The following is a 238212-nucleotide window of genomic DNA, read 5'->3' on the forward strand; positions in this document are numbered from 1 at the left end:
TACTGGGAAAATTGAGGTGTGACATTACATATCTCCAAGAGACATTAAATACCAGTGCACTGCAAAGTATTCTTCATCGTGTTAGAGGCCTCATCATGCCTTGATGACAACAGTGTCTTAACAACTGGATGTTTCCAAAATATATAATACTGCTCTTTCTACAAACAGCCTGTGACCCTGTGGGTGATTTGTCTTCTACAAGCTGTTATAACTCATGTGTTACCAGCACTCTCATGACTGAAGTATCTGCCATTGTGTGATGGTTTGGGTGGGGCAGGGCATAGACCATATCAAAATTCCCAAATCTTTTGTGACGTGGGCAGCATGGATGCGTAGTGGTTAGCACTTTTGCCTCACTGCAACAAGGTCCTGGGTTAGAATCGAAGGTTTAAATGCACCATCAGGCTTGACCCTATCTGTGCGGGTTTACATGATCTCTCTGGGTAATTAAGTGATTTGATGCTTTCTAAGTGACTGTAGGTGAGAATGGATTTCTCTCTCTCTGCGTTAGCCCTATAATAGACTCTTACCTGGCTAGGGTGTAGCTCGCCTCTCGCCCTATAATGGTTAGCGATTGCCTCCCAAATTAGAAAAGTGGAAGACAATTGACGTCTGATTTGTAAAGCGCTATTTCAAAGATTTACAGATGACCATTTGTTGCTCTCATGTTGGTCCCCATAAGCAGTCATATTTGGGTGAGACAGTGCAATGCTAAGTTATTTGCTAAAGCTAGCCAGACAGGTTTTCAAGCTGCATTCATGACCGTCTATATCAGGGGTAGGGAAACTGTCCTGCTGGTTTTAGATATGTCCTTGATCCAACACAGCTGATTTAAATGACTTGAAGTTGTCCAGATTCCTGGTAATGAACTAACCATTTTGATTCAGGTGTGTTGACCCAGGGTGAGAGCTAAAACCTGCAGGACACCCTCCCTTGAGGCCTGGAGTTCCCCTGGTCTAAATGATAACAGACTGCATTGTAACTGCAATAAATATGATCTAGAAAAAACCAACGGCACAACAAGCAAATCATAGAGGTACTGTAAAGCCAGCAACGCTAGCAACTACAGACACCAGCATCCACCTGTTACTTAAAGGATTTCTTAACAAACACACCTCCTTCCAGTTGAAGAAGACGCTGATGTAGAACATAAATGATCTCGACAGAAAAACCATTTGTAAGAACATAAACATATTATGATGGAGGACAAGTACAAAAAAGTATTTATTAATTCATTTATTAGTTCATTTAGGAATTTATGTATTTATAATTCCTCTGTTTATTGTCAGTTAAATGATCAAATAATGAATTGGCCTACTTTATGAATGTGTAGATAACAAAAGAAAAGGTCGTCTGTAAATGAAATTGCAGATTCATATTTTATTGCATAATTCATTAATAACTCACGAAATAGCTTTCCACTATGTGATCACTTTGACCCACCTTTACTACCTTACTCAGTAACTTCACGGGTAAGTGTGGTTGTTTTCTTTACCTTCAGTCGTGAACACAGATACCGTGACATTTAAGTACTGCTTTGCTCTGCATTGTTGGTGGCAGGAACACGGAGGCCAGGCTCTGACTGTGCTGCTGTAGTGCTAGGACGTCATCCACGCTAGACTGACGCGTGAGTCACGGCAGTTCATTAAGTGCTTCAACGAGCCTAACCTGTAGGGCCACACGCGCGGGAACCACTGCATGATTTGTGCTCTGGATCTCTGAGCAATGCTGATATTGTCAGATTCAGTCCTAGTTTGTTTATTTAGACGTGGATCTGATTACTCTGTGGCGTTTTCTGAAACGTCCTTCAAATGGTTCACGCGTGGGGTTTTATTGCCCCGCCGCCCTCTGCATTGTACCTCAATATATAGTGCACTGTGGGCATGGAGCTCAGTGTATGGAGATGGGCTTCAGCATAGCCTTTGCACGCCTTTTAAGGCCCTCCTTATGTGCAGTAAAGCCTGTGGACTGCTGGACACGACTCCCGTTTGCACGGTGGAGGAGCTGTGACGCGTCCACATCACCAATGCAAATGAGACCGACTACCCCTCCTTCTCGTCCCCATCACCTCCTCTTTCTGTATCTCTCTCTCTCTCTGACACACAAGCACATACACACGTACTGCCTGCGCTTTATATCGCCGTGCCAGCCTTTCGGGGCGACGGAAAGCAGCGCTGGCAGAGAGAAAGAGAGAAAGAGAGAGGGAGAGCGAGCTTATATAACAGCTCTGGGAAACGCCGAGGACACACTCGGTGCACAACAAAGCGAGGAAAACAGCGATCTTAACGGCTATAAACTGATAAGTGATCGCGCAGTGGAAGGATGCCGCGCCGCTCCGGTGCTGAAGGTAAGCCGCATGGTCCAACATTCAATACTGTAAATGGTGGAGGCACAGTGAGGGGCTTTTAAGATGGAAGACCTCGGCTTCTTAAATAGGTGATGCGTGTTTACTCTCGCTTGTGATTCATTTGCCTTTCAACCTCCCATCCCGTTCCACTAAATCAATTCAGCCACGCGTCTTTGTTTTTCACCTCGAATACACAACCGCGAGTTATTTTACGCGTAAAAACGTGGAGTTGAACATAACTTGGGCACTTGGACATGATCGGAGACTGTTCACTGAGCAAACTGTTGCTTCTATCATAGGGAGCATCACCGCACCCCTACTTTTTTGAGGGGGGGTGGAGTGTGTCTTAGAAGGCCTGAGATGAAAAGTAGAGCTGAAGGGCATGACGGTGTGTGACGGCCACCGAGACAACGAGGCATTAATGGATCTCATCGGATGTTCACTCCACTGCTCCACTCTTCAGTCAAAGTGTCAGGCTTCAGAGAACACTGCGAACACCACAGTGTTTTTAGCCTACATATTCAGCGATCCTCAACATCTCATCTTTGCATGTTTTCCCCCACTCATCACTTATTCATCTCTCCACGGATGAGGCAAGAGTTTGTCTGCGCACACTGCTATGATAATCCCCATTTCATAAGCACCCATAATGCGCTCTCCAGACAGTTTTAATCACATGATATTTTTTTTCAGTGAGATAGTTGAGATTTGGAAGCTGGGAGATAAGGTCAAGAATGCACTTTGAAACCACAAAGGTTCGGTGTCATTTTAAAATCAGGAATCGCAACTTTGGGCAGCAATATGATATAAAAACAAATGCGAACAATGGAAGCAATGGAGCAGCACCATGGGATTTGTTGCAAGACGCTGCAAGACAGAAACACAAGCCGATATGTCAACATAAGCTGTGAATCTAATTCACCAGTCGGGCTCATCTTTTCCTTTTCATTGTGCTGACATATAGAGAAATACGCTTGCATTAAATCTAGCTGCTGCTATTTTTTCTGTTTTCTCCCCCCAGCTTACACCCAAGGATCCCCTTGGAGTCACTGACCACAGCATTGGATATTAAATCTTTCTGGTGTGATACATCCATTGTTACACTGCTGATCTCAGACTCTGTGGCTCCAAAAGGACCAAGACAATGTTTGCACCTCTGCTAGATCCTACAGGTCTTGTCATTATTATGAAGTTCTAAGTAGGCTACAGATCTGCTCTCTCTCCTTACTCGCCAAATGGCCTTCCACTGAGCTGCGAGACAGTAAATGGTATAGGAATGGTGGCACCCTTCTACAAGCTGCACTGCCTCTTGAAGCGGGCTCAAATGCTGCTGCTCTGCTTGGGCATCGCCTATCTGATGGCAGGCAGCATCCTGCTTCTACAGCGCTCCAGCATCAGAGTGGCTCAGCCAAACCTGGCCAGCCTGCCCCCCCTGTGGTCCCTCTCTGCACCTCCTACTGCCCTCAGGACTGCAGGCTTGGGCATGAGGGCACGCTCCAGATGGGTTGCCATTCAGGCTGCGTCTGGAGGGGGAGCCAAGGCAGGAGGGCGACACTGGACTGCTTCCCGAAGCCTAGGGGTCCAACACTTGCATCATCGCTGGTTTCACAGTCTGCTGCCAGAGAGTCCAGAGCAAAGAGTCTCCGTCCAGAGAAGCAGCAGGCACAAAGGTAAATAACTGTGCACAGCTATGAATTTGTCTGCACATTGAGCTGACACTGTCCTGCCTCTATCACTTGTGGCTTGACAAGGTTCACTGCTGTTTTTAGTATAGCTAACTAGCCAGCAGACAAAACAAGCACTGGTCACTGCGTCGCCCTATTTAGATGTATTAGTGTGCCAGTGAAGTGTTAATGCCATTAACGTGCATCATGACAAATGCACGATTCTTTACGTGGAAAAAGATCTTCTCCAATGACTTCTGCTGAGAATGTAGAGCTGGGATTTTAAACACTCTAACACGTTTTAGATCTGCTTTTTTAAAACACCGGGACCTCTGCTATGTCACTGACTTGCACCTGTGTGGCCTTCTCACAAATCGTAGGAAGGCCACACAGGTGACCGTGGCCAAGCTTGGACAACTCTTCTGCCATTAAATTAAAAACATATATTACAAAGTCTATGAAAACACTCTGGGGGAAAAAGTGACAAAAATACCCTATGAGCATATTGAGCCGACGGATTTCCCCGTGAACAACATATCAGGAGCACATATGCATGTTTATTTTCTATTTTTGGGCTTTCTTTTTTGTTCAGATGGCCAGGGGCTGGGAAACCGCACTCTCTGCACAGGACTCACATAGTGCACTCACAACAAGCTTCATTCGACATTTATGAACAGATAATCATGACCTTAGAACATTTAGAAGAGCTTCATTATACATTTATATAACATTTTACATTTGGTTGCTTCAGATCTTGTAGATGAAAGATAGAGCTCACTGATCCTCTCGAAACCAGAAGAGTAAAAAAAAAAAAAAAGGCAGGCGAGCACTAAAGTAGCTTCCAGAAAATAAATTAGTAATTATGAAGCTAAAAAAACGATATAATTTCTTACTTGCACTCTCTGCTAAGGAGCCCTCACCATTACTTGAGTACTTTGAGATATCCATGGATGTTTACTCCATTGTTTAACTGTGCCTGTCAGCGCCTTTGCCATTTTGCTGAAATGATAAATACATTGGAATTACCTTCGGTGGAACATTTGTTCTTTCAGCCCATTCTTGAAAAGCATCCCGTAAAAGCTCTTAATCCTTTTTTTAAACAGACACTACATGACCATTCAGTCACTAAGTAGGGTAATACAGATGAAAAATGTTTGAGGCAAGAAAGAGATCAGTTTCAGTAACAGCCATCTGGCAAAGGGTCTTTTTTAAAAAGTATTACCCAGGACAAAGAATTCAATTACCCAAGTCTATTGTGCCACAGGCCCTGTGAAAGTAGCCGGTTGAAGGGCTTAGAAAAAAGCGTATTTTTGACACCGTTTCTAAACCAAGTATATGCATTATTTCAGGATATCAGTCCAGATAATAATGAAGCAATCACTCGAATTCCACAACATGTATTTGACACTGAAATGAAAATCATTTACATGTAAATGCAATATTTAATAAATACATTTAAATTAAATTGTCTTCATATTGCATTAAATCGTAACAAGAGTCACCTTAAGGTGCTTTATCATGTGAGGAAGAGGCCCTCGAGTAACCCAGAGAAAACCCCCACAATCAGACAACCTCCTATGAACCAGCACTTGGTGACAGGGGGAAGGAAAAAAATCCCTCTCAACAGGAAGTAACCTCCAGCACAAGCAGGCTCGTGGATGGACAGCCGTCTGCTGCAGTCACTTCCCACCATGACTAACACATTTTTAGCCTAGCTTAACATAAAAACCAGACGCTGGTGGGTCTTGTCAGCAGCTTCCAGCTGCTGTTGCTGGACTTTGAGGCAAGAAATATCTCACTGAACCTCTAGTGGACTGATTCCAAGAAGTCACTGCTTCTGATCAAAAGGCATTTCTGTAAATAGCACCCCACAAAGTCACCGTTTAGTTTTTGTGTTAAGCAAACAAACTCCACCATGATGGCAGATTCACACACACACAGAAAGGTGAAAAATGTTAACTGGAGACCTTACTGATATTTGGCCTTCTTACCTCAAATGAGAACCAAAGTAGCAATCTCCATGCTAGCTGTTTTTACACTAAGCTAGCAGCCTACGGTCTTTACCTTCATATTTAGTGTAGCGAGATAAAACAAGCATCACTATTTTCATCTAAAGTTCTGCAAAAGGAAAATATTTCTGCATAAACCTTTAAATGTGTCATCAAAATAATAGAAAAGCAGAAAGATGTGCTGGTTCCAGCTCCTCAAATGAGATGTGATTGCTGCTATTGTGAATGTTTGTGTACTGGACTACTTGCTGAATAAAGAAAACCTATAACAGTTAATTGACTTGGTAGCAAATGAGTTAATCAAAAGATCAAATTATAATGAAAGTAGGTACAGTCTTAGAGACAGTGTTACATCAATATCAGTTGCAGCACCATGTCTAAAATTATTTAAAAAGCACTTTCCTATTTAGTAGAATAGGCGGTGTAATGGAGAGGGGAAATGCTGCTACTTACTGTGAGTCAAGCAGTAATAAGAAGCTAAATCAAGACTATCATAAGGTGGTTCAGCCAAGGTAGGCTGCCATTAAACAGCTCTTACCCATCCAAAACAGTCTCGTTATCCAAATTTCACGGCTTAAATCTCTGGACTGAAGCCCAAAAGCTTCAGGCCAGCACACATTATCTGAATTTTAAAAATGTGATCAAGAGTTACCGTCCCCTGTTTGTATTAATCACATAATGAAAACAAATACTTACAATAAAAATCCTTTAAAAGAGATTTTTTTTATTTTAATAACAAATGTGAGGACAAGACAGGTGGTTAAACATATCTCTCTATGGTAGCTCATTTATTGGCTGTAATCTCCTGACATATCAGTCCCGCTCCGCTCTGGACTTCCAAAAAGGTGCAAAATCCCAAAAGGCATTTTCATGATTTTAGTCTTTATCCCATCTTTATTCAGTGGCTGCTCTCACACAGAGGGTGTAGCAGTAATAACATCACACAGCCAGATGGAGAAGTTTGCACATGCATTTTCAGTTTCATATATCCATGGATTCAGGAGCTCTACCTGTTCAAACATTTTATAATAAACGTCAGAGATGTATAATACTTTGTATCTGCTGCTGGAAACCCTACACATTGCAGGAATGAGTGACAAATGTATTTATATGTAAAGTACAAATAAGGAGAGATGTGTAGATGGAGATATGACAAAGTATTTGATTCTCTGGCAAAGTTTCACTCAGTGCTGTAAGTGATTTGTACACACAGGTGGCAGCGGTGCAGTGGTCTGTACTCGTGCTCCCAAAGCCCAAAGGCACATGGAAGAGTCCAAGTTGCCCCTTGGTTTCGCTGGGAGTCTGATGTGAACGTAATAGGTCTCTGCATTAACTCTGTGATGTGACTGGCAACTCTGAACTTCAGACAAAGAAGAAAAGCTATTTCCATCTGCAGTAATTTATATTTTGCACCATGGCTCTTTCCTGGAGCCTTCCATGCGGGTATGTGGAATGTTTGAGTTAGGCAGAGGAGCAGTTCAGAACAGAGCTGGCGTCAGTGACAACAGATATGACACCGAATAAGTCAGAAACAGAAACAGGAGATTAAGTCAGAAAAAGAGGAGCTGGGCAGGAGGTCGGTTACAAGGTGGGTTTGCAGATAAGGAGCTTAAATAGCATGCCCTCTATGAAATAACCATTTGGATATGTGGAAGTGTATCGGATGTGTGCTGCTACTGAAATCAGTTAATCTGCAGCTGAGCTTGACTCTGTGGCTTCCCTGAATTAATGCTGCACTTGATTTTGTCCTTGTTAAATGCTTTCTCACTACTGCAAACACTCGGTTTGGTTCAGGCGAGCAGTGGCGGCTGTATAGAGCGTGCATCATTCTGACACGCAGCTCCTCCGCATAATGTCTAGACAAGTTCAGGGCTGCAGTGTGTGTGTGAAAAAGTCTTAACAGTCTTAGGAGTGTTGTGTTTTTCAGCATCCGACACCCCGTTGAGATGATCCTCCTCTCATCCTGTCTCAGGTCAGCCTGTAATGCATCGAAACCCTCTTTGTTGTCCTTTTTTTATGACGCTGCTCACACTTGTGAGGGTTTTAGTATGTAGATCCAGCAGCGAGGCTATGAACCCCCTTCAGCGGACTTTAATGGTCACACACAGTTGCTACCCGTGGCAGCAGCACATGTCCTCATTCTTGGCCATCCTGTCATTAGCCTCCTCCATCCAATCCTGCGGGGAAGAATCAGCTCCAGCTCAGCCATCTGTCTTGGTGTTTAAGAAAGCAGCACAGTGGCAAGCCAAAAGTGCAGTCGTTTCTATCATGTCTGGGAATTCAGGCTGATTCCCTCCATTAACCCTGAGCTGCTATTGCCCGGGGTCTCTTTCTCACTTTGATTAAAACAATGACCTGCACCGCCGGGTGGCTGAGAGGCATAGGGGGGCATCACCTTGGGTGATGCCATTTGAGTTTCTTCTTTGGTGGTCCCAGCCTTTCAGTACTTTGAGGCAGCAGCTACCGTTGTACTCCTGCATTTGTTTTTTGGGCGCCGGCGGCTGGTGACTCAGCCTGACTCCAGCACAACAGGCTGGACGAGCTTCAGAAGACATTGCAGACTGATTGAATCACAAATTCGATACGGTGATGCTTGGCCTGCCAGAGATTTCACAGCCCATTGCGTGTTTCTGTCTTGTCTGCTCACCTTGCTGCACATTCCATCAGTCCCCGTCACATGCACCTCCAACACTTATTAAATCCTCTCTTTGACCAGTTGGCATCGGCCTATTTCGCCGCTGGTAGTAAAGTGAAAACAGAAAGCCAAGCCCCTCGTGTCCTTAAAACCTATAAACATCGATACACGTAAATTCATGTTAGGGATTGCAAAATAAACCTAAAAGCCAAGTATGTGCACGCACTCCATCCACCAAAAACTCAGTTCCTAAAGGACTAACAACATCTAGCATGTGGCCTCAAAACATAATAGTGTCAGACTCGAGGAGGAAGATGGAAATTAAATCTGCACACAAAGAAATGCATCAGCTCCCTCGCACGCTGAAAATGAAATTTATAAAGAAAACTTTAATGTGTCAGCTGAGCAGAGTTTGATGTTGCAATGTGGCAAAGACAGGGATTACATCAAAGACTGAATCTGGGTTACATCTTATATGGTGCCTTAATCTTGTCAGCACATCATAATAGTCTGCCGTAGCCTATTATGCGTTACATCCTTCTTTCTGCACGGGTGATTTTTATTCTAGTGGAAGTAAATAGGTTCACAGTAATGCAGAAATACCACTCATCTACATTGCTGGATAAATCAAGCCTTGCCATGTTATAATTTAGTTGGATGTTATGGCTCACGATACATGCTGCTGTGCATAATAACCATGAGTAAGTGATGACGCAAAGGCTGTTTTGGTTCTGCCAGTCTTGGAGAATGTGTCCGGAGCCAAACCGAAGATGCCATATCAAGTTGCAGAGGAGTGTGTCAACATGTGTGTGTGTGTGCAACATGGACCAAACACAAACATGGACATACACAATTTGTCTCATTTCTGTTTGATTTTAAAAAACAAATGTGTTCTAAGTTTGCGAGGCACTACGTAGGACATTATTTAGTTTGTCAATGGTGCTAATGGTGAGTATTTTTATACCTTATGAGTCTGTCACTCAGTTTAATTTGGCCAATAAAGGATGATAGGCGAAAACTAAGGGAAAATTCCAAGGTCAAATCAAAGAAAAAAGAAATGCGTTGCTGGAAATCTGTCCGATTCTTGAATGACAAGTGCCCGATTCCTGTTTTATTATTAGATTTGACCATAAATGTGTACTTTTCATTCAGCTGCCTTGGTTTTGTGATTGCGCACGCTGAGTGCCACCACAGGACTTTTCTGCCTGAATGAATTTTAATTTCACATTTCTTTTCTTCATATAGGAACCTACATCGGATGCTTCCTTCACAACGCCAGCGATCGAGCCCTGGGAGGGACCATGCTTTACGACCTGCGCAAAATGACCAGTTCTTTGTGTCAAGACACCTGCTCGGAAAGGTAATGCGTTCACAGCGGGCTCCTGTGAAGGGACCACAGAAAGCTCGCTGTGTGAGTAAATGCTTTGGATCTCAGTCTCCTCCATGAATGCCTCCTGTGTTTTGAGCTATAGCGGAGAGCCAGGTGGCTGGATGACAGTAAAAGATGAGGGGGTGAGGAGTGAGAGAGGGGAGAATGAAGAGCAGGCCAGGACAGAAGGCTCGATCTGTTGCAGAAAAAGGAAGAAGGGAGGTGTTTGTGTGTGTGTTATAGAACGCTTAATGAGCTGAGTCCAGCAGTTGGTGAATAAATCAGTGGTTAGATATGTGCTTTTCCTGTGGACGTGCTGTGGTGTGGAAGTCTCTGACTGGGTCAGTGTGAGCCGAGTAATCAGCGCTGCCACATCCTCAACAAACCTGTTATTAAACATGTAGAGACAGGTGGAATTTTTCAAACACAACTCAAGGAATGACCTGCTTGAATTATTCCTTTTTATATGTTAGCAGCCAGGAAGCAGTGCATCCCCAGTGAAACGGGAACAGCCGAGGACAGATGGATGCTGCCAGGCGGATAGCTGGCGCTTCCATCTCAAATGCAAACCCGCCCTCTGCCTGTCCACATGGAAGGCAGTCTCGTTACCTGAGCGAGCCAATTACCGCAATGAGCAAAAGTAAAAAGTCAAGGCAATTTATGAGCAAGCTTCAAAGGACATACATGAAAAGGTCAGTTTTGATGAGGTCTCTGTCTTTCCCAAGGAGCCTGGGTAAAGGAAGAGGAAAGGGGGATGAGTCACAAGAGCCTTGATATGTAAAGTACAGATCAGAGGTGACTGCACTGCAGCCAGAAGAAGGCATTACACAGTCAGGAGAGTGCAGAATGAAAAGCACTGATGGCTATCACGGGGAAACTGTATGTGTAAGCCCAGTAACTTTGAGTTAAATGATAAGTTTGAAATGCTATCGAAAGTCCTGTGGGAGAGCATAGCCAGAGGGCAATAGCTTCAGGTTATGGATTGCCATTGGCTAGGGCAATAACTATCAGTGTGTGTGTGTGTGTGTGTGTGTGTGTGTGTGTGTGTGTGTGTGTGTGTGTGTGTGTGTGTGTGTAGTGGTTACCAGTTTGCAGGTCTGGAGTACGGAGCCGAGTGCCACTGCGGGAATCGGATTAGCAGCCCTCGGGCTCCGGAAGAGGATTGTAGTCTGGTGTGTCGGGGTGAGAGGGGGTCTCCCTGTGGCGGCGTGGGCCGTCTCTCCATATACAAGGTGGAGGAGCAGCTGCCAGGTCACAGAAAATGTGAGTTGACTTCCCTCAGGGAAGACACGGCACCGTTTACTATTTATACCCTACACGGGCTCCGCAGATGAGTGAAGAAATGACTGAAGTTAAATTCTCAAAACACAACAACACAGAAAAGTTAAAGCTATGCACTCCCCACACCACCATCTATAACGCTGCCACATGCCGCTGTGCAACCAAAGCCTTATACATACAGCACATTTGATTCCTCTGTCCAGGAACTAACTTAGAGAAAGCGCCAACAATCAGATGACTGGTATAGATAGCAGTTGTGTTATTGTAAGGGTTGACCTTACCACATAAAGGACCTTGTTGTGATTTGGTGCTGTATGAATTCAATAGAGTTTAAATTGAACTGAATTTAGTACCACAGGATCCAAAGTTTCTACTGTCTCAACTCAACATTTTCTTCTTTGGTGAATCCAACGTTTCAGAGGTATACTGCCATCAGTTTTTGTTGTTTTCTTTTCTCTAGTGCAAGGTGTCCAACTCCCACACAGCTGAATCAAATGGTTGGATTACCTCTTCAGCATGCCATCAAGTTTGGCAAAGGCCGGGTAACTAGTCATTCATTTGATTCAGATGTGTCGGAACAAGGATGTGTCTAAAAGCTGCAGGACAGTAGCTCTCGAGGACTGGAGTTGGACACCCCTGCTCTAGAGATGTTGTCAAGCTGGTCAGCGTGTCACTTCCACGGTGCATTATTCATATTTTGTTGGTCAGTGAGGATGCATTGTCGATGCGATGAGGGAGAATTGTTTTGGAGACACAACCAGAGAAGCATCTTTCACATTCATCATCTTTTGTCTGGAACCACCCAACATTACTCATATTTTGAAGGTTTTATCGTCATTTACTTCCTCTAAATGTGTCTACATATACTTAACCATAACTTTGCTTTGTCTAACCCAGTGTTGGCCAATTACTTGAATAAAGTACTTAGTTACTAATTGTTGATTACATCTCCAAGAAAATAATCCCATTACTTTACTGATTATTTATTTTCAAAAGTAATTAGTTACTTTATTACTTAGATACTTTTTAAAAACATGATACACAACCTGAATAAGTAATAAAGCATTAGGCCTTTCAACCCAAATCGATCTTTGTCTGCATAATCCATCATATAAAATTGAATCAAATGGAAAAGTCACTTTTAAAAAATTGTTTTATTAGTTTTAAACTTTTATGCATCAAGCAAAAATTAAATTATATCCAACAGTCTCTGATTGTTGCATATAACATTTAAACCTATTTTCTGCATTTTCCAAGATATACAATAAAATAATGTTCAGAATCAAAGATTCAGCAGCACTAAGTCCTGTCGCTCTTGAATCTATTTTCAGTTGTTTAGCAGGAGTGGGGCCTGTGGAGGTTTGCCCGGAGCCGCTGCGGTCATGTCATGGAGGGGAATGGGAATTTCACATTCCCGTGGTGGCGTGCTGGGTGCTTGATCAGATTTGAAGTTAAATTTTTCGCTGTTCCTGCCACAGACATCGCACGCTCGTACGCCATTGTCATGAGACACTTTCACAAACAAAATCATGGTTTAGTAATGCAGTAATGCAGCGTGCTTACTAGAAAGTAACAGTAATCTATTACTTTATTCCAATAGTAATCACTTACTTTACTCATTACTTGAAAAAAGTGGTCGCATTACAAGTAATGCGTTACTGCCCATCTCTGGTCTAACCTAACCACTCCGGAAAAAATGAAAGCGTCTGATATGAACCAAAGAATCAGATAACTTTTGGGATTCACAGCTAGGAGCAAAGAAGAAAGTTAAGTGAATTACAATGAAAAGCACAGCAGGATAGGATAAGGATTTGTCTTAGTGCACAGTGTTACAGAAGGAAAGGGGAAGGTGTGTGAAACGGTGGGGGCTTTATTCAAGAAAGATTATCATAAAAAGGTATTTATCAGCCCGCACATCAACACGCACACACACACACACACACACACACACACACACACACACACAAACAGCTTGAGCTGATTTGCATAAATGAACCGATGCCACTTGTGACTAAAATGATGCATTGTGTTAGGTTTACACCTAATGCAAACGAAATTAAGTAATAAATGGAGCAACAGCGAGCACATATTTAAACCATGAATAAATAATGAGCAAACATTTAATATGCTACTAACAAAAAAAAAAAAAACTGAACTCCTTCCGTAATAAAATGTAAGCATGTAATAGTGTTTACTCTCCACTCTAAAAGTCCTTGTCTGAGTCATCTCAGACTGTGTGACAGACTGGCTGAGATGTGTCAGCATTTCTTTGGCTGATGTTTAAATTGACAAATCCTTCCATCGCCGTTCCTGCGGTCATCATATTTGTCTGATGCACACCTAGAAAGCGGGCTGCATTGCTGCGACAGCCATCTGCGAGCTGTCATCTGTTGATGCTCAGACATGCATGAGTGACAAATCCTGTTGGTTCTGGTATTGTTGTAGTATTTGTAATGCAAAATAATAAGAAAAATATAACACAGCAACATCCTGTTCTTTGTTATTTTTCATGCCATTGCTTCCTCTGGGAAGATGGTCTTGACAAAATTGTGTTACTGTGTAACTGGCAACTGTGCTTTGTTGTTATTCCACTCCTTTGCTTCTTTGCAGTATTATGCCAAGTGTAGCTTTAAATGGTGATTTCTTTGGAGTCAAGTCCAGTTCTTGGGTTTGTCACCCCCAAACATGTCTCTTTTCATTATGGAGAAATAGCAAAACTTTTGATCTGACCATAATAGTTTATCTCTGTGATCATCTGCAAATTTCAGTTTGAAGAAGCAAGAATTTCTTTCCTGGTCGACACCGTCTTAGACCATGGCAATGTGAATCTTGCTTCACTGTAGACAGTGACGCTGGTGTCCCAGCGGTTTTCAGTTCATGACAGGTTTGAGCGTTGGTGGTTACTGAATACACCCATTCGATTTCCTCTCATATGCCCACATAGCAAAATTGGAAAGGCCCGGATCTGGCCCACACAATGTGCTTACACATGGTCCACATACTGCAAAGAATGACGGCCCTTTGTTGGCCCAGATCTGGTTTGCCAGAGGTGGCCCACACATTGGCCAGCACAAGGCCAGTTGCAGACACACTGGTGGTCCTGTGCTGGCCCAGAACAGTTTCAGATCTGGCCCCAGATGTCAGCCTAACGTGTACTTGAATCAGCCCATATGATAACAACATGTGCCAGAACATAATAGTGCAAAAGTAACATGACAGTGAATCTTATATAGCGCTTTTCTGCTCAAAGTGCTCTATACAACATGCCACATTCACCCAATCACGCATTTTCTCTAAACTGAGAGCTTCCTAACTGCATTCATACACATTCACACTCTTGACATGCCGACTGGAAGAGCCAGGGATCAAACCACTAATCTTCAATTCAATTCAATTCAATTCAATTTTATTTATATAGCGCCGAATCACAACAAAAGTCGCCTCAAGGCGCTTCATAATCTTCCGATCAGTAGGTGACCTGCTCGACCTCCTGACCTACAGCCAGTGTTGGGAAGGTTACTTTTAAAATGTATTCCATTACAGAATACAGAATACATGCCTCAAAATGTATTCTGTAACGTATTCCGTTACGTTACTCAATGACAGTAACGTATTCTGGATACTTTGGATTACTTAATATATTATCATGCTTTTTACAACTACGTGAATGTACTATTGCTGTGTGATTTATTACTATTACTGAAGGTCCGCGGCTCCGAACCGTAGTAAAGGGACCTCTGGCTAATACGTCGGGTTCGTGTCGGGCTCATAGCCGAAAAATAGCTTTACTTTGTTGTCTGGGTCAACTTTGCTAGCAGAGACAGAGAGAGGCGTTGAAAGGCTCCAATGGAACTTATTGTTTTCGGAGGAAAACACGAACACTGTGTACAGTCGAGTCTTAATAGCTTACTTACAACTGGGCTCGTCAGGCATTCTGTTTGGCTGCAGTGGTTATTATTATATTTACATGCTTCCAGCTCCCGTTTTTGCTCGATGACAGCTCGTACTTTTCCTTTTTCTCCCTCCTCGCGCTCACAGACACATAACGTGTTTGGCAGTCCATTCTCCCTGCAGCACGGACTACACTGCCCATGATGCTACATTCTTTAGAGCTATGCTTGTAGCATTCTGCATGTTAGCTTAGCACAACAACAACAAAAAGGCGCTCTCTCACCCAGGAAACACAGAGAGAGAGCGTCACCCTGTAACCATGGCAACCGTAACGCTGCCGCCTGGAACAACGGCACGTAGCTGTCAAACAAAACCCAAACAGTCCTGACCCGCGACAAAATGAAACAGGGAAGTACCGCAGTGTAATCCATTTATTTCAACAAAGTATTCTGAATACCACCTTTTTAAACGGTAACTGTAACGGAATACAGTTACTCATGTTTTGTATTTTAAATACATAACGGCGGTACATGTATTCCGTTACTCCCCAACACTGCCTACAACTACCTGGTGATGAACATGAGTAAACCCTCACTAGGTTTTGGATAAAGTGTACACTCACAAGCCTGTCAAACCTGCATTTGAAACCATACCATAGCAGTATAGTATTGCAACATGGCATTTGGGTCTTCTAACTAAAATAGGAAAATAGGAACATAAATAGCGCCATCATTGCCAGACCTGGCCCACATCTGGTTGACATACACCCTGCCATGACACCAGTCAGTCAGAAGAGCCAGCTTGATGCCGGATCTGGGGAAGACCTGCTTTCTATGAGCCTGGGCCACATAAACCAAACCATGGGCCTGGCCCATATCTGGATGACATACCACTTACCATGCCAGAAGTCAGCCAGCAGTGCCGGCTTGAGACCAGATCCGGGCCAGACCTGTCTGCTATGTGGGTGAGGCTGAGAGTTTAGGTCTTCTTCCATATCCTGGCAAAGTGGTGACACATCTATATAACTTGTACATAAAATTGTTTGAACTGATGATCTTGGAATGTGCAGTTATTTAGAAATGGTTGTAAGAGACCATGCTACTCATGCTGATCTACAGCTCCCCTTCTTGCTGTTATCGCTGTGAGTCTTGGTCAGTCCAGTCACGTCTGTCAAATTAAATCATTTTTGTGCTGGCAAAGAGAAACTACCAGTATAGTCTACCATGATTGCTAGCAAAGAGTTAATTACATTGGTCTTGTTAAAAGTTAAAAATCAGCATAGAACTTTTAGCACCACTTATTAAAATATTTAAGAGTATATATCTACGTACTTCAGCCTGTATGTGTACTTTTGAGTCTGTGTGCATTAGGGAAAATCCAAAATAAATGTAAACTTATTTTTATAGTCATTAAAGACGTATCCTTTATTCCACCCTGAAAAACAAACAGTTCAAAGACATCATTAAAAGCTTCAAATTACTATGACATTCATGCCCATGATGAGTGTACATAAACCTCTGACTGTATATTATTTGACATTTATATTTAAGTAAATACTTAAAGTTGTATTATCTTAGCAGGATGTTGCACAAAGTTAATGTGCCACTTTTAAAATGTCAAGCTTTTAACCTGTGTTGCTGTTCTGGATGGTCCTTAATGCTTCATTTTAAAACCTTTTTGACAGCTCATTACTCTTCTTTGTTTTATGACTAAACTCTTGACTCAACTAAACTAATTGTGTATTAGCCCCACAATGACCACGACAAATCCAGCTATAATGATTATCCATAACTTTTTCTTATAAAAACTGTTTTCACTTGTGTAAAGATTTGCTCCCTCCTCCTGTTGCAGTCAAGGGCGAATCTATTATATAAGCAGCTGATGATCATAAACAATATTAATATTCATGACTGGAAGCTTCGGCGTCTCTGGAGATTTGCAGCTGACTTGTGAATGTATTACACTGTGTACCAGAATTCAGCCAAGTATGGAAAGATAATTATCGCAGAAACCCTTTGCATGTACATTTCTTTGAAAATCTGACATTTGCTACTTGTTTGTATAGAAATAAATGCTCCCCAATGTTGACCAAAGCAAGGCAAACCCTTCAAATGTGTTTTGCAGTCACTAGCAGAGCGCTATTCCTTATCATCCCCGTGTGCGTTTTTCCTCCTTGCAGTCAGAAATGTGCACTACCGGGGTTGCTTCAAGTTGCTGAAAAGCATCATCGGCACCTTCCCCGTCTACTCCTTTCAGCCGAACCTAACCACGCAGTCCTGCATCGAGACGTGCACTGATAAGGTTTGAATTTCTCCTCTGCAAATTACAGCAATGATGATCAATTTATTGCACACTCTACTTGTGGTTCTCCACTCAGGGAGCTGTCTTCTCTCCCTGGAGAACACATGTAGGAGCACAGAGCTCTCTGGATTTTTGCTGAATATTTTAGGTTTAATGTGTCTGTAATGAGATGTAGATACTCTGCATCCTGCACTGAGATCTTACTCTGTGCAGCTGTGTCGCCTCCAAAAAACAGAAATATGTATGGTAGAAATATTGGCAGTGACTGCAATATGATTAATTCTCACCGTGCGGTGTGTGTTTATGCATGCATATCAGTTCCAAAAAAGTTTCACTCCAGTGTCCTCGTGTTGTGACATTGAGCATTCTAACCTCCTGCTACCTGGCAGAGTGAGGAAAAATAAGAGAGTTGGGATGTTCTGCAGATTCAGCTGAGTAAATGGTAAATGGACTGGTTCTTATATAGCACTTTTCTACTCTGTCTGAGCACTCAAAGCGCTTTACACAACGAATTCATTCACCCAATCACACAAGCACTTCTTCTAAGCTCTTAAATGCTCTATCTAACATTCACACTCCGATGGATGCATCGGAGAGCAACATCGGGTTAGTTTCTTGCCCAAGGATATTTGGATTGCAGCCTGGGCTTGAACCACCGACCTTCTGGTTAGTGGCTGACCTGCTCTGCCACCTGTCAGGTGGCATCTGAGCTGAGATGACAGATCACCCTTAGCTAGATTAGAAGTCTTTGGAGAGAAAAATTGGTGTGATGAGTCATATGACAACCTGAAGAACATTTGTGCTTTTGGTTTGTAGGAGCTCCCACTGGCTGTGTTCAAGAAACCCCACTGTTTCTGTACATGGACGTCATCTCTTTTCAGTCTCAACCAGCAGTCGGACAACCAGCAGTGTGTGGGGAACCACACCATCGCCTCTGCACTCACAGCGTCCACAGAGCCTGACCACTACCAAGTTTACCATACCCCTGTGCTTGGTGAGATATTTGTTACACAATGCAAAAATGTGTTAGTCATCTGCACGTGTTTTTATTTGTAAATGTATTCTTTTGAGCCCATCCCACTGTGCCGTGTCAGTCATTTTTTGCTGATCATGCAGTGTAGCTAAAGTTCCAGTCTTGCATTAATTCTAAGTCCCAACTGAGAGACTTTCTGTGACCACTGTGTTGTTTTCTTGGGGTCAGATGCTTAGTAAAAATGAAAACAGTCTTCATCCCAAATTTCAGCTCTGATCTGTGACTTGTAATCCTACTGCAATTTGTGCCACGTAAAGAAAAAACTCCATTTCAGGCTCTCTGCTACAATACTTACTATATATTCTCATACATATTCTGATATATTCTGATATTCTGCTGATATACAACAGCTGAAACAAAAAAACTGTGCTTCCAGACTCCAGGTGCAAAGAGAGGATGTTTCTGCCTCAAAGATCCAGTTCCCTTGTGGCTCTCTCTAGTTTTCCCGGGGCAGGCAACACCTGGGTACGACACCTGATCGAGCTTGTGACCGGCTACTACACTGGCAGCTTCTATTTCGATGGCACGCTGTACAACAGAGGTGGGGAGAGCACAGTCCGTGTCCTGAAATGAGAGTTTAAGTGGGTGCTTGATGAAATATTGCCCTACAGCTGACTGTTATCTATTCATTTATTCATTGGTACCAGGTTTCAAAGGCGAGAAGGACTACTGGAAGAGTGGCCGCAGCATTTGCGTAAAGACCCATGAAAGTGGGCAGAAAGAAATTGAGATGTTTGACTCTGCCATCCTGCTGATTCGCAACCCTTACCGCTCCTTAATGGCTGAATTCAACCGCAAGTGCGCCGGACACTTAGGACACGCCACAGATGCCCAGTGGAAGAGTAAAGGTGATGTAGTCCAATAGAATGAAGTGGTTTATGGCTCAGCTGAAGGTTGCTATAGTTACTGCTGCATAATGTCCTACTGTTGATGATACAACAAGAGTAGACAAGAGATGAATGTCGTGAAGCCCCTTTATATTTACAGGCCAGCACTCAAGACTCACTCCTGAGCACCAGACAGCCACCCTTTAAGAAAAGTCAAACTTTGTCTAAACTTTGTTCAAAAGTTGTCTTTTTACTTTGTTCCACTAAACAATTATCTGTTGAGTAAAGTCTAAAAAATGGAATGTAGCATTCAGGCATAGCAGACATCAGATCACACCCTTCATTGTGTCTCGTTTGTGGCTTTTTGGGCGAGTCTCTGCATGGTCATATTGTTCCCACGTACTTGGGCGGTATAGCGAGATTTATGGTCGAGCATAGGTGATGTGTTCACTGTCCACTCCAGCCAGGAGACCGCTTTCCAAGCAGATGCTTGCGTTACCTGTGACAATCAGAAGCAATGGGAATCTTGGAGGGCTGGATAGGAGTGGTTGAAACCGTAAACGTGTACGCAGACGGACCTTTGCGGGATCGTAAATCTCGTTATTGGCGCCGCTGCGGTTAGGGTCGTCATTTCACAGGAAGAAGGTTCTTGGTTGGTTGTAGCTTTATGCTTTTCACGTCTCTTTAATATCTCTCCTCACAGGTTTTAATTCAACTTTTTTACAAGTCGCTTGAACTGAAATGAGTTTACGGGGACTACATTCACCTATTTAATAGTTTTTATTTGCTCTGAGTTTTTAAATGCCTTCTCTCCATACCGTGGGGTTAAAGAAGACAACATTCATGTTGCTCACAGCACTGAAAATATTTGATTTTCAAAAGACAGTGAAAAAGCAGTTTCTTGGTCCCACTGAAAGCTGTTGACAGAGTGTTCTGAGGATAATGCAGAATACAGATGAGTGTGGACTGAAAGCTACTGCTGTGGCATCATGCTGCTAAACCATCACCATGCTGCACTACTTCTTGACAGTTTTTTTCTTTGTTTCTTACAAAATGTAACTACAATGTCTCATGTATAGTTTAAGAACGTAATGAATGTTATAGAAAAAAAGTTAAAATATCTCATTTCAGTCACAGTCTCAAGCTTAAAAACACCTCGATGCGCTCATCAACCCTTGTATGTGGCTATTGGCTGCTCTTACACAAAAAACGCAAACAAAATAAAACACCAGTTCCAACAACCAGTTAGTTAGAGACCCAACAACGAGCCAGCCTGTCTATACCACAGGCATATACACACACATGCTGCATTGTCTCCTCTCTGCCTGCTTTCTGGCTGACATTCCAGTTTCTCTTTTTTTTCACACGATGATGAATGATGTTTATCATCTGATTGCAGTGCATGAAATCATTTGATTTATAGTCTTCACCTTGGGAGTAACTATGTTGAAGTTGTACTGCCGTTTGATATCCACACAGTGGAGCTCTCCACAGTTTTTACGCATATTTTTTTCCATAGTTTGTGTCATAACCAGTTGAGTCGCGTCTTCCACATTCACACAGATAAACATTCACTCAGATGATCATTTGGGACACGTACATTTTTTTTACTTAGTTCTGCAATCAGTTATTCAACACTGACACAGACACAAAAATGAAAATTCTCAGAAGCATGCAGTATATTGATAAAATCCAACGTCTATGTGTGATTCCTGATCAAATTAGCTAAAAATAATCCAACTGTACCCTCTTTCACTTGCAGAATGGCCAGAGTTTGTCTCCAGCTATGCCCCCTGGTGGGCATCTCATGCTGTGAGCTGGCTGAAGTTTGGCCGTCGCCTCCTGGTGGTGCATTATGAGGAGCTGCAGCGAGATCTCCTCCCCCAGCTCCGGCTCATCACAGCCTTTCTAAACGTCACTATGACAGAGGAGAGGTTTCTGTGTGCAGAGAGCAACCAAGACGGGCATTTCAAACGCTCAGGGGCTCAGCGGCCCTCTTTTGACCCATTCACTCCCGACATGAGACAGATGATTGACTCCCACATTCATGCTGTTGACCAGGCGCTGCAGAGCAGGAACTTTAGCGGACTTCCACAAGATTACCTCCCCAGATGATGATGTGAAAAGGTCATGAGGTAGTTCTTTAAATGACTGGTACAGCAGAGGTGTGTGAGAGGAAAGGTTTCCACCGAGTGCTACGTGGGGAGCAGACACATGCTGGCCAATGTAAGCGGCCCACCTGACTCTTTAATAAGCCAGTCACACTGTGAATGCCCGTAGAATCAGAGAAACTCTTTAGAGGTCACTGGAGAAACATTTCAGTTCATTGTGAAATTCTACAGAGAACAGGTATGAAAGCGTCAAGGCCAGGACTGCCTCTATGCAAGCAGCAAATATGATGATTACTCAGAAAGGATTTGTTAGGCAGTAGATCTGGATGTATCTGTATGTCCTTCAGAGCTGCTGCATGCTGTTATATGGACATGAACTCAGAAATATGGTGATGACAATGAAAACTTCTCCAAACTGTATGAAATGTTTCTATTAGCATTTTATTTCATTAAATGCGTTTACTTTGAGCTGGGTGCAGTTGCGTACACTGGCATCACTTGAAACGTGTTTCACTTTATTGTTACCAGGTGAGGACAGGTGTGTCTCCATTTCCAAGGTGACATTGGGAGGGTTTGTGTATCTGCTGTTCAGCTTGTCACAAAGAAAGCAAACACGTGTGTGCGCTGTAGATCTCTTAGCAAAGGACTCGCATATTGCTCAAGTGCAGATGTTTTTCAATCGTTCCTGGAATAACCTGGGAGAACAGTGCCACCTGGTGGTTGAATTTGCACCTATCAGTACTACGAACACTGGTGCAAATTCCTTTCTCTGCATTCACCATTACATTTTTATTTTTTATTTGAGTCACGTTCTTGTATCTGATATTAATATGAAATACACCAAGGAGACATAAATTGAATGAATTTCACCATAGACTGCTCAGAAACTGTAGCACAATCAGCACCTCTCTGACAATGCTAAAAAAATAACACCTCTGAAAATGAAAGATTCATGCAGGGCTGCTGTCACTGTGTTCATTCACTGCAACAGAGATGCAAACAACTGATTCCAGCAACGAGCTAAATGTATGCCTCCTCTATCAGCCACATGTGAATGTAAGCTTTTACTCCAAAATCCAGTCCCTGCTTCTATGAGCTCATTGTGGACTACTAACCACTTAGAACTTTGTTTTTTGTAACAAGTATCCCATTTCACTGCTGACAATATCTACAATCTGGACCTCTTCTTTGTCTGCTAACACTAGATAACCTCACCAACACCTGTCTGATACAGTACGTCAGAACATACAGGTGAGTACAAAGAGAAGATTTGAGACAGTAGAAAGCTTCTAAAATCAGGCACAGAAAAAAGAGACAGAATACAAGAAGGTGGACATGCTGCTGCTAACGAGGTGGTTTTACAGGGGAGATTCTCCAGACAACACAAAGCACAGCCTCACACCAACATCACATTACAATAGAAACTTTGTGTGTTGTGCAATAATTCACACACATACTCATGAAAAAGAAGTCCGTCCAGTGTTCGGATTAGGATGGTATAGACAGAAAGAAAATATGCTCTTTCAGGTGGATACATGCATATATATCCATCTTCTATGAAACAACTAAGTCCCCTTTAGCCACCGTGTGGCTTAAACATCAGCTAGTGTCTGAGATCAGTCTGCTACAAGTTGTTTTAGAAATTCCGTCCACGTGCTACATCTCTCTCAAACCCTCCAACAGTGTGACGGGTTTCAAATCTGCATTGTGACTAAACCAGCCAATGACTCTGCCTTCTTTCTGAACCAGTGTTTTTGTCCCGTTGAACCGTCTACTTCTAGTCCATCTTGGATAGCTTTTACCAGCCTGTTTTTCAAAGGATGTAGGGTTCATAGATGAATAACCAACTGCTGAGTCTCCAAGGCAGCCAAGCAAACCCAAACAAGAACACGTCTATGCTTCAAAATTACTCTCCAGAATAGTTCCCCTTCATTTGAGCCAAACAAGACTGCTGTTATTGTGGTCAAACAAATTTCTCTTTCATGTCCAGACTGCATTACTTCAAAAGGCCAGGTCTTTACCTCCATGTTCACAAAGTGTTGTTCAGCTCCACTGTTCCTGTTGGACAGCAAAGACGTTTTCTGGGACACCACTCGTGCATATATGATCGCGGACACATGCATTCTGATACTAACAGTTACCTGATGGGGATCCTGGAGTCTTCTTTTCACATTAAACAGTAGACTAGTTAGGCTGAATTTCACACAAATTGGCAGTCATTTACAATCCACTTGTAGGTGATTGTCTTTACGGTGGAATTATTCATTTTAAATAATTTGCAGCTCTTTTTCGTATCCTTTGCCAGATGAACAGACAGGTTGAAGAGCTCTTCAGTCCTCGGCATGATGACACCAGACACTTCAAAATCAAAGAGGACATCACTGCCAGAGGTTTGAATATGTCACGTTTCTAACTCAAAGAAAGCTGTACACACTGGAAACTAATCTAAAAGTCACTATTTAAATAATATGGATGATTTAAAAAATCATGTAAAGTTGTTGAATACTGTGTGCCATGTGTTAGTGTACCATCTTCACTGATTTGTTTCAAAGAGGATCAAATGTTTATTTATTAAAATACAAAAAAAGTGAACAATCCATTCAAAATTTCATTTAGTGTTGTTAATTTTTTACATCATCTAGTGTTAATACGTATTTATTAGTAACAGTCAATGACATCTTAATCAATAATATTCAGTGACTGGCAAATAGTTGGCTTATAAAATAACTTTTCAGTAATTATCCAAATGATGTTCAGTATATGATACTTGGGACAGCTCGGTGACACAGTGCCATGCTGTCTTGAAGCAAGAACGCCCTGGGTTCATCATACAACATTCAGCATCATTTAAAAAGTCCTGGAAGTCTGTGGAGTTTGCATGTTCTCCCCCTTGCATGTGTGGGTTCTGTCCAGGTAGTCCGCCTACTCCAACTTCCTTTAGCTGAAAACATTGGAAGAGCCGTTTTGCCGACCATCCAAAGGTCCAGCACCCTCAGCAGCTACAGCCTCCACTTCACAATCACCGCAGCACATGTCCAGCTAAATCGCTGCACATGCTGGTAGGCAAGAAGTGAAGCAGCTCATGGTGGTGAGAAGTGACCGTCAAGGGAGAGCAGATGCAACCTGACCACCACCGGCACACTTTAGCGCCGGAGGTTTTCGTAAAGCTTTTATTTTGGTATTTCCGTTGACCCGTTCAATAAATTTGCACGTTAGCTAAATATTTAGTTTCCTGTAACATTTAACATTTAGATTTAAATATTATATTTAGATTTAAGATTTAACATTTAATATGGTGTTTTAAATATAAGAAGTTACAAACATTTTAGTAAATGTTAAGAAAAATGACTCGAAAAAAACATGTTTTTATAAGGTTTTGAGCTAAATGTGGAAAAATGTTGCCGTTGATTTCAGCGTGTTTCTGTTTACAAACGGTGCCCCATAGCTGTCTCACCCCTGTAGAGGCTGGGATAGGTGTGTGAATTTGATAAGTGGAAGAGAATGGATGGATAGCTAACACTAGCATTTGCCTGCATGCATGACATTCGAAAAGTTTCAACGATTCATTAGTCAAAAACTGACAAGATTCTTCAAGGCTAAATAGAGCTATTAAAAGCTGTTTCTTACTGTCATTGTATTGACACCATATAGAAAATGATTTATGAGGATTTTAAATATCAAATTACTTTGGACTTTTGACCTCTTTTTCAATTCAATTCAATTCAGTTTTATTTATATAGTGCTAAATCACAACAACAGTCGCCTCAAGGTGCTTTATATTGCACAGTGGATCATACAATAATAGATACAGAGAAAAACCCAACAATCATATGACCCCCTATGAGCAAGCACTTTGGTGACCGTGGGAAGGAAAAACTCCCTTTTAACAGGAAGAAACCTCCGGCAGAACCAGGCTCAGGGAGGGGCGGGGCCATCTGCTGCGACTGGTTGGGGAGAGAGAAGGAAGACAGGATAAAAGACATGCTGTGGAAGAGAGACAGAGGTTAATAACAGATATGATTCAATGCAGAGAGGTCTATTACAGTTTTTCTCAAATGCTAAAACACATTTCACAAACGTTACCACCAGGTCCCCCAATGTCCAAACACAACACCCTTCTCTAAAGCTACATAAACACAACCACACCTTCCCACTGCAAAACTCAAACTCCCACACCAAGAGAGCAGCTCGAAGCTGTCAAAACTGTAAACACTATACACAGCATTACACACTACAGCAAAACAATTGAAAACACAATGCTCAATTTGTGAGAAGGTTCTTTGTTTCATAACTGCCAATGCATATTTTAGAAGCTATACAGTAACGGATCGTCGTAGATCTCTGCAGAGGATTAGGCATTTAGATTTGTGAGTTTCATATGAGTAGTATAAATCTATAGAAAATCCTGCATGTACGTACACTACTGTAACACAACTCAATGCAAAAACAGAATCTATTGCACACAACAGTAATCTTGAAAACATGAACAGGGTGTGAAGTATTTTTATTTACGTTATTCACACACACACACACACCACAATCACTGTGCGGCATCATGTCGCTGAGCTGTTGCTCGCATCTCGTCCGTAATGATGGTGCGAGGTTGTCTTGCTCTCCCTCCTGGACCTTCTCCTCTCCCATGTTGGCCTTCTCCTCTTCCTCGTTGGTCGCTCCTCTTCCTCCTCTCATTTGAACTCCTCTTCCTCATTGGCCTGCTCCTCTTCTTCCAGGGCCAGCTCTTCTCCCTCCTCTGCATCAAATTCCTCTTCCCCTGACTCTGCCTTCATCCATTGTGTTTGTTTGGAACCTTCAGCATACTGTGCACTCTGAACTTGCTTTTACATGTGGGTACAGCATTAGCAACAAGTGTCTTCAATTTTGAGTCACTGTGTGTAGTGAATGACGCCAGGTGTGTTCCCTGTGTTCAAAGATTGGTGACTGTGGCAAGCATTTTGCATCACATGGGCTTTCATTTGAGGATATGAGCAGAGTTGTTTTGCAACATGTGTTTTAGCAAGGAAAAATGTGTTTAGATTTATGAGTACAGAGGGTTGTGTTTTGTGAATTGTGTCTTCATGTGACATGTGTTTATGGTACTGGAATATGGTGGCTACATTTAGTAAATGTGTTTAGACTACTGGTCATTTGGGTTACAGGATTGGCTTTTGTGTTTTAACATTTGAGAAAAACTGTAACACATAGTGAGTGAGAAAGGTGACTGGAAAGGAAAAACTCAATGCATCATGGGAATCCCCGACAGCCTACGTCTATTGCAGCATAACTAAGGGAGGATTCAGGATCACCTGGTCCAGCCCTAACTATATGCTTTAGCAAAAAGAAAGGTTTTAAGCCTAATCTTAAAAGTAGAGATAGTGTCTGTCTCCTGAATCCAAAGAAGGAAGAAGGAAGCTTTCAAAATCAAACTCAGGTCATATTTTGTCATATTATAATTTGCATCCAAATATCATGCCACATTTGACCTCTGACCTCACTTTAACATTTTACATCGCATTTCTTTCAAGATGACCCCAAAACATGTCCTATCTTTAAAGAAAGGGTTGTCAAGAAAAAGAGAATGAACTGCCAAGTTAGTCATGCTACGCTTTTTATTGCCCCACAAACTTCCGACATTACATCTAAAAAGAACAGATGAAACAAAAATGAAACAAAATTAATATATAAAAAAATTAAATAATTGCCCCTTAAAAGTAAACACTACCCAGCGAGTGAGCTGCTGTGGCGGAGGTTTGAGCTCTCTGAGTGCTTCTTGTTTCTGAAGTACACGGTCATATTTCGAATCCTGAAATCCCACCATGTTGTTTCCTACCTTGGTGTTAGCATCACTGCTTATCCACTATTTTTTGCCGAAATAATATTTGTGAAGTTATTTGATAAATATTTGAGATCCAGTTGCACGCAGACGTTAAATAAAGACTGTTTCTGGTGGGGAACCAAATCAGCTGCTAAAGCTGAAGTAGTTCACCGGTGGTGAGTTGACAAGCCTCATCATGTTGATTGTCTGTAACAGTTGTGTTACTCCCAGAGGACTGAATGAGTTTGAAAGTTAGCTCAATTAGCGAAGCAATGCCATAAGGCCTCACAGTCAGCTGTCTGTCATAAACACTGCATGGACTGACAGCTAGACTGGGTTATATTAAGACATGCAGCAACATCTGCTTAAACAGTATGAGATGTCAGAAGTAGTTCCTTTATTGGCTTTTTCTCCTACTGATTTGCAGACATAAAAATCATTAAAAGTGCAAAAAAAAAGAAGATTTTTTTCACTGAAAGCAGAAAATTCCCCAGGAAGAAGAAACTGAAGATGCAGCCAGACTGCAGATGCTGTTGCACTCAGTCCGGTCACACAGACACGACCAGGCTTGTTACTTGACCAGCACAGACAGTGGGACGAGACAGTCCTGACAGCTCATGAGGGATCTCAAAGGACATGCAATGTCACTGTCAGTAAGGCTTCAGTGTAGTCACAAAGTACGGCGAGGAAAGAAGAGTTTCTGTGACAATAAAAAGAGTTAATGCATAAAACCCCAAATACTGAAGCCACAAAAGCCTTGTAGTCAACACGGGAAGCAGTGCCCTTTCTACTTCTACATGTGGCACAGCATTCAGCAATAGTAACTATTATATCCTTAAATATATTATACTTTCAAATGACACTTTACACACATATTTTCAACTCTATATTTTGTACAAGAAGCTGATCCTGATATCAGTTAAAGCTCATATGTAGGTGTGCTGTGGTATCTGCACCAAGATGTTAGAAACAGATCCTTTAAGTCCTTTAAGTTGCAAGGCGGGGTCTCCATGGACCAAACTTGTTTGTCCAGCACATCACACAGATGCTCAATTGGACTGAGATCTTTGGAATTTGGAGGCCAAGTCAACACCTCAAACTCACTGTTACCAAACCATTCCTGAGCCATTTTTGCTTTGTAGGGGAGAAAATTATCTTGCTGAAAGAGGCCACAGTTATCAGGGAGGTGACTGATGGTCTGATTAAAGTGGTCTTCCACTTGGATCAGTTTTCAGTTAAATTTGGAAACTACATCACATCATGGTTATTTAACAGGATGACGACGTGTGTTTAGGATCTATGGCTACGTTCACTCTGCAGGCAAAAGCACATCAAATCTGACTTTTTTTGACCCTATGCGACCCATATCCGATCATGGTATGACAGTATGAACGGCACAAATCCGATATTTTCAAATCCGATCTGGGTCACTTTCATGTGTGGTGCTGAATCCGAAACATATCCGATGTTTTAGAACGCGACTGCTGTTTGAACGGTCATGTCGCATTAAATCCGTCTTTTACGTCACTGACACGACAGACGCCAATTATCAGCGCCGGAAAAGCGCCCGATAAGACATCACGAACGCTTCTTGGCCATCCAGTGTAGATGTTAGTGAAACTGTTGGGAAGACAATGTTGGAGAAACGTGAACATTTTATTCGTACTGTATAATCTGCAGCTATCCTTTGAAGCACCGCTCCTCTAAAACAGCAATAAGGATAATTATTAATTCAATTCAATTCAATTCAATTTTATTTATATAGCGCCAAATCACAACAAAAGTCGCCTCAAGGCACTTCATAGATACAGAGAAAAACCCAACAATCATATGACCCCCTATGAGCAAGCACTTTGGCGACAGTGGGAAGGAAAAACTCCCTTTTAACAGGAAGAAACCTCCGGCAGAACCAGGCTCAGGGAGGGGCGGGGCCATCTGCTACGACCGGTTGGGGTGAGAGAAGGAAGACAGGATAAAGACATGCTGTGGAAGAGAGACAGAGGTTAATAACAGATATGATTCAATGCAGAGAGGTCTGTTAACACATGAGTGAGTGAGAAAGGTGACTGGAAAGGAAAAACTCAATGCATCATGGGAATCCCCCGGCAGTTTGAAGCCTAATCTTAAAAGTAGAGATAGTGTCTGTCTCCTGAATCCAAACTGGAAGCTGGTTCCACAGAAGAGGGGCCTGAAAACTGAAGGCTCTGCCTCCCATTCTACTTTTAAATACTCTAGGAACAACAAGTAGGCCTGCAGAGCGAGAGCGAAGTGCTCTAATAGGGTGATATGGTACTACAAGGTCATTAAGATAAGATGGGGCCTGATTATTTAAGACCTTGTATGTGAGGAGCAGGATTTTGAATTCAATTCTGGATTTAACAGGAAGCCAATGAAGGGAAGCCAAAACAGGAGAAATCTGCTCTCTCTTTCTAGTCCCTGTCAGTACTCTTGCTGCAGCATTTTGGATTAGCTGAAGGCTTTTCAGTGAGTTTTTTGGACATCCTGATAATAATGAATTACAGTCGTCCAGCCTGGAAGTAATAAATGCATGAACTAGTTTTTCAGCGTCACTCTGAGACAGGATATTTCTAACTTTAGAGATGTTGCACAAATGGAAGAACGCAGTCTTACATATTTGTTTAATATGTGCGTTGAAGGACATATCCTGGTCAAAAATGATTCCAAGGTTCCTCACAGCATTACTGGAGGCCAAGGTAATGCCATCCAGAGTAAGAATCTGGTTAGATACCATATTTCTAAGATTTTCAGGGCCGAGTACAATAACCTCAGTTTTATCTGAATTAAGAAGCAGAAAGTTAGCGGCCATCCAGGTCTTTATGTCTTTAAGACATTCCTGCAGTTTAACTCATTGGTGTGTGTTATCTGGCTTCATGGACAGATAGAGCTGGGTGTCATCTGCATAGCAGTGTAAATGTATGCTATGTCTTCTAATGATGCTGCCTAAGGGAAGCATGTATAATGTAAACAGAATTGGTCCTAGCACTGAACCCTGTGGAACTCCATAATTGACCTTATTGTGTGAAGAGGACTCTCCATTTACAAACTGGAGTCTATTAGATAAATATGATACAAACCACTGCAGCACAGTACCTGTAATACCTACAGCATGTTCTAATCGCTCTAATAGGATATTATGGTCGACAGTATCGAACGCTGCACTGAGGTCTAGCAGGACAAGCACAGAGATGAGTCCACTGTCAGAGGCCATAAGAAGATCATTTGTAACCTTCACTAAAGCTGTTTCTGTGCTGTGATGAGCTCTGAAACCTGACTGAAACTCTTCAAATAAACCATTCCTCTGCAGATGATCTGTTAGCTGTTTGACAACTACTCTTTCAAGGATTTTTGATATGAAAGGAAGGTTGGAGATTGGCATGTAATTAGCTAACACTGCTGGGTCTAGAGATGGCTTTTTGAGTAAAGGTTTAACTACAGCTAGCTTGAAGGCCTGTGGTACATAGCCGATTATTAGAGATAGGTTGATCATATTTAAGATCGAAGAATTAATTAATGGCAGGACTTCTTTGAGCAGTTTTGTAGGAATGGGGTCTAAAAGACACGTTGATGGTTTGGAGGAAGTAATTATTGAAGTTAACTCAGAAAGATCAATTGGAGAAAAAGAGTCTAACTTAACATCAATGGTACTAAGAGTAGCTGTAGATAATATTACATCTGTGGGATGATTATGGGTAATTTTTTCTCTAATGATAAAAATTTTATTCGTGAAGAAGTTCATGAAGTCATTACTAGTTAACGTTAAAGGGATTGTTGGCTCAAAAGAGCTCTGACTCTTTGTCAGCCTGGCTACAGTGCTGAAGAGAAACCTGGGGTTGTTCTTATTTTCTTCAATCAGTGACGAATAGTAAGATGTTCTGGCTTTGCGGAGGGCTTTCTTATAAAGCAGCAAACTATTTCTCCAGGCTAAATGATGATCCTCTAAATTTGTGACACGCCATTTCCTCTCCAGATTACGAGTCATCTGCTTTAGGCTACGTGTTTGAGAATTATACCACGGAGTCAGGTACTTCTGATTAGAGACCTTAGTTTTCACAGGAGCTACAGTATCCAGAGTCGTACGTAGTGAGGAGGTGAAATTATTAACAAGATAATCGACCTCTGTTGGAGTAGCATTCAGATAGCTGCTCTGCTCTATGTTGGTACAGGGCATTGAAGATGATAACAGTGGGTGGATTATATTCTTAAACTTAGTTACAGCGCTTTCAGAAAGACATCTACTGCGATAAAGTCTACTCCCCACTGCCGTGTAATCAATTATTGTAAATGTAAATGTTATCAGGAAATGATCAGACAGGAGAGGGTTTTCAGGAAACACTGTTAAATGTTCAGTTTCTATGCCATATGTTAAAACAAGATCTAGAGTGTGATTAAAGTGGTGGGTGGGTTCTTAGGCCATATGTAAATAACAAAATAACTTTATAACTTAAAGCAAAATTGTGAAACGTAAAGTCCGAAGTCTTTATATTAAGGGCCACCAGTCAAACAATACTGTTCGGTCTGGGTCTAAATAGAGCTCGTTGCGTGTGACGTCTTCTTTTGCGCATGCGGGCTTTGAGGGTTCACACTAGAGCGCGTTTGCTGTCACATTTTATTTGTAGTGTGAACAACCAGACAAAAAAATCGGATTTGATCAAAAAATCAGAATTGAGCATTAAGACCTGCAGTGTGAACGTAGCCTAAGAGAGTGTGATGGCAGATGTTGCTGAGGTGTGTCTGCTGTGTTGAAAATACAACGCCAAACACTTTGAACCATTTATTTTTACCTGGCTGCTTTAAACAGACATACTAAAGGAGATAATAAAGAACATACTAAGTGCTTAATGATTTGTTTTTCTCTCTGCCACCCAGACACTTCATTCAGTTAGCTAGTTGACTGCAACCTATGTCTCTGTGTGTTCAGTAATTAATAATTGTTATGAGTAATTAACAATGCGATCACTCTGTCGTGTACATCTCTCACCTTGGAGGCACAAATACATAGTGTATGAAGCTGCAGGTCTTCAATAAGCTGGAAGCACAAATACATCTTCAGATCCATGAATGTTTTCTCAAAGAAGGATTAGGCTCACTGGTGCGTGTCATTAATAATGAAATGTGAAAAAAGCTGATGTCAAGATTAAAAGTGTGTGTCATGTTTTTGTCACATAAGACTGGATTTGAGGCTGCTTTTTATTTCACATGAGATCCATTCGGGTAGATTGTTGGAGGGTGTGACTGAAATCAAAGGCCTGCTCCTCATGCTGGAAGCGCGACAGCTGGCAAATCTGGATACACATATCAATCACTCCAGGAGGCAGACTGTCATAACTAGCACAGCACAGCACGTTTAGGTCCATAAAGCTCATTAAAAAATCTCCATAATTTTTCCAAATACTGTTTATTTTGCTGCTTCATTAAATCAACAGTATTACTGGATTACAGTTGTGATTTCCACTTTGTCATTTGTTTTCTTGCCTGTGTTTGTCTCGAAACCCTAAAGAAAAACTTAGATCAGCCAACTGATCTGGCAGCACAGGCCAAAAGGCTCCCTGACACCCATTAGCTCAGCCTCAGTTGTTCCAGAGGACAGTTTGAAATGTGTCTGCTCGTACACAGCAAATCCATCATGTCCAAATTAACACTGTCGGATTTGATTTCAACACTATTAAAGTGTCTATATGGGTCCACACCAGAGAGTGTTAATTTAACTCTTTTTGGAGAGTTGGTACGTTAACTCTGATTTAGTGTTAAACACCAAATCTGTCTGGAGTTGATAATTTAACACTTGGTGTTAAGAGTTTATATATTAACTCTCAAAGAGTATTTTAGTTTAACTACGTAAGAGTTATCTTCTAATTCATTCTAAAAAGCGGGAATTTTACTGTTCTGAACTTCTAGAAATTTCTTTTGGAAATAAACATTTACTAAAAAGATGCAATGGTTTTTGAAAAACATTTATTCTGAACTGTGCACCACAATTTCAAAACATTTTCTGAAAGATGTAACAGTGTACATGTTCTCACTTTCATTAGAATTTTGTTTATCAAAAGGTCTGACATGGTAAATGCAAATAACAGCATCTCATCACTTATTTCTTCAATACAATATGCATGTCCTTCATTCATCCCTTTGTGGAACTTCAACGCACTTCTGCTCTCCCCCATATTCCATCTTCACAAGCATATCCTGTGCGGAGATCGAATAAAAATTAGTTGACACTAATTAATGGCACAAATAATCCAGTAAACAATTGCAGCACAGTAAAAAAAAAAAAAAAAAAAAAAAAAGAATCCTTTTTGAGCCATTACTTGTGTAAAGTATTTCCCCAAAAGACAAGGACGCAGGCAACAGGTAATACTGAACTAAATGTAAAACCTCAACCTTTTTCATTTTTACCTAAACCGTGTGCACAAAACTCTGGAGGGATCTATGCTAACGTAGAATCCAGTCAGGACGTCAGCTACTGCTGTTTGCGCGTGTTTTTATTTTTATGGGCGATCGTTTTCAGGCTTCAAGTAGCACCATTATACCAACATTTCACATTCTAGACATTGTTTTAGGTGTATTTGACCAAAAGTTTGACTGAAAATTCACATGCAAGCGTTTTTTCAAGGCTGTGGTATTTGCCCGCAAACAATACCTTTCAGCTAGCTAAAACAGAATATTATGCTATCACCGAGCAACATGGCTAATGCCTTCCACACAGCTTTGTCTCAACTCCAAAGAGCCACAGAAGTAAAAGCTCATAATAACAATTGAAACAATCTTTGAAAAAATGACTTACCAAGCACAGCAAACAACTCAAATATGTAGAGCAAAATGTTCTGAAACGGCTTCACTTCAGCTTCGATTGGAGCCGTGCTGGGGGCGGAGTCTGTGAATTTATTCTGTTGGTGTCATAGCCCCTGTAGGAGTTCAGAGTTAAGAGGTCAAGAGTTAATGTTTCCATTGTAACACCTCCAGATTTGACAGAGAAACACTCATTTTTAACACTCGATTTTAACTACTATCATTTTACACCTCAGAGTTACATTAAAAGAATGTGACTCTGCTTAGAGTAAAATTAACTCTACTTTTGCAAGAAGACTATCCGGTTGTTCAGTGATGACGCGACGAATCCTACTTCCGGGTCTAAAGTAGTCTGCGTTTAATATGGCTTTTGTGTTGTTAACATGTTTAATGTTATGTATTTTCTTCTATTTGAACTCAAAAAGCTCCTAAAACAGTCAGTGATCCCTGTTGACCTCCCTCGGCTTTTATTACCGCTAATCATTTATTTAAGCTCAGTTTTTAAAACCTTAGGATGTAACTACAGCCCAGCCCATGCAGCAGTATATGAATGACTAACCTCGTATTGTGGATGGATTATCTCAGTTGTTCTCCTGGCTGAAGTTTGGTCCTTTTACAGCATCCTGCCATGCGATTACATTTGTTCCTGACCACCGACAACACTCACGGTAACTTTTATCGAGTGGAAAAAAGGTTAGCTTGTTTATATTATGCTAACATAGCTGTGTCGCTAGCGGTCACGTAGCACATCATTATATACCAGCTAGCCCAAGTTCAGTAACCCTACAAACGTCACTGCTGTTTAGTTTTCTGTCTTCATTTATGTTGGAAGTGATAAGAAAGCTGTACGTTTTAATTTGTTTCCAAAACCCCGCAGTCAGGGACATGCTATATTGTATTTAGATAGAAGCTAGCGAGCTAACATCCTGCTAACTTCTAACTCCGTTAAATGTCATAAATTCCGTTTTCTTGGATGCCTGGATGTTAAACTCAGTTGTTACACCTGGTAGAGCAGAACACTAATCATTTTATTAAAGATGAAAGACTTTAGACAGTTTTTCAACTCTCAGTAATGCCACAGTGATCGTTTGATATATGGACCCGCAGCGGAGTTTAGACCCAGACACTGCTAGTGACGTCAGACTGAACAACCGGATTAACACCAAAACATTTAACACTTTTGAATTTGCTGTGTACTGATGTTCAAAACATAATATTGTCTGTAAGTCATCCTGCCCCCTAATGTCTAATTGGATGGACCCGCATTGAATACACTCTTTTATTTTGCTGACTTGTTAATTCACTCCGTTCAGCTCACTCTACAGTGACAAAAAAAAATTGACTTAATAAGAAACAGAGAATCAGTAAAAGCACGAGTGTGAACAGCTGCTCTGAGAAGTTTGTTTGGACTGTTATCAGTTGGAGATGAGAATTCCAGTTGAAGTTAATAAAGGAAAACTAAATTAGATAAATCAGAGGAACTGGTTTAATAATCAAAACAAATAATTGACAAGAAAATAACAAGAAAATAAAACTAGATTTTAAATAGCAGCTTATTTCTAGGCTAGCGTTGGATTGGATGATCGTAAAAGGGGTTCCCAACCAAAAAGTGACAGTGCTTGTTGACCTAAACACATATAACATTTCACTCGCTGGGCCCACGTCCTCATTTTAGGTTTGACAGTGTTTTAGTAGGTAAAGGTGAACGCTTGGATGTGAATTGAGCTGCGCTTTGGAGAAGGCCTCGAAGGGGACTGGCGACGGCTCCCGGGCCTGGCAGATCCCCGTGTACTAAATAGAACTGAAGAAGTTAAGGAATTGAAAAAAGGAGGGAGGGAGGGGCACGTAAAGGAGAATGAACAGCTTGCAGAACTGGGGGAACCTAGATAGATGACAACCAGAAGGAGCGTGTTCGGTGGTCCTGCTCCTGAAATTCTGAAACATATTCTCCTATAAAAAACGTTGTTACAACGGCACCTGTCAAGTGAACACCCACTTCTTGAAGGTGATTTGCTGGAAGAGGAAAAAGACAGCGACAGAACGACCCTGGCTCAGAGCATCATCAAAACAACAGGTGTTCTGGACCGGCCCCTTTATATGGTGGTTTGCATCTAAACCATACTAAGGAAGAAGCACCGAGATGGTGACAGCATCGTGTGCATCCACACGACTGAGGTTTGTTGATCTGATGCATCATTAACCTTCACATGAGTATAAGATTTGAAAAAGGAATATCTCATAGTGATGAACCCACAGAGAACCTGCAGCTGATGATCAGAGATTTCTGGAACTGGTAAGCAGATTGATAGGCTCCGGCCCATCTGGTCGACCCCAAAGATCGACCTGGCAACGAAGATTCGTCTGCTCAACTCCATCGTTATACCCATGCTGGTAAGACATAGAAAACATCAGTGAAAATCGGCAAAAGACTCAACATGACTCAACAGCGACGGCTAAGCAGGATCCTGCGGGTCTCTTACCGGGACCATGTCACTGCCACACGTCCCCTCCATGACACTGTGCCTGAGTGGCGTACGTGCTTTGGAGGTCACATTCTGCACCAACTCCCGCATCGACTGCCCAAGATTGCCATCATGTGGAACCCACCCCACGGAAAAATGCAAACCTGAACAACATGATGAGGACTTTCATCGATGATGAATGCACTTTTGGTCAGCTGCAGCTGCTTCAGCGCCGAACGGTGCAGGAGGACCTAAGTCTAAGTCTAAGTAAGCAGATTGATAACAACAGCTCAGTATTTTTTGCTGTGTTGGTTATTGCACTGCTTTCAGACAAACATGCTGCTATTTTGCTAGATTCCAGCTAAGTTGGTGGCACCTATATTTAAAGTCACTGACTGATTTGTTAACCCTAATTACATAAACATTAAAAGAGGAAAAATGGATGCATCTGTATTATTGCATCACATCAACATGACTCATTACTAATTAAGTACTATACATGTTTGTTGTCCTGTTACAGGTCTCACCACTTCAGTGTAACTCCTGATGTTTTCATGATTCATCTTTCCAGCATTTGCATTTGAGTGTTTGTAATTGGTGATGTGGACAGCTGGGTAATTGCATGTCATTCACCTGAGGAAGAGATGACAGCCGGATGCCCTATGTGCAGAAGGCAAGTGAACTGGGGCAGTGTGATGCCGTGGACATGCGGCTGGGTTCTGGCACTGAAGTAAAAGTTATTTTCACACAGGCTACTTTCTCTGTTGCAGACCATGTACACCACTTCATGGCAGCAGTATTCCCTGCAGGAAGCGGCCTCTTTTAGCAGAATATTGCACCATGTCACACTGCAAAGTGTGCAGCTTACACAACCTGAACTCCCCAAAACTCTAGATGCCTTATCTCACAGACACTTTGAGAGATTTTGTGGAGTTCATGTCTCGAAGAGTATCCAAAATAAATAAACTCTGTGCAATTTTGCATTATTACATTACTTCTAATTAGAAGGTAATGACTCCAAAACTGTGAATGTTACACTGCATAAACGCCTTTTTTAGGGAAACCACATTTTGTGCATAGTCCAGCAGCGTGACTCTGCAATAGTGTAGTACACTTTTTGTAACATAACGTGCAATTTAGCTCAGTGGGTGAGGAGGTGACTATTACTGCATGGCCAAAATGTAGCACCACAGGTTCAAGTCTGATACACAGCCTTTTTCTGTGTATCTTTCCTCTTTCTCCCTACTGTTGAGTTTGTCTTGTCGGGTCAACTATCCAATAAAAACAAAAACAAAAACACCCAAATAATAATAATAAAAAAACTAATTTGGAGATGTCAGGCAGAGGAAGAATAGCATACAGAGGATTTGTGTGATAGAAGAGGGTGAGATGGTGGTAGGTGATCTGCTGTGGCGACCCCCAATGGGAGCATCCTGAAGCTGCAGTAAAACTACAGCAGTTCCCCAGGCATAGACAAGACCTGCTAACTTGTCTACCTCATTCAAGTGGTCACAAAATTATTATTATTGAAAGTCATGAATATGACTTTATTTATAAGCTTTTCACAGACCTCACCCATTATTTTTTGACTTGACATTTGAAGTCTTAGTCAGTTTTTGTCATATATATATATATATATATATATATATATATATATATATATATATATATATATATATATATATATATATATATGTGTGTGTGTGTGTGTGTGTGTGTGTATATATATATTGAACTGTTGCACCTTTACCACACTGTAAATAAATCCACTGTCTTCTCCAAAAGGAGTCCTGCATACGAGTCCTGTTTCTGCTGCTATCTTGGAAATTTGGAGCCAGAATAAGATGATCAGGTAACACCGACACACCTATTTAGCATCCATCAACTATAAGGATGCAATGACATTTTAGAGACTTTAATATAGTGTACAAAGACTACTGTGATGCACAAAGGCCATTGATTTTTGGTGTTGGGTTCTGTAAATGAGTCTGGTCATGCATAATCAGAGTCATGGAGAGTATTTGTGATTTATTATTGTTGACAGCATGTTGAGAATACCAATATCTTTGTGTATAAACCACATTTTTACAGACAAATCTAGAGGTCTGCTTTGAAAACACTGATGCGCCTTGTTCAGTCTGATCTCTCTATCCTCCTTTCAGAAACGAGCTACACCAGCTCCGTGGAGGAATGCACTTTTCAGAGAATCAGTATTAATGGACTGCATTGCATTGTCTCTCTTGACTGCCTGATGCTCAGAAAAACTTGAAACCTGATGTAGAATATTTGAAGGCCAAGAGCAGTGCCAAGTTTTAGGACAAACATCCAGAGGCTGCTGAGAGATAATGGCCTGTTGTTTGTTGCCTTGTTTGCTGCCATATTCCCCAGCATCCGACCTCCCTCTTTATTGTTTTTTTTTTATGCGGGGGATAAAGCAGCAGGAGCTACGGGATGCAAAAACCACAAAAGTAAATAAATAATAAGATCTTCAGATTCTCTCGGTGTAAGTTCAAGTATAATCTTCCGGCTAGACTTGTAACACAACGCTTTATGATAATGTCTGAATCATCACTCTGATGTCCCAGTTTACTCTGGTAAAAAAAAAAAGGAAAAAAAGCCAGAGAAGACACAAGCCCTTCTGCCTGAGTGCCCTTTTACTCTTAATTCCCGTCAGCACTCCACCAGCATGAGTAAAAGGTTAGGATGACCTGCATTAGAGAAGAGGTACGCCTGCATTACCAACAAAAAACCTTACATACAGACAAAAACAAGGTCAGTAGAAATTTAAGAGGTGCCACTTTAACTAAGTTTCAGGCATAAATCATGGTTAATGTGTTAATTGCAGCATAGCATTATTCATCCTCACATTCCAACTTCCTGACTTCAAAGTGACCTCTCTCCTGCAGCACTTTCTGAAAGGTTCTAAACAAATTTCTGCTCCATGCAGACACCACAGATGGTGCTAGGAACATTTGGCTTCTTACCTCAGAAGGTAAATGATTAATTCTTCATCTTAACAATGATGGCAGTGATGTAGTGTTCAAAGTTCAACAACCTGGCACTTACTCTAGTTGCTGCCCCAGTGCTGTAACTATCTGGGAGAAGTAATGGGTTCTTTGTTGAGTTTTGAATTTAAAAAGTAGTCATTCCACGTTGTTGTAATGTGTAGTCCTACTTCACACGTAACGAAAACAAATACTGTATATACAAAGTAGGGCTGGGTATCGTCACCGATTTCTAGAATCGATTCGATTCCGATTCACGAGGTCCCGAATCGATTCGATCCAGGATTCGATTCAAGTCGATTTGATTCAATTCGATTTGAATCTGGGAAATTTTGCGTCAGACACTCAGAAATATTATAATTCAGATCAGTACATTTACATATTTTTGTATCTATAAAAAGGAAGCTGACACTTTCCAGACTTTATTAAAGGTGTGAGCATCACAGCAGATGCCTTTGTGTCAAAGCAGCTGAAGATAAAACACAGAAAAACATGAAGGTGATTTTCCTGGCCTGGATTTTATAAAAATATTCTGCAGTACATCAAAAACGAAAGAAAACCATTAATCAACTTATGAACATTACCTCTGACGTTACAGCGGTTTTATTAGAGACACGGTTAAGCGTTTTGCATTTTGCATAATGTTAAAAAGTTTACATTTGTTCAGAAGCCTATTGAACGGCAGAAATTAGGTTTTCTTTTCAGAAGTAAGTAAAAGAAAAAAAAACAGCGGCCGACAGCGCTGTAAACAACGGTAGACTTGTGCGTAACAAGCAAGCGAATAATGCAGAAAACAGATTTTTAGACGGGAAACTGTTGTTGAAGTACAGAGAGAGAGAGAGAGAGAGCTCTGCATGAAGTGTGATTTTATCATGGTGGAAGCAAAACAGCAAAAGTCAGAGGGAATTCATGACGATGTTTTTGTGAAGCGTAGGTTGGATCTTCTTTTGCTGCTGGTTCGGTCAATATTGTTTGGAGAGAGATCAAACTAACAGCTTTAGAATCAGTGCAAAAAGGGCGTAAACACAAAGCGCGGACCCGCCGAAACTTCAGAATCAGCGAGCTGTCAGCTTTCAGCCCCGACCGTGTCTGTGCCGTCGGGTGAGTGACATCTCACTGATTCTGATCCGTCGGCGGGTCCGCGCTTTGTGTTTACGTCTTTGTGCAGAATCCGTGTACCTGCTCTCATTTACTGTTTTAAATGTTTGGTGGTTGTTGAAATTTGGTGAGGTTTAACCTGAGATTCTGGCGTAAATAAATTTATATTAAACAATCAATTCAGGATTTTAATGAATCGATATCACGTTATCCAAGCCAGAATCGATTTTAATCGATTTTAATCGATTATCAAAACCCACCCCTAATACAAAGGTATCCTCTTAAAAATTAGCTTGTTTTAGCTAAGCTAAGTTTTAGCTTACCTTAGCAATGCAGCTGCACTTTAGGGAAATGCCCCCAAAAAAGAATGCTAAGATGGTGCTCTTCACATATCATCACAATAGCTTAGTGTGTTAGCATGCTATCCATCCATCCATCCGCTTATCCTTTTCAGGGTCGCGGGGGGCGCTGGCGCCTATCCCAGCTGTCATAGGGCGAGAGGCAGGGTACACCATGGACAGGTCGCCAGTATGTCGCAGGGCCAACACACAGGGACAGACAGACACTCACACCTAGTGACAATTTGGATTATCCAATTAACCTATCCCCACAAGCTGCATGACTTTGGGAGGAAGCCGGAGTACCCGGAGGGAACCCACGCAAACACGGGGAGAACATGCAAACTCCACACAGAAAGACCCCGGCCTGATGTTGGAATTGAACTCAGGACCTTCTTGCTGTGCGGCAACAGTGCTAACCACGGTGCCACCGCGCTGCCTATGTTGGCGTGCTAAATATTCCTAAATGAAGGTGTTAGCATGCTAACTATCTGAGTGGAAAAGACAGGCCCACATATCTGTTTATTAATGTAGCTGTCTAACAAAATACTACACTAAAACACTTACCAAAAATTTTAAATGCAAACTTGTATGGTCTGTACTTCACAGAAAGCAACATTATTCATGACACAGTTCCATTAATAATTCAATTCAGTTTTATTTACAAAGTGTTGAATCACAACAACAGTTGTCTCAATGCGCTTTGTGTTGTAAGGTAAAGATAGAAAAACAAAGCTTACAAAGACAATAAATAATAAAATAATAATCCAGTAATTACATAAAGTAGCTATAAAAATTAACAAAAGTTGCTCATTTAAAAAATAAATCTGTGGATGGATAGATGGTAAAATCATTCACCGTCATTTCCAGAGCTAATGTTACACAAAATGCTTAACAGTTACCAGGTGACGTTGATGACATGCATGCACAGTGTGAAACATGGACGTAGCATCCAGACTGGAAAAATCGAAACTAATGTCGAGGCACCTAAAAAGCTGCAATCTGTGAGAAGCCCTCTACAAAAAGACACAGAGTCCTGGGTTTAAAGCTGATACTTGACTGCTAACTCATGATGTTAAGTTGTCCACCATTTTGTAAGTGTTAAAATGTAAGATCAGGTAAAGTGTTCAAAATTGTGCCTTTTGAAAGATGTTGGGTGCAGCACTGAGACACAACTTTTACTTCTCTCTTTGCATGGCACAGCTCAGCGAGCAGTGAGGGAGTGTTTACAGACAAACACGAGTTGGTCTACAGGCAACTGGTGCAAACTGCTCGTAACCAAAGCAAACGCTGGGAGGTTTTTGTGCAGCAGCAGTCAGGGAACACATATATTTCCCTAGCAACCGGTGGTTGTGTCTCATCCAATAAGGTGTACAACTCTAAAGCAGTGTGTGGATGATGTCACATGAACAGAAGTCAATAGAGAAACAGCTGTCTGACCTGATCGCTCTAAACACGTTCATGGACTCACTCACTCTAGAAAATAGACAAAATGAGTTCATAAATCTAAGTCGTGTTTAAAAATGGAGGATTATCTGTGCTATGAAACTGTATGCTTATTGGCTAATGAGTTATCAATGACGAGTAGGTGATTTCACACTCACACCCAGCTTTTTTTACAACCAAACAAACAGTGATGCTGCAGTAGATCCATTCATCTTTTATACTATTTATGACATCGGCCCCAAACCTTTTTAGTGCCACGGACTGGTTTATGTCTGACAATATATTCACAGACCTGCCTTTAAGGTGTCACTGATAAATACAACAAAATAAAACCAGTACCGGTACCAAGAAAAAGAAGATTTATTCATAACACGCAGGAAAAGACCCGGGGAAATCGAGTTAACGATATTTTCCTCTATAAACTTTAGCTGACTTTTACAGTGGCCTATTTTGTTAATGGCATGAGTTCTATCAAAAAAATTTCTCCCCTTTAGCATTTGGCATTTCCCCAACAATATAATGTACTGCCATAATCTACACCCAGTCAATAAAACAAAATTTTCTTAAAGCAAACATCAGCAACCCAAAATCAGCAGCCAAAGGATTAAGTCTGCAAAGCATCCCCTTTCTCTCCCCAACAGAGTCAATTGTTTGCCCCCCTTTATTCGTGCTAACCCTCATTCACTCATTCACACGCATTCACTCAAAAGAAAAACAATTGTCTATTATTTTTGGTCTGGATTGACACGCGGCAATCCTTCTAGACCGGAACTCCAGGTTCCCACAGGTGGCCTTCTCCTCAGCCAGTTGTAATCTGGAAAAGGTCACCTTATATTTGCTCTCCCGAAAATTTTTTTAGCGCTGTTAATTCAATCTTGCAGTCCTGCCTACAAAAAAATGAGAAAAAAGAGAGCTGATTATTAGCTCATCAAAACAGGTTTTCTCTAAGTGCACTGTTACAATTTTAAAGGGCCCAATTCTAGACATGTCCATGTTTACTTAAACTCCCTCTTTTTAAAATAAGAAAACAACCCAAACCTCACTGACACAATCAACCCATCACTCAAACAACAACCCCAAAGATCTACCTTAGGAGGTAGAGCCATCAGAAGGTTGGTTATCAAAAGTATCCTCGAGTAAGATAGAGTTGCTCAGAGTTGTTCCCAATGTGCTCATCTGTGTGTGAATGTCATATAGAGAGCACTCTGAGTGCTCGCAGAGTGGAAAGGCGGTCAAGTAAGAACCAGTCCATTTACCATGCTAAAATGTGTTTATGTGAGAAACTCATAGATGGCTTCTTTTCTTTTTTGGCTAATCCTACTACTATTACAGTCAAACAATGCATTTCTTTGACAAGGGACTCCAAGAGCTGTCTGACTCACTTTACAGTTGAGTCCTTAGTGAGAAATGAGAGAGGTGACAGGAACACCAAAGAAGCATTACCTAAACTCTTAAATGACGGGTTTACTGCATCATGTTGGGGACAGAGGGAAAATCAGCAGGACACCATGACAGGAAATGTTGGGCTTATTGTTGAATTCACTGGGATTCATCTTCTGAAATATTTCAGTTTCCATTATCTGTCAACACATTATTCTCATTCAGGCTTGCTGCAGATATCAGATGCACAGTATAACTTTCAGTGTGTCTTCTGTGGAGTGATTCGGGGTGTGATCCAACTTTGAACAACTGTTCACTTTACTTCTTTGAGTAAATACTCAGTAATCTGCAAAGTGACGGCTCACTTCATTTTCTCCTGCTGTGCTGATTGAGCGCTGATTCCCAGACAGTCCCAGCACTCCCTGCTCTCGCAAACACATCAGTGATGAGACGCAAAGTTAATGATATACATCTTTATAAGAGTATACACACAACATCAGACTGAAGAAGAGGGCGAGCTCGTTGGGAGGGTGTTTGCATAAAGAGGCATACTGAACCCAGCTGCAGTGACAAACAAACCCATTGCAGTCGGTCACGATTTAAAAAGGTGCATTACCGTCACCTGCTGGCAGATCACTGTGAGGAAGAGCAATGACAGGCTAACAGCGTGGCAGCAAGAAGAGCTTGTTCTTCTTCTGAACTTGTAAACACAGCGGTTCTGCACATTAACTTAATTTACATCTTTAAGCTTTTTGTGGTCGCTCAATTCTTCCCACAGCTGGGAACAATCCCAGCATGCTTGTTTACTCTCTGACACATTTAAAGCTAAAATGTGTTGCATGTCTTTTGTATGAACATCATAAAAGGAGCTGCAACAGCACCGCGAGTTGAATTAAGGAGGAGCACAGCGGGTTGACAAAACGTCTTTTGTCAACTTCTAAGTTAGAAAAGTCATCTTAGAGCCGAGTCTGCCTGGGCTGACAAGCTACAATGACAAGCTGAAGCCCAGTGATGACTTTCCCCCATACCTTACCTTCTTCAAAGAACCAAAGAGAACCAAAAATTCCTTCCGAACATCCAATAAAAGAAAATTAAGAAAAGTCCAACCAAAACACAGCGGGGGCCTGTGCTATTCAAGATATCCTCATATTTATCTGGGTTAGCTTACCTTTATGCTTCATCCATCAGTGGTGAACCAGGGAAGGTTCGCCACAGCTCTAAGTTTCCTTGTGGCTCCCAGTGTAGTTTACTGGAGTCTCAACGTCTTAGAAATGGTTTGTAACCCTTGATCAATGCAAGAGAGATACATGCATAGTCATAGCTTGCTGTCTTCCCCATGAATGAGGTTAGTTCGGGAAACAATGGCACCTGGACTGATGTACGATATGGTCTGTCTTATTTTGGAAAAACCTCCAAATTGAATGAAAGCATGACTGAGGACCTGTCATTTTAGGAGCTTGGAAGAGCATTCTGTGCTCCCATTTGTCAGTTGTCATATGAGGCCAGTCTCCAATATCTGGCATGTCCTCTATCGGCCGTTTTTTCAGAACATACTCTGGCTACTGGTGTGGGATGAACTCATGGCAGACCTCTCATTTGCATAGCACGAACAAAATGCAGAAATAAACTGGACCGAGGACATAAACAGAGAGAAAAAGGAAAAAATAAATAAAACAATAACTAAGACAGAAAACTGAGATATTAGAGGGATTATATCATCAGTTCTTGTCCTGTCTTTGTGAGTGAATGTGGCGTTTTTAAGGTTACAGTAGTGTTGCTGGGTTTGATAAGATAAGATAAGATAAGATAAGATAAGATAAGATAAGATAAGATAAGATAAGATAAGATAAGATAAGATAAGATAAGATAAGACTTTATTGATCCCACAACGGGGAAATTTTTGCTCAGGTACAGATATCGGAAGGAAATACAAAAATACAAATAAGTACAATCAGTGAAAAAAGTAAGATAATACACTATATATAATGGTAGCACACACAGTATGTGAGTATGGTTGGAAATATGGAAGAAATAAACTATATAGCTTGACATAACTATTGTACCACTACTATTCCTATTTATAGACATGTACACACACACATGTACACACTAAATATACATATACATACATATATACCTGCGCATGTCCGTACACATGGAAGGTCCATTATGCATGAAGTGGTGACCGTGGATGTTCACAGTGTCCAGTGACTTATGACATCGTGAATGAGGAGTTATAGAGTCTAACTGCTGTTGGGATGAATGATCTGTGAAAGCGCTCCTTCCTGCAGCGAGGGTGTTTCAGTCTCTGACTAAAGGAGCTGCTCAGCCCACTCACATACTCATGCAGTGGGTGATGTGGGTTGTTCATGATGGATGTCAGCTTTACTAACACCCTCCTCTCGCCAACCACCTCCACAGACTCCAGGGGACGTCCCAGCACAGAGCTAGACCTCCGCACCAGTTTGTCATTATATTGAGCCTGTCATTATCACTCCTTATTACATAAATGAATCTTCTTCCTTTAAACTAGAGCATCTCTAGTTTGGTCATGTTAAATACTACTACAACTGTAATACTGTTATTATTACAGTTTCTGCCTTGAAAAGTGTGCCACAAGATGGTGCCAGAGCTCTCTGCAGACAGCAATGCAGGTCTATCACTCAATCAGCTGGCAGTGCAATGTTCACAACACTCAGGCCTGAGCGATAACACCACTGACTCTGTGTTATGATACCGATGACCGCTATTTGAAGCTGAGGAACATCCGATATGGAAATTTAGCATGCCTGACAACTGAAATGCCTTCTGCGAGGTTTGCAGACTATACATGTGTTCAGTGAGTACAGAGGTCTGCAGTGTGAGGAGCTGTCAGTCACATTCTCTGCCAGAGAAGACGTGATCATCTTCACACTGAATCTCGATGATAAAGCGCCTCCTTAACACACCGAGAACACAGCAGCTCTGTGTTATCTGTTCCAGCCGCTAATTCTGACACAAGTCTGTCCTCTCATTCAGTCGTTCACATCAGACGGAGCCGCAGTGCTGTACCCTCCGTCTCTGCACTGATGGATGAGCGTCTGACAGGCTGTAGTCTGAGAAGCAGCAGCAGTAACGCTGCGTGCAGGCACCAGTGAGCCTGTGAGGGACAGAAACATCTGTATATTCGAGCTTTCTACTCCTGCGGCGTGCTGCTCGGTGCGCGTGGCAGGACAGGAGGAGGTACACGCTCGCCTGGCTGCGTGGCGAGCCGTGGCCACCATCATTGTTGTGTGAGACTGTGAAATAAAGATGAATCAATACACTGCAGAGATACACTGTCTATAGAACATGCACATATAGGGATGTGACACACATGTGGACATATACATGTGTATGTGTGTCTTTAGTGCAGGAGTCTGTAGGAGTTTGCTGGCCTAAAACAAATGTTGTGATTTTATTCTCTTCTTGGTTGTTGCGGTCGTGGTTTTCACATCATTTTCAATCACAGGTCATTTTCCATCTTAGTAAAGCTGCCTTTTAGAGAGTGAAGCAGGAAAGAAAAGAATGGAAAAAATGAATGGATCAAATGGATTAAAATCAATTTTGTCGATTTATTTAAAAAAACAAAAATGGCCTCTATGAGGTGTCCCGTTCCTCCCTGGAGCTGCCTCAGTACCAGGCTGTATACATACATGAATAAAAGATTGCTTACTGCAGCACAGGAGAGGCAGGCCAGTGTTACGAACATCAAAGTGGAACAGTTGTTGCGCTTCGTGACATTTTGTAGAGTTTACCGTTTGAAGGATGCTATTTATTCTGAATGCTATATGCTCTGATTTCAATATGCAGAAGTGAAAATCTCACTTTGCCAGACTTTTTCAGGTCTGGCTCTGACCTGGTGATGGGACGCAGAAAGCCTTCATTTCCACACGTGTCTGCTCCACAGAGCCCAGGGTGGCTCATTTCGGTTTCTGAACTCAGGAGTGCCACTCAAGCAGAAACTGCCTAAGGCTTTAGGAATGAAATGAAATACAAAATGAGATGCTATAATGTTGTTTTATTGTGTTCTTTATATCACAGTGTGAAAAAAGGCTTGTTCAGTAGAACCAAATTAAAAAATAAATAATAATAATAATAAAAGTCATTTATTTTTATTTATGTATTTGTATTATACCTGCTAGCAGCTTTGTAAGGCTGTGTACTGACAGTGTTCAGCAGGTATAATAATGTTGGCAGACATTTGTTTGCGTCTGATGTGTGTCATTAGACTTCTTTTCTCCATTTTTGCTTTATTCTTCTAATGCACTGTATTTTAGGTGAGACAATATTTCTTACTCTTTAATATCTATTTGATACGGAAAGATATATCTACTGTATATATAGCATTTATGTTCAGTGTTGTTTAGCCTGTGGAATAAACAACACTAGATAACAAAAGCAGTGCTGTTTAAGAGCTGTTAGCTGCTCCGCCAGAGATACAATATCACTCAGTGCCTTCATTTTAAATAAAACTGTTTGAGGCCCAAAGAGGTCAGTGTAGCTGATATTTCATATGAAAGCAGGAAGCTCCATGTCTGAAAAAATAAATAGAAATCTGAGAAGTAGAACTTTGTTTTTCTCCCTGCCTCATTAATCATCCTAATCACCACACAACCCCTCTGATTTACCCCGTGATCCGGAAATGGCACTAAACTACCTGTAAACATGGCTGCAGCGGCGATGTGCCCCTCACACACTGACACAACAGTACTAACAGTCTACTATGTGTCTCATGTGAAAGTCTCAGGTTTTCATGATGCTGGTGCTCTGTTGAAAGTTCATGAACATGGATAACTTCAAAATCTTAGCAGCTGTGTGTTTTTTAAGCTAATTCACTGAGTATAATAAATGTCAACCATTTGCTTGCACCACAGGAAAACTCAGGGATCACTAAAGTTAGTATGAGTTATACTCCGGGGAAGCTGTGGGGAGGCACGCTGAAAGCACTGCTGCAAAAGTGGCACAAAGAAAGATTTGAAACTGTGTCTTCCAGTGATTGTGGCAATAATTATATTATTTACAGGAGTTTTGTAATCCCGCTCCTTAAGGGGGAAATAACTGTGTAAATGAAAATAATAATAAAAATAAATAAAAAGAGTCTGAGCAGTCACTTTGGAAACAATACACAAAAACTGAAAACCATCAGAAAACTCCAAAACAAACTTTTTCAGAAGAAAATGTTGTGTTGTTTACTCTGCTGCATTTATTTGATCGCCTGACTTCTTTTTTAAAAAATCATAATTTTTGCTTGTTAGAAACTGTGCCTCATTTTAATTTATCCATCAGTGTGTTTTACACGAGTAAAGCTGAAAGATGGTAATTTAGGTTCGTTTTCATGCAAAGGAAATTCCACCTTGTCAATTGTGATCATTGGATGTCCTTTCAATCATAATATTAGATTTTTAAAAAATATCGTAAATTATAGTTTGTTTGTTTGTGCACTGTGTATCTTCTGTGGAAATGAGCCGCCTGAATTGCTGCATCATCGCTTGATATTACTCAGTCCTCCTACCACTATAAAGTGGGTGGATTCATCATCTGAGCATAGATGCTCATGAATATAGTTTTGCAAACGAAGAGTTTGTGTGTTTTCGACCTCATTAGCAACATCTGAGAATTTTTTAACCCCTCAGTCTGAGTGTGAGAATCCCCGAGGCCACTTCCACAGACACAGTCAGAGGATTGTGATCGCATGCACAAGCATGTTTGTGTGACTCATCATCACAAATCAAAGTTGCGTTTGCGCTGAGCGGGCCTCGGATTCCCAGGCTCAGCTTTTCCGACCCGTGACCCGATCAGCATCGTGCACATGCAGAGGAGTGCTGCGCACGAAGCGACGTCAACTTCACCCGTGACTGAGGAGATGGCCGGTCGGAATAAAGGCTGCTGTGAGGCTGCAGTGACGCGGCGATTGCAGCTGTGTGTAAAGTAAGCTCCTTCACATGTGCGCTTGATTAGGGAGTTCATGTTTTACAGCGAGCCAAACATAGAAATGTAAACCACAAATGACAAATCCAGAAAGCTCAATGCGCTCGTGTTTTTGTCTCTTTTCATGTCAGGAAAAAAAGCAGAGAGAGAGAGACAGAGGTCATGCAGTTCTTTGGGTTTATTTTAGGTGGATGTATCACTTCGCTCCCCCCACTTACCATATTTCATAGTTGCTGACACTCGGGAGGCGCAATCGACATGTATGACTGAAACTCATTTCCCATGAAGCATTTATGACCCCAAAGCACGAAGCTCTGATTTACTACTTAACCCTTAAGACCTGAATGCAGCATCTCTGCCGAGAAGGGAATCTTTTTACCTGTGCTGGTTTTCATGGTTTATTAATAAAGAACCAGAGATTTATTTTACCCTAAAATTCGACTTAATAAGTGAATCATTAACAAAATAATATTGTTTTTCCAAGATGATGTTATGGCTTTTTTGTTAAGTGCATTTATGTGTGTGCTGTTTCACACACTCAAAAGATGTTAAAATGATAAAAAAAAAAAAAACATCATCAGCAAATGAATCTAAAATGATCAATAAATGTGTTTCAAACCTTGGAGGGCCACTTACCGTGCCAGATCTCTTCCTGAGCTTCCAGCTGCAGCTGCTGGCTTTCATCAGCCAGTAGAGTTTGTCCAGAGTATAAATGAGCACTTCATTACTACATGAAGTACAAACTGGTAAATGTCACTGAACACATATATTAGTGTTTTTCTTTAACATCACTCACTATCTGTATGAGTTACATCTGCCTTCAAACGCACTGAGCAAGTTCTGAAACATAAGAATGCAGGAGAGGGCGGCTCCTCTGTGTACCCTGCAGTACCTGCCTAACACGCTCTGCCTCCCACCCAACATGTGCGGTCTTTGTTCGGTACCGAACACGTTTGATCCCGACGCTGCGTTCCACTTATTTGTTAACAATGATCAAAGATCTAAAGCAGGCCTCGTCCTCGCGTCTTTGATCATAAATTCATCAATTCAAGCTCTTTACAGCACGTTCCCATATCAGCCCTGATGTGGGACAAGATTAAACTCTCTGTTACACTGCTTACTACCATCTTCTGTCTTCATGGAAAATATTACATTTATTTGGCACCATCGACTCTTCACTCAGCTTTATTTCTTTTAATGAAAATTTTAAAAAGACTTCTTTTTAGTTCCTACTGAAATTCTGAATTCCTACTGCGAAATCCTGCAGTGCAATTTCAGAGAGTAAGCAACAATAGTGTTGCTTACAAAGAAAACAATTTCATTGGAAATTCTAGGAGCTGGGATGTGATTATGTCTGCAGAAAAATAACTAAATAAGCTCTGTGTGTAATTTTAGCATTAAGTTCTAGTGAAACTCGTGAAATTAATACATGAACTCTTAAAATAGACATTTGACACACTGGATACTAAACGATGCACTTATGTAACAAAAAAAAGGCTTTACTAACTAACATTCTTTCACGTTTCTATTGTGTGTTTAACTCAAAGCACGTTTGATCAATCATCATATGTTCATCAGACCTGGAATCTATTAAACATTTGCGCGTCTTAACTCGGCTCTGAATGCTTGGTTTTCCTTAAAGTGCTGAAACTTTAAAACCAAAGTCGGCACGAGTGGAAAAAAGACTAACGTTCACACACTTCCTTCATGTTAATGAGTCCTGATTTAATCTTGGTGCCAGTGTTTAACTCCCAGGATCAGGGAGGAGATGCAGAAACACTTAGAGAGTGCTGGCGTGTGTAACAAAAGCCATAGAATATCTGACAACAGCTTTATAACAAAATTAGTCATGGCTAAGCAGAAAGCATGTAATCCAGTTAGAACAGCTTTTGCCACGAGCTCTTTTATTTTGAAAATGCACTTCACAAATTAAATCACTGCGCTGTCATCAAGTATCTGTCAGTAATGCGAGCTCCTCATCAGATACACCTTTAGAGCTGGTCCGTGCTCCTCGCCGCGTTCAGCCGTACCTCTGCAGGCCCGGAGCGCTTCGGAAAGACGAGTTCAGGCGGAACGTTTCTGCTCGGAGTTACGGCTGCAGGATGATGGGAGCCGATGTGACTCGCAGCCAACGGTGGCCCGGGCCGAGCTCCGTGCTTTGTTCCCAGATCGAGGGGTTAATGGCTTTCCGTACTGGGCGGTGAGGGAGGAGAGGCGCAGCTTTTTTCAGGCATTCTCTGTCGGAAAATTAGGATGCAGCCTCTGTTGTCATAGCCAGGGAGCTGTCTGCCACTTTCCCAGCAGCCCTTGGGCCTGTGACAGGGAGATGGATGATATCTGCAGCCTGGCCGCACTGCTCCCCAAACACACACACACAGTTTGTCTCTGTTTCACACACACACAAACACCTATGCATGCACACACACACACTCTCTTTCTTGCACTTTTTTCCTTCCTTATTCTCATATTGTTGGCTTCTCTGACACACACGTACAGAGTGCGACTGTTTGTGTAGTACGCCCCTCTATTTGCTGCCTTTGGCAACAAAACCAATATCCTACATATCACGGGGAATCAAAATCGCACAAGTGAAAACAATGAAACTGTTTTGAGGGAAACTGCAGGATTCCTCCGCTGTTTGCTTACATGGAGTAAAAATATTATATTTCGAAATAACCGAACACACGCAGCATAATCAACAGAGGTGTTTATTAAAATCAGCAGAAAGAGCAGACGCTCCAACATCTACATTTAATGCTCGTGAATTCATGAATTGTTCAAACTGTGTACAGAGAAGTGCGGGATATTTCATTAACGAGGAAAATTGCGTGGATGTGCTTTGCAAACGATGACTTAACTTGCACGGCTCAGCTCACAGCAGTAGACGCTTTAATTAAAGAAGCTGGATTTGGATTGCAGCAGTGTATACAAGTCCATGCCCCATCCCACCACCTTCGTCTTCTCCTTTCCTCCACGCCGTTCCGTTCTCATTGTCCTTACCTGCTATCCCACTCTCCACCGTGCTGCTGATGTTCCTGCAGTTGGGATGGAATCCAGTGGCCATGTCACCTGAGCGACAGCCGGTGCATACTAATGAGGAGCCGAGGGGGCGCGGGGCTCGAGTCTGCTCTTCTCAAACTGGCAGGATTTAAAAAAAAAAGACAGGGGGAAAAAAAAGTCTCCTTCACCACTTCACTTTAAATCCCCCCCTTCCCCCTTTTCTCCACACCTTTCTTCCTCCTCTTCCCTCTCATCACTTTGGAATAACAGAGAGAATGGGAGCTGTAAGAGGCAGACGAGGGTAGAAAAACAAGGAGAGGAGAAGGGACAAACAAGGCGCTGCAAGCAGAGGACAGAAGTGAGGGAAATGGTGACATGGGAGAGGGACGGGTGGAGAGGAAAGGAGAATGAGAGCCGGTAGGGAGCAGGGAGTAAAGGGAAACATCCATCACTGTTTTAAGTGACTGCAGTGGGACGGAGCTGAGTAAAAGGTCGCCTGGTCTCTTCCTGAGCAGAGTGGGCACCTGGGCAGAGCTGAGCGCCTTCCAAATGACTCCGGGCTAATTATCTCGCGCAGGCCGTCTGTTACGGCGGTCTGACACTTTTACTGACTCACTCGTCTACTGCAAGCAAAACAAGGCAGTCACACAACTAAACTCTCATCTGCTGCTGTCTGCTGGCATAATGGATCAGACTGAATAAGACTAGAAAAGTAAGGATTTTGTTGATGGTGTTGCAGATGCAAGTGGTATCTGTCTTACCTTAAAGCATGGAGAATGGCAGACAATTGCCGGGGCTCCTAGACGAGGAGAGATAATGATAGCAATTTAGCATAAATGTAGGAACACAGAAACTCCACCAACCTTCTTTTACACAAGAGAATCTGTGAAACGTTAAGCCTTTTGTACTGAAAGATACAAATCCATCCATGCAAACTCTGAAGAAACACAGTTTTATTATCTAAGGATCCACCTGCTCAGGGGATCAGTGGATACACTTGAGGACACACGAGGAATTCCGAGTCATGGCCTGTTTCAGCATGAACAGAAAGCACGCTGAACATGTGTCTGCTGGAGCTACAGGCGTAGGCTTAACTGAATCTTTAGCTACAAAAGCAACGACGTGGCTACAGAAGCAGGAGTTCCAGTAAGTGTAAACTCAAACTGGACATCAGTGCCAAAGTTACCACAGCCCAAATGTCTGGCAGCCAAGGGGTTAAAAACATTTAGCCTGCGGTGACAATGCCGGCTAGCTATAGGTCACATTCAAGTCCCAGCCACTGGACAGCCAGCCGGCAAGACAGAGCGTAATTATCCCAGCCAGTTACAGTTCAATAACTCCATCAAGCCGCTAGCCAGATACCAGGTTTCCCTGGCAACGCCTCCGAAGTGAATCGCAGATCAGAGAGAGAGAGAGAGAATGGCGAGAAAACACGGGACCCGAGCAGGGAGCAGGGCCAGGAGACACCCTCGAATACTGTGGACCTGCGCACAGCACAAACACTCGCAACCAACCAGGTCTGCGAGCATTCCAGTTGGCTAAGCCGAGACCTCTGCTCTGCCAGGCCGTCAGTCTGCTCCCTCGGAGCTTTGTTGTTTGCTTTTTAATCATCGGCCCCACTTTTCCACAATCCTGCTCCGTGCCCACGGGCCCGCCGCGAAAATCCTCGAGTCTCAGCACAGATCGCTTGTCCTTTCAACAGACAGCCGCACCTCCCACAGCACTTACTATAATCTGTAATAGTTAATGGAGTTTATCTCCCGTCGCCCTGAGAATAATAAAGAAACTTTTGTGCTTTCCATGCATGAGGATAATTACATTACAAGTGGCACTATGATTTATACTCCTTGATTGAATTAAAAACAAAATTGAATAGGCTGTGTACAAAAATGTGTGTATTTCTCCATTATTTGTGTGTGTCGCTTTGTCGCTAATGCACTTCTACGTGTGTGCGTTTAGGTGACTGTCTGGCCTCCTGCCGCAGTGTCTGGAAACTCAGACACTCCCCCCCTCCATTCTGTACTGCCCCACTATCGGGCATACCTGATACCCCCCACCCCCAAACACACACACCTACACACTGACCACCACCACCTGCGCCTCCTCCCCACCCTGCTGCGATAAGAGATCCTCCAACAGGAAAGCCTGACAATCGAAAACAACCAAAAATCAAAAACAAGCCATCTAATTCACAAAATCCACCTGATTTCCATGTCGCTCCAGCCCAAATCCTAACGTGCCGAATAAATGTTAATCTGGCCTTATTGCTTTTAAAGCTGAGCGACGCGGCGGCGGAGTGTGTTACATGACCACCTCTGAACAATGGAGCGTAATCTCTCACACACACTCGGGCCATCAGCTGGAGTCTTTAGTTTATCTCCACCTATTCAAGGTCTGGATCAATGTTTCCTGCAGGAGCTTGAAGACTTGGCGAGAACAGAAACCTCATACCGACAGCTGTTTGTTTAACACGAGTGCAGATAAAAGCACATCGCAACATATTAATATACGAGATCTGCTGATCCGTGCAGCAATTTCAATTATTTCGCTTTAATCAGTCCAAACATAATATTTAACATCCTGTGTCTAAACCGGCACCAGGAAAAGTCTTTTGATTGGCTCGGCATAAACACGGTGCATAAACGTTTTGTTTTTTTTAAAACAGAAACAGAAAAGAAAAGCTAATATTGCCCCTCGCTGTTAGATAGTGCAACCTTGACAGACACTTTCAGATCTACTATAACTGCAACCTGATTAAGAGTTCATTAAAAAAAGTTTTAACAATTTGAATCAGCTCTTATTTTAAATTAACCCATTTTTTAAAGTCACACTTTATACACTTCAATAATAAGTAATAACAAAACTGACACTGACAAAATAAAAGACTTTTAATGAGGAACATATTAATCCCAAAGTGTCAATGTTTTCCCTCAGCACAATGCCTACAGGCTTGGATCTGTTCACTTTCAATAAAATCACGACTTTTACAGCGTTAAAGCTTTAGCAGCATTTTCCTGAACGACACTTCCTGCCTTCGCTGCTACGTCCGATGCAGTGTGTGATGTGTGATGGCAGAATCGAGATCAATTTAGCGGTAGCTCATTGAGAACTAGTTTGACTTTGAACAAAGTTTGTATTCCCCATTGAGCGCAGTTACAAACCAGCTGGGAGCTGATTTTTACGGGGTGATATTTATTGGATCCTTGGTGGATTGCTCTGAGCGTGCTGCTTTGTTACTGTTGGAGGGGGGTGGGGGGGGGGGGTTGTTTCATCAGTGGGCTCGGGTGCTGCCAGACTTTGCTGCGTGTCAGACAGACCCTAATAAAACTGTCTGGCTGTTTTGTGGGCACCAGCTCCGCTCTGCCTGTGCTGCGTCTGACTGCTCAGCACTTGTCGCACTGTGCCTGCCTGTTTGGTATTCATGGGGCATGGCGCTCCTTCAGCTGTTGCTGGGGGCTCTGTGGCATAGGCACAGACTATTAGTTGGCATCGGCATTGTTCGCTATGAAACCAAATAGGGAGACGAGAAAAAAAAAACATAATTAGGGAGAGAGAAAGACTGGAGACTGGGAGAGAGTTGGAGAGGAGGGCATTAGAGAGAAAATCAATTGTTTTGAACTGTATTCCTAATACGAGTAATTTAGCAGAAATTAGGTTTTCAGAAAAGCATGCCGTCTTGGGAAAAACTGAAAGTTTAAAAACCAGGTCAAGCTGTAATTGTAAATGAATTCACACCTTTCTCTGGCACAAAAGGAAAAGAACCGATTTTTTTTTTTTTATGCAGACCTAATTTATTGTAATTGCACTTCTATAGTCATGTTTATAAGAGACGGGTCCAGTGTTTTCATTTTCTATTCAGCATTCAATCTTGTCCTTTTCTCTTTAAGAGCCTGTCTTAATGAATTACGATGTCTGTCTGCGCTGAGCTACGCCTCCCGTTTAAATATTGATTGAGATCATTAACCAATTTGGTCGTTTCATCTCACCACAATCGCAGATTTCAACAGAAATATTCAGATGAAGAGAGCAACTCGGTTTCTGTTGACCCGATTCCACATTTTCAAAGCGTGGCCATAGGTTTTTATTTCACATACTGCATGGTATCTTTCTTTATTTCCCCTGATTTGAACAATCGGGACCTTTCAAAATCAATTAAATATAGAAAGATATAAAGTCATTAGAGTATTTTTTGTTTATGTATCTGGTTTATGTGCATACTTCTAACTAAAAAAAAAAAAAAAGTAGAAGTGAATTATAATTAGAAGAATTATTTTGAGGCTAATGTAGAAAATTTATATTCTAACAGTAAAATATTTGAAGACTTTCTGACATCTGGCTGAGAAATGTATCAATTGATGAAGCAGATAAGTGAAATTATCAACTATGAAAAATGTAAAGAAAAAAATGTTTTTGAACTTGTGTGTTTTAGCTCTCCAGTGCTCACAGCAGCAGCAGATGTGGCATTAGTCCTTTTGCTCCTATAGCGTCTAGACTTATCAATTTCAGAGTGACTGCTCTGGTAATGGAGGATCAGATATATTGGCTGTGTGGAGGTGGTGACAGGGGTTAATCAACATGAGCCTGGGGTGTGGTGGTTTGGACTGGTTGGTGTCCTGTCATTTCTAATCAGATCATGTGTTACTAGAATTGTATTCAAACACAGATGTTGACACAAAGAGAGATTACGGTGCCGGTTGACAGCCCAGTGCAGAATCGATGGGTATTTTTCGCTTTAATGGCGGCGGTACTGGCGCCATTACGAAAGGCGTCCTTCATGATTTTGGGGGGAAAAACAAACAAAAAAATTTCAAACAAGCGCAGCCCTGCAGATGCAGTCGCATCAGTGCTGCAGTTTTCCTTAACGGGTTCATATACGATGTCACGGAGGAGCCAACAGAACATAAACCCTTCACATATGTGCTTTTTTTTTTACTGTGCTAAGCTATTTCCTTTCTGTGTGTTAGCCATTCTCTGCACCGTCCCATCCATACATGCATTTTTAAAAGAAAATCAGCCGCTGATTCTTTCCGATTCCATGTGAAACATTCGGCAGAAAGTCGATTGTGCCGTCCGCCCGCGTCCCAAGAGCCTAACCCGTGATTTTTCATCAAGAGAGCTCACAAGTTAGGGTCTCAGGGAGCAGGTGAAGTACGACAGAGTCTACAGAGGAGCCGCAGTCAGCTGCAGGGCACTGACACCTTTCTTTCTCTCTTACTCACTCACACACAAATGCACACACACACTCACACACACACACTGTCTCTTCGTCAACCAGTGCCACTTAAACGTACCAAATTTCTATCAAAAGGCACCAAAAGCTACAAAGTGTCTATAGTTTAAATATAGTTGAAACTATAGGCACAGGCTGCAATTAAAAAACAAAGTAGCTCTGCACAGATATATGCTCCAGCGTTCCTCCGTTCTTCCACTGCGGACAACTTTTTTTTTCTCGACGGCTTGGTTTGATTCCTGTGCACACAAAGACCTGCAAAGGTAGACAGATTTTCAGGCATATGTTTAAATACACTAAAAAACAACAAAGCAGCAGACAGCAGCAGTGGCAGCAGTAGGCTGCAGAGATGACAAAGAAAGACAAAGCAGGGATTTCGCCGGAGACAGCCAGACCTAAATGATCTTCGTGGCAGTGCCCAGACAGAAGCAGAAGCAGAGGCTCAGACAAACAGACAAGCCTGCACTGCCTGCTCTGTGCTAACTAGCCTTTGTGCTGAGGAAGGAAAAGCCCCCTAGCCAAGCAGCTGGGCTCGCCTTTGTCCTAAAGAGCATCAGCTGATCATCAGTCTAAATTTCTCGCTTCCAGGGTGGCGGGACCAGGACCTGGCTGGCAGACTCTGCTCGACTGATGGATGCAGAGAGCCACCAGCAGCAGCCTCACCCTCTGGCTTTCCATCACAGCAGCCCCTACGGATAGGTACGGTTAGACACTGAATCCAAAAAAATAAAAAACGCACGGCACTTTGAGCTGCTCAGCATTACACAGAATGCGGGTAAATTTCCAGAAAAATCATCTTTTCACAAAAGCAGTACGAACGAGAGAAGGGCGGGTTCGTCTTCAGCACAGGTACCGAAACTTGCCTCCCTTCCCATATTTCACTTTCCACTGCTGACTGCAATACCCTCGACACCAGACTCTACCACCTACCAGCCCAACTCTGCCGCCACAGCAGCAAGCTTGGCGATAAGTTATCAGCGTCAGAAGGCACGGCGCTTCAGCGAGACAATTAACTGGAAAGCAGCTCCAGCCCGGCCGGAGCCAAACAGTCACAATCCAGACCTTAGCTGCACTTAAAAATGCCAAACTGCAGTAAATGCTAAAGCAATACTGAAAACATTCCCATATCGTTTTCACCGGTCGTGTACCCAAACACACCAGTGAATGCCCCCCCCCCCCACTCCCCCCGCCCCCCCCCCCTCCTCCCAATCATCCCACAACTCCTCCTCCTCAGACCAGGAGAAGAAAAAAAAGCAGCCGGATAGATGTCTCTGACTGTCTCCTTCTCTCTGGGGAACGCCAGGCAAAGTGGAGGCTTCCGGAAATGAATGCGCCGCGCCACCCGACGCGTTGCCTCGCATGCTCACTCTTCTGTCTGCCACCGACTACGCCTTTTGTTATCCGCCTCTGAGCTGAGGATGATGAAGAACAGAACGAGGGGGGGGGAAAAAGGGCAGTGGCAGAAGAAAGGAGGGGGAGACGGTGGGGGGCGGCGCGGGTGCCGGTAAAGGCTGAGGTGTCCGCGGGAAGCTGCAGCCAGACGCAGGTCAGTGAGGTGGGACGTCTCCGCCACCCCACCCCTCACCCCCACCCACTACTCCCCAGCACACAGCATCCCTCCTTTCCAATTGCATTGTCAGCTCCATCTCAGCATCTCAACCCCCACCCCTCCACAGCACCAATACCACCACCAGAACTACTCATTCTCCTCCTACCTGCTCATGACGATGGGACATCAGCCATGTCGTGACACTGTTATCTACACCCTCTACTTTTATTTTTCTTCCCTGTCTTCTTCTCTCTCGTACCCATCGCAGGTCCGACGCGTCACGCTGCCGTTGCCAAACAAACAACGGGATATAAAAAAATTAAAATGAGAAACCCCAAAACATTTGCTCCCTCTAGCTGCCGCTGCCGCCGGAACCCGCTACTTTGCTTTCACTCATCCCCCTCCCCCATCTGACCCTTGCACCCCAAGCCCTACCTTCTATTACTATCTCCACCCCACCCCCTCCCACCACCCATCCCCTCCCATCACTCCAGGTCTGTACCTGTCTGCTTGTCTGTTTCTCCCTGTCTGCAGCTGCTTGCCCAAAGTGAGATACTGCAGCAGGAGTCTGCAGCGACAGCCCTCGCTCTTTCTCTCCCCCCTCTCTCTCTCTCTCTCTCTCTCTCTCTCACACACACACACACCCTCCATCCAGCCTTTGCTGGTGAACACGTTCCTCCCTGTGCTGATCAATTTCTTCTCTTTTTCAGCAGCACACACACACACACACACGCGTGCACACTGCAGTGGACTGGTTGGCCGTGGTGGAGGATGCACTGTAGCTATCCCACTGTCTTGTAGCATCGGTGCAGCTGGTACAGTCACATCCAAACACATGCACAGCAGAGGTAGCCACTGACACAAAATTACCATCTCAGACAGAGAGCACACAAATGGCATTGCACACACACAACATAGGCAGCAACAAACTAACAAGACCCCCACACCCCAAAAACCAGACAGAGAACAGTGAGACAGAGTGACACTCCAGCTGCTTTGCTTAGCTCTCTCTCACACACACACACACACACACACACACACACACACACACACAGCAATGTGGTCAGCACAAGCACGAACACAAACTGTCACTGTCACAATATTGTGACCGAGGCTTGACAGCAGCGAGCGGCAGCATAAGGCACACGGCTGTTTGAGTCAGACACAAAAGCAAATATCTGGTCCAAGAATTTCCTCATCGTTCTTGTCAAGTGTTACATTTTCAGATCATGCTTTTTGGATCCTGCACGATCACACGCAAAATACAGAAACGTGTCACTGTGCCGCCCAGCACTACATCTATGTCTATGTGGAAATATACATAATGGAGCTCAGCAAGCATAATTTCGAGTCAGACTGATTAACTCGAAGGGTCACAAAAACATCAAACCTACTTTCAGCGTTTGCCAGAATTCTTCACTGTTCGTAGCCAAAGCAGCATTTGGTCATTTTAATGTTTAAAAACCTCAACAATAGAAAGAAATGTGACATACATTTGTCTTTATGTAATTAAGATATTTTGTTTGAGATACCGAGGGACAAACCCGTAGAGAGTACATTTTAAAAATATGACATTTTACTCATTCTCATTCAGCCTGAACCAGATCTGCCCTCGACAGCTTGCGCTAATCTCAAACCTTAATCACCTTCAACACCGTGGATAGATTAGGGTTACGACCCTGTGCCACAAAGAGGGGCCAGAGAAAGAGAGAGAGAGGTCTGCAAATGTTATCATTGATTGATTATGCCCTTTAATTCAAATGGAAAGCATCAGCTTCCCAACTCTGCTGCAGTGCAGGAAAAAGGCTCTCACAGCAAATGTCACTTCATCAAAGATGTCAAATTCGTCTGTACCTTTCCGTCCTGCAGAAACACACAGAAACATGGCGAGCTAAGCGCCGAAGAGGTGCACAAGTAAATCCTGCTGCCAATGTCAAAATCGTGGCCAGGATGAAGTCTATGGGGGATGGTTGGTCCTTGTGGATCGGCTCGGCGATGGTGGCGGTGACGCAGAGACGGGGCGGGGGGGATTTTGTTGTATGCTACAGCCAGTGGGGCCAGCAGGCGGCCATATAGGTGATCAATCAGCTCCATTACAGCAGTGTCACTGCCGAGTCTGGAGTTATCCTGCCCATCACCCCTCCACAATACACGCAAACATCGCCTGTTTCTAGTCTAGACTGGAAAATAGAATCCCGCAGCGTGATGAAACTGGTCCATGAGAGTAAACACAGTGAAAAAACAGATGAGTTTCTGCTGTGTATCAGTGACATATTCTCAGATTCAGAATCAGGGCATGCGCATGTATAATACTAGGATGGGATTCACCTCCAATCAGAGGATGCATAAAGTTGTTTTGACAGAGATGAAGCAGATTCTGATACACTTGCTTTGAATTGCATCAAGACACAGCTTTTCAAAGCAACCAAAAATAGGATCGGCTCCATTGTGATTGGTAAGTAGCTCGCACAATGAGCCCAAAGACATTATGCAGCAGACACTCGCAATGACACTGTTCATGTTTCTACACTCAGCTCAGAATATCTCCATGCAGCCTGGAGATGCATATCTGTGCTGGCAGATGCCAGGCGAGCATTAGACAGGTATCCCACTGATGGAGTTATCTCAGTCAGCTGAAGCAGCACAGACTGGGACCATGGAGCAGCACAAGTAGGAGGAGGGAAAGAGAAGAGTGAAGGAGAAAGATGGAGGCTGGAAGGGGAGGAGAGCGGGCGGCGGGGAATATGTGATGCACAGCACCTCGCAGCCAGCCAGCCAGCCAGCCAGCGGGACATTAATGACGATCATGTCTTGTCACACTGCTGTCGGCCAGTCAGCAGATCTTGCCCTTGTCCCTGCCCTTCTCCAATCAATTGCATCGATCTGTCCCAGGGGTCAAGGGGCAAGAGCGTATCAATAGGGGGAGAGCGGCTGATGCAGCAGGCAGAGAGGGGCGCACTCCAGACAGATCGATGACACCCCACCCCCATGTGTCTGTGTGTGTGTCTGTGTGTGTTTGGGGGGCGGGTGAAAGTAGTTATGATTATTCATTTGCCATTAACCCGAATGCATTAAGGGAATATGTTTCCTTGGGAAGAAATGGTGCTCGAGGCTGCTCATTTTTATAGGGAAGTGAGATTTTATGAGTTGGGGAGCTAGAGTAGCGTTCTGGCCAGAACCGACAGCGTTCTGGTCTCAGACGATTTGTTACCAAGGTTTCCACCCATTGGTGACGTCAAAAGCAAGAAGCCAATCTCTGCTCTCAGAGAGATTACAGATGTAAGCAGCAGTTGGCTGATTTTCCAATGTTTTGTGCCTGAGTGTCACTGTCTGCAATACAACTAAACGGCTCACAGAACTTTGAGTATCACAAAGTGTATTAGTCTCGTGTGATGGGTCTCTTGCTTTGAATATACAGTTTCTCTGACATCGAAACAAAAATGCAGGACAATCTGCAATCTGATCACAATGTAAACATTGCATCCACTCCACAGGCGGTAACATAAATTCACTTTAGGGACTGTTTATTTTTGTTTTGAGCTCAGTGAGATTTATCTTCATATGGAGCTTTAAAGAGCAGCAGCATTTGCTAGCGTTTAGCTGAACACATGCAACAGGAAACAACTATAAACTGGCCAAAAAAGAAGAAAAATCATCCAAAATGAATTATTATTCTAGGTTTCAGCAACTTTCCTTATTGCTGGTCTAATACACGCACTCTTTAGGTTTCTGGCTGCCTTCACTGATTAAATGTAGAGCAAATGTGATGCTCCATGATTGGCTGTCTGCGCAGTGCTGCCAGCTCTTCCTGCTGTACATCATTTGGACTGCAGCACACCAAATTCAATCAAGGCAATCTTTATTTTATTAATTCTTAAAGTCATCTGAAGAACCTTGAAGTTCCTTGCCAGCGTACTTCTCAAAGGGGCTGTTATAGCAGTGGGGGCAGAAAAAAATTAATAAATCAGCGACCTAAACCGGCCCTATCTAATCCCATAATTTATTTGTTTAACCATCCCATAAATGAAGGCCCAGCTGGAACCAATGACCAGCTGGACAGAAGAGTGCTGAGGCAGCATGATTCTCAGCAGCAACGCTTTCCTCGACACATCTGGAGGAACGACTGAAGTTCAGAGGTGAGGAAAGATGAGAAAATCGCAGCTCTTGAAATAAACACTAGTGAGGCACATCTTGATTCTGCATACTCTGTTAAATTTGTAAGAGCTAAAGACGAAGGAAACAAAGTTTGCATTTGTGATTAAATAAAGAAGCTACATTTGGTGCTGCCTGAACTAACTCTTCATTCCAAGCTGACTGGCATGAGATCCCCTCTGTGTTCCTCAGCACACTGTCCACTTTTCAACACTTCTTCTGACTCTTCTTCCTGTGAGTGGGTCAGAACAGCAGCAGCAGCAATGTGAAACCCGGTGGTGTGTAGCTGAATAAGGAGGCGTGATCTTCCTGACAGTGGGATTACAAAATGGAAGATAAAAGGCCTTCTTTGGTTTCCAGGGATTTACCAGGATCATATTCCCACACAGAAACCTGTTTGATGACAGTGACTCTACCGGCCATGCGATGCTGACAAGGATCGCTGGATTTCAACGGTGTTAGTTTCCCTCCAGATTTAATTACTGATGATCTAAAAATAGCCAATTAATTCCATTCAATAGCTGCACTGATAGGAAACAGGTAAGGGGTTTTCCACAACTGTTCACACTGGAAGAGCAGGCTAACTTTGCAGACAACCCTTCAGCCAAAGAAATTCTTCAACATCTTAACATCAAATATTTCAGAGTGGAACAGCATATCTGGCTAAGCATGAGCGCAATTCAATGGAAACTCTGAGCATCAAACAATGAAAAAGATACAAGCTCGTTGGATAAATGACAAAGGTTGCAGAAGGGCAGCCTGCTCAGCTTCAGCTCCAAACATTGTAACATCTGTGTCATCAATAAAAAAAAACCCTATCACAATGATGAAGAACTACAGCAGAATTTACAACAAAGCTCCAGCTCGAGCAGGCAGCTTGCTTACATCAAACCGTCCTGAAGAGTAACAATCTCAAGCTGATCTGCCAGGCCGTTTTTCTCTTGTGTGGTGCTTTGGAGTCATTTTACAAGCTGTGGCTGAATGCCAGACACAGATGTAGTCTGACGCAGTCAGTCAGTGGACAAGTCCACAGTAAACAGAGACTCTAGTGTCGCTGAGGCAAGCTTCAACCTGAAACTGGACCTCATATCACAAATGCACATAGTATGGAACTGTGGACAATGTATCACAAGACTTGGCAACAACCTATAAACATCCAACTGCAATAATAGAGTGGGGCTGCGTTGGGTAGACAGTTTTAGGAAGTGTTAGGTGTGTCAATTAGACCTAACCTGAGTCAGCTGTTCAAAATATGTGTGCAAATGGCAATCACAGAGCATCTGCTAAATATAACAAGTCTGATTATTATATTTTATACTTTCTGTTTACAGCGAACCCTCTGTGTATCATAATATTTGGCACGCAGCACACATTAGAAAGACGCCACAGCCGTGTTGAATAAAAAGGCCGACGTGTAATACTAGGCCGCAAAGATGAAGCGGCGGTTTGAAACACGAGGCCATCACGGCGTGAAATAGGTTCCACCACGCAATTACACCTCAGCGAGTAGAAAGCACTTCAAAATAAGACAATATGGCATATTTTTATATTTTAGCACCCTGTTTAACTCATACTGAATTTCACAACTGTTTATAACTGGAGCAACTCCTAACATCTTTTATCAGGATTGAATATGTTAGCACTTAAAAGGCAGATGAAGACAAGCAGTAAGCCTGAGTACAATGTGTTCTAACTAGAACTCTAGCAGGGCCATAGTGAGCTGGCAGGCCCGCCATGAAACAAAAACCACATGTGAGCCAGAGTTACATTATTCTAAAGATCAGCATCACTTTAGAGGTGCTGCATGTTCAAACTGCAAACTGATGTCATACGTGTACTCCAAGGAAAGCTAGAAGGTTGTACAGTTAACTCCCAGGGTGTAATTCTAAACCATACAACCTACTACCTCAACCCGGATGCACACATTTTCAACTAGGGTTCCTCTCGTCTATGTACTGAATAAAGTCATCCTCAAGCCAAACTGTGTCTCATCACTATCACCACATTTCAGGTTTACGCTTGGAGAAAGATTGAATATTAATATATGGAGCAGTTTAAAACCTAAATTATTAAAGAAAAAAAAAGGTTCAAGCACGACGATCGCACCACAATGACAAAGACCCACAGAGGCGAGCTTGTGCTGTCAGATTCGCCACAAGATCGGATCTACGGGTTTGTGCCAAATGGTTATGGCCAAAGTAGCAAAATAATTCAATAAAGGACTAATACTGCCTCGCAGCTATAGCAACACAAGTGTAAAAAAGCAGGACGCGTGTGCTGAACACTGGCGTTCATGCAGATCACGGCAGTGCCAGTGAATACACCGCAGCTAGCAGCAAGACATTCGCCCCACACGATCAAAGTTCATCAAACAGATGGTGACAGCATTGTGGTAACTTACCCATCGTGGCTGCATCTTGCTCTGAGGATGGGTCGCTGGGCCAGTGGGTTCTCTAGGGTGGCCATTTATTTATCTAAAAACAGGAAAAGAGAATTGCTTTTAAATACCACACAATGCTTTGCATCTGCCAGGACCTGCAGCTTAATGCTACGATTCACTTTTAACAATGACTCTTATCGTTGTGAGAAAAGAAAAAAAAAGGTTCACAGTTACATGTCAGTAACTGTTCTGACAACATCACATCCACACGGGAAAGAAGAAAAACACAAACACAAATGTGTGTATATCGGTAAGTTTCTGTGCCTCAGTTTGGGAGTGTCATATGTCTCTGCAGTTCCCAGCTACAAAATTAAATCCATAATAATAACAATCTGCTGTGGACTTGTATCCCAAACTAGCCCACAGAATTGCCAGAGCGGTCCTCCTCCTGGCCAACAGCAATGTGGCTGTGGTGAGAGCTTAGCTCAACTTAGTCAAGACCGCAGATAGCAGAGAGCAGAGAGCAGAGCCTGAGAGGGATGCCAGTGTAATCAAGCATGCCACGGTCAGCTACCATTAACTGTGCCAGTGCCACAGAGCCACAAACAACAGAATATTCCTACGGCCGCAGTGCGACAAAGGAAAACCTGGAATAAGAGAACAGAAAATGCCACTTACCTACGTCTCTACTATTCTGTCAGACTTTATGTTTCTATCTTTCTGTATCCACACTTTCTACTTGGGTGTGAGCTATGCGCAGTGGGTGCTAGGACCATTGGTTTATTACTTTGCTAAATGGAGGAATGATGAAAAGACCGAGGCACACTTCTAAACTGAGCTCACTGAAATCACGGCTTCAGTTCAGCGATGTGCTGTCCGCCATTTTCTCCGAAACAAAGTAGAAGAGAAAAAAATTGTATAAAAATGATTTGCTGGCATCATTATTCAAAGTTTTCCCCTTTTCTCCCTCCGTGTGTGAGTCTCTCTCTCCCTCTGCCTCGCCTGGCACCATCACAAAACCTTGGCTGGAAAGATCACATGATTTCCTACCAGAAAGCCACAGCATTCCCAGTTAGTATTCTGCTGACACTGTAAAGACATCTTTTGTCTAAATCAAAGCGTGGCCTGCCCCCTCCCAAAATCTCGCACCTTCTGGGAGGGGGTGGGGGGGTTAGGCAGTGTAAAGGGCGGTGTTAGAAGCCATAGCAACCTCTACCTGGCAGGCTGCCCAACACACGAGCACTGCGGGCTAATATGGAGTGGAGCAGGAATGCTTATCGCCTTCCAAAGTCAACTCCATGGGCGTGCTGGTTGCTTAAGATTTCAGTGCTGATGCCAGATTTTTTCTTTTTCTTGACAAAGTAAATAAAATCGTCTAGATACATGACAAACTGACGACACGCTCACACTGCACCTCCTGATTGAAATAAAGTTCACATGCTTCTGTTTTAAAATGCTATTCATCAAAATCATGTGAGCTCTTTCAGTAAACACAAACACTGGATCAAATTCGTCACACATCAAATAAAACACTTTATGTGGCTTTGCTGGAAAGTATTAAAAAACATAAAAAAGGACACTCGGTAGTATAAGGAATCTTCTGCAAACTTCTGCAATGATTCTTTCAAGCAGACGAGACGAGCTCTGTCTTACACGCTGGGATATAGTGTATCAATCGCTCATGCATCATCAGCAGCGTGTTTTCCTGTGCCGCACACTTCTGCAGTTTAGCCAGAAAAGTAGCCAAGCACAGTCAGGTGGTTTGTTACCGTAACACAAGCATATGTCATAGACCTGTGACTCACTAAAGAGAAAGGTATCCGCCAGAGACCACACTACAGTTCTGTGCTGAGAGCATCTCACACGCCGGCCTCCTCACTCAGCTTAACGCCAGACTGTTGAGCATCTGCCTTACTTGCTCAGCTCTGACTTCAAGGAAACGATCAGTGTAGCAATGACTCCCGACCTCTGTATTTTCAATCACCGCGTTACTTTAATTTAACACAAAATGTGGAGAAATACTTCACATTTTGCACATAATCTAAAACCTTCGTTTCCACAGTGTAGCAGTCATTCAAAGAAAAGTTCACCAGTATGGATGGATAAGACAGTAAGATGCAGCGGCAACATATAAAATATTTCTGTGCATATCTTAGCCTTTATTTAAATTATATGATGCTCATTTTCATAGTGGATTAGGACATCGTTTGAAGTTATAACTGTAGACCTGCTGCAAGAAAGGACAATTTCAAACTGGCATTAAAATAAAGAAGAAAAACAGAATCAAATTTAGAGAAGACAGCGTGATAAGAACACAGGTGGAGGAGAGGCACAAAACATTTGCAGATGCATGCAAATAAAAACACAAAACAAGAAATGATCTGTTTTTTTAATGTTACCCATTTCATATTCTCGTGACAAATGAGACCAAGTCAGAAACACCGCACTGACACGACGGTACAGAATAAACGTTGAGCAAACACTTCGATCAGGCTCCAACCGATAGATCAACATCAAAGATGCCGGCGTAATGGGATTGTAATGCCAGTAAGCAGTCTGTTCTGAGCTGAAGATTAATGTGTGTTTCCCCCCATTATTTGTCATCAAGAGCAGCCTGTAGCAAACAACTCACCTTCACTTGATTAAATCCCTGGAAACAGAAAGAAGAAGGACAGCAGCGTGCTACACCTGTTGTCTAACTTGTGCAACGCTATCATCAGAATCTAATGTGGTTACATTTATTAAATCGTGTGCAGTCAACACCTCGCTGGTGCAAAACAAGCACACAAACGTCGACACTTCTCTGTCGACAATTCAGACTGTTCACTTAGATCTGACGGTGCTATTTACTGATAGGAAAAGGCGGCATCCTAATGTTCTTCTTGGAGAAACTGCTGTGTGCCGTTTTCATCTTTCCCCATAATTAGGTCATCTTTATTAACCACCACACAATATCCATTTCACAACTCTCTCACACATACTATGTTGTGGAAAGGGAAAAATAAGTGCACAGGTCTGCATAGCTACGAGACAGCTAGCTCTGCGATGTAGAAGAAAATGGCCATGCGGCCACCTGAGCGCCTCATCTGATACGTCAGCCACGCTCAGCCAAAACATTCCCCCAATGAGGGGGTCAGTTCATGTCCTGAAAGGCAGAAGGCCAGGGTCAAAGTTCAAATGAGAACCAGAGGGGTGGGGGTTTGAAGGACTTCCCTTGGGTATGGAACGTACCATTATGAACCAGACAGGGGTGGAAAAAATCAACACTGTCATCGACAATGCAATAAAGTCAGCGGGGGAGGAAACGACATGATTTACATGTGCGAGGATATAAGAAAGGCTGAGAAAAGCTAGTGTTTGTTTTTATCGAATGGCCTGTTATACACTGATGGGAACCCTGTTATACTGTGAAGGCAACATACATCTGTGTAGGTACACAAACACTATATCAGTGGTTATGACGACCAAACCAGACTCCACCTGAGACATCCTTTTGTGAAGGAAAAAATAAGCATTACATCTTTATAAGCCTGAAAATGTAAAAGCTGTGTTAAGCAGCTATTCATTTAGAAACGTGGCATTTTCAAAGTGTATAAAACACTATACGTTTTGTTATCTTTACCAAAACTTTGCATACTGGCAGCCAAAACTAAGCAGGAAGATAATTTGTGCTACTTTATTCTCTGCAGGCACACCAGAGACAGGGGGTTATTTTTGGCTCAAAGCTCTTATCTCCATTAATTTAATGTTGCCTCAAGCCGTGACAGAAAAACAGTCAACAGGTTAATCCAGACAGAGTTTGTGCAGTTCGCATTAATGAAACGTACCCATCCAGCCACTTCATTGTGTCTGAGTATGAGACTTGATCTTGCCAAGGACAAGAACCCAATACAAAGCCCAAATATTGAAATCTAACATCGTGCATGGAATATTTTTGGATAGCTCTGTTTGCTGAGTGTTTTAGTATACTGGGAAAACACCCTGCACACTATTACTGGCAAAGAAAGCGAACAGAGTTGAGGCAGTACACAGGATTTACTTTTTCTCTGTTTCCCCTGTAGAGAGGCCTCATCTTACTGTGCCCTGCTCTGGCGCCTCTTTCTCAGCGTTCAGCTACAAGGACTGACAAAGGAATAAGATGACTTAAAAAAAAGCCAATTAGCTGATATGAACAAGTGAATTAAAAGCAACACGGTCAGGCGTGTGAAACCTGCTACTGCTGCTACGACACAGGCAAACACATGTATGTGTAAAGAGCAATAAGAAATTCAGCTTAATTAGACAGAAAAGCCAAAAGAAAGAGTCGAGCACATGCTTCTGAGCATTGGGGCTTAACATAGCAGTTGCTCACAAACATGGGCTAACCTGTTTGGGATTACAGAAATACTGCCGTGTTACTATTAACTTAGGGTAATGTTGCTTTAAAAGCTAACGCAGCTTTTCTGTGCAGCCAGCCACGGCAATGACTTTGCCCGACCCACCTGTCTGTTGATCCTACTGCCTAGCACCAGACTAAACACTGAGATTTTCAAAATGGCTTATTGGCTGCAACTGACTAACAGGCAGCCAATCAGTGCGCAAGGAGGCATGGATGGAGGACAAGAATCAGTCAGTGAGAGCAGAGGAGAGAGGAAGAGGCTGTGCAGAGACAACCGAACCTCGTACAAACTCAAGAGGGGAAAAGAACGCAAAGGCAGAAGAAAAGCTCGACAAATAAACAGTAAATTCAAAGTTACTCTGTGACAGAGATATGAGTGGGGGTTTTTTGGGGGTTTTTTTTGCTGCAGTATCAAATGTTGATGCAGAACAATAATAAAGTAAAAGGGCATTTGTTTTCTGAATGGCACTGAATTGATTACCTGGCTTCAGACAAGGCTGCTATCAGACCCTGCGTTTACCATCGCTAACAGGGATCAATAGCTAATGAATTCCAAACGGCCAAGTTTCAGAAGCATAAACGTATCCTACACGACTGCATAAAGTAACCTCTACGGATCAATGAATATGACATCACGCGCAGCCGGAGGAATGCATCTTTTTAATCGACCTGAGCGTTCTCAAATTAATTCAAACGACAATTAAAATGGATCGGACTGCGTGGCACCTTCGTCCTGGAATCTCACAGAAGGTTTTTATTGTGCGTTTGGCTCCCCTCACGGCCCGCCCCCGTGCTTTAATTACCGCTGTCTCCTATCAGGCTGCTCAGATGGTAAAAACAATAGAGACACGAAAGGCTCGGGTTACCATTTACATACTGATGGAAAGAGCACTAAGCAAACGTGTTGTCATTCAAAGAAATACACTAATGTTTGAACCCTAATGGTCTAATCACTGATGAGCTGGTGAACATTTATGTGATTTGTCACAGATGTTGATGTCTATTAAAAATCCGGTTCAAAAAATCCAATCAGTTTTTAAAATACAGCCACCTTTTAAAATATGATTCACACAGTGTGAACAGCTTTAAAATGATTAACTTGTACTTCAGTACATTCTCTGATCATTACAGGCTTTTCAGAACATTTTAACATCGCGTCATTCATGTTGTTGTTCACTAGAAAGACGCTGTGTGCTATGATCTATGTGCTCAACATTAAAAAGCAAAGGAACATTTATATGTAGGTGCATTACTGCTACTAAGGGAAATTATCAGGCACAACATCGGTGCAGGTGAGCTATAACTGAAAGGACTCGTAAACAAAATATCCAAAACACTTCACCCTGAAGGAGACACAAAGGGCGACGCTGCTATTGTTTATTAGTTTAAGTTTGAGGTTGGTACATCTCTTACAGAGACCGTTCAGTCCTGTGTTGTAGTTATAGATGCTTCTTTGTGCCACATAATATCATAGAGACAGGTGTGCAAATTTCACAGAACCTCAGAACATTATATGGCACAAATAATTTTGCGCAGGCTTTCTCTAGAGGTGCAGACCGTAATCGACTACTTTAAGGATGACTTCTCATTTAGGAGGCAGAGAAAGCAGTTATCATAATGATACCTTTTCTCTGTGTGTCCTCACCAAATGCTTTCTCCAAGATAATCCCCCTGCACAGCCGCTCATTATCAAAGCAATCGTCTGACAATGGGAAGGAGAACACTGGAAATTACGGGAATTAGTATAGGACTATGGAAAAATGATTGGTGATTCAAGACCTTAATTAGGCCCTTGCAAAACAATCAGACACAATTAGGAGGTACCAGTCAATAAGCCGAAAACTCAAAAGCAAGAGGAGAGGAATTAATATCTGATGTTTTTTAAATGGCTATTGGAGCTCAGATGACTTTCACTCACAGTCGGGTACCAGACAGTTGGAAGCCTTCACGGCTCTTATTGTGGCAAATAAAGCCGGGGACTAGCAGGTAAATCAGCAGGTGAATCAGCCCTGCCTTCCAAAGAAAATGACCATTAAGGGGTAATCGAGCAACATCTGAGTGGGTCCGGAAACATGTCGGGAATCTAAAGATGCTCACGGTGCACCTTAAGAGCAGCAAGGTCAAACAGTAGCTTGAAACCGTTATGCTCCAGAAATCCTACGAGAAACAGCCGCGTCCGTTTCTCTGGGTGAATAATTTCAAATGAGCAAACATTACAAGTTTCGGATTGTCATTTCCCCTCTCATAATTAACAACGCTCAAGCAGTTAATTACTTCTTGCCAAATAGAAAATAATGCCCAAAATATTATTATATCACCATATTTCTCATGACAATCCACCACAACAGCAAACGCTTGAGCCTTTGGTTTAAACCAAATTGAGTTTTCAAGATATGTGTGCATAGCGATGCTTGTGCAGTGCAGAACGTGAATACTAAAGTTAGTTAAAATACCTTGAGCCGACAAACAGAACCTCTCCAGATAGTTTGCTCACAATGAAATGTGGCTTACTGACCTAAACTGCTTCATAATCTCACAAAGAAAGTGAAAATCGATGTTTTGAACGAGTGAAACATGGCCGTGCATTTGAAAGACGAGAATTAAATACACATTTTAGCCTGAATCACTGCCTGAAAACAAAAAGATCTTTTACCAGTGAAAAACCACATCTGTGCAGGCTCTAATCAAAGAAAATAAAGCTGCCACAATTTATCTTTTTTAACAGAATGCAGTTGCTCATTCAGACAGAAAAGGCTATGCTATTAGAAAAAAGTCAGACTGTAACTGGCCAAGTATAACACGCAAAAGATATACTGCAAACATCAGTGGAACTGACATCTGTAACGCTGTATTATGAACTGGATTTATTCTGCTTGGCCTCTATGATCTCCAGCACGCAACCAGATCCTTACAGCACATGTTGCCCTACAATAGACTGCATGATGCTTCCATATATGTGTGCTAGATCAGGGCTTACAGCATGAAATCACATGCAGCTGGTCAAGACAATAAAGACAGGCATCTGTCCAAAGTTCATGTCCATCCACTGGGAATCAAAGCATTTGTCTTTAATTATCATTTTTCATTGACAACTTGGACAAAAGCGTGAGGTGTGCTGACACAGCCTGGAGGTGTGTGTGTGTGTGTGTGTGTGTGTGTGTGTGTGTGTGTGTGTGTGTGTGTGTGTGTGTGTGTGTGTGTGAGAGTTGGTGGAGGAAATTCTGCCGAGACCAGCTGAAAACACGTGGCTCCTCTCACCCCAGAGCCATGTCGACTTACAGGGTGCATGTCAGTCATCTGTGATTGCAGAGCAGAGCAAACGGGATGGGACAGCATGAGGATTATAAGGCAGCCTGGTGTTTCCACTGGGGTCTCCCCTGCTGGGTTACATGGTCCCAGCTCCCTTTGTCTGCTGTTAACCCGTTAAATCCCGCGGAAGAGCCCATTCACAAATGTGTCACACACCCCGGGGGTGCATTTTGTGCGGAATAATGATCTTAAAGGGGTTATACGGCATTGTCACTGATTCCAACTTACCCGTTAACCCCCCCACAGCACACATGCATACTTCCATTTGTTTCCTGGCGTGTTTGTGGTTTTAATTATTGTCAACTCTTAAGCTCTTAACACCACCTTCAAACAACATTCCTTAAGAGGATGTTCCACTGTAGTCAATCATCAGCAACAGTTACTGGTGAAACACAGCCGCTCTCTACAAACGCACCTAAAAGGGATTTTGACCACTGCATTTTCTGAGCACCCTATTCTATTCGAAACTAGAGTGCAATATTTTAACAATACAGACACAGCAGCCCTCCCCTGCCGTTGTGCCGAGCATACTTTGCAGCTAACTGTGTTTGCGTTATATGTTGTGGGTTCACTGAGAGAAAGTGTAATTACACTGCAGTAATGCCCTCCATGATTAATGATGTGGGCCTCTGAAACCAAACCATCAGGCCAATGGCAAATTACCACTATAAAAATAAACCATGATGTGAACAGGTCAGCCAGGCCGGAGCACAAAATGTCTTAGTGTGTATTTATATATAGGGTATGAGCGAATAGGGAACGAGCTCTAGTAACCCAATTAGTGTTGGTCCAGTGTCAGAGCCCAGCTCTAGCAATGCTCCGCGGCTCTGCAGTCACACAGAAAAATGTATTTTCTTGAACTTTTTGAATTTAGATGAGACATTTTTGAGAGGCAGAGATGAGCTCGCACGTATGCAATTAGAGGGAGAAAAAAACAGCTGGAACATCACTTCTTGTTGGATGAAGTGCTTAGCTGGACCGATCGGGTCGAGAGCTTGAAAAAGAAAAAAAGGGAGAGAAAGAAACAACCATTTCTTTTTAGTTGCTGTCGACGCTGTCACATCATCGCTGCTCCGCTAGGGCACGTCTTCCAAATGAATATGGAATATACAACCGGATGACCTAATCCTTATGGCGCAAACCCCTTTCCAAAAATAACCCAACTTTGGCTAAATCTCAAGAGCACATGCACCTATACTCCCAAAGGCTCTCTGTAGTCAAGTTCACATTTCTTGTCTAACACTGACTACGCTGCTCAGCACATAAACACATCTGATTAGTCCTCCACAGCCTCCTCCACTACCCAACAACTCCTCCCTTCCCACTTCTCAGATGGAGAGCACTTGACTCTTGCCTAAATTGAACTCTTATGCACTCTACTTTTTTGTAGTTTAACTGAAATGGAGTATTTCATTGAGAGCAAAGCACTTGGACTAACACCAACCAAGGATTCTTGTGGTTATCAGTTGACATTTGGAAATGACTGAACTGGTGTCATAAATACAACAATATGGCAAATATTTACCCATGTGCAAAGACACTTGTCAAATTAATTTTCTATATCTATTGAAGTCCCTGCCACAAGTAAAACCACTACCAATAAAAACTGTGGGAGAAAGAAAAAAATCATCCTGCTGGTAATCACAAAGCCTAAGGACACCATCTTTTTGCTCCTTTGCCGAAAGCTGCAATCGGATCACGGAAGTGAATCCTTGAGCGGTGAATAAAGAGCTACCTGTCCGGACATCACGCTACACCCATCATTATCTCAGCTGTGGCAGTGATTTTTGTTTTCGATGATTCATTCGTGAGGTCTGAAATGGAGTTTCACACCTGTCAGCACATCCTTAAGTGGCTTCTGTATAAATTCCAGCATCCACACATTAAATGAAATGAACAAAACACAACCTTTCAGTGCAGATAATCCATCTAAGTTTATTGCACATTCAAACACATAATTAATGAGCCATTAAGTGCACAGACGTGGGCCTTTTTTTTCTTTTTAAGAGTATTAAATTGAAGTGTGCATGCATCTTAGCATCAATCAGATGGAAGGCTGACAAACAGCCCCATTCTTTTTTAATAACAATAAATCAAAGCCTGCACATGGCTGTCTCTCTGAGACAGAGATGATCAAAAGCAGAGGGTGAGATGGCCAAACATCATGTCTAATGTCTCAACAAACTGAGGATCAACTGTTTCCAATTAGGATTACAAAGACATATGAAAAAAAAAAAAACTGAACCCATCCACCCTGCTCTCCTTTGCACACATACAAAGAAAAATAACAATATACAAAGCATGTTTGTTGTGTTTAAAAGCTCTAAATTTAAACACTGAATCAGTTTCTGCGGGTCTCAGTTTGTCCCTTTTTTCCACTGCTAAACAAGATGTGAGTCAAATGCTCGCAATCGTACAAAGCTCCGTGCACCGTGCTCTGTGTTAGTTTTAATTTCTCATTTCTTTCACTGCCGTTTAATCCAGTCACATCAGCTCCCCGAGCAGGTGAAGTCAGCCAAAGACTTTCCCACGGTCTGAGAGCAAATCCAACGCCCCGAGCCCTTCCTGAGGGCCGGCCATCTGTTCATTCTGTTTGGAGTGTTTTAAGGGGTAAAGCGTCAGCTGCATGACCAAATTCAACGTTCCAACACAGCCCGCCTTCGTGAAGAAAAGCCCAAAGCATCCATTCATCTCGGCACACACGCACGCGTGCACACGAGCACACAGACACGCACACACAGCTTGTGCCCAAACACAAACAAATCAACAAATAAACAGACAGATGTGACTCCTCACATTTGACTGGTTTGCAATCCAAAACCGTCACACACACGTTGTGCTAAAGTAACAAATATGCACATTTCACTAGAGCTGATTTGAATTTGAAATCACTGGCAAAAAAAAAAAAAAGAAAGGAAAAAAAAAAGAAAGAAATGAAAACGTCTTTCCTGCGGAAGAAATTTAAAAAAGGTTATTTTGTTTCCATTTTTCTGCTGCTTTGGGAGAATCCTCATTAAGATATCGGACCATATAAACCTTGACCTTTGCTCCCTCTGAGGATAAATCATTTGTGCCACGAACTTGTACAAAACCACATCATTTCACCACCAAAGCCGCTAAAAACACACATCGGGCGCATTTGTGAAAATCACTGCAGCTCGCGGGAAAAAAACAAACACCTTACTTTGAATTAGGATTTCAATCATGTGACGCATTTCTTTCTTTTCCAAGCACATGCTGCCACCCCCATCCCAAAGGCCCCCCCCACACACTCTTTTTGCACCCCTCAAACAGACGTGCTATCATTTTATTTCCACACTGAAAGAGCGACTCTGCCGCTGGTGGATGTGGTCCTCGCCCCGGCCTGACGCATTTTTAAAATGCGTGACATTGCCTCTGTGGGAGCATGAGAACGGAGCTTCCTCAATTGTAGGGTCCCCATACCCGGCCTGTAACCATGGAAGCAGATGCCTGCCCTCCCGGCCCTCCTTACCTCCTGTCGATCGCGAGCTGTGAGCTGCTTCGGCAGTGAAAAGAGGCTGTGCCTGCCTTTCTCCTCGCTCTGACCGAACTTGCCCCACTCCTCAAAAGGAGCCATTGAACAGGTCACTGGTCTAGACTTGTTTGCACGGTCCAGAGAGCAGCCTTGATGTAACCCTTGCTCTCCCCTCTCTCTCTTTCTCTCTCTGTTTGCCACACCAGCCGCCCAGCGACTGCAGACTGTGGAGGGGCAGCAGGGAGAGGTGGGTGGGTGGGGGGGGACACTGGAGACGTGGATTTGAAAAGGAGCCTGTCCGATTTTGCCATTGTGCCTTTTCATTCATCGATCGAATGAATATCGAACCTTCTGTCCCCGCGTGTGTGAAACGGATAGCTTAGCCAGCATTTTTTTCCCCTCTCTTCTCAGGTTTGTGTTGTGGGCCCAGAGCTGTGATTCCTTTTCTTAATACTTGTAAGAATATCTATCTATCTATCCTTATAATTATATATATATATATATATATATTTTTTTTTTTTTTTTTGCAAAGAAAATGTCATCTTTAACAGTTGTTGCCAAGTTTATTCCTGATGTGGTCTGGTATTTTGCTAAAGTGATGAATGCAGAAAAGAGCTGAGTTGCTTTCTTCACCCCTCACTGATCACTGGATGATCCAACATGCTTGATTTCTATAGTATTCTCTAGTATTATATTTATATTAGCGTGCTATGATTACAAATGAATTTTTAGTTATTAATTAATTAAACTTCTGCAAAAAAAACCTGTCTAAAAATAAAAAAAAAACAAAAAGGAAAATTGGTTGAATCGAAAAAATCTGCAACTAAAATTTATAAATAGACATAAAGCACTTAAATATTAATTGTTTAATGCAATTGCAACATTTGTAAAACAAATGTAAACTATTTACATGAATGACTCCAGTCATATGTAAAGGAACAAAACAACTATACAAAATAGAAAATTGAAAAAATATGAACTGCTCAGTTATATTCTGAGGAATTAGCTGTACGTACAAAATAAATAAATTAAGTAACACATACATTACTGCATTACTTGGCTCATTATTAGACCCAATGACAATATGATTTCAAGTCAAAACCACTCGACCTGTCAAGTCCTGGTAATTAATTAAATACAATCATTATGTGAAGGCAGCTAAAACGATGTGCTTTTATTAACGTCAAGTGTGTGTGTGTGTGTGTGTGTGTGTGTGTGTGTGTGTGTGTGTGTGTGTGTGTGTGTTTACATATTGAACTGCTGCAGTAAATGGTTATGGATGAGCATATGTGCACTTGACTGGGCCAAAGAGAGAAGGCAGTGAGAGGCTTGATGACAGTAAAAGGTGGCACGATCAATGTCAACATATCAGCATTGTACAGTCATATAAGGTGATTGTTGTGATTCATAAAGAAAAACTCATTTTGTTATTTCACATATGGATTTATGGTTTTATTTGATTATTTTTTATTTTGAAAGTAGAAAAGTAATTGTTAGATTTTTTTTTATCTCATGTACTTATTTTACAATAATTTATTTTTGATTTAACATTATTAATAAGTGGTTTGAATTTATTTAATTGTGTTAACATCTTTTTTTTAAATATTTTAAATGTTTAAAAACAATACTTAAAAACAGTTAATGCTAAAAGAATTTTTCTAACTGCATTTAATTGGATAAAACATGTTACAAAAATTAAGTGCAGAAATGTACCACTTCGCATTGAATTTAAAAAGCAAAAGGTTCAGAGAGGAGCAGTTATAGACTACACGCTCCATGTGACAAGTTGCTATGTAGGGGCCAATCAAAGGGGGCGATGGGGGGAACAAAACAGGGCAGAAAATGAGCAAATTCAAAGGCAGGGGAAGCAAAGCAAAAGAAGCAGTGAAGTAAGGACGCAAAGGCATTGTGTTCGCACAACAATTGAGGCTGATCCCACAGCGACTACCGGGCCTTCCTCCGAAAATACCGCTGCTGCCAGAGCCCACATCCTAACAGCACAGAACCAGAGCAGCTGGAGGTCTCGCCCTGCTTGAAGAAAAATCTGCTTTCATGTGAAATTAAATGTTATAATTAAACAGACAAAAAAAAAAGCAGTTTGCCAGCTGATTGCAAACAGTGCATCTCCTCTGTAGTCTGGGTTTCTATGATTAAAACTCAGTTCCAGTTTATGTTGTGACAAAAAATTAAACTAACAAGAATAACTCTTAAAATGTTGATTAAAACAAATAATAGCTGCTAACTGCGTGATAAACATCTCACTACAGATACAATGTTATAATTTCAAAATTATTAAATTGCTTTAAAAAAATTATAATTTATTTTCAATCTTATTTAGGAAACATTTTAAAAAATTACAAAAGAGTAAAATATGCAACATAAATTCATTTTCATTTAATTGTTTTTTACATTAAACATAATCTGAAAGGGAAGATAAACTAGATAAATAACATGAGACAAGGCCTGAAAATAAAAAGGACATTATTCATCCTGGATATGAAACAAAAAAAAAGGCTGCATGTAAAAAACAGAGCTGACTGATGTTAGCAGGAACAATGGCAGAGATGGGACCATGGGGTGGAGGGGAGGGGATTCTTCACTGAACCTTTATACGACACAGTGACGGGGACAAGTCGGCCAAATCTGCCACAAAGACAAGCTCAACATTCCCGTCTCATGTTACGCACTCACACGATCCAATCTTTAAAAAGACACAACAGAATTATGAAACAATGTGAAAATAAATACGTCAGGGAAGCCTTTTATATATTTTTCCTTCAAGTTAAAATATTTTTTGAATTCTTTAATTCAATTATTTCTGGAATGTGTGTCAAAATACCCCATGATGAAATAAAAACAGAAAAACATCTTTTATTCCTTTTGATCAAGTGTGTGTGTGTGTGTGTGTGTGTGTGTGTGTGTGTGTGTGTGTGTTTCTTCTCTATCATCTGAAACTATCCTCTCCTCTCTAATGGATCCAAAAGCAAATAATTTTTCCACTGTTCATACTAGAACAACTGGCAGTAAATGAGACAATAAATAAATGCGTTTGATTTCTCTGCACCACACATTTACCAGCACACACTCAACCAAACAGCAGCTTTGGCAGATGTTTCCTGGAACACACAGGTAAACCAGCAACCCACCATCACCATCGTCCTGCCTGGAATCGGTGGCAGCTGAATGCCAGAGTGCTGCTCCACCACGTCTGCTCTCACAGCTCATGATGAGGCAGCAGAGCTAACCAAACAACCAAAAACCCCTCGATCGCTGAGTGACCCTGTCAGATATTCCTGTAAGAGATTGTGACTGCAGCTTACATATCTAAAAAAAACTACCATTCACTTTAATGTCAGCTGTGCACAGGAGAACAGAAGCAATGAGGATTACCACTGTCATAAATTAAAGGTGGACTGAGGGAAATATCATATTATCTTGTGTGCTAGCTAATGCTATTCTTTTAGGGTTGTCAAGGGGAGAAACGTGACCAATTCCTAGGCACTAAAATATCAGGTGATGGCAAAAACTTTAATAATTAACTTACAGAGAAACAAACAATAACACAAAGATTACACTGGATTCTATATAAACTGTAATAATATAACTTTAGAGAACAGTTACCACCTCAAATCTAGATTCTATCCAAAAGAAAGTGCAAACTCTGAACCGACTTCAGATGTGTTGTCCCTTCTCAGGGCCACAAAGTCTCCCTCCCTCAGGTCAAGCCCATAGGCTGTTACACAAAGCAGAGGGCATCATAATCTCCTCACCCCCCAGCAGTCAGTCCTGCTCAAAACCTACAACACTAAGCAGATCCACAACATTTTCACTCTGTCATCTATCTCACATTGTTTCACTACATTTTCACTGTGGGAGGGAAAAACAAACAAACTCACATTTCTTTTGTTTTTTAATGAATCAATCACTTTATTAATTGGGTGATTAAGTTAAAAATGTGCAGCAATTCGCTGGGCATGTCTGTAGGTCCCAGCTATGATCATCGTATATGAAAGGCAGCTGCTGCATTTGTCACAGAGAGGCTGGGTCTAACCTCCACTGTCACCAAAGTCAAACACTAAGCTTTCCAAGGTGCTTTAGAAGGTGGACTGGAACAAAGGGCCCCTCACCACAACCACTACCCAAAGCACTATTTAATTAGGTGTGCAGCAACAAATCCTCCCTATTCAGTGGCTGGACACTTGTGGTATTGGAGTGTAGTGTATCGGTGGTGAAAGCCCCATAACACTAGAGGAGTGTCCCCTCCCTCACAAAGACACACACTAATTCACTAATGCCTGTGTGTTAACAAGCCCATCGTCTGCTCCTCTAACTCTTTGTCTCTGAATGGGTGCTAATGGAGAGACAAAACAGCACACACACTGAGGCCCTCCTTCAACACATTGCTCTTTTAACAGACAGAGGCTGGACCTTGGTGTTAAAGCGGACATGCCATGCTTCAGCAGGCAAAATATTTAACTCTGCCTAAATTTAACCATAAACTCGGAAAACAGAACAAAACGGCCACCAGGGAGAAAGCGAAGATAATCTAGCAGATGAAATGCACAGCAGCAGAACAAATACTTTCATGAAGGAAATTTAATAGCAAAAAAAGTTTAATTTCAGGTTAAATATTAAGCACAAAAATTTTTTTAATAAATGTTATTAATTTATCTTAAAATAGGTGCTGAATACTTGTGAAAAAATCGTTTAATATCCTAATAAAACCGAGTAAGAACAATGAATCGGTTCTTTCTACTTTATCTACTTGATTTTATTTTTTTAAATGTCTATGTTATTGAAATAAGCCTAATTGCAGTTATCATATTTTAAAAACATTATTTTAAAAAAGAGAGAGACGATGCATTACTAAATGAATTAAAACTCTACAGCCACGCTTTCAGGGACTGTCTAGTTTGATAAAAGACAAAGTAACTCAGACCAGGGTTGAATATGGGTGGTGGGCTCTAATTCTTGAGCACAAAACCAGCATATCCACCGAGACAAATCTTGTTTGATGGATTCCTGCTGCTAGATCCAACTGCAATAGTTCGGTCTGGGAGGCCCATTGTACCAGACGTGCCCGGGAAGGAAACACACTCAAAATTTATTAGAAACGGGACTCCTCACATACAATATTAATTCACAGACAGCGTAGAAAAAGCATATTACCTTAATCCAACCGATGCCTGTGCATTTTCTCAGGGTTACAGTATTACATAACACAAAACCACAAAAACCTTAAAGCTAAAATTTTCTTTTCTTTTTTTAATGTGAAATATTTTATATTTCACATGGAAAATTATATTTGTGTTTTAACTGCAGCAACTCTAACTCTGCATTTATGTAAACAGACATCTATTTGTCCTGTTTAATTGTAAGATGTAGGGAAATATTGTAATAAAATATTTTAAGCATCTTTCATTGGCCCAAAACTAAATGGAAGCATAAAGTCAAACTTCCTTAATAATGCTAAAGGAGGCCCATCATCATGACATCCGTTTTGCTGGGAAAAAGAGGGTGAGTGAGGATTTAATAAAAAAGAAAAAAAAAGGATTTGCGAGAAAGGAAGAAAAAAAAAGACGAGCGTATTGCGACACTAACGTCTCCCTGGGATCTGGCGTGGCTGTCTGTATATGTGCAACACAGAGACAGTGACAGAGAATGAGACAGCGTTCTGTCTTCCTAAGTGCTCGAGTGTAACTAATTGTATGAGTACAATTATGAGCATCTGCTTTTTCATCTTTGGTGGAAGCGCGCGTGTGTGGACGAACACGTGTGCGTCGCAGCTGAAAATGTGCTCGGCTCTGCGGTCTTAGAGCAGAGGCTGGGCAGTGCCTTTAAGGCAGCGCTGGGTCAGTCCAAACACACTGGCAGCTATTCATGGCCCAATCAAATTGATGTGAGATTCTGTCCCTCATCTGCCCCTTATTTCCATATGAATGCAGAATATGCTAAAGCAAAAAAAAAGAAAAGAAAAGAGAAATCTACAAGATCCTTGTCCCATGGAGCCACTGCAGGGAAAACAGATTTGCAGGGAGAACTCTACATGCTCCTTTACTGCAGATAACAGGAATCGTGGCATCATAAGCACTTTTAGACAGAACAATAAAAAAGAAAAAACTCCTTTCACACACGCATAAATGCTCTCCTCACACACATTTCAACAAAGCCAAGGTCAATGCTGCAGTCTGTCCTAGCAGCTTATGAATCGAAAACACACACATATTCAGAGATGGTCTATCGTGAATGGACACAAACACGTACACAGGCATAAGAACAGATCCACGGAGGCTCCATCCCAGCCCCTCTGTGTTAAAGGCTTCAGCCAGACAAAGGGTTTGTCGTCAAAGACAAACAGCGGGAAGCATGGAAACGGCAATGAACGTGATGTGGAGACGGATGCCTCGGCGCAAAGCCACGTTTGACAAACGGCAGTGGCTTAAAAAGAAAAAGAGGAAAAAATGTGCAGATGTGCATACCCTGGATGTCCCGTGTTCCCTCTCTGCTACCTGGCAGGCACAGGTAAAGGCAGCTGTGTGAAGAGAACGCCATCACGTGTTTGTACGTATGTTTCAGACAGACGTCGGTCTCCTAACACACACCAGACAATGTCACACACTCCTATTGTTCCACTCCACCGCTTGGCCCGAGACAAACCCCAGTCCTGTCTAGCTGTTTAAAGGTGGGCTCAAGCTCAAAGCGAGGAGGCCATCTATTACCAGGAGGGATGAGGGGAGGGGAGTCAGAGACCCCCAAATAGAAGGTGGGGTGGGGTGTGTGTGTGTGTGGGAGTGGGGGTGTCTCAGTTGGCAAGGTTCTTAACTGCAGATGAGCACAGGAGCTCAAAACCTGCCACCTCATTCTGACGAGCAGACGATGGAGTGCCGCATGCAGCAGTCGGTCTGAAAAAGCTGTTTTTGCCTGAAAAAATCCAAAAATATAGAAAATCTGAACTTTCTCTGGGAGTTGGCTGCTGAGTCAGGGAATGAAGATGAAGCGAACAGTCTAAACCAGAAATTTAACATCATCAGAATAAATGTCACAAAGCCTTTCAGACACATTTCTTGAGGTAAAATGCCTAATAGTGCAGAAAATTAAAGTAATCCTCACAACATTTAGGGCAATTTAGAAGATATTACAGGGTTTGTCCAGGCTCAGAAATGGGCCTTTGGGGCGCGAGTACAAATATACTAACAAACATATATGACTGGGGCAATGAGCTGTGTTGGCTCACTTATTTATAAGGCAATGCATTTCCTGTTATTTCTGGATATATAAAACAAAAATATATTTGTTAAGTAAATAAAAATACGCACACAAAAAAATACTAGTACTTTAACTCTGGTTTTCCTTTGCAGGAAGGCCGTGGTTTTTCTTTTTTGTTTTTCTAAAACAAAAATACAACCATTTATATGACAGAATAATAAACACCTAACATGTGCAGTATATTTGGCTTTATTCTTTAATTTAACTACAATTCCAATTGAAAAGATTTGATTTTATCTTTATGTTGTCATTTTTTATTTCAAGCATTAATGCAGCAAAAGTGCTATTTTTAAAGAAGATGTTTCTGTCTAATCATATTTTTGTAAATTTAGGGAAAATATTTACGTAAATGTGAAAGAAAAGAAGGTTTGCCCATGCTGCTGTTTTGGAGTTGGCTCATTGTTCTGGCAATGTGAAAACGCTCAGCTGTATGATGTTTCAAGCGAACATGGCAAGGTTTAGAAAATAGGCTTTGTTTATGCGTGACATTACAGCAGTGATTTCTTTTCCATGCACACATCAGTCCGGTCTGGTTACCATCAGCCCAGCATCAGCCACCTGTGCTCAGGCTCTCCTGTATTTACGTTGTGATAATCACAAAGCGGGATCTCGACCAGATTGTGTGTTTTATCTACAAAGAGTGCCTCCTCGCTCTGGGTCGCAAAGCGTCACAGGACACTCGAACAGATTAAAAACACGGACTGTTGGTACAAGATTTCGAATCATCGTGTCAAAGCAGAATCAGAGGAAAAAGCAGAAACCAGAGTTTTTGGAGCAGGCAGGAACTTTCTGGCAGCGTCCCACAGGGCTGTTCTGCTCTCGACTAAGTCATAGTGTGCGACTCTCTCCAGCAGCTCTGCCAGCTACACAAACAGTGAGAGAGAGCATGACATCACCCCTCTATCATCCACAAGACACACTCAAGGCTCACAGTTCAGCAGGTTCAAATGCTCGATGCAGATGGAAGCAAAGAGGTCCTTCATATTATAGCCTGCCTTTTTAAAAGTCACCCTCTGCCTCCCCACTGTAAGGTCTGGCCTGCTTGATGGGTCCATTATACTTGCCAGTAACAGTAACATTGCTGCTGCAGCGCCGTACCATTTATACCAGCTCTGAGGGCACGAGTACTCACTGCAGTGTTCACCTGAACGATAAGCGTTTCCACTCAGACAAAGCTCCACATTATAGGAAGAGAAGAAGTCAAAGCCTCATCGTTTCAAACTGTGGCATCATCATCTGCCTCTGTATGGTCTGTGAATCTCTGAGCTTCATTAAACCAGCAGCAAAAACTGACACAACCGTACACTCGTGTGTTCACTCTGGTGGTGTTGGCAGGTTAAGAGGTTCACGGCTGAAACGACAACAAAGTGTGGCTTGCGACGGCAAGGGTGATGTCACTTTTGGCATGCTGCACCATTCCCAAGGGTGAGAACGGCAGGTACAGCGGACCCTAACACACAATGGAAGTCATTAGAAAGGGGCTACGTTACACTTTAGTTTGAAGCGATTCCTGTGCCCGTCTCTGCTTTCCCCTGCTAAAAGTCACTAAACTGTTGACGCACACCAGTTTGATCGTTTTAAATCAACGCTGGCAGTGCATCTAAAGGGAATCTCTCTGGGCCATAAGATTCAGCAAGTACTTGGAAGGTGTTACCTACTCTGTGGGCCCACTGCAGCAAGCACGAGCAACCTCAGCACCAATAAACACAGACACAAATCTTCCTTCCCCCCTGGGCAGCTCAGGCTAGAGCCATCAATTCCCACACGTGGTCACCACGTCTCCATTCAAACACATTTCATTAGACTCGCATCGCACTCTGCAGCAGGTAGCATGTGGCAATGATTTCAGACTTTGTCTGCTTTTAATAAACTGACCCCGAATGATGACTCGAACCAGTGTAGTGTTTGTTTTTGTAATGGTTGACTCTTAAAACGGGCTGCCATTATCACAATGTAAAACTGTCATGACCCTACAGTACATTTTTGTAATTTACCTGTAACATGTAAAACATCAGCTTCTCACAAGGAAAGTACGAGCTCGTCTAAGAAGATGGAAGAAGATTAAAAAAAAGAAAAACAAAGTAGTCCACCGTGTGGCCCACAATCTATTCATTGCTCCTGTTTAATGTCTTTTGGATGCATAATCCTTTCAGTTTCAATTGCAAATTTAACAGTCCCCAAGGCCCAAGCACCAGACTGGTCAATACAAAACCAGACAACTAATTACCGAGCACACCGTGCTCTCCTATATCCCCTCCTCCTTTCTTCCTCCATTTTTCTCTCCCCAGTTTCTCTCCCTCTCTGTCCAGCAGCTGTGGGGTTCATGTACACAAGAGCAGCAGTCAGGCAGTATTAGGTTTCCACTTCCCAGATCTCCCTTAAAAGCCTGTCCCATAATGGTCCTTCAGCCACACAAACACGCATAAGGTTTCAAAAAACAAAAAAAAGGAGAAGAAGCGCAATAAGTGAATATGGAGACATTTAGTTGAGCTTTTTGGCAAAAAGATTTCTGCTTTTCTTTTCTAGCTTTTCCCTCCATCAATTTTCTTCAGTGATTTTTCAGTGAAATCTTTTAAAATTTGTTAACGACAGGTTAATTGCTTTGATCGCACTGTTTCCTTATGGTTGAACACCCCAATAGTAAATTAAATGTTTAGTGAGAAACAAAGACATAAATGTTCATAATGTCCAGCAGTTAAGCAGTAGCTTTAACAGCGTGTAATTACCACGTAATTGACACTCTGTTTTCAAGCAATAAATTAGAGTGGAACGTGACAAGCTGCTTAGCTCATAAAAAATACTAAAAGCTGACCTACGTCTCAGCTCTAAAGTGGTTAGCAAATATGGGAGTGTCTAAATAAATTAGTGATGTTAAAAAATCCTTTGGTGGTTATTTTAATGATAAATTATTTAAGTAAATTATTAATTCAAGCTAAATATACTGTATAGCCCAAATCTCTGAACAGCAGATTAGACAACAACTATACAAAGTCATACTAGAAAGGTAAAACCTAATGTTGTATTATATCCAAAGAAAACACAATTACAAAAACCTAGATGATAATTTGACACAATGAAACTGAAACACAATTTTGTTATTCTATATAAAAAAAGATAACTGATGCCAATTTTTATTAGAGGTGTAGCATGATTATAGATTGGCTCGCCTTAGAACACACGTGTATGGTGCAGAAACACTCAGCTGACCATATGACATACGGTGCTTGTGCTGTTTTTAGTGCAGATGAGAAAGAAGTTATCCTCTGCTTCCCATGAGTAAATATCCCGACTGTGACAATGATAACACGGTCATGATAGCACTCTCAGCGCTAACCCAGCCTCATGTTGTGCTGTGTTGTGACTGCTGTCCTTTGCTTTACGGCCTTCCTCTTTAAACAGACCCACTCTTGAGGCTTTGATCATGACCCGAACGCACACCAGCAGCTCAGCGCTGCCCCTAATTTGCTGATGGGTTTAAAAAGTCCCTCAGTTAAGATCACTTCCCTTAGATAATGGGAAGAGCTGCCCCCCCTGTGACCTAAGCGGAGTGTCCTTTGTCTCACTCCTAATGTTTGCCTTAGCCCATTGTGTCTGCATTATCCAACACCTCCACCCCTCCTTGTACCACAGCTTTGACGCGACAACCCTGCTGCACCACAAAGAGGAAACGCTAAATGTATGGAAACCATTTCCCAGGGAGCCCCCTGAGCTCTATATGGACTCCCCTCCCCCAACAACCCCCCCACAGCACTTATATGCGTGCCCGCCATAGAGAGCGCGGTGGTTAAAGAAGCCAAGCTGTTTAAAATAGTGCAGAGTCGAGGGGCTGGAAACACTAGACCTGACATATGCGCACACGCACATAAACACACGCAGACACACGTACGATGCCACAAAGAAGTCCCGCGACCCTTTGTCTGCACAGAAGAACGAACTCCTGTTGGCTCAAAGACAAGCAGACAAATTGCCAATGATCCTTTGACCCAGGAAATGGGCAACTGTCCAGAATAAAATTGCTGAAACACTAAATAAGATAATAAATATGTAAATTGGATTAGTGAAAGTACAAAGATGAGCACTTTTTCAAATAAGGTGTTCAAATAGCAAAACTGCAGAAGCAGTCTGGTGTGAGCACCTCACAGTAAGCACTGGGATGCTGTTTAATCAGCGTCCTAGACGCGGTCACTCCAACAACCACCTTCTGGTATACAGTAGAAACACAATGTTTGACTTGTGCTCTTTTATTTCCCTCCTTACATTTGTGCAGCAAAGGACAGAAAATATCAAATGGGCAAAAACAAATGAAGAAAAAAAAAACATCGTATCAATAACTAAAACCTTTTAATGGCAGGTATAAAGTGAGCTGGAGGTGAAAGGAATGTAAAATAATCTTGCATCTTTATATCCGTCTTTCTTTTGTTCTTCCTTTCTGCTAAGTAGCACAAAGGACAGCTGGGTAAGAAATGGATCACTGGTAAAGAGACACAGCCTCCATCACAGACATGACATCACCCCCTTTATAAACAACCCTTTGGGGGCCATTTGTGCCAGAATCCAATGCTGCATGTGTGCTCATGTGTATGTGTGTATCTACTCTTGCTTTGCTTTTTAGATAATATTTTTTTCACATCACTTTAAGTTCAAAGACCGACATGTTGTTCTACTTTTCTTCTTCGTGTGGTAATAATAGGTTGAACTGAAAACTGTAGCCATGGGGATTAATTTATCACAGCGAACAATCCCAAACACTAAACATCTGTGTTATTTTCCATTGGCAATGCTCAAGACTTCGCTCAGGTCATTAATAATTCAATAATGAGTGACTTATGACGCATATCATCTGTCATCATTATTGTAGTGTTGAATGACACTTAGCATCCTCCTGCACTTCGTGCTATTTGTCAAAGTAAGTTATGCTAATCGCCCATAAAGTCATGACTTTCTTTTACCATATAAGTAAAGAGTAAACAACCCCTATGACTTTCCTCAAATACTAAAAAAATATCCAATGACAAATTATTGCACTTAAAAATGAAATCTCTGTCCTAAGAATACGTCCTAACATGTGAACTAACAGTTTAATGGTGCATCATCCTCGTGGAGGGCTACATGTGCATTGTGTACTAAAGGAGAGGGAGTGTCAACTCTGTAAAACAAACAGACTTGTCAAACTGGCATGCATAAATAAGTAAACCTGCATCTCAGAGTTTGGGCACATGCTAAAGGACGGGAGAGTTTTACTACATCCAGCAGGTGACCTTTTTAAGAAACATAATGTGATGTTTGTAACATTAGCCAATCAGAGAAGCAGATTCCCACCTTGGACAGAAACTATGGTGCTAATAGAATAGAACAGAATGCAATAGAATCCGTTCATTTATCATTGAATGGGTGTACTAACAGTTGCACGCTCAAAAGCTTCTGCTGGTGCATGAAAGAGTTTGCCAGTCATTTCAAAAGTTTGGCTTTAACGGTGGTTCCACCCCAGTTTGCAATTGTGCTCATATGGATGATCGTGTTTTTTGGACAGTGTTATTGAGATGAGGCACGAGCCACAAGCTCGATTAAGAAACTGAAGATGTCTTTCTGTGGAAGTCACGATTGCACCAATCATATCAGTAAACACTGAGACGATTTGCTGGTAGTGTTTTGCCATCTTTACAGTCTGGCCAGTAGACCACATGGTCCTCTCTGCTGGGACTCACAGATGGAATATTTGGATCCCCGACCCAAAAAACTGGCTCATGTATCAATAAAGGCATCCTAACCTGTTCTTTGCTTATTACGTGAGTAACAGTTAGATGGAAAGCTAAAGTAGAATGGTAAAATCTAGAGCAGGGCGATATGACCAAAAATATTTATCATGGTATACATTTGAAAATTTGCGATAACGATATAACTGACGATATAATTGACACTAGACAAAATACTTTACAACTCCACAACTTTATTAGTGCAAAAAAAAAAAACCATCAATGTATTTTCACTTAAACAAGCAGCTGTTTTTTCTGTGCATTAAAGTTATATAAAAATTTAACAGTGCAAATGCAAATTCCTCGCTGATAGTTTAACCAAAAGGCATTTCCAGTGGAAACTGGCCGACATATCCTCAGCATAACCATGTATAATATCCACACAACTTAAAAAGAGGTTATACACACACAATACGGTAACATTATGTTGAAGCGCAGTACGTATCACTCCGCGAGGCTCCGCCTACGACAGCCGTAATGCTCCGACAATCCATCAAGCGGTGCGGCTTCGTAGCTTAGCAAAGTCGCACTGAAACATTTGACAGATTTTCGAGCGCCGTGTACATAAAATCGTTTCGAGGTCAGTAAACACGACCAGAGTTCATACATAAGGCACAAGGGATTATAAGGGACACTGTCGATTTTCAGAGAAATCAAAGGATTGATTTTAAGTGTGCCGTATTTTCCAAAAAACACGGTAATAACGACGGCCCGCTAGCATGCGCTACCAAAAAATAGTGCTTTGTTGTGTATCTGATGGACGAAAGCTAAACCAGTTCCACCAGTGAAGCTGCAGCATTTTTACAAACCAGTTCTGGTTCATCCGTTTCATTCAACGATCCACTTTCGCTCTTATATTCTCCGTCGCCGCCATGCTTTTTCCGCCATGTGCGTATGAAAACAAAAGCACTGCGCATGTGCGTTTTACCCATATTCTATCGTGATATTTCATTTTCTTATCATTGCCCAACATTATACCGGTATTACCGTGAACGGTATGATATGGCCCAGCCCTAGTAAAATCTCTTTGAAACGCTGCAGTAGTTTGGAGCCATTTCATGCTCCTTTTTTTCTATGTTTGAAAAAGTTTTTTATTTAACTGCAAACTTTGGTCAAGACAGTTGACACAACCGAACAGGCTTCTCTCTCTCTCATTAACTTTCAGGGAGAGACAGCAATTACGAACAGAAGCTAGAAGGTCTTTGGTTCATTTTAACACTTGCAGGGAAGATTTTATTCCACTTAAAATAACAGAAAGTGTTGTTGTCAACTCAGTTAATATTAGTTCACTTCACCATGGAATGGATGGCAACCTGTCAAGGGTGTACCCCGCCACTCAGCCAGTGACAGCTGGAATAGGCCCCAACCCTGGTTAAGAAAATAAATGAATGGATGGATGTCAGCTCCACGCCCGATGTGTGTGTGTGTGTGTGTGTGTGTGTGTGTGTGTGTGTGTGTGTGTGTGTGTGTGTGTGAGAGAGAGAGAGAGAGAGAGTGTGAGAGACAAAAAAGGAAAATAGTATAACTACAAGAGACTCTCACTTTGAGCTGAAATGTGATAAATGCAATGATTTTTATGTTGTAATTACTTTTTAATTATTCCTGTTTTCACTTACTAATTTACTAGCAAATACAAATCCAGTAAGTTTTTATTCTTGGATATAAATTGTGACATATCAGATGATAAAGTTATAAAAGCAATAATTTTGAATTATTCAGAGTCTCAAAATGAAGAAAACTACTATTAAATGCTTGCATCAGGAAATTGCCTAAGCCCAGATATCAGTATCATAACAGAAACGCTGGATTGGGCCTATTTTTGCAGTCGAATCGAGGCCAGTGTCACTAAGGTCTGCATTCAATTTGTATCTTGCTTTTATTTTGAAAGTTCTGATCAGAAGTGCTGTTTTTGGGACTCCTTTGTTGCTCGCTGCTATTCTTCATCTGCCATACTGTCTCTGGTTTACAATAAACTCTAATTAATGATCCAAGGAGTCATAACCAATCATGCTTTTGTCTACATCACACAGAGAAGGGAATGTTATTTAATGACGCAAACTTTATGACTTTAAAGCAGATATGCCAAGTTAAGATTGTTCACAATACATGATCGTCACATTGCTCAGGCCTAAGAAGCACCTGTAAAGCTCCTCTCTTCTCGGCCTTCGGGGATACGAACTCCTGCTCTATGAACAGCTGCATTGTTGGAGGAGTTATTTTGATCATATTTCTTCCTGGAACAGCATGAATTAACTGTACGCCACACTGTGTGCCTACATTAGTCAGCAAAATTCAACTAGAAACTGTCTCCTAGTTAGCCATTCTCAAAAACAAACAAACAAAGCAATGACGACTAAAAACTTCTTACTGTCCACACTTGCAACAGCACGAGCCTCCCTGAATTCAGCCTGGTGATATCCAGGCTTTGTTACAACAATTCATGTGTCAGAGGTAAAAACTGGAGCAGCCTGCTTGGTAAACAGAGACAAACAGGGCTTCCACTCACTGGTTTTACATGCACTCTAGTAATTTGATCATAACCCGAGTAAGACAATACTCACATTATTGGGACTGTCATACAAACATCTTAACAAAATTATCTTACTTGCATTAAGGCCGTAATCGGAGTAAGCAAAACTCGATTTACAGAAGTAATCGATTTTTAGATGAGCCTGACCACGTATAGAGCATATAGCACAGTATGTATACAGCTGCCACACGAGTCATAGAGTGAAGCACATGCAAGGTGGTGTGTTTGGAAAGAGAAGGAGCCAGGTGAGCAGCAGTGAGCAATAAAACACGGTTTTCAGGCAACATCACATAGATGATTACCAGCACACAGGTTCGCACAGGTTGCATTATGATGAGGTACAAACATATTTATCTGAAACATAAGGGAGACGTGGCATAGCTGAGATGAAGTCAGTGGGAAAATGCACAACAGCAAACAGGGTGGAAGACGTGGGTGGAAGGGCTTGTTTAAAGCTTTTAAACCCTTATAAGTAAGTGTTTGATCTAAGGATTCAACGAATGCAGTTCTTAATGAAAGTTCATTTAGCTAAATGCCCTCTGACAATTCAAGGTGGATGCTGAGTGGAAAGACTTAAGTTTTAGAAAGATTTTAGTATTTCATTTTTATTTCCTGTTTGTCTCTCATCTTATGGATTTTAACAAACAAACAACTTAGGAACGTCGCAGACAATCACCTTAAAACCCTTGAAAATCATAGTAAATAGTACAGTGTGGCACTAACAGGCTCTGAGGAATGACTCAAACACTACTTGGCAGGAATACTCAAATGTAAATCATGCAACTTCTCTCCTGGTTGAGTGGCAGAAAAGGAAACCACCTCCTATTTCCTGAACCAGTCGGATCCCGCCTGCGTTCTGGGTTTCTGTTTTCATCCTGAATGACACCTCTGTCAGTCACATGACAGTGGAAGCCTAACAGCTAATAAATCACTGCTCCTAACTGAGCTTTTCCTTTTCACTGCCTGCGCACAAGAACCAGGCTAATTTATAACTAGAACAGGCTTGCAGGAGAGGCTAAAATTGGCCCGGGGAGGTCAGGGAGGTTATCTGACGACATGTCGTTACTTGGCTTAAAAAACAGCAGTGGAGATTGCCAGCAGACATACTACTGGAAAACATACACAAATGCATCCCAGAGAGGAGTAGAGAGGGTTTCCGATTAGACGATGAACTGCACCGTACCAACTGATTAATAGTCATAGAAGACAACTGCAGTCTTCTTCACTAGCACTGAATTCTGGGAGCTGAGAAACTCAAGTAAAGTTTTTTGTCATTTTTACAAATCAGATTTTTACTTTATTATTTAATAAGTGCATTTTATAATTTGTAAAAAAAGAAAAAAAAGTAATTTTAATCCAAAAATTCTGCCATTACCTCCTAAAAAGGGTCAAAAAATATTTCTGAGCACAGCTGGAATTTTTACATTATTTTAATATTTGTTCAAGCTAACACTGGGAGAGAAAAGCAAAAGCTGCAAGTGTGTAAAGAGCCATTCACCAAGAAGAAACCGATCGACAGCATCATCCTCAGTGCTGAGCAGTCACTTTAAGTTTCTATTTACTCTCATATTACGCTGCTGAAGCTGGAAATCCAACTTTCTGACAGACTTTTTTTCCAAGAAGATGTGCAGTTCTGTGCTCCTTCACAACACTATGACCCACATAATCAAAATAAAGAACCAGACCCTGCAGCACAGCTCGTGTGCATGCATAAAGGAGCTATGGTAGCAGCTAGGCTTCATCCTGCATACTATAAATTCAACTGTGTTCAGAGAACGCCATAAATAAATTAAAAGAGGCACATCTGAGGCTTTTAAAATGTGGCTCTAAAAACTACCTTTCACAGGAGAAATAAGCCCATTACAGCCAGTCGAGACACTCAATTCCCATGTTACTGAGATGTCTAATGAACAAAGGGAACGAGGGAGGCACAGAGTGAGGCGGTCAGAGAAACGGGTTCTGATTTCCTCAAAGAGTGAGGTCAAAAACCCCAAACTGCCAGTGAACCATCAAGGTGAGACACATAAATCACGGCTCTAAAGTTCAGTAGCTTCCTAAAATGAGTTTCTTGCTCAACTCAGCTAATTTCTCAAGACTCTCACAAACCACAGCTTTCTCTGTGCAAATGAGTGAAAAGGCTTACTTTGTTAAACTGACACTTTACATAGTTTGTCAGACCCTTAAAGAATATTTGCACATCAAAAAAAATTAAAGTAAAATAAAATGTGAATTTTAAATGATGCTAGTGATATATTTCATGTAACTGATGATTTACATTCAGGAAACAAGAAGCTTTTTTTTAACTGCACCAACATTTGTGAGTTTAAATGAGCTACAACATTACTTAAAATAAATAGGTAACAATATTCTTTCTAAATTACAATTCAGAGGATTTTTTAATTCAAACTAAATCTTAAGTCCTATCATATATTATTATCAACTAATTATTGAGCAATAACATATCTCAAATATATAAATAATGTTAATTATTATAAATGTTGGTCCAGTGCTTCTCACATATGTGAAATGTGAGGTCCCCCTAACATTTCACACAATGGAGTTATTCGGGGGGCTCGCAGTAAAGTATTACTTTCCCTGTAACCTGCATTATTTATTCCTTCAACAGCACTACAACAAAAAATCTGAATTCCTCAAGCGCTTCATCAAAGGCCGATGAAATGTGGATCGAAGCTTAGCCCACCGTATCCACTGCAAACTTAGGAACTTCTCTTTCTCTCTCTCTATGATTTTGTATCAAAACATTTGCTCATTGTCTCATTTCTTTTCTCTTGTTCATCACTTCGTTCCTGTAAAAGCAGTGACGGTGTAAAATACACGAGACATGAACAGTTTTGTCGGTTGGTGAGGCTGACGGTGTCTCAAATACTGTGCGGTGTCTCACAACTGCACTCCACCCCATTTAAAAAACAAATTAAAAAATTCCAAACTCATAAAAAAGTGAAGCTACTGAGCAGCTGATAAATTGAATTAGCTAAAATAAATGGCCTCCACAGCAAGCCTCCTTGGAGTCGAGCACGGGTCCCTGGCTACAAACGGACACATGTTTCACAGAGGCGTAACTAAATGACTAGTAAAGTTTTCACAACCATTGTTCTGTCCGAGCCGTTCTCTTTGACCTCTTCAAAATCCCTTCCCCCAGTCAACTGCCCCCACCCCATCTCTCCACCTCGCCCCCCCTCCCACCAAATAAAATAAAAAAATGTTTTAAAAATCATTAAAAATCATTGGGACACAAATTCAAAGATCTAGCCTCTCCTGTCACCAAATTAATTTAAGACTGACAAGAAATATAAGGAAAATCAGGCTTATTTTGTTAATACTTGGGAACGGAGTTTAAAGTCCAACTAAAGAAGTTAAAGCAGGCAACAAATGAATCAATAGAGCCATGAAGAGTGCTCCTGAGATTTCAGGCAGATGGATTCTTCTTAGGGACAGAACTTGTCAAAAGTGCTAAGAGGAAAGCACTTACCACACAGATCCTGACGTCCGAGCCCAAGAACGAAAGCTTCCTATCTTGTCTGTCTCCAATCCACTTCCATTTTTCTGAGTTACTATATTGCAACTCCCACCCCACGGAGAGCCGGATAGCAGAGAGTGCGACAGAGAGAGGGAGAGAGTCAAACACACACACACACACACTGGGGTGGGTCGGTGGGGGGGCTTAGTCCTGGTGTGGAGATGGAGGGGACCATTGCAGCTGTGCACTTCGTCAGTATCTCCTCAAATCCAATCCTCTGCTCCATGTGTGTCTGCAGCACCGCGGAAAAAGGCAACGGAAACAAAGTGATCCTCTTACACACAGCCCAGAGAGAGAGAGAGAGAGGGAGAGAGACGAACAAGGCGAGGAGCAAGAAAGAGTGCGAGAAACATACGCGGGAAGGGTAGGGAAAGAAAACAAGTGAGCTCGTTTGAAGGCCGAGGAAGCTCGAGTATAAGCAGGTTCAAGTTTTCAGCGTTTTCTTTTACTTTGCCACAGAATGCCGGCCGAGTGGGAGGGAACAAGTGAGAGCTTCTAGGAAGGCAAGGAAATAGTGCATAATACCTTCCAGCTTCCTTCAACCCCCCCTTCTCCCTCCCTCCCTCTCTCCCTCCCTCTGTCTGCTTTTCTCTCCCTCTCTATCAGTCTTTCTTTCAGTCTCTCAGTCCAGTAATAACCCTGTCTGTGGCAACCCCCCTCCACTGGGTGCAGGAATGCAAAGCAAGAGTTTCAAGAGGCCCAGTTAGACAACCTCAGAGTCACTGCACCTTGACCCGCAGGTCAGACGCAGGGCGTGTGTATATATATATATATATACACATACGTGTGTGTGTGTGTGTGTGTGTGTGTGTGTGTGTGTGTGCACACGTTAAGGGGTGTGGAGCTTTTAGTTGTGTCTGTGTGTACCTAAATCTGTGGGGCAGCTTTACCTCACAAGATCATATAACTATACCTGGACAGCCACTTGACAGAGATAATACTGGTGGACACTTACACCACTGCCAATCAGGGTAACACTTACTGCTGCTACATGGCAACAATGACTGCCTTCACTCAGCAAGATTAATTGTATTAATTGTTTTGGACCTTTCCAAATGACCAAATAACTCAAATTAAAACATCCACTCGTGGTGCTCTTCTGAATTAATCTGAAGAAGCTGCTGTTTCTGGACAGCCCACAGTGTTGGAGTGAAGCACATTCAATCACACAGGTTTACAAAGGAGTGTCAATTTGGGAATTTATTTACACGTGTATGTCATAATTTCATCATTTGCTGTTTAAAGTTCACTCCAAATAGCAAATATCACAAACAACACACACATGCAAAATGAAAAAAAAACATTAATGGGATCCCTCTTCTTTTTTTTAGCAATTCAAAGATGACATGAGACACGGCTGGAGCTGAAGTTAGCTTTTGTTTTTTTACTTTCAGATTACTGGCAGTTAAACAGACACACACACTCTGGAGTGGACTTGGTTTTGCTTGGACAGTGTGCTGAAACAAGCGTTTAAATCCCGCCAATCAGGCAGGTTTGCATCATTTGAATGAGACAAGCTGGTACAGTCCTCCAGTCGGTGCCCAGTATTGTCGCTGTCCTGCATGTTTAAAACCTATTCTTCTAATTCATTCAAGTGTTCCTATTAATATGGGTCCATCCTGCCCCTCCCAGTCTATTTGCCAATCCCTCAAACGAACACAGTTCCCATAGCTTATGAACAAAAAACACTGCATACAGAAAGTTTACCATTGTTTGTTTAAATCATTAATGCAAATATTATAGATTTACTTTTGTTTTGAAGACTTCCATCTCCGTATGGACACCTTTTATCAATAAAAAGTACTAAAAGTCTCCATGAGCTGTTTGCAATACAGCTGTTATAATGGATAGTTAACAAGGAAAGTTGTGAAAAGCCTCTCACATACACTCAAACACATCAGTTATGGAACAACAAACGCTAAAAAAAAGGATCGTATCACTTACCAGTTGACATTTCATATTTGTGCATCAGTCTCCATCAGCAGAATAGCACTGACTGGGTGATGAAAGGCATACTTTACTTTATGCATCCACTTATAAGACCCATCTGTGCTCATATCACAAAGTAAGGTTTAATGAGGTTACAGGACCCCACATAAAAGGAGACGGCTTGCTCAATTGGACACTTGAATGCTTACATAAAACCCAGGTTCCATATATTTGCATTTCTGAAGAAGCTTGCATAACCATGATTTTGTTTTCAGATGCAAATGATTTGGTACAATATATATATATATTTGTCAAGGTGCAGTGACTCTTTATATATATATGTATATACAGATAGATAGATAGATAGATAGATAGATAGATAGATAGATAGATAGATAGATAGATAGATAGATAGATAGATAGATAGACACATATATAACCCTAAAAAGATTTTAGCTTTGCTGCTAACAGAAAAATCACCAGGTAGAACAGGAAGACACATGTCACCCTGTCACCCTGTAAAACACTCACTGCCTTCACTAAGTGCAGGCCAGTTGTGCTAATGTGCAGTCGCTTCACAAAGAGGCAGAAAAAATCCTGTTAGCGTGTGTGATGATAAATATTTAGAGATCGTGAAAATAAACAGATATTATCGCACTATATTTGAGTCCATTTTAGTCCTCTCGGGGCGACAATGAAAGCAGAAGAAGGATTTTAAAAGATTTCTGTTAAAGCAAAGAAAGCTGCTTATTAGTAAATGGTTCACAACGGAGACTTTGTGAGAGGGAGACGCAGCCCCTAAAAAAAACATTTTTAAATTCTAAATTTTTCTTATTTGGAGAAAAAAAAGTTTTCATAAACTGTCTCTATGTGCATTAGGGCTGCCACGATTAGTCGACTATTAAAATAATTGTTTGTGGCAGCCCTGATGTGCATGCAGTTTTAATGTCTTGGTTACCACTGAAATCAAAGTACATTTAGTCAATATTCCAAATACACACTGGCTGGAAGCCTTCCAATATGGCTGACAAGTGAGCTAACTATTAAGGACCTAATACAGGTTTAGTAAACCAAGAATATTTTCTTGTGAAATTTTAAATTTATTTTTAATCATCATAATAAATATTGACCACTTTATTCATGATAATTATTTCTGGATCTTTACCCTACAATATGAAGCACCTTGAGGGTGATGTTGTTGTGATTTGGCACTATATGATGACCGAGCTAATTAACTCCTATCATCAGTGCTAGACCACAGTCATTTTTAAAACTGTGAGCACAAGGCAGAAGAATAAAAAAAATGTGTTATTTATCACCATCTTCTGAGTAAAATGTAAAATACATTGTTACAAGTTACTGAATTTCTATGAAAAATGATATAAAATAATTTCTGTTTAACGCCTTTTCATGTGTTTTTGACCAGTGATGACTGTCTGGAAGATTCTGGTCTTTTGTCCAATTTGGTGGAACCACTTTGGGTTGTCTCTTGGACCTCATCCTGCCTTGACTTTCACTGCTTTCTCTGCATAATTTCATTCACAAACATCAGTAGTATTGTTCTGCTGACAGAATCATCATTCACCTAGAAACCAAACTGACAGCCGTGAGTCACGAACACTGAATGAATATCAAACAGAGCAAAGCTAGCCATCCTTTACACAGTAAACGGCTTTGGATTGTGCCATGTTACCTACAGATGTAAACTTCTTTGAAAATTATTTGTTGCCCCACAATTTTTCTTAATGGAAATTTAGAGCTGGAAACAGCTCTAAATGCTAACCACAATAAAGAAAGAATTAGGATAATTTGAACACAAACTTAAGGTAAGTCGTGTTTGACATAAGTACTAAAATTCCTATATGTGCCAAATAAAAGGATATTTAATATACTTGCCAGCAAATAATATGATTGGACGTTGGTTTAAATAGGTGACCATGGCTCAGGAGGTAGAGTAGATCATCTACTAATTGGAAGGTTGATGGTTTGATCCCTAGCTGCTCCAATCTGCATGCCAAAGTATCCTTATGCAAGATACTGAACGTGTGAAAGCACTTGTGTGATGCTACCAATGTTACCAATGTCCAGTTTCTTCATCCATCCATTTTCTTCTGCTTATCCAATTCACAGTTGCACGGGGATCAGAGCCTATTCCAGCAGTCACTGGGGTCAGTTTCTTCATATTGGAGTTAAAAATGAAAATAAAACAATTTTCTGCTGCTTTTGAATTTTCAGCCTCTTACTAAGTGCTGGTCGCTCTTCTCTCTGCTAGTCCTTTTCAACAGCATGTAGAGCAGGACATTAATACATAGCCTACAGTTAAACCTTATTGTCCTATGGCGAGTCTGCCCAAACTGGATTAGCTTCAGCTCTAAATAAATAATAATAATATAGTAGCATTTTAGAATAATAGTAAAAACGCTGGGCCAAGTTTGAAGTTGTATAGAGCTGCATTGGGATTTTTGTTCTCCTTCTCCGTTCTTATTCTTCTTTTCACTCTGGAGGTAGCTCAGATATATCTCTAGCCTGCTGCTGCCCTCCACAGGTAACGAACAGCCACACAATTCAGTCAGTGTTTCAACTGCATGAGAAAAAGCAATAAATAGTCCCAATACTGTTCACATGCATGTGCTTCTGGAGGAATTGAAATTCATACAGCTCATAAAGCACGTGGGCTGGATAGATATTTACAAAAATATAAGATATGCTATTATAATTCAGATCCAACCTTACTGGGACTTAGTGAAGCTAAACTGTGTGCTTAACATTTTTATTCTCTCATTATCATTTTATGTAGAGCATGCTGAATTTCCTGCGCTAACATGGGCAGGAAACATCTGACAGCATCTGTTTGTTTGATCCTTAACGTGTGACGCAATCACTGTTAAGATTTCACGGCAGCTTGGAGGTGTTCGAACCTCTCACAGCCCTCCTCTGCTGTATGGGAAAACTGAGTGTTTAAATACTACACGCAGAGCGAGTCCTGATCCATAAACAGTCAAAGGAATGTGTGGAGCAGTCTACACAGTCTGTCCCTTTGTTTCTCACAAACACACATTAGCAATATCTTAAAGTTTCTCTGTCCTTTTACTGAGCCAATCCAGGGTTGAAAGGGGGAAATATCCAAATGCCAATAAAAATGAAAAACTTACTTGTTTACATGAACGATGAGCTCAGCACCATGATACAGCAGAGATGCATCACTGTGCTCTCCATGCTGTGAAAACAACGACATTTAGTGAGGGCAGATTAGAGGATGTCATGTGTGGTATCTTAGTACAGTGCCTCAATTCACTTTATTCAGTATTCAGCTTTTAAAGTATCTCACACACTCAAACAGTGTGCGGAAAGCCGTGGGCTACAATCATTTATATATTATTCTTTCTATTTTTGTGGCTCTTGAAAATGACCGAGGACACCTGAGTTATACACAATAATGTTTGGTGTTCCGGCCTAAAAGAAAGTATGGTGTCAGGGAATTCATATTTTAAATCATTCACTAAAATCCCAAACATTTAAGGGAATGTGTGCCTGAATAAGTAAAAACACTGGAAGAAAAGATATCAAAAAACTCAAATGAAAAATATTTTGCATTTTTCCGGAACTTCTCAACCCTGTCTCCCAGTAAATTAAAGAAGCCAAAATCTTCAACATCTTCAACAAAGATGATTAGAACAAAACAGAAAGTCAAGACAAATTTCCTTTGTTTGATTAGACCAGAATGTATCTTTGACAAATTCAAGTCAAAAATAGCAGCAAATAGAAGGAAAGAAAAGTTATCTGATGAAAATGTATTTATTTAAAAAGATATTTTACTGCTAACAGCAGCTGGTTGAACTCACCCTGTAGTTTCCTCTGTTGTTTTCCTCCAAATGAGGGAGAGGAAGGATCCAAGGCTTTCTTGGCTGATGCAGCATTTTTCCTGGCAGCTTTGATGCTGCTTTTCATTGTAGAAATGTATGGCCTTTGCTCTACACACCAATATCAACCTTTCAAATTAATTCTACTTATAAAATAAAACTTTATCGTTAAGCAAACCATAGCTAATGCATCCGGTAAACTAGCTAAGTTTTAAGCTAAGCTAATTAACGCAACAATTAATAAAATTGTAATTTTGATGTAAATTTACACTTTAATTAGCATCCAAAGAACAAATAAGATACATAATAAGATGTTAAGAGTCTTTCAGAGATGCAGGGAAACACTGAAAAAAGACGTGAAAAGTGCAGATGGTTAGCTGCAGCTAACAGGTACATACATCAACCTGACAGTCACAGAAGCCAGAGCAGAGGGCCTGGTGCAAAGGTGCTGTATGTAACTGTGAGAGAGCCCAGGTAATGGGATAGACAGTTTGATGGATAACTGTACTATCTATGATAACTACTAAGAATGAAAATAAATATGTATCCTGTAAACCTGGAGGTTCTTATTCTGCAGTTTTGTCATTCTGAGTCATCCCTCCTGTCTACCAAGTTATTTTTTCACAAATAAATGTGCTATATTTTCTCTCTCTCTCTTGTTCTTTTCTGTGGTTCAGACATGTGTGAGTCACTTCATTTGTGCTTGGCTATAATTTTCCATTAGTGCAAGAAATCCCATGTACACTGTCCATGTGAAAATATTTGCCAGTCTTTTTAAATTCAAACTACAGATGTAACACAAAGGGTTTAAGTCGGACTCAGAGTCCTTGACTAAGTCAAATTCCATTCAGTGGCTCTGGCTGGACTTATGCCCGTGAGGCGTGGGACCCCTGGAGGTGTTCTGTGGGGTCTGACTGAGGGAGATTGGTAGAGGATGCTTTGGGGCGTTTGCAGAAGTAGAGTTTTAAGTGCTGAGGATAAATTTGGCAGCGCGTTTATAGGTTCTTGAAAATTTAGGCTATTTTTTGTTACATTATCTACAATTACACGGGCTATGCAGTAATTTTTTTTTTTACTTTAGTGACCTCTGTGGTTTTACATCAACCTCAAAAAATAACCACTTGCTAGTACCTGATTTTAAAAAAAGGATAATAATATTAGACACTATAAAAATGTTCAAATCAATAAAAAATACAATTTTTACAATCTTCATATATAACCTATGATACAGTAGTGTGCGCAGTACACATTTAAATGTGCTATGACAGTAACTGTTAGCAGTTCCGATAATGTGTGGAATACTATTAATGATGTGTTAGAAATATTTACAACAGGAATGCATTTAAAGCTCACAGGTACGTACATGGGCTCCACTCCAGCAGTCACATTGCGGCCTGTGAAAGACGTGTGAATAAAACATAACTACGCCTACTAATAACCTTTTTGTCAGACCTTAGTGAAGCAAACGGAAACTTTTTTTCATTTAAACACATATGCACGTAATGTCAGATTAGTGGTGGGGATAATTTGTCGTGCTGAGAGTTGCAGGCTCTTCCCAGGATTGGACATGTTTGGCGAGGTGTGAGTGTGTCTTGGAGGCCAGGTCAACGCCTTGAGCTCATTGTCATCTGTCTGTAGACATGTTTTGATCAGAAACCATAGCAGCCACACAGAGATGGTCGAAAAAATCCTCCCCCTCACCCCAACAGTTGACAGCAGATGGCTGCCCCTCCCTGAAACTGGTTCTGCTGTTAAAAGGGAGTTTTTTCTTCCCACTGTTGCCTAAGTGCTTGCTCAAAAAGGGTCATATGATTATTGGGGTTTCGCTGTATTATTGTAGGGTCTTTACATTACAATATAGAGTGCCTTGAGGCAAGTGTTGCTATGATTTGGCACTATATAAATAAAACTAAAAAACCAAATAAGGTTTTTGCATGTCCTGATACACAATGCCAAAGGTAGTCTGATTACAAATGTTAGTCAGTTAGTAATGTTATTGAAACTGCACTTGTGTCAGGCCACAGTAGCTGTGCAGCCATGGGTCCTGCTGAAATGGGGGTATAGCCTGTTACTGGATCTGCTTTTGGATCACCAAATTCGAAGTGAAGTTGGAGAGTCCCGGTTATTCTTTTCTCACTAGCTGAATTCTTTTTCATAACTTCAGGTTTTCTTCAGCTTGGCCTGATGCATGTTGCAATAATTCACCGGTGTGAAGAAAAAGAGGAATAAAAAAGAACAGACTGTTGAGCTGTTTAAAAGCCTTTTATTTCTGCCTCCACCCTTCATTTATTCTTCATACCTACAGAGTGCCCTGGGTAGTATATCCAGACTCCTTCAGAGCAGGATTAGGTATTTGTATATATCCAGAATAGCCTAAAAACCTTCCATAAAAAAGTGCCTGCACTCAAACACTCAAACTCCCTTCGCTTTGCAGAATGGTCCAACAATCTGTTTTCTGCTTATACACATAAGCCATCATAAAAAAATATCGATTTTGTCTTAATTATAAGCTTCTTGCAGACTTGTAATTATAAATTGCCCGGTTATTTAGGTAGTTCCCAAACGTAGTGAAAATCAGTGTGTTTAAAAGCTACTATAATTAATACATGTTGGCTTGGCAGCTATCGTACCCACCATCAGTCATGCAGACAAGTTTTTCATAGCTGCTGCCAATATCAAGTTCCCTGTCATATGCATTAGTCAAACTGTTGATATAAAGAAAGGTTCTTTAAGGACAGCCTCATAAATACCTTTAACATTGCTTATTCTCTCCTCCTGCCAAACAGCCAGAGGGTTCAAAATAAAACTAGATATGCTAAGTGAGCTGGCAGGAAGACAATGGTCTTAGTGAGCTCCTCGGTGATCTGGGCCATGAGCTGGTGGGGGGAGGGGGACAAATTAAAGAAGAACACCGTGGACCGAAAGGGCTTAAGGTAATGATTTATGGTCCCGGGATCCAGCAAATGTTTCGTCATGTATTAATAGCATCTTCATTTTTTCCCCTTTTAATCGACTGGAAGCCAAGACGCTCTTTTTGCTGATTGTGACTTTGCCTAAATGGGAAGCTGAATGTTAAACATCTGGAGTACTCACTGCGGCCTCTTCACTGTGCATTTGTGACTTCATTTCTTAGCAGCTGCTTCTAAAAAGGAAAAGGATTCACTGCCACTTTAGCCTTACCTCATAGACACCAATTAAAAACTTAGTGCAGGAGATTAACCGGAAAAACTAATGTGCTTTACTGCAGTGACTAACAAGTGGCAAATTACAGTCATGAAAAAACATGTAACAGCTGCCACTATTGAACGCTGATGTGCATTTATTTAAGTAACTACAGTCATAGTTTGTACACATTATTCTTGAACACATTTTATTCATACCAGGCCTGTTTTACCTTACTGTTGGTTAGCAATGTGTCAAAACTACGGTGTCATTTTAAGTACAACGACACAAAATTAAGCAACGACAAAAAGAAAAACACAAAAACATCTCAGGAAATACAACATTAAATAAAACACACACGCAACATTTAACAAAAGAACAACGCTACCAAAAAGACGATATATATTAGCAAGATATTATATCCTCACTACATACGACTCTGGATACTGTAGCTCCTGTGAAAACTAAGGCCTCAAATCAGAAGTACCTGACTCCGTGGTATAATTCTCAAACACGTAGCCTAAAGCAGATGACTCGTAATCTGGAGAGGAAATGGATGTCACAAATTTAGAGGATCATCATTTAGCCTGGAGAAATAGTTTCTCTTCAGCACTGTAGCCAGGCTGACAAACAGTCAGAGCTCTGTTGAGCCAACCATCCCTTTAACGTTGACTTCATGAACTTCTTCACAAATAAAATTTTAATCATTAAAGAAAAAATTACCAATAATATTATAATATTATTATAATAATATTATCTACAGCTGCTTTCAGTACCACTGATATTCATTTAGACTCTTTTTCTCCAGTTGATCTTTCTGAGTTAACTTCAATAATTACTTCCTCCAAACCATCAACGTGTCTTTTAGACCCCATTCCTACAAAACTGCTCAAAGAAGTCCTGCCATTAATTAATTCTTCAATCTTAAATATGATCAACCTATCTCTAATAATCGGCTATGTACCACAGGCCTTCAAGCTGGCTGTAGTTAAACCTGTACTTAAAATCTCTAGACCCAGCTGTCTTAGCTAATTATAGGCCAATCTCCAACCTTCCTTTCATATCAAAAATCCTTGAAAGAGTAGTTGTCAAACAGCTAACAGACTCCAATTTGTGCATGTAAATGGAGAGTCCTCTTCACACACTAAGGTCAATTATGGAGTTCCACAGGGTTCAGTGCTAGGACCAATTCTGTTTACATTATACATGCTTCCCTTAGGCAGCATCATTAGAAGACATAGCATACATTTTCACTGCTATGCAGATGACACCCATCCAAAATGCTGCAGCAAGAGTCCTGACAGGGACTAGAAAGAGAGAGCAGATTTCTCCTGTATTGGCTTCCCTTCATTGGCTTCCTGTTAAATCCAGAATTGAATTCAAAATCCTGCTCCTCACATACAAGGTCTTAAATAATCAGGCCCCATCTTATCTTAATGACCTTGTAGTACCATATCACCCTATTAGAGCACTTCGCTCTCACACTGCAGGCCTACTTGTTGTTCCTAGAGTATTTAAAGTAGAATGGGAGGCAGAGCCTTCAGTTTTCAGGCCCCTCTTCTGTGGAACCAGCTTCCAGTTTGTATTCGGGAGATAGACACTATCTCTATGTGGCGGGAGGTGTGGTCCCGGGTGCGGCTGCAGGGGAGGAGTGGTGCAGTGAGCTCAACGGGGCGGTGCTGGAGATGCCGGTGAGAACAGCTGATGGCGATTTGGACTGATGGTGGTTTCCTTCCCTTTTTATAGTGAGACGGAGAGGAGCGGAGGGAGAGGGAAATCAGCTGGGACCGACAGCTGTCAGACTGTGTTCAGTCATAACCTGGGAAAACTATAAATAAATGTGGAATCTGGTGATAAAGACCTGTGTGTGTGTGTACCTGTGTGTAGTGCATTTCACACTCTACTTTTAAGATTAGGCTTCAAACTTTCCTTTTTGCTAAAGCATATAGTTAGGGCTGGACCAGGTGACCCTGAATCCTCCCTTAGTTATGCTGCAATAGACGTAGGCTGCCGGGGGATTCCCATGATGCATTGAGTTTTTCCTTTCCAGTCACCTTTCTCACTCCCTATGTGTTAACAGACCTCTCTGCATTGAATCATATCTGTTATTAACCTCTGTCTCTCTTCCACAGCATGTCTTTATCCTGTCTTCCTTCTCTCACCCCAACCAATCACAGCAGATGGCCCCGCCCCTCCCTGAGCCTGGTTCTGCTGGAGGTTTCTTCCTGTTAAAAGGGAGTTTTTCCTTCCCACTGTCGCCAAAGTGCTTGGTCATAGGGGGTCATATGATTGTTGGGTTTTTCTTTGTATGTATTATTGTACAATCTACTGTGCAATATAAAGCACCTTGAGGCGACTGCTGTTGTGATTTGGCGCTGTGTAAATAAAACTGAATTGAATTGAACTGAATAAAAAAAAAAACTATTGCAATTTTTGTATTTATTTGCAGGGTGTTTTTACAAGTTTGAAAAGTAAAGTTTTGTTGTTGTTTTTCAGAGTATTCACGATTGTTGTTTTTGTAATGTTGTGTTTGCGCTCGTTGTCATTAGCATAAAGATTTGCAGCTTTGCAGCAGCCCGTACAAATGTCTGTGACACAGCTGTTGGTCAAGTTCCCAGAGGTAGTCGTTTCTGGAGATCTATTGTCTCATTACCCTCTCTGTCTTCTGTTGGTTTTCTGGTTCCTTTGCATTTTCAGTTACTTCTTGTCTTATTTTGAAAAGCTGTGCATCTCCAGTGGAGCTTTGTTGTGTTTGTTTTCACCTATGTGTCACCTGTTTGCTCTCTCGTTGTCTGTGTTTCATGAGCCTCTTCTTGGACTCCTGTTTCCTTGTAACTGCAGGTTGGACTTTGTGTTTAACTGGTTATTGGATCAGCCATTAAAGGCTCACTTTTTGTTTATTTAACCTGCCTCTGTTATCCTACACTTGGGTCCTCTCTCCTGTGAACCCTGACCCTGATTTTAAATACATCTTTTCTTCAGCGCTAAACCAGCATGAACACAAGTAGCCTTCAATTCTTCGTGCCAATGTGTAGTTAGAGAACACGTGAAGAGTCAGGAGAGGTGAGATGGCTCCCTTCTTTCTGAGTGGACACGTGAAAGTCAAGGTAGAATATTAAACAAAACAGAGGTGAAAAATGATGGAGAGCGTGTTCACTTTTGAGGTGAAAGTTCAATCCAATCGAATAAAAAATGTGAGGAAAAGGGCAAACAGACCACAGACTGCCACCTTTACAGTGAGATGCTTATTTCCTAGGCAACAGAGCCGAGAGCAACAACATAACCAGTCCCACAAGAAAAGATTTACGCTCAACATCACTCATTACCACGAGATGTTGATAAGCGTTGCCCACACTGACGGCCCAAAGAAGCACATCTCAGCAGACTGACAGAGGCTGCTGGGCTCTCAGTAATGAGGGAGCCAGACAGCCGCCTCACCTCCTATTTGTCGACTGATGGAAGTCTTGTTTGGCCCAGCTGCGTCTCCATGGAAGTGGCACCTTGAGGGGCTGCTCCCCGCCCCACCTCATCCCTCACCCTCCCACCAAGTTTCTCATCACATCCTGGTGAGAGGCTGGAGCTGCTGTGAAACACCAGCCCCTTGGCACAGAGCCCAGATGGAATTATTTCCCCTGCACGACTTTTATCTGACCATAAAGCACAACCCAACAAGGGCAGAACCCTCAGAAAAGCACCATTAAATGCTGAGTGAACAGAGAGCAATTTAAAATCCCCCCTCTTCTTCTTCTTCTCCCTTTTTTTCAGCCTCCCTTTCTTTACCATAAGCTATTCTCAAACCTGACTATAAAGAAGGCGGCTGTTAATTGATATTCAGCTTGGGGGATTAAAGACCTACGTGGACAAAGCTGTTAAATATGTGCTCAGAATGGCGATGTGAAGAATGCTCTCTGATGCTTTCTATTCATGTGACGGCTGCAAATTGCCTGCAGTGTGATCTTGGAACAGCTTTTCCTGAATCAGCCCTACAGCAGCAGAAGGCTGAGCCCCTGCGCTCCACATTTATTTATTTATTTATTTATTTTTTCACATTTCTACAGTTAAAACTCTTTGACAATGCCGACTCAGCTGGAAGACGAGTCTCACAGTTGGTGAGGGAAGCTTGCGTAACATATACGAGCTGTTTAAACCCTAAACTGTCTATCAGCTTCCAGGGGTTCACTCACTGTCACTGCAGTAGCACGACGGAGTGGGAGTGTGTGAGTTCCTGCATGTTTAGCGTGGGAAGCAAAAAACTGTTGATTGCAGCTCATTTAGTCTAACCTGCATACATTTAACAACACGCTGAACAACGACAAAAGTAGGTAACATCAAAGGTGAGGATAAACCGACGCTGAAACTCTAATGGGCAAATGAGGCTTGTACGAAATGACTAAATGAAGATATACGCTCTGCGTGCACACAAAGGCTCTCGAGACATGCACCTGCTGCTTCCCACGCAAAAAAAAGTTGGCAAAAAAAGTTGAGAGCAGATGTAGGGATGCTCTGACCCATACTGGAGAAATTGGTGATGGTGGTGTTGAAGAAGTGAACTTCATACTTCATAGCTCAGGTGGTAGAGCAGGACAGCTACTGATTGGAAGGTTGGTGGTTCGATCCATGGCTCCCCTATTCTGCATGCCAAATATCCTTGGGTAAGATACTAACCCCCAGTTGCTCTCTGATGTAGCCATCTGAGTGTGAATGTTTGCTAAACAGCACTAAAGAAAAAGAAGGAAATGGGTGTGATTGGGTGAGTGAGGCATGTTGTATAGAGCACTTTGGGAGAGTAGAAAAGCACTAAATAAGAATCAGTCCATTTTACCATCTCGCAGCTTCTTTTCAACCATTTATTCAGTAATTCTCCTAAAGTGAGGCCCTCATTTTTACTACCACCAGATAGGCTTTGTGGCTCCGTGATGTAGTGGTAAACATTTGCCTTATATGTGAAAAATAGCGGTTTGATTCAAGGAGACACAAACTTAGCCTCAGGAGGTCATAAGCTAGTCTACTCCTAGTGCTGATCCCAAGCCTGGATAAACAGCAGGGCTGTGTCAGGAAGGACAGGAAGGTCATGTCTCTGCCAAGTCAAATATGCACTTTGGCAACCCCCTGGAAAATGAGGGAGCAGCCCAAGTCACCTTTTCCTAATAATACTCAAACATCTAGAAAGCAGAACGAGAGATAAAAGGATTCTTTTCATATCTTTAGTAGAACTACAAGTATTATTAGGGGTTTGGGTTCTGTTATCAGTTATCCTATTCCTACACTCTTACAAACTGCCAGTTGTTACTCCCATGTCCTACTGTATGTACACCATATTGACAAATTACTCACCCATCCATCATCATTGAATTTCAATCACTTGCACGGCCACAGGAGTATGAAATCAAACACCTCGGCATCTACAAACATTTGGGAAAGAATGGCTCGCCCTCAGAAGTACTGCGATAGGATGTCACCTGCAGTTCAGCTGTGAAATTTCTTCACTACTAAATATTCTACAGTAGGCTGTTGGTGGTATTATAACAAAGTGATTGAGAATGACAGCAACTCAGCCACGAAGTGGTAAAATCACAGCGTGAGGTCAGCAGATGCTGAGGTCTGCAGAGTCGATCGCTACAGAGATCCAAACTTCATGTGGCCTTCAGATTAGCTCAACAACAGTGTGTAGAGCAGTTGCACCCAAGCCTTCCATCACCAGGAACAATGCAAATGCCACAACTGGACTCTAGAGAAGTGGAGATGAATTCTCCAAAGTGGCAAATCACGCTTCTTTCTGATGGAAGAGTTCGGCTTTGTTGTTAAACCCTCTGGATTAAGAATCAGAGTCACTAAAGTTCATGTGCACATGAAAGTAGATGAACAAATACTTTTGACAATGTAGTGTACATTTGAAGTATCATTAAGAACCAGCAAGTATTTTAAAGTACTGAAGATTACACACTAAATTCAGAAGAATTACATAGAATTCTATATTAAATATCTACCCGGTTCCCACCCAGTCTCATATGTTGTGATTTTGTTTGTAAGACACTGACAGTTTACAGTACATGGACAAAAATGTGAAGAGCATAATGTCTAACCTGGTAATTACGTGACATGTTGATAAAGAAGGCAGATCCATAGATAGATGAACGATAGATGTTAGTTACATTTGTTACAACCACTGGCTTTATTTTTATTCTTAGACTTGAGTGCCTTTGTGTAATAGATTACTATCGTTTACAATCAAAATCACTTTATTTTCTTTCCTCTTCCTTTGTATCAGCTTTGTTTTGAACCGTGTGTTTCATTTCAGATGCATCAGAGTGCCCAGCCTTCTTTGACTCACTGGGTGGGGCGCTGGAGAGTGCTTCATCTGGAGACTCCAATGCAACACTGGAGGGGTGTGATTGGGAGGAACAGCCTGATCTAAACCCAAATGGTGTTTTATTGTTGGTCTTCATCATGCACCGGGCGTGGGATGCTTCTGGGATGGTGCTGAACTCAACTGAGGATATGGTCAGGCAGTGGAAAGAAGACTTTGAGGATCTCCTCAATCCCACTGACACACCTGTAGTGGGAGCAGAGTCAGTGGACGATGAGGAAGACTCACACATTGTGGCTGAGTAATGCTTCCTAAAGCCCTGTAGGGCTGTCCTGGCTAACATGTCTGCAACATTGTGTGGAGGTCTGCGGCGGCGCCTCTAAATGGGTAACTAGAAGGGGATCACACTCCGCAGCCTCCCCAGGAAGATCCGTGCCAGGGTGCTGGACAGGAGAATCCGTCCATCAGTAAAACACGGCATTTGGTTATTTCCACGCTTCAGGCAGTCACTGCAATCACAAAGGTTTTGTTTGCAAGTATGAAGAATATTATTTAGATTCATAATTGATTTTGTTTGTTGAATTATTGAGTCTTTACAACAAATGACATTATTATTTTTGTCAAACCACTAGAACTAAAAGATCTCGATGGCCTCCTTTCACTCCATTGTGAGGCAAAATCACAAAAATCGTGTCCTTGTCCAAATACTTATGGTCCTGACTGCATAATTAGACAGACTTGGCAGAGGTGCATGCATATTGTTTCAGCTGTTTTCCCTATTAACAACTGCAGGTCATGAATTGGGTCTGTGGGGGCTTAAATTTGGATGCAGTTGGAAAACCAGTTGAAACCACTAATTAAGCCTGTCCATCAGTATCATGGGCCACATAAACTGCCACTGTTTCTACTCTATAATCAAAGCTTGGCTTCATGCCCCACTTTAAGTCAATAGAAATAATGAGCAAAATTAGGGGATGCCTCTGCCAATAATGATAATTAATGCCCCATAAACATTTGCAAGCCAACAAGGTCTACTTAGACAGGTCAATCAAAAGGCCAACTCAAAGGTGGTTACACACAAACCGCACATGCACTGTGATGCAGATGAGAGCCCCTGCCTGCTGTTTCTGCAAGGGTGAAATAAGGATAACACACGCAGCAGAGAGAGAGAGAGAGACTCATATTGCTTCTCAGGTCCTATGACAGAGGTTAAAGTATTCAAAAACAGGGGTGGATTATTGATTTTTACATAGAAATGAAACACTGTGGGATGAGATGAAGATCAGATGTGATGAAGAGCACAGACAAGGTGGCCTTGTCTGAAAATTTCAGAGCAGAGGAATTAAAAGATGGTAGTTTATTTGACAGACTGGTTTGAGCATGTTAATGTATTTCCACGCTGTCTAATATTGATTCCTTATTTGGGTTTGTGTGACAAACGAGCCTCAGTCTGAGCAGCAACGTTACGGAAACCTGGTCTTACTATAATATATTAAAGTGCATAAGGGGAAAAAACCCTGATCAGATTATTCACTTTAAACTAAAGAACAATCAAACTCATGTAAATAGTGTGAGCTTCTATTTATTGCCTAAGAGGGCTCATTTTTATTTGGGAATCTTTCACTTTTTCTCTAAGTAGTGCACTGTGTGTGATACAGTGGAAACAAGTCATCTCAAGTTATTTTGGAGAATTACTTTTCTTGCCCAGCAGTTTCCCTGTCCACGTGTGGCTTAATCTTTCCTTACACTCAAAGTGTGCATACCTCATTCCCTTTTGGTTACAAAAACCATCTTCTTTACAGTTTTCTCTTCTACTAATATTAACAGTTTCGATGCTATAAGAGAAACGCCACTGGCTAGCACATCGGTGCCAGAATGATTCTGGCTGCATGATGCATTGAGTTTTTCCTTTCCAGTCACTTTTCTCACTCACTATGTGTTAATAGACCTCTCTGCATTGAATCACACTTGTTATTAATCTCTGTCTCTCTTCCACAGCATGTCTTTATCCTGTCTTCCTTCTCTCACCCCAACCAATCACAGCAGATGGCCCTGCCCCTCCCTGAGCCTGGTTCTGCAGGAGGTTTCTTCCTGTTAAAAGGGAGTTTTTCCTTCCCACTGTCGCCAAAGAGCTTGCGCATAGGGGATCATATGATTGTTGGGTTTTTCTCTGTATGTATTATTGTAGGGTCTACCTTACAATATAAAGCGCCTTGATGCAGCTGTTGTGATTTGATGCTGTATAAATAAAATTGAATTTTGAACTCATACCGGTGAGCAGACATTAAAGCTGAGTGTTGAAAAGCATCATTGATCATCAGCAGGACTTGGAAATAGAACCGTGAGGGCAAAGACAACAAACTGTTCAGACTCTCATATTTATGTTGTGGTCCTCTGGAATGACCCAAACCCCAGACTGGACACTCAATTAGTGAAATAGGTATTGATCCCCTACATTCTGGCACACACAGATAGGCTGTGTGCGTATGTGGTACACAGATTGCAATCAATCCATCAGTTACTCAAGATGCTTATGATCTCGTTTTGTGTATAAAGCACACCTGACAATAGAATTTCTTCCATTCTGACTCCTCCACCACCATGTGCAAAACCAAAGAGGTGTTAAAGGAAAGATTTTAGACCTGCACAACACCATCAGCAATTGTGATTGTATATATCAGTCGCCTTCAGTCTGGAGCTCCATCAAAGATCTTGCCTGAAGGTTAAGGATGATCATGGAGGACAAAACTACACAGGAGGAGCCTGTGATTCCCCTGCTCAGGAAGGCACATGTACAGGCCTGTCTTAAGTTTGCCTGTGAATATGTAAGTGATTGAGAAGGCTTGAATCACATGCACACACAGAGGTTGAAAGATTATGGTTTGGGGCTGTTTCTCTGCTAAGTGTACAGGAGGACTTCACCGCATTGAGAAGCCAGTGGGCATTGCTGTGCACCATCAAATCTTTGATAAGAAACTTTTCCCCTGAACATAGAAGATGAATCATGGGTGGGTTTTCCAGCATGACAGTAACCCAAAACATACCACCAAGGCAACAGTGGTCAACTGGAAGATGTGAATTTCCCCAGTGAGGGACAATAAAGGATATTTCTATTAAAAAAGATGCACATTTAGGTCATGGAGTAGTTGAGCCAGTATGCAGACCTCAAACCTACAGAAAATCTGTAGAGGGAGCTGAAACTTCAAATTGCCAAGCAGCAGCCATGAAACCTAAAGGATTTAGAGAGTTCCTGTATAGACGAGTGGACAAAATCCCCCCTGAGATGTGTGCAAACCTGGTGATGAACTACAAGAAACATCTTACTGCTGTGCTTGCCACCAAGGGTTTCACCGCCAAGTATTAAGTTTGTATGTTTTGCTTGGGGATAAAATACTTTTTTAACTTAATGGCATCCAGTAAATGTTTATCTTTTATGCTTTGTGTTTTGCTTCTTTCCTTTAAAATAAAACTACCATAAAAATGATAGACTGTTCATTTCCTTGGGAGTGAGCACGGGTACTTAAAAGGTTCTAAACACTTCAAAGACTGTCATTCATAAGCAGTGAATGTTCTTATTTAACTTTTGACAAAGACTAAGTCAGCGTGCCTGTCAATAATGTGCCATGTGCCAAAAGATCAGGCTACAAACTGCCCTAAATGCTCATCATTTTCTACCCTCGAGTTGAGCCAATACCAGCTTGGCACTGGTTTCCTGATATGGTCATTTCCAACACGAGAAGGTGGAGCTTTAAAATACTGCCCCCAGTCTGTGGAAGCTAGAAAAGGGGCAGTCAAACCGAATCAGGTGGGCTTCTGTGACGGAGGAGGTTAAATTTCCAGTTCACCCTCTGAAACAAGCGGTTTTAGCTCTGTGGAGGCTGCATAAAGGTCAGTGTTTTATATACGTGCGTGTGTGTGTAATAAACTCGAGCAAAACTACTCCACAGCAACAAAAACAGTGCTGGAAAAAAGCACAATAGGCCGCTTTAATATGGATCCGTTTGACTCGAAACAGCTTGAGCTCTTGTGCAGGATCAAACATGTCAATATGGCTGACAGTCAAACTGTTTCCACTTGTAGGTTCTCCGTGCAAACGGCTTATGTACAGCAGCACTGGCTCAGCCATCAAAGGGCCAATGATGTGACAGGCCTGTGGCTGAAAATGTGGCTCATTGATTAAAAAGAAAGAAAGAAAAAGAGTTCAGAGGAGGCAGACACAACTGTAGCAGACTGTCAGCTAACAGCCGAGCACTGGTTCAGACAGACGTGCAGGAATGCACGAGCAATTGGAACTTGTGCTTCACACTGGGCCAATGACAGACACAGCACAAATGCAAACCACTGGAGTGTGCTCGCCAAGCTGCTTTTCAGCCTTCACCAAAGTTATTTGCCTTTATGCAAAAGTTTGGCTTATTTTATGATCCTGCACAGCTGTTAATATCAATACTTAGGAACCGGTATATTGTAGAAACCTAATTCTCTACAAATCATTCCCAGTGTAATGAAATGAATCTGTTTTTTTCCCATGCCTTATAGACTGCATCATCTTGTTGCCTTACTACGGCAGAGTCCACGTTGTGATCTGGATGGCGTTAAATCTTTAAAAGGATATTGAGCTGATAAATAAAACGTGTCACTTAAATTGAGTTTCGGACAAAGCTGCGCTCCTTCACCGATGAGGTCAGGAGCGGGAAGCTCGAAATAAAATCCGAAGCATGGTGCGGCATCTCTCAGGATGACGTGCATCTTGAGATATGCGCAATGCTGGGAGCGATGTTTGGGAAAGACTTCTGAGAATGCTTCCTGGCGTCATCACATGGGCTGTTTGCAGTAATCTGTGTTCCTGGAAATTAGTATTACTCCAGGAAATTAGACCTAAGTCACATCATTAAAAAGCTCCACTTTCAAGCTGCTAAAACAGAGTCCCCGTTTCGTATTCTTATTATTGCGACCACATGCTGCACGCTTTGGAGTTTGCATCCGCACATTAATGAAAGCCTGCTTCTAATAAGCTGCAGAATAGCAGCTGAAGCAGCACAGCAGGACAGCACGGAGGGGCGAGACGAAGTGAAGTGCACTGGGATTTTTGTGCAAACAAATGAAAAGTCAACATCAGGCAAAAACATGTTTATGTGGCCTAAAAGGGCCATAAATAAAATTTTATTCTCTCAATTTATTAACAAGCCACAGGAAGTCCATGACCGTCTACCACAGCACTTAAAACATCTCATTCTGGCGCAGTCCACAAAGACATGAGACCCATTTGAGATCCTCTTGAGCCGCTGATAAATCTGGAGGCTCTCTTCCTCGCTCTGACTTCCTTAGAAAAATAAAACAAAACGTGGAAATACTGTACCAAACTGGAGGCGGAGCGGCAGGGTGATCCTTTTCACACTGAGAAGGGTGCGTTAGAAAGGGCTATGAGTGCGTTCGGGGAAGCTTGAATCAAACGGCAACAACAACAATAATAAACTAGGAAAAACCCTCAAACTTTTTTTTGTGTGTATGTTTCGTTTCGTTTTTGCTAAGCTGAAGCAGAACATGTTTCGCTTTCAACCACTTCAGGATCGCCACCGTTTATCCATCAACTTCTTCTCTCACGTTACGTTTCCCCCTCCCAGCAGTCTGCCCTCTCCTCCAGAGCCCTCTATCGTGTTTTGCTTAAAATAAAAGTGAAATAATATTTATAATGATAAAACCTATAGCAGCAAAAGAGTAACAGAGGAATAACAGCTAGAAGCGAGTGACCCCTGGATTGATAAGGAAGGCATGGGTTAAAGAGAGGTCCATGAATTTCTGCCCGGCGTGTCGGGCCTGCGATGAGGGAGAGGCACCTCGGCGACCCTCTGAGCTCATCTTCCCTCGGTGGGCACCCTGCCGAGGGCGGCCATGATGCGGCTGAACCGTTCGCACAGCTCCAGGGTGGAGTAGGTGGGCAGCTTGGGAGGGTCGTGGAAGCTTTTGATCTCCGTTGAGCAGTCCAGCAACTTTGGGAGGAAGTCTGTCAGCTTCTCCTGGAGGTTAGCTGCAGTCAAGAAGTGAACAGACAGAAAATAAGGAACTGTCACCATGCAGTGAAAATCAGATTTTCAGGGCCATTTCATTAGTTAGAAAGGATGTCACGGTCACTGAGATTTTTAGTAGATCGATTTAAAAGTCATATATTTAAGGACGTTTTTCCTTCCCACTGTCTCCAAGTGCTTGCTGTTGGAGGTTTCTCTCTACTATTTTACCCCACAATATACAGTGATTTAGAGCAGCGGTCCCCAACCCCCAGGCTTCGGACCGGTACCTATCTGTGAGTCGGTACCAGGCCGCGAGAGTTGAGGCTCGTGTGTGAAATTTATGGTTTTCAACGTTTTTATCGTTAACTCTGTTTCCCTGGGTTTTTTCCCGTGTTGTAGTTGTGTGTCTTATTTTGAAAGAAATATTTACACGTTACCATAGCGACCAGAAAGCATTAAGGGGAAGAGAGGAGGATGTTACTCTCGATGTTGTTGGTGCATCTTAGGAGGACGCTGCTAATAAAGTTACACGATTACACAGTGAATTCGCGTTTATTATTATATTTATAAAATACCACCGTTTTTGTCTTGGTTGTATCATTTTGTTTTGTTGTATTTATCCGCGACACCTTAAAGGCCGGCCCGTGAAACTATTGTCTGACATTAAACCGGTCCGTGGCACAAAAAGGTTGGGGACCGCTGGTTTAGAGTGACTGTTGTTGTGATTTAGCATTTATCTTACAGCTACAGTGGCTACAGGTAGGTCCAAGTGTTTATTAGTGCAGAGTTCTGTGTTGTATTGTCATGACATTGAAATGCCATCATAGGAGAAATCATAATACAATACACTAGTATTTCTATCTACTTACAAACATTAGTATTGTATAAAATGTTATCTTTAGGTGATCTTTTTCTGTCAGACTTGTGCCTTCTGATACGTGACCTGAGCCGCGGCCTGATTATGGCGATCTTCGGCAGGGGTACGAGGGAATGCACTAGTAACCTAAGCCTTCAACTCTCCGGAAATATCTAATAGGCTAAGTGTGTTTCTTCTCCCTTAAGGACTCACATTCCATCTCTTGGCCCAGGTAGGAGCACCAGCGGTTCCTCATGTCCTCCACCGCCAACAGGTCTCTCACTGCGTCGTGGACCAGCAGCAGAGGGATGCAGGGCACCACCAGCTCATTCATGATGCCCAGGCCTGTGGTCACCTCAGGCTCTTCTCCCGACTCAAACATGGCGGCCGCTTGCTCATTTAGTTTCTGTGGGGCGGGGGGGAGGGACACTGATGAGTCTTTTATATCAAAGCTTTTATTAGTTACTCACACATTCATTTTGGACTAATATCATAGCTTGCTGTGTGGTACAGACCACCCAAGAAGTTTCTTTTGGAGAGTAAAATTCTCTTCTTTTATTAGTCTGTTACTTAGGACTAATGAGCAGCTGTGTGCGTGTGTGTGCGCGCGTGTGTGTGTGCACACTGCACTTTGAGTTTTTAGCTGATAAGTCAAAATGCCAGCGTTCAAAATGCAAAACCACAGGGTGACATCACTGTGGCTACATCCAGTTTTTCTATATCATCTATCAGCAGAGGGGGTTTAAGAATACTGAAACAAAAGGGCACATTTAATGTTTTTAAATAGATTTACAAAAGCCTGAGGAATCTGTGAGGTCCACTAAATGGGATGAATGGCCTGTTTTCAGCGTCTTTTTTCTGCAGGATGATTGCATTTGTCTCTGCCTATCAGGGACCCTCACACTGACATATGCCAGCTCGCCCAACGTCAATAACCCCACAAACATCGCTGCTGTTTAGATTTCTATCTTCATTCATTTCCAAAGTAATAGGAAAACTGCATATTTTAGTTTTATAGAAATCCCTCAGTCAGAACATGGTATATCAACCTCAGATGGAAACTAGCGAGCTAATTTCCAAGTCCTTTAAACCTCGGAGAAGAGTTTGGCCCTGGAAATGCCTAATGACGTCAGGCTTAAGAGGAGGATTGACGAGCAGGCTGCTAGAACAAACCTCTTGTTGCTGTCGCAGCACTGGTGTGCTCCCGTCCCTCTGACTTACACAGAATCAGTGCCTCACACCTGTCCCTTCACACCCTGCTCCCTCACAAATCAACTCCCCCGTAGTCTGAAAACCTCAGCAAAACTTTCTTTACTCTAAATTGTGTCGTTTCCTTTTCTTCTGTTAGACGAGTACTCAACAGTAATCCCAGGTATCATTAATATCACAGAATATCTTTAAGTCGCTGGAACTAAAGGATCCTGACATTTAACAGGTAAGCTTTTCTCTCTGGTCGAGGCCTCAAACACCTTGCTGTCACACACAAACTCCCTGACCTTGTCTCTGAAGAAACGAGCTGTCTGGAATCAGAGACTGCAGGGTGGAATTGCAAAACATCCAAATACATTGACTGTGTCAATGTTAGCAGTGTTTTCAATTAAAACAAGAGCTGAAGGTAAACAGCTGAGTGCACACAGCTAGACGTTCTGGCCAGAGAACTAAGATGGGCAATCGCCCTGCACAGTCCTGAGGTTTGAGGTTAGCTGAGGACACGCTCGTGTCTCATGGTAATGTGTTTACACTCACTGGCCCTCCTGCTTCCTATTCCCACTCCAGTGATTACATTACAAGCACAATGCCAGTGTAAGGTTACTGAGTGCAGCAGCGAGAGGGCTGCTAAAGACCAGTATGAGGCTGATCGGACCAAACTACCCCCAGCCCTAACCAATAATACCCGAGCATAGCCTGGAGCTTGGTGGGAGTGAAATGAAAAGGGGCTCACTTCACAACGCTGAGAGGATTTTCATCTGTCAGTATCAGATGAAAAATCTTCAGTGGAATCTTTTGTGGGCTGCGAGCAAGCCAAAGCAATATCTCAGCAAAAGCAATTTGATTATGGCGCTCTGCTCGGTGTCGGAGGGGAACGTCTAGCCGTGAGAGTTTTGCTGAGTCACTTTAGCAGAGGATGTTTGACACAGAGGAAAGGGAGTGACACAGAAGAGACGGAGATCACAGAGAAGAGCTGCTTGATGCAAAGGCTTCCGTTCCAAGCAGCTTCTTTGAAGTCGCTTTGTTTAAGTCGGAAAACACGGCACACAGGGCTCACCAGCAAACACTCTCGACGGTAATGGCCGAGCAGCTCCTCGTCGTGCCCTCTGTACAGGCCTTTTAACAAAAGCTCCTTGTTGTACTGGTAGGCGTAAATCAGATACATGAGAGCCTCCACATAACTGGAAAGAAAGATATTACATTCAGATAAAACTGTAGCAAAGACACACTGGCGGCTCACAGAGTAACACAAAAATGAACTCGGTGAACCCACTGCACAACTTTAAAGCTGGGGAGCTGCACGATTGTAAGCTGCTGCCCCCTGCAGGTAAACACCAAGATGGGAAATTACATGAAAATAAAGGAAAATGCGAAATCAGTTAAATCTCTACGGAGACGCTGGGTTTGTTTGTTTGAGGTTTTTTATACATTTGCTAAAGAGGCGTCAACATACTTTGTCTTCTGGAAGAGCTCCAAACCGGTCACCATGAGGATGGTGGTTTCACGAAAGTTCCTGTAGTCCTGATGCCATATCTGATGGAGACAAGCCAAAGTCAGATTGTCCAGCCAGTATGAATCTGCTCAAATGTACAGTTTTAGACGAACAAAAGACAGACGGCACAACTTCTGACCTCATATTCATCCATGTTGACCTCCTCGGGTTTAATCAGGTCCAGTTTGGCACGTGCCACATTCATAATGCTCTTACATCTGTGAGAGGAAGAGGGACGGGGGGTTACTGAAACGGAGCTGGTGAGTCATCGTGAGGTACTCCAGGAGATAAAACGCTCCACCCTGCCCCTAGGCCTTAACGTGGCTTAATGAATCACTCTTTAGTGCTGAGAGGACTAGTGAAGCACTCCTCCAGAGGCTCCTATTGAGGCCACATTCACACATAAATCTAATTATCTCGCTCAAAATAGAGGAGAAGGGAGAAATCAATTTTTCTCTCATGAATATGGATCGAGGCCAACAAGCATAGCTGAAAAGTTTTAAGAAATAGTAAGGGACATTACACACCCTAATGACACCAAAATGTCAGAGTTAAAAGAGGGGGGATCTTGATATACAGCAGTGGTAATTTGAAAAGAAAAAGTCAGTATTGGACATGTGCCTTGTATGATTTGTGTTCGAACAAAAGGCAGAAGGCGTGCAGATCAGAGAGGATTAGCAGCATGAAAGTGTTGCTCTGATGAGACACAGCCAGTCTGTGCTGAGAGTAAAACGGGAGCTCTTACAGTCTCTGCTACCCTCTGCTGGTCACTACGAAGAACCGATTTCAGGTAACCAACTCGATTCTGACACAGCCAGGGGAAAAAAAATGCAACATGATCATTTTTTAAATTACAAGCTTGTGGCAGAGTGAGGACTACACCTCTCATCGAAGGCGAGGTTCCTGTCAGCAAACTGTGTGAGCAGAGTCCTCTCCAGAATCTTCTTGGGTGCCTGGTTTTGGATGAAGTAAACGATGATGTGCTGTAGTCGGTAGTCATTCTCAACCGGCGTGTCTTCTTGGGCAAATCTCAAGAGACGTCCATACTCCATCTTGATGGCCTGAACAAAGAGACAAAGGAAAAATAAGCTACTTGTCACTGTGTGAGAGAGAAGTTACTTAAGTAAATGACAGCTTAATTTAAGCAGCACACCTGAGTGCCGCATGTGTACATGTAAGCCCCTAAAACTATTCCACTATCACAAACAGAATCCAAATCTGTGGGAAACACTGCAGTGGTCTGAGGAACAATGTTACACTGGAACACAATAACAGAAGAGGAGGTGAAGGAAGTGAGTGAGAGCGGAAAGGAGAGAGAGGTTGTACCTTAAAAAAGGCCGCCTCGGGCCCATTCTTTTCATACACGCTGCTGGATTTGCCAATGGCCATAATTACACCCTGCATGTCGGGGGTCATCATCGCCTGCCCAGGAAGCAGGAACCATGTTAAACAAGGCCCTGGTGATGAACTGAGCAAGGTCAGGCACTGTGTTATCTGCTCTAACTTTCTACAGCAAGGCGTACCATAGTCAGGACATGCCAAACATCACTCAGCAGTCCATGCACCGGTTGGTTAGACGGGCAAAAGTCGGCGGGGATGCGACCAGTCAGTTTAAGAGGCGGAACGCGCAGTGCTCACAAGGATAATGTGTAAAAACCAAGACAGCCTTATGAAAAATGTGTGACAGACAACCCAGAGTGCAGGAAGACAGGCTGGAGCAGCAGCCCTACAGAGGATATTCAGCACTCAGTACACACTGACCAGCAAACTACCACCAACATTTACAGAAACATTGATTCCATGATAGCTGCATGAAAGCTATCTGTTCATTTTTACCTCTGCCAAGGAGGGTTGATGTTTTTGGTAGCACTTGTGTGCGTGCGTGTCATTCTGTAAACACGGCAGCTCGAGAAGATTTGAATAAATGCTGATAAAACTTTCTTGGGGTGTAGGTGGGGTGGAGTTAACAATCCACGTTGAAAGAAAGGAGGAATATCGTTCTCGTTAGAGATACTTTAGCATCACATTATATAATAAACTCAAGTTAATCGGTCCGGTTATTTATCCATCACCTATTCCGACATAATGTTGGTGTAATCAAAGTCATGTCTGTCATGCTACATACAACTTCTTACACTGTTGTTTAAAAAGAACAAAACACAACACTGCCTCCTTAAAAGTACATAAGATTTAGCTGCCTTGGCGGAGGTTTGCGCTCTTGTGCAAGTAGCATCATACATATAAGAGCACATGTGCATCACAGTATGAAGCAGCAGTCTCGCCTGTCTCCACCTGACTTTGTGCCGCGATGTCGATGGCTCAACGAAAGACTTTTCACAAGAGTAACGCAGAGCAGCCAACAAAGGGGCCAACCTTACTGCACTGCATTGTGAAAAACCTTATGCTCTATGGAGCCAATACAATTGGGCAATGAACCTCTCATTCTATAGATCAAACAGGCTCAGACAACACTTGATGGAGCCAGAGCTACCTCATCATCATACCCCCCCTCCTCTGACTCAATGACAAATGTCCCCACATTAGGAATGGCCACCTCGACTGTGCGCTGGCCAGGGGACTCATCCTCTGTGACCAGGTCAGGAGGGGGGGTTACGGGAGTGTTCATCTGGACCTCAGGCTCAGGGGAGATGGGAGGGGGAAGAGACTGGAGAGAAAATGGGACAGATGAAACAGGAACGATGGAGGACTGATGGAAACAGAAGGAACATTATATAGGGCAAAGGTGAAACAGGAAGAGGAAAAAAGTTTTAATAAAACGAGCTCATTTTATATCTCCGCATAAGACTTTTCTAAACTATGCAAGTAACTCTGAATCCTTGTTAAAACTCAGTGGGCACAGTTGTGGAAAAGTGGGGCAGAAAGTTGAATAGACATGACACAGCAGTGTTTCCCCTAGGTGGGAAATAATCTTTTTGAGTTGCTGTAATTGTTCCTCCTCTCAGTACTGGCTGTGGAAAATTTCTAAATGGCTTATTTTATGTAAAAATTCACACTACAGACTTCAGTGGGCCAAGATGTCAAGCAGGTATCATCCATGGTGCACTTTAGGGCTGCCACAAACGATTATTCTGATAGTCGACTAGTCACCGATTATTTTTGCGATTAGTCGACTAATCAGATCATCATCCATTGGACGTAAAACTTACAGCTTATTGCACCAGCAGCATCTGCTCTTATATAACTATCATTATCTTACAGCTTTAAGTGTTTAAGGTATGTGCTAACTAAAAATAAAGAAAAGATGATAGTTTATTAAATTTTAATGAAATTTGCAGATTGTTTCGATGAAGTTTAATAAACTCCTTGCTATCTAAAATATAACAGGACACCGGAGTATATTCTCGAGCATCTCACACTTCTGATAATCAGCTGTCTGCTTGACGTTTATTCAGCTGTGTAAAAACTATAACTTTAATCTCAGCCAAACCGATTCACTCAGGAACAAATAAAATACTGAAAAAGAACAAACAATAAATTTTTTAAGTTATTTAAGTGACTTATATATCATGTTTAACCTGAGTAGCGAAAGACGGCGGTGGGTTTGAAAACGATTTGCCGGGAGTCCGGTGTTCTCACGGCTCTAGGGCTCTAGTGAGCCTTGCCCCCGGCTAGCTATCGAGCTAGTGACTAACAGACGTCTCCGAAAACGTCGGAGCGCTTTTGAAAATATGTGGTGTCCTGATAAACTGAGCAGATATTTGAGGTTTACACAGCTACATTCTCGCCTAAAAATATGTTAAACGTTTATTTTGTGACCCAGAAAGAATAATAAGAGTAACATTAAAACTAACTAGCTGCCGCCATTGTTGGAAACTGAGCAGGGCCGCGCTATGAATTCTGGGACACAGCTTCTTCTTCTTCGGGGTTTAACGGCAACTGGCATCCTTGTACATGCAGTGCTGCCATCTTCTGTTTCAGTCCGTTATTACACTCTTAAATCCTGCTACTTATTCCTGCGTCTTTTGTGATCTTACAAAGCTTCAAATGATGTGTCAACTATTAAATCAGTCGTCGACGATTTTGATAGTCGACGTAATCGTGGCAGCCCTAGTGCACTTTACTTTAAGAAACTTAGTGAGCCTGTGAAAAATGCTTAACCTACCCATGTGATGCAGGGGCAGTAGAGTCCCACTGTACAAAAGCCATCCGACATTTATAAGCTAAATGCTCCTTTATGTTCACCAGCTGGTTTTTCTTCGTATCTGTGCAGCTTGGTGCTTGTATGTTTGGTACAGGGGAGGTTACAGTCTATTTTTTTTAAACCAACTGCCTGAGTGAACCAGGAGAACTAAACAGACCAGCGATGGCTCTTTGACTTCATCAAAATAAGCAACATATCTAACACAGAGGCATTCATGTGATCCACCGTTAATATGAAAGTACCGATTAAAGCAGTGTTTAAGTAACAGCTCTCGACTGACATAGCTTTTTGTTGAATACACATATGAATGTGACTTGTTTAGAATCAGAAAGCGCATGCATGACTTGTTGTGAGTCTTCTGTAATGTGTGTCTTTGCATGTTTTACATACAGCATTTAGTAACGCTTCAGGGCTCCTCTCCTCCTGTTCAGCAGCAGCCCTGGAGATGGCCCTCTCTGTGTCCTCCTGCAGGTGCTTGGAGTCATTCGTGGGTGATGGCTGCTCCATGTATTCAGGATCCTGCTGGGGAACTACAGAAGGAGCACACCACCATCATACAGAAGCAGCAACACTTCAGCACAGTCTAAGCGACAAAATCTGCAGTTCTTTTAATGGCCACTTCAGGCTGGCCTCAAAGCACATCAGTCTCCAATTAACAGCATTAAAAACACACTGACAGTGCAACAATACTTTCATGCTGCAACAAGCAAATAACAATGCAAGCATGTTGACTGAGAGCGCTTGGGTGTCTGTGTGTGATATACACTTGCACAACCAATAGAAACACAGAACGAGGTATATGTAGTATCTATCTGTAGGTATATGTATAAGATCGTGACACAGCAGAAGCAGAACACAAAGACCACCTCAACACAAATACTGGGTCACTCACTCAACCTAGTGGTTAGAGCAGGGCAAGCCAATCATGTGTGAAAGGACTTTAAAGCAGTGACACCTCTGCATCATTTCCTTATGTATATGACTCCATGCTTTTATTTTGGTGAGGTAACCAGAATGTGATTAAAAAGTGCTTTTACCTGAATAACAACAAATAACTATGCGTCACTGCCTAAGGGTGTATCCCATAATTCAGTACAACTGAAATACATGTACAGTTTTTTGTAATAACTCTATTCTGTTTTGCTATAAATATTGTATAATTTCACAGCGCACATTGCCAGCTCTTTTCCAGACTGTTTTACAACTCTTCAGGGAACAAAAGATTTTATATGTACTGCTGTTTCTTAATAAAGCATTCTACTCTCTATTGTGAGCGTTATGGCTCTGACCTGCATTGTCTGGAGGGCTGGACTCAATACTCATGGGCTGAGGGGAAGAGGAGGAAGTGGAAGTGCTGGATGCCGTGGAAGCAGCGGCGGCTGCTGCTGTGGCCAGTGCCAGCTTCTCCTGTTGGGCCTTGCGAGCCTGCATGATGTCCCACTCTTCAATCTCCTTATCAAACTGTTCATTATCCTCCTTCACATACTGCTTCAGGTCTGGCGGCAGTTTGTCCATGCCGCTGAGGATCTGCCCCGTTTCTTTGTCAAACTCCTCTGCAATGGAGAGTTAGGAAAAAGAAATATGAAGGTTTCCTAAATGTCTATTTGGGAATCAGTTCAGTTCAGAAGTATCAGGTGTAGCTTGGTCAAATCAGTATTTTGTGGCATAAAAGAATGTTTATTGTTTTATGAGCAAAGACAAACACATTTAGGTATCGATACAGAGAGAGGCTGATGACACAAAGTAATGTGATATAGAGCTCAAAACCCCCAAAGACAATCCAGCCAACATTCTGATACGAGTCACTTTTCTAATATGACAACCAAAAGAGAGATGCAAGCACCGGAGAAGAGTTCATTCTTACCTTCTGTGAGAAATGGCTTCTTGTCATTGATGTACATGAGACAGTAGGCACTAGCATTGCGGTAGCCTCCAAAAGAGTCCCTGACAAGCTCCTCCCAGGATGACTTTGTCACTGAAATATCATTGTACTTCATCCAGCAACGCTGATGTGGGTCATAGATGTAAGCCCAGTAGTGGCCTGCATTGGCCTGGCCTTCATGGACCAACACTGCGTGAAGCCGATATGGAACCTGCAGAAACGCAAACAAGGAAATGTGAGGGTTGGGTTTATTTTTACAAGTCAAGGTGAAAGGACTGGGTTGCTCACCTGCATCATAGATTTGTCCGAGTACATCAGCTCAATGGTTCTGTGAATTCTGGTAATACTCCCTTGCAGATCTGGAAGTAGAGGATCATATACGACCTATTAGCATGTGCCAAAATAATGGCCAGCATAGCGGTAGACAGATCAATCACGCTGAAATATACTCGTGCTATCACAACTGAGTGCAAATGACTGGATACAGAAGGAGCATAGCCCTACCACGAGTGTCATTTTCCACTTCACTCCTCCAACGGTGCAAGCAGCCCTCAAGCACTCTTAACTCTTCTTCGGTGATGTGGCGTGGGGCAGGGTGCATGGGGAGGTCGGGGGGTAGACGGGACTGCGTGAAGGGCTTATGAATGGGTACTCTCTGCTGCTGGGCTGCAGAGGGAGCAGTGGCAGGACCTGACGCAAGGCCCGAGCTCTCCAGAGGAGGTAAGGAGTCTTGCTCAGCTGAGCTGCAGGGTTAGAAATGTAAACTTTATGACATCTCTAAATAAAAAAAAAAAAGTTCACACTGCAGATATTTTATAGTTTGAAATGACAGCTACTGCAACAAAAAACAAAACCATAAGAATCAAATCAAAAATTCTAAATGGATAGTTTATTCCGTGTCCCTACAGCCACATTTGTCAACAGGAGAGCCAGGCCCTCTGCCTCTAACCGTCTGGGCTCTCTCTTACAGTGAGAAACTCTCTTACACTGCCATTTTGCTCGACTTTGACGTCACATCATGTGTTGCGTGACACAGCCCTCTCTTGTATGTCCCACTTTCCATATATTTTCAAAAACTGTGGAAGGACTGGACAAGTTTGTTCTGGTAACTGTGACTGACTTAATGTGATAATATTAACCTTTTATCATGTTTTGTCCCATTTGTTTTTTGCACCATCTAATCTTCAACTCGTTCATCTTCACCTTCTTTGTAGAAATCTGACACACACTTCAGGCTTTTTTTTTTGTAAAACTCGCCTTGGTGGTGGCAGTTGTTGTCCTGTTGTTCCACCAGGGGGTGCTGATGTGTCAATATCTTCCACTGGGGAGGTACACACTGGTTTGCTGGAAGCAAACTCCATGGCATACTGGAGGACATCTGCCAGAGGAAACCTCTTGGGACCTGAGCCGTAACTCAGATACCTGAGAGAAAAACAGAGACGTAGCAGAGATGGAGGGAGGCAGACGGAGCAATAAAGTGGAAAGGGCAGAAGATGAAAGGGTGCAGTTTGAGTGAAAAATGACTGTGGCTGTCTGGCAAGTTCTGCTGACCTTGGCTGAATAATGGGGTATCAGTGGACAAGCCATACCTCTCCAGTCGCTGTTGGAGGAGCGTCAGATGCTCTTTCAGCCGTCTGATCTCCTCCCTCTTGATCCTGGTTATTTCCCTGTTCCTGTCCATGTACCTGACAACGCACACATATCACACCAGGAGCTTCAGGATTGCATATATATACACTAGAGGCTAACGGAGGTGGTAAAAAAGAAAGCCTGATTACGTTACCTATCCATGTAGAGCATAGAGGGGAACTCAAGCTTGTTGTGAATCTTCTCAGGACGTCCAAGTGCTTGGTTGAACTCAAATCTTGACAGTTCAAAGGTCAACACAGGAGGGAGTTCTGTGAACCAGTGCTGTAAGAAAATTGGATGTTAATGGATTTTGGTATTCAAAAACGATCGAATACAGACCCTCAGATACTCAGCAGCATCTGATGAACTGGAAATTTAAAGATCACATGTCATGTTCTCATTTTTAAAATCAGACATTGGATCTGTATCAGAATGTGAAATGTCCTGGAAAACAAACTGATCTATACTAACTTTGTGTTTCAAATATTTGAATGTATTTGTTCCCACATTAGAAATGGGGTACAATGTCATGCAAGATAAACAGGTTAGCTTGCCGTACTGTGATGCAAAGTAAAGCACTGTGTTGGAGGAAAATCTTTTTTGCCACGGTCTGCGGAGGCAGACCGTGCGGAAATGTGTGTGGTGGACCCAGGAGCGAACACAAGCGAGGATGCAGGAGTGGAGTTAAACAAAAGCGAGCCTTTTATTCTGGCTGATGAAAGGAACAAAACAGAGTGAGGGCAGCATAAGAGTAATAGTTCAAACAGAAACCTAAACTGGACATAAACTAAGGAAAAGCTATGGCTGGAGATACGGAACACAGGGGGTGGTAACACAGACGACGCGACACAGACTACATGAAACACAGAGACTAAATACACAAGAGGGATGATCAGGGGAAGTGGCCACACATGGGAACACAGCTGACACAGATAAACATAACAAGACATGGCAGGAGTAAACAACACTGACGGGAGACTGTCAAAGTAAAACAGGAAGTACACAGAGGTGCAAACAGGAGGAGAGAGAGAGCACGGGCATAGTGGGCTGGGGAAACATGGAATGAAACACAAGGAGGGGAGATGAGGGCTCACAGATACATAGAGGGGCACACAGGGGATAAGAGTCACAAGGGGAAGTCAAATAAGGAACAACACAACAGGACAACTCAGGAAACATGACCTAAATAAGGAACGAAATACAAAAATACAAGAAACTAAGAATACTGGGCCCACATGGCCCAGGACCATGACATTTTTTCCCATGCTGAGCCATTGCAACCAATCTTAAGGGTTGTTAAATATATCTGAGTTTAATACAAATCCTTGGTTTTGAGGTTTTCTCTTGTCTAAGTTTATTATTTCCCTTCCCCGTGCCTTAAAGCCAGCTTTTGTCTGATTGGCTATTTCTACAAATAAAACAGCTTGTTGTGGCTTGAGATGACCAAGTTAGTTGGCTGAGACTACGTCCACACTAATGCGTTTTTGTTTGGCCTCCCGTCCACACTGAGACGGCGTTTTTGCTCATGGAAAACACAGCGTTTTTAAAATGCTCTCAAAAACGCATACATTTGAAAACGGTGCTTTCACATCACAGTGTGGACAGAGAGACCGTAGAAAACCATGACACATTTTAGTCGAGTGATGCAGTCAAGTGACCAATTAAACTAAGATAGCGGAGGGCGTTACACAGCAGTTGTTTTGTTTGCTCTCAGTGTTGACAGCCCTATTAAAGATTAATATCAGTCTGTATGTGCTCCAGAGAGCTTTTCTTCAAATTCTTCAATTCTCACTCGCTTTTGCAACTTTGTACTTTTGTGTTACTCGCAGCAACAACTCCACCTCATTGTTAGTCTATTTTAAAAAAACAACTTCGCGCTTTCCTCAACATTTTGCCGCGACGTTTCAAAGAGCTGGAAAGTAAATAAACAGCAGAAGGAAATGGCACAGGTCGAATCGTCTCACGTTTCACGCGTGCGCAGTACTGGAAGGTAAGTGTTTTTGGCCGTTTCAATGTGGACGCACAACTCTGTGAAAACGACTGAAAACGACAGTGTGGATGCGGAGCATTTTCGGACGAAGTAGCCGTTTTCAAATCTATCTGGGCTAACGTGGACATAGCCTCAGTCACCAACTAACACATTGTGTGACTTTGCACTTCTCATCTCTCTTAAGTTAAGTAATCTGCAAACCCTGCTACTGTGTATGATGTGAATGGCATTCTCTCCTTTCATTTCCAATGCTGATGGCTGGTGTTTTTTCCAGAGGGCTGGGTGCCATACTCATCTGCAAACCTGCTGGCCTGATAATTAGCTGCTCCAGGCAGCTCTGGGACAGCGCAGTCAAGGCTACAGCTAAGCTGAGGTCAAACCCAAAATAGTACAGGTGTCACATAAGGGCAAATCAGAATCAGAAACTTTATTGTCATTGTCATGAAAGGTTAGCCCTTTGGAGAGGAGCCAGCACATAATCTCTTACTTTTAACCTGATTGCTTTCTCTGTGCCACTGAGAGGTGAAGATGGCAAATAGAATTGTGGAATATATATATTGATGCAAACATGTAAAGCAAATGTTTCATATGCAGGTGTTTTTATTTAATGTGGCTTTCCAAGATGGAAAGATCAGACGGATATTAGAGATTTTTTTGTGACGTATAAAACACTTTCTGATGGAAAACCAATCTAAATCTAAAGTTCTTCTGCGGGAGCTTAACTGTTAGCGAGCTCTGGCACTTACTTCTTGTCCAGACCTGGCAGAATTCTCTGCTGAGTGCAGGGACTCGATCTCACCCTCGATCATTGCTGCCTCAAGACACTCGTGTAGGTCCTTGAACCCGTTGACCTGCAAGGGGTACTGTCCAAACATCTCTGTGTTTTCAAATTTTTTACCTGTGGGATTGCACACATACAACAGACATGGACAGATGAGTGCACTTGAAAGAGCGTCTGAGAAAAACCAGAGTGCACACTAAGTGCCTATTGTGTGGCCTATGCCCCCAAAACGCAACAGTAGAGGTATGAACATCACTTTGCAATATCACTAACATGATTCAAAGTTATATCAAATTCCAATAATTACATCACTTCAGGGATTAACTGTGTTATTCTGTAATTACAGAAAGCAACAGTTTTTTATATTAAATACTGGCCCCGTACTGGGAACAGCAGGAAGTATGTAAATCTTTTATTTTCTTAATGCTTTGTATTTTCACCTTTGTTCTGGATCACAGACTGAATCCTCTTCAGTAAGCAGAATGTCAGTGCTGCACAAATTTCTGAAGGGATACTCGGCCATTGTTCAGACTGGTTTTGTTTTTTAAAATCTGACTCACTTTTTTTTGTCTTTTTGTCGCTATATGCTTCTCTTTAAATTGTATTAGAGTTCACTGGGGTGTTTATTAACTAGTAGCTCTGAATAGTGTGGCTGGTTTCAGTTATGGAATTTTGGGAAAATAGTTTCAAACTGGAAATAACATAAACGTCAGAGAAAAAAAAAGTTATACTAAAATGTGAAAAAGCTAGACCACAAAGTGTACATAAAAGATGGATACTGTATTACCATAGAAGTAATCTCAACCAAAGAGCCACATCTTATTCCAAAGCATGGGCCATAATTTAATGACATACTCAATTAATGGAGCGCTATCATTTAAATTATAATACATAAATGTTTTAGCTATTGCTTAAGTCAGGTTGGTCACTTGCTTTAATAGTCTTCTGGTGCCAGATGTCATTTTATTAGGGAAGTGTCCATGATGAGTATATTATATTATCTCCCAACATTCTGCATTAAAGGTGTTGGAAATTTTAAAAGAAAGACAAAGGTGCATGGTACCTTTTATACTTCTTTACATCCGAGGTGATTTTTACTTGTTCAGCACCCACATCCTCACAGTGACTAGGGTGAGGAAGTGACTTTAAAAAAAAAAAGGTGCAGGACTGGAGTTGCTAGGGGACATGCAGATGAGGCATTAAGGTCGTTTTGTGAACAGCAGAGTCCATGGGCCCAGCTTTTGGTGGCTCTGGGCCAGTACTGTCATGCGTAATAAGCACAATGTCAATCAGCCGTTGAGGTCTTCCACAATCAATGCAAACACTCTCCTCTTTTGCATGGATCACATCTCATTAAGACAAGGTCACCTTTCATTACTAGGGGCAAGGACTTGCTTTGCTTTGCAGCTGCTGCAATCAGACTATGCTAACACTGTATTTCTCTGTGATACGACCAAGTATGCCTCTTTTTTTCTCTTTATTGGTTTCAATTAAACACCCCGTCTCACCTTCATGGACCCCCACAGCAAGGAAACGACCATAGAAAAGTTCCACCATTGGGTTCTTTGGCTTCTCACCCTCCCTGGAGAAAAATCAGGATAATGTTACAGGCCTCACTTCTTCACATTTCATGTAAACAAGGAAATTTTTTTATTGTGCCCTTTAAAATATGTCACATTCTAATGTCGGAATCAGATTACACAATAATCAGCCTGATTATGACACAACCCACATGAAGAAAGCCGCTGATTTGGTTTGGGAACAAAAGTGGCTGCTTTGTGCAACTGTTTACCTCAGCTGTTTGAGGAAAAAAGGGAACCCTTGTGACAGTGTTTTTGCTCATTCCCTACCGTTCAGCTCTCTAAACCTGACTCTAATAGTCTAATCTGTCATATCACTTGAAAACACTGTGTAGTCTGAGACCGGCACAACATCAGCAAGTCAGACAACCTGCCTGACTATGGGGTCACTGTTTCCACAGCAACCTCTGGATCCAGGTACAGCTGAGCTTACCTGTCTTCTTCTGCCTTCATCTGGAAGGCATCCTCCAACCAGTCCAGCAGCTTGTGGGTGAACTCACTAACATCCTGCTGTTGAGCGAAGCACAGATAAAGAGTAAACAAATAAAAGTACAGAAAACCAATAATATGGAGGTCATTCAAATCAATGTCATCTATCATCTGCGTGCACTTTGGATGTAAGAGCAGCAGTCTTATTGGAGAATCTCGCAACCTGGTGAACTTCAAAGGTAACCCGTATGCCTCGAGGGCACTCTCTGGTAGATATCAATGTCATCTAGTAATTCAGGTTAATGTCTATCCAGCCTGAGTAATACGAAGGAGAGACATGACTGATGAGCACACGGGCCATGAGGCTGACCTCAGTTAACCCCTGGCCTAGCAAGGATGTCTGCGTAAGAAGAACAAATGCACCGTTTCGTACATTTTATGCATGTCTATCACATTTCGTGGATGAACACACAAATCAGATAATTAATGGCCAACGTAACTTTTGTGGCAGACTTCAGAGGGGACGAAGAAGGTTAATAGTCACTAAATAAAGGCGGATAAGTGTTTGGGGTTTTCTTTCCCAATATTCCCGACTGATGCAGTTAATACTATAATACTATTGCCGCCAGCGTTAATCTCGTTAAACTGACGTTAACGCCATAACCGCATTAACGCGGCAAATTTCCATTAGCGAGTTATTGCGGATCGCTGACAGCACTATATAATAAATTAATACTTTTATTAATATTCATCAGGAAAAGGGTGGCGTGCCCACTCCGGGTCAGGGACAAGACCCTGCCCCAAGTGGAGGAGTTTAAGTATCTCGGGGTCTTGTTCACCAGTGATGGGAGATCGGCAGATGGATTGGTGCAGCGGCTGCAGTGATGTGGACACTGTACCAGTCTGCTGTGGTGAAGAGGGAGCTGAGTGTAAAAGCGAAGCTCTCAATTTACCGGTCAATCTATGCACCTACCCTCACCTATAGTCACGAGCTGTGGGTAGTGACCGAAAGAACGAGATTGCGAATACAAACGGCGGAAATGAGCTTCCTCCGAAAGGTGGCTGGCCTCTCCCTTAGAGATAGGTTGAGAAGTTCGGCCATTCGGGAGGGGCTCAGAGTAGAGCCGCTGCTCCTCCACAGCCAGTTGAGGTGGTTCGGGCATCTGACAAGGATACCTCCTGGGCGCGGTTTTCCGGGCATGTCCCACCGGGAGGAGGCCCCGGGGCAGACCCAGGACATGCTGGAGAGATTAGATCTCTCGGCTGGCCTGGGAACGCCTTGGTGTTCCCCCGGACAAGCTTTGGAGAGGGAGGTCTGGGCTTCTCTGCTTGGGCTGCTGCCCCCGCGACCCGGCCACGGATAAGCGGAAGAAAATGGATGGATGGATGGATACTTTCATTATTCACAAAAACATTATCTGCCAAGCCATAGTTTTATGTCAGAGCTTCACATGTAACTGACACTTGGAGCTCAGATGTATTTGTGCAAGCTCAGCAGTTCATTCCTAGACTAATTCATCATAATCATCATCAAATAAGAGACAAAAAGAGGGGGATATTTCTGCTACTACTGTATGGAGGATATTAGTGCTAATGTAATGGCAGGATCCTCTGCTGCCTGGTGGTATTGGCATCGATCAGATGCCAATAATAAGATGAATGGACTATGGAAGCAATCGCCCAACTCTAATGCCTGACATCTAGGGTGACTGCTAACACCGCCCAAACTTTTGGGACTCCAAACGTTAGTCAACAGTAGCCTAAGTAATTTACTCTAAGTAATTTGTATTTGCATATTTATCACAATTACACATTTGAGATGCTTAAACTAATTTTAATATTAGTAGACGTTAACCTGATGAAGCACAAAATGTAGTTTTTAAATGATGATTTCATTTATTAAGGGAAAGAAAGCTATGTTAGCCTACCTGATCCTGCATGGACAAAGTTGTTGCCCATAAACCTAAATGTGCCACCCTTACCCCAAGAACTGCAAGAAAATGTTTGTGATAACTGACAATGAATCGGTCACATCGCTGTGGAGGAATTTTGGTCCACTATCTCAGACTGAAGTCTGGACTTTGACTAGGCCACTCCAAAAACTTAATTTCATGTGTTTTTTTAAGGTGGACTTGCAGGTGTGTTATGGATCATTGTCCTGCTGTACAACCCAAGAACACTCAGGGTACAAACTGATAACTGGACATTTCCTTTCAGACTTTTCTGGTAAAGAGCAGAATTCATGGTTCCGTCAATAACAGCAAGTCGTCCAGGTCCTGAACATCCTGGTCCAGGTAAAGCAGCCCCACACCATCACACTACTCCAACCATGTTTTCTGCTGGTAAGAGGTTTTTGGGGTTTTTTCCAGATGAAATACTGTATCAATTTTCTGCCAGGTGTAACAGAGCTCAGACCTTCCAAAAAGTGCAATATTCATCTCGTCAGTCGACAGAATTTAATTTTGTTACGCGGGTCATTCCTGAGAAGGTTCACCACTGTTCGACATTTTCTCCATTTATGGATAACGGCACTGGCAAAGCCTTAAACTCAGCTGTCCAAAAATGTGGTTAATTACAGTTCTTTCATGATTTAACAAAGGGGGCAATTACCTTTTCACTTGCCAGGTAGACTTAGCTAGCTTTTCCCTTAATACATGAAATCATTATTTAAAGGTTTTTGCATTTACTCTGGTTATCTTAATCTTTAATGCTCTGAAACGTGTAAATTTGACAATTTTGCAAGAAAACATGCAAATAGTTTTTCACAGCACCGTAAAATTTGAAAAATGCTTTCAGTCGCTTTGATTCGATGGACTAAGAACATAATCTCTGACCTCCTTGCAAAAAAGGTCTTTTCATTGGAGTGCTATTCTGCAAAGCAGGTTGTAACAGAAAGAGGCTTACCTGCTGTGACTCACTCGACTTAAAGGCATCTTTGAGGATTTCCACAGCTCGTGATGGATCTACATATTTCCTCTTAGAGCCCACCATGAGAGAGAAAAGGTTCCTCAGCTCCTGCATGAAGGGCAGGTTCCTGTGCTCCTGGACAAAGAATACAATCCGTGTCAACAATTGAGTGGATCAAACTTACTGAAGACAAGCAATCTAGGTCATAAACAAAAGGCATCTTCTCAATTATTATTAAAAAATGAAGGCAAAGCTAAAGTATCAAAAGTATGTTTCCATTAATATCCAAAAACGAATGCTAGGTGTCATTTTAAATGAATGGAGAGACTAAACTGGCTTTGATATCCATGTTTTTAAGATAAGATAAGATAAGATAAGATAAGATAGAACTTTATTAATCCCTCGGGTGGGTTCCTCTGGGAAATTCGACTTCCAAAAAAAGCACAGCAACGACCGAAGTTACAGTTACAGAATTGTTATATATATATATATATATATATATATATATATATATATATATATATATATATATATATATATATATATATATATATATATATATATATATATATATATATATATATATACACACACACACACACACACACACATATATAAATACAGAGACAAATATAAATAAAATATACAAAGGGGATAAATAGAATAAATAGGAATAAAAAATAAAAATACAAGTGAATTGCACATTTCAAGTATTGAGTCTATTGCACTGTTGACTATTTACAAAAAGTATTGCACAAGGGGCAGCACGGTGGCACGGTGGTTAGCACTGTTGCCGCACAGCAAGAAGGTCCTGAGTTCAATTCCACCATCAGGCCGGGGTCTTTCTGTGTGGAGTTTGCATGTTCTCCCCGTGTTTGCGTGGGTTCTCTCCGGGTACTCCGGCTTCCTCCCACCGTCCAAAGACATGCAGCTTGTGGGGATAGGTTAATTGGATAATCCAAATTGTCACTAGGTGTGAATGTGCGAATGAATGTGAGTGTGAATGATTGTCTGTCCCTGTGTGTTGGCCCTGCGACAGACTGGCGACCTGTCCAGGATGTACCCTGCCTCTCGCCCTATGTTCCTTTTGTTCCTTTTCAAGCGTTGTTTATTTCTGTCAGGCACTTGACATAATGCGGCATAACTGAGCTGCAGTTTGAATAAAACTGTAATATTTTAGTAATATTTTAGTAATCTGTCAATTACCTCTAATTAGCTGCTATGCCAAGCTATGCTAAGCTAGTTAGTGTTCCACCCTCTGACACGCTGCTGACATGTGGTCAACATCAAAACAACACAGCAGTGGCCAAAACAAAACTCTGAGGTTTCAAATATTGAGAAGGCTTCATTGGAGCCATCTTCTACCGTTCTTTTAAAATTTACATTTTAATATTACTCAACATAGGTTTGTGTTCATGCATATTATTTTAAATATATATATTTTTTGACTTTGTAATAGTTTCAACTGTGTTTTTCATAACATGTCAAAACACAGAGAAAATACATACAATCTTTAAGTAAAGAAATTATACATACAGACTTTGAGTTCCTTATCTTTAACATCAGCAATGACAGCGCAGTGACATAATGCCAACAAGATGCAGGGTTTGAAAGCAGACTACAAAAAGCTCACTTGTTTTTTTGTTCAGGGATGTTTATGTAAAGATTAGATTCCAGCCTGTAGCAATGTAGCACTAAAGCAAAAGGTCAGTGATTAAAACAGAGGGAAGTGAGATGAAGGGATGACCACCCCAAACTATGCTTCTAGAGCAGAGGCTTAGACCAGATTAGCAACAGCCGACTAAACCTACGGTGAGGGCTCTGTAAGAAAAAGGTGTGAAGACATCCTGGGAACTACACTGCTAGTACATCGGTGTGTGTGTGACAAGATGAATTTGAAACAATTAATAATTTTTTTTAAAAAAGCTCCTGGATCAATCATAACACATCTGCTCTGCATGCTGATCTCTATCCTGGCAGATAAATACCAAGACTTCAAACATTTCACGCCAGTCGGCACTTCTTACAGCTTGCTAGCAGTCAGTTAAGTTAACTGTCAGGGGGCAAAATGATAAGCTGGAGTGACCTTAGGGCACGATCGCCAGCTGTTGAATGATGGCAAATGTTTCTAAGAAGGTCAAACCCTCAGAGCTAAAGCACTGCTAGCTGTGACAGGCTGTAGTGGCACTGCTATTATATAAATGGGATATGAAGCAGGGCAGTCAACTGAACTTGAAAGCCTTGGACGACATCATGCACAGACTTAATAATCGGTGCTTCGCTTTACCCTGTCGGATCTGAAGAGGTAGGGCTCTCACCTTTTGATTACGAGGCAGGTCGTGGACTCTGGCTGGCGGTGAGTAATTGAGCACCAGCCTCTGGAACTCGAGCAAGTTGAACAGAGACTTGAGGTTGAAGAAGGATGAAGAAAAATGAGTGAAATCTTGCATACAGGAAGGTATGTATTACTGATGACAAATCTGCAATATCTGTGTGATGCTGTCGTATCAATATGCACCAAAATCTCTGAGGACTGTTTCCAGCATATAGTTGAATTTATACCACAAAGAATTAAAGAAGCTATGAAGCCAAACGGGCTTCTAACTCAATATTAACAAGGTACACCTAATAAAGTGGCCAGTCAGTGTACACTTCTATGATAAGCTGATTTATCCATGAATGTCTTTTGCATTTGTCACACAGAAAAAGTTTTACAACAAGAATTTGACTAAATCTAGTAAACATTTAAGAATATTATGTGATTAATATTAATAAGACACAGCCTGTAAGTACTTAAATATGTAAAACAAACATTTACCATGGAAGGGAATGGGATATACTCATACCCTTTATTCCTTTTTTCATATATGTTATTACTATAGAGACAAGAACATGGTCTATCAGAGATATCATATTTCATCTATAATTATTTTCCCCTTTCATCCTCATCCTCTTCTACCTCTGAGACCGTTTCCCTCCACTGCTGGAATCACTTTCAGCTCACCATTAAATTATATTAGTGAGCTGAATTATATTAGCAACAAGACAGAAAAAATGACTTTGGTTAAAATTATGGATCACAAGTATGTTGCTTTGCCTAGTGAGATTTACAAATTTCACCTGCAAATTGTGCTTAACTAGGTGAAAACGATTTAACGTTTCACCAGAATGGCGATTCCCTCTAAAAGAAACCACATTTGGTTCACATAATAGAATTTAATGTTTTATTAATTCAGAAAACCTGTAAATAAACTGACAACTGATCTGTATTTGCCTGACGTGGCTTCAAATCTTTGTCATTACACAGAAGCTTTAGCAGTGAGCCGACTCCTTGGGTCACGTTGGGTTTATTTTCTACAACTTCCTAAATAAACAAATACTTTCATTGAAAGCTCAAGTTGTTTACAGTTACATTCTGACTTCCCTTCCAGCTATCATGGCCCACCCCATTAAATACTGTGATAAAAGACACTAAAGAGGAAACGGTCACTACATCAGATTCTGGTGCGACTTGTTACAAATATGAAAACTATAAATATTGCAGAGCACGCAGCAAATTTATTGATGCTTTGTAAATGCATTTTTTTAATTAAAAGCCATTATAAATGTTTCTTTTTTTTTTTTTTTTTAAGTCCACTGGAGCTCTTTGAACATAAAACATTATCATAATTTGAATTTAGAAAAGAGAAACTTGTTTACTCCTGTTCTTCTAACTGCAGTGGTGTCAGGTTTAAGGAGTACCTTCTACTCCACAGTAGGGGTAAGATTAAACACTGGTGCCAAGCACCATGTGATAGTGTATCCAATGTTGATCTACCATATTTCACCTTAGGTCACATTTTACCACTCAGTTCCCAGCATACAAGAAGCTGGGTCTTGTTGACATATTCTTGCACCCAGCATTAAGGATTTAGACTCTTTAACAGTCTATTCACTCCTACTTAAGCTGACTGCTGCAGATTACAGCAGTGATATTTGCTTCATAAGCAGGGATGCATTAAGGAATCTCAAGGCCAAGAACTCAAAAGCCTTCATAAATCTCCTTTAGCAAAAACAATTTTAAAAACAGTTAATAAATAGCAGTAAAAGAAACAGCAAAGAGTCCAGCTGACAAACAAAAAGGGCTTTCAATTTGAAACAATCCTGTTCACTTGCTTTTGAGCCCTCAGGAAGTACATGTGTCCACTTGTGTGTGCCTACCTGAATGACCGCGCTGAACCAGCAGGTATTGCCGACATTTTTCAGACCCACAGGGCAGTTGTCTATCCTCTTCCTGTCGTGTGGGTTGGGTGAGTCGCTCCATACCTCTGTGTGAGTGCGCTTCAGACTCGCTTTGTTTTCTGCTATACTGGCCTCCAAAACTCTGGAAAAGCAGGAAGGAAATAAAAACAAGATAGAGGGAATGAACTTGTGTGTGGGTCACTACATCACCTGCTGCTGGTTATTTACTCTGCATCTCCCAAAAGGTCAAATTTCTTTCGCTCTACTCATCTGCTAAAAAACTGTCGGACAACAGAAAGGCTCATCCTGATGGCCACTGTGCTTCAGTTGAACTGGGGTTTAAAATGCAAAATAACCTCCACATACTTATTACATAGTAGCGGACCATCAAGTACCATTCTGGATGGTGGCCAAAAATATATAAATAATAAAACAAAATTATTGGTCAAATAGTCACTGCAGTATTACTCCTGAGAAATAGACGGGTTGTGTAACGCATGAATTTTCTCTCTGATATAAATTATTTACTATTAAACAGATAACATATGCTGCAAAGACACAGCAACTATTTGACCTGACCTAGTTCTATTTATTACAACAGGGATCATGTGTTTCACAATACAAGAGTAAGTATAGTACTTTCATACTTCTTCTCTTGGCTCTTGACGGAGGCGGTCGCACTTTCTTTCCTGCTTGGCTTCTCATGTCTATTGTATAGTCTCGCTTATTCTCTAACCCTAAGAGAGTCTCCCAGACTTGTTCTCTAAAAACCTAAAGAAGAATTATGGATTTGATCAACTGGTCCCTTAATGAAATTGACAACTCCTGGGAGAGCCCGATTGTCCTGCGGAGACGTTTGCTGCCGGATACTCGATGGTCGGTTGCGTCAGGTGTCTGGAGACACTCTTGATGGAGGACATTAAACGACATCTACCAATTCGGAACCATGATAACAGAGTTCTGGCTGACTGGAGCTGGCTCGGACCGGGCTTATCGAAGAACAAGAAGCAGCTACAGCTGTTCAAAATTCCACAAGGCTGGCCGACATGATAGACGATGGGCAGGGCTGTGAGTACTCAGACTGTGTTTTTGAACGCAATATGGATAAGATCTTGGAGAAGCTCATGGCTCTGCTATATGGATAACATCTTTAGGAAGAACAACAGGAATTGAGAGACCTGTGACCAGTGACGGACATTAGACCAATTGTAAAATTGGATGCAGTTTGTTCACACTAACCAAAACAACTACCATCTTCATCTCATGCGGCCCCCCTGGCACCAGCTGGATGCTCAAGGCAAAAGCTGACAGGAATAAAAATTCTCCTTTAGATAATAAGACTGTGGTGTGACTTTCTCCCTCCTCATTCAAGGCCCCTTGCGTCGACCGAAGATTGTTTACTTTTGCCTAACCGGGCGAAGGGACACTTTCTCTTGCCTGAACACGGAACACACACACACACACACACACACACACACACTCCTACGCACACATATGCATGTACACTGACACAGACCTACACTCACCCCCCACCCCCTTCAAATGCCTTCGAAGCTTATGTCTTCTATGTAGTGAGTTTCCCACGCGTGGGACTAATAAAGGTTATCTTATCTTCATCACACTCAGGGAAAAGATAGAGACCGTGTGGGTGAAGTAAAGTGTGGATTTCTTAAAATATCGTTTCCTGTCAAAGTTGTTGTCAGTCGCTGATACCTGCTGATGGCCTGCTCTTCATCAGTGATGCCCGTCTCCCTGAATGCCCGGTTGGATTCCTCCAAGCTGAGGGCAATGGCCCTCTGCAAGTCATCTTTATCATCTCCAGTCAGGTCAATCACGTCTGCATCAACAAAGCACACACGACAGCAATTTGGTTTGGATCAACACTAACATGCAACCATCATTTACACTCTGGATACTTAGTGTCCTGGACTAAAACTTTGTGTTGGTCAAGTGTGGTGTGTTGAATAACACAATAATGATGTGAAACATGCCATTTTAATACAGATATCCAAGTTTCTCACACATTTAAATTCTAATTATGACAGGGTCCGGATACATGTGCACGTGTAACAGGAGGCAAATGTATGCTCTATTATATTAGTTATATGTTAACAACATTCATGAAATGCTCATTTTGCCAACTGAATCAGCCAGCTACCCATCCAGTGACAACCCTTGACCCGCAGACATAGTCCAACCACACTGGTAGCTGGTGCAGGGTCTGGGTATAGAGCATCTCCAGGGCTATTCAAGACTACTGTAGCAAGTATAGTCGTGGAATATGGACTTGGAGACAGTCCAGACATGCTATGAGAGACTGGAAAAAATCCAAGTTGAATGATATGAAGGACTGCAACAGCAGTAACTTGTTCAGCAAATCATGTGATGAAGCAACCAAAGATGAGAAAGGGATGCTTGTTAGCAGTGACTGAAATTTGAAAATAAGAACAGGATTGTTTACAAGTGCATCAAAATGCTAAAATCCCCTTAAGTTAAATATACTTGATTAGCTTAGTCAGCTCTTAATTTATGTGAGTGTTGAAGTGAGCATGTCTACTTGTGGGACCACTGGATGTTGACGTGCTGTTCTGAAACTATAACAGCACCAAAACTTGAACCAAGCTACTCACTCGTGTCTGCCTGGCTGCCCACGCTGATGTATCTGTCGCTGGCCACCTGGGATGTCTGGTAGTAAGTGGTCTCATCTTGTTGAGGAACCTTGGCATTCTTCTCTGTCAGAAAGGCCACGGCTTCACCCAGGTCTCCATTACTCACCTGCAGCAACAGCATGTTTAGGTTAATGTCTCCATGTAATTTAAAGAAAATTATTAGCTGCAGGGAAAGACTAGAGAACCTCAAAAATGCCTGCATTTAATACTCAGTAAAACTTTGCTCTGGGAGAAATGACTGCACAGTGTAACTTGTGTCAACAGTCCCATTAGAATAAACTGACTGAGTTTAAGACAGAAAACTCTCACATTTCCCACTGAAAAAATATCTACTGTAAACACACAATATCCCTGACTTTTCCAGTTTTTAGCCTGTGTTTCAAAATGTACCTGCAGGGCCTGCTGAAGCAACTGTACATCTGTGGTGCCTGTGACCTCCCTCAACTGGTTCAGTAGTGTCTGCTGGTGCTGTTGAAGAAGAAAAATCATCAAGAGGGTGTTGATAACAGAGCCTGAAAATGATGGAAACTATATTTTACAGGTCCAACTTCTTCTTCTTCAAAACACAAAAACCCCGTCACTGGCTTTCCCCCCTTAACTGGGATGAAAAGCCAGCAACTCAGTTAAATCAATAAATAACTTACTCTTAACTCATAAGAATGTACAGAAGTGTATTGGCAGCTAGATGATTTACAAAAAGCACAGCATGTTAATCAATCCCATCTAAGGGTATATGGGAAGGCTCGATATTTAGTGGGAGTTGTTTAATCATTTAATGATTTTATCATAATGGTCTCCGGGAAATTGTAGTTGGCATCTTTCAGTGTCCCTGCCACTTCATGGATAAAATGATTAAGAAAAAAAAATAGGCAGATTAACAATAACAAAATTATTCATTAGCTGGATTCCTCGGGGGAGGGCACAGACAAACATTGCACTAGCTGTCCACACCGTTCCTCAGAGACTGATTCAAATTATCAGGAGTGTTTAACTACCTTGAGCGCTCCTATCGCTCACCTGGTTGAGCAGGTAACACATATGCAGGAAGCCTGCAGGAGCATGGTTTTGACTCTGTCCCTTACCATTCACTGTTTCACAGTCCCATGTACTCTCGACTACGCTGTCCAATAAAAGGTAAAAAAAAAAAAAAAAAAAGGCCAGCCCAATTAAAGAAAAAAGTGTTTAACTGAGCATTGATTAATCAATAACAACCACAGCCACACCAAAGTCACTTTTGCCTCACATTAAATGATCTTGAACAGTTCTCTTACATGATATTAGGCTAACAGCTGCAGTCAGGACACTATTTATGTAGACTGTATTATAGTAGTAATAATAATTACAAAATTAATAATACGCTGTCTGTCTATCTATAGATGGATAGTCTATTACAGACAGACAGATGCAATTCTTTAACTCAAATATAGTAACTTTTTAAAACTCAAAGTTCAAAAACGATTTTTAGTTATTTTCTGCTGGACCTTGCTGCAGCCCCCTAAACAAAAAAAACAACAACTTCCCACTATAAGTCTGCTTTCATTTGATTGGCTGCCTCTTGAAAACAACAACAGCAGGTGGTTGGAGCTTTGGCGTGTGCCTAAGACCACATCAGGCAAGGTTTCTGGATTGTGTTTGTTGCAGTAACGACACAGTGTGAAAGGCAGTGCACCTGTGGTAAATGAAATTATTAATATCATGTAAATTTTGTAACGATAAACAACTTGAACATCCGATACAGACGTCATAAGTCTTGACTGAGAGGTCTACAGACTGTAGCTTTCACAGGTGGAACAGGCGACTGACAAGAATATTCGTTTAAAGGGCTCTTTCATGATTTAGGACTCATTATTGTATGTTATTTACACACTATAAGCTAATTGCACAACAAACACCCATGGCAACGTTGTGCACCACCTATGCGAAAAACATTTCTAAACACTTTCAATGGTGTTGCTCCAGCTACGACACAAAAAGCAGTGAAAAAGAGTGATGTCTGGGAGCACGGCATATCACAAAGCAGCAGGTGTTCTGAGCTATGCTGTTGCACAGTAAACAAACCAGGACAACAACTCCAATTACCAAAAATACTGAATTCTTAATCTTAGATATCAGAGCTGGAAAGCTTGTTGATGCATCGTATACTAATACCATGTAGTTGTGTTTTTGTAACTGCAATACACTACAGGAAGCTATGGGGGCAGTATCACCTCTATCGTCTGCCAAGACTGCACTCAGTACTAACGAAGAAGGACATAGCCTGAGCAGCAAGACAGGAGGAGAGAGAATTTAAAAAATGTGAAAGCATTTAACAGAAAACTAAGAGCTAAATGCAGACTGTGCAAAGTGGAACTTTCCTAACATGACAGCACTACTGCAGTGCACGAGTGTATCAAACACCAGCACCATGGAGCTGTGACCTCGAATGTGAATGGGTCCATTTTAGTGTGTCGCGTTGATACTTTGTTTATGTTAATATTGTACAGTTGGAAACTTCCCCGGATGATGGTTGCTAAACGAACCCCATTTCAGTTTAGTTAGCTAATGAGTGAAATGCGATAGTAAACCATTAAACAGGAGTAGTTACGCTGTCTCTTTGTTTTTGTTTTTTCTCATATTAATGTTAGCGTTTATTCTGAATAATAAACCTCTTCCACCTAATGTTAGGTAGTTAATCTGAGGGTTGGACAACACCACCTAATTATATACATATAATCAAATACACTGTTTAACTGGCATTAAACACTACACCATCTGAAAAACACACTGGTCATGGTCTTTTCTGATTCTGTTTGGTTGTTTTACTAGTATTAAGCAAAAGCGTATAGATGAATTTACCCTGTAAAGAGGCTCATGCACCTCTCAAATGGAAGTCATGACAGAAAGCATCTTTAGCAGGTTTTCAGCAGCTGGGAACATCATCTCAAAGATAAGAGCAAGCCTCACTCCAGAGCATGTCCACTGCAATCGTGAATTCATGCACTGACTCATCTGTAAGTTATGGAAACGTGTTATTTTAGACTGAGTAAAAATCTTTTTGATTTAATTTGAAGCTTTATTTGACCTTATGGACAGAAACCATTTTATTTTCCTATTTGCACTTTAAATACTTTTTGTTTAAATACCACTAACACTTTAATTTGCATTATCCTTACTAATTTCATTTGTATTCTGACACTTCTATTGAGTAATGTTAAAGATACATTCAAATTCATATGTTTCCTGAATGATTATTTTCATTTGCTGTGGGACGAGACAACAGGGTGATACTGACAGGTGGGCAGACCTGAGCAGGTGAGGTACTGGAGTCTAGAACAGGAGGTTTTTTGCCCACAGGAAGCAGAGATAAGAGTTCTTGAAATAATTGCTGACTAATTAACAAATTGAATCATCATCAGAATGCATGATGATCAAAAGTAGGGCTGTGCCATATCATGACATCCAAAATAACCCAAAAGTTTCAAAGTGTTAATCAGGTATTATATACTTCTACGTAAACATTTCCAAACACTACAAAGTCTACTTGTGTGCCTACATTTGCTCTGTCACTACTATTGTCTATAATGCTGCTGGTAACTTGTAGCAACAGATTCACACTTCAGATTAGGTAGTGTGTCATCAATGACTGCAGCTCCTTAGAAAAGGAGGATGGAAAACTCCCCTCACTTGGTTTCTAGTAATAAATGCTACTGCCTGAAGGCTGCAAACACCAATAAACTTAGGTTTGTTTTTTCCTGTGTCGTCATATAATTACCACAAATTTCACTGAAATGTCATGATAGAATTTTGAGACCAAGACAGCTCTAAGACTAAGGCTGTTCAGTAAAAAACCTCAGATTTGCACCAGCCATATCTTATTATCCTCAAGTAAGATACTCACTTCCTCCAGCTCTAAGGAGGTTTTTCTCTACAAGGCTGGAGGCTTAACTTCTGTTTCTGATGGATGTTATGTGATTTTCCCTGTGCTTCTGTCAACCCTCAAGAGTAAATGTTTTTGCAGAGTCAGTCAATGTAGAGAATGAAGGAAAGTTAACACCTTGCAGCAACAGAATATACAACAAGTCCAATTTGCCTGCAATAACCTTTCAAGTTTATAAAACGAGAATACGCAGCTGACAGGAATACACGCTTCCTATCAACCTTCTAGAGGAAGTGATACTCTGACTTTTGGCCTGTCACTACAGAGAACAACTAATCTTACTTAAGCTTAACAAGTACTAACATGCGAGGACCAATGTCTAAAATAAAACATGAGTCAGAAACTGCTCATATGCTTCCTCACACCCGCTTCAGTTGTCATAACATTTAAACAATATTTGTAAGTCCACAGTGAAGACAGCTTTTCTCTAAGGCTTCTGTTACAGCAGGCCTGTTGTGAATGGTAAGGCATGGTGAGTGGTAAAGAAAGCACTGATACAAAGGTAGTCGTAGTGCGGTGGCTCATGCACCTATCCTAATCTAATGAAAACAGAGCTTCTGAAAAGGTTGTCCCAGAGTGAAAACCTTAGGAAGCTCTCATTTCTGTGTTTACATATGGATAAGGAAAATGAAGCTCTTGTCTTGCATTCCTTAAAAACCTATGCACCTGTCTTTTTTTGACGTAAGAACTCTGTACCTTGTTTTTGTTGTTCCCGTTAGGCTTTTGACTGGCTGACATTTCACCACCTGTTGCTATGGCATAACCATGACATCCGGTTGTTCAGTCTGACGTCACTAGCCGTGTCTGGGTCTAAACTCCGCTGCAGGTCCATATATCAAACGATCACTATGGCATTACTGAGAGTTGAAAAACTGTCTAAAGTCTTTCATCTTTAATAAAATGATCAGCGTTCTGCTCTACCAGGTGTAACAATTGAGTTTAACATCCAGGCATCCATGAAAACGGAATTTATGACATTTAACGGAGTTAGAAGTTAGCAGGGAGTTAGCTCGCTAGCTTCTATCTAAATATAATATAGCATGTCCTGACTGCGGGGTTTTGGAAACAAATTAAAACGTACAGCTCTGTTATCACTTCCAACATAAATGAAGACAGAAAACTAAACAGCAGTGACGTTTGTAGGGTTACTGAAGTTTGGCTAGCTGGTATATAATGATGTGCTACGTGACCGCTAGCGACACAGCTATGTTAGCATAATATAAACAAGCTAACTTTTTTTCCACTCGATAAAAGTTAACGTGAGTGTTCTCGGTGGTCAGGAACAAATGTAATCGCATGGCAGGATGCTGTAAAAGGACCAAACTTCAGCCAGGAGAACAACTGAGATAATCCATCCACAATACGAGGTTAGTCATTCATATACTGCTGCATGGGCTGGGCTGTAGTTACATCGTAAGGTTTTAAAAACTGAGCTTAAATAAATGATTAGCGGTAATAAAAGCCGAGGGAGGTCAACAGTGATCACTGACTGTTTTAGGAGCTTTTTGAGATCAAATAGAAGAAAATACATAACATTAAACATGTTAACAACACAAAAGCCATATTAAACGCAGACTACTTTAGACCCGGAAGTAGGATTCATCGCGTCATCACTGAACAACCGGATTGTTCCTTTGCATTTTCACATGGATGTAGATTCTTTTGAAAATGAAAGCAGAAAATCCTTGTTTAAAAACAAAAAGATACCTATGTACATGTGGAAGCAGCCCAGGACAAGAAATGTGAAGGAAGTTGCACCTGTGACAGATATGGGCCAAGACTACCACAAGAACAGTTGCTCAGACACGCACACACGTTTTAAAGCAGATTTTTTTTTGTTTTTTTTAGGGGGGGGGGACACAACCAAAAATGAAGAAAAGAAATTGTACAGACAGGATCAGAAGTCTTTTCAAATTTTCTCATCTTGCTATCTACAGGTCTCTGCATGAAAACCAGCACCACACCCTGAGTGTTGATGGAGCACAACTGACTACAGCGATATCCCAAAACACACTACTCTGCTTTCAAAACAAATCAGACCCAAACTACTTTATACATATACTCCAATCAGAATCAGCAGAAACCCTACATATTTATTAACACAAGACAAACAATCTATTACAGTTAGGGCTGCCACGATTAGTCGACTAGTCACGATTACGTCGACTATCAAAATCGTCGACGACTAATTTAATAGTCGACGCCTCGTTTGAAGCTTTGTAAGATCACAAAAGACGCAGGAATAAGTAGTAGGATTTAAGAGTGTAATAACGGACTGAAACAGAAGATGGTAGCACTGCACGTACAAGGATGCCAGCTGCCGTTAAACCCCGAAGAAGTAGCTCTGTCCCAGAATTCATAGCGCAGCCCAGCTCAGTTTCCAACTGTCACTGTCGCTACCCGAGCCGTAGCGGAAACCCGATCGGTACCCCGCATGCGCAAATCTTACGTCACTTCCTCTCTTTGCCAACATTGCGACATTCAATATATTTGAATGACACGGTTAGCGCCCAGTTAGCTCCTAGCATTTCTCAACAGCTCTGCCTCCTTTTCAACTACGGGGACATTTAAACAATGGATACCTCCGTATACAAACAAATTCACACTTTTCTCCTCAACAGAGAGCGTCCCCCGATTGAACAACAGCGCCGTAAAATAAGAAGAATGGCACCTAATTACAGAGTTAATAATACAGACTTTGTAATATGTCACGTGAAGATTCATCAGCCAGATGAAGTGTTTACTGACAATTGACAGTGATAGCGGACATCATCATCACTATTCCAATCAATCCTCTCCACACAGACAAGCATAAACACACTCAACTATCACTAAATCAAATTTAGCACACGTTTGTAATGACGCTAATTCAGTTTACAATAGGGTTCATTCACTCAGTCAGCAGGTGGCGGTATCCTCTTACACTGGGGAGTAAACTGCCATTAAACGGACAGAAGAAGAAAACCCCTGCACATGCGTGGTACGGATCGGGTAGACCCGATTTGTACGGTCCGACTTTGCACATGCGCAGTAAGGATCGGGGAGTCCTGATCCGTAACTATCTTTTTGTTTTTTGTTTTTGTCTACATTATATTGAAATGTTTCATTATTGGAAACATTTTAAGAGATACTTATTATCCTTAACATCTTAACAGATACTCTGACCCGTAACTATCGTAAAACGCTTCGACCGGAAGTAGACACCTTTCGCGCATGCGGGGTGCCGATCGGGTTTCCGGTACGGATCGGGTAGTGACACCAACAATGGCAGCAGCTAGTTAGTTTTAATATTACTCTTATTATTCTTTCTGGGTCACAAAATAAACGTTTAACATATTTTTAGGCGAGAATATAACTGTGTAAACCTCAAATATCTGCTCAGTTTATCAGGACACCACATATTTTCAAAAGCGCTCCGACGTTTTCGGAGACGTCTGTTACCCACCAGCTCGATAGCTAGCCGGGGGCAAGGCTCACTAGAGCCCGTGAGAACGGCAAATCGTCTTCTTCTTTTTTTCTTTTTTTTTTAGTAAGATACTCTACTCAGGTTAAACATAAATAAGTCACTTAGATAACTTAAAAATGTTATTGTTTGGCTTTTTTTTGTATTTTATTTGTTCCTGAGTAAATCGGTTTGGCTGAGATTAAAGTTCTAGTTTTTACACAGCTGAATAAACGTCAAGCAGACAGCTGATTATCAGAAGTGTGAGATGCTCGAGAATATACTCCGGTGTCCTGTTATATTTTAGATAGCAATGAGTTTATTAAACTTCATCGAAACAATCTGCAAATTTCATTAAAATTTAATAAAGTATCATCTTGTCTTTATTTTTAGTTAGCACATACCTTAAACACTTAAAGCTGTAAGCTAATGCTAGTTATATAAGAGCAGATGGATGCTGGTGCAATAAGCTATACGTTTTACGTCCAATGGATGCATGATCTGATTAGTTGACCAATCGCAAAAATAATCGGTGACTAGTCGACTATCAAAAATCATTTGTGGCAGCCCTAATTACAGTACACATTCAACAGCTGTTGTTGTAGTATGATGTCAGCCACTAATAAGGTCAGGCTGCTCAATAACAGAAAAAAATTCAAGTGTGAGCCATTACAGAGGCTCAAGTATTTAGTTTGCCTAAGACCGTAACTTGTGTAATGAGCCCACCATATGCCTGATGGTGCTTACTCATGTTTTAAAGGCTGGGGAGCTGATTTATTTGAACACAGCAGGCCTGCGCTGCAGAGCTCCTGGACTGTATGAAGTGTAGTAAAGCATCGCTGCAATTACATAAGACTTTTGCAAAAATATGATTTCTTTTACTCTGGACCCGCGGAGCAAACATCTAACCTATGATTAAGCAACATCACTCAAGTGGTTACATAAGTAACCAGAGCTATGCCGTACTGGGCATGGTGGCCACGGACTAAATCGCATAACTAGGCGTCTAAGCAGCGGATCTTAATGCACTTTGGTAAAATGAGAGCGGTGTGATCAAATGTAACATAATAATCTGCCTTCCCGGTTATGAACTGTCACACGCCTGGCTTGCAATCCGAACACTCAATCCCTGCCAAGCATCGTTGCTCGGGTGGGTTTCCACCTTCGCCGTTGGACATGCTTTGTAAACAAAGGTATCAGATATGTGATAAGTAACATAGGAAACATTTGCTCACACAAACAAAGAGTAAGCACTTGATCAAACTAAACATTAATTTATTTGGTGGTGATGGGGGGTAGTTTATCAGAAGACTTCAGCTAAAACCGTCAGAGAAATCAAAGATTTACTTACTATGAAGACGTCGACAAGCCTTGTTTATTTTAAGTGACGAATAGCCCATATTGCTGACGTTACCATGCAGAGCATCATGTTATAATATAGGAATAGCTAGCTTCTGTTAAACGTAACCCAGCGTAAAGGACGATGTTGGGGTTTCAGGTAACTTTACGTGGTACCGTTAGCTATCGCTAACGGCTACATTAGCACGTACACTGGCTAGCAAAATATTGAATAAAGCACTGACCCAGGGTAACGTAAGGCCCAGCTTACATGCAGTTATGTGGGATTTACAAACGGTTCTTCACAAAAGGGTGACGCACGACGTCTTTAAACAACAATTCAAGGTACACCCTACCAACCAAGGAACTAATTCACCCACCCTCTGCGTTCTTTGAGCTCCTAAACTATGTAGGAATACAGTTAAGCTAAAGTTAGCTAGCCACCAAGTTATCATATGGCAGCTTACCTTCTGAGAATGCTGCTGGAGGACATTCTGCTCCACGGTCATGGCCGGTTCAGTGGGAAATTTTGTTAAATTCAAACCAGGAGTAGCAAAATGCACGATATACCGTTCACCAAAGCGATATAAAAAGGAGATGCTACGATGTCCCCTCCTTAATCAGCGACATTACGGACGCCATGGCAGAGTGACTAGCGCAAGTCGTCAGTAGGCATGAAAACATTGCTCTTCGCTGCCTGTGAGCTGGGATCGATTACTCAGGTCTGCTGAACTGCGTTACCATCATGAACGGGACTTTTGGGGGAAATTAATGCAAACTACAATTATAGCCAGAAATTTTGCGATTCATTTGAACCACATTGTTATTGCTTAGCTTCAGCACATTTCTTAATGCACCAAATCGCCAAGGAATTCTTGATATTTTGTTTGTGTTTTAGTGTACTTGAAAACAGAATTTTTCAAGGAATATTATTATATATATATATATATATATATATATATATATATATATATATATATATATATATAAATATATATATAAATATATATATATAGAAATTAAAATGATTTTAAAACAATCGCTTTTGTCGCTTTGTAAGGTAAGGTTACAACTGGTCTTCTAATCGGAGGGTCGGGTGTTCGATCCCTGCTTCTTTGGCCAAGATACTGAACCCCAAGTTGCCCCGATGCATCATTATGTCTACGAATCTTAGACAAAGTGCCCAGGTAGAGTAGAAAAGTGCTAGATAAGCATCAGTCCTTACACGAAAATGTGACATTATAATGATAGACAAGTTCCAAAACTATGCCTTTAAGTAAGGCATACCTCCTTCAACTTACATTCACAGTTTGTACAGTGACCCATCCAATTTCCCATTATAAAGTCAGGTAGCAGAAAAACATACAGTCACTGTTATAATCCTTGGGTGTGAAATACACACACCAGACTGTTAAAGTGTTTGTGTTGGACATGCTCTGACTTCATAGTTTTCATGTGATCCACAAGACTTTTTCTCTTAACCATTGTGTGTGCCACATTCTGGGCAGCTGCCTTTTTCTTTTTCCTCCAAGGAGTTTATGTTTTTGGTACTGTTTGCATGCGTGTCATTCTGTCTGTAAACTCGAAAAGTTTTGAATGAATTCTGATAACTCTTTGGAGGGGTGTAGAGTGGGGTCGTGTTAACAATCTATTAAAATTTGGCTGACATCCACTGAGGTCTTCAAGGTCAACTTAATGATTTATCAGTCACAAACAGACAAAAAGCCTTATAATTTGGAACCTTTTTTCTTATAAGCTTGGTGTATTGTCAACCTATAAGTACAAAGACTTAAAATCTGACCTCTGACATTTTCTTCAAGGTCAATAGATTGACCCGAAGCTCAGAGTGCTAATAATCCTATACACAGCTATTTAAAAACTATGTTTCTTCCTGTCATTGTTTGCATTGAAAACATATAGGCATATAGGGAACTATATATGAAAATTCTAAATATCACGTTACTTTGAACCTCTGGCCTCTTCTTTGTGGTTAAATAGGGTCAAATTTGGATAAAATGTCTGTTATCTCTCAAACTTTGCTTAAAATTCTGCTGCCTATTGGCAACATTTAGGAAATGATACTGGTATACAGTGAGTTTAAATATCACATTATAGTTTGAATCTGAACATTTGACCTCTGATCACACTTTTATGTTTCACATCTGCCGGTTGTGTTAAAGTATATTAAAATGGATCTTTAGTAGGTGACAAATGACAAAGGCATGCAATTTGTTTTTACTGCACTAAAAACTTCTTAAACTGCATTTTAAAAACATAGAAAATAAACTCAATATATAGAAAATTTATAATATTATTTCATTAAAAGTAAATATTGCCTAGCAGTGGTTTGCTCTATCTGAGTCGTGTTTTTGTTGTTTTTTGTGATGTATTAGTATCAGATTCACTTTAATTCTCATATATTGAGAACTGCCTTTCCCTTTAGTATGCCTCCATGCTCGGTGCCCAGTGTTCACCTTCTACTCCTGATCCTTACCTCCTGTAAGATGAGAGGAATCATTTGGCCTCAAGGAGGTGCTACTTTACAATTATATAACAGTCAAATTTCCACACCCGGGGTTTTCACTCGGGGTTCTGGAGCAAAAAATGCCATCCCCTTCCATGAAAGGATGATAAGGATAGAAAAGGCTGCTTGTCAGGCTAAAGATGACTGACAACATTCCTGGTTTGTTCATTTATTAGGGGCAGTTATGATCATTTTCTCCTATCACAGCAACATTTCAAAGCTCATGACATCTGTTACCTTTATGGTATTTCATAGTTTGTGAACGCCAGCGTGGGGGTCTTGCAAGTGTAAGGCACTGAATTCAGCTGTCCACATTCTGTCCTAATTATTCAGACCGAGATAATAACACCAACATCCAAACACTGGGCTTTCAGGTCTGTCAGCTGTTATTAATTCAGTGCAAGATGGAAGAGAACAGTCCTCTCACACAGAACTGGGTCATCCTTTAGATGTTCAGGAATAGCATTGTTGTAATAGTTATAACTGTAGCTGTCAGCATGCTTTGTTAACATGAACTGTGTCATCTAACTAGTACATATAAATATTAATGGGAAACATCAGAACTTTATGATGGCACTGGAAGAAGGATCTGGCAACAGAACTGAGGATGTAAACAGGATTTGATCAGTGTACATTTTGTAGTTTCATTATAACAATAACTGCGATTTAGCTCAAACTGAGTTTGAATTTAATTCATATCCATAAACATATAGTAATATAAATATATAACAGTATTAATACATTATTTTGTCATAGCAACAAATCAAGGTTGTGCTGTTACCCCATGCTATTCAGCTTTTCTCCCAGCAGATGGCAACATCCTCCTTTGGAGCACCAGCTTGCATAATCACAGCCCCACACAGCAGCAGCAGAAATGTGGAAAAAGGAATGAAACATGAAAATGATTCCACTTGCCAAATCAAGTAGCATTATAAATCACAGAGTCTGTTTTCATTTTTCAGCACGGTGCCTTAATCAATATTTTATACTTCTATGTGCAGTGTGCTGAAATATTCACTGACCACCACAGAGTGTGTGAAGGTTACCTTAAACACCCAGGGCAGCCTCTTAAAACAGCCTTCTTGTCTGAGCAGACACATCACACAGTTTGACCTCAAGGCAAAAAGTAGAGCTATCAGTCAGAGAATCGGGGAAGCTGTCAGGAAACCAATCAGAAAATAAGTTGATGAATCAATTGGCAAAGTCAAACAGAAGCCGCTGCAGATCCTTGGCTGACAAGCTGATGTCTGCTTGTTTGTTGAAGATCAAAACAGATCCCGAAAGTGAGCCCGAGGGCTGTATGATAATAGCTCCACTCGCACCAGGACATTGAAAATCCTCCTTCACGCTCTGCCCGATACAGTAATCCAACAACAACGCATGTACATTACAACTGTCCTTTAACACAAGGATGTAGCATTCATGTTAGTTCATGGGGCCCATATGGTCTAATCTGAACTTCAACAAACATTTTATAATAACGTATTTAAAGTTTGATCCAAACTACATGCAATATTTTCACTCCTGTGTAGTGATGCCAGTGCTACCAGCCTAAGAACAGCCGAGCATTTAATTGACAATTTGGCTCTATAAATGACTCCACTGTAACTGCCACACTTTGCAGACACGTCCATCGCATTAATGACTTCATAAAGGAGTAAAATGTTGATACTTTCTTGCATCTTGTCACAGAGATACAACTGGATTTACTTATTGAAGCCATTTAAATATATTTAAATTTCTAATATATGTGAAAATGCAACAACATGATGAGCCCGTGCTCCAGGACATAGACCTGCCTTTTAGACCTGCCACACCAATATGTGGGATAAAGGTTTACCCCGCATACTGAATAAAACAGTTACACGTTATTGTATTGTAGAATTCAGTTAATCCACGAACGCACCGATGAGATTTCACAGTCAGTTTTGCTTCTTTATTTTAGCAAATTTTCTGGCTATACCAGCTCCGTGGAACCTGAAAGATAATAAAAAATAAGCAGAACTAGAAAATTAATGCTTAAAAATGTTTTGAGATGTGCCCATTTCCCCCCAGGATCTCCCTCTTTAAGCAAACGAACCAACTATGGTGCTTCATGTGTGGCTAAAATAAGACCCTTTGCAAACAGACCAGGTTGGGTTGGCTTCAAGCAGACTTTCTGTATACACATTATATTGCAACAATGTTTTGGAAACAAAATGTTGAAATACCTGTATGGTTATGGGCCATGTGCTGCTCTTGAGTCTGCTTTTGTACCTGCCAGGTTTTCTTCAGTTTTTTTTCCTCAGGGGTTTTAGACACGAGCCAGTGTCCAAGAATGATTTGGTTTAAAGTCTATCTATCTATCTGAATTTTTTTTATGAGTCCATGACGTCTTTAAGAAAAAGAGTCAGCATAAAATTACATATAACTGCGAGGAGTGCAGGTTTTCCGATCGCACTGAAACACATCATTTGTTTTAAAGGCTTATTTGTTAATACAAGCCATTCAGTTAAACCTCATTTCAATCTTAAATTCACTAATGTGAGGGTAACTTATAAACAGGAAAAGAAAATACAATGCATCTACGGAAGCTGCAAAGGAAAGCAGACGGCCAATCAGTAAATCAATCAAATCCAGTCTTTGTTTTTTCATGCAGCAAACCTCAGTGGTTGTTTTCAACACTACTCACTTATTGTTCCCCAACAGCAAATTTATATGTCATAAAACATGAAGCTGTAAAAACTGATGGGTCATCTGAAAGCATTTTTCTTCACACTAAAGCAGGACCAAGGTTCTGCTTTAGTGTGGAATATATGTATATATATATATATATATATTATTATTATTTTATTTTTTTTTCCTGGAAACAAGCAAGATCCGTGGACATCTCAGGATTTGATTTTCTTATTAAGTAAATTAGAATACAGACTCAATGGGACTACCATAGATGTTCCTATGTGATATGGAAATGATCAGGTGCCTTAAACCGTCGCAGCACAGCAGTGTCTACAGGCAGTGAAGACATATCACTGCATTTTTTCGGGAGCTGTCGTGCCAACAATAATACAAAGCTTGTTTCATTTTAAAATAACACTGATTGTGTTTTTCCCCTTTGCTTTTTTGAAGCTTAGAGTGCAGCAGGAGCATTGATTTTATGACAGCGTAAAGAATGAAGTAGTTAAACTCTGTCGTGGCTCGATGTCGGGTATCCTGACAAGATCATTATTTTTGAGGATTTCAGCCATTTTCAAGGTGTCTTTCCCAGATAATGGGCAGGACTTTCACCACTTCCCAAATAAACTATGTTTCAAATTCAGTACATTTTTTTATAAAGCTTAACAAAAGCAGCATTAGTCTGTGTTTTACTGCTCATCTCGACCTTGTTGACAGAAATTACATGAGGATTGTTTAGTATCATCTTCTTTGTGTACACAATTAACTGTCACTCCCTGCACGAAAAAATTATTTGGATTCACGTAAAAAATGGAAAGCATTTCCACGGGACTGATTCTGTTGTTTCAACTTAATTTACTTGAGTTAAGCCAACTTAATTAATTAATGATGAATTGACTTATTTACTGTAGTTGAGTCCAACTTCATTGAGCTGATCCAACCCATTACATTACATTAGCCCAACAAAAATACTTAATGCTAATAGAAAGTCATTTATTAATGTAGAAATCTTTTCTGTGATTATTTTAAGTTCATTTAAGGAGGTATTTTGTGGTGTGTTAACATAAAATTTATCATGCACACCTTTTTTTCCCTCCAATTTATAACAAATTCACATAGTTGTCCTTATCAGGGTTGCCGGGGGGTACTGGAGCCTATCCCAGCTCTCACAGGGCGAGAGGCGGCGTACATCCTGGACAGGTCGCCAGTCTAATGAAGACAAACACAGACAACCGTTTTGATTCACACTCACGGGTAATTTAGAATCACCAGTTAACCTAATCCCACTAACTGCATGTCTTTCGACTGTCGCAGGAAGCCAGAGAACCCATGCACACTCCACACAGAAAGGCCTCGGCCAGATGGTGGATTCAAACTCAGGATCTTCTTCCTGTGAGGCAACATTTCTAACCACTGCGCCACAGAGCTGTCACTCAAAGCTTGAAAAAAAAGTAGGGAAGCTATGATTACAAGGCTTGATACAGAATTTTCTTCACGTTTTTGTCCTTGACAGGTTAAACTACAATAAATAGCAATAGCATACACATGGTGTGTGTATGCGTTTCTGCCTCTTATAACCTCAGTGAATAAATTTTGTGTGATCTTATGATATTGTGAGTCCAGGCAACTAACCACTGTTGCTAGATTGCATCACGTCATCTCAAAAAAACAAGTTTGTTCACCATAGAAATCATAGAAACATGAAATTATCAGCATCATTTATTGACCACGACGTACCTGAGTGTTGTTGCTGACCATGCTTCGAGCAGGTTACAAAATTTAAATAATCACAAACTGGTTTCTTGAGCTGCGTTGATACTAGCATGTTAAAAGGACCAATATCTGTAAGTGATGCTTCCTGCATCTTGTTGAATCTATGACATCCAGAATGAAGGCAGTTCATAATGCAGACAATCATACAACAGTTCTGAACAATACAATTAATCACACTCTTTATGATGACCCCATTTTCTTTCCATCTAAAGCAGCGGTATCCAACCCCTGGGCCCCGGACCATTACCGGTCCGTGAGTTGTTTGGTACCGGGCTGCGAGAGTTGAGGCTCAGGTGTGAAATTGATGGTTCTCAGGGTTTTTATCGGTTTTTAACGTTATTATTTTTATAATATATAATCCACGACACCTTAAAGGTTGTGAAAATATTGTCAGTCATAAACCGGTCCGTGGCATAAGGTTGGGGACTGCTGACCTAAAGCACATAAATGCAGCTTCAGAAATTCAGAACTCCAGATTGAACAAACGTGGCAACATAGTGTCTGCGTGCTGATAGGTGTGGTTAGTTTTAGAGGTGATTCACTTAAGTTGTGCTATTTTCTGAAGCACAGTCATTTCATTTCTATTTCATACAAAGAAAAAGTCCAGCTGGCTGTAAATTGCATCTTGCAAACATTAGAAAACATTAGAAAATCAGTTTATGCACTTTAAATATTCTGGGGTTTTTTTTTCTTTTGGTTTTTTTTTTTTTTACACCAAAACCCAGTGTGTGCTGGCGTAATGTGTTCGTAAATCTGTCCCCCAAATTTCATCAGTCACATCTGATCTGTTAAAAAGATGAATACCTGCTGCCAGTGAGGCACTGCCTTGAACTTGACTTCTAATGACCAGAAAGGGATGACCTTTGTGAATGAGAGTCTGTTGGAACATGACCCTTGGGCTCCCTCTTCAGTAAATGCTTTCCTAATTGGTTTATAGTTTCATTTACTAGCTTCAAGTTTTATTTAAAACATGATCTTAATATTGTAAATTAAGATAAATTAAGGACATGTATGCCTTACCTTGTAACTGCAAGTTTCTAGACTGTGTCCCCCAGTTCCTTTGTTAGCTCTACGCCTCACTCATCCAGCCTTTAAACAGTAACATGGCAAAAACACCCAGCTTGAAGCTACACAGCAAGATTTTCCTAAATAAAGTAAGTTATTGACAATAAAGAAAAATCAAGATTCATTTGTCCTACAAAAATGGGCATCTATGCTCCATCTGCAGTTGCTGTGGGGCCCAGTTTGAGAACCACAGTGATGAATGAAGAGTCGTGGGATTGTCAAGATCATATATAACCTGGTTACCATGACGTAAAATGTCATATTTAAATGCAAAAGAGAAAAAATTCAGTTTCTGTTAGTGGCCCTATAGTTAAAGTTCCTCACAGTCGATAAGATTAATCTCCTGTGAAACATAGACATCTGTGCAAAATTTCATAGCAACATCAAGACTTTGTCGTCCATAAACTCCTGCTGCTGGCAGGCTGAAAAAACTCAACACTAAACAAACAAGCTAATGATTAAAATATGAGGCATGCCACACGAGTACAGGGGCAGCATTTATAATCTGGAGCTATTATATTCCCATATAAAGGTAAACTGGTGTTCCTCCCCGTGTCTTATGGATCGTCTTCCCTTCTAAATATTGTATCATGCTGTCAAACTAATAAGTGCTCTTAACATAACATCTTCACTTTCTGAAATGCAACCAAATCCCCTCTGACTGCCAGATACAGCTTCATTCTGTTTTTTTCCCTTTATGACTTCACACTGAGTTGAATATTAGAAAGCTAATTCAACAGAGTTAAGTTTGGCAGGCTTCATCCTAAGTCTGCACAAAGTTCACATCCCAAGCTGGTCTTAGCCAGACTGGTTGACACTAAACTGCCCTTTCTCACTGTACCGGGGATTTTGAGAGATGTTTACTTGAAAAGTTCATGACCCTGCAGATCAACCACAGTGTCACGATTCATACAGGAAATTAGCGGTAAAAACGTTTCTCGAAGATGACATCGTTCACATGAGAGAGGTGGAAAATAAAGAGATGGCAGTTCATTGTTTGCTGTCACTCGATTTCAAACGGAGAAAATTAAGATTCAGATCAAGCGTGAGCTTAATCGCCTATGAAAACAGGAATGCTCGCTCCCGTCATTACTAATCGAATACCTCAGGATGTGTAAGCGAGAACTTCTTTGAAAGGAGAAACTTTCTGAGATGATCAGAAGCAATACAAGACGCCGGCAGACAGGAGACTGACACTGCTAGCTCTCCCTGGCCAGTTTGTAAAACATTTACCCTTGTGCTTATCTGACATGGCAAATACCATCCATGTTCTTTTAGTGTCAGCCAAGATCCCTCAAGCTGACAGCCTGCTCTGTGGACTACAGGGACTCTCACTCATCATGAATATTACATCGGGCCTGTTTACAGGCCTGCACATGGACATAAGTAAGGAAGCTTTATAAAACTGCCATCTCTGATCAGAGCTGCTGTATTTTCACTTGCAGTGTTCACCCTCTCTGCAGCCTCTCTGCACATTTGGGCTATTAGTCATTCGTGAATAATTACCACATCATGTATGAGGACTGGGAGGCCATGGGAAACAGTGAGGGTCAAGAGGCTATCGAGCTCAAAAGAAAAGAAAGGGCTTGAGCCATGCCGCCACTTGTCATATTTACATGAGAGATTGCGAGAGTGGCCTGAGTGTATTGCTGGGGAGCGGAAGCAGGGAGATGTGGTTTGTGGTTTGAGTGCATATGTGTGCAGAGGAGGTGTCGGGGGGGGGGGGTAGGAAGAGAGGGGAGGGGGAGCTACAGCTGCGGGGCCAACAGTTGATCCTGTCCCGGGAAACAGGATCAGCCAGGTCAGGTCGAGGGAGGTGAGGCAAGAGGTCATGACCCTGGAGGGGGGTTAAGGGAAAGACTTCACAAAGAGGTACATCTTCAAAAGCCTCGGGGAGGGAGGGCTAGTATAAGGTTGTGAAATCAAACGTTGGGACCTTTTTTCCCTTAGTGCATGAGTTTCCCCAGGTGTTTCGCTTCAATCCTTTTGAATACTGACTTGTGGCTCTGCTCATCCAGCCGCTGGAGAAGCATCACCTCAAGGCAAAGTACAGAAACAGTTGGACTGGTATCTGTGAGGCATATCAGCCTTTTATTTATATATTCTACTTTAATGACACTCCAAATGGGACATGAGACCCATAAAATGCTAATTAGATCGTATGTGTGACAGAGTGTGTGTGTGTGTGTGTGTGCGCACGCGTATGTTTACATAACATTTGAGGTCAAATCACATGCTCAAAGTTCAAAGGCTTCGCTAAGAAAAGGGCGATGAAACATCTGGGAGCGGATTTATCACACCCATCACTAAGACGACTGGTGACAAGTGTTAGCTCTGTATGGCCTCCATGTGAATAAACAAAGCACATAAAGAGGAAAGCATCTCATTTACACTAAAGTCGTCAGGCTTGCTGTTTCGAACAAGTTCCCATGCAGATAAACCCTTGGCCCAGCACGTTAAGTGCAGTCATTAAGTTGTTTGTCAGAGACTAAGCATCTGCAATGCCAGGAAATCATTTCTGGACATCTCGTAACTATGAAAACGTCTGTCGTGGGACTTCCGAGTGCTCGGTCTGCAGTTGAGTTGCTGGCGGCCTTATGTGCAGCGTTTACATCTTTTTGGCCTCATGCTGAGGTCAGGAAATCAAAGAGCGAAGCCACAGACAAACAGTCGATTGTCAAGTTTTACACCTTGACCTCAGCTTAAACTCGCAGCCGCCTACTTTAAGCTTGCCGCTGCTCCGGCAATCAGAGGAAATCGAGAGGTTACTGGTAGTTCAGCCTTGATAAGAATCTTGAAATGGAGAAGTTCACTGAGGGGAAAGGTTACTGGGAGTTTAAAGAGAGTGCAGTCAGTCATGGGGAGGATTAAATAAAAGGGAAGTCAGGGCTGAGGAACTGTGCTGCAATTTCAAAAGTGCACTGCAGACAAAAAGCTGTCTGTTCACTCGCTGGACTTCATATTCAGACGGTGCAGGGGAAGTTTAGCTTGAACTTGTCCTCACCTTTAGGAAATCTCACGCTACAGGCTGTTTTTTCTCAAGTCGAGAAAACTATCGCTAAATGGATAATTTTTCAGATGGGACACAAGAATTAAGGTTTTGTAACGACCGCACAAAGAAATCTATTGTAGGCTCTAAATCAAAGATATACGTTCCATTTGTGTAGGGCACATCCTTGGGCACTCGGTGTGCATCTGGTGACCTTCACGTGTCCTCCCTTCTTTCAGTGTCTTTCCTGCCTTTGTTAAAGACTCGGCAACACAGTGAACAGCAGCCAACTCAGAAGCAGGGGTTTAGGGGCAAATACAGGACATCCTCTCACTCTTTTAATAGACCGGACTCTTTGATTGCACGCAGCGCTGTTTGGCTTTGATGTCATTTTCTTTAAATAATAATGTGCTTTAATGTTAAACCTTACTCTGATATTGGGGTGCAGTAGTTGTTCAGTTTCACTGCTGGTTGCTTTGGTTGTGTTAAAGTGACTGCTCACAACAACTAAGCTGATCATGTCAATGAAGCAACATCTGGGCTAAATCTAATCGGCCTGTTGCAGCCTTAAAAAGATGTGGTTGTGTCTAATTTTGGCTAAAAATGTCATTTTTTATGATCCTGGAATGCCTTATTAAATACATGGCCTGGTCTGACCCTGTCTGTACAGTTTACATGTTCTCCCTGTGCAAAAACATGCATGTTGGGGTAATTCTCAACTGACTGTGGCTGTGAGGGAGACTAAAGTGTTTGCAGTGCATTCGTAGCATCAGTCTGTGTATGCTAATGTAGCATGTAGTTTCAAAATGCTTTTCAGCAGAACCCACTAGAAGAGTGCTATTTGAAGCTGCTAATGTTAAATGTCATTTACATACATTCTTTTTTTCCATTGTAGTGTTATTATTAGTAGCTGTAGTAGTAGTATTCAAATTTAAAGGCAACCAGGCTATCATTTGTTTGTATACATGGTCAGAGAGACTTTTAAAGTTGTTTCTAAAGTACGAAAAATCCAGGTATGAAAATATTAATAAATCACAATGTAAGCTTAGTAAATGAGGCTCAATGAAAAGGCCTTGCATTTTTCAGATACACAATTCCACCAGCAACATAGTAGAAGATTACAGGTGAACTGGCCTGCCCTGAAACTAAAAACATTTTGTGCATCATGGAAAAAAAGACACAGCACTGTTGATGGTCTGGAACAGTATAGGACAGCACACCTCCATCTAAAGTTCAGCTTCTACACATTCACTATTTGACTTTGTTAAAAGAAGAGGGGCGCTACAAATGAGCAAACACTGTCCCGACATTTGTCCCAGCACACTGCTGGCTGCTAAACTGGAAAGAGAGGAACACAGTCATACTAGGTCATGCATTTTAGTCCTTTATTTTTCAGATATCAGTGCAAATGAACACCAAAAATGAAAACATAAAAAAATGAAATAATGTTTCAGGTCTTCACATGAAAAAAATGAAACATCCTTTTTTTAATATATATATTTATATATATATTTGCTGCTACAAATGTATTTCTTAGATGCACAATGCAGATCTATGATTGTACGTCAATCCCCCACCTACATCCCCCCAAACTCTTCCACAGAGCTTTGTTAACCAGTAACAGAAAAGAATAATCACAAAAATATTCAATGCACATTTATTTTTCCACACATTTTTTTTTTTTAAATCAACTTGCTCAACAGTCTGTGGTTATTTAGGGACTGTTCATATTCTAAACCAGCCTCTCTCTCTCTGTGATATAAAAGACCTATTTTAAGACTTGACATTTTCCCCCATCACCAGTAGGGATACACAGGTAGTTCCCATGCGTCTGCATGCAACAGGCAGCAGTGAGGAAAGTCAGACATTATTACACAACACAGCGCAGGATAGATTATCATTTACCACATAGAGACACATGCAGAGAACAAACCAACCAAAAGAAAAAAAGAAAAAAGGAAAACGATGGGCATAGCATCCTCGGCCTTTGTATGTACACTTGTACGCATATAATTCATATTTACATATCAGGGCATTAAAAACTAGGGTAATATCTTTTCTTAAACATTACAAAATAGTCATCTTTCATACTGAAAGTACTATTTACACAAATATATTTAACCATTGTGAAAATGTATTAATAATTGAAGAGACATACTTCATATGTAGTAAAAAGATCACGAGACTAAAATCGATAAAGCAGTATGTGAGATCAACTGAAAAGAGTACAGTACGATCCAAAAATAAGGAGCTAGATCAACCAGATATCCCTCAAGACACCAAAAGGTCTTGGTGATTGCTGGGGGCAGGTACACACATCCAGCTGCTTTCAAAACAAAGATGTACCTGTGGTCTTCTCTTTATTATCATGCAATTCTTTTGACATTTTATGAGATAAGAGACTGCCACAAACAAATAATAATAACAATAAAAAAATCTATAAACCACAATAGTGAAGAAATAAAGGGAAAAAAAAAATCACAAACTGTCAAATTCTCAACAGATAACAATACTGACTGTTTTTTCTTTTTTATTATCACATGCCATTAAATGATTCTGAAAAGGACTCCAAGGACTCGATAGTGCAAAGTCTGGGTACTCCTTTTAAGTGAAATGAAAAGGAAAAAGCCATGTGCGTCACACTCAAAAGTTTCTGTGTGCATGAAGAAAAGTGCCTTGGGTTTAACCAGGGTCGCAAGATAAGTTTCTCACACACTGCCTTTTTAACTGTTGCTCTAGAAACCTGCTTACACGCAGTTGCTCAACTGTAAGAGCCGCGCTCGCTCTGTTGACCCATCTGCTCCAAACGGCTCAATCTGCAAACATAGTGCCCTGAATTTGCACTGTCGAATATTGGCCTCGAAACACGCACTTCAAATAAAAGCGAAAACAATGAGTTGTGACCGTTTAAAGCGCCAACGATATATTCCTTCTCCACTGGTAATTGTGCCACACCGTGAATCCCGAGGAACAAAGCATTCGTCGCGGCGGGATCTTCGCCGAATGCCGTTTTTAAGGTCCTCTGAATGACTTTAGCACGGACACTGTTGTAATAGAATCTTATCTAAAATTGATGGGTCTCTGTCTATCTGGAAATGTTCTGATGGAGAAAATAAATAAATGTCCACTGAACTGAGCACTAACATTTTTAGAGTCATCAATAATGGATGTTGCTTGAAATGTTCTTTCTAAATGTTTTATAGCAGGCAACAGGAGGACTTGGAGTAGTGATATGTGTACAGTTCAATTAGTAAGAAAGTGTAAAAAAAAAAATAACAATAATAAAGGAGGGCTCCGTAATTAACATTGTAGTACAAAATGTAGAGCATGACAATCAGTGATGGGAAGGTTTGATCTGTGACTGATGCACAGTTTTGGCTTTTGTGGCATTCTGCTAAGATACAGCTGTTTTGTACCGTTCCATGACCTCACTATTTAAAAATCGATGCAGAAGTGCATCTGAATTTGCTCTATGCCACCTGAAAAAAAAAAAAATCATTCAATTTGCATTCTTTGTCATTTGTCTCATCAGACCAATTTGGCAAGTCATTCAAAAAATGAAAAACAAACAGAGTCAGTGAATTTCTTTCCATTTCTATTTTTCTGCAGTTGATACAAATTCTACTCAGACGACTGGCTCAGCCCCTGGCTCTCATGGCTGTGCTTGTCGTTGTGGGCGGGTGATTGAGGGGTAGAGCTCAGGCTGCGTTCATAGGCATGCATGTCACTGATAGGCTCTTCTTTAACTCTGACCACAGAATGGGCTCCCTCTGCCTGATCTCTCCCCTCCTTCCTTAGCTGGATGCTGCCCTTCTGCAGCATGTAATATAGGATGGGGTTGGACCGCGAGAGCCGTGGAGAGTCTGGGTTTGAGTCACAACCCTCGTCCTCCTCTTCGTTCTCTTGACTACTCCACCGCACAGGGCTCTCAGGCTCCTGTTTGACTAAAGTAGGCGTCTCCCGTTTTTGAGTGATGGGCCACAGGGACGGGTGGCGACTCCAAGGGGAGCGCAGAGAACTGTCACCTGGAGGAGGGGTGGGTAGTGGTCTGAGATTACTTGGAAACCCTGAGTTGAGGGAACCGTGGGGATGCCAGCTGGGCAGTTGGAGGAAGCTGTGATTTTGGGCAGGCTGAGTGAGAATGCTACCGTTGGCCTTGCCGTTGGTCTGGAGGACGGAAGGACTGGGCGCCCCCCGGGGCTGCTGGGACAGCTCCTTTAGGCAGTTGTCGGAGAGCAGCAGCTGTTTGAGCACATTGAAGCCCCGGCTCTCTCGTGTAAGGGTTTCACTCGGTGGGCTCTTTGGAGGAACCTCTTCTTCCTTTAGAGTCCTCTGCTGCTCAGGCTCTACCGGAACAACAGAGGAGGCAAAAATATTTGTGTCACCACTGTCCACTGCTCTTGGAGAGCTGATGTTACTCAAATTATCAGTCCGATCTGAACAGAGCCGCCTCTTCTTAGGGCTTGGGCTCGGATACTCCCTCTGTTCCTCTTTAACCTGTCTGAGCTGTGTGTCAGCCTGCATAGCAGCACTGGTATAGTAGGTAGCAGTCTGTTGTTTAAGCAACTGGCTGAGGAGGCCATATTTTGCTATAACCTCTGCAGGCCGGGGTTCAGCCTTTAAGTCCTGCTGGGAATCTGAGACGAGGCTATTCTTCTCATAGCAACTCAGCCTCTTTCTGCCAATCACGTCCTCAGACATGGCAGAGGATGGTCCCACGTCCTCCATGAGCTCCGATTTGACCTTTACATCCAGAGGGGGGCCATTGGAGCTGTCGCAGGTGACGTGAGCACCAGGGTTCTTCTCACTGCATCCCCCCGCTGCCTCCACACTCCTCCTGCCACTGCCACTAGGCCTGTCTTTGCGGCTCACAGTCGCTGTAGCTGAGCTTGTTCCTAGAAGGAGCTGCAGCACGGTGCGCCTTTCCAGAAGGTTCTCAATCTGTGATGAAGGAGGAGAAGCTTCCTTCCTACTGAAGGGTGTGCCACTACCTGAAGCTCCATCAGAGAGTGGAGTGGTGGTGGTGGTCCTGCCGATTGGAGCATTGAGTCTTTCCAAAAGGGCAAGGGGCCTGCTGGCATCGTGCTCCTGGCCCAGCCCTTTACCAGAGGGGGTGGGTGGGGAGGAAGCTGTCCCACACTGAGCCAGATTCTGTAACAGTTTACTAGCACTGAAGGCGGGCTCTGAGGCCTTCTCAGCAGGGAAGGTTTTAGATTTACACAAATCCAGTGGGCTGGATTGGACGTTGGGGGAAGGGTAGGAATATGGGGACAGAGCACCGCTTGGGTCACGGCCAAGTGAGTAGAGGGGCTGAGCTGGAGCTACAGACCTATCTATGGGGCTTTTTGTCCTCGCCTCTTCCCAAGATACCAGTCCTTTTGGCTGGTTTCGAGACATGGTGGCTACAGTTACATCAAGAGGTGAATCTTGGTTACCAACATTTTTCTTAACCATCTCATTATTTCTGCGCTCAAGAAGAAGCTGCATGAGTGTGACTTTAGGGTGGGACTTTCGGTCTGGGCTCATTTCAGGGTCCTTGCCCTTGGACACCTTTGATCCTGATGGCTCTGGCTTCCACTTGTTTATTAAAGATTCTGTTAGTTTGTCCAGGGAAGAGGTAGAGATACAGGAAGAGGAAGAAATAGAGGTGGAAACAGAGGAGACAACAGTAGAAGATGGAGATAAAGTTGTGGTGGGGGGCTGAGCAGAAGCTTGAGGAGAGAATGCACCTGGGGCGGAAGTAGAGAGGGTAGAGGTGAAAGAGGCGGAGGAAGAGGGAACTGTAGTTTTGAGCCCTCCATCTTGCATATTGACACGGCTTCTCATGGAGAGGTCAATGGGAGAGCAACTCGAGTAGGAGCTCTCGGCATCGCTGCTGTCCTTGGTCAGGCTCCGCTCCTGGGTGGAGCATTCGCTGTCTGAGGTGACTGAAGAGGAGCCACTTGGTGGCAGAATGCCACAGCTGTCCTCCAAATGCCCATTCTTGGTCAGCTGCTTCTGGTTGTTGTGATTGTTCAGCAGCAGCAGCAGCAAGCTACTGCATGTCTGGGGTGGGCGGGTTGGACGCGAGTCAAAGCCTCGTTTCTCCCGAGATGGCTGGCTGTGAGTGTGGCTTGGAGCACGTGGGGGAGTGGGTGGGGAGCTTTGGCTGTGGCCACGCAGCAAAGAGGGGCTCTGTGGATTTGACAGGGCCATTCGAGGGAGTGTTGTCGTTACTGTGGTGGTTGTTGTCATTCCATTTTGGGTTGTTAAGGAGCTTAGCGTGTCTGGAGCTCCGGGCAGACTGGGTGGCCTTTTGTCCTGGTTGTGCTGCTGGTTTGCCATGGCAGCTAGTCTTTCGCTGGCTGATCTTCCAGAGAGCTGTGCTTTGAGTGCATGCTCCCTGGAATACTGCTGGAGATGGGCTTCGCTGGACAGCAGCAGGGCCAGCTGACTGCAGGCGACACTGGGCTTAGGTGAAGGCGCCGGACTAGAGCGGATTTTCACTATGTTAGCCACGGCCTTCAGTCGCTCTGCACAGGAAACTGAATCTGCAGCTGTAGGAGCAGCAGGAGGCGTGGCACTGTGTGCTGAGCGAGGTGATTCTGGGGGTCTGTCCTGGCTGTGTCCACGACGACTGTAAGGTGTGTTGCTATGATTCTGAAGTTTGCTCTTTCTCATCAGGCCCTTTAAGCGGCTTGAGGCTGTCCCGTACACAGGTAGTGGCTCTTTGTCTGCAGGTGGCGCCTTGGATGGAGACGAACACTCACTCGGGGGTTTATTAGAGTGCTGAGACATCGCCACACTCTGAAGTCGTGAGCTAAATGACTGAAGCAGTGACGCAAGCAGGGTGCTCTCTCCAGCATGAGGAGATCCCTCTAGTGCTCCATTCTGCATCCCTCCCACTTGGCCATTCAGCTCCGCTGGGGGTGAGCTCATTCGCTGGTTCCCTGGATCATTCCAAGCTCCCGAGCGCAGTAAGCGGGCTTTCTTGAGGTGCTGAGAAGAACCCAGAGTGGGCCCATTGGTTCCACCCTTGGGAGCTGTGGGTCCATGGTTGGGCAGTTGGAAGGGCCCACCCACCTTATCACCCTGCTCCTGATTGCTGTGGGCAGCCTCAGACCTCCCACTTGCCGTGGCCCCAGGCCCGGCCACCACTGGATGCATCAGTAAACCTTCCAGATAAGTTAGAACAGCTGAATCCTTGTGTGTCTCAGGGCCAGGCTCCTCCCCATGAGTCATGTTCAATACTAGGATCCCCTCGTATGGCTCAGCACTTCTTACTGGGAAATATGTCCACTAGGTCATCTGGTTGACAGTGGCATGTACTTCCTAAATACCAAAAAGCGGGCAGGCTATTTCACCGAGTCAGTGTACAGCAGAGGGGAGGGGTGGATGCACTAGATGGATGTGATCCTCTCTGTAGTGGGCACAGTCACCACTGTGTTAAAACAGCAATCATGGCTGGAGACAATCCGGGGCAGGTAGGCCTCCCAGGCATTGTTGTATGCCTTTAAATGCCGCAGGATCCCAGAAGGCCCAGCTCGAGGCTTATGTGAAAAGCAACTGAGGAGTCAGCGGGATTTCACCACAAAGATGTTGACACATTCCGTGGCTGTGGATGTTTGGGATGTCTGTCCTATGGCCTGGCTGTGGTTCTGTCAGCGGCGCCTTTCAGCTTTGCAGATCTCACATGGGGGGGACCTATGGCAGTGAGCGAGAGACAGAAAAGAGGGAGGACGAGAAGGTTGGGTGGAGTGGGGGGGAGAAAAAGAGAAAAGGGGAGAAACTGTGTGAGAAGCAGGGATTTACACAGCACTATATCACATTCATTTCACCACCTTGTGTGCCGTCTCTGTTACTTAGCAACATTTCAGATTGACTGCACACGGCTCCTTCTCCTCTCTGCACTCTCCCCTCACAGCCACCGAACAGACGACAAATGTAGATTAGGCCTGATTGGATCCAAATTGAAAATTCAGGCCCACTACCTTGAAAACATTCAGGTCTCGAGCAGTAAGCCCCTCGCAGCAATGTCTTTCAAAAGCAAAGGGCCTTGTGAGAGCTGTGAATAATTCCTTATGCAGCTTGTCATTTCAGTGGATTATCCCCACCACCACCACCCCCACCGCCCCCTGCTCCTTATGCACTTGAGCAGCATCGCACACGACACAAACCTTGGACTACATAAAGCATGAGCCACCCACCCGCTCCCCGTGTCACATGCACACTAGTAAGCCTTTAAGCGTTCATGCCTAGACACAGGAACGAATGTGTGCACGGAGGCACATATAGACGCATGTATAATCTTACTGCTGCGTTATCTTTATTAACACCTGGCCAGCTGGGCTTCGCGTTTTTGACCCCGATTCTTTTTCCTTTAATCAGAAGTGCAAAACCAGAAGTAACTTGATTTATGGGAGGAGTGCTTTGAGCTACAAATAATCCATCTATTTACTTCTCCAAATCAGGGTCCCTGCTGTCAGGGGGCAAGAGGCAGGGTACAGACAGGTCTGCCACAGGGCTAGCAGAAAGACAGACAACCATTCACACTCACATTCACACCTAGGGGCAATTTAGAATCACCAGTTGATCTAACCCCACTAACTGCATGTCTTTGGACAGTGGGAGGAAGCCTGAGTACCCGAAGAGAACCTGCGCAAACACGGGGAGAACATGCACAGCTCCACACAGAAAGGCAGGAAACCTTGGAACCGTTTTGCTGGGAGGCAACAGTGCTAACCACCACGCCACAGTGTTACCCAAATAAACTCAAAGGTTCACACACTAAGCACTGTGAACTTGTTTTTTCCTGAAAATTCTCCTTCCTTAGGTATTGTGAGTTTGTGCGACATTTTCTCCCTATAGCACATTTTATAGTTGTACGTCTTTATTAATTTTGTGCATTTAGCCATGGTTTTTTCTTTTAAATCTACTGTAAACTGCTCAGGTTGTGTTTTAGCTGTGGAGCCACGAGTGAAGCAGTTTGCAGCGTCACTTCCCATCATTGCTAACAATTGTTCACTCTTTTCAGTGTGAAAAAAAAATATTTGTAGTGAATTTCAGTATCTTTTACATGCAGAACAAGAGCGGAGAATCATTCTTGTTCTGCAAAGTAATTGTCATTTAATTCCCTTTGATTGTAGCATGTAATGAGTTACATTGCTCATGCATACCTAAAGTAACAGAATTACAGTGCTACACTACTTTTTAACAATTAAACGAATAAAAAAGAGAGACCAAATAAGACATATGAACTATGAGACAACATTTACATTCCGAAAACATTTCCACTTATCCACTTATAAAATTCAGCTTTATAATAGTACGCTCAACTCTTACTATTCTAAATATTCTGCACATTTTGGGAGGTTTACAGTGCACCGCACATAAACAGAGCAGAGCTGCATCAAGGATATAACAGACAAGGTGCACTTAACTGTCGAGCACGTCTATATTATTGGGAGGGGTTGCTTAAGGTTCAGGTGCACCTATCACACCACACCACTGTCAGGAGGGCAGAGCCAGTGACACTGGGGTGAACATTGTGCCAGTTGCCATGACACTGTCAGCAGTGCTGCTCTGGGAGACCTCTGCTCTGAACCCTGTCAGCGTGGTTTCCGTGGATACAGGGCACCGCCGACAGTCCTGGCCGCATCCCGTAAAGGTTAATTAATACAGAGTTTCCACCTCGCCTCAGCTGCTGTCCGTGTCCTTTCCCGATGCCGTCCTCACCTTTGGTGTCCGCTGAGCGGACCGACATAGCGGGTCACACGACAGGACAGCAGCCAGTGATTATGACGAAAGGCCATGGCAACCCACCACACAGTCACCGGGCTGAATATTTCACATAGAGGGCAACAGCGAGGGCCAGAAACAACAAGGTGGCAGGCTTCTAATCAGCCTGAAATCCATCCTTGGGGCCAAGGTCCACAGGTTGTCATGACAGTAAGGGCAACAAGGTGGCACTTTTAATGCCACCTTGGAAGTGAGCTGGGATTAGACGCTGGATTTAAGATGATCAGTCTGAGCAGCAGTAGGAAAACAATCAGCTTGGCAATTTAAAAAGACCTTTTCATACCAAAGGTCTAGAATAGGTTGATTAGACTCTTTGTGGTGCACTCCCTCGAAGTGAATAAGTTAACTGAGACTGGCCCATCAGCGTCAGTTACAGTTCAAGGCCATCTTTAAGCTGGTGACCTAAATCTGACAACAACAAAAGCCAACCTGGTCACACTGGGCCATCTGACGTCTGTTGTCATGCTAATCTTAGATGCTCAGGATTAGACTATTTTCCTGCCAGCCTGCTTAGCACAATCATAATAGAACGGCCTGTAAAGACACGTTTGATGGGCACAGTAAACATGTACGCATGTTTACCTTCCACACAGCCTGGCAGCATTACTAATATGCTGGGAGTCAGCCCCACAGTTAGTGAGAGAAAGGGAAACAAAAAAAAGAGCACTGACAGTTTTAACACAGGGAATTCTGTTAATCTCTGCTACTGGCAATGAACCTTTGGAATTACAGTTGACCTTGTCTATGTTTTTGCCCAAAGACACTTCTATACAGAGCAGACAAGGTAGCATGGGGACACACTGACACTGCACTATATCAGTATATATACAAGAGGTCCAAAGCTGCTGCATTCACTGCATCACATAAAGCACAAATTACTTGAAACAAAAGCGAGGCCCTTCAGGCTCTCGAGATGCATTTAATGACAGAGCCGGTGTCAAAAAGCCCTGCCACGGCAAGGGCACGGGAAAATGCGTTCTGCTCAGTGGCACAGCTCAAATAAATGACCTTAATATAGGGAAAGCTGTCCTCCATCCTGAGCCCCTAAAGCACACGACCCTCTTCCTCTCCACTTTCACAATGCGTGCATTACTTTTACATGCTCTCCCCTGGTGTATACATTGAAAATGACCTTACACATCTGTTAACATGTCATCTCATTGGTGGTGGCACCCAAAATGCCTGACCTCCACCCCCTCCTCCCACAACACCAATGAGCTGCTGTATGGTTTCTGTGGTGATTATCCATTATCCTTGACAATGTCAGCCAATGACAGAGCAGGCACCGGTCTAAAATGATTTTTACCCCTACAGTCAGCCACGTACATGCGCGGGGGAGGGCAAATGATGGGGATGGGGGTGAGGCTTCATCATCCCTTGGCTGGTTGACTCTTCATCTATTTCTTTCCGTTTCACTCCTCTGGTACTTAAAAGACACTCTGAACAGGAAAGGTCACTGCACTCTCGGTCGCACCACAAGGTCGACTGAACGTGTCGATGCAGATGTCTCGGATTAAGTTTTAAAACGTGAGCTTCGCTCTCCTCCCCTAACCCCCAGATTACACTTCCTCCACCACCGCCACCAGGAACAAACAAACACACTTCTTGGTAATCCAGTGTTTTTCCCCTTTCCCAATCTTTAAAAAAAGCGAGTTTCTAAACGACCTTCATCGTCAGCAATGGTAATCCACTTAAGCCATTTAAAATGTATGAGACCAAACAAAATAATTAAAACGGGGGTAAGAGCCAAAGGAGCGGCAGTTAAAGTCAAGGTCATCCATGCCGCCAAGGCTTTTCCACTTGATGCAACAGCTGGTGTCCATGCAAAGCTCTGGGCGTTAATAAAAAGTGACAATGCTGCCTGAGCGGTGTGTATTACTAATGTCTGACACCAGCCTGGCAGATGTGTTCTCCCTGCATTAAAGGGGAGTCAAGGTTAAAGGAATTTAAAAGGAGAGGCAATGCCTAAACACTATTATATCATGTAATCTGCAGCCCAGCCCTGCTGCACATACTCAACAGGGTAGCTCACTTACACATGCAGCGTGACCGCTATTTGTAAATTCAATATGGCCTGACATGATTAAATAAGACAAAACATAAGCTACCTGACCAAATGCAGTTGCTCCGAACCTTCCGCAAGCGAACGAGTCCACGAGAGGAAAGTTGAATTAAAAAGCTCGTGTTCACCTTGAGAAAGGTAAAGAAGAGGATAAACATGCTACTGAACAGCGGGAGAGCCTGAGCAAGAAAATGCTTTTGCAGATAAGTCAATCGGGACAAAATAACACTGAAACGCAATACACAGAAACACGCACGCCCACACAGTGAGAACTAGGGCATACTGACCCACTTCTTAGGATGCATTGACCAAACAAGTCATGCATAGCCCGCACACACCCCCCATGTGAGCGCGCTCAAACCCATGGATGCACCCCGCATAGAGGAAATGCGATACGTGAGTGCAGGAAAGTCAGATTTCTTGACTTAAGCAGCACAGGTTGCCTGCTGGAACATCCTACTCAGAGTGTGCTGGGGACATTTCAGAAAATGGGACCAGAGTGCTAAACTTCTCAGGCTGCATCTGGCCTTGGATGAGGAGCGGGGGCGGAATTTAACTTCATCAGTACAAAGAGTTCTTAGGGTTGAGAGAGAGACAGGATAGAGGAATTCATGCATGCTGATGAGTCATCCAAGCACTTCATAGCCCAGCTGAGCAGCTAGCCAAACTAGCCTGTGTATCCCTGCACTGTATCACAGCATCGGACACTCTTTACCTTACATGCCCAGGCTCGCGTGGATGTGCTTACCAAAGTGTTTGCGTCCATAGTAAATATTTGTGTGCCATTTGGAAGACCCACCCAAGGGCCATTTCCTGAGTGGCTGAGAATTAGCGCATCAATTAAACACACACACACACATTCCTTGTTAATGAGCCGTGGCTGCCATCAATCTATACCTGATTCGTTTCTATTGGGCTCCGAGGTAATCTTCTGCTTACATCGCCTGTCTGAAATGGCGCTCATTTCCCTCCCGAAACAACACACATTTTCCATTTGTAAACACTGTCGCTGGAAATAGGAACAGCTGATTGCCCAACGGCCAGCTCACCAAAAGGCAGACTAGGCCCTTGAAACAGACTGCAGTCACTTTGCAATTGAGATCAAATGTCCCACTGTCAGACTGCCCTGAAAGCTGGATAAAACCAGCTAAAAAACCTTGGCCTTTAATGGATCATTTCCATAATATCCTTGGCATCATCCCTAAGAAGGCTGGTGCTATGAGTCAGCAAGATGTCTGGTTTTATTGGGTTAAAAAGAGCCCTGCTTCTTTTTTTCTTTTACTGTAAGTGATATAGGATGGTTTGGAGTATTATAGTGTGTGACAGAGGTCTAAGTGACAGAAAAAGAAGAGGACACATCTCTACTATCATTCCGCCTTTCATAATGCTCCCATTGACCTACTTTTTAGTTTTTAAATCATCCTAATGCTTGCTCCGAGTGAAGCCGGAGAATGGTATCGCAGGGCATAATGGCCTGTGAGGGGACATTCCATTAGAATCATCAAAAACACAACTTCTTTTTTTGTTTTTCCTCTAGATCAGCAAGAATGCAGGGCTATTCAAAGTTCCACAATTAGGGTATCTTTTAAATCAATTAGACACATTTAACCCAATAAAGTATAAAACAATTATGTGCAACCTTTTTTCTGAGAAAAACCTCTCAAGCAGCACCAATCCACTTGGCAGGGCAGAGCTGAGCGCAAGACATTTCAATAAGATTAGTCCTACACCTGGCCTTAAAGCCTGACCGGTGCTCACACGGCCAGAGCTGAGGCAACCACAAAAACAGATCCACTCCACGGCACGGACCGCACAGAAGCAAACTGTTTTCGCAAATATAAAAAGTTGCATTCCTGCTGGCCACTAGAGAAAAGTGTAGGCTTCAGACGCTGACAAGGGTTTCATTTTTCACACTCGGAGCAACATCCAACTTTAACATAAACAAATTAACCACGTTTATGTGCAACTTTGTAACGTGATAATCAGTTTGTATATATGTCGTTGTTGCTGAAATTACAAAGGGACAGTAAGGCGTCGAAGACAGTTAATAACTTAAAAGGTTAACTATACTTTAAATATACCAGGCAAGAGCTTTAGATAACACTGATGCAAACAAGCTGCTGTATGCTTGCCATCCTGCAACCTCAAAGGACCTTGTGCCACTGTGCAATCTTTTGTTACACAACCTGGAGAAACCTCATTATAAGCTGCGGACACACAACCTCGGCTATTTAAACTTGTGTTACAGTCCTTGTGTGACTTTCTTTTCAAGCAAAACACAGAGAGAACGGATTTTAACCAATTCCTAAGCCGAGATAACCCCGATCAATTACACTGGAGATTATAAAGGCATACTTGCCAACACTGCCCTATGGGCAAAGGCTGCTGCAGTTTCATTCGGAAATTCTAAAAAGCCGTTTAAAAAAATAATAAAAAAAATCAGGTGTCCTAGATAACGTTAAATGTTCCACTGAGCCTAAATAAAGCACATTTCATACTGAATAATTTATATACTGGTAAAATGTGTTGATATCACCATAATTTGATAGGACATATTTTTTGCTGGAAAAAGAAAACACTGAGCGCTAAATGACACGGTCACTACCTGTTTGTAGGCACAGGCAACAACAGGGCTGAAAGATGATGACAATAACGTAGTGGCGGAGCGCTACTTTGCAGTTGTGAGATGAACTAATATTGAAGAAAAGATGACAAAGATGGTTTGAAAACTAAATATCACAGAGGAGAGGAGTGACTGCTGCAAGCTGACAGCCCATACATGCCCATCTGCTCTGACTTTTAGGACACACATACAGCTTTACAGCTAACACACAAAGAGAATCAGATTGCCTCATTTGAAAGGTTTACATCCCTGAAATAAATAATTTATATAAAATGAGCAAAATATCATTGGGAACTTGTTGCATCTGTTGCATTAACCTCCTAAGACCTGCACTCAGGGCATGCATTTTTAACTTCTCTTTGCTATTTGGGCTGATTGGGACCTGACGAATGTAAAAACAACCAGATTTCTTTTTTTAAACCTCAATTTTGTTTCAGGGGTAAATCAGATCCACATGAGGACATTTGTTTTAAATTTCGATAGAACAGTGGCAGTATAATGTCCTCGTAAGTGGACATCAGGCCCCTGTAGAGAAAAATTAAGTATTTTGGTCTAGACAACCCAAAATGTGATGTCCACATATGTGGATGCCAGGTCCTAGGAGGTTAAAGCTTTTCTTTAAAATGCTTAGACATGAACTCAGCTGGGATATAGAGCAGGGCGATATGACCAAAAATATTTATCACGATACACATTTGAAAATTTGCGATAACGATATAACTGACGATATAATTGACACTAGACAAAATACTTTACAACTCCAAAAAAACATCAATGTATTTTCACTTAAACAAGCAGCTGTTTTTTATGTGCATTAAAGTTATATAAAAATGTAACAGTGCAAATGCAAATTCCTTGCTGACAGTTTAACCAAAGGGCAGACGACATATCCTCAGCATAACCATGTATAATATCCACAAAACTTAAAAAGAGGTTATACACACACAATACGGTAACATTATGTTGAAGCGCAGTACGTATCACTCCGCGAGGCTCCGCCTACGATAGCCGTAACGCTCCGACAATCCATCAAGCGGTGCGGCTTCGTAGCTTAGCAAAGTCGTACTGAAACATTTGACAGATTTTCGAGCGCCGTGCACATAAAATCGTTTCGAGGTCAGTAAACACGACCAGAGTTCATACATAAGGCACACGGGATTATAAGGGACACTGTTTGCAAGTATGTTTATATTTTCCAAACAACACGGTAATAACGACGGCCCGCTAGCATGCTCTACCAAAAATAGTGCTTTGTTGTGTATCTGACGGACGAAAGCCAAACCAGTTCCACCACTGAAGCTGCAGCATTTTTACAAACCAGTTCTGGTTCATCTGTTTCATTCAACGATCCGCTTTCGCCCTTCTCATTCTGCGTCGCCGCCATGTATGTATGAAAACAAAGGCACTGCGCATGCGCGTTTTATCCATATTCTATCGCCATATTTCATTTTCTTATCGTTGCCCAACATTATACTGGTATTACTGTGAACGGTATGATATGGCCCAGCCCTACTGGGATATTTTTCATATTTAACACACAGCAGGAAAAATGTGTTTGCACTACTGGAGATGAATGGTGTGCAGCACACCTGCGACTCACTCTCACTTTTAAAACCTTTAAACAGGAGACTTAACTATGCACAGTCACTTGAACTTTGTCTGGTTCAAATCAGATAAATGATCAATCCAACTTCATACATGCACCATCAGGTTAACTAAGTGAGAAATTATTTTAAAGATTTTTTTCTTAACTAACAATTTGGAAAGAAATTAGATTTTTTTTATTTGGGTTTTGGGTTGACAGACAAAAAAAGGAGCAAAGGAAATTTCTTATTTTTAACAATCTTTCCCACTTAGCGTTTCATCAATAATGAAAAGGCCCATATGGTTTTACTACAAAATATCATACATATGACAAAAACACATTAGATAAAATGCAGTCTTTTACAGGGATTAAATGTAGCAGCAAGCTAGTGTTAAACTGCAACAAACTGCCTGCTATAAGACCTTTTTCTAGATGTGTGCCAAGATCTTCATGATCTCTGCTGAGCTGTAGATAAATCCATATCCTATAGACACAAGGGCAAAACAAACTTTATTTAGCTTGACCTTCTCCTTATATTTAAGCCTTCCCCTCACCGGTGAGTCTAAGCAGTGGGCTGCACTACTTACTAACTACAGCAGGGTCACTTGAGTGCTAGAATAAAGAAGCAGCGAGGCCCTGCCCGAGCTGCCCTCTGCCTGTCCAGGACTTGTGAGCTGTCCTAGTTAGGAACTAATTTCCAATGTTGGAGTAAAAAATATTTGCCAGACTTATATTTACATAAATATCCCACAATAGAGTTAACAAAAGCCATGTTTATTGACTAGAGTGTTTGGAAAATAAACTATCCATAGTGAAATAACCAACTTTATTAATAGAATTGCCTAAATCAATTAAATTTTATTTATATGGTGCCAATGCACAACAACATGTGCCCCAAAGTGCTTTATATTGTAAGCTAACGACTCTCAGTCACATGACTACCTATGAGCAAGCACCTTGCAACAGTGGGAAGGAAAAACTCCCTTTTAACAGGAAGAAGCTTCAAGCAGAACCAGGCTCAGGGAGGGGCGGGGCCATCTGCCATGAAGCTTGAGGGTAAAGGGAGGGAGACAGAAGAAAAAAAAAAACATACTATGGGAGAAAGAACCAGATTTTAATATTTGCTAATGACTACATACAGTACTGTTGAAAAACTAACAGGGAGTGAAAGGAGATGAGTGAAGATAAAACCCTCAGTGCATCATGGGAAGCCCCCAGCAGCCCAGACCTATTGCAGCATAACTAATGGCCCAGGATCACCCGATCCAGCAGCGACTATAAGCTTCATCAAAAAAAAGTGGAGAGAGCGTCTGTCTCTCAAAACCAAACTCAGACTTCGTTCCACAGTAGAGGTGTCTGAAAGAGTCTGCATCACATTCTACTTTTGAAAATGCTAGAAACCAAAAGTAAGCATGCAATTTGAAAGCAAAGTGCTCTGTTAGGATAATACGGTACTATGAGGTCTGCACGATATGTCAGGGCCCGATTATTCAAGATTTTGTATGCGAGAAGATTTTTGAATTCAATTCTGAATTCAACAGGGAACCAGTGAAATGAAGCTAATAAGGGAGAAATACAGCAATTCTTTGTAGTCCCAGAACTCTCGCTGCAGAATTCAGGTTCAACTGAAGGCTTTTCAGAGCAACCTCATAATAATGAATTAAAATAGAAGTAATAAATGCAACAACAATTTTAGACAGGACATTTCTAATTTTAGCGATATTGCCCAAATGAATGAAGGCAGTGCTTTCCTGCTTTTATACTGGGTCCTCTTAAATACATGCACCAGGTCAATTTGACTTAATCAACTTTTATTGGTCACAGTGATTGGAGAGTTCATGATTTGGGCCCTGCCTATTACACATGGAGAATATAAACATACTTGCAATGCCTGCTCAGTATTGACAGCACAGTGAATGCCACTGACAGGCTGAACAGATTGGTGTCATTGGCTTGGAATTTAAATTTCATAGTGGAATGCGTGCACTGGGCTAAGGGGGGGCAAATTATACATATCTAACACTGAATATCTATATATCCTTTTGCATATCTGCTTTAATTAGACAAACTATTCAGCTTTAATCGGGCCGCCAACACAAATATGTTTCAAAGTTTGGTTTGAAATGCAACTCCAGTTGCATTTCTACAGCTGTGGATCAAGAATATTACAGTTAACCACAACTAGATGTGAAAAGAAACATTTTAGAAATAAAAATGGAAAACTGGACTAAAGGGAGGCAAACTAACTGAAAAGACATTGTGCACTTCAACTATACATTTAAAAAAAAAAAAAAAAAAAAATATACACAACAAATCTTGTTCCTTTTAGACGCTGCTGGGTCAAGCCACAAATTTGTACTAAATACTTTTCTCATTTGCAACACACATCATACCAGGAGTGACAGACGCAGAGCTCAGGCTGCTGTTAGAGCACCAGGGGTATATCTGCTGGGGTTTGTGTACAGCCGACCTTTGCTTCGTAGTTACTGACCCCTCGGCTGTTACCGCAGCAACCTATCCCAATGGGCTAGTGATGACCACACACAAATCTGATCTGATCACTTGCAAATAGCAGTCTGCACGATCTGTCTCTACAGATGTGATTGGAGAAACAAATTTGATTTCCCCGCAGCCTGAACAAAGCCTCCAAGCTTTCTTTCTGGTCGTCATTCCTCAAACTGCTGCTGCTTTTCCGTCTAAGCAGAGGTTAATTGCAATTAATTGCCTTCACCTGGCAGCCCAGGTGTAATCAGCGCTCCATTGAGTAGCCAGAATGAAACCCAGCAGGGCTCTAAAGCAGAACCATACCCATCATTAACACTGTGTTGATGGAAATTGTGCAGTAGAAAGAAAAATAATCTCTTTTTTTTGTAATTGCCTTTACTGTAACTAAGAGAAACCTGCTAATTATCAGCCTAAAAGGGCCAAGACCTGCAGGAAACAGGAAACAAGCATGCCCTTCCCTCAGTCAATCACTGACTGTTAAATCAGACCGAGAGACTGGCGAGGCTCGCACCCAACCGCAGCGGGTATATCGCTTCCTGTATTGAATGTGACTGAGAAAAGACGATCCAGTGGTGGTAAAAAGTAAAAAAGAGGGTAGCAAAAAAGCATTTTGCCTAGTGTGGGTTTAACACCGCTATTGTGCCGTGGCTGTGGGGCGAATGCAGACACACATCATGCTCCCGTACCTTGTCATCCTTAGCTGTGGAGGCTGATACAGGTAAAGTGCAGTAATCAATTTGCTCCACTGGCAGGAGTGCTCCTTTAGAATACTAATCAGGTTTCTTCCCTCCCCTCTTCCCTCATTCAAGCCATTCCTCCACTGCTGCCCCCTCTGCCTTTCTCCTTTCTCGTTCACCTTTCTCATGACTTGACACCCCCAACCCCCCTGGTGCCCCAGACCTGACTAAATGCTAAAGGAGGGCGGGCTGTCTTCTGCACAGATAACTGCTGCCACTAATCAAGACTACGTGCACCGGGGCATGGGATTAAAAGAGCTTGCACAGCTTGACTCAGGCACTGAATGGTGCTAGTGCGTGCACGTACACTTGCACAAGATCAAAAATTTAAAGAAAAAAAAAGAAGCCAGCAGTGCAGCAGTGTCTTGTCCTAGAAACACACATGCACACAGGAGCCTCAGACGAGCAAACAACAAGGTCAACTTAAAAGCTGATGTTAGGTGAACATTCTCGGGCTATAAAAGAACACACACAAGAAGATTAGATCTAATTTGCTCCGCCAGTCAAAACGGGACTCAGTGGCGAGCCACCCATCTCTATCTCTCAGAACACATGTCACGCAGGGAGCCGCAGTGTTGTGCGCATCTAAAGCGAAAGAGGAACAAACTCGACTGCGAATTGACAGGGCCTTAATTCCAGTTCGTTTTTCATTTGGGGAGATGGCTTACAACAAGAGGGGAGGGGAGGGGTCTCTACACCATATCAAACACATGCTGGAGTTGCCTGGAGGCTGTAACAAAGCATCCTCAGTGTTGTGCTACACACACACACACACACACACAGAAGTATATTATGTATATATATATATGTAGGTTTGTGGGTGGGTGGGTGGGTGTGTGTTTCAGAAAAAGAGGAGACAACGCCACCCTATGCATCAGCAGGGAGATTTCATTATGTACATAACGAGTGCCATTAATCGCTCTTAACAAGAGGACACAACCTCACCTTGGCAGTCTCACACGCACAGCAGGAAGGTGGGGGTGGGGGAGATGAAAATATCTATAGCACGCACCGAAATTAAAATTCACCACACTCAAGGACCCGCCGCCTCCTTTTGACCGACCACATCGCGGCCCGAGGGTGCGTGGAGGCAAGCCAGCAGTCATATAGGAGCTGCTCGCCTGATAGACGCATAAAAACACATAAAAAAAAGAACTTAAAAAGAAGAGAAGAAGTGTTAGGAAAATGTCGCAGTGGCGGTTGCCAGCAGGGGCTCGTGCCCTTGACATACTGACACGGGTGGAGGAGGGAGGGTGTCATGTGACACTCCTGTCATTCACCTGATCTCCCGCCTGCCCTCCTGGCCACCTGGCAAATGCACCCACCCCCGCCCCTTTGTGCCGATATATCACCCACCTTCGTGCGACCTCATCCTCCCTGACCTGGCACGGGTACGCCCCACCCTCCCCCTCCCCCACTACAGCACCCATGCCCATTGCCACCACCTCTGCCTCTCTGCAGTACCCTGTCAGCCCCATCGCCAGCTCTCAGTGCTCCCCCCCTCTTCCCTTCCCTCCCTTCCCCATCACCACCACTACCCCACCCCCGCGGCTGTGCAGCAAGGTCAGGTGGGTCACCGTGTCCTCATCTGTAATCCGCTGCCATTCGTCAGCAGCCCCGGCCCAAGCTGGAGGAGAGAGAGAGAGAGAGAGAGAGAGGAGGCTCTCCGACGAGGGGAGAATGCCCAATTAAGCAGCTGTCACACACACACACACAGCTCAACACAGCAGAGCAGGAGAGAGAGCCCGAGAGGGAGGGAGGGAGGCTGCAGAATCAGCCTACTGTCCACAGACACAGGGGTGTGGTGGGGGAGTGTACATGAATCCTTTCAGCTGTGAGTGTCTGTGTATTGTTTGGGTGTGCATGTGTGTGTGTGTGTGTGTGTGTGTGTAGCAGTTGGACGAGGTCAACTTCAGTTTAGACATATCGGACTGCTGTCTGAAGTATATCAGTGGCGATGGGGGGAATGCAGACTTTAGAAGAGATGCTAGAAAATTTTAGGGCAAGTAGTCTTAAAATGACAAAAGTGCTGAAAACGCTCTTGAGTACTGCTTTTATGTGTAACCACAAAATTAATGAGATGATCGGGGAGAAGTGGTTAGATGCTCCTTGGGAAATTAAAAAAAATAACCCCCCAAGAGATAATCATTGCCTAATGGCTGTAAAAAAAATATATCCAAAGGCCGGTCGACACTAACCCCACAGTGGACTGCAGGTTTGAGCAGGTAGAGTTACACTGAAATTCTTTACAGTCACAGACTAGCAGCAGATATCAAATGGGTGACAAATATCCCATAATTGGATCATTCATCACCAGCAAACGCGTCTGTTTTGAGTAATGGGAAAACTAATCAGCAAAAATGATACAGAGACGACTCCACGCCAGGCAGCAGGAAGATTTATGCCAGAGCGATTCCAGACTCAAGCCTGTACCTATTGATTGTTTAGTCTAAATGCTTTTTCGTTTAATCAAAAGAAAGAGTCAAAATGGTACTATGCCAGCTGGGTGATGAACAGGTGTGATCGAGCCTCGGGTCTAGGGCACAGAGGGATTCTTAGTTGGTGAGAGGAGGCTCTTTCCGTACTTGTGTCTTCCTTAGTAATACCTTAAAATGTCAAAGTTCAGCAGGGTTCAGTAGAGCTTCAAATCCAGCTTTGAGTGGTTAGAAAGGATTGCGTCACAAGTGTGAGGGACACTTATCCAGTAAATCCTGTCTGAGTAGAGAGTACAGGTCACGGGGACTTAAGCTAGATGTCATACAATGCTGTGAAGTATTCCTGATTTCTTATTTTCTTGCATATTTCTCACACTTAAATGATTCAGATCATCAAGCTAACCTTAATATTAAACAAAGATAAGCCGAGTTGGTAAAAACAGAAAAAAACCAACGACTTTCTAGTTTTTAATTGATACATTTTATTTATTAAGGGAAAAGGCCTATCCAAACTGACTTGAACCAAACTGGGGGATATGGACTTTTTTTTACCAGAGGCCACTTGATTACGATTAGAGTCCATGAGTTATAAGTTCAGCCTGAAGCGCTTCAAACATCAAGGCTAGCATGCTTTAACATTAATAGCCCTACATGGATATCACAGTGCGGGAAAACAGTATTGCTACAACTACAACATCACTGAGTTTTGCATCGTAGTTTCAGAGCTATTCCAACCCTGCTAAGTACAACTGGACACTGTGTAGCTGCGGGAGAAGCTACATTAGCTGCAGACTACTCGTAAATTAGGATAGTTGTATGTTTTTCATGACTTTTGCTTCTAAATAATCAGAAGCAATTAAGTAACCAATCTTCTATGTGGTATTAAAAGTTACTTTCCGCTGCTCCCTTGTGACAAAGGATCTACATGTTTGATGTGAGTTTTACGCTGGATGCCTTTCCCGACGCAACCCCAAAAGATATTTGTGTGACAGAAATAGTTTTACAACGTAACACACACCGACTCCAGATCTCCTTACATTCTGCATTTTGTAATAATGAAAAAGATTTGTTTGCCTGAATCATTCCAAAAACAACACAGTGGTACCAAATGAGACTAAAAAGTCTACTATTAATGTCACTGCAAAATCTCTATGAAGCTCAGCAGACTCACTACAAGTCCTCGTAGGTATACTTTAGTCATTTCTGTCAGGCCGTATCACTGCACAGCTCCACCCATCTCTGTGATTGTTATTATAATGACTCAGTGTTTTGTCGGCCAGTTCTTCCTGCGTTCTTCCAGCACTGAAAGTACCTAAAGTGCTCCCAAAGTCTAAAGATTGTAATCTGTGATGTCATATTGATGCATAGCCTGAAGCAGCTCCATTAGCGGCCCGGGAGACTGACTTTGTGGACTCATACAATGTCTGCCTGTACTTTTACATCTACAAGGAAATTTAGATGATAGTGGGGCTATTAGTTCTGTTCCAGAAAACATAGCCTTATCTCCGTCCAAAAACCATTCTCCATTACATTCATCTTGTACTTCTTTTCCAATAGTTGTATATTGGTGTAAAATGATACATGAGGAGGCGATAGATGGGCTAGCTCAGGAGCAAAATATACTCTCTCGAAGCTAAATTGCATAGAATAATACGCTAAATGGATTCTGTTCATCATGTGAGTCTTTAACGAGCGAAATCCTCCCCACATTTTCCTGTCACTTGGAGGTCAGAGGTCAGCTACGTAATAGGGCCCCAGGACAAATCAGCGTAGCATCGTGCCAAAAACAAGGACTTGAACCCAGATCCTCAGGCTTAAGTCAACCACGAGCCTGCCGCCCTAAGTGCAATCCTGAAATGTACAGCTGTGTGCTGTTGTAGGACAAGGCCATATTCTCACGCAGCGTAATTGGCGCCGCAAACTGATACCTGATTGACCAGCGAACACATGATGACAGTGTAAACAAGCAGCACACGAGATGGTGAGCCTGTAGATACTACAATACCCCCCCCCCCCCCCCCCCCCCCCCACACACACACACACACACACACACACACACTATTAATGACCGAGTTTAATATTGCAAACAGAAACCTAGGATCTGCCCAGGACAGAGCTGTCAGGATAACTGTAACTGTGTCATTTTAAAATCAAAGACTGATATTGTGGCAGTACTGCAGATATGATAATGTAGCTGCTCTTTTTGTATGTTTTTACAGTGAAGATCCCCTCCACCTGCATGTACATGGATTTTGACTTTAATTAACACAGGCAACACAGAACACAGAGTTATAGAGGAATGACAGCATTATTGCTAATTTTCGATATCATGCAATAATATCAAGAGATATTGAGACGATATTGTGCATTTTTCGACTATGGTAATGTGGACGTGAAGCAAAAAACAAACAGATAATAAATAAATGCCATAAGGTAGATTACGTTAAATCACGAGAGGCCCAAAAATGTTACTTCTGATGGTATTTTTTAAGAGCAAATGTTGGCTGGAAGCATCAGTTAGCATGAATTAGCTAAGAACTGTTGCACCACAGTATGTGAAGAAGTCATCTCTAAATTTAATAAAATTTCATATCCAAGTGCATAATGGACACTGGACACGTAGATGATTACATGTCTTCAGCAGACCACTATTTACTGGTAATATTTAAGGAGTAATATAGCTTCCAGGCTCAACTACATTAAACATAAACAAGAGAGAGCTACACTTTTCCTGTATCACGTTATACAGTCACACACACACACACACACGCTAACAGTTTCATGTCATTTATGTTATGATAACATTCCCATTGAAAGAAGCCGAATCAGCCACCATTAATTTTTCTGACACCTCTGTCTCTGACACCATAGAGCCAAACCGTCACGGCCTGTTGTCACATTTTCCCTTCACCCGACTGCACCTATATTTCAAACTCGTGACACTCAAAACTCCAAACACTGATGCTGAAAGGTGCACTTTAGGAACCTGCCGGATTCTGAAGGATGGCGTCGTTTTTTGACATTAAACTGCTGAGTAATTATTGCAGATGCTTAGCTGCAGCTGGAAAACAGTTTAATACGGAATAAGAGCAACAGTTAAAAGCATGACACTCCTGGATGTGCCACCGCAACTCTACTTCCCATCTGAAACCACCTGCCGGTGCACTGTACTTAGCCCAAACGGCAGCGTGCGCTCTTTGCAGGTTAGATTCACAAATGCTAGGACTACCTTTCAGCTCAAACTCAGAACTGAAGGGCACTTGCCATTGGTTCCCTGTCCCTTTAAATAACTTTGAGACCCCTTTTCTCTTCTCTACCTCCCTCCCCTGAGGTTTATCACAGTGACTCTTCTCTCTTCCATCTTCTCCTCTCTCTCCCCCTCCTCTCTTTCACACACACACACACACAAACCCTGCCTGTATGTGTGGCTGGCAACTACAAAGCAGTTAGCCAAGCATCTCTTGGCTCTGTGCAGAGAGAATAAGACACTCTCATTACTGCCCTTAAAAAGCTCTTGCCCTCACAAAATCCACTGTAGACCCAGACACCAGCACAGAAAGTCACAGGAAAGACTGAAAAGAGTTAATAAAGGCTACTTTTTCACCCCTCTTACAACTCAAGTCACATGCGACTGTGTGTGCTTGTCTGTGGAGGATGGTTTTTGCACCCGCCCCCCGCTCCTTCCAGCCCCCTTTCCTGTTCCTCTTTAATGTCACAGGGCTGGCTCATATGACCTTGAGCAGCAGCGTTGGCACGGCAAGAGCGGGAGCTGCCTCGCCTGCGGGCGCCCTTGAACTGGATCTGCAAGACAAAAAAAAAAAAAAAACGGGGGGAGAAAAAAACCCTTCATGCGGCCTGATAGACATCTCAGCCCTCCTCCTCCTCCTGCCCCCCAACCCCCTCCCCTGCACCTATCCTCCCCCTTTCTCCTCAGCTCTTTTATTCAATCTACGCCACTCCTTATCTGTTCCCCCTGGTGGGAAGAGATTTATCAGGATGCTGTATCTTTAACCTCTCTATCAGACGGAGATAGAAACAGAATTTCAAAATGTCTGACCGGCCCTGCGCAGATTTATTTTTAAACCTCCTCCTCCTCCTCCATGCACAAGCCCCAGGCCATTTCAGGAAAGGGGTTTGGAGAAGGGTGTGTGTGTGTCTGTGTGGGTGAAGGGTTGCTTTATGGAATACACCTGTGTGATGAGACTGCCATCCACTCCAGAGGTGTTGTTTACGCATATGGAAATCCCAGACCGTTTCCCTCCTGGCTCTGCTCTGAGCCTTTAGCACACACGGTGACCCATAGCTTCAAAACAAATATCCCAGCCTCTGTTTCGGGAACAAGTGCCAGCTTAATGACCAATCAAGGATCTCGGCCTCGAGAAAGGGGGCGGTGAATCAGAACCAGTGTTTTGACAGGTTGATGATGATCTGCTGTGTCCCAGTGAGGACCTCTGATTCTCTAAAGTAAACACCACAGTCCACAGTCCAAAGTCTGACTCTGCGCTGTCCAAATCTTGCTATTGCCCGAGAGCACAAAGGAGATTTATTTATTTTTTTGTAAATCAGCAGTAAACACTGGGACACCCTCCCTGCGACTGACACGCGGGCCACCAAGGTTCAAGTGATCCTATAAATATTTGCATCGCCCCGTTACTGGCAGTATGTTCAATACTGAGCTGGAAATTCATAAAAGGACATTTCTCTTGAATGTAACACTAATACGCTGCAGAACAGTGTGTGCACAGAGGACAGGCCCTCCTTCTAGCCCTCCTACTGGTTCTCTTCATGCCTGACCTTTCAAAACTGTAATATTATCACATGTCATATGCAGGCCTGCTGGAAACCATCTGCTAAAGGCAATGCGGTGGCTCCCTATCACCAAAAAGAAAAAGAAAAAAAGGAAACACCGGCTAGATTGGCCGAGCACTGGTTCCGACTGGTTTACTGCTCAGCGTGTCTCACCTTCACACACACAAACACACACATAGAAAAACAGACAGGGCCACGCACACACGCCCTCAGAGGCTGTCGTTGAGCGACATGAGCCACGAGCGCTCTCCTCGATTACTGTTAGGGGCTTTCGCGCAGAGACACGAAGTTCTGGGGCTAAGAATAACATTAGGCAGGTCTGCTTCCCGGCAGCGGCAGAAAGAGCTCGGGAGCCACAGAGGGGAGCTGCATGTGCGGACTAACACGGAGTCTTTCCTGCTAATCCAATCCCCCGCCATGTTTAGCCCCACCTCGGGATATTATGTTATGTTTGTTAGTGGGACACCTCTGCTAATAAGGCTGTTTTTACAGAGAGCGAAACCAATAAGATTAACATGAGCCAGGACTGATACAGGCAAAGAAAACAGATTTTTTTTCATATCAGGGAGATGGATGTGCTGAAATATTAAAAGGCCCACTATAGATTCCCCCTGCACCCCTCCCTCCCCCCTAACTCCAGAAGAGCCAAAAAAACAGACTCGTTTGTGGAGGCACCACAGTGTCCTGAGAGATTCATTACAGGCAGATTTGTTCCACATAGTGAAATATGAGTGAGCTCTACTGCCTGAAAATTGCATTGCTCCATAAGCAGGCCCCGACGCCAAAATGAAACCCCGATTTTCAGTCCTAAAGGTCTTAGCTCAGTATGACAACCGCGGCAATTATTTGCGAGGAGGAGATCAAGCCCAGTGTTTATCCCGCTTTGTCTTTCTGAGGCACAGCGGGAAGACACAAAGGCTATGAAATAACAAGCAACGCGTAGGATCGATATCAAAAACACATGGTTACTGCGGCTAGTCCCTTTCTCTGCCACACTGGGTCCTTTTGCCAAGAATCAGCACGAGCAAAATTGATCGAACCCTAATTCAAGCGTCTTAAAAATTAACCTGTAGTTGGGAGAAATTGCAGCCATGGTTTACAACCATGTCAGTCCGGCTGAACAAGCATGTGCGCTGCTCCTCTAAACCACAGTTGAACTTGGTACAGTAAATAACCTGACCCAAATAAAGTCAAGAAAATCCTGGAGAAGGCAGGCTATATTTAGCAAACAGCAGCCCGTATGTCAGAGAAACAGAACCAGAAAAGAGCCTTTGCTTAAAAGCATGTGTGGCTCGGGCTTTGAGCCTGACAGGTCTGACTGCAGAAATCAAACGCTATTACTGGAGACTGAGAGGGGAAGAGAGGAACTTATAGGAGGTGGCAGTACTTTAGAGACTCGTGCACTACTGTAAGACTTATACTATATGCGCGAGTGCGTGTGTGTGCTTTTTGAAGTGTGGGTCTGGGGAGTGAGGAGAGACCTCAGCGCTCAGCTTGGGGCGTATAATCTATGGTTCATTTGCAGCTTTTCTCCCCGGTATGACAAGCCGTTTACAAGACATAGCCTCTGCTGCTGACCCAGTTCTGAGTGGCTGCGTCTCGCGACAAGGCCCTGCCTCCCCATCAGGCCCTGCTCCTCGTCTAACTGACGATAACACCACCACCCTCTGCCTTCGTGAACTGTGGGAAAAAAAATAGGTCGCCCTGACCCACTTTTCTTCTTTCTTTTTTTCTTCTCCTTTCTCTCCCCTCCCCTAACGTCGTGCGAGGAGTTCTGCAGAGCATGATCGAGGGAGACAGTGAAAGGGTGAGGGCGAGAGATAGAGAGAGAGAGAGGGAAACAAAGGAATAAAAGAAGTTAAAAAGACAGGCTCAGACTTCTCTCTGATCTTTCCCCACATTCTGGCGGCCTTTGGATTACAGCCGACCCTTATCAGCTGGCCTGCTGCATGTTTGGCAAAAAACCCTCCCACGCCTTGAAACAACAACTGCTCCTGAGGTTAAATACATCTACAGGCCTCTACCATTCCCCCTTCCCACTTCTACCTCTCCTCTTCCAGGTGGCCATTATCTCCCCTCTTACTCAGAATACTAAATAGGAACCCTTTGCCTTATTTAAACGCAGACGCACACGAGCTACTTTGCAGTCATTTGACACCCATGAAAGGATGACCTGTCATACAGCCTAAAAAAAATTTTTCCCGGAGTGGTGGGTGGCTTTACTAGAAGGCTAGCTGAAGCCAGGAGCTGCCTTAATGCCTGGTAGCATGACACTAGTGCTCTCTGAATGTCTTCGCCACGGTTAGCCCAGCTCATGACATGTCTGAGATCACATGCATGGTCCTCTCATGCAATCCTCAGTAAGCTGCACCCGCAGTATATGATCATCACTCTCTCTCTCTCTCTGAGGTTAGTCAAGAACAGCTGAGAGTTTCATTCATTTAGAAACGTTTGTTGTGGGACTCGCTGCGTTTTCAGTGTTGGATTCCTGCTTGAAGCCACAGTGAAATATCTCGCCAAAGCACACGGTTTTTTGCTGCTGATTTAAGTATGAATGTATCTGTCAAAAAATAAATAAATAAATCACCAATCATTAGTCACTACTTGCTGTAGCTTAGCAACCTTTTAGCTTAGCTTCTCCTCGAGACCTATACTTGTAGGAGGCAACCTGACAATTACCTTTAAAAACCTTTAAAGCGACTTACTGAACAGTTCAGCTTGAATGATAGTGTTCCACTTCGTTTTTATTGCTGCAGCAAGCCACTTGTTACCTTGCATAATACACATTAGGCCTTTTAAAACCACAGGATGACTTGCAGAGCATTTGGTTACACAAATCTCTTACAAGTAGACTGTCGAATAGCTCTCCTGACATTAGCGTGCCTTATGCTGGCACCCCGGCGTCACAGTGTGCCCAAGCTAGAATATTAGTCCCGCCAGATGCTAGTGACGACATGTGTTTTGCGTGTACTCATTTGCATCAGCCACAGTTTGACACTTTTAAAAACCAGAGGAGGGTTGACCTGCCACTAAACTCTCACCAGCTTGGTGCTAAGCCCCTGCGTGCTAATGGTGACCTAGTGCACACAGACATGTTGGTGCCTCAGAGACAAGCCATGAAGAACGCTGCTCCACTTTCCCATGCTGCCAGACATGCTGCAAAAGCAGCAGAGCTGTGCTGTATCCCTCTAAGTGCACCAAATACGACCAGAGAGCAAATGGCTGTTGGAAAAAAAAAAGGAGAAAAAAAGCAGAATAGGGTGTCAGGTCTCTTTATTCAACGGGGGTTGGTGGAGGTTCTAGCTAAGTGGGTGGATGTAGGTCAAGCCCTGCCTCTTCGTGAGGTCAACGCTGAATGGAAGGGGAAGGTGGCTTAGACAGAAAGAGGCCCTGGATAAACCACATTCGTCTGGCTCTTGTGCCAGCGCTGGCCCTAGACGTGTAAACAAAGTTACACAAGCACACAGCTCCTCAGTGATAACGCTAGGTGTGTGTGTGTGTGTGAGTGAGTGTGGAAAAAAAACATCACACACGTTACAAAAGCTCGACTGTTGCTTTAACAGTCCAAACGCTCCCTGTTTAATGGCACATAAGTTGGTGACACTTGTTTTATTCTACATAACACAGTTATAGGTGAAGAACACCTCCAACTGGCTGACGCTGTAAACAATCAACCAAATTATACAAGCTACAGGTTCATCTTGTGTGTACACGAGCTAAAAGCGTGTCAGGCGGGTGGCGGCTGATGTCTGATTTTAAAATGTCACATCCTGGCAGGTGATCACCTTAATTTAAGTTGCTCCTAACAAGCGAACTCCCTGCACTTAATCAAGAAAGCTTCTGAGCAGTTGGGACTGCAGGGGAGGCCCACTGGGTGGTGGGGGCTGGGGGTTATCTGTGATTAAAAAATACAAACAAGTGCTGATTTTCACTTTTTATCCAAATTTTTAAAAAGTATTATTCATACGCTAAAGTTAACTTTAAAAGAAGAAATGATGCATCTCAAAATACAGAGGACACGCAGATGGTGACTGACGTTTACAATCACAATTTGGCCAATAGCCAACATCAATACCAAAATATACGCCATTTTTTTCTATTAATTTTGATGTTTTCATTTTATCTACTCTTCCTTCATTTCAAAATCTTGATTTCAAAATTACTGGCCAAAACTGCCAACAGATAAATATCAGCATTATCTCATTTGCTTATGTGCAGATATTAGTCGACATATTGGCTGTTGCTGCAGCAGACTGTTTGGCCCTTATAAAGGTGGAAGACCCTGATGCAGGTACAAAGAAAAATGGTTCTGACAACAAATATTTACTTGTAGTAGAGATTACAACACCATGTATGAAAATTAAACCTATTCATAGTTTTTGGTTGTTTTGGATAAACATTCTCACTTTTCTTCCAGTGGCATAAACTATTTTCCGATGGATATTATCTGGTCCACTTAAAGGGGACTAACTTGGCTAATTTCCAAATTCAAAGTTTTATTTGTGGACTTCACTTGAGTAGATTTGCATGATTTACAGTTTAAAAGAATCCTTATTTCTTGGCCTCGGTGCAGCCACTCAGTTCATCTCTTTCATCTGCTGTCTCAGCAAGCCGCTTCAGCTCTTTTTACGATCAGGCACACTTTAGGTGAACTTTCTTCTGATTGGCTGCCCCTCGTAAACCATATTGTGACATCAAACAGAGCCAAGAGTAGAAAAAAAAGGTTTGAAACAGAACAATTGGAGCAGTGTGAATCCCAAACCTTTGGCTCACAGGGATCACATATGCCATGAAACCATGTTTAATATGAACACCCACCACTGTGACAGTAAAAAAACAGAACTATATGCAGCCATAAAGGAGCTAATGAACACAGTCTTGTATAACTCCCAACTCCGGTATGCCACAGTCTGCTTTCTAATAATGAGTGAGATGAGAGGCACAAACACATGAGAATGAGCTCCACAGAGAAGAAGGAGGAAGAGTACGTTCCTGTCATGAAAACAAGACAGGAAAATTAGTCGTTGGCTCTTCGTAAAGCTGCCACAGATCCCAGGTGCCACTGAAGCCGCATTCACGCTCCTATCGTGGATAGACAGGTAAACAAATAATCATATAAAGGTAGATTTATTATTTTTGCATTTTGATGCTAAATGTAGGACTCATTTAACTGATGCGACACGATATTTCATTTTCTCTGAAAGAACCAAGTTGCTCCTGATATCAAAGCATCCTGGAATTTAAGGAATAAATAAAAGAGTCCCATTGTCTTTCACCACACACACAACACTGAAGCATCGTAACAGGTCCCAATTAGCCTCAAACGAGCTGAGAAACAGTGGCCCTCGTTGACTGTCCAGTTCTCCCAGCGTAATATCAAGACAAGTTTCTGGGGGGGGGGACTCCATGTCATTTGCCTAAGGTTTATTAAAGCAGCTTTAACAAAGTGGGCTGGGATCCCTATTTACACAGCCATATGGTAAATGTATCCAGGGGCCAGATATGTTAACATTTGAGCATAAAAATACTCTGAAGCAGAGACAGGAGCTTGCTCTAAAGTGAGACAGTGAGCCAGCGTGGTTTAAAACAGCGGGGCAGCTGTGGGGAGTGAGGGAAGGCAACTGCAATAACACACATCCTAGCAGCCAGCTCGCTCTGGACATGAAACGACCTTTCCCTGACATATGCTGGTATCAGTGATTGAGAATCGAGTAGATGACTAAACCTGCTCCTTTCGTCAGCACAGTCAGAGTGGAAACTTGTAGCAGCCATTCTCAAATTCAGATAAAGGCTCGCTGCAGCCGCACTACTGGGTCTGACACAACCTCGACCCTGTTTGACCTTGGGAGCGATTACCAAACTGAACGACGGCCCCCGCGGCGACACACATGCCTGTAGCGAGCGTCTCCGCCCCCTCATCCTGGTAGACATACAAGGTTGGGAGAGAGGACAGGGGGTGAGGCTGGGTGAAGGGTGTCACATGATTGGATCTCCTTCTGGAGAGTTACTTAAAGAGCCTCCTCAGCAATCAGGTCAAGGTCACGTTCTAGCCCTAATGCCAAAGGAAAAGAGAGAAGTCTGTGAATGTGCGTACGTGTGTGTGCGCGCGAGTGTGTGTGTGTTATGGAAGAGTGCATAAATAGAGAGGGGAGGAGGAATGACTACATGTTCAGCAGTCCTGGGTCCTTGACAACTCGAAAACACAAGTTATAATTCTATTAGCTGTATTAATCTTCCTGCTTAGTGGACACTTTTATTCAAAGTCACTTACACGATTATCACTCTTGCACATCTCTTCCCATTTCTACTGCTGGATATTTACTGGAGGAATCCAGGTTAATTACCTTTGCTCAAGGGCAGAGGGTGAGCAGTGTATGAGCCAGCAATCTTCTGGTCACCAGTCCATTTTCCCTAAGTAATAGGTCATATGGCAGCCTCAAGTCATCAGCCCAGTGCTTTCCATCTCCTCTCAAATGGCCTCTCTACCACTGGAAGCCTTCTAACACAGTTATGAGAAAGCTGTACTGCTGAATCCCAGTCTTTCGGTCTGTTTACCCGGCTATAGTGAGGACTACAGTGAATAACGTCACCTCGCTAATGGATTTACAAGTGGGCTGAAGGTTCACAAAAGGACGGCATGTTTCAGAAATTCGAGAGACAACTGTGAGTGAAGGAGGGATGCTGGGGTTATGCCAAATGTCCCCAGTCCTTCCTTTGCAGCACGGGCATGCATTCGTTTCTCATTTAGCTGTGTACCTCCTATTTAGCCACGTTCTGTTAAAAAGATATTTATTGAAAGTGCAATGAATCATTTCTCTTTGCTGACAATTTTTAAATGGACCGAAGGGAATCTGTAATGTCCAAGCCATTAGAAGGCTGCTCTCCACGAAGCTCTAATGGAATATTATCTTGGATGAATGACAAATATCTACCTTGGAATTGCATGCAAGACACTGAGTGTTTCAAGGGAAATTTTTTGACATTCCTCTATTTAAAAAAGAAAAAAAAGGATAATGTGCTGCAGATCTATCTGAACTCGCACAGCTCGACTCTCCACGGCCACCCGCACAGGTCTCTTGTTGCTCAGCAACAATTCAGCTCATCACTAGCAGCCAAAAAGTTACACAATTACAGTTCAAGCCAAACGAGGGTTAGAGGTGTGCAGTGCGTAACATTATTAAGCGAGATATAGCCATCTTTCACAAGGTGTGGGTCTGAGTGAATGAGGAAGCGGGGAAACCCCAGGTGATGCATTTTCCTCCTGCAGGAACCAAGCAACGTGGAAGTGTGTGAATGCTCGCTGGGTGACAACGCCGCCCTGCAGGACGAGGTGTCGTTGGGCTGACGGCATCCAGCCGTTGCACCCGGGTACAACAAAAGTTTAACAAAGTCTCAAACTGGTCTTGAAACAGAAGCTCATAGCTTATAGTATATATATGTATGCCCTGCTCCCTCTCCTCCACCACTCACCCCCCGCCCCACCCCTCCACTGTGCTGCGCTATATATCCATCATTCATTCATAAATTCTAAAAACTCCTCTTTAGTTAATTGCCTGGGAAAATTTAATTTCAAACGAAAGCTTTTAAAAGAGAAAGATATAATTAAGTTGCAGGGATCTCTCTGCCTGCCCCCCCACCCCCTGTCCAGGGGTGCCAAGGGGACGTGTGCTGTGAGCTGTGGAGCTCTGCACCGCACTGCTCCGTGTCAGGGAAGTCATGCACCCATGTTTAAAGCAGAACGTTACGTAAAGCCTCCCCCTCTGCACAGGCTTACTGCACCAGACGCTGTGTCCTTGCCTGGGCTGCTCAAGGTTCCCAAAAGGACAGGCTGCTAAGAAGTTAGGAAGGACAGGGCCCTGTGATAGCCTGCAAAAAAAAGAGAGGGTAGGCGGGAGGGTGGGTTGCTGCTTGTGACAGCCTTGGACTTTGAATTCAGCGCCAGACAGGCTCATGCATCAATCCCTCAACTTACAAAGACAAGGCACTAACCTTGACGAGGCCAGGGACTCTTCAGGAATGAGTGGCATTTTCACTTAGCCCCAGCTTCTCCCCTGTAGTCCTGCCACATAACCTGCTTAAAATAAGACACAGTTGAAGAACAGTTGACCTCAGTCACTGGACTCTGTGACCCATCGTTCTACTCCTCAACCCTCAGGTTTCTTCCACCGCCCCGGGCGGGGGGGTGGGGGGGCTTCGCTACAACACATGGAGAGGTCGCATAAATAGCATTTAGTGCAGAAGGTGCAGCAGCCTATCCTGATGCCTGTCAGAAAGTGTTTTGTTTGAGTCACGGCACACTCGAGTGAATCCACGTTTGCTGTGATGCTCGGGATTATCACAGACTTAATTACAACCATTCCTCCAACTGTTGCAGCTAAACAATTCTAACAAAACTACAAACATGCAGACAAGCATCTACTAGCATTATGCTGTTTATGCCACTGCAGGACAACACGACAGACATCCTCCATCACGTGCACGCAAACAGGCTGGGCATGCCTGCCGTCTATGAGCATCTGTCCTCATTCCCTTTTGCAGCCTGCCCACTCTGACACGCCTGTGACACTGGCCTGCCTGTGGCGAAGCACTTTCCCCCCCTCGTCTGACTGCAGCAGCATCCTGGCTGCACACTCACCACAAGAGTAGAAAAAACCTCCCTACTGCACCTCCACAGCCCCCGGGGTGGCAGCTCTGCTATAGGTGCAAGAGAGGCAAAGAGAGCCAGAGATGGAGGGAGAGAGCAGAGGGAGGGGGAAGTCAGTTCCACTCCGCTCCGCCGCTGTGACCGCACCAGCCTGGCCAGGAAAAGAGTCAGCTTCTCTCACATCACCCAGGAGGTCTGCTGCTCCACGCTACATCTTCTCGGTCTTTACTTAACGTACCAGAGGAGCGGTACAGTGGAGACTTGATGTTACCACACTACAGGCTAGCTTGATGCCGTTTCCCTCCTCCGCTTCATTGATCTGCACACTGGGCCTTGGCGGCGGTTGTTTTCGAAAGGGGCCGATGCTTCATGTGGGTAATTTATTTGACCCGTGGTATCTCGCTCTTTCAGCCTTCCGTCCCCGTTTAGCGAGTAATTTCAGCAAAGTCTAAATAATTCACGGCAACTGCAATCAGCAGCGATCAATTGGGGGAGATAATTGAAGGGCCTGTGAGGTGTGAAGGCAGAGGGGCGGAGAGTTGGAGGTGAAGGCGAAAGTCAAAAGGGAGGAGGAGAAGGTGGTGGGTGCAGGGGGGGCGCGAATCATTCAACAGCTGAGTTCTGGCTAGTATAGCTTTCAGGGATTGCAGAGAAGGAGTCCATCTTTCTTCCTCACATTTCGTCATTCCAGCCTGCATCCAGGAGCGTTTAGCAGTTACTGCTTTGTCATCAAAATAAGTCTCATTGACTTTGGCTGCCTTCTGCTCGCGACAGAAGCACCGGCAGAAGCGCTGTCTCTGAATGAGACACAGCGGCTCGCTATGACTGAGAGCAGAAATCTTTTAAGTGGGAAGACACCACAACTGTCCCCACGGTGATGTCATTTCCAAAAGCAACAGCAAACTTCTGTACTTCCACATCACTTTCTGACTGTGTAAGCATTCTAGGGGGAGAAAATTCAGAGAAAACACACTGAAAATACACCCCGATCAGTAAACGGTACACATGCATCTTTATGTGTGCTTATCTGCGTGCCCCATTTCTGCTTGGTTTAGAATAGCGGTGTTCCAGTAGTAATTTGAATGTCTATTTTAATTCAGCACTGTTGGCTTCCATCAGTCTGCATTTTTGCTTTAGTCACTCAAGCCCTGATATTTTAGCCTAATGCTCACCATCATTTTCAAGAAATTTGCTTATGTAAAAGCCACTGACAGACGATCGGTACTAGGGAGGCACTACTAACAGATCAGCTGAATATCGGCCGATAAGATATCAGCAGATAAGTCTGCATTTACTGATATCAGTTTGAGCATTTAATTTTGGGGGGTTTTCAGGCTGTAGTTACTCAGATTTTGAATTTAGTATGAAAAATAATCACATTATAAGACAGGAAGAAAAAGGGGAGAAGGAGAAATGTCATTACAGATTACAGGTTGGAGGGGGTTTGGCGTGTGGGTAAGGTTGGTGCATTTCTCTAAAAAATGGTAAACATAACAAAATAGGACTGAAACAGTATAAATATGGAGTATCAGGCAAACCTTTATTTGTGACACAGGCACTGGGCAAGAATTTGTATGGAAGAGAGGACAGAAGATTACCAGTACTTAATAGTAAATCAGAGAGAAGTGATCATTTCAGTTTGTTGATTGAACACAACACTGACTTCTGTCTTGTTAATTAGAGATAAATGTTTCATTCTGACTGTGAAATTTACAGCACAACTGTCACGGTGTAAATCTTTTTCCTGTTACAGCAGCACTTCTGACCATTGTTATTAGAAGAGTGTCTGCTGAACAAACAAAGATAAATGGAACAATAAAATGATTTGGTTTAATGCACGCCCCGCACTGGCATTATGGAGCCCAAACAATTAGAGAAATGAGTTTGTGGCCCAAAGGTGTCTGGTTTCGAATCCTCAGTGGGCTGACAAGAGCGCGGGCCTGTAAGTAGATGAGAAATGCACTTCTGCTCCTCACATCTACTGTCAAAGTGCCCTTGAACAATGTTCGGTGGCCAACAACACAAGTGCTGGGCATCTCCCAGGTCTATAATAAATCAAAAACTCTGCAGTAAATGCATGACACTTGTTCTGGTAGATTGCACATTAGTTTTTCTTTTTTTTTCTTGCTGCCGAGTATCTCAGCAATCAAAAAGCGGGACGCCACTCTCAATTTCTGTCCGCCCTGTGCTCGTGCTGTGGTCTATGACAGATTTACAAACACTAAGGGTTTGAGCTGGCACAGTGGCAGTAGTTAGAGAAGCTGTTAGTAGAGGTAAGTGGCTGGGCAAGTACTCTGTGGAGTCATTGTGTGAAAAAAAAATACATTTTTTACAGCGATTTCTCCTTTACATAATTCAAAGTCACAAAGTAGCAACAAGCAGGTGGATTCTGAAATTACTCTGTGTTTTCCACAATGTGCAAAAGAGATGTGCAGAACACACCTGCAAGAGCACACACACACACACACACACACACACACACACATAAACACTCATGTCAAAACTTGCCACGTTCATACAGCAGCGGCGGCGGCGGCAGCAGTGTTTTGATGGCAGATAAGATTCTGCAGTAATGAAAGGCAGCCAGTGGACAAGAGAGGAGAGAGTTCAGAGTCCAGTCTTGTGACTGTTGAGCAGCCTCGGCATCATTTGCATTTGGCCATTTGAATGTCCTCTGGTTCTGTTGCAGGCTACTGCACATCACTCAACAGCAGCTCCCGGGACAATAGCAGATGGCAGAGTCAAATCAAGCCCCGTCCAACACAGAGGATCCTATGAATTGCAGCACTCAAACACTCATAAAGCACAACTTAAAAAGTTGGGCTACAAACGTGGAGGTTTTACGTTATCTGTGGCAACAGAGGACAAGCCGAACTACCTTGAACATCTTGTGTAAGTTCAGGTCAAATAATTAAGCAGCTTAAATGTTCAACAAAAGAGAGGCTAAGAGGCAGACCCCCAGACACAGGCAGTATTTAGAAGGCTTTAAAAAAGTTTGACTCTTCTCTGCGTTACTTTAGATTGGTAGCCTAAGTAGTTATGTGGAAGGCAGGAAATTAACTGAACCCTTTTTAAAAAGCCTCATATTCCAACATCCAAACAGGTTATTTCAGAAGCTGAACTGCAGCTTGTACTCTGCCCTCTTTCCGGTAAGTCTCAGAAAACTTCAGCCCCTGACCTTTTGCCTCCACACGGATCCAAAGTCCAATGAAGCAATAAGATATTTGTGAAAAAAAGGAACACCTACGTAAAGGCCACTCAGAAACTCTCGCCGAGAAAACATCCAAGCCTTTGAGATCTATCAAAACACATCTGACATGACAGTCGGGTGATGTGACAGGCTGCAACAGACCAACTTGAAATGATGGGTGTTTTAGTCTGCAGACTAGACTAATCTCTATCAGAGGACCCTGGGGAGGGTAGAGACATTCAGACATTTTCAGAGGTGGGGTAGGTAACAAGCAAAAAAAAAAAAAAAGAGTATTAATGGGAATCACCAACTAAGCCACACATCAAGTGCACACCTTTTTGAGTGCATTAAAAAAGCATTACCTTGATCCTGACTGTGTAATAAAGTTGTTGTAGCAACACTGCTTTGCAACATTTTTAACAACCTTCGCCTACACTGTGTTTACTGTACATGCTCAGGGGTTAGTGTCACTGTCCCTGCTTTCCCCTGAGTGCTACTGCAGTGACACATGCAAAGTCTTGCTCAATGAATATTCAACCCAAACTCATTTTTACACCCAGTGGGCCCAGGTGGCTTTTAGCACCTTGAAACAATCACATATGAGTCAACGTATAAGACCCTTTACGCTCGGAGGGCCATTAAAAACCCCTTAAGACTTGCCAACTGTAATCTACACACCGGTGCAACTGTGAAGCGTTTCCCTTTGGTGGTGCTAAAACTACAAGATGGGGGGCTGTGCAGTGTTTTGACCCGACGTGATGAACTACATTAACTGTACTAACGTTACATTACAGCTGCCGCGCTCCAAGCAGAAGACGGTGCGCACTGTTATTAAATTAAGCCAACGGGTGACATTAGTCATTCGGTGTTCGTACTGCCAAGCAGCCTGACAGCCCAGAATACACTGTGAAAATTAGCTGGAGGGTTTCAAGAGATTCAGAGGCGGTGTGTGCGTGTATGGGGAGAACATTTATAGAGAAATGCCTCTATCGTGGGCCTAATTTGAGTCACTGATCCGAAGGATACGGGCACTGGCTGCCGTCACTGAGCGGCTGTGCGGCTAAATGGAAAGCCACACGGGCAGGTTTATTCCCCGCTTCTTTATGCAGCGATTTCAGCGACACATCCATAAGCGCCCCTGGTCGCCGTGCGACACACAAACAGCGTTACCGATCCCCGACACAAACGCACACATACACACACAGAAAAAAAGCGCACGATCTAACCACTGCCCGACATACGCGCACCCGTGTACGTTTCCACCCGCAGCAGTATAAGAATAATATTGTCCAGACGTAACAGTGCGCTCGCTTACAGATCCCCTTACCTGCGTTCGTCCACCCCACAGAGGCGCATCGTTATCATTCGACAGGAGGAGGCAAATCCAATGAAAACGGTCGCGACACTTTTGGCAGGAAGCAGAAATGGCGAGGCAGGCTTCGAGGGAGGAAAAAATCAAGTCCGAAATAATTTCTAAAAAGCCTCCTTTTGATTTGATTTTTTAATTCTACAAATGAATGCTGCGCCTGTGAGCGAGCCGAGGTGTGGAGTGCGTAGTCTGTGGAAATTGTTTATTCTCGGAGTCCCCTCGCTGTGGAGAAGTGAGCGCAGACAGCTACACTCCTCCTCCTCCGCCTGCCGCTGACACCACCCTTAAAGGAACAAGCCTTCACCGCTGCCCACATACTCCCTCTGCCAACAAGGAAGCACTTTTTAACATTAGATGTACAGCAAATGGTCTTAACGCTGTTTTTTCCCCCATTTTAAACTAAGTAATATACACCGCCTACGGTTTGTCTCACACCAAGGGACATACAATGGAAATGCTTAATTAGCAGATTATTATTTAATCATTTCAATTATTAAGAATAAGCTGGGCTAAAATAACCTACCAAGGAGGGGATCTTTTTGGTTACGTCTCATTCTGTCTCACTTTAAAAAGGAATGTTCAAAAAGTTATGAATAAATGCTGATAAAACTTTGTAGGTGTGTGGAGTGGGGTCATGGTAATAATCCAAAATTTCCACCAACATCCACAAAGGTCTTCGAGGTCAAGTTAACGATTTGTTGGTTGAAAACTGGAAAAAAAAAAGTCTTATAACTTAGAAACTATGATTCTTACAAGTGTGGTGTGTATTAACATGTAAAGATTTAAAATATCTTATATGTCATATCATATCTCATTTGACCTCTGACCTCTCTGGGTCAATAGATTGATCTGAAAAGTACTAATAATCGTATTCACACCTATTAAAAACTACATTTCTTACTGTCAGCGTTTGTATTGACCACACATAGGCAAAAAGGCAATGATATAAGGAGATTCTACATATCACGTTACGTTGGACCTCTGACCTCTTCTTCAATGTCAAACAAGGTCAGACTTTCATAAAATATCTGTTTTCTTTAAAACCTACTGCCCGTGTTTGTCTGTCAACAACTAAGAAATTATACCGGTATATGGAGATTCTCAATATCACATTATAGCTTGCATCCAAAGTGTGTTCTATCTTTAAAGAAAGAACTGTCAAGAGAAGGAGAATGAGCTGCCTGGTGAGTTAGATACATACTGTACTATAATGTTATATAATAATCAATACCTGTTATCCATTACCTACTGCTACATAATGCTTACATACAAAATACAGCACTTTTCTCTTAAAAGTAAATACTGCCCACAGAGTGAGTGATCATTCTCAGATTCATTCTTTTTATTATTATTTTTGCTTCTTCTTCTTCTTCTTTTAAATAAAAGCATGTCTATGTAAATAGAGAGTGTAATTCCTCAAATGGCCACTTGAGGCTGCCTCAGAAGACGGTCAAGTCCCAGTTTAACATCCTTAATAAAAATGGCTGACTTTACAACAAAAATCACCATTTTTACAGCCTGCGGATAGCTTTCACCATCGTAACTATTATGCTGGGTGATTTTTTTCATGACCTTTTTTTCTGTAGCTTAACATAAGGGTGCTTTCTTTAACAGGTGTGGCCTTTCTGCAAGGCACACAACATCTCAAGTCCATTGGTGCTTTTTATTAGCCTGTGACTTAGGACTAATAAGCACATATCTGTATGTGTTCTTGCACCCATACAAATTATGAATGCTGCTTGCTAGCCTTACTCTAGTCCAAGTATATTAACTGGATTCTACATATTGAACCCTCAGTGTTAGCATTTCAGCCATGACCATTTTGAAGTGACCCTTCTTGGACAAAGCAGTGGAGTGATATGTTATTAGCTAGCTCGCAAACTTGAGTTTTAAATTGGTGGTTGATGGTTTCAGACTACTATACTAGAATTTCAATAACAATAACTTTGTGGACGGCCAGTACCACGCATCATGACATATTATTTGCCTGGTAGTTCAATTAAAAAAGTTCCATAAGGCACCAACATGGTGCAAATATGGCTGAGAGGTCGAGTTGAATGTTTCACATAAGTGACGGTAACAGCTGCTTATCGTGGCACATCCCAGGGCCTAAACCTGCCATTTTAAACACATTATAATGTTAAAAAAATGCTTTCTTAATGATACAGAAGTGGACATTTTAACATGGGAGTTGACCAATTCACCATCGGATCCAGCCCCATGTGGTCACTAGAAGAACTGCAGTTTTTGGCACTGGCTTCACTTTGGTAAATGGACTGGTTCTTATATAGCGCTTTTCTACTCTTCTGAGCACTCAAAACTTGTACATTCACACAAGCACATTGGATGGATGCATCGGAGAGCAAACTGGGGTTAATATCTTGCCCAAGGATATTTGGCACGCAGACTAGGGGAAGCCAGGAATCGAACCACCAACCTTCCGACCAGTAGATGACCTGCTCTACCACCTGAGCTACAGCCACCCCACTTTGCAGCCCTCAGGGTTGCCACTTGTTCAGTATTTGGCCTGTGTTACCTTCTTAAAGTCTTTGTTTTATTTAACTGTATTTGGATGTATAATTTGTAATCTAATTATTTAATACTATCAATATAATTTGTTCCAAAGGGTTAACAGAATCATGCTTGTAGTAACAAATGCTACATTAACATCAACCATAGTGGTAACAGTTGCAGTTTTAAATGTAACAGCAGCTGGATATGTAATAATCTCCAAAAGGTCCTTTAAAATGATAATAATAATAATAATTTTTTTAAAACAACAGCAATTCTTAAAGAGGGACTTTACTGTACAAAAACTGGTTTATTTGTCACCATGAGTGCCACATTTTATTTTATTTTCTTATTTATTATTTTCTATTGTTATTCACAGAAGTGCATGTGTAATATGGCAATGCCAGAATTGACATGCAGGGAAAAAAGAGCTAAAAAAAGAAAAAGGGGAAAAATTAGAAAGACTAGAACATAAAGCCTGGATGCTCATGCCTGGAGCACTTAGGTGGCCAGAGAAGTCTGGTTAAAATGTATTGAGAGAAATTAGCATTACAGGAAATGTATGAGCCTGAAAGCAAGAACTTCAAGTCTCCTTACTTTGTCAAATTGCAATACTAAATTGGTGAATTTCCCCTTTAAGGAAGTGCTTTTAAATTCTCCTTAAAAATAGCATTGTAGTAAAAGATAATCCACGATTCACATTTTGCTTTGGAATAAAAATTGCTTTCCCCTTTAGATGAGTTAACAGAAACAGTCACAGGCAGACTACAGTAAATCTAAAAGACTAACATTTCTTAATCTAGCCATCTAAAGCAGGTTCAATTATAGCTCTTCAGTTGGATGGAGGATTAAGTAAGAAGTACCCTAAATAACCTTGTTGTGAGCATTCCTAAACAAATCATTAGGTTGCTCCATATGAGACTGCCATAGTGCTGGAGCTCTACTGTCTGCCTCACAGTGACCAAGTGGGGGAAAAGAACAACATAAATGGCATCAAAGCACCTTTGGATATATGAGACGTCTCCCAGGTGTGTCACTTGACTGTGAAGCAGGGAGCCATTCACCGAGCAGAAGATGCGCTCATGGAAACTTTTAAAATGTTTCTCGCTCGCCATTATTGTAAACATTGTAAATCTAAACCAATGATTACGCACCTTATGCTTCCAAATACCCCCCCCTTTTCTTTGTGTCATCTTGTGCTAATCTGTGCTATCTGGTCCACTGGCCTGCAGTCTGTCAACTCAACATGGCCTTGAACAAAATGTCTCTAAGGACCTGGGGAACATCAGTGTTCTGGTGAATGAGAACACAACAACATAACCTACTTCCAGCCATTCCTGTCTCTATTTCCCCTTTTCAAATCCAGGATCGGGGGGGGGGGGGGGGGGGGCAGTGTGTGTTTGTGTGGGTGAGAATGTGAGCGAGACAGAAGGGTGTGTGTGTGTGTGTGTGTGTGTGTGTGTGGGGGGGGAGAGGGGGGTTGCTCCTCCTCCTCCTCCCACTGCTGTGTTATCACATCATGCTGTGTTATTGGCCACTTGTATTCAGCCAGCTGGATACTGTGCCTTCTAACCTGCGGTAACCCCACTGTGGTGTTTAAACAGTAATTCAGTTCATTGCCAGTAGTATAAACAGAGGCGGCACTCAACATGTCAGTCAGGTAAATTGGATAGTTTTCTTTTACAAGGCTGATGTGCACAATAGGTGTTACCTGCAATTTGCATTTTGAGTGTAGCAGCAGTTAAAAGTCTGAGCAAAGTCCTCGCCAAAGTGCTATTCATAAAAAGTTGATGTTGCTGCTGTTTTTATTGTTGCCGTCTGATTGCACCACGAGTGCCGCTCAGGATCGCGATTTTGTCGAGACGTCAAAAGTTGGACGAGCAGGCTCCGCTCGGCAATCTGGACGGTATCTTGTACCTTGTAACCTCTGAACTGGAGTGACCTTTCATCTTTGAACTCTGACCCCGAATGCCACATAAATGGAGATACAATATTCTCCCTTTCATTCCCTCCCCCTCCCCCTCCACGAACTTTGCCCCTGAAGCTTTTCACAGAAATGGGTTTCAGGAAACTCTGTCCTTTGACCCTGAATTACAGGGACAGATTGTGACTGACGAAGAAGAAAAAAAAGAAAAAAGTCTGAGGTCCTCATGTGAAAACAGTTTGTCTTGATGTTATTTATGTATGGGATTTAACACATTGTGTGGTGAAGGTTGGTTACAGATGCTCACGGGCTGGTTGCAGCTGTGTGAGGGAAATAGAAGTGCAGAAAATGGCAAAAGCTTTAAAAAAAGAGGAAGCTCACCAAGTGTTTGAAAGACATTAGGAAATGGAAGTTGCTGTTTTACAAGACTAACTTTATTGTCTCGTTAACGTGGTGTCTTCTTTAGTGTGTTCAAAAGTGCTGAGCTGTCATTTTGAAATACGATATTATCTAGATATTAAATTAAATATTAAATATTCAACAACTGTAGGAAGCAATAAAAGTTTTTCCGATAACTTCGGCCTCTTCTAGAAGGTTGTTTCTCTAATTAAACAAGCAAATACTTGGCAGTAATTAGTGAAAAAGAAGATCTCATTGGCAAACATATATTCCAAAGTTTGCACTATGTTCTTAGTGTAAAATCTGGTAGTGTAGACGGTTCATCTGTGACTCATCTTTTGTCGGTCTGCATGAGTTCACTGAGTGGTCACTGGGGCAGATTATCATTCAAATCTTTGGATGGGATATGCAGATTTGATTTGTTCATCTCTTCAGAAATGAAGTAATCTGACCCCGCAGGACCCTTTGGAATTGGTTTCCCATACATTTAAACTGTATCCCAGTGCATATTTCAAGGTAAAGGAAAAACATAGATGGAAAACATATGAATCCGCGGCCAAGGGTCAGCTCTGCACCGGCGTCCTCCCGGCCCTGCAGTACAATCAGAGGAGAGTTTAGAATCAGACGCCCGATTATCTCAGAAGGAGGGAGGTGGAGAGTCAGCAGACATTAACCCTCCACCTTTGACCTCTACTCCCCAATTTCAGCTGCAGTATCTCCTAAGGTTTGGAGTGAGCTAAAGCCCTCTCGGGGAGGAGGCAGGTGCGAGCTGCGGTGGGAGGGCCTGCTGGAAGTCACACCATACTGTAACCTTTGAACTGGAATGCGTACGAAATGGTTGTGACATTCCCCACGTATACAGCTGCAGGGGAGGTTTTACTAAAACCATATGAGACAGCAAAACCTGCCTGCACACAGACACATGAGGCGTATTTGGATTGCTTAACTGTTCTGCTTGAATGATTGAGGTCAACAAAACAAACAAAGAAAATATTAAAGCTTTATGTGCCACAGCCTGCAATTTACAAGGGAATGCTGTGTTATGAATGTGGAATAATACAACACTAGCTGGTTTCAACTAATAGATATAGAATTAAACAACAACAACAACAACATCACAAATTATGGAGGACAAAAAAGCACATAACCTTTCATTACTGTATATGTGAAATGCACTTTTCACTTATTAAACAATAAAGTATAACAGAGCGGTGATCAGATACAGTCATGCTCCAAACCTCTATCACTGATATCACTGTAGGTTTGGAACAAGCAGGAACCTGAGGGTTCAGGTGTGATACCAAAACTGCAGTTCCTGAAATGGCCACTAGAGGCAAAAAGCCAATTCCCCATAAAATCCTGCGTTAATTTCATTTAATGATATTTTTTTGTACTGTTTATTCTCTAAGAAGATGACTACATAAAAACGAATACACAAGGACAAAAACGATGATAAAATGTATCGAAACGTAGATAAATGCACGCATCCGTTCACTGGGAAACGGTACAGTGTAAAAAATAAAAATAGAATAAAAATTGGGAAAAGATACAACTAACTCATTTTCTCATGAAAATGCAACAACATGCCAACGCTTGGAAGGAAGACAAGAAAAGGCAAGTGGAGACATTTTGCAATAAAATGTCAATAAAAATAAGACGCTGCAAACCACGTGGAGGAAAAACAACAAACTTTTACACTTGTGGTCAACTGAACCAACTTTAGATTTAATTTTATCATCTTAAGTCGACTAAAATTAGATTAAAAGTAAAATTATTTAGATGCCCAAATTATGACTAAAAATAAATAGTAAATAAATCCAAGTTTTCTGTTAACATTAACACTGATGTGCATTTTATAACAGCGTTTACATTCCGACACATTACAGCGGAAACACCTTTTAAAATTAGAAGTCTGAAACTCATTACAGTTGTGGATTCTTTGACTGACAGGTTTCTGCCTTCACTTCAGCTAATTTGACACACTGAACTGAATCCCTCTAGTTTTACTAACAGATTATTTAAGAAGCCAACTTTGCAGATTTGTTATTACAACAGTTAGCCGTCTACATATCAGTGCTGCTGGAAAAACCAACCAACACAGCTGTGCAATGAGGAAGAAACTATTATTCTCCCCCATGTTTCTATTTCTATTCTATTTTAATAATTAAATGTTATATGTTATTTTGCTCCTTCCATTTCCACTTGTTTGCTTCCTTCCATGTATCTATATGTATGAACCCAATTCATACAGCTATAAACCAATGAACCAAATCTGCATTCACAAGTAATAATGACAAGGTCAGCGTCGTAACTACGCTGTGAAACTGCCATCCTCTTTTACAGACTCAACTCGAGCCTTGAGATGCGTGGATTATTCATTAACAAGTGAAACTGTCTTTATTGGCCCAACAAACTACGGATGCAGAAGAAATGCATGACCTCTGCTCAAAATAAACAGACAAGAGTGATTATGAGTGGATTATGGCAGACATGCTAAACAGCCATCTCAGTAAATATTCCACTTTTGTCCTTGAAGTGTGTCAGGGAGATGAAACTGTGCCTGATAGACAAGACAGATAATTCCAGTTCAACGTAGCACCGCGCTAACAGAGGAGAGACATGAAAGTCACAGCTGCCACATTCAGAAAAGGTGCACCAAGCTACTGATTCAGTGTGATGACCTCCATCTCTCCTGCTTCACATTATTTTCCTCATCAGACTCACAATGAGTGAGTAATTTGAATTTGAGCTGCCGGTCCTTGAATAAAGCAACATTACATTTGACTAAGGTCACTATAGGATGTTAAGAAATGTCTCCTGGGGTACTGAGGCTCAGACGGTTGAGACTATGTTCCCTGTCCAGCTATGTCAGTGTTATTTATTGCAACAGCTCTGTGCTGAGTTTCTCTAGGGGGCCAGAGATCTAACTAAAAGGATCCGCATAGAGTGCTGCGCCCTACCGAAGGGATATCATTATGTTGGCCTCACAATGGGGATGGTGTCTGCTTTCCCATTCAACAGTTTCTTCAGTCTACTAGTGGCACAGAGCAGAACAGGCTTCATAAACAACTATGGTTGTTTCAACAAAAAAAAATCTCCAAGGCCAATCTGCCTGGAGCTGTTTTGTTAAGGTGTGACTGTGAAACTACAGAGATGCTATTTAACAGTCTACATGACCCGAAGACACAGAGCATGTACAGTTTAGAGTTGAAGCAACTAATCTGCTCCGATAAAGGACATTCTCACTCTTTAAACCAGTTTCATCATATTATCATTTTGCTTTTTACCAAGCAAAGCAAATGTTCTGCCAGGGAATCAATTGTAGGGCTGCTGACAGCAGTGGGAATGTTTACATCTCCCTACGCCTGGCCTCATATCTGATGCTTAACCCATACCCACTTGCTGTGAAACACAAAAATCAAGAGGAATTTTGGAGTTGTTTTTGGATAACTGTCAAAGTATGGGAAAACAGGTCACTGCGTAAGCGTGGCTGCCTCTGCGTGTTTGTGTGTACATGTGTGTGTTTGAGAGCGAGAGAGACGGGAGCACAGGCAAGACTAGGCTGACTCTACTGTGTGTGTGCGTGGATTGCATCGCGTCCCCCTGAACATGCACCGGCCCTGCATCTTGTTGACCTAGTTGGTGCTCTTTGACTAATCCCTGATGATACTGTGGGTGGTCTGGGAGGAGCTCTCCTCCAGTTTCCTCTGCATTTGAATATCAGATGGCAAAGGCGGGGCCTGGAAAAAAAAATCTAAACTGCCAAGGGATTTGACTGGAGCGCCTGCCAACACAACATGGAATGTTTTTTTAGTGCTCCCTGCACCTTCTCCTCCTCCTGCTCTCTCTTGTGTGCTATCACAGGTCTCCTTCTTTCATCCACTTGTCTGACATAAAAGGCAGTCCTATTTTCTGCCCATAGTGACCCACTGATTCAAAGCGACACCGATATGCTCATTGTGTTTGTGTGTGTGTGTTTTCGGAACAATTAAAGGCCCTGGTTGTAGTCCTAATCACGTAGCCATCCATGTGCCATGTGCGACAGGAGTTATGCTGCAGCTGACATGCTGTCTTTTTCTATATGTGGGTGATCCAATTACTCATTGGCTCTTCTCACACACTCATTCACTCAGTATGGGCCATTTGCAACAGTAATGAGTCACAGATATGCTATCAGTCCACACACTTTCAGAATGATCTCAAGCCAGGAGTGAAAGTGCAAAAAAAGGCCTAATTTTAATGCCAGGACAAAGTTCCTGCCACTGTTTTATGATATGTATGTATGTGTATGTTTGCTAACATTTGTGTGACAAATGTAGCAGCAGAGCTGCCACTAATCCTTAGTCAAAGCTGCTGCGATGATGTTAGTTTTGGGCTGGACAAGCTGCTTTGTTTGAATGAGGCTTTGCTGGGAAGGCACAGTGGGGGCAGAGCTAAAGAGTCAGATATCAGGGACAGAGGCACCTTACTGTCCCCGCCGCACTCGCGCACACAGATGGTGGCGAGTGAGGACAGTGAAAACAGCTCTGTGTCCCTGGGCCCTCGTCCTTGCTCCACCCATCCACCACCAGCTAGTTGTTCCCACGGGGCTGTTAACATCCTATTGACCCTGCTCACTCATTATCAGATCAGCACAGAACACACTGGGGCGCTTTAGCCGCCCCATACGCGCACACACAAACACCCTCAAACTCCACGCTGGTCTCACGACGTTATTTGGGCCCGCTGCTTCGCAGCAACCCTATCGTCAAGCCCGCAGCAGGACCCTGAGCTGGTTTCAGTGATCGTTCCTTCTTGTTGTTGTGTTTCTACAGAGCGATCCACCAGGAGCTCAACACCCACCGGTAAGTCTCCTCCACAGATGCTGGCAGGCCCCGTGGGATGGCCACTGTTTCCCTCCATACCACGCTGATTGTCAGTTAATGTGTCGACATAAATGTAGTGTGGCTACTAATGAGCTGGCAACCAGCAGCCACTGTCAGCTTCTTAAGACCTGTCAATACAAAACGGAGGCTGATTTTAGCTCATTACACAAGGATGTCTAACAATAGATTAAAGCTCACAGTATTGTATTCATCTGAAGGCCACATCATTAGCTAGGAAACCATCTTAAAGGCATTAGAATGCAGTGTGGTCGTGTGGAGTCTGTGACGGCCCCCTTCCAGCAATTGAAATTCATGACAGGTCCGAGGTAGTGTGATACTCATGTAGGCACAAAGCCTGCACATGTTTATTGATAGCAAAGCCTACATAGGCTGTTATTATTTCAAGGCAAGTATGGGAAGGCTTAGTGTCAGTGTCTGCATGCATGCATGTGTGTGTGCGTGTGTCTATGTACGTGTACACGGGCTCAGTGTTTGTTTGTGTCACACAAAAAACAGATTAGTGAAAACACTGAGGTAAAATAAGCAGCCTGACCTTGCTCTGAAACTGAAAGGCAATCCTCTGAATGATCCGCGGGTCAGTAGCTTTGTCCTTCAGACAGTTAAAGTCTATCCTTCTCATCCCCTCCCTCCCTCCCTCACTCCCACCTGCCTGCCTCACTCTTTCCTTCCTCTCTCCCTCTCTTTCTTTCCCTTTCTTCTACAACACTTGTATTCACATTAAATCCCTTATTTTCTGCACCTTATGCAGAACTTATTCTCTATATTGTCTGTGCCTGCACATCTGCTCGTCTTAAAGTGACACACACACACACACACACACACACACACACACACACACACACACACAGGCATTCAGAACTCTTGATATGCATGTCATCTTTTCATGTCTGCTCTTTGAACATGGCTGTTTGTGTTTTTTCAAGACGTGATTGTTCCTCATGACAAGCAACGATGGCACTGATGTGTCTGATCCGCCGCTACGCCTCAAAGGCAGACGAGCAAGACGCAAAGGCGGCAGCAGCAGATACTACCAGCCATATTAAAGACTTCCCCCGCAAACTCTTTGAGCTGTGAAATGTTTGACGCTTTAAGAGAGCAGCCAAAGCAGGTTGCCAGGTGAGAGCTGGCAACCCCCTCTCATCCCTATCTGCGCCCCCTCCTGTTTCTTATATAGGATGCTTCGCTCGTTGCTGCAGTCACTGGAAATTGCAACTGTGTCAGCAAGTTCCAGATGTCAGTTATGCAATGATGTTTAATTACAGCAAGCGTTACCTAGATGATGCGTGTGCTCCCGTGTGCACATGTGCTCCTTTAAATGGCGGGTCACTGAAGTTTGCATTTCAAATAGACAGGGTGCCTTTTGAATTCTGTTGGTCTCTTTTGCATTTTAAATCTGCTACAAGTACACATTGAATTCACGAGAATTTTGGAAGTCATTGTCTCAGCCCACAGCTTCGTTCACTCTAAAAGTAAAGCGCGCATTTTACCGATTATGTTCTGGAACTGCAAAAACCCAACGAGGGATTCATGATGGTGAATTTGCACTGATATTTTCACACTTTTAACATTTGTCAGGGCCATAAAACTGAATGGAAAGATTTGCAAGCCAACCAGCAGCTGTGCAACAGTTATTTTTCTCTGAGCTGCTGAATAAATAACAGGATATACGGTGCAAGATTTATCACAGCATCTGAGGTTAACTGGGGTGAATAAAGCAGTGAGAGGTTAATCCCCAGATCTCTAAGGCCTATTAGCATACCTTACTTATAGCTTATCGGTATCTTGTTATAAAGCCTATTAGATAAAAAGATACAGTACTGTACACTTTTTCAAAGGTAGATAATCTCTATTTACCGTTTTCCTTAGGAAGATGACAGTCGGTTGTATTTGTATTAACAGTTACTCCTAACAGCACAGAGCATGTCACATTGTAGATCTCTTTAAAACTGAACGGGCGAGTAATATTTAGAAAGTATATGACAACAATGGCAAGGGGTATTTGAAGTTTAATAGCATTGCCATTAGGACTAAAACAAAAAGTACGCCTCCTGTCATAAAAGGCACTTCCTGATTTAAAGAACTGCAGTTGTTGAGACATTAAAATATTCCTGTGATGCATTTTTACTTTGATCTTCTGATTTCTTTATCTGTCAAAATGTGCAATCAGCCTAAAAATGTCTCAGCAACCACTGCGTGAACTGAGCTATAATTTTAAGCAGACATGTTTCATATAATTAGTCAAATAAATATATGTATTTTTGCATTTACATAGAAGCAAAGCACACTGAATAAAGATGCTAAGCATTAGCATGCTAGCGGTATTGTAAGCACTTTGCTTGACATCTAGCTTTAAAAATGTCTGAGTACACAGCTGTAGACTCTTGGTCTTGATCCACATTAAGAATAAGAATTAATTGTATTTTAAGCTTACTAGTGTATCACAAGCACTCTGAGGGAGTACTGATACAAATGTAACTTATTTTGTAAAATTGTTTTTACCTTCTCATGAAAGGACCAATGAGCTCACGCTGTTGTGAGGTGTTGGTTCGTCCAGCTGTGGTTCACCAGAATCATTACTCAGAATTTAACCAGTCTTAAAAACACTGATCACCTAATGAGCCTTCATCCAAAATCTGCTTAAGACCAAGGTCAAAGTCACTTTTATGAATTTAGTGGCTAACCTAACATGCTTCGTAGTGATACATTTTGTATACACAAAATGACACAAAAGAAAAATCTTCATTAAATGTGGAAAAATTTAAAAGCTTGGGCTATCGCTCTGACAAACATGTTGCATGCCACTTATATCCTGTTACATGGTGATAAATGATTAAATGGTCATGATCATGGAAGCAGAGATTGTGCTGTCTGCCTCCCACATTACAAAGGTGTAATTAGGGCCTCCTATCACCATTATTTTAATATCAGTAATACGCTGTGACACCCTGACATGTTCAAATATTTTCATGCCATTTTTATTCATGGGTACTACTGAACTGTGAGCCTTCTTGACTCCTCGTTGGGATTTGGTTCTCATTAGTTCGTGGAATACAGCCAACCGCTGAGTCACTTTCCTTCTGTACTTTACACACTACACTAACCTGCGGAGTGTGATTAATGGTGAACCGGATGAGTTACTATGCCACTGTCGTTCTGGTTTCTGTGAACCACATCGCTTCACTTTAAATAGTTGAATCAACACAAGCACAAAGCAGAAAGTGAAATTGTTGATGAAAAACAAATTTGAATCCAATTTTTTTTTAAAAGGAACCCCGACTATTATGACAAATTACTCTAAATATGTAACAAATGATCTCCACTACATAAAAACATACTTGAGAATAACTACAATTTTTTGGAGCCGTGGGAGTGGCCATGTTTTTTTGCACACAATGCATTCTGGGACGATGACATGTATTTGTTGTCAGCAGTATAGGTGCTTTCGTTCAGCTAACCTGTTTTGTTTTTTATAGTGTAGCAACGATATTAATTAATTTGCCTATTAGTGACCTGGTTACGACTTGGTAGACCAGCACTATACCGGTCATGGAGGCTAACAAGGGCTGCCCGAAGAACATCTGGATTAAGACATACGGCTTCAAAGTTTGGTGCACTGTGTTGCATGGAGAATCTGTAAAAATGACGATATCGTAATTTCACTGTATAATAAAAATCAGAATTCTATTAATGTTGTTATCATGCGGTTATGTGATACCATGGATAGCTGCTGCCATAAAATTGAGCTCTTTACAACAGATGCTCTCAGTAGCCGCATAGACACCAGTAGTTTTCCCTCACTCTCGCGTCCTCGTGTGACGGATTGTTTTCATCTTTATCTAAACTAAGTACTGGTTGACTATTTTCATCCTTTCCCTCAGATTGCTCTGGTTCAAACTGGAACGGTTCAACAGAAGCCAACTGTGAACTCGATGCGGTGCAACCGTATGACGTCACTACCCAGAGTGCATTGAGAAGTAAAAACAAAAAAGTGCTTAAAAGGAAAACATTTGGCGTATTTTAATACCACATATATATTACTGAAAGCACAGTGCATATTTTAGCGCAAACATGTCTTAATAGGCGGGGTTCCTTTTAAATTCTTGGCAAAAAATGAAAAGTTAAACAAAATCACAAGACCTTTACTGATATAGCTGATAACAAAGTTTGATTAGGTCATCACTTCAGACACGTGGTGTCACAAAGTTCATTCAAGCTGAAAAGCAGTGTGGTCCGTTCTAATTTTATTTGGTGTGTGTGTGTACATGTTTAGACATCTTTGTGAGGACAGAAAATTGGCATGCTACTATACTTGTGGGGACCAACAGTCACTTATGCCGTCCCCACGGCTTTGAAGGCTCAATATGTGGTTTTAGTGTCAGGGTTACTTTTAGGTTATGGTTAGGGTTAGGCATTTATTTTTGATGGTTAGGGTAAGCGGCTAGGGAAAGATGTGAAAACGTGTGTGTGTGTGTGTGTGTGTGTGTGTGTGTGTGTGTGTGTGAGCGTGCACTTGCACATTTATTTTAAAGAGTTGACCTTTTTGACCTCGATTGGCTCAAATATGCCATCACAGGTTTGCACTCGGTGTCACTGAGCCACTCACTGGCTGTAGACCTGTTTTACTAGCTAAAGCTGACTTGGTTGCAGTAGTCTGTGTACTACTACTTCTGTTAGATCTAAGCATCGAATTTATTTCCAGTGCATATGCACATGTCCACTACTGCCAGGGGGGTATCACAGGATCATTTCCATGTAAATATAAAATCTAGAAGATATTCCTGATATTTACAGAGAACGGGGCTTTTTTAAAAACAGATTTGCAGTATTTTTGAATTCTATGATGTCACCGATTAAACATCAGCACACTCTTTTTGTAGCCTTGCAATCGAGGCATTTATTTTTCAAGCTGTGACCTTTACATGTGTCATATTGGCACATATACCACAAAAAGAAGACTCCTGTCACTCTGAAATGCATAAAACAAACTAGAATTATCACATTGCAGTTGCATGTGTGTGCCATGTGTATGTGTATGACTTGAATTGTGCTGTGTGCCCATTGTACTAGCGTTTAGGATCACTAAGACTTGAAGAGCAAAACAAGCTAAATTGCTTGGATGTGCTCACATACTTAGCCAGTAAAGCTGGTTCTAACGAATACAAGGTTGTAGTTATGGCAGTACAGGAAACACTGTAAAACATGACTGCTTCACACAAACCTTGAGTGGCAGAGAAGATCTACACAATCAGCACATTTTCAAGGTGGGTGCACAAGATTAGCGATTCAGTATCGAGCCTTACATGAAATATGGCCACAGTCTCTGTTTCGGAGTTATATCATCGTAGGACGGCCAGATTTGTTTTGTTTGGGAACACGATGATGTCACAGTGTGTCACAAGATGACCTTTACCTTTTGAATATGAAACGTCCTCATTTTTTATTTATTATTGTGAAATGTCATTATAATTAACAAAAATGTACTTTGTGAATCCCAACAATCAACGACCTTTGACCAACAAATTTAAGCAACATATGCTCAGCTGGAGGATCCAGATGAGCATTCTACTGGTAGCTATGTCCATCTTTTCTAACCGCTGTGGTTCCACCGTGACTTCAACAGGGCATATGTGCCAGACATAATTACATTCCTTCCATGTGTGCTTGATAAATATTTTAACCACAACAAAAGAGAGATGAAATTTGTAACATTTAACTTAAAGTTGCTCCATGACAGCAGCAACCACTAAAACGTGATCAGTTCATCCTTGAGTCAAATGAATATTTATGCTAAATTTAAAGAAATTCCTACTAGGCATTCTTGACATCTTGCAGTCATGAGCTGCGATCAACAGTCTGTAAATATAATGCCTGTGGCCACAGATATAGACGGTGCAGACACATAAAAAACGAAGCAACACCTCAGCAGAGATGAGATACTTTTTCTTTCTTATTTTCTGGAGGGCTCTTCTGACTAAACTAAAGTAAGCAAAGGGCCACAGGCTGGACTGATTTAATCACTAATAAAACACACTCTATGTTTTGAAATAGACAAATAGCCAAAATGTCTACTGTTTTATAGTAAAACATAATAATAATGTTACATTCATGAATATATTCTATTATTGCTTCAGAGACTATGTTTACTTGTATAGCTAAATCAAACTGTCAGGGCCACTATTATTGTTATTGTTATTATTATTATTATTATTATTATTATTATTATTATTATTATTGTTATTATTATTATTATTATTATTATTGTTGTTGTTGTTATTATTATTATTATTATTATTATTATTATTATTATTGTTATTATTATTATTATTATTATTATTATTATTATTATTATTATTATTATTATTATTGTTGTTGTTATTATTATTATTATTATTATTATTATTATTATCATTATTATTATTATCATTATTATTATTATCATTATTCCATTGCTATAATGGTCCTGCGATACCAGCAATTTTTGAAGAAACCCTGGAAAGGTACACATAATACAACAGAAGTTGAATAAAACATAAGAAATGTCACTAAAACACACAATAAATAGTTTTTTTAAAATCAACTTTGTGCTGTGGCCATTGGCTGAATAGCAAAGGTGGACCCAAAAGCAGAACCAGTGGAGACAAAAAAGGTGGAGGTGAGTACAGGGAGGTTGCTTGGGTTTTTTTTTTCCAAGTAAGATATCTACTGAAAGGAGACAAGTGTTAAATCCAGATCTATAGTAATCACAGAGGTTGGTTAGTGAGGAACAGAATTACTTTACTTTGAGAAGGGGAAGGCTTTCCAGAGAGGGAAACGTGTTACTTTAAGAGGGTAAGCAGGCAGGTGGAGAAGTTGTGGAGGATGATCCAGGTTGGTTTGATGGGTGAAGCAGCTTGCTTGCTCGCAATGGCAAAGACTGAAGACAGGAGGCATTTGAGCCGGGAGGAGGAACACTAAGAACAGGGAGAGGCACATAAGAGCAAAAACACAAGGTAGCCAGAACAAGCTTTTGGCTGTTTACCACTCACTGGAAGCAGACTATCTGGCAGAGACTGGCTGATAAAGCTGATACTTTCATATTGACATTGATGAAGTGGAGGACAATGAGATGTGTGCTGCTGAAGAGCTCGACTGAAAGGAGAGGAAGGAGCAGAGAGAGAGTAGGATGGTCAAGTTGGAGGAGAGAGGAACTCAAAACAAACCAATGCCCACTATGATACTTCCACTCTGGTTTGTGTGCTTTTGCAGCAGATTTCTTTTTGCCAGTGGGTTTTTAAGAAAAAGTTGTAATGCATTTGAGCTCTCGGAGCCACCGTGCATTACAGTGCAGACCTACATCACAATTAAATAAAGTTCTTAAGTATTTACTGTGTTGAATGTCTTAATGAGACTATAAATGACTGTTTGCAAGAGCTTCAAAGTCTAGTGTAAAGTCTGATGTTAAGATCTTAAATTAAGCAGCACAGTACAGAGGATACACTTCTATCCATCAGGTTTTGTAGGAGCTCCGTCTTTTGGAATCAACCCATGTAGCCATACAGACTAATTACAGTCCTTCTCCTTGAGAGTCACTAACATAATGCTGCCTTTTATTGATTTTTCAGGGCTTGTCTCAGTACTTTGTAGGTGGACTGAGGTGTTCATCCCAGTTTTGGCCTCAGGTCACATTATGCTCGAGTGTGATCATGCTACACTGATGGCCAGATTTTGTAGTCAGAAATATTCAGCCTCATCTCTTGGCCACATACAGGTTTTTCAATTATTGAAATAAAATTTGTGGAAAATAAAGGTTTTGGATATTTTGAATTGCCAAAACTAAAACACTGATGTCAGGATGTCATAGTTATACAGCTTCAGTGGAACCACCTCTAAGCTCCTGTGTTGATCGTTACATGTTCTTCATAACATCTTTTAGCCACTTGTTAGCAAATGTCTTTGTTGGACTCTAAAAAACAGTCCGGATTCCCAAGGGAGCTATTTACTTAGGTTTTTTGACAAACAACTTTGTGTATACATGAAGCCAGATAACACACACCTATTAGTTAAACTGCAGACAAAGACATAAAGACCTGGATGACCTCCTAAATTCCTGCTTCTAAATTCAGATACAATGAGGTTATTGTACTCGGCCCTGAAAATCTTAGAAATATGCTATCTAAGCAGATTCTTACTCTTACCTTGGCCTCCAATAACACTGTGAGGAACCTTGGAGTCCTTTCTGACAGACATCATCGCTACTTTTAAGATCAGGCTTCAAACTTTCCTCTTTGCTTATGCATATAGTTCAGGCTGGATCAGGTGACCCTGAATCCTCCCTTAGTTAAGCAGCAATAGGTGTGGGCTGCTGGGGGATTCCCATGATGCATTGAGTGTTTCTTCTTCAGTCACCTTTCTCACTCACTATGTGTTAACAGACCTCTCTGCACTGAATCATATCTGTTATTAATCTCTGTCTCTCTTCCACAGCATGTCTTTATCCTGTCTTCCTTCTCTCACCCCAACCGGTCGCAGCAGATGGCCCCGCCCCTCCCTGAGCCTGGTTCTGCTGGAAGTTTCTTCCTGTCAAAAGGGAGTTTTTCCTTCCCACTGTCGCCAAAGTGCTTGCTCATAGGAGGTCATATAATTGTTGGTTTTTGTCTGTATGTATTATTGTAGATACAGGAGCCAGAAGTGCAAAAATACTAACTCATTTCCAGGTTTTACCTCATGCACCACTGTGAAAAGCTGCATGAGGTGTATGTTGAGCAGGAAATAGCATTGAATAGCCAAACAGCTTTTCCCTATAGATTTCTGCAGACATGGTTAAAGCAAAGATCAATTAGCTACAGATTTTCAGTGTGGTTATAAATAGAGCGCTGTGTGTTATGTTAAAAAAGCCCATCATATTATTAGACATCACTGACCCCCCACTAACTCCTGGCCAACCCCCACCAGCTCTCCCACTGCCACAGAATGACGGATCGATTGAAGAGTGACAGCAGTGAGGAAATAGAGAGAGATTCGGGATTTACATTGTCCTCTGACACGCTCATATAAACGCCCCCCATGATAAAGAGACTAGACTCTGACAAGGACAGCGGTCCTCGTTTAGCTGCTCACAAGTTAAAAGATTTGCCATCTCCCCTCCCTCTTCCCCTCTTTCTCTCTGTCTCTCTCTTTTAGCAGATTTCAGTGCAAAGCATATAACCTTTGTGAATTATTTAGTTTATTGACCTCTGTGGGGATTTAATATGAAGGTCGTTTCCTGCTGGCAGAGCAAGTGCCGGCGGGGTCCTCAGGTGACACGGCCAAGGTCACTCGTCTCCCTCCAGTTAATAATATATTTGTCACACGCAGTGGGTTAGCCCCCGACACAGCACTACTGCCTTCCACTTGATTAGTGCAACCAATAAGGACTGCCAAAGATAATAAAGTAGACATTGGCTTAAGGAGATGTGTCAAATGTCCACAGCATCTCTCCCTATCTCCTCCCACACATTCTCTGAGCACGAACACACACACACACAAATTCACACCCTCTCTTTCCCTCCTCCTCTTCCTCCTCCACTCTGTTCTTGTTTTATTGTTTCCTAGATGAAGGTTAAAGGGAGATGCTGAACAGACAGAACAGCCTCAGGGCCTTGGAGGGCCTGGCTGTAGCAGGCAGTGCATTGGGCACCAGTAGCAGCCAACCTCTGCACCTCTTCTGCCCCTACACAAGCCTATGTGGTGCACTGGTGTGTCAGGCAAGAGGCAAGAGGGTGAGTAGGCCAGAGCCAAAGGGGCAAGTGGCCTACAGCGTCTGATGTAGATTGGGGGCAGTAGAGAGCTGCTGTAGCCTGGCCGTGCCTGTCACTGATAATAATCACAGAGAGCTATGGAGCCTTATTAGCGCTGCCGTTTGGCTGAGACAAAATGGCGCCCCATAGGTGAAACCCAGGTGAATTACGGCAGGAGGACAGAAAGCATTACAGCAGTGGTCGCAGATATATTCTGGCATGGTGCTGTAATGAAGCTGCCAGAGTCTGTTAGAATAAAAAGCACAGAATTTAAATCTTCAAGGGCTGAAGAAGCCTTAAGTGCAGAATTATTGATTGGATTGTATGTGTGCTGGTGATAATGGAGAATCCAGGAGGCAAAGCAATGACAGGCAGATGAGGGTGGCAGAAAAGGTGCCGTAGTCAAGGGTGAGCTGCAGTCTGTTTCACGCTTATCCTTTTCCTGGAATAGTTTGCATGAGGAGGGTCACTACAAGGTGAGTCTGAAAACCACACAGGGCCTACGCTTGTCAGACGCTGGAGACAGCTAATGACAGGGTTATCAGTCATGTATTACAGGTCCGATATCCATGTAGATATTCAGTGGTTGCAAAATATATCATCCTTCTACAAAATAATGCAAAAATGGCATTATTAACAAACAAACACCAAGTGTTCAATAGATAACACACTAGCCTTTATTAAAGAAATAACTACTAGAAAACTAAGAAATAGATATCAATGTCACATGTGTTCATTTTAAACTAAAATGTGAGTTATCCACATGCTGTGTGACCAGTTATATTACCAGCTGTCATCTTCAGAATCTGTTAAAAATATCAAACACCTGAAAAACTTCTAATATGCTGCATTTTAGCATTTAGGCCCCAAAATGACAAAAATGTTTGAATGTGCATTTTTACGTTTGTACAGTGTTTTCAATCATCAATTAACAATCAAACTTAGATGGGACAGTGTTAGACTTCAGCATGTGGCGCAGCCTCTCCTCCACACAGTCCTCATTTATAAAGTACTCTGCAAACTCAAGCATTATGGTGAACAAGTGTATCTTCCCTTTCAGTTTCCTTGTTTTCCACTGGGTTATTGGCTCTATCACTAGCTAACCAACCAGTAAACACAGTGACATCACATTCTGCACTGAAACGTACAGGGTTGGTGCTACACATGCTCTAATCAGGTTAACTTTAAACACTTATTTCTTAAATCCAGTTTTAGAGTAGGGTTCCATGGTTAAACTTAGCTTTAATACAAGCAGACTGGTACATTGGCCGTGATGGAAAAATTCCCCATAACAAAACTTTTGGTGGTTGGCAGGCGCTCTAATGCAGACAGCTGTAACTAATATTTTTTCTGCTAGGCCTCCCCTCCACTAGGAGGTGCTAAACAGGAGTTCTCCACCGTGAATACTACTGGTGCCTTTAAGAAGAGTATTTCTAATGGAATTACCTTAGACATGGGCTGGTGTGTGGTGTGGTCCAAACACGTTTTTACTTTATTTTTTGTTAGTGAAATTCTAGTATTATTAGCCTGTTATGTAGCACTAAATAGCAGCTATGTTTGTCTATGCATTGCACCCACAAAGTTTACTGATGGCTCTTGTTAGTCAAGCTAACGTTGGCTGATAACTTGGCACTTCCCGCTTTGGTCTTATTGTGGCTCCAAAACAATATAAGGGCAGCAGTCAAAGCACAAACACTTCGAAATTTAGAGCCAAACGACGTGTTGACATAATCATGGCTGCATCTGTGCTTTGTACACAGGTTATGTGTCATACAACCATCAACCTACTTAGCCATTAAGCTAGGGTTCGGATTAAGCTATAGTTCTAAGATTACAGCAACGTGCGCTCAGCCTTGATGGCGAAGAAGACCATTATCTCACATTATTTTATTAAAGTAAGTTTTACTATTGTTTCGATTCAGAGACCCCTAGTGGATTAAATATTGCAGTTTAAAAAAAATAATTCTGCATTTCCACCAAGTCCAAACAAACAAACCAGGAAAAAAACACTTTTAAATCAGATTCTTAGGTTAGCACACAATGATAATAACATACGCACTGACACAGTTTTTGTGATATTGCTCAGGCACTGCCCATGAAAGAAGCTTCCGCCACCATTTAATTGTAGCTGAATGAGAAAAAACCCACAGAAACAATGTTGCTTTGAAATCAGCACATGTAAGAGTGCGTCAGGGGGAGCTGATGAAGCTGATATCATCCAAAATTAAACAGCAGAGAGCAAATCATGAAAGGAGGTGAAATCTGCCAGGGCATTAGCATGATCTATGATTGGACTGGTGGAAGGACACGGCACTTTTTCTCTGAATGAACAGATTTGTTGAGTCTGTTAATGACCTTCTATTCTAGACCTCTTTCCCTATTATCTGAACTGTCCAGAGCCATCCATAACCTGGCTGATTCCTATCTTATAAATCATTGTTCCTCTCTTTCATCTTTGCACTATCGTGACAATTAGGTTCAATGCTAGGATCCGTGTTTGCTTAATCCAGATTAACTCACATATAGCACATATGAGGAGGATTAATGGTTACAATACCATCCATTACTTGAGACTGTGTTGTGGTGCTTTTTCATCCCTGACATTACACAAATGGGACTTCCTGCTCCTCTATATGTGTTGCACAGATGCCATAAAATGCAAAAAGTGACTATGTGCAAGGATACAATGCTTTGCAAGTCTCATAAACCCATAGTAGTTATTATACAATATAGTACAAAACATAGCAACTAGCTCTAATAAAACAAATGGCACTAATATATAAATATACCATTATTTTATACAAAACTGAAATATGAAATAAAGCTGATAGAGGTTCCCCTCTTGTCACACTGACACCAGATGTTTATTAATTCAAAAATTATTTTGAATTTGATGGCAGCAACGATGGAAAAAGATGGCTTGTGGCCAACTAAAGGCTGGAAAAATAAGAGGTACCAAAAAGGAACAAGTGGAGAAACAAGGTTCTAGACAACAGGTCAGTAACATGATTGGGTATGAAAAGAGCATCTTAGAGAGGCAGAGTTAGGAGTAAAGACGAGGAGGGTTTTACGAATCTGCAAAAAACTGTGAGGACCATTGAGCTTGTTATCAGCACCTGCTTAAAAAGCCTGCATTTACAGTGGGATGAGGCCTATGGGACTCCCAGGAAATGCTTTCTGTGTTTTGTTTGTAATAAAATATGCGTTTATGAGCAAATCATTGCATTTAGTTTTTTATTTATTTATTTTTACCGTTTTTGAGCTGAGGTTTGTGTGTGTACAGATGATGACATCCTCCTTGGTGGATTTCTCCTTTAGGACTTCACCCATGCATATGACCGAAGAGGTCACCAGTGCAGCCTTTTATTGGCCTATTCATTAAGGAGCACTGGGCCAGAAGTCTAGGGTAAGGTCTCCATTTCCAAAGTAACTCTGCGGCTCAGAGCTCATTTGCAACCAGACAAGCCCATTGTAACAGCAAATAAAACAATATTGATTTTGCAAGTGGCAACGGGGCTGTGCATCTTATTGATCAGGATCAAGCACTTATCACTCTCCAGACCCAGAGTGTGGCAGTGTTAAGCGCAGGTCTCAGGTCTTAATTACGATAGTGGCCTTTACATGGTTCCTTGTCTAATGATGCTCCAATAACATTGCTACGTTTGACCTTCCCTGTGAGCTGGCGTGGAAAAGGTGCCGTTCTTGCAACAAAATTAAATTTTCTGTTCAGCGATTCCAGTCTTTGCTATACTTTTCATATTTGTGCCCTCTCTACTTCTGCTGTGTACACCCAGATCCAAAACACCTGAGAACACGGAGCGTTTACACACATGATCTGCTGTTATAAATGATCATTTGTCACCAATAGACTACATTGTCCACTGCTTAATAACGTCACTACAATAAACTCCAAAATAATTGTAATAAGTGTTAATGTACTGCTAACAATATTCAAATAAAGTGACATGTACTACAGTTAAAAAGGCAGTTCCATATAAACCAAACTTTAGATATTTCAGGCATATTTTAACGATAAAAGCTTTGCACATGTATTTATCAAGCTATTTTTAATCTATTTTAATTGTAACTTTTATTTTATTAATCTTTACATTGCATATGGGAAAATAAGGAACATATTAGAGGTAAGAGTGAAGGCAGACTGTTTGTGATTAAGCCTCGATCCACCATAGTATACATTATATTCATTATTGCAAAATTCCACAAACTAAAGAAACTAAAAAGTTGATCAAATCCTGAAGTGACACCTTTATATTAATAAGTAATATATTTCAGTGCAAGTGTTTAATAAAACTAATATGCATCTTCAAACACTCAATGATGTATATACAGTAGAAGCAGTTCAATCATTTCTTAATCATTGTCGTCTTTTGTGTTGGTTGACTAGGAGAATATTACAGAATGTTACCGGACAAGCAGACTTGCAGATTTTAGAAACAGTAAGATGTAATTAAAGTGGCTCATAGCCTCACACTGCACATTGCACTCCCTAGAAAAGTGTTTTTGACTCTGTCTGCTTTGTCTGCTGTGTCAACCTGTGTCAACATTACAGACTCTTCAACTTCACCTCTGCTCAGACTGATACCTTGGCAGAAGATGCCCCTCCCCCTAGACTCAATTAAACACAATTATCAAATTAAATGCATCCATCTTTTAATGCACACAAAGTTTATTTATTGCACTTTTATCTTTATTTCTTTTCTGACTGTCAAAAGAACTTCGCTGCACTAATTTTCCTACTTTTTTATAACCTTGCCTGTGTAATTGCCAATTAACAAACTAACAGTTAACGCTTTGTCTTCTTCGATATGAGCACGACTTCCAAACCAGCTAAACGGGGCACAGGTTTATTACCACAAACCTGCCTGGAAAGTGAGTAAGACACAGCCCAAAGTTTATGTTTCACATAAAATGTATTTATTTATGTTAATCCCTCAAGCTTCTTCATGTTTCATGCATCTTTAGTTGTATTCAGAGGGGCTTGTAGAACTTTGGTCCTGTTACTTGGTACTGGACTCATCACATGATTGCTGTCACATCACTTAGTGCACTAAATTAGAACAAATGTACATATTGTCACTCCTTAAACGTTGGCGATTATTCTCCAGCATGAACTGAGATCTCAGGATGTTTGTGCATGAAACGAGCCATTTTTAAATGCATTCCAAGAGCATTTAAAAGAAGGTATTTACATTTTTTAAAGAAAAGTAGCCCCTGACAAATATTAAAAGCATTGGGAAGTGACCGCATGGAAACCAATACATAATGAACCAGATATAAGCATAAATGTGGCTCTGCAGATGTTCCACACTGAAGTCTAACTGCATTCGTTTCTTCTTCACTCATCTCTTTTTACTCTCAGCATGTTTACACACCACTGCTGTATTTAATCATTAGTGATGATTAAGACGCTTGCCACTCCCTGAGCCTCGTTCTGCTGGCGATTCCTTCTTCCTGTTAAAAGGGAGTTTTTCCTTCCCACTGTTGCCAAGTGCTTACTCATAGCTGGTCATGCGATTGTTGGGGCTTCTTTCTATTATTGCAGGGGTTTTACCTTACAAAGTGCCTTGAGGCAACTGTTGCTGTGATTTGGTGTTATATAAAGAAAAGTAAATTGAATTGAATTAAATTGAAAGACTGCATGTAGTCTAAGCCATGTGACTTTAATTGAATTTAGTAAAATATGTTTTATTAACGCATATGTGATTACAGTGACGCAGTTATGTAATGTTTATACCCATCACTGGCCATCACATGGCCTGACATGCTCATTTTGCATATTTGTTCATGCTATCTGTCTTATGTGAAAATGAAGAATGGTTTAGATACCTGGAGATGACGTGCTGTCTCAGAGATGCACTGCAAGATGAAAATAAAATAAACATTTCAAAAACTCATGAATATATTTCCTCAGTGCTGTCAGGTCAACACAGATAAGACTGTGAAAGAAAGAAACTATAATGTGCAGTAAATGCAACCTTCTCCCAAGACCATGTGATGGAGATGCGTTTATCAAATACAGCTTCATTTTTCTGCACCTCAACATGTTTGGATATGAAAGGTTTGGCCTCCATCTGTAAGGATTTCCAAACACGACTTGTGAGTGCAGCAGGGATCTCAGGTTCTGCTCTCAGTCGTTGAATTTTGCTACTAGGTCACTCAGTGCCCCCCCCCCCCCCCCCCCCCCCATCCCGTCTCTCTGCCTAACTCTCTTTCCAGTGATCTTCTCAGATCAGTGGAGGAGGAAGAAAAATCAATGGAGTAAAGTAATCACTTGGCGGAAGATACAGCGAAGGCCCGAGGCCCGCCCAGCTACCTGAGTTCCATTTCACGCATCAGCAGCTGCAACACAAACACACAGTACTAGCCTGTACTCCCATCTTAAACAACATGAGCAGCCTGAAGCTCTGTACCCCATGTGACCTATTCCTCCCCAGAGGAAACTCCCAGATTGCACCACAGTGCACTGCCACTGTCTACCCAATAGCTGTGCTATTGATCCGCAGTCCCACGCACTCGGGCCGTGACAGCATTAGCCGTACGGCGTTTCCAAAATGCCAAGTGGCAAAAACACGTTTCCCTGTCCGTGACATCATCGCCCAATGTGTCATGTCAAACCCACACGGCCCCTGCTCGATACTGCAATAGTTTAACAGGTCCATGTCTGCAGTGCTGCAGTGAGCTCTTTAATAAATGAAACAACATGACTCCATGTCATTTGAGTCATTTGCTGTCAAGTTGAGGACTCTGGCAAGTTGGTGATGCTGGATAGCTTCTTCAACTCTTCCCTTATGTTGAGTATTTCTTTCTTTTACCGGTACTCATACAAATTATTCAGCCGCTGACTCCACTCCCTCTGACTAACATTTGGAGCAGCCCTCCCTCATCTCACAGCACCATATGACTGCATTACCTTTGGCCGGCTTGAGAAGAGTGTGGGTGGAGGGTCACAGTGGGTGACAGGGAGAAGGAGCCATGGGTGGGTATTTGTTTAACAACTCTAAAATGCAAATGACTGTATACACTCAAGAGCTGCTGTACTAACAAAGGACCTAAGGGAGAGGTCAGCAGTGTTTCAGAGAGGTCAGGCAAAGGAGGGATGGCCGCCGCATTAAATCCTAACTAGACAGATTTCAGCATGTCCCCAGGTCTCAGCACCCATGTTGTTTATGTATCAGGTCAGTATGGGCCAGTCATTTCTGCTGGGGTTATCCGTTTTAAGCCGCCCTTGTTTGGCTTTAGCAGCTTTATTAGTTTGCATAGGAGCAGAGGGAGGGTACTGCAGAGGTGAACTATGAAGTATATGAGATTATGTTTTGGAAGACAGTCAGCTTTTAATCCATTTATCAGACATTGTGTAAAAAAAACTTTAAAGAGCAGCATAAATATGCAACAGTTCGAAGAAGTGGGCTAAAAGAGCATTTCAAATAATCAGATGCAACTTCAAATACTGAATTTAAATTAAAAGAGATCTGACAGGGAGAGGTAAGGACTATGGGATGTTCACAATGCAGTGGAAAGGATAGACAGCTGGATGCTTTATAGCTTAAAACAGCATGCCAAGATTCCAGTTTCAATCTTAGATATGCTTCTATTTATAGAAAACAAAATGTCCAATCCAACATCGACTGTATATATAACAGACTTGTGTAGTGACGGAGGGCATGGAACCTAATTAGGATTACGTCATCAAATTAGAAAAATACAAGTAACTATAATCATCATTTACAATCAGGTTAGAGCTGAAAAGACTGTATTTAATAACACCCAGTGGTATTAACTCATGAAAATCACTTATTGGAATGATTTTTTAAAATGTGTGATTTATAGAAGTCTTTTTTTAGTATAATCTTCAATCATTTCAGCTCTTTAAAAACACAGTGGAGGAAATCCAAATGTATCAGGATGAAAGTACATATTTAAAAAATGTTGTCAGTAACTATAGGTGACTGAATGATCGACTGATTTGATTACTGTGCCATGCATAAAACATCACCTTACAAAACATCATTAAAAAGAAACAAGTTTTAAATTATAATACTGAAGAATCCAACCTGAAGTCCTTTAAGCTTTGAAAAACAAAGGCAGCTCATCAAAATCACTAAAACGGTTTGGAATTTTTAAAAGACATTTTAGAAAATATTCTTATTTCATCACAATAAGGAAAATAAAAGAAAATCTGACTATTTTTCTCCTTTTTTTGTTCACATAATTCACACAACCTGATGTCCTTGATGTTTGCAAGTCTGCCTGTTTCCAGGGCATCAGGAAGGGTTTCACATTTATTCAACTCCTCGATACAATTTGGCTCTAACAAGGTTCAAGATTAAAGACTCGATTTGATTATGTGTTCATAATATTGGTTTTATTAAAACATGTTTCAAACACTTTTCTTTGTAATCTTCTTGTAATTCTGTCCATCTTGCATAATGTCGTAGTTCAGCTTCCTCCAGAGCAGCATGAAGGTCTGCACCCCTGAAGAATTTTAGATTTTGCTTTACAGACAAATCATCATATTTAACCTGTTTTCTTACATTAAGCAAATGATTCCAGTCTTGTCATGTCAAATTTTCACCTTCGTCTTTAGGCCATGAATCCATCCCATAACAGCCAAAGTATGTCTTTTTTCTCTGTGTTATAGAGATCCGTCGTGGTCCAAACACAATTCCAGACTTTTTAAATTTTATTTTAATATAGCCATACAGTCTCTCCTTATGTGGTTAATCGTGAAACTAAAGGTAGCACCTATAAAAATGATACAAAATCAAACAAACCACAGCGTTTGCAAAATGGGAAAGGATGAACCCATCATCTGAAACATGTAAACATCACTCAAAGTGAACTCTGAATGTTACTTTAGGCTGAATTTCTTCATAATTTGTTAACACTGCTATTGTGACCATATACAGCTCCCTCCCTGTAGATCTTGGTGAGGTATATTCAACCTGGCAGATAGACTTTATTAAACCTGACACACCTATATACAAGCAAACATTGTTTGCAGTGATGTTGTGTAGGCTTCTTAATCTCCCTGTGCTCTGACACCACCATAGAAATATTAGTTTTGAGATATCGTCAGCCTGTGGTGACTTTAATAACACCCTTATGTATGTGTGTCTAGTCTCTCCTGTCAGGTCACAGAGACGTGACTAAACATTTCTGCCAAAACATGCTTCACTCATGGCAGGAAGAGTTTTGAGAGGAGTGTGGCCCTGTGCTGCTGGGACGCTGTCAAGGCCGAATCTCCGGGACACTGACAGTGGAGAGATTACTCGGTGGCAAACTTCGGGCCTCTCCCTTAGCTTATAGGCAGAACATGTTCCTGAGTGGCGCAGGGTCACCCTGATCTCTGATGACTCTCCTCCTCCTCCTGCTCTTGCCTGCGTTCTCCCTCTTCTTGTCTGTATTTTTTTTTTTTTTGTGATGTTATCTTGTCACTCTCCTCCCTCTCACTGCTGTTCCCTGAAGCTGTCTCGGGGATGAACGCCTCATTGTTTTTGTCCTTGCACCGCTTTCCAAAAGTGCGTTCCTGGATGTGAACTTTGAGCAGCTTTGCACTCTGTTTGACCTTTTTGTTTTCAAGGGAGGGGAGGTCGTGTCTAGGCCAATTACACTTTATGCAATTATATATTTGCCTGTAAACATGGATAAATTCACTTACAGTCATGAGGCTTATTACTGGAGACTGGTTGTCCCATGTTCCCAGTTGTTTTTCCTTCTTTTTTTAACCAGCTGTCCAAATGTAATTATACAGAATTTTAAATGGTGTCAAAAACTCACTTTTTTTACTTAAAGTTTAGCTTTACGCAGTGCAGCTGGGGACTGGCTTATCTGTGTTTCCCCCTCAGGGCTTCCTGTAGCTGTACGAGCTGCCTGCTTGTACTGCAAACCCTTACAAACAAGTGTACTTGACTTGACACAGCTGATGCTGATACAAGCTCGTACTACACCAAAACCCACTGCAAATATTAAAAGTAATTTAATTAGTTTTGACTCAGTCATTATATATAACACCCTGGCAGTGCTCAACAAACCTTTTTGCTGTTTTGCCGTCTTTTTGTCTTGATGACATAAAGACTTAAACACGCTTTTGTTCTGATAACTGAACTATCGCTCAGTGGGAGTATCTGGCAGAGAAAAGTTCAACTGTTCAGCTACATCCCTTGCTGACTTTTAAACACACGTATATGCAGCTGTCTCCACACGTATTATATTTTGCAAGTACGATATTGCTTTTGACAACTGCCAAGTTGCTAATCAGCCACCATCCAGTTGTTGCAAGCCGTGTAGCACCGGATGTTGGGGTGTATCCATCTGTTTACCTCGGTTGTGCCTGTTTATTCTTCATTCTGATCATGCACGCTTCTGGGATCCACACAAATCAAGTGCACCTTCAGATGTCGTTTCTCCACGGGGGGCTGAGTGATCGAGGAGGAGACGCGGTGCCTCCTCGTGAGGGCTCTAAAATTGATGTGCCCTTTTGGCTTTAGTGAGGGTGACCTTAAAAAATCTGAGACACTCAGCGAGCGGCACAACCACTGTCTCAATGCTGATCAATCTCAGTCCTCCATTCAGCTCTCCTCCAGCCTATTCAGACTCCAGAGCAGTCAAATACCAAGCGCTCATATGCTTAAATTCTTATTATGTTCTGGGGCGGGCAGGTTGAGAGAATGCCACACAGTGTTTTGTTGAATATTGAGTGGGCGTCTTCTGTAAAACTACACTGTGTCAGATAGTGAGACAGCCCTGATGGAAAAGGGAAAGCTATTAGTGGGGATGTATGAATTAGCAGATGGTCTCAGAATTCCAATGTGGCGAGCCATAACAAGCTGCGAGTGTGTGACATCCACGCAGACTTGGTTGAGAAAGAATTTGGGGGGGAAAGTGGGGATACAATAGATCTTTTTCAAGGGTAAACTCGGGAATAATTATCACAATTTGACTGGCTTAGCACTTCGTTATTTGATAATTACAGGCGTCCTTAGAGATTTCTCATTAGGGTGGTGACCTTGGGGAGGTGCACGCACCACTGACATCTTAACTAAAGAGCGGAACATGCTTACACAATGCACACGCAGGGACACTCTGATCGCATTGTCCGCTGAGAGCCAACTGGAGCGGAAAAAGGCAGTGGAAGTTCAGAAAGCGTGGCTAAAAAACTGAATGTGATGAAGTGCTGCAAGGGCAAGACGTCTTCTACGACCCCCTCCACCACCGTCACCACCCATCCGCGCCTAACCTCCGAGTAGAGCTCACGCGCACAGTGGAATTTCAAAACATCAGGACACACATACACACTTCTTATAGCCCATTACCTCAGCCTGCCTCCCTACCTCCTCCTGACCCTGTCATCCCCCCCCCACCCCGACTCATTACTCCCTCACCACCTATCTGCTGCCGCGCTCCGGCCCTCCACCTGTTCTCTCCTCCTCTCATTCTCACTCGCTCCCTGCAGGTCAGCTCTCTGTCGATGTCAAGGTAGGCAGCGTGGTGAGTAATTCTCCCAGTGATACCGGGCTTCTGACCTTTTGTTGCACCTTAAGGAAAGAGGGATTTTTCTCCCTCCTCACGGACATCACTCCTCATCGGTCATGACGGCTCACGGTGCATTCTGGGGCTGCGGCCTTGCCCTGGACTGCGAGAAGACGGGTGGGGGAGGGATGACGCTTGTGCTGTCATGGTGCAGAGTGTCAGGACTGACCTCCTAGGTGGCCTACAGGCTGACAGCAGACAGACCTGCTATTTGTTGCCTGAAACACCTCTGAGGAAGATGTCAGGTGGCATCACAGTGGCACATCACCTGCCCCTGAGGCCTCTCTATGTAGTTGCTTTTTTATGAACAACCTCTATCCAAAGACTTCCCAAGTGACATACATCACATGCATTGTGTCCATACTGTCTCCACCAGGCTTTGAGCGATGGCCTTATTTGGAGTGTGATCGAACACCTTTTCTAAACCCTGACTGCAGCATCATCACTTTAAAGAAATCAGTTTGTAACTCCTGTACAGAAAGCCAAATCGTGACGCGATCAGAAACCTGTGCATTGCTCTTCAGCAGTTAGCAGTGGGGGAGGTGGGGCTCCAGTTTTCTGTGGTTTGCCAGGAGAGAAAGGTGTTTGATTTCCCCCTTGCCAGCAGCATAACCGCCTAAAAAAAAGAAAAAGAAAAAACACAAAGCCAGCAAACACATTTGATAACAAGCAATCACATGGAACTAGGCGATGACTCGAGACCCGAAACCTGGCGGTGTTTAGGGAGCACAGGACGCTGCAGCACAGCTCACACAGGAGTTAGGGGGACTCGATGGAGCTCGAGTGTAAGCCACAGTAATAATAAAATGAACCAGGATTTAATTTGAGATCCTGTCTATGTCTTCCCCTCCTTCTTCTAGCCTTCAAAGCCTCTTTTCTGGAGCTTTTCCTAATTTACACTGAGCTAGAAGAATGGCTAATTGCTGACCAGAAAACAGGTTTATTTTGCTATCCTATTAAAAACACACATGGTGACAATGTCCTTCCTGTGCCAGTGCACAATCAGAGAAGCAGCACTAATGCTCTCGGCTTCACACTCTTGGATGCACACGTAGGGGTGGGAATCTCAAAATTAGAAGTGGGATCACACTGGTGGTATAATAAGTGACAGTTCTTCTCTTTTATCTTTTTTTATGAGGGGTGTTGGTTGCTGAACAAGCCTCTCGCGCAGGAGTCCTCATTTCCACACAGTCCCACAGTGGCAAACTCTTTGTCTGCTCTGAGGGCTTTGTACATATTTAGGTGCCTGGGGAAGGAAATTTTTTAATTTTTAATTTTTATGATTCCAAACAATGGCGCTCACACAGGGACAGAAATAGGTCACAAATGGATTATCTATTTTGTGTTTGTTTGTTTTTTGACACCACTTTCATTGCGTTCTATATTTAGATGTAAGGATGCATTTCATTATTGCGCCTTTGATAAAGCGCTAGCTGAGCTGAGCGGCCCAGTTGCTTTAAGTGGTGAAATAAAAACACAGACACTCTTATGACATGAATTTTACAGTAAAACGTAAACACCCTTAAGTCACATCGCTCTGCTTGGGGAAAAGTATTGATTGATTATTTTGTGCTACGAAAAGTTATCTGCTCCAGCCGATGCCTTCAATTATGCATTAGTTCTGAAAATTGCATGCATGCATTATTCATCATACATGATACATGAGCCGTTGGCTTTGTTAGGTTAAACTGTCTGTATTTTGGGCTTTAAATCATATTTATACATTTGGTACAGATATCTGCTTACTTAAACTTGCAGCAGGTAACTTTGTTATGAAGCAAAATTAGCATTCTCCAATCGTATTTGTGGTCACATGATCAAGAAAAATCACTCTTTAGAATTGTACTCTTACACTATTTTTTGGTTGAGGGGTCTAAACAACCGCTTGAGGTTGTAGCCAAATAGTTGCATATAATGGTTACCTGCTAATTGCTAACTTTATGCCTTCGTGCTCCTTTGTTCTGATCAGAGCATTGCTAGCTAGCTGCCTGCTAGCAATACAAAGTGTTCTTACCAGCTCTGACAGCCATCACTCTCTCGCACTCTCCCTGGGAGAAAATGAAGACCACCTTGTTATGTTGTGCTAATCGTTGTTGTTTTGTATAGCTTTTGAAATATTTTGTACTGATCCTCATCTTCTTAATCTTTGTATTTTCAGTCTTAAAATGCATTTTCATTTTCTATTTGAAAATTAATTTGACTACGAGAAGTGTGTGATGTCCCACCCAGATTTATTGTGTCAGTCTGCCCTGGTTACTTATTACACAAATTTAACTGCTGACTTCATTAGGGTTACAAGAGTCTTTTAGGATGAGTGAACCACATTTTTAATATTTATATTTATATGACTTAAAGCCTTAATACAGTTTATGTCTATCTATACTATCTATCTATCTAGTTTGTAGTTTTGCGTAGAGTGTGTTTGTGAGCAGACAGCTCTTACTGTTTTAAACATAACAATTTTTCCAGCTTTGATTCAGGCTGTACTGTCACACACTACACAGTGGAAAGAGTGTGGAGCCTGATGATGGCTCTTGTGTTCAAAATCTAAAGAAAACACATTTCCTGTGTGCAAACCTTTACCATACTTCTCCTTCTTAACCATACCCCATATCTTAACCATATCTTTACCTAACCCCAACCCTAATCCAAACCTTTAACACGTTCTCAACATAAAATTTCTCATGTCATGGGGATTTTTTGTTTTTGGTCTCATAGGGTGGACATGCCACATTCATGAGGCTACACCTTCATGTGCAGTCTGCTCATTTGTAATATTACAGTTCCTCACACTGTGATCATTCTTATAGGTCCTACATATAGCACATCAATGTGTTCAGGAGTTGCACACTATAAATTCAGTCAAACGTCCTTTCTTTACTAAAAAAAAAGAAAGAAAAAAAGCCAAGGACAGTGCATATCAAGATCATCATCAAGCATCATTTCTGCAGACAATGAAAATAGGTCCATCAGAGCCCAACAGCCAGCCTGCAGGGTTAAACAATGATACAAGTCACCAAATTCTGTTTTCACGACAGTCGACCTGAACCACATTTACAAAGACAGTTGTACAGAGAGCCTCGTGCTTCTGCATATTGAAAACCATATCTGTTATGAATAACACACACAAATAGCTAGGAAATATCCATCCAATCACAGCCAACTTACAACAGGAGGGAATATTGATAAATTGATCACTGGTGTTATTCAGGAATTGATGCAATGTGAATGTAGGAGCAGCCCTTTGTAGAGGACAAATAAAAGTGTGAATGTGGAACGGACTGCTTAACTAACGTGAAAGCTCATAGTTCTGAATGTTTAGGGATTTACATAATGTTTTACATCTTCTTTTTTAGATTGCCATAACAAGCTGTAAAATAATTATAATTTGATGTATTATCGTGAGCTAGCAAACAGCTGTGTTAAGTTTGATACAGATCAATGTGATGCTCATATAAAACTACATTCTCAAAAATAAGGGGACAGTAAAATTCACTTTCCATGCACACAGCTTCAATCTATATGAATGCACCTCAAAGGGCACATTATTGGACCTAGAGGTAACTTTTCAAGTGTCTATCTAAAAGTATAAAAGGTACTTATACTATATGCTCACACTTAGCGTGCTTTCATGTTTATTATCTTCACATTGGAGTCTTATTTTGGCGAGCTTGTGTAAAGTGTAGGTTTAGTTTAAATCACGTTACCTCCTCATTCTTGACCACGTCTACATGTCTAAATCCATCGAGTTAGAATGTGTAAAACATTGAACAGCACCACATCCCAAGCCTGGATACATCGCATTGCGTCATCCGGAGTAATCTGTGTGAAATCATAAATGCAAATCCATCTGCTGTGGTGACATCCTGACAAGTTTCACTGTATTTCTGCCCCGTGTGCTGACGGGTGCTGCAAAGTTCTGCACTTTTGTCTGCAAGCAGGAAGGTTCTGGGTTCAAGGTCCTTTGTTCTCTCTGGTGGGTTTTCTCTGCGTGTTCCAGTTCTAAGAGGTGCATGTAAGGATTTTGGGCAGAAAGTGACCATCTGTTACCAAGTACGCCATTACATTAAAGTGAAAAATTGTCACACGAGATTCCACACATATAACCAGAAACATGTAATCATGGACCTTAGAAACATGTAATCAGCTGTTCTTTGCAGTATCACCCATATTAGAAGCTGTCTATTGTTATGGCTACAAGTTTGTGTTATATAACAGTCAACTCTACATGCCAGGAATGTGAGCATATATGAAGAATTTTATTTCTCAATGAATTTAGACGCCTCAAAGTCCTCATGAGATACAGCACATTTAATGAGATGTGCGTAGATTT

At 42.1% G+C, this 238212-nt stretch overlaps 3 protein-coding genes and 3 long non-coding RNA genes across 15 annotated transcripts; 2 read left to right on the plus strand and 4 right to left on the minus strand.

Annotated features, from left to right (window-relative positions):
- Positions 1–1815: 1815 nt before the first annotated feature.
- On the plus strand, positions 1816–21936 carry LOC309716411 (sialate:O-sulfotransferase 1-like). Of its 2 annotated transcripts, XM_082550208.1 has the most exons (9): positions 1816–2347; positions 3369–4017; positions 9901–10015; positions 11103–11287; positions 17376–17497; positions 18314–18491; positions 18907–19071; positions 19178–19378; positions 21120–21936. In XM_082550208.1, exons 2-9 carry the CDS (start codon positions 3624–3626, stop codon positions 21470–21472), a joined length of 1713 nt encoding a protein of 570 aa, XP_082406334.1. In that variant the 5' UTR covers positions 1816–2347; positions 3369–3623; the 3' UTR covers positions 21473–21936. The 2 variants fall into 2 exon arrangements, with proteins under 2 accessions (XP_082406334.1, XP_082406335.1); XM_082550209.1 differs by lacking the exons at positions 1816–2347; positions 3369–4017; positions 9901–10015 and adding an exon at positions 10534–10716.
- Positions 21937–52457: 30521 nt separating this feature from the next.
- Positions 52458–96842, minus strand: LOC309715087. Of its 2 annotated transcripts, XR_014279144.1 has the most exons (4): positions 96299–96842; positions 66098–66170; positions 53527–53564; positions 52458–52903 (listed from the first exon to the last, which is right to left on the minus strand). It is a non-coding gene; the product is annotated as an uncharacterized lncRNA (long non-coding RNA). The 2 variants fall into 2 exon arrangements; XR_014279145.1 differs by having other exon boundaries at positions 52458–53564; positions 96299–96841.
- A 3227-nt stretch (positions 96843–100069) lies between these two features.
- Positions 100070–102343, minus strand: LOC309715088. The gene is made up of 3 exons (XR_014279146.1): positions 102118–102343; positions 101428–101492; positions 100070–100423 (listed from the first exon to the last, which is right to left on the minus strand). It is a non-coding gene; the product is annotated as an uncharacterized lncRNA (long non-coding RNA).
- Positions 102344–116731: 14388 nt separating this feature from the next.
- usp25 (ubiquitin specific peptidase 25) lies at positions 116732–152929 on the minus strand. 3 transcript variants are annotated; one of them, XM_082549865.1, is made up of 26 exons: positions 152580–152729; positions 143807–143884; positions 143378–143522; positions 142461–142584; positions 140727–140889; positions 138845–138931; positions 136524–136661; positions 133624–133700; positions 133119–133192; positions 131576–131727; positions 128994–129121; positions 128800–128895; positions 128468–128632; positions 127715–127953; positions 127499–127569; positions 127193–127421; positions 126618–126881; positions 125719–125858; positions 123658–123831; positions 122493–122588; positions 122049–122227; positions 121306–121384; positions 121128–121207; positions 120732–120855; positions 118679–118871; positions 116732–117629 (listed from the first exon to the last, which is right to left on the minus strand). In XM_082549865.1, the coding sequence occupies exons 1-26, from the start codon at positions 152619–152621 to the stop codon at positions 117457–117459; spliced, it is 3510 nt and encodes a 1169-aa protein (XP_082405991.1). In that variant the 5' UTR covers positions 152622–152729; the 3' UTR covers positions 116732–117456. The 3 variants fall into 3 exon arrangements, with proteins under 3 accessions (XP_082405991.1, XP_082405990.1, XP_082405989.1); XM_082549864.1 differs by lacking the exons at positions 122493–122588; positions 123658–123831 and having other exon boundaries at positions 133624–133697; positions 152580–152929; XM_082549863.1 differs by lacking the exons at positions 122493–122588; positions 123658–123831 and having other exon boundaries at positions 152580–152928.
- Positions 152930–164481: 11552 nt separating this feature from the next.
- Positions 164482–203147, minus strand: nrip1b (nuclear receptor interacting protein 1b). Of its 6 annotated transcripts, XM_082549529.1 has the most exons (4): positions 202813–203147; positions 197641–197722; positions 197426–197517; positions 164482–170801 (listed from the first exon to the last, which is right to left on the minus strand). In XM_082549529.1, the coding sequence occupies exon 4, from the start codon at positions 170337–170339 to the stop codon at positions 166740–166742; it is 3600 nt and encodes a 1199-aa protein (XP_082405655.1). In that variant the 5' UTR covers positions 170340–170801; positions 197426–197517; positions 197641–197722; positions 202813–203147; the 3' UTR covers positions 164482–166739. The 6 variants fall into 6 exon arrangements, with proteins under 6 accessions (XP_082405655.1, XP_082405652.1, XP_082405653.1 ...); XM_082549526.1 differs by lacking the exon at positions 197426–197517; XM_082549527.1 differs by lacking the exon at positions 197426–197517 and having other exon boundaries at positions 197641–197725.
- Positions 203148–212352: 9205 nt separating this feature from the next.
- Positions 212353–223036, plus strand: LOC309716345. Its single transcript, XR_014279413.1, has 3 exons — positions 212353–212532; positions 213498–213690; positions 221038–223036. It is a non-coding gene; the product is annotated as an uncharacterized lncRNA (long non-coding RNA).
- The last annotated feature ends 15176 nt before the right edge of the window (positions 223037–238212 follow it).

This window comes from Aulonocara stuartgranti (assembly GCF_965226115.1).
Source record: "Aulonocara stuartgranti genome assembly, chromosome: 10".
Lineage (NCBI taxonomy): Eukaryota > Metazoa > Chordata > Actinopteri > Cichliformes > Cichlidae > Aulonocara > Aulonocara stuartgranti.

Bases quoted from the DNA above. Each gene is read 5' to 3' on its own strand.
- usp25 (XM_082549865.1), bottom strand. From the start codon at position 152,621: ATGACCGTGGAGCAGAATGTCCTCCAGCAGCATTCTCAGAAG. The intron at 131,728-133,118 runs GTGAGACGGGGT...GCAATCCCACAG, and splicing joins TGCTGTGGGGGTCCATGAAG to GTAAAAAATTTGAAAACACA. The intron at 121,385-122,048 runs GTGTAGTCCTCA...TTCCTCTCACAG, and splicing joins AACCTCGCCTTCGATGAGAG to ATGTAAGAGCATTATGAATG.
- nrip1b (XM_082549525.1), bottom strand. From the start codon at position 170,339: ATGACTCATGGGGAGGAGCCTGGCCCTGAGACACACAAGGATTCAGCT.
- LOC309716411 (XM_082550208.1), top strand. From the start codon at position 3,624: ATGGTGGCACCCTTCTACAAGCTGCACTGCCTCTTGAAGCGGGCTCAA. The intron at 10,016-11,102 runs GTAATGCGTTCA...GTGTGTGTGTAG, and splicing joins CAAGACACCTGCTCGGAAAG to TGGTTACCAGTTTGCAGGTC. The intron at 19,379-21,119 runs GTGATGTAGTCC...TTTCACTTGCAG, and splicing joins TGCCCAGTGGAAGAGTAAAG to AATGGCCAGAGTTTGTCTCC.